Source organism: Hetaerina americana, unplaced genomic scaffold, assembly GCF_022747635.1.
Source record: "Hetaerina americana unplaced genomic scaffold, ioHetAmer1.1.p SCAF_5, whole genome shotgun sequence".
NCBI classification, from domain to species: domain Eukaryota; kingdom Metazoa; phylum Arthropoda; class Insecta; order Odonata; family Calopterygidae; genus Hetaerina; species Hetaerina americana.
In genome coordinates this window covers 44,567,590-44,855,947 of record NW_027287095.1, presented here as the reverse complement: position 1 = coordinate 44,855,947, position 288,358 = coordinate 44,567,590, and the positions used below count along the sequence as shown (strand labels likewise).

At 37.8% G+C, this 288,358-nt stretch overlaps 5 protein-coding genes across 7 annotated transcripts in view; 2 read left to right on the top strand and 3 right to left on the bottom strand.

Annotated features, from left to right (window-relative positions):
• The window catches only part of LOC139694041 (Kv channel-interacting protein 4-like), a 588,264-nt gene extending 521,713 nt beyond the window's left edge, over positions 1–66,551 (bottom strand). Inside the window, exon 1 of the mRNA XM_071592446.1 lies at positions 66,237–66,551. Within this exon, the coding sequence (XP_071448547.1) occupies positions 66,237–66,392 (156 nt within the window). The 5' untranslated portion in view covers positions 66,393–66,551. The remainder of the gene's footprint in view (positions 1–66,236) is intronic.
• An 11,241-nt stretch (positions 66,552–77,792) lies between these two features.
• LOC139693691 (PHAF1 protein CG7083) lies at positions 77,793–106,754 on the bottom strand. The gene is made up of 11 exons (XM_071591934.1): positions 106,575–106,754; positions 106,266–106,348; positions 106,106–106,189; positions 105,950–105,993; positions 105,560–105,719; positions 102,344–102,560; positions 100,705–100,916; positions 100,300–100,382; positions 94,621–94,714; positions 83,011–83,157; positions 77,793–81,755 (listed from the first exon to the last, which is right to left on the bottom strand). Exons 1-11 carry the CDS (start codon positions 106,636–106,638, stop codon positions 81,684–81,686), a joined length of 1,260 nt encoding a protein of 419 aa, XP_071448035.1. The 5' UTR covers positions 106,639–106,754; the 3' UTR covers positions 77,793–81,683.
• An 870-nt stretch (positions 106,755–107,624) lies between these two features.
• On the top strand, positions 107,625–235,045 carry LOC139694371 (phosphoenolpyruvate carboxykinase, cytosolic [GTP]-like). Of its 2 annotated transcripts, none has more exons than XM_071592877.1 (11): positions 107,625–107,713; positions 226,130–226,313; positions 227,190–227,335; positions 227,674–227,858; positions 228,202–228,599; positions 229,395–229,608; positions 230,736–230,937; positions 231,576–231,774; positions 232,570–232,722; positions 233,135–233,335; positions 234,194–235,045. In XM_071592877.1, exons 1-11 carry the CDS (start codon positions 107,685–107,687, stop codon positions 234,296–234,298), a joined length of 2,016 nt encoding a protein of 671 aa, XP_071448978.1. In that variant the 5' UTR covers positions 107,625–107,684; the 3' UTR covers positions 234,299–235,045. The 2 variants fall into 2 exon arrangements, with proteins under 2 accessions (XP_071448978.1, XP_071448977.1); XM_071592876.1 differs by lacking the exon at positions 107,625–107,713 and adding an exon at positions 224,718–224,939.
• A 1,128-nt stretch (positions 235,046–236,173) lies between these two features.
• Positions 236,174–287,966, top strand: LOC139693652 (uncharacterized). The gene is made up of 20 exons (XM_071591891.1): positions 236,174–236,734; positions 236,841–237,099; positions 247,182–247,401; positions 250,781–251,029; positions 251,147–251,284; positions 255,890–256,095; positions 256,174–256,297; positions 257,020–257,126; positions 267,618–267,630; positions 271,837–271,918; positions 276,164–276,221; positions 276,340–276,494; positions 277,431–277,586; positions 281,246–281,495; positions 282,102–282,376; positions 284,649–284,791; positions 285,933–286,067; positions 286,359–286,552; positions 286,921–287,065; positions 287,758–287,966. Exons 1-20 carry the CDS (start codon positions 236,590–236,592, stop codon positions 287,941–287,943), a joined length of 3,240 nt encoding a protein of 1,079 aa, XP_071447992.1. The 5' UTR covers positions 236,174–236,589; the 3' UTR covers positions 287,944–287,966.
• LOC139693790 (uncharacterized) lies at positions 237,155–243,748 on the bottom strand. 2 transcript variants are annotated; one of them, XM_071592067.1, is made up of 7 exons: positions 243,631–243,748; positions 243,196–243,527; positions 242,967–243,120; positions 242,819–242,887; positions 242,530–242,702; positions 241,427–241,660; positions 237,155–237,576 (listed from the first exon to the last, which is right to left on the bottom strand). In XM_071592067.1, exons 2-7 carry the CDS (start codon positions 243,484–243,486, stop codon positions 237,244–237,246), a joined length of 1,254 nt encoding a protein of 417 aa, XP_071448168.1. In that variant the 5' UTR covers positions 243,487–243,527; positions 243,631–243,748; the 3' UTR covers positions 237,155–237,243. The 2 variants fall into 2 exon arrangements, with proteins under 2 accessions (XP_071448168.1, XP_071448170.1); XM_071592069.1 differs by having other exon boundaries at positions 243,196–243,442.
• Positions 287,967–288,358: the final 392 nt, after the last annotated feature.

Sequence of the window (288,358 nt, the reverse complement as noted above, 5' to 3'; positions counted from 1 at the left end):
GGATTGCAGGAATCCCTTCCCATTGGTTTTCCATTCTGAAAAAGTTTCACAAGTCCCATGAGCTTCCTATTCTTCTCTCCTTCCCGCCACCCTCGATTACATTTTGAGCCTTAAGCTGTGGCAGGTTCGGTATTCTACCGGGCCGTTTCCATACATTTATCTCTCTCTCCCTCCTTTGAAACAGCTTCTTCCTTTTTCCCTTCAGGTAACGGGAGAGAATTCTTGTCCTTTCCAGCAATCACAACTCCCCTTCCCAAAAAGCCTATTTCATCCAAAGGATGTCATTTCCACCTCTATCATTCCTCGTCCCCTCAACGCCTCCCTCTCTTTCCTTACCTCACCTAACTCTCAGCTTCCCTCTAAACAAAATCTTTTCACCGCCTAGAGCTAGATCAATTACTTTCTATTTCGATCGCTATTTGGTCAACGCCCTCGTATCTCCTCTCGCATCCTATTCATTTCACTTCCAGATAAGAAAACTAACAAAATAATGTACCTCACTTCCCAACTATCATTTCCACCTCTTACATATTGATATTTTTTTCCTTAAGAAAGTTATATCTTTCAGTAGTTTTAACGGATATTTTCCAATTTGGAGTCATACATGGAGAGTGGCATCCCAATGGATAGAGCAATCGACTACTAATGGGAGATTTCTGGCTTCATATCGAAATGAAAGGAATCCTTAGCCATGTGATCTACATGGAAGAACGCAGGCGATATAGGTAGAGGGACTGGTTCTTATACCATGAATTTTGTATTCCGCACCCACTAGGGTGAAGTTAATTATCTCGTTTAAAAAACAGACAATTTTCGTTACATTTTGCATTGATATCGTAAAAATCCAATGTCCTTAAGTTTTACATAGAGAATATTGTAATGACAGTGATCAACAATCATTATTTCATCGTTAAAAAACGCTTCTAATATACAGTTAGAGACCCTGGAATGCAATTAACCCCAGCAATATAAATATAACAGCAATGCAACCAAAAATAACATTTACTCCCTCTAATTTTGTAACCAATAATGAAAGAGATGATGATATAACTGTCAACCACAAGCACATGAACATGAGCAACCGTTGACGAAAAATATATGCATTAGATCAATTATGAATACAGTTGTTATGTCTGACTTAATTTTTTATCGTTTCTTTGAATAAATATGCTCTGCTAGGGAGAATATTTTAAAAGGGCATTTTCACATACAACAGTGTAAAGTACCTACCACCATTCCCATATTCTCCTTAGTCATGCTTCCCTTTAACATCAATAAGAATTTCTTTCTTATTTTTCGACATCATCGTCATTAGCTGCCCTTATCTCCATTTTTTCAGTCACTCTACATCATTTATTATCTAATGTTATTCTCTTCAGGTCCAGTTGATTCCTCCCTCAATATCCCTCATATTACGCTTCATATATTTCAGCCTATCCAATCGACGTTCTCTTCACACTCAGTTCCTCTTTTCTACCGAAACTGTCTTCCCGACTACCACCTTATTGAATTTAGGACAGGCCAGTTTATCTTGCTTTTTCCATCATATTGCTCCAAATATGCCATCTAACGATATCTCTTTCCGCACATTACTTTTACGCTTATCTTACCAAGGAATTTTCTTCATTCATTATCGCTACGCACTCGACTCTTCCAATTCACTCTTTTTTCGTCTCTCCAATTCTTCCCACACCCGACTAATGTCAATATCACTTCTTCCAGACGTCTCCCTCTCTTTCCTCTACCGTTATCTGAACGCTCTCACTCGTCGTCCGTTCCTCCCTTCCTCTCTCGCTTGCTATATCATCTCCGCTTTTCTCTCATTCGCTCACTCTCATCCCTACCTTTGTCCCTTCCTCAATTTTCTTTCATTAATTTCTCTTCTGCAGTGTTTCAATCTCAATTCGCGTGTATTCCTACGAAGTTAGCTTTATTGCCGGATTCCTTATACAAGGTCACCTGATTCCATTTACTTTAATTTGGACACTCAACAGTTTTGGAATATAAACAACAAGTACACATTTTTTTCATCATAGAAACTGGTCAAATTCAATCAAAGAAGGAAGAACAAAATGAAAATATGCTCCATTGCAAGTGCGAAAATAAAGCACATGAAATGAGTAATGATTAACATGAATTTCAGAAAATGCATGCTTACGGAGAATATAGGGATTGGCGGATATACTCAGAATAGCTAGGAATAAACCAACTCTAGGATTTAAGTCTGCCAATGAAGGAATATTTTATTTCATTATGGGCTCAAATGAATAGTTTTCTTTCCAGTACATCGATAAAACTTCGTTCTGACGAGCAGAAAATTCATCATCATATCAACACCTAGACACAACACTTGCTTGCTAGGCATCAACGAGCCATAAATTTCAATCACAACATGAACTTGGGAAATAAAATTGGGGAAAATCTAAACGTAAACCCGATTAGAATAAAATTTAGAAATGTCGTTAATACAATTTTATTCATTCAATTCGGCACAAATTGGGGGAATAAGTTTTTCACCGCGCAAAATTCAATGGTTTGAGAAACATAAAGTTCTCCTCACCAACCAGAATATGAAAGAACCGCAATATTTTGCATAATCTACATACAACATAAAATATGTATTAGGAATGCATCAAATTAGTCAACTACGAAGAACTTCCAATAAAACTCTTAGCGTCCATTTGGATGGTTAATTGCGTTCCTAGATATGTATGTCCTTCTTGATGGAATAAAGGTTGAGAGACTTCTTAGGGAGTTATAAAGAATAGTTTCTGCGACATTCCTTAATCTGGCACTCCGACTCCTCTCCCGTCAGCCTGCCACCTAATCCCATTCCCGCTCCCCCAAGTTTCCACTAAGTCACCCCGAATCTCCGGCTCTACTCAACCCCCCCCCCCCCCCCACAGTCCATCCTGATTCTCCTCAAAGGAATCCCTCAACCCATTTCCTTTACCCACACCATTCTTCAATCCAAGGCGTCCCAAACCGAAGTCGTTTCCGTAACTTTCAAAACTCGTCTCACGGCAATTCCTTTCTTCTCGTCAAACTCTTTCTTCCTCTCCTGCTATATAGGTACCCATGTACTCCCTCCTATATCGTACTTGCCACCCACTCCCTCAACAGCAGTCTTCCTGGCTTGGTCAATGCGAATTATGAAAGTCTTTTTCGGTGTGTTTTGTCCCAGTAACCATATCGTCTTTATGCATTCAAGAAGTTGAAATATATGAGACTTTCATAAATAATTATGATCACAATCGAGAGATATCATTGCATTTAGTCTCATAATCTCGAAAATCAGATCAGAAACGCATGATTCAAACACAGACTGCAATGTGTAGGATGGAGCGAATGCTAAAGAACTGCTACAATAGGTGTGTCTCATATAGCAATCACTTTTATTTGCATCATGCATCATTTATGGTGCATTCATTAACTCATGGCAGAGGTAACCATGCTTTCTTAACATTGTAATCTATAATTACTATATATGACTGAATCAGAAGGGCCATGAATTCATGAAATTTTTTTGTCAAGGTAACACTTAATGTTTTTTATAAATTTTGTGAACTGAAATTATAAAAATCACATCTCGTTTCAAAATAATTATTGCATTTGGCTACATTTAGGGAAACTACTTATAACAATTCCGCACGGTACACTAGTAATGCCATATATATAATGGCTGTAAAACCATAGGGAAATTTCCGCAGCAAGGAAGATGTTTAAAATGATGTTTAAATACACAAAGAAACGCAATTACTGCTAAGAGAACAGCATTGAGCAAGCATTTATGAAAAAATCGAAATTTGGTATTTTAACACACTCAATATTACTGGCTACATGATTCTCTGAACTTTTTTTATCACGTCAATATATAACAGCAATACATAAAGCTTATATTAGAGTAATTTTCCAAATAAATATGCATATACTGACCGACACATCTGAATCCCTATAACTTGGGAAAACGCCTTGATAGTAAGTTTAGGGAATACTTAATTACCCCACGATTGAAGTGTTCCATCAGAGTAATCAATTTATGAACCTCCGTGGTATGAATATTTTAAAATGAAAAATTTTCTACTGCAATACTTCGACGCATACTAATAAATCAACACCAAATAAAGTAATAAATAAAATTAAATAAAATACCAAAAATACCTATTAGCTAAGATATTAGCGAGATCGCCATCTTCGGGAAAATATGACAACCATTAGCCACACTCAGTCGGCCTCGAAGTAGGAAGGTAGTCACTTTCTCCCTCCTCCATGCTTTAGGCGGAACATCGTCGCGATGCCATATGCCAGGAAAAGACCAGCTGACATTCATATCGAAAGAAATGCCGACATGCTATCAGTGCTACAACCGCCAATTTCTATAGTGAAGGGCGGTTTTTGAAAATCTTCGCGGAATGCATTACGCCAAAAAGTTGGAGCAGTTCTTTTGATAGCGCAACGCATACAAAAAATGACTTAAAATAGTAATTTGTGAATCGATTGTTAAAATTAGATATCTACATATTTATAATTTTCCTTTTAAAATATTAATTTGCAATACTGATTCCACATTTAAAATATATTCAGGGCAACTAACTTTTCATTGAAAGATTTATAGCTTAAAATATTTGTGCTTAAACTTTTTTACAGGTAAAAATATATACCTCCAGTCGTACTAAGCACAATAGCTCCAACAACTTTCCTTTCGGAACATTTTTATTAATTTCATCACTATATTAATAAAACAAATATATTTAGTTTTAAAAAACGCCCTTACACTTTTACATTTCGCGGCTCATTTCATATTTTATGCTTCGTCCTAAATACGTATCCCATCCTGAAAATACCCATTTCTAGGTCATAAAAAAACAGAAATTAACTCGCAGGTTGGTTTGATAGGTGAGGTCGGAGCTCACCTTGTACTTATCCCAACGGTGTGAGAAATGTAAATAGTGTAGGTGAACCGATTCCTTTACTTCTACCGTCTGTGATTTCTCAGGAAATTCCGGTATCCGAAAAATTACAAAACTTTAGTGAAGCCAAGGGTACCCAGAGGCATCACCCGGAATCAAAGCCAATAGCCAAACGCTCTACCCACTAGACTTAAACGTCTCCTTATATTTTATATCTGACGAAAACCGTTATTGAACTTCCAAAATTATAAACTAAAACCACTTTGTTATAAATACAATATTTTGAGCTTACTGTATTTTTATACTTGATTACATTTCAAAGGAGTATTTATTTAAAACTGCCATTACACTAACTACTATAATGCTTATACTAACATTAAAAAACTGCCACTCCTGCCATGTCCTCTTGTTTATCTCCTCAAATAGGAAACGGGGGGTGAGGGGGTCGGTTGTTACGGTGGCTAGCGTACTGGCTTCCCACCCAGCGGGCCCGGGTTTTAATTACCGACGTCTGGATTCTCTCCACCCTCCCTCCCTTCCTCCCTCCTTTCCCATCCATCCGTAATGTCACAAATGACCTCAGCTGTCGGTCGCCCCCCTTAAATCTATTACTACTAGTGTCGCAAGTATGCAACAATTTTGTTCCCGGCTCTGGAAAGATACATTGTATTCTTCATGTAATTAAAATGGCATTCCTTCCCTGGCTCCTCCGAATACCCCTAGCGACCAAAGACACAATGTTGCAAGTATGCAACATAGTATTCCTTCCCTGGCTCCTCCGAATTTCCCACGTGACCAAAGACAGTGTTTCAAGAATACGACAGAGTATTCCTCCGCTGGCTCCTAAGTTGGGTATAAAAGCCCTGGTCGCGGGCTTTATAGTCCCAAGAGCAGACCTGAGGGAACTGGTTGGAGACCTGTTGGAGGTTGGAGGGAGAATTGGGAGACCTGATCACCTGGATTCGGAACGTTGGAGACGGAGGATAGACCATCAGACCTGGATATACCTACAGAAATTTCGACGTACGCCTCCCTTGGAATATTCTACTGGATACTTCTAACCCTGGTTGCTGACATCATTAAATAATCGAGGGACAGCGAAGCAAGGCGCCGGTGGCGCCCAATATGGACATCGTGCCGCTGCCAGCGGACACTATAAGGACTCCTCTCGACCAGCAGCTGGAAAATACTTCTTCAAACCCTGTTCATACTGCCGGCGCTCTAAATATGGACGTTTCCATGCATCAGAACGGGCCGTCTGCCCCTGCCGCGAAATTCAACGACGACTGGCGACACGTCAAGGATCCCAGAGGAGCCGGGAAGCGTAGCGCACCATTCCTTTCCATTGAAGAAGCAACTAATAAGCGCCCGGTAAGTACGAGTAATAAATTCTCACCGCTCGTCACGGATCCGGACACGGACAACTCTTCTGCTCCCGTGGCGATGGAGGCTGAAAATTCATCTGCACCATCTGGATCCCCGGCAAGCCGAAAAAAGGAACCACGCCCCCCGGCACTCATCATATACGATGTAGTAGACCACGCGGCCTTGCTGAAACTTGTCCGATCCAAGGCAACGGACAAGTCCTTTACTGCAATCCATACAACCGACTCGACGAGACTTCAACTAAAGACTGCGGCTGATTATGCGGCCATAAAGCAGCTGTTGGTGCAGTCAAATGCACAATTCTCGACCTGGGGCCCGAAATCCCTACGAGCCAATTTCTACGCGGTTCGTGGACTTCCGTGCACCTACCCAGTTGAGCTACTGAAAGAAGATATGGACGCCATGGGGATTCCGGTGGAACGAGTGCATCTGGTGCGGCAGGGAACCTTCTTCCTTGTCGTTGTCAAGGAAAACCCTGAATGGCAAACAAAAGAAATGCTTGCCATAAGATACATCGGCAATTCCCGTGTCAGGGTGGCAAAATATCAGCACAGGGAGCCACAAATGTGTTACCGGTGCACCCGATTCGGACACGCATCTTCCAACTGCACGGCAGCCCCGCGATGCTACAAGTGTGCTGGTGCACATGAAGGCATCCAATGTCCGGATACGGAAAGGAAGAAGACTTGTTGCTGTAACTGCGGAGGAAACCATCCTGCATTTTTCAGGACCTGCCCTGTCTACGCCAAACAGAAGGAGATGAAGATGGCTAGCCTCCGGAGGAAAGGCGCACCAACCCAGGGGGCGAAGAACACCGCCGCTGAAACAGAGCTGCCTTCTCCTCAACAGAAGACGCTTGGTACCTTCAACGCGTCGAAGCCGGGAGACCCAACCAACGCAACCCAACGTCTGACCATGTGCAAGCATCTTGACTTTCCTCCACTCTCGACGCCGGCTCCGGTCGCCAGGGAGACAGCAGAAGAAATAAAAATTCCTCTTCTCCAGAAGAGGCGGGCTGCAGACTCGCAGATGCCGACTCCAACTTTGGCTACATCCCTCTCTTCCATCCTGGAAGCATTGACGTCCTCTGCTGCGCTATTGCAACAACAGCTGCAAGCTTTAACTGTCGCCCTTACCACTATTTTCCCAAACCAAAATGGACCATAGGCGAGAATTAAATAAATCTATCATCCTAGCCACATGGAATGTCGGCGGCGCATTGAAGCGAAAGACCCCTGAATTGCTTGCCTTTCTACGGAAGGCAAGAATCTCAATCGTCTGTCTGCAAGAGACTCATCTCCGTCCTGGAACTTCATACGTCGTTCCAGGCTATGCAGTTTACCGGGATGACCGGCAAACAAGAGGAGGGGGCACGGCGGTCCTCGTTTCGCTTGACCTGGCTGCGAGAAAAATTGACCTACCAGCTCGACTGCATCTAGAGGCGACAGCCATTGAAGTAGATACTTCGATCGGCTCTCTCACAGTGGGGTCACTCTATCTCCCCCCAAAACGACCTCTAGCCACACAGGATTTCGAAGTCATCTTCTCCGGGTCACGGCCGTCGCTTTTTCTCGGGGATCTAAATGCAAAGAATGCTGCATGGCATTCAATTACACCGAACCCTCGGGGTGAAGCGCTGCTCACATGGGCTCAGAACAACGGAGTACGCGTCGCGGGTCCACATGGGCCAACGCATCAGCATCACGGCAGGAGCGAAGACGTCTTAGATATTGCGCTGCACCGTAGGCTCACGAGTTCGCTTTCTCTCGTGGCGACACCGACGTTGGACAGCGACCACTACCCAGTCTGCGCCTATCTGGGATGCTGCCCAACGTTACTTCCCCCACGGCCGGTGCGATGCCTGGATAAAACAGACTGGACAGGGTACAGGCAGATCCTCTCCGACATTTTACCGGAACAGCCGCCATCACTGACGTCACAAGCTATGCTGGACGAATATGCTTCTGTCATAACAGCTGGCGTGGACCAAGCATTACAGAACACCGTGCCAATAAAACCGATCCGCCCTTCTGGACATCTGACGCTGCCTCATTCCATCCTTCGCCGCATCCGCGAAAGAAATCGGCTTCGACGACGATTTCAAAGAACCAAATGTCCCACGGATGGGGCACGGTTTAGAAGAAAACGAGCCGAAGTGAGGCAGCTCATCCAGGACCACAGGCAGACGACGTGGGAAAGGAAGGTTGCTTCCCTCCGAACCGAAGATGGGAGCATCTGGAGAATGGCAGCTTCTCTTCGCCACAGCATTCGGATCGACCCACCGATCGACTCACCTGGTGGCCCTCTTATCACGGAAGACGAAAAGGCTGAATTTGCAGCAACTACGCTGGAGGCCACTTTCACGTCGACTCCGGATCCACTGGTACCGGATGATCCTAGCGACTTTCCTGAAGAGGATGAAACAACGGAGGAGGGCACCATGACGGTAACGAAGGTTACCGAAAACGACCTGAGAGCAGCCCTTGGACGACTACGCTGCAAGAAAGCACCAGGAGAGGACAACATCCCGAACGAGGCCCTTCGACAGATGCCTGTCTCGCTCGCAACTCACCTGATTACGCTCTTTACGGCCTGCTTCTCCATGGGACATTTTCCGGCCATCTGGAAATCGGCAAAAGTCATCCTATTGCCGAAGCCGCCGAAGTCCGCTAGGAACGTAGAGAACTACCGCCCGATCGCCCTGCTAGCGACCCTGGGAAAGCTGCTTGAGAGGGTACTGCTGCCACATCTCCTGAAGCACATCGCGGCCTACTCAATCTTGCCGGCATCACAGTACGGTTTTCGAGAGGAACACTCCACCACACACCAGCTCGTCCGTCTCGTGGAACAGGTGACGGCCGGATTCAATCGGCGATGCTGCTCAACGGCGGCGTTCTTTGACATCAGGAAAGCCTTCGACCGGATATGGCACGCTGGTCTCAGGCGAAAACTTGCAATACAGCGGTTTCCAAATTGGCAGCGCCGCTTGCTAACATCATATCTGACAGGAAGGACTTTCCGTGTCGCCTGGGGACGCGCGCTGTCACAGCCGAAACAGGTCCACGCAGGCGTGCCGCAAGGATCGGTGCTCGGACCGATACTTTTTAATCTATATACGGCGGACCTCCCGGTAGACCTTGGACGACATACCATGGTTGCCCTGTATGCGGATGACGCAGCAATAGTGACCACTTCGCGGAGAGCACACATGGCGGCAACATACCTACAGCGAGCAGTAGACAAACTGCTGGAGTGGTACGCCCTGTGGCGAATCAGCGTCAACAGCGCAAAGACACAGACGATTCTTTTTTCACCTGGAGGACTGCGAGAACCAGGAGAAATCCTCGTGGGCACCGAGGAGGCGCCATGGAAGGAAGAGGTGACCTATCTAGGCGTGATACTGGATAAAAGACTGACATTCAAAAGTCACGCCCTCGCTGCCACCAGGAAGGCAAGAGGAAGACGACTACAACTCTCGCCGCTGCTGCGTTCACCGTCCCTCTCTATCAAGACAAAGACGTATCTGTACGTGGCGGCAATTCGCCCAATCTTGATGTACGCTTCACCGGCATGGAGTGGCAGAATGACTCAGACGGCCTTCCACCACTTGGAGGTAACGGAAAGAGGGGCACTCAACAGTGTACTTGGGCTTGGCTGGAACTATGCCGCAGAAATTCTCCACGCCTTAACTGAAACTGCGCCCATTGGAGATGTCATCAAGACTCGCGCGACGGCCTTTTACGAGGAGCTTGAAGGCAAAAAAGAAGAGCACTTGCGGTCGATCGGCGGCTTAAAACCTGTCTCCTGGGAAAGGCACAAACGCCCAAGAGCAGCAACGGGACGGGACGACGACCAACCACCATTGAAAAGGAAAAGGAGTTGATTGGACCTTCCTTCATCGACGGGCTAAGAAGCCGCAAACACAGCAGCTGAATGATTAAATCATCGGGCAGCTGCAAGCCAAGCGTCAAGAGGGAACGTTTTGGCAAAAAAGAAGACGAGGATTATAGTCCCAAGGACTGGTAAGACGAATGGGACGCCACCACAAAGAGGTAGTCACATAGGGGCGAGGAAAAGAGCAGTGAGTTGGTTATCTGAAGGTGGTAGGTAGGACACGATGCTTCGGCTGTGTTGCGCTTGTCGTGACAGCGTGTCCTATGGCTGACTCGACTTGGGACGAGGGCTCTGCCTAGGTTACGTGTTTCGTTACCGCGTCCACCCTGCCATACTCCCTTCCTTGCCGACGGACGAGGGCCTCGCCCGTGTTACAGTGACCCCGCTCCCGCACTCCTCGTTGGACCTTACCTTTGGACGAGGCTTCTGCCTGGGTTACGAGTCCCGTGACCGCTTCTAACCTGCCTTCACCCTGTCCCAGGTAATTTTCTGCCATTTTAATGTTGTCCGATATCGCGTTGGTTTATCGAGGGCCTAGCCATCCATAAATTCCTAATACCTATGTAAATGGTGTAATATGACTGCTGTTGCATAATATGCGATTGTTATGGTAAGACTCGGCGTATTTATTCTCACTTTCCCCGATACCCTTTGAGTCGCACTATAAACGCTCCTGGCGACACTAGGAACATGGTGAGCATTGGACGAACGGGTAAAGGCAACGAAAAAAGCCCCCGACTAGAAGGCTCTGCTTGAGTGAGAGGCTAGTCTCGTGCGAGGGCCCATACATGAAAGAGGTTACAAAAATTGACCCGTTGGGAGGCCTTCATCCCTCCCCACCTTCCTATACCCTCTCTCTCTTATCTCTTCTGACACACTGCTTATAAATGCAGATATTTAGTTGAAAGATGCGCTTTACAGAAAAGAAATTTGCGCAACGCCTTGGAAATTGGATAACGAAGTTTCGTTTTTTGTTCCAACTCATGGGGCACGTAAAGGGTCACTCAACAGTAAAAAATCAAGGTAGGGAGAAACAAAATTCAACGAAGTCGAGTGAACTCCGTATCTTACGCACACCAACTTCATGATTTCCGGCTTATTTCTCAACAGCAGCATTAATCATTCATTACGAGTTTCTGTGCCAGGCAAACAAACAGTAAACAAACCTAATAAAAGTGAACATACACTTTGATATTTTCTGAAGTTGTGCTCGCCGCCGAATATAGGTGGGATGAAATAACCAAACAGAAAGGAATGAATGCACGTGAAATATGGCTACCTATCTCATAGGCTTTGAAATGGTCCTGAAAATGTACTCAGTAACGAAAAATTATTTTTAAATGCTCCATATTCGTTCAAATTGTTTTCAAATGCCAACAGAACCATGAAATATTTCACAAAAATCATTTATTAGTTTTAATATTTGCATTGTATTTAAATATTTTAACTACTTCCCAACTTAATAAAGATAGGCTAATTTGTGACAAATATGATCATTTAAATTATTATTTTGCGTAGGTAATGAAGTTTCAAGGTTTGACAGACATCGAAAAGTAAGGTTATTTTCCAATGATAAATAAAACGATTAGCTTTCAACTAGTAACAATTTAAATGGCTTGCAAAAGTAGTTATACCATCAAATTAAATCCGGCCGAAAATACTATTACATAACCGCGAAGGAAAACATTTGTATTAATTAATAGTAGGTACACAACCTTTACCGCTCGATGATTCGCGTACAATGATTGTGACTAACAAATCCAGCACCAAAGACGAGTAATCAGGCTTCAACTCACCTTAAAAGGACCAAGATGGCGACGCGGCTACTGAGCGGCAAGATGGAATCAAATGAGCATTTCACTTTGATTATTTTCAACTGATCTCGAATTGATTGGAATCCATCCAGCACTACCGATTTCCAAGCCAAACCATTTCATTCTATCTTAGAGCAATGCTTACGATTCATCCTGTCAATCTGTAGCCGATTGGTCTGATCTCCAGGAAACAAATACATCCGATCTCTATGCAACCTAGTAATCATTACATTAGTGGCACAAAAAATATATTCAAGTTCTACTAAAAAGAGTTAAAAAAATATAACTGATACAATCAGTCACTCGGGTAATCGTAGCTTAACTAGGTCTGCTTCGATTTCACATCTCTTCGACACGGGAAGGGAAGCGGGACAACTCTCACGAGCAGAGCTAACAACCCATCTCCATGACAACCACGTAATTCCATCGGCAATGGCGCTGCAACTAACGGCTTTATATTTTAGAACAACTGAGTTCACATGCTCCGTAATGCAAATATATACTTCCTTTGAGGGAACATGCAGACTATTTTTAAAACTGTAAAACGTAGGTTTATCACTACTAACCACATGATAACTAGCTAAAAGACTACAGAACGATAAGGATTAATTTACCCTGGATATGCTCGAAGAGAGGAATGAATCAGGAATTAAGAAACTCGAGACGAATTAAAAAATTTAGAAATCAGTAGCATATAGCTTAACGATAAAAGTCTCGTAGATTTTACGAAGAAAATAATACCATAAAGGGACTTTTGAATACTTCTGTGACCATGCCATTTCGGCATACCCAGGGTTAGATTAAAGCGGTCATTAGCCAACTGAACCGAGGGGACATAATTTTCTCATCTTTGTGATAGATGGATCCAAAAATAATCTTGTAATACTATGATTTGAAAGAAAACATTTATAAAACAAGTATTACATAAACGTCAAAATAGTAGGTCATAAACTAGGGAAGCAGTCTGCATATCTTAGAAGTCTTTTGGATCAAAATAGTCAAAGGAGGGACATCATTAGCGTTAAGCAAAGAATATTCCACAAGGAGAGAATCGATAACAGAAACACTGATTAAGGCTTTTAAGAAAAGAATAGAGAAACCCTTTATCAAGAGTGTGGTTTGGTACGGCGAGGAAGTTCATTCATTAGTCATTGAACCAAGATGATAGGCGAAGTTGAGAGCTTTTTTACATTTGGTGTGTAAAAGAATGGAAGAGGTGAAATGAAAAAAGGCGAAGGAAAACAAACAAAGAGCTACTCTGCATTTAGGGGAAGAGAGAGGATTGTTGGGATAAATTCAAAAGAGGCAGGAAAGGTGAATCCTGAGCATTTTGAATGGTGATAGAATGCTGAACACTGAAAGAGGGAATAGCGTTAGGAAACAGAAGAAGGAAAAGGGAAGAAAGTTTGGATGGAATGGAGGAAGGAAGTATGTGAAATTGAAGAAGAGAAAATTGTAATGTTAGGTGCCAGATCGTTTGGTCAGAGAGGCAATGAAATTCATCGACTCAATAATAATTATAACAAATTTTCATTCAAAAATCGTAATTGGGATGAAAAAATAAGCATAAAAATACTCAGAAACTTCTTCAATTGTTTATTTCATTGAACAAGGTAGGAAATACAATATTGTAAATGATTTGAGGAAGTTTTATGAATATGAAACCTGATCGCCTGTATCTCAGCTGGCATTGTTTTGGGCATAATTTCACATGCATATTTTGAAATGATCATGTCATTCTGCATATAAATCTAAACTTTTTCATAGATTTTACTTGAAAATTTCAATAAATATCGACTTCATTAAAGGTCGTATCAACCATTTGAATGATTTATATTGTTCCTAGACTGAGCAGGGATTAAAGTCATACATTTAAATAAAACGTGTGAGGCAATGTAATCAATACACGATTCATGACGCGGGTTCAAATCCCGGCGGTGTTGAATATTTTTCAGAGGTATCTCGATCCCTACTTGAGGTGCTTTGTGGAGGGCACTTTGAGTGAGTACGCCGTCCGTCGGATGGGACGTTAAACTGCGGACCCCTTGGCGCCTTTCGTAAAGAGCAGGCTAATGCCGACGCCGGGTTTCTCTCCACCCTTCATCCTTTCCTGTCCATCCCCTATGGCGCAAATGACCTTAGCTGTTGGTCGCCTCCCCTTAAAACTACTACTACGATTCATGAGCATGGGCTATATACGCGACTATATTTCCTCCAAAATGACATTCGCTGTTAGAGAGAGAGTGAAGCAGAGAGCTTCCATCCACGTGATTCAGCGAGAACTAATAGAGTTGTACTGGAGTGGGGTTTGACTTTCGGGAGCACATCCACACTCTGATCTGCGTTACGTTCACATCGTCCACTCAAGTGCAGCGTTGCCAAGTGCTTCTTAGTGTTTGGCATTCTCTTTACGTGAATTAATCATTTTGTTGGTTTCGTGCACACGTGAACATATAATTTCAATTTTGTGTTTTTCTCCGGGGCCGAATTCACTGCCTGTTGGGTCCTTCGTGAACTTTTGTGGAGATGGTTTTCGTGGCAGACTTTGTGAATTAATAGTTAAATGAGTGTAATGGGTGATGAATCATGGAAAGGATGAGGCAGTACACCGCGCTGCAACTACCCTGATTTATCATTCCTCTTGCTGTAATAAATTTACGGGAGACGATAACAGCTAAGAAAAAGAAACACACTAGTTGACTTAACCTAAATGCAAAGACGCGAGGAAAAATATAAAAGGAGCACTGTTTCATTACGTGTATATTTCTACTATTTTACGCCGGCGAACGACCCGTGCCCCTTAAGCGAATTCCTATAAACCCTTACACACTTGTGCCCAAGGGCAACTTTCTCTTTCCAGTCCATTAGTACCACGAGAGAAGGTAGGAACGCAATGGTAAGAACATTTGGCAACGTCGACTATGAAGTATACCGGAAAAACACTCGCCCCACCCCTTCTTAGGGAGCATACCGAGCAGCGTACACCGCCGAAGAAATTCGAACAGCCACCTTGAATGCCATTTTGAACTCAGTAAAAACATCAGGATTTTCGAGAGATAACTTGTACGTAATATTAAAATACTTGAATATTGTAGAGCTAATTGTCAACTTGAACTTGATTAATTTCATTCCTAAGTTCATTTAAAAATAAGTGCACAAGCGTTGAATATTTTTATCCGAGTTTTGTGGTCAAAGTTTTACATTAAAATACCTATACACACTTCTATTGACCCTATATTTCTTATCAAAATTATAAATACACACACACAGATATATATATATATATATATATATATATATATATATATATATATATATATATATATAAAATATCTTCGAAATGGAACGCTCTTCGGCGACATTGCTGAAGACGACAGCCGTGCTGTCGAAACGTAAAATAAATTGTGAGTGTCCTTTCTTTGTGTCTCTATATTCTAAAAATCTACATCTGTGTTTATATATATATATATATATATATATATATATATATATAAATTCATGTGATTAAAATTCTCTCTTCCAATTAAAATCAATGACGGCAAGTCTAATACTTTCATGTTATTCTTTATCCTCAGTTTTAGTTGCGGAAACAAAAATCAAAGTTTAGTTAGTTAGATTTCAAAAATTATAAATAGGACATAAAATTATTTCACGGAAAAGTAAAAACTTCTCATTAGAGACAAAACCCACCATATTAATACAATTCAAGGATTTAGCAATAATCATGCCCATTTTCGAAATATCGGAGTAAAAGAGTCCCTGACGGAGTGCTAAGAAAGTCAGAATTAGACTTTTTCGTTCACTTTCGAAAGATACTAGCCAATTTAGACATAATGGTTTCTTTCAGGTCTGATAATTTAAAATACCTCCAGTCTCACGTATTAAACATTAGCAGTTATTAATTTTTAAGCTACAAACTTCGAAAATCTAGAGTGCCATTATGGTTAGGCGAATAATTAGGGATAGACGGGATTAGAGAGAGTGGAGAAAGGGAGGAGAAAAGCAACTTCAACAGCCTACTCCTCCTAGCTTAAAGCATCAAAGGTTCCTCCCTCGACGAACGGAGTACGGTTCTTGAGATGGATCTTTCCCATATGGCTCCAACGGATAAGCAGGGATTGAGCTCCATCACGGTCGGCATCTGAGTCCGCACCCACGGGGTGGCAAGTTTATGATGCGACAGATTCTTTATAATTCTGATACCTTACTCCATCCTAAATTAAGACAGCGTAGCGTTCCAATATTGATCAATTTGGTGTAATATTGGTAAAATTATTGTCTTGAAAACCTGCCGCTATTAATTTCAACATATTGTAATATTAATTGATATATACTTTGGGAACAAATATCCTATTCTGGGTAGAATAAAGTTATTATATCCAAAATTCCAATCCTTGGCACGCGCAATCTATCGGTCCATTCAAATCAAATCAACTTGAGAACATTTTCAATTGAAAAATAAATAACTAGACATTTCAGGCGAGAATTTTCACAGACCTTCCAAAAGTGACCTTTTATATAATTATTGATGCTTGGTCGTTTACCTTTTTTGCTTATAGGCTTTGATGTTGGTGATAGATATTAAAGGTAGCAGCTGGAAGAAATGAAGAGACAAGAAGCTATCCGGAAGGGGAAGTTGACATGATACGGTGGCTATGGTGGCGATTTGGTCATACATTAATAAAAGTTCCTTTCACACATCATCTTCAAATGTGATGATTATAATATTTTAATTTGGATTCTTTGTCTTTTGGGAATGAGCGATCAACTTTCACCGGTGCTTTTAAATGCACAAGACATGCATTTTGTAACAGACATGAATTTTGACGCCATCAGCGATGTGCTTTAAGCGATGAATTTGCTTTTCAGTTCTGTCATCGGAAACGTTTAATATCATCATCATCATTATTTCAAACCTAGGATTGGTTTACTGCAGCCCTCTATTCTACACTATTTAATGTCAATTCCCTCAATCCTTGATACCTTCTCTGTGTCACGTCCTACTTAATCTGTCCTATGTACATGTCTCATGGTCTCCCTCGTGAAATCTTTCCTTCTATTTTTCCTTCCATTATATTCCTAATCAATCTATTGTACCTCATTGGGTGTCCAATCCATCTATTTCTTCTTCGCCGTAGAGTTCTCCATATGTTCCTATCCTCTTCTGATCTTCTATAAACTTCCTCGTTCCTTACTTTGTCTGTCCATTTAAACTTCAGCATTCTCCTCCAGCACCATGTTCCTAAGGCTTCTATTCTTCGCTGGTTCACTTTTCCAATGTTCAAAGTATCTGAACCATAGAGCGCCATGCTCCACATGAAAGTCTTGACGAACTGCTTCCTTGTTTCCAGCTTTAGGTCCTTTGAACATAGTAATGTCCTCTTCTTCATGAATGCGTTCTTTGCTTGGGCTATTCTTCGCTTGATTTTGCTCGAACTTCTTCCATCCCATGTTATGTTGCTTCCCAGGTAGATACTGCTGCATTCAGCTACTCTCTTCCACATACAAGGATTTTAGTTTTCTTCTTGTTGATGTTCATATTACATTGCCCCAGTACTTGTTCCATAGCACTTACTTGCAGTTGCTTACAGGTCCTCTTGCGTTTCCGCCACTAGTGCGATGTCATCTGCAAACCGGGGCATGTTAATTTCGTCTTAATTTACTTTGACTCTTTTGATACCCAATTCTTGTGTTTCTTTTATTGCCTCTTCCAGGTATACGTTGAATATTGCTGGCGAGAGGTTGCTTCCTTGTCTTACTCCTTTGTTAATTTTGGCTTCTATTTTTCTTCCATTTTTCGTTTGCATTGTTGAAACTTGGTTATTGTAGAGGTTATGGATGATTCTTCTGTTCTTTTAGTCCAATCGAAGCGCCTCTAGTATCTTGAAAATCTTGTTCCATTCGAAGTTGTTGAAGGCCTTCTCCAAGTCCACGAAAGCCACATATAATGGGTTATTTATGTGTCTCATTTTTCCGGCCAGGATTCTCAAGCTGAGAATTTTTCTCTCTTGCTTCTCAGTTTTTCTTGATTCCGAATTGGTTTTCCGAGAGGCTTTCATCTAACTTTCCTTCTATTCGTCGGCTGATTATCCGAGTAAGTATTTTCGATGCATGAGAAGTCAGGCTGAATGTTCTGTGTTCTTCGCATTTATCTGTTTTCGGTTTCTTTGGTATTGCAATCATTACAATTTTCTTGAGGTCTTCTGGTGTCTTTCCGCTGTCGTAGCTATCTTTGATTATTCTATAGAGGGCATCTTTTGCTTTGACCCCGAGTGCCCTGATTATTTCTCCGTTTATTTTGTCAACTCCTGGTGCCTTGTTGTTACTCACGTCTGCCACAGCTCTGTCGAATTCGTTTCTTGATATCTGCTGACCCCGATCGTCTTTACCTATCATGCTTTCATCTTTAATTAAGCCATCTTTTAGTGGTTTGGGAGCTTGATGTAGTATTTCAATGTATTTATTCCATCTATTCCCAATGTCGACATCATCTATTAGTATTTTTCCATTAGTGGCTCGGATTTTTTCCGATTTTGTATTTATTTCTCCGAATTACCTCATTAATATTGCGTCTTCATTGCCTCTATAATATTAAAATGATTAAAATATATATTGGATAGGATACATAGGCTACCACTATTTCATTACGTTAATCGAAAATATGTAAATGCGCAATCCTCGTTGTAGAATGGACTAGAAATCCAACCGTGCGAAAACTAGAAATAAATTTAAGTTTATCTTTTCTCTCAATGTTGATCATTTGTCAAACATTATGTTAACAACTTACCTCCGACTAATCCTCCCCGTGACGTAAGCCGAAATCTTATGGAATAACAACACGATGAACTTAATGTGCGCATTTGAATTTTCCACCTGTATATAACTGTTTCCACCTGTAAGTCACTCAGCCGATGTAATTTCCAAATGCATCTCTAATTCTTAATACATTATTTGAACGGAGGAAGAAGATAAGAAGCAAAAAGATTATTTGTTAATGACTTCGTCCCCAAAACCATTACCAATTTCCGTCAGTTTTACTAATGTAGCTCGACTTTGATCCAAAAAGATGTTGAAAATGGTATTAATGGAGAAATTGTAGCTATATTCAAAATTATAGCGCCCAATATACTTTTAGAGGACCGGTCTCGGGAGAAAATATTAAAATAGAAAATAGGGATATGTTCATCCATTCATACTAAATCCCGAACTCCCTTCCTCCGCCTCATTTCATTCTTTTAAATCTCCTCCAGCGAGTCCACTCCTTACCCGTCTTCCATTCACAAAACCCCTCACTTCAACCCTTTCGACCTGCCAAAACCTAGAGCCCGCCCCAAGCCCCAACCCCATCCCCATCCATAACCACCACCAACACTTCCTCTCACTCTGCCTCTTCTCTCAGTTAGCCCTCGGCCTTCCTTTCTCTACCTCCGGGTCCCATTCATTCCGACATACCCTGGTCACCTGTCCTCCTCCCCGATCCCTTCACTTTCTCCCTCCTTCAAACACGTCTCAAATCCCTCCTCCTTTTCATCCCATCACTCTATTCCAAGAGAGGTTTCATCCACACACGAGTACACACACATGCACACATGCTCGAATTTCTGGTTGGTTTTTCGGGTGATAAATTGTCAGGGACTCACGTCCTTTGCTCGAAGGTTAAATTTATTCCGTTATGGTGGCGTCGCATGGTGTTATTCCTTCATGTCGCCAAAATTTATATCGTGAAATGAATTCGGAAATGAGATTTTTTTGAATGGAATAAAGGATGAAACTCGTCCTTTATTTTTAATGAAAGTGTCTATACGGTTAAAAGGGCAGCATCGCATCCTAGGGAGTGATTTAAGAGGCTCGGATGGGGGAGCAGATTCAGTATTGGCGGAAGATTCGGAGGCGGGCGAGATATGTGACGGCCACCCTCGACCCATTCCTGCACGGGCATGCCCTAATGTTCTGAGAAGGACAAAACCCACCATTCACGATTGCTTGAAATGCGGAGTTTCTTTGAATTTTCCACCCATACGATTTTGTTAGATTTTAATCATGGACGTGCATGCTTTAATCTAATATCTTATCCCGTATCATGCTACGTCCGAAGTTTATCATGAATACCTTCATGACATTATATGCACGAAATCAAAAAGCTTTTCAACGTTAACCAAATAAATTTTCTCGTGCAGAAAATTGAAATACTAAAAATGAAAAAAGCTGGTCAAAGTTTTTTACAGCCATCTTAAGTGGATTTCAACCATTAATTACAGCCTATTGTAAAACAATCGAAGCGCACATGTAATATCAAATCAGGATGAATCATAACATGGATCAATTGATACAGAAATGTATGAGGGGCTAACGAATTCCATATCATTACAGCAAAGAAATGCGAATGCGTCAAAGAAATATTTCTTTTGGAGAAGTAAGTAAGTATAATACGCTTAATTGAAACGGTGAAAGGCATGATAAAGCCATAACACTCTATCAAATTAATCCCAAAAGCCTCTCAATCAAGTAATAATTTAACGAGTCGACATTGATAATTATTCTATAAGGAATCAAGTCATAGATTGCTTGTTTATCTCGTATAAATGACTTACTCCACATGCCCATTCCATTTACTCCCGACCTTGGTATTAGAAAGCTAATTCTAATTTTGTCGAGAAAGCGCATTTCCACGGGTGGTATTAGTCCAGCAGCATCCATGGTTCATTTTCAAGCGACATATGAATGAGCAACGCCATCATAACTGCCGTGAAATGTTCCTTCCTCTGAGCCAAATCGGATCGGATGGCTTTTCAGTATGATAAACAAACCTCCCTTCCGCCCCATCCACCTTCCCAACCCTTCAACCGCACGCGACGTAATCGCCATCGCATGCACGTACACGGTATTCGGTCGGAAACGGGAACGGGGTGGTAGGAGCGGGGAATGCGGCGTGAGGGGAACCCTTGGGGGGGAGAGGAATGAGGGCAAGGAGTGGAGGAGAGGAGGGAAAAGGACGAAACTGAGGATCCGTCGCGAACGAGGAAAAAATAAATATATATGTATGTACTAAAATAACACATTTATATATCTTGTTCATTATATTTTTCCTCGGTCATTCATTTCGTACCGATCGTGTGGTACACCACCCCCAGTTCGAATAAAGGAAAATAAAAAACGTAAAAACAAAGAAAAACCCGAATGACGCCGAGCAAACGGACCGTTCCATCCTTCGACGTCTCCCACTCCCTCCCTTAAACCCACCCTCCTCCCGGTTTTTTTTCCTTTTTTCTTTAACGGTAGCCATCGGTTTTCCTTTTTTTTTGGTTTGCCTCACATCTAAATCCCTCTCCATCCTCATCCTTCGTCTGCCCATTCTCTTTTGCCGTCCACCATCTCCATTTTCCTTCTCATTCCGCCACCCTTTCTTTTACCCCTAATTCCCAATCATATCCATTTCTTACTCTGAGTTCTATTTCTCTTTATCATTCTTATTTTTATCAGTTTCCTTATGAGCCACGCTGAGGTCTCCCTCCTTTTGAATCGATACAAGAAGTCTTTGGCAGACGAAATGGGCCCCTCACCCCTCTTTACTTTCCCCCTCCTCCCCCACTTTCACATTTCCACCAATTGCTTTCTTCCCATTTTTGTACATGTTCTTGCTGCCACCGAACGTCGTCTGGCGCTGGATGACCTTAAGGTCTCTCCCGCTCTCTTCTCATGCACATAAAGAAACAAAAGTACATATTTTTACTTTTATCGTAATTGTTCTAAATATTTTTATTTGCTAGAAGGAATTTTATGATATCACGTAAGCAGAATTTTTCCACGGTTTTCCACAAATATTTGTATTTCTCCTCGACGATGACGACTTAAAGCGGAGATCAACCATTTTAGCAAAAGATTTAGAGCGTTTCGATCACTAATTCAATATTTAACTATCTTAATATTCCGTAAAAATTTAAAGAACAGTCACTAAGAGCGAACCAAAATGAATTTAATTCGCATCAATCAATTAATTTTCTAATTATTTTATTACATTTTTAGGTTTCCTGATCAATACTTTGATTAGATTAAAATTTTATTAGCCCAGATTCCTAACAGGGTAGGTCATGGTGACCAGCTACAACTTTTAAGTTTGATGAAACGAATTAAGTGCAACACTGAGAACCACTCTCATCATGAACTACTGCCATTATTTTACGCTTTATTTTGTCAACAACCGATGTATTACTTCTAAAAATTTCCAGAGTATTCAGTAAGATGAATTCGATCAATGGGAGGGCACCGAAAGCAACCCTTAATCCTTGTGTTGCAATTTATGGACCATTCTGAATAAACAACGTACCACTTCGAGATAATTCCCCGAACAAATTATGAAATTGCAAAAGTTTCCATTCAAATTATATTTTCTTTCGATAAAAAATTGGCTGATTAAGTAAACATTAAAATCTTCTATGTTTATTTAAATTCCCTGAGTTTGCAAGTGCAAATAACAAAGGACTACCGTATGAGGGTAAAAAGAAACTTAACATTTCCACCATAAAGATTTAATATTCCACGACCATGGTTTCGATGATACGCATTAGATGATGACAATGATGATCAGATGATCATGATGATCATCGCCTGATGATTATGCGCAGCATCGAAACCATGGTCGTGAAATATTCAATCTTTATGGTGGTAATGTTAAGTTTCTTTTTACCCTCATAACAAAGAAATTCCACAAAGTTAAACCTGAAACTGTTATTTTTATTAAGGGACTACACTGTTCTAGTGGTAGAGGGACTGAGTTGTAAAGACTTGAGACCCGCATCAGCAAGTACGGCTCGGCTTCTGCCGTTGCGAACTCGGGTTAAATGTCCCAGGCTGAGATGGATGGAGTATCAGATCACCTCTGCGAGTTCTAGGCAGAACCGCCCGAACTCCCACCACCACCCCTCCCGCACCACCTACCCGCAGGCGGTCAATCCCACACCTGTTCAACATCCCCGCCACCCCCTGCTTAGTCTGTCCCTTACCATCCTCCTACCTCCAAAGCCGAACGAACTCTGCCCACCCTTTTGGACATTACCCTTCCGCCAATCCAATCACTACCCATTCCTTCCCACTCCCTATACATCCTCCAGTGCTATGATGCCTCCTCTCCAGCCATTATCTTCCTCCTACACCCTCTTTCTCCCTCGCTCCCCTAATCACAGCATACAGTGTAAATGCATGTACGTGCATATTAAGTGGTAGCGAGAGGCAGGAAGTTTGTTGCTCAGCACCAAAATGCTCAACCTTCGGAAATTCTCCTCCTATTGCCTCCTCGAGGAAATTATTCAAGCCGTCTGCTACCCCAAACTGTTCAACTTCGGAAATTATCGACAAGAATTTATAGCGGTGATTCCCAGCATGTGTAGCGTCTTCTCTTCTCCCGACCCTCTGAAACCACCAAATTATTCCAAGGAAGCAGCGGGGCTGGACTAGTAAAGAGCACATTTATGGTCATGAGTTCTAAGTTACCGATAGAATCAAATAAAGTTTCATATCACAAAAATAGCTTACTGTTTAAGCCATTTATTAATAAAAATATAAATACTATTTTGACTTTACAATACAATTTTAACTAATACATTTTGATTCCTAGTGGCAAGGAACTTCCATACCATTAATTGTGTTGTAGAAACAAATTTAACGCGCCTCAAACTAAAACTATTTACGTTTTCACATAAATTAGCAGATAATGAATTAAATTAATGTACGGAAGAATATTACGCAAAGTTGGAGTTAAAAGAGAGAAAATAGGCATTTTGAGTGACATCAAGGCGAAGAGAAAGTAAAAAGACCTGGAAAAAGAAATAATGTGAAAAAAAACGAAGGACATGTGAAACGAACGCGGGCTGCATGCTTTAGAAGACCATGCATATTTATAATATATTTCATGTACCGTTTAAAACCTATCGTAGGCAACCTCTGAATGTTGGCCGTTGACTGAATGAATGAAATGGCAGTTGTATTATTGTAATAAAGATATTTGGACACGTTAGCGCAATATAATCGGTAACTCAGAGTATTATTTTCAAATGAAACTCAAATAATTACCGAAGAGCGAAACAATTGTAAAATGTCTGTGGTCCAATCAATATCCCTATTTAGCAGAGACATTATTAATCAGTAGTTTCTTAACCTGTGGGTAATTTCTTAACTCCACGCCGGTTCGAGAAAGAGGACAAACAATTTATATGAGCAAATATTTATGATAACTAAAACTTTGCTTTATTATTTCTTTTGCAGAGTCAGGTAAAATAGAATACACACCTAGTTGCTTTCGATTAGACCGAAAATACGCCTTTGGAATTTGTATGATGCTTTAGTTAGTTAATTATGGAATATTTTTAAGGTCTCTGTGCAATTTTCTGTTTTTTTTATGAGTAAAAATAATTCCAAAGAAACTGCGGGAGATGCCGCAACAGTAACTTTTAACGGAGTCATCCGCTAATGTGCATTTTAATGCAACAATTTCAGAGCGTAAAAATCATTCGCCTTGACTGGGACTCGAACCCAGATCCCTCAATATCCGGTCGAGTGCTTTAGCCACTTAAGCTACCGAGGCGTCCTCTTAAACTCTGAAATTTTGGGGCTTTTAAAGGAACTAGATGTTATGACGAAATACCGTACATACAATGTCACATGCATTCGTAGTCGTGCGCGAGGCGCCACTGTCCACGAGGTTAAAAGCCAACTTTAAACACGTATGGTGTTTTCCCTTTGACAAATTCCAAAGAAACTGCGGGAGATGCCGCAACAGTAACTTTTAACGGAGTCATCCGCTAATGTGCATTTTAATGCAACAATTTCAGAGCGTAAAAATCATTCGCCTTGACTGGGACTCGAACCCAGATCCCTCAATATCCGGTCGAGTGCTTTAGCCACTTAAGCTACCGAGGCGTCCTCTTAAACTCTGAAATTTTGGGGCTTTTAAAGGAACTAGATGTTATGACGAAATACCGTACATACAATGTCACATGCATTCGTAGTCGTGCGCGAGGCGCCACTGTCCACGAGGTTAAAAGCCAACTTTAAACACGTATGGTGTTTTCCCTTTGACAAATTCCAAAGAAACTGCGGGAGATGCCGCAACAGTAACTTTTAACGGAGTCATCCGCTAATGTGCATTTTAATGCAACAATTTCAGAGCGTAAAAATCATTCGCCTTGACTGGGACTCGAACCCAGATCCCTCAATATCCGGTCGAGTGCTTTAGCCACTTAAGCTACCGAGGCGTCCTCTTAAACTCTGAAATTTTGGGGCTTTTAAAGGAACTAGATGTTATGACGAAATACCGTACATACAATGTCACATGCATTCGTAGTCGTGCGCGAGGCGCCTCCCGCAGTTTCTTTGGAATTTGTCAAAGGGAAAACACCATACGTGTTTAAAGTTGGCTTTTAACCTCGTGGACAGTGGCGCCTCGCGCACGACTACGAATGCATGTGACATTGTATGTACGGTATTTCGTCATAACATCTAGTTCCTTTAAAAGCCCCAAAATTTCAGAGTTTAAGAGGACGCCTCGGTAGCTTAAGTGGCTAAAGCACTCGACCGGATATTGAGGGATCTGGGTTCGAGTCCCAGTCAAGGCGAATGATTTTTACGCTCTGAAATTGTTGCATTAAAATGCACATTAGCGGATGACTCCGTTAAAAGTTACTGTTGCGGCATCTCCCGCAGTTTCTTTGGAATTTGTCAAAGGGAAAACACCATACGTGTTTAAAGTTGGCTTTTAACCTCGTGGACAGTGGCGCCTCGCGCACGACTACGAATGCATGTGACATTGTATGTACGGTATTTCGTCATAACATCTAGTTCCTTTAAAAGCCCCAAAATTTCAGAGTTTAAGAGGACGCCTCGGTAGCTTAAGTGGCTAAAGCACTCGACCGGATATTGAGGGATCTGGGTTCGAGTCCCAGTCAAGGCGAATGATTTTTACGCTCTGAAATTGTTGTAGTAAAAATAATTATTACCTCAAAACAATTTCACGCAATGTGGTCGTTAGCATGGTTTTTAATGGGAAAGTCAGCAAAAAAGTTAAGAATTTCCGCTATAACTACTCGCCGCGTATCTCTAATAAATGCAAATTTATGCATTTTCGAGACACTGGAGTAATTTTACTGTCACGAAGAAGCGTTTTATATTATGAATGTCTCGTATGTACCCATATCGCCATATAATCAACCACATTGTCTTTTCGATGAAAGTTTTGAATCTCGGGTACAGTGAAGTAGCTTCAACTCATGATACTTTTTAGTAATAAATTTTCATTACAAACGATCCAAAACATCACCAATGAATGAAAAATCGAATTCTGTTTTATTTAGTTTCTCAGCGTCTATGAAATACAGCAAGGAGAGTCTAATCCAATATTTTTAATGTATTAAATACAAATTTCTTTGCAGTCAAGTTCCAAAGAATCTAAAACCAAAATTTTCCGAAAAAAATCATTGATTACTACTGCTCAATATAATAATTTTCCCATGAATAATACAATATGACATTCAACATAGGATAAATTCACTAATTATAAAATAAAACACGAAATAGTTACGAACGCCATCAATTTTAAAAAAAATTAGTCATGGTGATTTCAAGTTTCCACTTTTCTTCTGTAAACTAAGGTTTTTTCAGAAAAAATTGTTCGCCGATTTATCTATTCCAGCAAGAGTATGCATAGTGAGTAGAATTCCACTTATCTTTGCTAGCAGAATATTTCCTTTACCAGAAGTTGACCACTTCCATTCCAGGCAAATAAGTTTATTTTACTCGACTTCTCAGGTTCCTAAGAAAAGGAACGGTAGTCAATCTCAAAATATATAATGGAACTAACACGGAGGATATAGAGAGACAGATCAAGATATTCTTTGCTCGAAGTATTTCAAAGTAGCTTTGCACTAGGGTCACGAACTCTTTCTGGAATAAATGACCACTTATATGTCCCAGAAACGTTTCCACCAAAATGAACTTGTGACGTTGTGCTTGGCGCAGCGTCACTTGCCCAGTTCGAATACGCGCGTCCCTCTCGCGAGCCGTAGAACGGCGGGGCGCTATTTGTGGGCGCCGACAATGTATGTAAGAAAAAAAGGAAGAGCGGAGCGCGCCGCGCGCGGAGAGTGCCGGCCAACACGTGGTAAGGAGAGTTCGTTGTGAGATGTCCGAGAGAGTAGGTCGTGTGATATCATCGTCGAGTCACCGACAGCCTGCGAACACCGGGGGTGCGCGTGCCAGCAACCGACCTCGCCGTGTGGGCCCCCCGCAGGCCCCGACCGGAACATCGGGAGCCAGCAGTCGACAGCGAGGCGGCCATCTTCGGCTGCAGCCGAGCGGCCACCCAACATCGTGGCCCAGCAGGCGTCGGCACGGCGCGTCATGTTTGCTTGGGAGCGCCCACACCTTTTCTTGTGATAATACATAGTTCTTGTGAAGTTTACTCGTCGTAGTCCATTTTTATGCGCCTCCTAGCGTCCCTCGTGATTTCAGCTGAAGAGCCGCTGCCCACCCCGGGGCACATAAAAGGTGAGCGAGCCCTCCCCTGGGACGAGGAGTGTGATGGGCCAGGTGACAGCCAGCGGCGTGACTCTGCGGCTAGCCATGCGGCTAGCCTGGCGCCCTCAAAACAAGTAGAGTCGCGGCCTCCCTTGTCTCGCGGTATCGGGGAAAATTTATATATAAATTAAATACCGCGTCACAAAATGGCGCCCAACGTGGGGCAGCCTTTCTATTGTTGTTCGAGAAAATTGACAATTATATTTCGAGAGTGCGCATGAGGCGCGAGTGCAAAATGGCGTCGCGTCGGCCTTGACGAGGCAACAATGGTGTGAAGGAGAGCGAGCGGAGTGATACCGGCATGGTGTGCATAGCGTGTGTGTGAGTGGGAACAATGCGTGATTAACATCGCGCGAGCGCCAGTTATTACGTACAGCTCTTTCGCGAGCGGTATACAATTTTTCTATTTGATTTATAAATTAGTCCTTTTTTTTCGGTATACATTTTCATGAAATTAAAAAAATTTAAAATTCTTTGTGAGGGAAGCAGTAAATAAGAGATTATAATTTCTACTCAATCTTTTGTACTTGAATGTGGTTTGTGCGGTTGCTTTGAGTGGTTGCTTGGCGTTGAGGGTGGGATGAAAGCTGTGAACATTCCCGAGGCGACTTGTTTCCAGTTAAGTTGCGGAGGGACGATCGGTTTCGAAGATTAACTACTATTATTGGCGTGAGGGGAGCTCCGTGCGTGGCCACGTATCCCCAGAGTGGCAGAGGATCCTTTGAAAAGAGGAAGTGGAGTTTGTAATTTTTGAATTTTAAGGTTAGGTGGGGCAAATCCTTTAATTATTCCATAGGTTAAGAATTTTCTTCTTCCTAATTTACAATGGAGGGTGACACTGGATTTTTGGCGAGATATCAGAGAGATATGAGGGCACTGCTACGGCATTCAGCGGTAAAGGCAGAATGTGAAATAATTAAGCAAATGAGTGAAGAAGAGGTGGAAAATGAGTTGTCAAGTAAAGGACACTCCTTGGTAGGGCCACTCTTAGTGCGCAAAGAGCGATTATTGCGGGCTAAGCTTCTTTTGGCACAACCACGGTTAGGGACACCATGGTCAAAGAATTGGACGAGGATGTGCAGCCTGACGATGTAACCCTCTCAGGAGCTTTATACGCCTTAAACTGGGACGAAGACCTAGATGCAGGGCGGAAAATGAAACGAGCATGCAGTAAGGGGCATAAAAAGAAGCACATCGAGACGGAGAAAGTTGCCGCAAGCGACGGAGAAATTAATGAGGAACTGAACCCCATTCGGACCATTACAGCAAACGCAGCGGGGGGCCCTCAGCCCAAACTGCCGCTGATGGACTCATATGATTTTCCGCCGCTGGGGGAAAGGAAAGAAGCGTCAGATTTGACCAGAGAAAAGGAAAAACTGCGCATTCTGCCTTCGGAAGCGAAATCAAATCAGAAAGAGATACTAGTACAGAGCGACCGCAACTCTGAGGAAATAAAGGAGTTGCGGAGTCAATTGCAACAGCAGAACGAGATGATCAACAACCTAACGGATGGAATTAGCCGAATTTTACAAAAATTGGGCAGTGAGAAGAACGATAAGGAAGTGAACTTGAGAAAGGGTTCCAAGAAAAAGTATTGGAGGGAAATAACATCCACTTCGTCATCTTCTTCAGAGTCGGAGGTAACGAGCGTGTCGTTATCTACTGACAGCAGTGATGACTCGGACGATGCATCAGGGGACGATGGACATAGACAGAGCATCAGCTATGAGTTAGGAAGGGCCATAACGAGACCTACGTTGTCTAGGCCTTCACAGGCGAGAGACCAGGGACCGGGCTTTGACGGAGCTTGTTATTCCTGCGGAGAGTCGGGACATAGGGCAAATGTGTGCCCGAGAGTCCAGTGTTTCAGCTGTGGCGCAAGAGGGCATATCAGTGTCAATTGCCCCAGTCGACAGGGTAGGACACGAGGAAAGTGCCAACTTTGCGGCAAGGTCGGCTTATTGGCAATTAATTGCCCTAATTGCAAACATCTGTTTACTCGGCAGGAAAACGGACAAGCGGGGAGTCGCCTAGCCCAAGCGGCTTCCCCGCAAACCAACCCGTCGAACACAAACCGGCTGAATTAGATTTAGATAATCATAGGAATAAGTCGATTAGGTTAGGAAATGGTGATTCGATTTTGGAAAAGCCGAGTTGGACAGCCAAATTCTGCGAACCAAATTCGATCAAGGAAGATGTAAATAGGGGAATAAAGGATTGTATAGGGAAAGGAAGGGAGATAAACTCAGATGGGCCAGATGAAACATCTGCTCCTGGGTCGAGTTGGACAGCCAACATCCACCACCCATCTGAGGCGTTGGCAAAGATCAAGGATGAAGAAATCTACAGATCGAGGTGGACAGCCAACCTCTATCTATCTGGCCAATGCAATGGAGCTATCAGAAAAAGCTCTCCAGCTGAGCAGTCGAGACGGACGGCCGACCTCCACTGCAAAGCTGATATTTGCTGTCCAGTCGTTGATTTCGCCGAGCCGAGCGGGTCAGCCCGTCTCCGCCCACCAAATCAACCGCATATGGGGCAGAAGGCGCATTGGTCGACGGAGTCAGCTCCGCTCTGCCAATCCGTTAGGTCGGAAGAAAGCGAAAGGGTCAAGTCCTTGGTAGGATCGAACAGGCCAGCCTGTCTCCAGCCACCAAAGCAAGCAGAGAGTGAGAGAATGAGTGAGAGGCCTCAGAGCATCTCGTCGGTGCCACAAAGCCCGCCGAGACATGCGTGGAATGTAGATTCTGCCCAGTCGCTTCACGCGGGCCGGAAATCAGAACAGGACAGCGATTATGAGAAATTGCCTCAAGTACTGTTCACTCTGGATCGGTTGTGTACCAACAAAGGGACGGGCAGGAATGAGTCGAGTGAGAGTGTGACATACCCTGTAACCATTGAAAACAAACCTGATAGGCTGTGTCCGGTTCAGGGAGGGGGAGTCGGCGTGGAGTCCACGCCTAGAGTGAGTTTAGCGAGTGTGACGGCAGAGAATAGAGACCAAGTCTCAGTCCTGATCGGGGGAAAAGAGTACATTGCGCTCTATGACCCCGGGGCTCAAGTGACCATAGTAGGTCCCGAGGTGGTGAAAAGGTATAAGTCAAGACTGAAGGGGTCAATGACTCAAGTGACGATGCCAATGACGCCCATACCAGCTAAGACTTTGGGATACCTAGATGTGACGATTACCATCGATGAAAAAACGGAGAAGATGCAATGGAAAGCCGCTGATTTCCTGTCTTCTCATCAAGTGATCGTTGGAGCGGATTTGAAAAACCTTTTTTCAATTGATACGATGTCCGCGGAGAAGTGTTGGAGAGCAAAAAAGGGCCCGTGGCACCCATTTTGGAAGAAAGGGACAAGAAATGAACCACACATTTTCGCAGAATGCGCGGGTCTATCAGTCCTAGAGAGTTATCAAAGCGTAAGGCTCAGCGCACTACTGAGCGAATTTAATAGAGAGGAAGTGAAACAGGGTGAGAAAAAAAACATGGAATGTGGAGGCATCACTACGCTCACTGATGACCAGAGAAGAAGACTGAACAAGGTAATAGAGCAAGCGATCACAGAGGGCCCGAAGTTAATGCTGCTGACAGAACACCATATTGACGTTCAAGGAGCAGAACCAATAAAACATCGGCCGAGACGAATGTCTCCTAGAATGATGGAAGTAGCTCAACAGGAACTTCAGAGGATGTTAGACGAGGGAGTAGTGGAAAGGTCGGCCTCAGCTTGGAGCAGTGCGCCAGTCGTTGTCAAGAAAGCAGATGGTAGCGCGAGATTCTGTATCGATTACAGAGACCTTAATAAGGTTACAAAGAAGGATGCGTACCCTCTGCCTAATATGGATTCAATCCTTGACAAGCTGAGGAAGGCCAAGTATATATCGAAAATCGATCTCCGTTGGGCCTACAACCAGATTCCTATGGAGGAATCGTCTAAGAAGTACACAGCCTTTGCTATTCCTGGCTCAGGTCTGTTCCAGTTCCGACGAATGCCATTCGGTTTGACGAACGCACCAGCAACGTTCCAACGACTAATTGATTCGTTGTTCGGGCCAGAATTCGAACCAATAATGTTCGGATATCTGGACGACATAATCATAGTCACCGAATTATTCGATGAACATTTGAAATGGGTCGAAATTGTGTTGAGAAAACTGGACCAGGCAGGGCTAGTAATCAATAAGGAGAAGAGCGAGTTTTGTTGTACCAGGGCTGCATATCTTGGATATCTGTTAGACGCAGAGGGACTTAGACCAGATCCGGAAAAGATAGCTCCAGTCGTGAATTATCCAGCACCATCTAACCTCAAACAACTAAGACGATTTCTTGGTATGATTGGATGGTACGCTCGGTTCATAAAGGACGATTCGGAAATCAAGCTTCCATTGGTCAAGTTATTGCACAAAGGTCAAGAGTGGGAATGGACAGAGGAACAGCAGAAAGCGTTTGAGACATACAAAAGGGCCATTACAGAAGCCCCGGTCTTGGCAAGGCCGGACTTCTCTAAACCCTTCATCGTACAAACTGATGCGAGTAGTGAAGCAATTGGAGGTGTTCTTTCTCAAGTGAATGAGGACGGAGAACATCCAATCGTTTATGTCAGCCGAGTTCTCACATCAGCTGAGAAAAACTATACGACGACAGAGAGAGAGTTATTAGCTATTCTATGGGCCATAAAAAAACTAAGGCCTTATTTAGAGGGCTACAAGTTCCTCGTGATCACAGACCACTCCGCACTCCAATACCTACGAAATCTCAAGGAACCTACGGGTAGGCTCGCGAGGTGGGCGCTGGAGTTGCAGCAGTGGGACTTCGAGGTGGTGCATCGTCGAGGTAAAATCCATGATTTGCCTGATGCACTATCTCGTATGTACGAGCAACTATCTGGCGAAGAGAAGATCGCTGAAATTACGGAAGTAAAGGATGAGGACCACCAACGCAGAGTCGAGGAAGTCACCAAATATCCGGAGAGGTATAAAAATTGGAAGGTCGAAGCGGGCCACTTGTATCGTTACAAGTACGATGAGCTGCTCGATCCAATCGCTGATTGTGAAGAGGGCTGGAAACTCGTGCTTCCAAAAGAATGTCGAGAGCGGGTCATAAGGGATGCCCATTGTGAACCTTCATCGGGCCACCTCGGAGTGGAAAAGACCTTCGATCGAGTCGTACGAGATTACTATTGGAGAGGGGCCTATCACGACATTCACAACTTTGTGAGGCAATGTCAGGACTGTCAACAGTTCAAAACGTCGCAGCAAGCGCCTCAGGGACTATTGGGTAAAAGAACGGTAGAGAGACCATGGAGCGTCGTAGCAGCAGATCTCATGGAGTTTCCGCTTAGCAAAGCCAAGAACAAGTACTTAATAATCTTTCAGGACTTATTTTCAAGATGGGTGGAGCTAAAGGCGGTCAGGGCTGCTACAGGGGCCAACGTGGTTAAAGCACTTGAGGAGCTTGTCCTATTTCGCTGGGGAACGCCGGAGTATCTCTTGACAGATAATGGAAAAGAGTTTGATAACAAATGCGTGAGAGAAGCATTGGCAGAGTATGGAATAACGCATACAACAACGCCTCCATACCATGCTCAGGCAAACCCAGTGGAAAGATCCAATCGAACGCTGAAGACGGCCATCGCGATGTTTGTAGAAAAAGACCATAGAGACTGGGATCAGCATTTACCCGAAATAAGGCATGCAGTCAACACCGCGAAGCAGGCCTCGACGAAGATCTCGCCAGCCTACTTGAACTTCGGAAGGCATCCACTGCCAGTGAAGAGTTTGCGGCGCGAGCTTGAGAAGGGGGAAGGCATAGAGAGCAGATTGGATCCACAAGCGTGGAAAAAGAGGGCCGATAGGTTAGGCTTATTACGAGATCTAGTAGCCGAGAACATAGAGAAAGCTCAGGAAAAACAGGCGCGAGCGTATAATAAGGGTAGAAGAAACATCGAATTTAATGTAGGAGACCTGGTAATGCGTAGGACCCACCATCTGTCCAGTGGGATTGATAGGTTTTCAGCCAAGCTAGCCCCTAAATTTGAAGGACCAATCGCGATACTAAAAAAACTGTCTCCAACAGTCTATATAGTAGAAACGCGTTCCAATAAGCAAAACGCGAAAGTAGATATTGGTGACTTGAAAAGATATATAGCACCAAGATCCACTCGTCAAAGTGGTGAGTCCTCCGAGCGCCAAGCCCACGGAGCACACTCTCAAAAAAATTCCTTATGAATTTTGGTATTATGTAATAGGTCAGCATTGTGTGTTTGCCTCATGTTATCTTGTCTGTGTGTCAAAGTGAGCGATTTATTTTTCAATGATGTGAAAATCTCTGTCGGACATTATTGTTGCTATGGCACATAGCCCTTGAATTGTGGTGAATGAAAGTTTGCAAACGAGGTGTGATGTGTTTGAGCTGAGGACGTACTGCCTTTTATAGAGTGAATTATCTGAGCGAGTGATGCTTTTGTTGAAATTTTGTGAGAAATTCCCTTGGAATGTATGAAAGATTCATGCCAAAAGTTTGTTAATACCAAATGTATTACTTGATGTTCATAGAGAATGTGGTTAAAATTAGAAAAAGTTGTGCTATCCATTTTCTATCCAATAGCTGAAGACAGAATCTCAAAACTGAGTGAACTACTGGTAGAAATCTGTGAAATTGTTGTTATTATACTGTGTTCATAGGTTTAAGTTGCAGGCTCGTTTGTAAGCGGTCCACTCGGACGAGTGTCCGGCTTAGGGAGGGGGTATGTGACGTTGTGCTTGGCGCAGCGTCACTTGCCCAGTTCGAATACGCGCGCCCCTCTCGCGAGCCGTAGAACGGCGGGGCGCTATTTGTGGGCGCCGACAATGTATGTAAGAAAAAAAGGAAGAGCGGAGCGCGCCGCGCGCGGAGAGTGCCGGCCAACACGTGGTAAGGAGAGTTCGTTGTGAGATGTCCGAGAGAGTAGGTCGTGTGATATCATCGTCGAGTCACCGACAGCCTGCGAACACCGGGGGTGCGCGTGCCAGCAACCGACCTCGCCGTGTGGGCCCCCCGCAGGCCCCGACCGGAACATCGGGAGCCAGCAGTCGACAGCGAGGCGGCCATCTTCGGCTGCAGCCGAGCGGCCACCCAACATCGTGGCCCAGCAGGCGTCGGCACGGCGCGTCATGTTTGCTTGGGAGCGCCCACACCTTTTCTTGTGATAATAAATAGTTCTTGTGAAGTTTACTCGTCGTAGTCCATTTTTATGCGCCTCCTAGCGTCCCTCGTGATTTCAGCTGAAGAGCCGCTGCCCACCCCGGGGCACATAAAAGGTGAGCGAGCCCTCCCCTGGGACGAGGAGTGTGATGGGCCAGGTGACAGCCAGCGGCGTGACTCTGCGGCTAGCCATGCGGCTAGCCTGGCGCCCTCAAAACAAGTAGAGTCGCGGCCTCCCTTGTCTCGCGGTATCGGGGAAAATTTATATATAAATTAAATACCGCGTCACAAACTTTACTTATACACTTTTTCCACACAAACTACGTCACACCAATTTTTCTCTCCGTTCCTAGGTTATTCTGTTCACATCCTTTTCTCTTTCATTCTAATTTCTCTATTTGGCCTCTCCGAAAATTTCGTTTGCTTACTAAGATTTTAAGACTATTGTCAAGGAATAACCTCCTGCAATTTCCCAATTAATACGAGTAGTATTTGACCTCGCGACATACGTCGAGCTTATTAAAGACAAACGTGGCCTGTGCAATAATTACGCCCTCTGGCGGCCATGATGTGGCCTATATCCGCCCACTAGCGACGCTAATTGCTTGAAACCCAATGAACCATCTGTGCTTGGCGGATCGTCGAGCTGTGCGCATGGGGCCAGTTATATTAGTTTCTGCTGTCCTTGTTTTTACTGTTTGTCGAAAATGAAAATGGACGAAATTACGGAGCAACGAATCAACATCAAGTTTTTTGATGAAGTTCGGCAAAAGTTACCAAGAAATTACTGAAATGTTGACATCTGTTTACGGTGATAATGCTCTGAAGAAAGCATCCTTTTTCAATTGGATTAAGCGTTTTAAAGATGGCCGACAAGACGCCACGGATGATGCAAGGCCGGGACGCCCTTCAACTACCTGTGTTGACAACAACATTGATCGTGTGATGTCCCTTGTCTTTACCGATCGTCGAAAAACTGCCCGAATGATAGCTGATGAACTGAATTTAGGAAAATCGACATTGCACACTATTTTAAATGAACATGATGGATGGATTCTTCACCATGAAAAATGCCCCTGCACATTTAGCATTGATTGTTTGCCAGTTACTGGCAAAAAATTCAATCACCATCCTTGAGCATCCTACTCATTCACCCATTCGCCCCCTGTGATTTTTTTTTATTCCCAAAATGCAAAAATGTGATGAGGGGACATCACTGGGAAGATGTGGACACAATAGAGCAAGAAACGACGGTAAAACTAAAAAGCCTCACTTCCGAGGACTTCCAAGGGTGCTTTAAATAGTGTAAAAGAAGTTGGAAAAAGTGCATAACAAAGAATAGAAAGTACTTTGCAGGGGACAAAATCGATGTAGAATAAATTTGGCAAAATAAAGCTTTTATGGCCTTAGTACGCGTATTTATTGGGCAGAGTAGTACTCAATAGTTGAACTTATTATCAGGCATACTGAACAGAAGTAAGAGTTTTATGCCTGATCATGATTTTGTGAGTATAAATGTAAATTGTGAAATGGAGTTCTATGAAGTGGAAAAGAGCAAGAATTTATTATTATTTGGATATGTGTATAAAATATAATTATGAAAAATACACCAAAAATGAACGCGCTTCGTAATAAATATAATATCGCGTTCATTTAGCATTGATTTGACTATTTCTTTAGCAAATTAAAAGAAACTGCGGGAGATACCATGAGATCAACTTTTAACGCAGTTATCCACTAATGCAAATTACAATTCAATAAAATCAAAGGGAGAAAATAAGTCACCTTGACCGAATTAATAATCCTAATCCCGGTCAAGGAAAATGATATTTACACTTTTTAACTGCTGCATGATATTTCTATAACCTTATTATTACTCACTTTGCAGCCTACGTTTACCGGTGGCAGACATTAACCAAGATATGCAATTGTCATTTACCTGCCAATACTAACATTACCAACTATAGTTATTTTACGGCATTCACCGACAAAATATTCAATGTTAAGACCTTTCCATAACTCAATTACAATCAAGGTTTCTTAATTTTAATGGCGCATTAAACATGTTTACTCCCTTTTTTACAGAAAATACTTCTACTGAACCCGGTTTTTAAGACAATTATTATAACGCTCATTGTAAAATCAAGAGGGTCTTTAAAATATCTCAAAATGTATGAGGATTTTTTCGTTATAATGGATTTATTCCTTGTTATTTTCTTTTTTCATCAATTTTTCAAATTCCATTTTTCATGTCCCTCTATATTATAATTGTTATTTTTCGAAGAGAAGAGTTACTCCTAATTTCGGGTTTTCGCTTACATTTAATTCCTTCGGATTATCCTAATTTTCACTCAAAAGCAAGAAAGGATCTTACCAGGAAGGAGCTCGTCGTGAAGGTGACGAATGATAGCAATATAAAATCCTATTTTACCACCACGGGCGAAATCGTTTGAGCATACTGTGACACTAACCTTTCTTATATTTGAAAGTAATTGAGAAGACGAACATTTTCAGATTTGCCAATTGAGCAAATATTTGTATCGTTTCAATATACGGTAAATTATGAAGCTGTTACTTAAAAACATGTTCCCTCTGTGCCATTATACTTTATCTGGCATTCACATTGAGCTAAGATGTCCTGACATATTTTATCCTTAGGTTAGCATTTTTTTAAACTCATCAATTACCGTCTGGACTGCGGATTCAAATAAAGCGCACTCAATTTTTGAGAATTCTCCTACAGTAAAATTGGAAAATGCACAAAAGTTTATTTCTTATCTAATGTTCAAATTATCTATTAAACATGATACCAAAGCAAGTAATGGCTATTGAGTTCACTTTAGTAGCTATTCAACTTGCACAAGACGACGACGATTCGTGCTCTCCACCGCTAATGTCTCTCCATAAGCTATAAGGCACATAGAATCGACTTAGAGTCCCCCTTTGATGTATATTCGTTCAAATTGTCCCTAAGGAGATGGCATCTCGTTATGTCCGACTAGATGCCGCAAATGTCATTATCGTTTGTAGAAAGTATACCTCCCACCGCCTTAACACCGGTCCCCTCTCTCCTTCAATTTCCTATTCCCAGGCACACATCCATACCATTTGTCCGTCGCGAATGTACCTTAGGTTCGCACGTCACGTCCCTTCCCTGCAATTTCCAAAAGAATTCCCCCACCCCAAACCGCTGCTCCCGCTTCCCTTGAGACGCTTTGACCTCGCCCTCCCTCCGCCACCTTGCGAAATCCCGACACACCAATGCACTCCTATTAACCACCACTTTGCCCTGCCTCCAATCTCGGCCTCTACCCTTGGCACTCCAGCCATCCACACACATTTCCCATTCTTTCTCGTTTCCCTGCCTCCTCTTACTCTCTCCCGCGCACCTTTAAACGGGTATCGAAACCCAAACTGGGTCGGAAAATCCTCACCTCTGACAGTTTCCCTTCGCCTATATTTTACCCGTTCCATTTCTATTCCACGCCATTCTTCCGGATCCCTATTCTCCCTTTTCCCACCCCTTGCTTCCTCCCATATGCTTTCACGATCCTACGCCAGGTCTCCTTTTATCCCCCCATATGAAATTTTCTCCCTTACGGAAGGGAAAAGGGATGGTATTAATTTTTGCCTATTTCGTCCGACGCAGGGTTGGCGATTTTGAGAGACGAAATGTTTGTTTTCAGTCGATCGCACGCTTTTATAAGCGAAAGGGGGGCCGGAGTCATGAATGAATGGCAAGGTGAGAGCGACTCGCGGGAATGGGTTCTCGAGCCGAGGACGAAATGATTTCTTTTTATGAAAAGTATAATCCCGTTTCTTTTTTCTCCGCATTCTTCCATTTTGCGAAACAATGGGTTAAACTTTCACGGCTTCGAGTGTTTTTCGAAAAGGCGTCAGGGGCGTAGGAAACTAGTTTCTCTTGTAGTCAGCTCCATCCGAGGGAGAAAATTTCTGGCTGGGAAATATGAATATTTTCCCTGCAGAGAAGGAAAGATGGTCTATTGATTTTTTGAAACGTTGCATTCTGCGCTGTGCGTAATTAAGAAAATGCCTTTCCAATCTTACGTACTTGACAAAAACGCCATTTGTATGCCTCTACCCCTGACCTAGAAAGAGCCATACAAAAAGTTCATACTTGTTAAGAACGCTCTTCCAATCTGTAAATGTTAGAGCTTGAAAAATGTATTCGATGCGGATACATACATATGTTTTGCCATTCCAGAACACATCATTCTGGAATTAATCTTCGTTTCAAGGAATTATAGGATTGGTACATTAAAATGTTTACTAAAAAGTCCCATAAAAGCTCCGTGACCTAGTTCCAGGGTTTATATCACATATAATGGTAATGAGCAGTCGCATTTCCTACGATGATATTGGGATTATGATAATGTGGCACGATAAATAGTCTTAAGATAGTACCTACAATTTTACTAAGCTATTAACACACTAATTATACCCTTCTCCAAACACTCCGATACCCACGATTATGGCCACAGAGACGTACGGCATACCACACGTACAAGTAGATTTAATGCACTTGTAGGCGCATTAAATCAGGGGATTTAGTATAACATATTATCCACAACACTTTCCGAGTAAATTCTCTGCATACAGAATGAAACAGATGAAAATTGTATTCTATGAATTTCAAATAGTATGCCTGCAAATGTTTTCCCGAAAGAACACTTGTAAACACTATTTTTATCAGTTAAATACTAACCTAAGGTAGCGTAACGGGCAATAATTGAAGAACCCCGTTATATTCAAACCTATATTCCTACCATATTGAAACTATTTTAATAAAATATAAATAAAAATATTTTAGGACCGATAACTGCAAATTTCCATAATTGTGGATAAGAAACGTTATCCAAACCTAGTTAACGCAAATTTATTGTTTATAATTGCTCATTGCAAAAGACTCTGGAACTCAAATAAATTCATCTCTATATGCTGCAATTCAGTTTCATAATTTGAATTTTCAACTTAATATCCCCTTTGTAAATTCATATGTTCAATCAGTGCCCAGTAAACGTCACTGTCAGTCCCAAGATCAAACTGCCAACTCCTTTTAATGCCATTAGTTATTAATAATTCTCAATAAACGCTCTTAGTAAATATTTTACCATCTTAATACAATACACATACTTTCCATCTATTTCTTGAGGGATAAAATCGGTTGATTTCGAAACCACTCGAGTTGCACCCAAGCCCAAGTAACGATTTCAGCCTTTTGAATCTGAATTTTACGTCTTTCATTTGAATAGCAACCCTGCCCACTCAGAAGTGAGGAGGGGTAACTTGGCGAGTGACGACAGCATCAGCTCGCAATCCCGACGCCATGGGAAGGCGCGCGAAAGACGCAGACCCGCTAAACTCTCTCGAAAGACACGAAATCTCGACAGCGGCAGCAGTTGAGCACAAGGGGTCCTCCGAATCTATTCGGCTGAACGCACCAAAACCCATTCCATTTATAATGTAAGATAAAGACAAATTAATTCGGTCCTACGCCCCACGGTAGCACGTGCCAAGATGCACACACGCACACGAACGCTCGCTACCACCACCCCTACCCCTACTATTTCCCTCGCTGCCCTCTTTCTCTTTCGCTCCTTCACGATTTCGTTCTCCTACAACCCCTCCCCCCATTCTTCCCCTCCATGCCTCCACTCCTGAAGTCATTAGCAGCCGACGTCACATGGGCTGGATTTAGTCCGAGTTCTCTGGCGGCGCGATTTCTTGTTAGGTCATCATGAGAGAGCAGACGGGACAATTTTAACGCTTTCTTAATCTGTAAAGCAATACGCGCCGCTGCCAAATTATTAGGCGAACTGAGTCCGACAACTGACTAATATCTTTCCCGTCACCTTTCCTCTAAGTCTCTTCATAATCCACCGGGGAAAAGTGAGATCAAGTTTCAAGCACTGCACTCCTCTCATTTGTAATCCTTCTTGAAATGGTCGTGTGCTGTTGAAGGGTGACGAAATACACCATAAAAGGTAATTGATTAATGTCTCTGTCTCTTGAGCAGTAAAATGAGCAGCGGCATAAATATGTGCTACCGAGTAAGTTTGCTCATGAACAATTCAAAAAAAATGTGTAATCCTGCTGCAAGTATTATTTGTTTTTCAAATGTAAATGTCCAATTGAGGACTGTTAAACTGTACATTGTTTGGGAAACTCTTTTGAACGCGATGTCTTTCATTGAAATGAAGAGATAATTATCCACTTTTTGATATCAAACGCACTAGCTAAAGGCGTCCATTCTTGCTAAGACATTTAGAAGCAATGGTAGAGACATGTGCAATATTATTAGCGGCGCGATCATAAACGTGTTCATTCAGAGAAGAACTGTTGCACTGGATGACATTCACTATTTGTAGATAATATGTGCGTTAAAATAATTCAAAAAAATACCCGTTTATTTTCACTGATTCGAAAATCAGATCCCATACAATCTCAGTAAATAACTATAAGATACACCTTCTGCTCGCCAAAATTGTTGAAGTGGAAGTGCAATTCGGAAAAAAGAATTAAAGAAATTGAAATAACGAAGGAGAGCCCAAATACATCGATAGATCAATTCATGCGTTAGCATTCATTAGCAAAAATCTATTACTTGGTGCAGACGTTAAGTCAATTCGCATTCACCGCTAATTTAAGCTTCGTAAGAGGATCATAACATTTTAAATGACATAATGCGCCAGAATACATTATTTATTGATTTCAGATTATCATTTCTGGAGTATTCTGAAAATATATTTCATTCACGCAGCTCTTCCATCAGTTCTCCAATCGTCCAGTCTCTCCATGTCTTCATATTTCCTGGCTTTAATACTTGTCATTACTCGGTTATCCAATTTATCAATTTGAAGTTTTTCTCTGAGAGTTTTCATTGCGCATAACGTAAAAAATCCATTTATATTATTATTTTTGCAAATTTTGAATTGAGACCCTTTCATTTAGCATTAAGTTTGTATATTTGGTTTGAAAGATAAAGAATGTCGAGAATGTCTTCAAACAAAGCCGAGAATGTCTTCAACGAAAAAATATACTTCTTTGCCAGGCGAAAGCAAGAAAATAGATTAGGATAAGAAGAGAAATAAGGGGATAAACGAATTCAAACTCGGCTCACTTTCAAAACTGTAGGACGATAAACAAGGTCTAGAATAACTTTCGTTTACTTTGAAATAAACTCACATTAATTGAACACCGCAGTTACTAGCAGCGGTCTATGGGATCCTGATCTATGACAATCTCTTCAGCCTTTCGCATATCCTCGTGTTCCTGGCATTTGCCATCATCTCCTACAGTTAATTTATCCTTGGTCTTCCCCTGAAATTCTTTTCTCAAATGGTTTCACTTCTATTGCTCTTCGGTAGGTTATTGGGACTTCCTCCTCCTTCCTCCCGTTTCAGTCAGCTTCAAGATATCTGTTAACTCAACCCGGGAAGGATTTCATTAGTTACTCGGACAATCATGTGGATAGCTGCTAGCTTAAATCAAAATGAATATCTAGCATAAAATAAAGAACGATTGGACATAATCATAATAAAACTAACTTAAGGAATTCCAGCATCTATGTTGCCATGTCTCTGAACACATTATCAAACCAAAGCTTCGATATTTCCTAGAAACTAAATATAAACGGGAAAAATGAAGGTCTGAAGTAATAAAACTCCACATTTCCTCTTCCTCTATCTATGGATTGAAACATCTCTTCTGTATAATATACAATCATTACTGTGTAGCAGGTGCCGACAGGTTAAATTAGTAACCTTCCACCGGTTTGCTGGTTCAGCAACCACGGAAGTAGAAGCAAAATAATTACGAAAAAGCATTTTGAAAAATGAAGAAATGGGTGATGATGAATACAAAAAATACCTTTAAGAAAAAGTCTGTGAGGAATGATATATAAAAACATACATTTTAAACAATATGCACTGGTGCGACTTGTTTGAGTGTGACAATACGATTTGCCGTTATGAAGTTAATTAGTCTTTTAAAAACATTAATCGAACACATCGAAGGAAGTACTTTTATCAGTGTCATCATTTAAATAATTTATGATTTTGTTGCAATACAGCCCTAAACTTTCATTTTACTTATCATGAAAGTATTACGTACAATATGAAATTAATGGGAAGCAATGTTAAGCAATCGATAATTTTCGACAGCAATAAAAGATGCTTACGTAGCTACGCTGTGGTTCATCGAAGAAATAACCACATCACTTCGTAGAGATCTGTCTAGCTGTCCTTTTCTTACGGGGGCTGTCAATAGCTCCAAGAAAGAGAGCTTAATCACGTTAAAAATCAAGCAACAAAATATGTGGAGAGTTACTTGAAAAAATATGGCATCTTGCTACAGGGAAGGACTCAAAGAGGCTTACAGTATTGTTAGCGAATAATATGCCAATAAGCTTTCACTGAAATTGGAAAAACTGCCGTTTTAATTTTAAACAAATTTTGATAATATCATTTTCTAAAAATTAATTCTAGTTATGATTGTTTTATTGCCAATAATATTAATTAAAATAATCGTTTACTACACCAAGTCTATGTCCTTCAGTTTACTGTAGAATTTCCTCAGCTCAATGACAATCTCTTTTAACAGAGGTGCAACTAGTGAAAACTACATATCGCTGACGACTGCATAGTCTCCAACAGAATTTCGTCCCCATAAAAAATCTAAATTAACAATATCGTAAATTCACAAAGCTAGTTAATTGGTTCATAGCATTAATGTTCATATTTCAGCAATCTTTCACATCTTTAACGAGCCTAGTTAAGTATAACCTTGCAGAAAGAGACTATCAATAAATTTATGGAGACGCTCACGTGAAGAGGAGAGGATAACAAATGATGGATATAAAATGGAATGTGAGTCAGGCGCGCAAGCGAAATGTTCAAGGAAAGTACCAGGGACGAACACCGATGGATTGCTCACCAACTCCCAGGAGGAAAATCCCGCAAAAGGGAAAGCAAGAGAGGAGAGAGGCGGATGAGGAGAATGGTCAGAATGGGCACCAAAAAAAAAGTCAACGAATTAAATTACTCACGCCACCATACTTCAAAACAAAACTGCGACTCTCTCAGTGGACGAGAGCGACGTTATTAAAACGAAAGGAGCCATAAAAAAAGAATGGGAAAAGAGGACACTTGGGAAACAAAACCCGTTGACTTGGACAAAGTGCTTATAGGGAGAGGAATAGGAGAAGAGAAAGGGAGAGGAGTTGAGAAGCAACAAGGAAATACGGTACGAGCGGACGTCGAAAGATGGACATAGAGAGAGGGTAGGAAGGGGAGGAATGGACAACAAGAGGGAAGTTGGATGGGGGCAGGTGGGTGAGGGCGTCTTTCTCTAGGCGAGATGACAAATGATATTGGGAGCAATGGGAAGTTTTCCCCTCTCTTACACTGCCTCCCATCCATCCATCCTCCCGTGACACGCGATAACTTATAAAGACGGCAAGGTGGATGAAAAGGGAATGGGCTTTACTGGGCGAGAAGGAATGGAGCGGGAGCGTGGGGGTGAGTACGAGGGAGAGTGGTTAGGTACGCGTGTGCTCGCGGATGGACCGAGGAGGGAGAAGGGAAGGAGCGGGCAAAGAGGAGAGAGGAGTCCCGGGTGGTAATGGGGGCAGAGGAGAAGGAGACGAGTTCAGGGGGTCAGGTTCGCGATAAGGATGCGGGAACGAGGGAAATGTCTCATCTGTAAGACAGGAGGCGGTAAACAGCCCGTCAAGGCACGAGGACGGTGGGGATGGAGGAAATTCCCACGGACAAGCGAAGGTCACCGCGGCATCGGGAGGGAGGGAGAACGGAGCTGGAAAGCATACTCGGGCGTGGAAGTAAGAAGGTAGGAGAAGTAAAGTGGGAGGGGAAGTTGGGAGATAAGGGTTCAGGGAGCGAGAAGGGAGGGCAGCAGGTAGATATGAAGAAAAATACATGGAATGGTAAATTGGGTCCCAAAGAGTCAATCGACGCTGCGCGGGACTCGGTTCCTGACCTTGGGAGTGAAAAAGCGACTGGGTAGGGGAAAGTGGTTGTTCCATTTGTGCGAGGGGGTTGACTCATTTCTCGGTGCATGGAAGGGTGAGGGAAAGGCTGAGGAAATGAGAAATTTAATTCAACGAACGGAGCACAGTGAACCGAGGACACTCTGGAAGATTTCTGCGCCGTGGTTGGCTGCAACCAGCTAGACACCTTCCCTTCTCTCATGTCCCTCCCGGGCCAACACCTGGAGAATACCTTCTGATCACGTGGCGTAATTGGTTGTTACGCCGCGCAGTGCACACGCGGGCTCCAGCAGTCCATATTAATTGATCTACGGGGTCGTGTTCCCAAATCCCATGTGGATTGAAGTTCCATTAGACCCTTATGGGAGCAAGCCCCGACGAAAGTTAACAGCACGAAATCTGATAACACTAGATTGTGCTAATTCAACACCAAAATTATTAATACCAACTCAAGTAGAATATTGTGCAATAAAAACAAATATCAGCTTCAGTAATCTGAGGTGATAATGAATAAAACAACAAAGTACTCGTATAACATACTAGTGTTGAAATCGGATCAGAAACTATGAAACTTTTGTTGAGAATATTGAGACCGATAACTTCCGGAATATGCGAACTTATGGTACTTCTTGTGAACCCCTTATACAGTGCTTAAAATATGGAGTCGTTTAAATAAAAGATATTAGTTAAAAGCTGCGCAGGATTAACAATGTACTATGTACTTACCATTCATTAAACTTACCAGAATATCCGTGAAAGGCTCAAAAGTTGACGAACAATATTAATTTTGCAACAAATCGATTCATACTAACAACGAGGTAAATTTTAATGACATAATACTACACTATATATGTATTACTCTGTTTTATCATACCAAAGTAACGAATTCCAAACTAATGGAGCACTTAAATATTCAATTATATTTATTTCTCCTTTCTAGATTTCTCTGTTGTCTCAGGTGGAAGAATAATGCAGCTTATTGCACTTTTCATCACGAATAATGTTTGCATAACGATCGGAGTTACGACACACAGGCGTGAATAACAAGATCGCATACATAGTACAAAGAAACATTACGGGGGTAGTCTAAAGGACACGGCCGCGTTGAATCCCTGACCGGTTTGTATCAATACGGAAAACTAACATGATTCTACGGAAAGCCAGACTTTTTACAATGCAGAACTCCACATCAACTCTGAGGAAAATTATTAGAGACTAAAGTCATTTGTTGGGCAGTTTTGAATTAAAATGGCTTGGCGGCACAATGATGAACACATGTCCTTAGTCTGATGAGGAACATCGTACCCAGATTCTGGGAATAGCATCCTCTTACTAAGGAGATGAATTTGGAGCGACTGTAGTTAAACAAATAGCCCTCGGGAAGATTTGAGTTTCACCTCACTCGAGTCCACGCCCTCTTGACGGGAGTGGTGCTTTTGTATCTAAGCAAGTCGCCATTTTAGAGGAGAAATGGAGGAGGTCACTCTCGAGTTCGGCGTATAACAAACTTCCGATCGTTAACAGAAGGCAAGAGAGTTGAGCAAAAAGGGTAGGGAGGAAAAGGTTGGCGGCATAATGAGAGCTCACGAGTGGGCGGTGATGAGGAAAAGCACGCACGCACAGAGAAAGGGTCAGAGGCGTGGAAGAGGGGCACTTAGAACCACGCTCGCTGGCATGTGCGTGCCGACCCCTGCGACGCCCCTCAAAACAGAAAAAAAAGTACGAAAAATTCACTTCCCTTTGGACGAAATATGTTTCCCGAGGGTAAAAGCCGTCCCCCGAAGGGAAACCGTCTCACCAAACGATGTTTAGAGCTCGCACGAATTGGTACACATATCCTTAAGTAGGCAGGCTCCTGTTCACAAATGAGCGACAACATTAGCATAATTTTCTGCGAGAACGCGGTGGACCGAACGATCGAAGTAGTCCAACAACTTACGGGAATATCGCGCTCGTCCGTATTCCACGTCCGTTCGCGAATTCTCATTTGCAGCAATGTAAAAAGGTATCCCCTGGTTTGCTTGAGGCCGACCCGTGTGGAATATTGCGCCCGGGTAAGGAAGCTTTAACTCTTCTTTAAAATCCTGATACTCGATTACCTTCAACAAATCCTTTTTGCTGAACGCTTAGTCCGAGGACTTTTTATCATTCAAAAATATAATATTAATCCTTATTTAAACTGAAGTGAGAATTTTTGCACTATTTGATTCTGAAATTATACACACTATAAGGGGTATTATTCAGTGACCGTTTTTTAGTCTTAGCTGTAGTAGTGGGTAGTAACGCGTATGTTTTGCAATAAATAACATATTTTGCAATAAATAATTCGATAGGAATTTTCTATTTAGAGCATTACTTTAAAAGTCTACTTTTCATATCAGCCGCTGGATAACCGCCTTTGACAGCTAGATTCGGCACTACTAACATTTTACGAGGCTTAATGCCACAGAAATGATCGCAAATCCAGATTTCGAACTTTGATTCCGTCCTCATCGATTTTTTTCCAATTTTATTACTTTTTTACCCACAGTTAGCTCAAAGCTGCTCATTTAGTTTTCACTGGTCAAAGAGTAACCATCGCACATTTTACTACCAGTGATCACGTATAAATCGCTGTCATTGATTCCATTTCATACTTCATAAAGCATAACTGTCCAACACATGTCCATTTACTGACACATACACTTTCTCTCACCGGACAAAATCCTTGAGAAATGAATAATGCCATCGCAAAAGCATGTAATCGTCCAAACGAAGTAAAGTTAGCCGACTGATAAAAAGAATTACGCAAGGATATTGAGTTCAGAAATACAGTATTCAAGAGAAGTACCGAAATAAGGATTACATCTCTGAATAAAGTATATAATTTCCCATGGGTGCGACATTATGCTGATTTAACCTAGCGACTTTAAAATAGCAACGTATTTCCCTTTCCACTCTTCTTAAACCATTCATTGACTGTAATTCCAAACAAGTATTTGGACGTATTGCTGAATCATTTCAACCTTTTTTTTAAATCTCAAAACTGAGGAATTAGTGATACGCAGGGTTGAAGAATTTAGTTAATGCAGTGATCCATAATCCATCTTAAACCACTTTTACCTGTGACGACTTGCAACAGCCCAGCTGCAAGCACTTTTATAAAATATGCTATGCGTCTAAAATGTTCAAGAAGCTGGCTGGGAGAGATAATGCCGCGAAAATGATGAACGTCGATGGATCCATAAAGGAAAAAGAAATCTTGTCTTTGCATTCGCACTAAACGCTGAGTCGGTCGGTCGCCACGCAGAATACTCATCTTTACTTCCTCTCATAAGCGCCGCAATTAATCAACTCACACCTGTTCTGCTTTTATTTTATTATCAAGATTGATAATCTTGGAGACGATATCTTTTCACCCAAGAGTAACCGATCGATGAGAAAATCCATTCTCGTAGCCGTGAAGTAGCTTCCGCCATAAGGACCTCTTAAACACGCCCGGACAATTAAAGAAGGGTCGTTTTTTTGGTGAAGCACAAGCCCTCGGTACTTCAAATTGGCCAATCTCTTTTTTTCCGGTCACTTTACTCCTCCGTCTCAAGGAATAAGTATCGGTTTACGTATAAGGGCTTTGCGGCGCGAAATACAACGAATAACGAAACGATTTGCTTCAAAAAGAGGTTAAAAGTTTTTTTTTTAACTACAAGCACCCATGTTGTACACCCAGACAAATTTCAACACCCGCTTTAATTTTTTAATTCATTCCACCGAATTTAGACACTTCATTTGGATTGCTGCAGTGGATAACTTTGGTAAATTTTCTCGCTTTGATAAAACTTTCCATTTCTTCCCTATGTCTGTAAATATGCTTGCGCTTGTAAATAAGTTTGGAATTTCACTCAATTAGCAATGGGCTTAATCACTGAACTGAGGCAATTCTGGAAGTTTTGATGAGCGGGGGCCATTTTGTCTGTCAACATTCCACACGCGCTTCAGCAAGCATTTTCAGTAGTCAATGAAAATACTCCACAATCAGAAAACCCCGATAATGACCTTGAAACCTAAGATCAAACATGACCCTATAAAATTTTAACGATCAAAATTGACAAAAGAAAGCAGATTTAAAATATTTTCAATATAACATCAGATAAAAGAAACTCTTAGAGAAGGAAAAATCATTAATGAACGAGTTCCTTAGCATCCTTCTCTTTCTTCTAAAATTTTCCATCCAAAATATATTGCAATATCACATCAAACGACCCCTCCAATGCCCTAAGCATTGAATTCCTTTCATGGTCTTAAACGAGCGTCCGCAAATTCTAATAGCGACTTCCTGACTTTAAACTCCACAGTCTCTTTGGCTACTTTTACCTTACTCCTTTGTCTTGTACACTTATACTCTCACGGTACCTCTCTGCACCAATTCTAAAAGCCCCCTTCACTGTCTCTTCCTCTCTGTACCTCACCACAGTCATTAATTTGGAACCTTTTTTTAAAGCTGACAACGGAGATTGCATTTTTAGAATAGTTGCGCCGTGAAACAACGATCTGGCTCCAAGAAAATCTCACATTTTGCCTTTGCAAAGTTTTCTTTATCCATTATTCAGTGTAGCACCCAATCATCGATTGTCCTCACCACTATACTGCCGAGCAAAACCTCCTCTATTAGCATGGCAAAATAATAAAAGCTTAAGGTCTAAACCTGACGTAAACTCATCTTTCTCTGCATATCACTTCCATTGACCCTCTTTTTATCTATACTTGCTTCTTTGCCTTCTATCAAAAAATCAAAAAGGTATCCTCATGTTGAAATGGAATAGTTCCTTAACAGAAAGAGACAAAGCAATCATATTCATTTCTAAATGGGATTTTCATAATTCCCGTAGTGCTTACGTACTTTCAACATATTTATTTTGAGAGATCTTAAATTCCAAAAAATAAATTTCACCAACAAATCCTGAGACCCCCTTTCACTGTCTCCTGGCGGATAAATTGAAGTCATTAAAAATTCAGAAGGCTTTAAAGCTCAGCGTACATTTAGTTCCGATTGGCATCAACCTCGGAATTGGTGGTTAAAAAGGCATCCATTATGAAACGCTAGCTTTTGCGCCCAAAAAGAGCATTCACGAGCTAAGAAAAAAATGCTAAACTAATTGGAGGTTTGTAATGTATTTGGTATAAAAAAAATGGAAAATTGGAAAATCGAATCGAATGAATGTAAAACATTTAGTGAGACGACTCTTTGAAATTCAGTAAACGACAAGCGCAAGAAGAGAGGAGGTAATAACGGAAGGTGAAGAACTTTGTACGAAATACAGTAAAGAAAATGTATTGGTTGAACTACGATTGACTTAAACGGATTCATAGGAAACTAATGAAAGGAAAGATGCGAAATAAGGATATAAAAGGAGGACAAAGCAAAGCAAAGCAGCTTAATCATTACTAGGAAATATAGAGCAATGTGGTGGTTAATTATCAGGTAATCTACTGGTTGAGGTAGGTGGACAAAACTATCAAATAAATATCTACTAACAAAATTCAATACAGCAACCTACTCCACATCCGATCCCTCTTCATCTCAGTGTACTTCCTTCATCCCGTCCAACAACACTGCCTCATTCCTGCCCTTTCCTCGTCTGCCTAACATTCTCTCCTTTATCACAGTCTTCACTGCCGATCAATATCCTTTTCATTCATTTTGCTTCGGTGACCGTATTTCCGCGCCGTATATAACTACGCTCCATATTAAGCCTTTTCTTAACATCCTCACTTTCATCAACTCCCTCCCATTATCAACTCCCTCCTTCCCAATGCCTCTTTCCCTAGCGCAGTTCTTCTCCTTACGTCCCGCCTACTTTGACCGTGTTGGTCCAAAACACCTCCGAGATACATAAACTTTTCCACATTCTCCAGTTTTCGTCCTCCTATTTTAATGATAAGCTTAGCCTTTGTCTTTCTGGAAAATCGCATAACCTTTGTTTTATTAAGACTGTGCCACACCCGATATCTTTAGCAGTGATTTTCCCATTAAATCAGCAATGCTTACAACCCCTTGGCTGACTGACAAACTAAACCTTGGTCATCAGCAAACCTAACTGATTTTACGGATTCCCCTCCGACTTTCATTCCTACCTCCAGTTCTTCCCATGACTTTTTAATCATTTCCTCTGCATACAGGTTGAACAGCAACGGTGATAATGGGCAACCCTACCTTACACCTCTTCCTAACACTGCCCATCCGGACTCCCCGTTTCCCAGTTGCACCTGAGCAGTCTGGGAAATGTACAGGTTGCGAATTGGCCTCCTGTCTCTCCAATCTATCCCCATTTTCTGCAATATACTCATTAGTTTTCCCTAATTCACTCTATCAAACGCTTTTTTGAAATCTATGAAACAGGCAAATATGTCCTGATTGTATTCTATATTCCTCTCGATTAGTGGTCTCATTACTGTTATGGTACGGGTCGTGTGCGCTTCTCCCATTCCTAAACCCAAACTGATCATCCCCTAAGTAATCATTTGCCCTACTCTCTATCCTTTTGTTTATGATCCTGAGAACAACTTTAGCTAAGTGGGATATGAAACTTATTGTTCTGTAGTCCTCACATGATGTACCCTTTACCTTTTTCGGAATAGGAACTAAAACTGATCTCACAAAGTCTTTCGGCCAGATTCCTTCCTCATAGATGCTACGAATCAGTTCATATAGTCTCTTGCTACCACATTTTCCTAAACCTATCAACAGTTCCGCAGGAATGTTGTCTACCCTCACGGCCTTATTTAGTTTCATCTCCCTTAATGCCCTTTCTATCTTATCGACGAGTATGACTGGACCTAAGTTATCTTCATCTGCCTCATATTTTCTTCCTATGCCTAAGCTTGTTAGCTTAATTTCTTTACCATACAGTTCCTCTACATATTCCTTCCATCTCTCTTGGATTTTTTTCTTATTCAACTATTATCTTATCCAATTAATCTCTAACTGTTAGCCCAGATCTTCCCTTTTTACTTTCCGTTAGTGATTTAACCTTGCTATTTAGCGCACCAATTTCACCCTTCCTCTACAAACTTTCCATATCCTCGCATTTCGTCTTCCACCATCCTTCTTTTGCTTTATTTTTTATTCGAAAGTAGAGATATCAGGCGGTTAAGGAATGAGCAATTTAATGAAGAAGAACACAGATCAACGGTTTCTAATCTATGGTGTAAAAGCAATCTGTGATGTTATTTACTTTTCACTGCACATAAGGAAAACTGTAAAAATTGAGATATAATCAAGGCACTCGGGGTCAAAGCGAAGGATACTTCCTTTGGAAAATCAAAGATAGCTACGGCAGGGGAAAACTATCAGCAGGATTCGAGAAATGTGTTGATTGTAGGACCGAAGAGACAAAGAACAAATAAATTTGAAGAACATAGAACACTTAACCTAAAACGCATCAAAATTAATTACTCGGAAAATTAGTCGAAGAACAGAAGAAAATTCTACACTAATTCAGATTCAGGAAAAGTTTCAGCTTGATGATATTTGCCAAAAAAATAAGATTATGAAACAAGCCGTTCTACGAGCTCTACGCCGTTCTCGTATGTTGATTTCGTGAATTTGGAGAAGGCCTTCCACAACGTCGAATGAAGGAAGATGTTCAAGATACCAGAAGATCTTGGAATGGACCACATCCATCACCTCAACAAGAGTCAGTTAACAATCATGCGAATGTAATACGGAAAGAAAATATTAGCCAAAATAAACAAAGGAGTTAAACAAGGATATATCCTATTACCAGCACTGTTCAGCGCATACGCAGGAGAAGAAATAAAAGAAGCACAAGAAATCAGCTTCAAAGGAGTAGAGGTAAATAGCAAAAAAATTAACATGCTCCGGTGCGCAGATGACATCGCAGTAGTTTCAGAAACACTAAAGGAATGACTGCTATAGAACGAGTACTTTGAGAATACGAGTATCAACGAGAAGGAAGCTAAAATCCTTTAGTGTGGTTGAAAGAAGCTGAAGAAAGGTACATATCACAATTCGAACAGTGAAAGTAGAACAAATGGAATCCTTAATCTGCGTGGACAGCAATATAACTTCGGATGGAATGAGATCGACCGATATCAAGGAAAAAGTAATTCAAGCTAAAAAGCCTATTATGAAGGAGAGGTACCTGCTACGAGTGTGTTCAAAGAATCCAAGGTTGTAACTACGGAATCAGTTCATCAAAACGTTAATATGGAGCATAAAAATCTATGGATCATAGACATGAAACATTAGAAAAATGGACCAGCGAAGAATAAAAGCCTTTGAAACTTGGTGCTGGATGAGAATATCACTGATAAAATAGACCGACAAAGTGAGGAATGAGGGGGTATGAAGAAGAACAGAAGCGGAAAGGGCTATATGTAGATCAACTCTAAATCTGTAGATCAACTCAAAAAGATGAATTGGGCACCGCTTGCGGCTAAATATATTAATTATAAATACAAAAGAAGGGAAAATTGGAAGGAAAAATAGAGGGATGCAGTAAAATAATCTTAGAAAAATAAATACTGATTATGATGAAGAAAAATTGTGTTGAAATGAAAACATATATTGGTTGTGAATTTGTGGAATCTCCTCTGTAAAAAGAGCGTATTTTTAAATATGCTATAATTATTTCATTACATTATACTTAAGGATGAATTGACTAAACCACAATGAGTGAATTAAATAACCTGCCCATTGTATCAGTGACATTGTAGAGAGTATTTTAGAACTTCAAATAACATTAATATACATTATGCTATTTAATATTTCAAAATAAACTAAGATTGCGACGGCAAAGAAAACATGAACAGCATTTTCAAAGCTTTTTAGATGTTTACAAAGAGAATCAAAAAACCAAAATCTCATATTAAAATAATGACAAAATAGAGAAAATATCAACATCTTTTATTATTTCTAGGACCGAGCTAATTCTACTCGGATAAAAACCCATAATCGACCATCACCTTACGAACACGTCCCGTGGTCACCGTGCTTGCACCCTGCTGCTCTTGCGCCAACTCAATTCCTGCGTGAACTTGACCCTAGTCTTCGAATAGGGTTTGATCCCTAAGTTCTCCGGAAAGATATTCCAGTAAAACATGGTTCCCCAAAACCTCAATAAGAAAAAAGCGTTATATACCAGCCCTTCAGGATCACTCCAAAGCTAAAAATCATCAATAATAAAAAGTGGTGCCACCGGTGAAATTGATGCAAAAAAGCAAACATCTCTAAAACGACGACCTACATCCTCCGGTCACCTTAACATAACCTCTTTATCGCACGAGCCATTTATTTTCCCATTTTTTCTCTTCGTCGCACTCTTACAACCTTCTGATACCCCCTCCTCCCTTGACCACGTCTATTATCTTCGCCTACCGGCTTTCAGCACCATTTCATTCCCATACCAATTCCCGTCGGACCATTTTTTTGCTTTAACAAGAAACCGTGACCATTTTTTTTTCCTTTCTTTCACTAAAGTCATTCATCCCCCTCTCCCTCTCTCTCTCTCGCTCTCTCACACATACACACTCCCATCTCGCTTAATTATTTTTCTTTTGATGTCGAGCCTCGAATGAGTCGAGATTTTTATTTCTGGAAAAAAGTATTTTTTTTTAATGAGGAAAGAAAGGAACGCCACGAGCGCTTTTCGCACGACAAAAGGACCCACATCCACCACGACACACGGAATCACACGCTCCCCGCTCACATGACTCCGCGCTATGCACGTTTTCCCTCGCATTCCCCTGCACACTCAAAATTAAAAAAAGAACACCACCCCGTCCTTTGGGGGTTAGAATCTGTCGCGGAGAAACGGTATGGTACCCACTCGATAAGAGGGAGCGACATGAGTGTGGGGGAGAGGAGGAAAGGGCGGGGCGGGACGCTCGATCCCTGACGCTCTTGGCTTATCCGTTCTGCCGGGGTCCCACGACCTGCGCTTCCGCAGCCGCGGAGGCGATGACGATGTGACGCCCGGCGGCGGGCCGCTTCCTTTCTCTTGGGCCAAAGGGGGTCGGCACCGCGCCAAATGGGAGAGCATGCACGGTGCCATGGGTGAAGGAGGAGGCGTGATGCATGAAAACCTCCCGGAACGACACAAGGAAGTCACCATGGATGGCTGAAGCCATTGAGAGCACGAGAGCCTTACCGTCTCAAAGCCGTAATGAAATTGACGTACGTGCCCAATGCACACCACTACGATTGAAGAATGCTTTCAGACTAGCCAAAACGTCACTTTGGCTTCTGACACATTAACGGGGTCAGTATTATTGGAAGGAATGGATCTGTTTTCTTTTTGCGCAATTGCGCTTTATGCATTTAAAAGTGACATACTGAGAAGTGAATGTCAACCACAATAGTTCGGCGTTAATCGACTTCATTCGGGCCTCTTTTCTCACATACTTTGCTGAAGGCTCAAGCCTTAAGAGGAGTGATGGAATGGTAATTAAAGTGATGAATCATGATCTCACAAGTGCATCTAATCCGGTCCACCTACCTAAGAGAAGAGTATGAGGAAGAGAGTAGCATCCGTTTTTATCGAATAAAAACACTGGCAGTCAAGGTTCAAGGCCTTTAATCAGGAAATCGGTCTTATGAGAATTCTAAAAAAATATAAAATAGATGAAAAAAATTAGTAATCTAACTAAAAAATATGCATCAATCCTCCACTTTTTGGACGGTAAATAATTTACACGTCCTTAGTAAATACCCACCCTTAAAAATGAGCACACATTTAATACGAATACCGCGAAAAATTCTGGCGAATTACAAAATATTTAACTTCCATTTTACCAAAAGATTCCAAAAAAAGCTTCATGTACATTCCTCAAACCTAACTTGTGTTGCATCTATAAAAACGGTAAAAAAATTCATTTAATTCAACGAATAGTTATAAAAAATGCATGATCAAGGACCATGAGACTAAGAACTCTGGAAACTCTTGTGAATCACTGAGTTCCTTGGTAATGCGATTCACAACATGCACTTTATTCAACTATTTTCCAAATCGTCTCAATGCATTTCCCTCCGATACAAGTAGTAGTATTTAGGATAGCCGACCGACAGCTAAGATCATTGGGGCCATTAGAGATGGATGGGAAAGGAAGGGTGAAGAGAGAAACCCGGCGTCGGCATTAGCCTCCTCTTATCGAAAGGCGCCAAGGGAGAGGAAGTTTAACGTTCCATCCGACGGACGGTATACTCACTTAAAGTACTCTACAAGTACAAGGCACCTCAAGTAGGGATCGAGATACCACTGAAAAGTATCTGTCGTATCCAGGTTTCTAACCCGGGCCCTCTCGATGGAAAGCCTGTACGTTAGCCATCCCCGCAGCAATAATTGCAAGAAAATTATTGACACTTTACCCTTCCTTCGAAACCTTAAGAAACCTTTTTGCGGCATACAATTATTTCATTTCAATATTTGAAAGATCGGGAACCCAATTATTTTTCCTCGGACCCTAAAAAAAATAAGTTGGCATTTAATAATCACCTCAGTACCGCCAAGAGAAAGGGTAAAGTAATCTAGCAGATAAGTAGAAGGGTCGCAAACAGAAATTCTGTGAGATGAAGTACCCCGTATTTCTTCCTCGGTAGTTAGGTGAGCCAAGTTAAAGGCTACACATACTAAAGCACACATTCGATTTCCTCGCCATCGCGGTTTAAGGCCGAAGCAATTCTTCCGCCTAGAGTTCCGAATCGATGAAGAAAAAAATTAGACACACCGAGCCTCTTAAAAGTTCATCCGGGTGATTTTGACTCGGGCCAACGAGATCTTAACATTTTACGGCGAAATTTTAAGAAGCATACATTTTAAGAAGAGGGTCGTTTCTCGTCAAGCAGTAGTTAAGGTTTTCGATGAATCGGAGTAAATAATTCAAGCCGTCTCAATCTCATCGAGGATCAAATCTCGGTGCAGTCCTCAAATGAAAAAAGGACTATGGAGCAATGATAGGCCCCTCATTTGACCACATCAAAGGAATCAAAGGTAGACAGAAAATTTCCACGAGTCTTAAGGGGAAGACGGCCCAAAAATGTACTAAAATAGATTATTCTCAATTTAAAATGGTAACAGTCTCATTCCCGCATTGCAACTTCAAACGCACGCCAGTCAAATATGAATTTCCTGACACAGTATACAGGTATTTGTAATTTCCGATTCTCACATTAACTACCGCCTAGAAGAATTTAACTCAAGAATAGTTATCCAATCAAGAGAACTATTTTATTGGTTTACTCGCTTGGATTACATATTTTAATCAATCAATTACATGTATTACCTACCGATATCATGACTAAACATGCTCAATACGTTTCATGAAAGCATTCACTTTTTACTACACCACCACCAGCTTATACAGCCAAGTTCGTGTTTGCCCACACAATCTAAAAATGAATGCTCATAAGAAACCGACGGTTTTTAAATTACTACGTCCAACACATTAACTACCTTAGAATATCGCCACAGCGATGTATTCGTAATACTGCAAAAATACTAATTACATAACACTAATGGCTAATTTTTATTTCCTCCCAGAGGACTACAAACTCGGCGTGGTGGAGGACTTGCACGTTCTGATAATCCCTAGAGCTGTGCTGGCGGGAGCAATGATAATTGCCCTCACTCGTGCCAAATAGGTCAAAGAGTAGTGGTTTGACGAAAGATAGTCCATGCATTCTGTTCCTCAATGGGGAAGCAAAGATGACTGAACCCAGTGGGGTGATGAGTGATGGTGTCACATTAAAAACACTATTGAGGCGGGTAACGAGAAACCACCTCAATGAAATCTTTGTTGAAACAACACAATAGGCGTGGGTGTAGAAAACAATGACTGAGGAAAGATATCCATTAGACTATAGTATGGTTAAGCAGAGATTTAGAAACAGCGTGATAAATTTGCACTGTTTTCTGGCCGCGGATTCAGGTCATAATTTAGCAGTAACGAAGTGGAACATCAATTTAAGAAAATAAAACAAGGAAGATGATTAAAAATGAAATGAAGAGGCATTAATAAGAACGACAAGATAGGAGTACCAGGAGAAAGGTGAGAAAATTATAAATGAGGGCAGGGTAACAGGTGCAATAGAATGAAAATTGGAAACTGGAATTGGATATGGATATCAAAAGTAGCAAACGAAATTATAGGAACAGTCAATAAGACTAGGACAAGGAAAACTGGGATTATAGCCAACATGATTTGGAAGATAAACGAGAGAAGAAAATAAAGGATGTAACAAAATTAGGTACAATAAATTACCAAGAGTTGAATAATAATCCTAGCCGAAGACTAGGGCGAAAAAAGCATTCTGGGGGACGCAGCGCGAGGATATGGAACGATTTCCAAGAAATGGTGGATCGGTGCAACGACCAGAAAGATGGAAACACTCTCAGGGAGTTCGAAGGAATACTCTACGCATACTACGTATCAAAATAGGTTAGAAAAATTAATTATTGGACCAGGAGGAAGACTCGAAAAAGATGGAAAGAATAGAGAAAGGATTTATGTGGTAAAGTTAACAGAAGTTTCTTCTTTTCACAGAAGTTTAGACATAGAAAGAGATTTAGACCCCTAAGTCCTGGCATACTTGACCGTTTGACGCGAGATATAAAGGGCATTAAGAGGATTGAAATCAAATAATACCGTGAGGATCGGTGACATTCCATCGAAACTACTCAAGGATTTAGGAAAACGTGGGATGAAGACTTTTTATGGGCTAATACGTACCATTTTAGAGGGAAGAATTTGGCTGGGGGATTTCGACAGAACAGTGCCTATTCCTATACCAAAACAGGGAAAAAATGTAGCCTTATGTGAGGAATACCGAATAATAAGTTTGATTTCGCACGCAGCTTAAGTGGTTCTCAGGACCATCATTAAAAGAATGGAGGACAGGGAAAATGATTACTTAAGGGATCCCCAGTTTAAGTTCAGAAAGGGGAGAGGCACACTTGATGCCATTTCAGTAATGAATTGGGTAGAATTATTGAATGTATTGCGGAAAATAGGATTATATTGGACGGATAGGAGACTTATCCGCACCCTGTGCATATCTCAGCATACTAAGCACAAATGGGTATATTGAGAGTCGGAAGTTTCAGGAAGACAGAGATTTCCATCATCACATGTGATTTTCAACGTATATGCCTAAGAAATGGTTAAAGAGGCATGAGAAGAACTGGAGAGGAGATAAGACTAAAAGTTGATGATGAATTCATAAAATCAGATAGATTTGCGGCTGATGAAGCTTTAGTTAGTCAGTCAGCCTAGAGGTTACAAGTATTGCCGAGCGCATTAGAACATAAGTGTGGTAGTTATGAGATGAATATCAACGTAAACAAACTTTATTAAGTGTTTGAGAAAAAAAATGCTCAGTTAAATATTAAAATAGGGGTGCAACAGCTAGATCAGATGGAGTAGTTAACCCATCTTGATGCTGTTCTGAAACCTTTTCAATCCTTCTCCAAATCCACATTCAAAATCCTGATAGAGAAGATGGTAAAGTAGCAGCGGCATAAAAAGAATTCCGTTACACAAAGAAGCTTTCATAATGATGAACATAATGCTGAGTAAGGATGTCAAGAAAAGACACGTTAACACCGCTCATGGAGCGTGGCTTTGTACGGCGCAGAAACATGGATGTTGTAGCAAGATGCTGGGCGTAGGTTGGATGCTTTTAAATTTGGGTGTGGAGAATGATGGAAAAGGTGAAACAGCCAGAAGAGAAAGTGCTAGGCATTGGGGGAGAGGGGGGGGGAGAGGGTATGGTTGGCATGAATCCAAAGGAGGCAGGAAAGGCGGATGCGGAGTGTTTTGTCAAGAAAGGAAAATATTACTATCGTTGTTCTGCCTGTGTCCATCCAAACCCTACGTTAAACATTAGAATACCAGTAATAATAATGGCTTATTTTAAGTGATTACGTTCCACACATTAATACTCCGAGAATAAAGAAAAAACGATGTAATTCTTTGAAATAAATGAATCCGTTATATTTAAATATTATTCCCGTCTTTTTTGTGGCGATTCATAAATGAAACTGAAAAATAAAATGCAATGCACTTAATTTTTTGGCATAGCAAGACAAGCCATACGATATTGTTTCAAAATTGAACTTAGAGGAAGGTTTGACCTCTTTCAGCAATTTAATGGACGTCCCGAAGCTACTGACACTCGGCTCAAAAATCTCAGCCCACCATTTATAGTTGAGTATAGTCGCGGTATTATTCGATTTTTCGTCAGTATAATTTCATTTCATTTCAATCGGAATAATTCATTCCTTTAAGAAATAATTAATTGTTCCTGGCTGGGTTCAAGTGATGTTTCGCCTCCAAGTGGAAAAATCACTCGTAAGTAAATGCAACAATGTATTTACTTACTCGGGAAACCTGAAAATACTCGGGTATTTCAACCATGGCCTAGTTACTCTGAGGAAACGTGGTCCCGTCTGCAATAAAGGTCAAAAGAAGACCGAAACCATACGCCGCACACACATAAAATATTGAGGAATTGGTGGCGGCTATTAATGTTATCACTTAGATGTTTTACATTTGGAATTCTAACTTCAATGGAGCCGTGTATTTTACGTAAAATACCACTGCAACTTCATGGCTCTAAACACCCTTGTCAGCATACAGGGACAGCTAAACTGCCTACTATGACGAAAAATAGGGGTAGGTAGATTAAGGTCTTTATTTGGGCGAAATAAAGACCTCTTCCTATGTATCTATCAACCTATGTATATTGCACAGCGATTCAAGCATAGTACCCCTGTTTGCCGTCGCAGCGCAGGTTGATGGCTGCTAGCTAGAGAGTACAAAAATGGTGTCTAAAATTTGCAACAAAGTCGCCTAAAAATTCTCCAGTTTCGGCTTTTAAAAATTGCAGAAACAGCCTCAAAATAGTCGCAAAATTATTGTAAAAAAGTCAATAAAAGTCTCAAACGTTTCCCATCATTTTCCTGTTATACAAAAAAGTACATAGATTTCCCCACTTCCTTGGTCACTTTTCTAAAAAATTTCTTTACCGATCTTAAGTTTAGTAATTTTACCTTGCAATATAGCGAGTCTTTTCAACGAAAAATGTCCTTATTAATGACGAATATGGAGAAAGATAGTTTTACAGATAATTTTTACTTTAAGATAAGATTCATAATTTTCATAAAGCGATTAATAAACGTTAAAATAAATACACTAATAGCTATTCATGTTCACCAAGAAGTTACATTTGCTTCCCGTCACTCTTTACTGGCACAGCCATTACAGCTATTCGTCTTTTGAAATAGTAGTTGATCACAACATACATCTCGATATTTTGCATCATGAATTTCGTTCGGCAGTCATTAAACACGGTCTTAAACAAAGAAATAAACCGCTTTAGACCGCTAATCGTGGACTGCGCATACTTTAACGTTATCATTTCGTCCAAAGAGAGCTGTCCAACAACTGAGTCCTTTATATGCTCACCATCTGAATAGCTTCTGTTTGGGGTGAGGAAGGATTTTTGCTTAGCACTGCAGAAATTCTATCTTTTACTGCCTGTGTGAGAGGCCCACCTGTGTCATTCGGCTTTCCTTGAACGTCTTCTAGAATGACGAGAGACTAGCGGGGGCTGAGTTTTGGGTTCAAATTGCCCAAAACCCAAAACTCCCGTGCTTGCCTTGTATCCGCAGTTACCGTTGGCCACAAACACCAGGTTTATTGATAAGTTTACACCCCAAAGGAGCTTTTCAGAATTCTTCACTCACTACATGTCCTCATTCCAATCAATTATTTCTTACAATTTACGTATGCGCATTTATAAACGACTTCTTACGTAGGACCCTGAACACTGTCGTAAATACAGAAAGCATTGTTTTATTTGGTCATAGGCCCCAAGGAAAAAAGCATCTAATTTCAAAATGACTATGCATGTCACCCAAATAATTATCATAAAAATTCCAAATATTTCTTAAATTTCTGTCGTCATCACGAATAATTCTCCAAAAAGTCCTGTTTACCCAAAAAAAAGTGACGGTACGCCAAAATAGTCGAAAAAATTATGTTTTAAACTTTGCTTTCTGGGGTTCAATTGAACATGTTTATCAATATTCGCAATATCTTGAAAAATCTCACTAAACATAAAAAATCGATAGGCTTTTTTCCTATCTACCTACCTATATATCACATGGTATCTTGAATATGAATTTACTCCACCAAAAAATTTAATTTTGTTGGATCAACGGTTGTTTTCCTGGTTTATGATTATTTAAGTTCTCATAGTAAATGCGAAGCCAGGAAATGAATTTTGTATAGATAACGAAAATATTTTTATTTTGTTATAATTTGCTCATGCGTGCAGATTAATCCCGAACAAATTTGCACATACAGTAGATTTTTCTCCGACCCATTATTTTTATTGATTAGAGAGGTACCAACAACTTGGGTGGAGGATACAATATCATGTGTGGGGGGGACTTCAGTATTCCACGGCTACAGCCCACATTTTAGATATTAGGTTTCAACGGAGCATGATGGAGAATAACAGCCGATGCAGTGAAATACTAGCAAAGAAACTTCACGAGAGAATTACGAAACCAAACTTTAATAGTTAAGGTCAAGATTATATCACAGCCAAATCCCTCTTAATTACTTTCAGATGCAAATATATTGTGATACCAGTTGCACTTTGAAAAATTTGAGCATCTAAAATCCGTTAACGTTGACTTACATTGACATCTACATACTGGTTCCAACTTGAAAAATATAATTTATGATATATCACGGTGAGATATAAAAACTATTAAATACTTTCTGAACATTGTAAGAAATATCATGCATACTGTTGCCCATTTACGTAATCACGATACATCTATTTTTAGCTAGGAAAATGAGCTACAGTTAATTGACGGTATCCCCAACATTAGGGGTAAGTCTACTAATTGCAATCAAAGATAAACCTACCACAGTATAGTAATTTCAAGCCACTAACGGTTGCTAATGATTCGTTTCTCAAACTTAAACCATTCCAGAGTCATTGAAGACATTAGGGCAATGAAAGCCTACACAGTTTCATAGAATTGTGAGAGAGGGGCACAGCATTGGCGAGCAGGTATTTTGAGCTTAAAAAAAGCTCTCCGATTACAGGAAAGTATGGGAATGAAAAAGAAGAGAAGAATTATAACCCCAACGTATACCTGAAAACTCGATAACAAATTCACATTACTGCTCTATTTCTTAGTTCCCAGTACCTTTAGTGCAAAAAAATGAGGAGAAAGGATAACATATTCAAGGTAACTCAAAAGAGATACACATAATTAGGTGAGTCATGGCGTGTAGTAAGTAGGTGAGTAAGCATTTCGTGATGATAAAGAATGGCCATTAGGAGTAAATAAATGGATTTTCGACACATTAGATTCAAAAACCAATGAATATAAGGTCAATATTTGCTTGTACCCATACCAAAAGCAGGTATCGTAGAAAATAGCAACTCGTGGAAGTAATTTATGGAGATAAATTGGCATAAACATGTTTCTGCTCATATTTCCATGAAAAGAAAACAGCAGATTTGCCACAAATAAATTGCAATAAAATGGTGAAGGCTGGAGAACGTTTATGCCACATAGAACATTAAATTCCAAATTTTAAATGAATACGAAAACATAGAAATACAGAGAAGGTACGCTATTTGGCTTGACATGGAGAAATTATTGAAAAACCAAGCAAAGTTCACTCTGTGCCAGTTTTCTTCGATTTAATCGTTGAATCACTCAATGGTCACTTCGATAATATAGTAAAATAGAGTTTTAGCATTAAAAGTGAGCGTTTTCAGAATTTTCACATACATCACGCCGAACTGACCAAGCCAAGCTAACGTTTAACGCACAAATGAATGAAATTATTGTAACACGTTACGGAATAACACAATAACTATGTCGCATTTGAAAGAGCAAATTTTCGAATCGGAGGAGGTTCCGGGAAGAGTCCCTGAAGAGCTCGCCCCCATGGTATATTCTTATTTAAATACATATTTCGTAAGTTAATTTCAGGTCTCTTTTCCCAGGGTTGGCGGATTGCTAAATCTTTGAAGGGATGGAGAGTATAAAAGTGATCCTAGCAGTCACTGACAAGGGCCACTTTAGCCCGCCTCTCCTGCAAATATCCTATAAAATATCATTGTATGGAATTTTATGACGCTCTCCAGCACTTACATTTAATAACCAATCATATTTCAAAAACATAAAATACCGATGAGATTTTTATACTTTATATTTAAAATAAAAGAGAAGAGAGAAACAAGGTAGCTGCGATTTCTTTTGATCCCAACAAATCTTTCTTTAAGTCCTACATGTCAAAATTGATGTACCACCAGTAGGTGGAGTTAATGCTATCATTATGAATGGAGACACTTTTTACCCCACTGCTGAAAACGTAAGGATAGGCGAACTCCTATTGTGAACCAATAATGCCTGAGTTCCCTCAGGAGGCGTAACACGGCCTTTTCTTCTTGTTATATGCAAAAACGACATCACCTCGCAAACAAACGGCAGAGTAAGACTATCTTAACGCAACTCTTTAATTTACAGAGAAATAACAACACATTCAAATCATGAAATACAGCCAAGTAACTTGTAGGGCACCCACGAGTTGTGCGCCGAATTAGGATTAAGTTTAAGTTTTCGAAATACGCAGAATTACAATTTGAACAAATATGTTTTTACAATCGACGGCGATCGAATGAGCACTTTGGACAACGTGAAATATGTTTAACGCCATCACATCAGATCTGAGACGGGAAATATGCATGCACACAGAGAGTGTATAAGAATTAGCCAATTTAATCCAAACGCGTGAAATACGAGGGTCATCCGGAAAGTAGTACCCGTTCGTGCCGCATGAAGTGCTGACGACGCGAGTAGCCGCTGGACGAGGTCAGATAGCTTCAGTGGCTTGTCTGCCTTCTCTGAGCCAAGTTGCGTGACGCTAGCATTGCCTGTGTTGTTTCTGCGATTGTTTACAATGTTTAAAAAAATTGAGAACGCCGCCAGTTGTGAAGTGAGGGCAGTGATTAAATTCCTCAATGCAAGAAACGTTCGCCCATGTGATATTCATCGCCAATTAAAGGAGGTGTATGGAGACAATGTAATGGACGAGTCGTCTGTTCGGCGGTGGTGTCGCAACTTCAACATGGGGAGGGGGAACACACACGACGATGAGCGTTCGGGGAGACCGTCTGTCATTACAGACCAACTGGTGAGCTCAGTTGACGAATTCGTGAGGAACGATCGGCGCGTCACAATTGATGACATCTGTGAGCATTTTCCCAATGTTTCTCGAACAATTGTTCATGAAATTGTTAAACACCATCTGCATTATGCAAAAATTTGTGCAAGATGGGTCCCTCGCGTATCTCAATGAGCTGGCGGCGAAGGACTATGCAGCAGGAATACAGAAACTTGTCACACGTTATGACAAATGCCTTAATTTGCTTGGAGATTATGTTGAGAAGTAGTTTAAAGTATCCTCTTTCAAATAAAAGTTTTTATGTTTGTTAATATTTACTTTTGTGTCTTTATTTCACGAACGGGTACTACTTTCCGGATGACCCTCGTAGAAACACATATGACGATGATGAGGAAACATGCTGCTATCTTTCGTCAGACCACACATTGAACATAGCGAGTACTTATGATTATCCTCCGAAAACCAATTGAATAACCGAACACAATAATGCAGAGAAATGATAAATCGGGTTGAATAGAATTGCACTGAAAGAGCACAAAGCATTACACAATGACTGCAAAATATCGGCTGTAAATCTCTGAAGGTACGAAGACTCCAAACTAGCCTACACTTCTTGCACATGTAACACGAGTACGGTTTCATTTGGGACGCCAAGCTACACTGTAGCATATCAGCAGAGCAGATAATAGTGTTCAAATAAGATAGGCTGACGAGTAGTTCATCAAAGGATTTTTCCCTCGCCCAGCTCACGACCATAACACAAACAGATGGTAATGGTAGCATATCTCCCCTTCACAGACTTCCCCTGATATTTCATGGCTTGTGTCCCAAAACCACTGCCACAACACCTGGCGGTGGCTTGTGGAGTACTGTGTAAGCGCGCGTGAACACTAACTTGGCGCCAAAAGTACCACAATCATATCAAATGTCAATTCACGTAGACGACACAAAACCCTATCCTATTTGCATGGCTTGCGTACTCTTAGCTGGGAATAACTGAATTTGATAAGCAGCATAAAACCTTTCATACTTGCGTAATTTTTCATAGATTGGCATATTTTGTTCAAAACTTCATACAGAGATTCAAATATCCATCTTCCTCCACCCTTCGTGGATATTTAGCAAGGTGGTTGAGGCCGATGCTCGCCATCAATTGTGGACGTGTCCAAATATGTGACAGGTTAAATCGATGGAGCCAATGTTGGGGGACGCGCACATGTGCTATCACACCACTCACCTGTTTAAAGCCCCTGTACATGACCCTAATCTCTTGCCGGGTGAACTTGGTCTGCCTGCAGAGGTCCTCCAGCGCCACAGGCCGGTGCTTGGGGACCTTGCTGGGCTCGATCTCGAACATAACATCCTCGATAGGGCTGTCCGGTGGGGTCGCCATGGTGGCCGCGTCCCGGAGGTCCTCTGCTCAAACGGAATCGCCCCGAGGGATGAGAAAGAAACAAAACTGTGGTGTCTCCGGAGACACTCCTCACCCCTCGGACCGCGGCCAGGGACCGGCGCGGACGTTACGTGACCCAGGAGCTGCGGCCGCACCGTGTCCTGCCCCCACCGACTTCAGACAAGGCACTGCCGCCCCTGCGCAACCCCCCCGCGAAGGTCAAGATCCCTCCTCCTCCCCGCACACCCCCACTTCCTCACCCTACTCGTTCACCCCTTTCCCTTCCTCCCTCTTCCCAACCTTCCTCTCGCCCGCCAATCCCGAAACGGCGAGCGTTCTCTAAGCCTGCGACTGCAGCGCCGTGGGTGCCGCCCGCACAAAACCCTTCCCTACAACAGTCTCCTCGGCCTTTCGGAGAATTCCACGACCCACGCTTCCCAGGGGAACGTGCCTGGGAATATGCATCGGCGTAAGGATCCGCACCCCCTTCCCCCAAGCCTCGATGCCCTCTTCCTCCCTTCCCCTTCGATTTCCACCCACCTCTCCCCTCCGTAAAGTGTATACCCGGCCACCTCCCCCTAACCCCTTCCTTCTGCTTCCCTCCTCGACCCACCCCTTCCCTTGGTGACTGTTGTGGATCGGCGGGACGGGTAGTCGTCTCCTCAACCACCGTTCAACCGGTAGAGCGCGCCTGTGCGTATATCCGGGGCAACTCCCTCTCCCTTATCAACGGATTGCGGATCAAAGCGGACTCTTTTCTTTTTCCCCTCCAGCGTAACTGGAAGAGCGAGGGAGAAAGGTTGGGAGGGTGCGTGGGTGGATAAGAGGCGTGGCTCTCGCTCCGTGAATGATTCGTGGGCTTTCCAGCGACGGGGAAAGGGGGCAGAGGGAGCTGACGAAGGGTGGAGGGTCGGGTCGAAGGGATTTTTCGAAACGGAAAGATATCAACGGGGTCACTGATGTTTTTTTTAAATAAGGGACCGCTTGCACTTATCACTTTCGATCACGCTAAAACGGCTTAGTATCCAACAAAATACACAAGTATTTATTTTTAAAATGGTTTGATTTTTGTACGCAAAATAACAGCGAAAGGCAAAGCCTCGAAAGATTCGTGTCCTTTCTTCCATTTTCCAGCTGCTTCTAAACGCGAAATCGCCATGAGGATAAACATTTTGCTATACAAAATTGCGACGTAGACTATCCAGAGCAAAATTTATTTCTGGTTGAGCGCGAGCAGCGCCAAAAGTTTTGACAAGCCGTATTTCACAGAAGATAAGCAATGCACACGTTTTAAACTGTCCTGAGATCAAGCCAAAATCAAGTGGTAAGTTGTTGGATGTGAAAAAGAAAACACTTAGCTGAATAGACAAAAGAACGCTTTAACAACACAGAAGTTTGCTTGACATGAAATTACATTTTTTTAGACTTCAGGTGCATTTGATTCGAACGTCACTGTAGAACTCGCACTCAGACCATGACTCAATAGATGATCATCGTCATAAAAGCAAGACTCACTCTGGTTCGAAATGTTCTTAATTCATTCCAAAACCCAATGGCTGGAAACGACCTCCAAGACTGCACTAGAGTTCACCAAAAGCAAGATTGCAAGTAGGACCGCAGCATCAATATTTCCGATGATCCATCACTCAACGAAGTCAACCACATCACTGAGGAGTGTCCTCCTAAATAATGACCGTGTAAGACTTGAAGTATTTTTTTCCGTGGCCACATATCACACAGAGACTGCTTCCGAAAGCCCCGATAAGGTTAAGCCTTCTGGATGAGCGATTGAAAAAAAGTACTTCCGAGATCGGGTCACCCGGGCACGTGACGTTGGGAGGGAGAGTTTGGTCCGGACGGTAGAGAGAGACGTGAGCGAGACGGAGAGGGGGAAGGACAGCGGGGGGAAGGGGATGGAGGGCGAGATCGTCAACGAAGCACCATCCCCATGCCGGCCCACGCGCCCAGCCGCAGCATCCGCTCGGGGAGGAGGTGGCTACCGGAGCGGCGGCGTCTTCCCAAGCTCCCTTGTCTCGCCAAGGGAGTCGCGACGGCAGCCGCAGGGGCGCAGAGCGCGGGGTGGCTCGGCGAGTCGGAGCACGGGAGGCGGAGCGGTTTCACAGGCGGCCGGCGATCCCACCGCATTCTCCTTACCACGATTTCATTCCTCGGTCAACGGTGGCGTGGGCGAAGGGCACATGATGCCGACGAAGGACGGGGCGCGAAGCGATCTCCTTCGCCCCCGGGCAATGCACTGGGATTCGCACTGACGGCGTCCCGGCCTTTGCGGGAACACGAGGGGTTTACACGCGTGGGGGATGGAGAGGGGGGGGGGGTAGCGGCTCCTTTCAAAAACACGACTAGGTCCCTTCTACAACCCGTCACTCTTTTTTCCCGGATCACTCCACGATCTTCTCTCTCACCGTCCCACTCCGCGTTGGCTCCGATGTAAACTGCGGTCCGCGGAACAGTTCCAATCCCCGCCGAAATCTTGGATACGAGGTGATCCAGCTTCGTTTTCCCACGAGAGATCCTCTCCTCGATCCTCCCCACCCCCGTTGTCGTTATTCTCCGCCCCCTTTCTCTTTCTCTGCCCCCCCCTCTTCCTCTCTTTATCTCTATCTCTCTCACACTCTCCCCCGCTGGGGAAACCGTCACTCCTCTTGGCTCATTCGACGTCCTATGGAAGTTTTCGAGGACCGCCAGTAGGAGCCACTAGCGGTCCGCTATCGAAAGAGGGAGGAACGGATATTGCGCCCTCAATGCCGCCATGTAATTCAAATACAAAGTGGCCTGAACTCGAGAGAGTAGATATCGGGTTTGTACACGAGTCGCCAAAGGTGGGGCCAAAAAGAATAACTACCATGCATAAAGGAGCCGACGAGCTACTGAAGCAATGGTGGAATTATCAAATGGGAAACCTTCTTGCGGATTTAATGGAATTATGAATGTTTATTGTCAATAGCTTCGATTTCAAGCTCAGTTATAATATGAGAAAATGTTAGATGGATGTATAAATAATTACTATAAGCCATAAGATATATATGCAGATTCCATGCATGTAAACATGTTCTTTTGATTATTATCACAGCACCAAATTCAAAACAATTAAAAAAACAATAGCAAAACATAATCATTCTCAGTTGCTACTTTCTAATCAAGAAAAAGATATATGGTAAGGCACACTTCACAATAATTTAAATATGTAATTATTAATAAATACTAATCTTTATTTGATCAAGGTTACCTACTGATCCAATATATCATCTAATGAAACTAAATGGTATATTTTATATGGAAACTGATAGTAAGAAAGATTTGTTTCCCTAAAATGAAAAATAGTGTCTCCATGTACAAGTAATGATCCCCCAAAACATAGGGTTGAGCTACGACCTTCCCAGTTCCTAAGAAAGCCAAATTTAATGATGGCTAACTGAAATATTTAACTGGCTTCCAAGAAGGAAAACAGCTCTATACTGTAGGAATATTTTATTATTGTAACTATTCTGACTGCATTATATTTTTATGGCATATTTTGGGTTTAGTTCAATTGCACCATTTGCATCTAGCAGGTGGCACTGGGAAAAATTGGTAGAGACCCCTTACCTAGATGCCATTATGAGTTTATGGTGTTTAAGAGTAATTTAGCACTAAAAAGTTCTTGAATATATTTATCAATTTAGGCTTGTTTACAAGTAAGTCAGTAATTGCCATTCACTAGCAAGTGAGATAACCTAAAAAATGATTACTTGAGGTCTCAAATGCTTATTCTAGAGATAATCCACAGGGCACTGGTTTAACACATCAGGTGATCATAAATAGAAGGCCCACCATTTTCACTTCAATATTATTCCCATTGAAGAACTTAAAAACTTGGGAAATAAGGAACTACACAAAATTGATATAACCTTGACAAACTAATTTATTCGGGTGATCCTACCTTAAATTAGGGAATGGTGGTTCCACCAATAATTCCCTCATAATAATCAGGACTCTTTCTTCCTTCTACTTAAATACATCTACATTTTGAGCAAAAAAGGTATTAAAATCATAAGAATGGTGGATAGAAATGAATATACTTTTGGATTTCACACAAAAGGTAATATTAGTGATGATAACACCAGTAATGAGACCAATTTTATTATTATTGACTCTGAGTATATTATGAGTCCATGGTTTTGAAATAATATTTGAGCATGTACTACACTGCTATTTCAAGTAAAACAGCTTATGAAGGTACACACTCTTTTCCCTAAAAAATCATAATGTATGCTCATTTTTGGGTTCATACTTAAAGAAAAACTTCTGCTAATACTAAAATTATATATTTCTGAAACAAATTCTTAACAAATAAGCATATTTTTTTAAATTTTAATAAGAAAAGCACATTATGAGGTAGTCTACATAAGGCTGTTTTACCAGCCTTTTCAGGCCAAGTTGGTGGCATCACAACCTGGTATTGACATTATCATTGTAAAGAGAAAGTACTCATCTCAACTTAATTACTCAGTAATCATTTCTCTAAGCACTAAATGTTCAGTGAGCTATCCTAATAATTATTACATTATAACTCTTGACTTGCAAAAGCATAAGGACTTGAAAATGAGCAAATTACCGGTGGCAGAGAATGAAAATTACACATTTACAATCTACTGTTTGCCATATTCTTTGGCTAAGAATTTTTTAATCCATCAATAAAGAGCAATTTGCCCACAATAAGACAATAAAAATTTTAAATAATATGTAAGTAAATTATGAAGGGAAAATAAATGGAACTTTTCATGGGTTAAATGGAGAACTGAGTGCCATTACCACACCTGGGGGACATACAGAAATTCAAAACTATGCTTGTAGATTAGGAAAAATTTTAGCACTTCATTTCAGTACATAGATATTTTTCCAAATATTTGCATCAATTTTCACGAAAAATACTTACTTTGACTCTTCAAATAAGAGAGCCTAAAGATGAAAGCTGCTAAAAAGGTAATATGGAAACATATTGATTATGATGTATGGAAATGTACAAAGATACTGCACAAAGTAATTATATCTGACATATGTACTTCAAAACGATGGTAAATTAGTACAAGCGTCTTCACATTACAAAACTTAATGTAACCACACATCTAATCTATCGCCATATTTTGCTCTCCAAAAAATAATTTTCATTAAAAAAAATACTATAAAGCACCCTGGGAACTCCCTGTAGGGGGCTGAATTTACAGAAAAATATTAATTATAATTAATATACCTATATTTTAATTACATATTACACTTCAATTACACATTTTTCTCATTAGTACTCTTGAATACATACTCATTAAAAGAAAATTGAGGAAGCAACAAAATTAATTTCAGAAAAAAGGAATTATGAGAACCAGGTAACTAAAGCAAAAGGAATAGTACAAGAGAAAATGGACTGAAATTAGTTGGATAGCAATAAAATATAGGAAAGTAAAACAGAAGAATATATGTGAAGTATAAAAAAACCTAGTGCATGGATTTAAGATGTTAACAGGAATTGCAATGGAAGAAACATTGCAAGTTAGGACGAGAGTAGTGAAATTCTAAGTGAAGATTCAGATCAAGTGAATGGAGAGAAATCAGTTGAATTAACTTTACAACGCAAGTCTTTAAGTACAAGATAGTTTAAGAGAAAAATGAAATAGAAGAAAATAAGAAATTAACATGACAAGATATTGTGAGGGCAGAGCCCCAATTGGCATTTAAGAATCTGCACACTAACAATGCCCCACAATCAATTACATGTGTAGCTTCAGAACTAATCAAAAACTCTGAACAGACTACTTAAACATAATCATCTGTGAAAAGGACTATTGTTGATAAACAGAAATACTATTTCAGAAGAACCTTATTGCACCTAGTTGACCTGGAAAAAGTAGTAGATGATGTGTAAAAATTTAGGTCATAAGCTTCATGACATATGAACAGCTGATGTTAATGAGAAGCGTTCACAAAATATGAAATAAAAGAAGGGTCTTCTCAATGAGAAAGGTCTTCTCAAAAATATATACTTAGGACTAACAGAAAGTATTATGCAAAGAGATAAATTACTTTGGTTTCAATCCTAAAGGAAAATAAACTATTGGGATCCCATAGATTAATAGACTGTAACAGTAGTCAATATGGTAAACTGGAACATAAGGTTTGCTATTTTGAGAGATATAAACATATAAAAGAAGAGTAATCCATAGAGAGTATAAAAACTAGATCGCTGAAAGTAAACCAGGAGTCAGGAATGAAGAAGTATGAGTAAAGTCAGAATAAATCAGGGGTGTACACATACCACAATATTCAATCCAAAGATTGGCTTGATCGAAGAATACAGCTCACTAACATAGAGCCCAATGGCATATGAAATTCACATATACAAGGTAAATGAGTCAGTTCCTTTCCCAACCTGCTATCTCAACTCGTATGTGCTGTTACAACTGGTACCTAGGTAATTGTAATTTCTCCATATAATATCTTTATTTAATATTGCAAGCTTTTCATAATATGCAAAGTTTCAAATAAATATCACCTTGACACTTCGAAGGTGTACGAAGAAATAAAAATCACTTTTAAAAACTAATTATTTAGATCAAATAATATTGACCGTATTTTTGGGTAATTTACATCTATCTGAGATATTACCTTTTAATATTACGCCTGGAAAATTCTTCTATGTTTTAATTTGATTCGATTCACCTAAACTTCTTCAAGTAATCACCGTAAATAGAGGATAATGTGGGAATCCGGGAAAAGACAGTCTCTCGCTCATTTGAACATACATTACTTTAGCCGGCTAGCGATGTTTCGATTTTTTAACGTGTGGTCTATGAAAGTCACTTATTCACGAAAGCGGGAAAAATGTTTTATCATTAGCGTTGCATTATTTTTTAAGTAAAATCGGTCATCATTTAACTTGAAATATTTGGAAAGTGTAACATGCTGTTGTGAAAAGTTATGTGTAGAGGCTTGTTTTTGATGCAGCTGAAAATTTCTACCATGTTTTGACCTAACTAGATAATGTGATTAATGTTGTCAATATAGTACCGTTGTATTGCCATTTATTATTTTTACGGACATATGGCTTTTTATCAAGAGCAGAATCCTGAAAGACGTGAGAAGCCTAATTTAGGAGAGGGAAGAAAACTTCGCGCGTTATTTTTACATAATTTAAGCAATTACCGATTGCGATGAATTATGTATGTGATGTGTGAGGCCCTATACTTCGAAGGAGGTGGTCCTCTGGAATAATTGCGCAAATGCAAGTACTCACGTTATTATAAATAAGTACCATTTTTGTTGTTTTCTACATTTAAATTACTATATATGCTGACATAGATAATCAATTGTTTATTCACGAATATATGTACTAAAGTTGGGAAGGGAAGTTGTTTCATTCTTTACTTGAATTGATTAGGCACAAGCATTTTAATTGAAGGACATTAGGACGATGAAGTAAAACTTCTGATGATGCGTACACAATTGTAATAATTAAAGGTTGCCTCATATTCATAGGTCCTCGACACATTCCGAATTCATTCTGAAGGGAGCTATCAAGAAACAAAGGAAGCCAAGCTAAAATATTCAGTTAAAATCACCTTGACTCGTATATTCAAATTTCTATTAGATTATTTATTAATATTTCAAGGGGTTTATATTTATTACAATATCCCTCTAAAGTTGGTCTATCTGCTGAGACTAGGTGAACCCCAGTGTATGTACATAAGTTATTGAGCACTGATATAAAATTGCCCAAGTGTTGTTTTGTAGACTGTTGGTCGAATGGATGTTGAGGCTAATGTCCACAATTAATTTGTTTTATCTTTATTCACATTTCAGTTTATTGAACGTTTCTAGTAGTGTTCATTTGTCTAGTTTTAAAAATAATATCATCAGCCTCAGAAAATATGCTATCATTGCTTCAATTTCTTCATATGCTACACAAATAGCAACATTTAAGATTTCTGCTGACAACCCATTTCCTTGCCTTGTCCTCCTCTTCATATCAAACTTGCTGCCACTAGCATCAATCTGCACCATTACCTCGATGTTATTTTGTTTTAAGCTGACCATATATATTAGCTTATTGGGAATGCCAAACCCAGTCAGGGTCAAGTACAATGTGTTGAATGCCTGCTTCAAAGCTATGAAAGACATACACAGGTCTATATTGAATAATGGCACTAGTGCTTGCCTTAATAAGATGTGATCTAATTTCCCCATATATTTAAATACTTATTTTATAATTTTTATTGGTATTCTGCCTATGAAGTTAGGTTAAGGATGGATACAAATCACCGCTACATTACTAAACTTTAACTTATATGTTACTATGTGACACCCAACACTACAATAAACCCGTCTTTCATTGTGCATACTTTTTGCCTCCCTTTATTTCATTCAACCATGCCTATCCTTTTCCTCCCCCATCTTGCCTGCCCAACATTCTCCACTCTTTCATAGCCTTCATTCTTCCATCACAAATCAAAATGTCCTACATCCACTTTTCTTGCTTTCTTTGGATTTATCTGGACACCTCTCTCTTCTCCCCGAGGTACTATTCCTAGTACTTCTTCATTTTTTCACTCATCTTGCAGGAAGTCATAAAGAAGTTTTGCTTTTACAGCAAATTATGCTTCCTCAGCTTTAAAAGTTTTTTTCAAGGGGTTCCAAGCAGTTAATGAATTTTTCACAAATTGTGACAGTTGTCACTCTTTCTATCCCATATTTAAGAACCACCTACCTTTCTCAAGCCATTTTCATTCCCCTATTGTCATTCAGGTATTTATTAAGTATTCATTGTATTTATTAAGTATTGTAACTCTTTACATATTACTTCTATTTATACTTCAACATTCCACTTTGACACTCTCATACTGATTCTTTTTAATTACAGTTCATTGCAAAAAAATAGTATCTGAATCAAGAAAAATCCTTAGGAATGTGTGTGAGTTGATTATACAGTTCCTAAAGTTCAGAAATATCCAACTGGTACTTACCCATCAGAGGTCATAACTTGAAACCTGATCTTATTCAGGTATTTGAGAAGTTGGCTAAAACCAGTGGCTTCACGTAGTCATAATTCATTGATCATGTTCAGGTTGACCCATATTATTTCAAACTCCAAATACGTGATGTCCCTGTTTATTAGTACTGTCAGTCCCTGGATACTGTAGGTAAATGTGAAGGACACCACGTATATTAAAGGGGCTATACAGACTCAGATTTTAAAGTGGGAAATAGGGAAGTGTCCTTCATTGGGTGACTGGAAGGTAAAGCTAAATCTATTGCTAATTTGAAAGCGGCACAGATTAGACTTACTTCGATTTATGTTTTAATATCAGTAAAAATTCTGATTTTTATTTAATATTTGTTTCATTCTTTTGGGCCTATTTTACAAGCTAAAAGTTAAAATATGGCCAATATAATTTACATGATCATATTATATTATAAATATAAAACAGTTTCGGGTGTCACTTGGTGGAAAATCTTCATATTGAAATTGAATATGAACAATTTGGCTTTTCCACTCAGAAAGTTTTTTATTTACTATTATCTTATTGTTAGCAGTTGTAATAAGCCAGTTATATTTTTTCACCATGTGCCTGGTTACAATTAAGAATATCATTTTCAAGGTGTTTTCTGGTTTGAGCAGAAGAAATTAAATAACATTCAAAACAATTTTTACAAAGAATTGTAGAAAAATCCTACACTCAAGTTTGATACAAGATAATTTCCTAAATTTGAGCTTTTGAAGCTTGCCAAAGACTGATACTCTTCATAAACTCAATCAATGAAATATTAGATTTGATTTTCAAGATTAACAATAGTAATACAAGATCAGAAGTAAGCAGATCTACCCCATTTCATGCAGGAACGAAGTATCCAATTCCACATGCACCAAAAGGTGAAAACCCCTTGCTTCTTCCTTGTCTTTGATTAGCATTTGGAAATGCACTATATAATCATCAAGGAAGGTTACAAAGTAAAAAAGTAGATAACTTGAAAATATGAGGAGGAAGTAATGCGAAGGGACAGTAAAATGATTTCCTTTTTCTGAGAAGTTTTCTTCCATTTATAGAAACATTCCTTGCCATATAGATCCTCACGGTCAGGTGTCATTCAAAACCATTAGTTATCCAGTGTATAATAACACAAATACCCCAAATGAAATTCTAATCCACTCAAAGAATTTATCCAGGTAATTCCACAGTTGCATATAGAGGTGGTAAAACTACCCACGACTCAGAAATATTTGATTACTGGCATGTACTCCAAACATTCTCTGCTTTATCCTCGATGTTGTCATGAGCTAACAGCAGATGGCAACATCTTCTGAATTCCATGATACATACAGAATTCTCTTTCACACCTCCACACTCATTATGGTCATAAGTTTGTTGCAAGCAGCACTTAAGCAGTAAACATGCATGATGACTAACTAATCTGACTGAACTCAATTACAGTATATTGAAAGAAAATAGGATTCTGATAGTTAAAAATATGAAAACTTTTAAGTGAAAAATATTTTATTTTTTTCACTAAATTACCTATTATCTATAAATATTCCTCAATGTAAAACTGATATATGAGAAAAAATTCAAATCATCCTAAATATTTTCTTCTGATAAGAGAAAACAATCAATATTCTTATTATTCTAAATATCATTACATTCATAAAATATATATTATAATTTTTAGAATTATATTATGTAATATAATTCTAAAGGTATTTAAATTTAAGGAAAACCATGTTGAAAACTATAGAGGAATTCGGTACCAGCATCTGATAAATTTGCTTTTATAAAAATAAAATCAATGGAGCAATTAAAACTATCCTCAGTAAAATTGCACTGCTCAAAGATTTTGGCTATAATTAAATCAGTTTTCCACTACTTAAGTCAAATTTTCAAATCCAGAATTTTATCTCTCATTGATAGGTTCATAGTTTTTGAGCGATCACACTCAAAAAACCAAAACACACATAGGAAAAAGAGCACATTTCCCTACACTACAAGAATGAAGAAGAAATATTCAATAATCGTAAATTCTAATAAATTGCCGACTATGTATTCCCAGTTGCCCACCTTTATTTCTCTGGCTTTAACATGGTTTGGCTTTATAACCTACAATTTATAAACAATCTATCAGTGTTTATATGCATCTGATAAGCTAAGCAATGACCACAAGATATCATCCTTAATTTTCTTAAGTGTCCACAAAACCATGGTAATATTTATCCTAAAGATCGACATTCCACCATATTTTGGCTATTGATGGTCACCTCATTAGGAAGCTCATTTCGTCCATATTAAGCCATTAAACTACTGATTCACAGGTTGGAATATTTTAAAATATTCAAATGAAACAATCAAATAGGAATATAATTTTAAAAATTCACCTTTATTTTCTTTCTGAGGTTATTCTGAGTAACAATAACTATGACAATTTCAAAATTTTGAGCATTGACAAATAAGAATTGCTGGAAAATTATATCCCATGCCAGGTTTCTTGTTCCTATGATTCCAAACTTATAGGCTTTACTTCATCGTTGGCACTTCATTTTTCACACTTTTGATTTAAATAAATGACTGATAAGAACTACCTTATCTCACACTTCAATTACACTCAATAGGAAGATACACAATTTGGGGCAGCATGTACATTGATGTCTGTGCCAGACAGTGTAATGGTAAGGGAAGTTTTGAATTTACACCTCATAAAATTTTATTTATAAAAGTTTGGAAGTCACTGCTACTCACCAGAGCACTGACAGACAATTATTATTGCAAAAATACCAAATAAATGGATCACTCTCACGATTCTGAGATACTCTGTTATGCTTACACATAGCATAAAGATAGTACAAAGATAGTCACTATAAAAAATGTTTAACTCAATTGCTTCCAAAAAATGGAACAAATAATTCAATAAAATGGCTTCCATTTTTGGAGTGCGAACAATGGTAAAATTATAATATATTATAGCATATTACAAAATAAAATATTAAAAAAATAAATACATAGAAGTTAAGCAGGGATGCTCACAGTTTGGTAAATGGTATAACTCCACCTTATAATGTCAAAGAACACTACAGTACACATTCACTTCCAGAAGAATTGCTGATTGACATTAAACAACAACCACAGATATGGTTACCTCAATGTTCACTTGAGCATTTAATAAAACCTGGAGAGCAGATAGGTAAAAACTTGAAACAAACGAGAAGCAATTTTTTAGGGCTTGTCTAATCTTACATCACAGCATTCGGGATTTCATAACTTTGAACTGCAAAGTTGTAGTAAAAAACACTATGTTGAATTGTCCTAACATCATATACAGAGGGCTGCAGTTAAAAATGGATACCAAACACACAGCACTTAGGATTAAATTAGAACCAAGGAATCTTTTGGTTGAGAAGGATGCTTAGATAGATGAGTGCAACACATCAGCAATATGAGTGAGCCATAAAAAAGCTTCCCATATGTCCATGTCGATACCAATAAACATGGAACACATGCTTGAAAATCACAAGAATACATCGGTTGATTATAAATAAGAAATCAAGATAGACTGATATATATTAATATATGTACACTGAGGAACAAAATTTGAGTTGAAATGAAAATAATAATCATGAGGCAATACATAATTATGAAATATTAGTATGAGTCAATCACAGGCAATGAATCACATTTTTTTTTCTATTTGCAAATCAACTTGAAGAAACAAAACAAGTTTAGAATGTAGTAGAAGTAAAAAACAACCCAATGATCCACCACCAACAATAGTTTTTTTGTTTAGTTTGCTTAAAGGAATGCTACCCTATACAATTTGTTTTGTTTCAGAGTCACATGCAGGAAAATATCACAAGTTATCTAAGTTAGGTAATTATAGAGCAACTAATTACATACTAATAGGCATTAAAATTGTAAAGGATAATTAGTGGCTTTCATTTTGGGTGATTTTTTACATTGTGCACATTATTTAAAGTCAATGGCATAAGTGAAAATGTCACAAATATTTCCTTGATCACCAAAGTACTTCTCTGTTATCATTTGAGAAGGGAAAACATTATGGAAATACTCCTTATTGTGCTACAATTATAATAAATTTTGAAGATAAAATGTTTCTTTGAAATTGTAAGAATTAGATATCCCTTATGACATTAAAATCTATGACATACTGGCACTAAGAACAGAATAATATAAAACACAATGTAACACACAGCACTTGGGCATTTTTTTCTTCATTTCTATTTTGTGGACCTAAATGCCTCAGAGTCTTGCCTCACTCGGCCTCTCAATGATATGCACACACATGGGGTGCAGAACATCACACAAAACAGCATAAGATTCTGGCATACAATGCCACATGCAGCATACCTGACTGGGCCATTTTACAGCCTAGCATAACTATCAAAAAAGTAGATAATACAAAATGCCTTACAATGCATTGCACAAAGAAATTTACAATTTCCTACACAATTTGTTTGACATGCAATGCTTCTGTGAGGGAGGCAAACCTCCCACTGATTGCAGACTGGATGAGCCAATATAATGGCTAACTTGGCCAACATCAATGCATAATAAGACATCACAGTTCAAGACTATTGACTAGCTCTCATCTTATACATCTACTCATGGCTAGTGATAACTTACAATGGAAATGGCATATGCCTACAAAAATGTATATCACACAAAACAATACTCATGCAACTGGATATCATAACATTTCCATTCAATTACTTAACAGGATGCCACTTGAAGGCAAACAATATTGGATCGAGAGTAGTGAATACCTAACCAATTTCCAAAAGGCAAATTAAACAATTTCCATGTATACCTCAGATTTGATTATGGTCCCTTAGTATGCAAACAGTAACAAAAAATATATGTACACTCTGACAATGTTTCAGATATGAGAAAAAATGAATAGTCACATCCACTAATAAATCACAATCTATAAGCTTAATATTTTTTCCTTTATTTTTCTGGGTATCTTATGTACCAAACACACTATGCAGATCTTCAAGGTGTGGTACTATATGCCTACAAAGGCATTATGAAAAACTCTTTTATAAAACTACAGACAGACACCCATGAGATAGATTAATGAAATTTTTTATAACAGGACTTGAACCATGGCTTCTCTAAGATGCCACAAAGAGAAGAACCATGAAAAACATAAGGCACAGTCCAGGACATAAAAAATGTTCAGTAATGCCAGCAGCACCATCAATTTTTTCCAGCGAGATTTCATAGAACAATCAGAATGTGGCAACCCTGTTAATTCTTTCGATCAGTATGGTTCGCTTACAAGATTGGTGGGGCAAAAATACAACTTGATGAAATGAGATTCCTATGAAAATTTTTCAGGGGAGGGAACAGACACCATATAATATGGCATATAATTTTCAAGGAGAGAGAACACATATACACAAATTGATGAGAAAAATGCTTAACATATACCAACACTTTTATGATCCTCATATAAAATCCAACAAAGAGATTCTTTAACACAATGGGGATTAAATCATTCATGTTTCACCATTTCCTTTAACCATTGAATCCTTTCTCAAAAACCATAACATTTCTAACTTCTCTCTCCCACAAGGCAGTGTGTTCTGTGACTTTTATTAATTGCTCTTAATTGTCCCTTTGGCAATTGTGAATTGCCTTGGGGAAGTTGAACACTTTGTGTGTCCAGGACTGTACCCATAAATAACCTATAGATAAGCAGAAAGGTTTCTTTGGAGTAATGGAAATATTTTTGTTTCTTAGAGATCATTGCATTTCACCCTACCTGATTTGAAAACTTGGTAGATAAATCCTTCCACACTTTTTCATCACACTAAATCTAAATTTCATTCCTTAAATGGAGTTAATTACACTCAAGGCTAACTGGTTCACCATAAAACCTCCTATTAGAAATCATATTTTATCGAAAACTGATAAAGACTTCTTGCTTCCTGAGTTTTGACTGACACACACACTTAACAAATTTGTACAACTCACTGCTAGAGGGTGCCACTGCAAAAGCATCCAACTTAGCACATGCTTCTTAGCAAAAAAGCTCTAAGAATATTTTTTTACTGGGCAAGAAGAGGTTAGCAAAAAAAAAGAACCCAATCATCAAGCCCTCTACGATATGGTAAAACTTGGGCTTTGTTAGACAGAACAATGAGAGAACTGGTGAAAAAAGCGATATTGCAACTGTCATGTTTTAAAATTGCCAATACCTCCCTGACAATACGAGGCAGGTGGCAGAAAGCCACTGTCATACCCCAGGGTGCTGAGGGCTCTCACTTGCATAAAGCGTCACTGACGCAATGTAGTTGTTAGGCATAACCTGAAATGAAAAAAATGAGGTTGTATTAATAGTAGTTATTAACCTTAAATAAAGCATGATGAAATGATACCTCGAAAGAACTCAATTATAAGGTAACGTAACTCCATAAGTAAATCATTTTACATAAGCAAAAGTAGGGCTTTGTAAACTATTACTGGCAATATAAGATGCAATGAGGAATACATGTATATAATAGTTCACATAAGCATAAAATAAACTGGTTTGAACAATAATATCCAGGTAGGCCTTGTCTTTTATAGTCTTCCCTAGCCAATTGCTTCACAATTTTGCAATGCATCCTTTGACTAGATCTATTTTGCAATTCCATTTTTCACTTCTGCAATTTAAAAGATCTTACACTATGTGAATTTTCACTTCTGCCCTGCGATTTTAAACTCTAAATCCATGAATGCTGGGGAAATAAAACATTAACATTTCCTCTCTAAAAGACAAGATAACATGCCAAACCATGGGCCTTTACCAGTATTCTTTAAACTTTCTCAAGACTATCATGAAAATCTCTCACATTTATTCGCCAGATTCCTTCCTCATAGATCCTACGAATCAGCCCATATGGCCTATTCCTCCCACATTTTCCTAAACCTTTTAGTAGTTCCGGAGGAATGCTATCCACCCCCACAGCCTTATTTAGTTTCATCTTTATCACTATATACTATTAGAAAGAGGTGCCAAAACAGCATCTAATTGAACCTCTTTTCCATCTCTGCTAAATTTTAGGGGTGCAAGTACTATTTCATAGAACAGTTTTAGTCCAAATATAAGTAACCTTAAGGAGTGGTAATTTAATTCAGCATTCAAAAAATAAGTACACACCCTATAGCACCCATAATACTTATTTCTAGATCGTCTCGTAGTAATATATTCTTGCCATATTTTATCTAAGATATTCTCATAATTGATTGCATTTACAAAATCTTGTCCTATTAAAGAATAATTTCACTAAATAGAATTTTCCCGAGTGAAATCCTTGAAATTGAATCTATCAGAGAAAAATTAGAAGAAGAAATGAATAATTTAATTTTACATTTTATCAAAATCATGATGCTGCATTCTCTTTTTACACTGTTGCAATGGAAATATAACTGTGAAATTCCTAGTGGAAATCTATATTTTATTATTATAAAAGTAAAATTTCTGTAAAGAGGGTTAAAAAGTGTTCCAAATAAAATTATGTAACTGAATTACTGAAATTCGTTTGGGTGCTCATCATTATTAACAATTATGAATTACTCACTTCAAAAATGATATCTTGATAGCCATAACAGAAAGTTGAACCAAATGGATTGGTAGTATTTGTGGATGAAGCCCTGTTCAACACAACTGGTCTTTCACTTGGTTTCAGCTGCTCCGAAATAGTATCCCACTTTGTATAAGCTGTTATCTGTCAAAGGAAATGAGAAATCATGAAATTAAAAAAGTGTAAGCCATTATAAACAATGGAACCCATGTTATGATATTAATCAATTCCAAAGTTATGATTATGCATTTAAATTATCATAAAGTAGACTAAACAAATAATTATTGCTCTCCAATATATAGTACTCTCCAATTATCCCTTGAAACCACTAATCTGGCTCCAATTCAATGATGGCATTTTTCCTTCTCTGGTCACATAGTACATTACCCCCTAAACTCCATCTCCACCCTCAATGACCCTCCACCCTGCTCTCTTAGTAGTAGTAGTATTTAGGGGAGGCGACTGACTGCTGAGGTCATTTGCACCATAGGGGATGGACAGGAAAGGATGAAGGGTGGAGAGAAACCCGGCATCGGCATTAGCCTACTCTTTACGAAAGGCACCAAGGAGTCCGCGGCTTAACGCCCCATCTGACGGATGGCATACTCACTCAAAGTGCCCTCCACAAAGCCCCACAAGTAGGGATCAAGATACCTCTGAAAAATATTCAACACCGCCATGATTTGAACCTGAGCCATCTGGGTGGGAAGCCAGTACGATAGCCACCTCACCAATCCTGATCCCCCCTACTCTCTTTCCTTCACCTCCACCATTTCCTTTTCTAAAATAATTTTTCTTGATGAGGACATTTTCTTCAAAAGCAATAAATTTTACAATTCCGTCCAGATCAAACCTACAAAAACCAACAACAGTACTTTCTTTCATCACCACAACTGCCATCCCTCCTAAAACCAAATGTTTACTTCCCAACTCACTTTCTAATAGTGGCCATCGAATCTGCAATAATCCTTAGTCCCTAAATCAGTTTCTCAATAACCACCAACACTTCCTCCACTGCAGCTGCCTGGAATTCTTCCTCTATAAAAAAAATCTGCAAACACTCCAACACACTCAACCCTCTTCCACCAAAGATCATCATCAAGTTGGGATATATTTTCTTAAATCCATTCCATTTTTCCATTTATTCTTTTTCCCATTTAAAAAAATCATAAGACCAGAGCCAATCAACATTCTCCCTAGATGCTCAAATCCATCACAACTATCTCTACAAGTACATCCCCTAGTACCACAATCCACATTTTGGTACAATCAGACTTGTACCAGTCCAATTCTCAACACTCCTATCTCCTCCATCTGCTTATTAATCCTTTACCATACCTCCCCTCCTCCTGTTGCACTTCTAACAACATAGCCTATTTGTGACAATGTAACATCTGTTCCTCTTTCTAAACAGGACAAGGTAACTCACAACTTAACACCCACATTAATAACCAACGACATCCTTCTCATCTTCTTCCCACTCAACCAGTATCCCAGTGTCAAGAGACACCTGCCTCCATATTGCTTCATTTGAAAAGTGTAGCTAAATTTCTACAATTGCCTCACTCTCACCCAGCAACTCACCAATCAATTTTAACACCCTCCAGCTTTTTGCTTTTTGAAGCATGCTGGCATTAATCACTTAACTGTTCCTGTTACTGTTCAATAGGTTTTTTTTCTTCTCCCCCTCATTCAGCTGCCCACTGAAATCCTTCCCTTTCCCACCCTTCCTTCCTTCACCTCTTCCACCCACATCAGTCTTCTGCTTCACTCCACTGATAAAGTGGTTCAACCACCAAAAATTTTAAACCAACCTTCGAGTGACTTTCCTTTTATCACTTGTCCTGTATTTATTTTCCAGTGTCTTTAACATGTTATTTATCACTTCATGAGCATTTCCATTATTATTAATGGAAACATTATTATTACACATTATTAATGGTATACTTACATGGTATAACATTAATGGTGTACTGGAATACCATTAATGGTTTACCAGTCAAGGTGGGCTTTGGATGGAAAAAGCTTTTACAACAGCACTACAATACACTTACTTGCCTCTTCTAACAAAAACACAACCTGACATTAGACTCTAGAGTAAGTCCCTCTTCAACTCCACATTTTTCTTTACTCCTTTCATTCCATCCAGCATGCATATCCTATTTCTTCCCATTCTTCATTTCCCTTAAGTTCTACCATCTATCACAGTCTTCAAAAACCCATTGCCAATCAAAACACACTGAATCCTTCTTTCCTGCTTATTTTTGATTTCATGCAAAAACCTTCTCTCAATCTCTCTTCTCAATCTTCTCTTCTCAATCTTCCCTCAAAGCTCAATCATCAGCAAACTTAACTGATTACATGCATTCCCCACAGTTTCATTCCTACCTTCAGTTCCTCCCATATTACTTCTACCATTTCCTCCTCATGTATATTGAAAAGCGTGGACCATGATGGATGCCCCTGCTTCACCTCTTCCTAACACTATCCAGCTCAAGTCTCAATCTATTACTCACACTTGAGCAATCTATGGCATGTACATTTAGTAGACAAGTCTCCTATGAGTAGTTATGTTATAACTAATCTACTCCTATTTTTTGCATTAAATTCATTAGTTTAAGTCAATTCACTCTAGTAAATGCTTCCTTGAAATCTATGAAAGACAAATATTTTCTGATTGTATTCTATGTTAATCTCTATTAATGATCTGCCAGGTGACCCTGCTCAGAGCAAACACCACTGCTCCTGCCAACATAGCTCTAGGGGTAATCAGAATGCCCACGCCCTTCCATACATGCAATACAAATTTTATTACAAATAGCATGGAAAATAACTCCAGTGGTAAATGAAACTTATTACTGCATAGCTGATAACTAATAATGACATGAAATGATTATGGATGATCTCTCATCATCCAGCCCCTACTTTTGCCAGCAAATGGCATTTTAATAACTGGTTTATATGATCTCCCTATTCAGGGTTAGGAGTGTATTTGCTCTGAAAAAACTGGCATTTGTAAAATAAGAACTGTGAAGTGTCAACATGGAGACATTCAACATAAAAAAAGGTCAGATCAAACCAGTGCAGATCAAAAGTGAGAGAGAGAGATACAGGGATATAGTAGAAAAGCAGAGTAATAAGGACAAGAATGTAACTGATAAAGGGAAAAATTTGCCATTTTTGCAAATGAATTATCCATCAAATGCAATAGCCATTCCACCAAGGTCACCCACCTCCCATTTTCTAATATCTTTTCCTTCCCTCAGCTACCTAAGAAATTTTCTTGAGCATAGCCATCAGAGAGCCAGCTGTGTCACCTTGTGTCATTTCATTAAAGGTTATCACAATGCACCAAGACCAAATTCACGACATGCAATGATGAAAATATGAGAATGAATACAATGCCTACTTATTCTTTCAGGCATACAGTGCAGGAGAAATGGTAATTCCAGCACTCATCTCCTGAAACATGTGAAATTTTGAAATGTGCATACATTTATAATGTGAGTTCTCAATCAAAAAATAAACCATGTTTCATCAGAGTACTTAGTAAAGCATCTACAGGTATATCCTGTATATCACTATAGGAACACATTTCTATTTGATGAATTTCAGAAAATAAATACTTGGTTATTACACATATATTTTTTATTATTAAACACAACCCGGGTTTCGATTTACAAAGTCATCATAAGTAATCAACTCATCGACTTTGTAAGTTGAAACCCAGGTCTTGTTTAATAACAAAAAAATGTGGAGTAACCAAGTATTTATTTCCTGAAATGAATCGCTTCCACAAAGTGATGCCTGAAACCATTCTATCTATTCAATGAAAACTATTTGTATCCCATTCCACTCCGTGCTTATTCATGTTGTTTGATGTATTGAAAAATGATAACAACTGGATATGAATTGGCATCTATAGAGTAACAATATTCCATGTTTCAGAGTTTATTTGACACAAACAAGTATTAATTATTTTCTCTAGCAAATACTGTATTTCACAGCCCATAAGACCAGCTGAGATATTTCAGGTTAGCATTTACGTAAAATATATGGGTCAAGCAGAAAAGATCAAAATATTTTAATGTTAATAAATAATATGAAGACAATTACATCACAAATTACATCAAAAATTAGCTGCTATATCAATGTTTGTTCAAAGTACAATCTCAAAAAGTCATCATCATTGCTGCTAAATCATTTCCTTGATTTTTTTACCTCCTCACACACAATGTCATCTTCACTTTCATCTATTGCATTGCTAATTCCACAGTTTTAAAAAGACATTATGATAGTCTCACTTTTAACTTTCTGCCAGGACTTTTTCAACCAATCACAGGCACTAGAAATTGATGGCCAATTCATTCTTACCATCAAAGTGACATCATGAATTGGTTCTATAGAATCTTTATTTCATATGCAAGTAAAAGTTTTTGTATCATTTTAGCTCTGGTATGTATGCACAGACAATATCTCTCAATGAATACCTCGCACAACAATGTCCCAGAAAAATTGGAATGGAAATATCTAGCACTAATTTTCTCACTCCAATTAAAATCATCTACTTAGTTGAAATAACAACCCCATTCTTTCTGTGATTTATAATCCAGTTCTTAACATGTGTCTCGAGCTTTGGAAATTTAGGTAGACATGAATATAAATTTTATTACTAATGAGTTTACCAGGTAATATGCAATGTATTAGTGGAAGGGCGACATCCCTGAGGATTTATTTGAGGAATATTTTAAAAGAAGTACCTATAAGGAAATATAAAAACTATATTGCTTACTAACAGCTCAAAACAGTGACTTTATGGAAGCCCAGCCTCCTCAATAGCCAGTTCATGAGATAAAGGAGAATGCAAAGAGGCAGCTGATGACCATCCCGAAATACTACTTCCCTGATTGTTTTGAAAAGTGGCAGAAATGCTGGGATAAGTGTGTGAAGTCCCAAGGCGATTACTTTGAAAGAGACTAAGGCCTCATTGTTCTATGCAGGCTATTTTTCTCAAAATATTGCAGAACTGGATTCTTTCCAAACAGACCTACAATATTAACTCTACAAATATTGCTAATATATACAACAAGATCTTTTGGACAAATGGTTCCACAAGGCACTAAAGAATTTTCAATGCTGATAAACAATAATACATGTATGATCAACACTGGCAAAGATATATTGAACCTAATAAATAAAAGCTCAAAAAATTAAGTTAAGAATGTGAATAATTAAGATATATTAATAAAGATAAGAAATATGAATAATTCTTTCTCTTGACTCAAATTATAGTTGTAATTATATTTATTTAATTGAAAATCAGGGGCATTACTTACTATCAACTTTTTTATATTTGATTCCCTTTCAGCATTGATAAATAAACCCATTATGTATGCCATTCCAATTTAATTTTCCCAACATTTCTTGAATTAGGTTTCAATTTGAATGCATTAATGTTAATAATATGCCTTGTCACTAGGTCCTGTAAATCAATACCACTAGATTACTGAGCCAAGAATGAAATTCAAAGTAGTAGCACTGATTTGGAAAGTGGCAGTCAAAAATCAGGAACCTGCAGATGAAGGATGGAATAAGAAAGAGAAACTCTAACACATATATCATCAGTGGAGATGTTCAGGTAAATTACTTATCTTTTACTTGGCCCAAAAATATAATTTTGTTGATTCCTCTTGCAAGAGTGGAAATGAGAAAATACTATTTTTAATTTAAAAAAATCATTCACAATTTCGACAAAAATTCTGAGATCACATTGCCTTCTAGTTACATTTAATACACCCATGTTAATTTGCCAAATGCTTCTCTGTTAATAATTTCAAAACAATGCACTTCCTGTTGAGTGAGTTCAAAGGCCTACTTTCTTGTAGACAAAACCAACATTGGCTTTTCTCCAAATTTTTCTCTTTTCCATCTTTTGTCTTTCTCATTAACAAGATTTTAGCCAGGTTTAGCTTTCATAGACATTCAATGATTCCTAATAACCAATAAAATACAATGATACTAAAGAAGAGAATTGAATTAGTTTAAAAATGGCAAAAGAAACCATTTTAAAATTTATTATCACCATCAACCGAACTACTTCTGTAAAAATTACAAGGTGGCCTTTAAGAGGTGGTATCATTCTAAAAACATTATTGAGCAAGGTAATGGGAAACTAACTCAATTATTTATCCCAAGAAAATATGATGGACAAAATTATGAGAATGAGTACCGGGAACTATGGGGCTCTACCCTAGGAGCCAAGTGTTGTGCTCAGCAGATAAATGAACTCTTTGATAAATAGGCACATGCTTTATAGATACGTGCATGTCTACTCTACATATATATTTACACAAATCTCATTCACTTACTTCTAATAGTCATGATGGCTATATTGCCAATCATGATTTTACTAAATCAAGGAGTCTACGTAGGTTAATCATATAAAACCAATATAATTTGCTCATAAAGTCACTGATTTTCCAAACTTTGTCCCTCTAATTAATAAATGGAGAAAGCAAAAATATAGGATTTAAATCAAGTCCATATACTAGACAAAGAGTTTTAATTAACAGTGTGGTGAACTAATATAATTGCAAATCTCTGGTACTCATAGAATGTTTTTCCTTGAAGACACTTTTTTAATCCAAGTTGTTAAGGTTTCTGTATCATTAAAATGGAATTCTTTACTGTTCGTTATGGTGGTACCTTGACTAACAAACAAATTTTTCCTGTCATACATTGAAAACCAATTTCTTAATCTTATGGGATATCAATCCATCTCCAGTACTACTACTACTAATATCATACAAACAAAAGTATTAATTGGAGCTAAGTCCACCTATTAGCCTAAAAACTGACTGATCCCACTTCGGCGGAGGCCCACCCTTTTATAATCAAGGCAACGAAGATGGCCAACAAGGTTATAAGAAGAGTACGGCCAGTGAGGGCCAATTGCCTGGGTTAACCTCGGAGGGGACATAGCTCCTAGAGACCTTCAGGCCTCTACTCTTTATTAATTGTAGACTTATGGCTTACTAACAATAGGATATTGGCATAACTTGCCTTTACCCTTTCTCAGGGAATGCATGACAATGAAATTATCAGTAAATGAGGATAACTTTAGTACGATTTGATACAGAAACATTTTAAATTACAAAATTCCAAGCTGCTAATGCAGTGATACATTCCATAAGGTTAATTTCATAAACACTGTATTCATAATAGGTTTTAACAATATTTAATGATGATAATATAAAAGCTAATGAGGAATGTGTGGCATCACTGTAAATTAGAAGTACCTTTTCAGTCTCGCCTAAGTAATATTATCCTCTAAGTCGATAAGTAATTTCATATAGGGATAAGATGATTGTCATCCAAGATAAGTACCCCACGCGACCCTCTGCAGATTCTTAAAATGAGCAATTTTTAAAATATACGAAGTTATTCGAAAAGTATCACAACGTGTTTTTTCAAAAATTATTTATTTATTCATGAATATCTATTTTGTCCCCTTCAAAGCAATCCCCATTTGATATTATACACTTGTGCCAACGTTTTTTCCAATCCTCGAAGCACTTCAAAAAATCATTTTTTGTGATCTTGTTCAGCTCCTCCTTCGATGCAGTTTTTATCTCGTCTATCGTAGCGTAGCATCGTCCTTTCATGGGCCTACTCAGTTTCGGGAACAATAATGAGTCAGGTCTGGGGAATATGGCGGCTACGGCATCACTGGTGTGTTGTTTTTGGCCAAAAACTTCCCCTCCAGCAATAATGTGTGAGCAGGGGCATTGTCATGGTGCAAAAGCCAATATTTGTTCTTCCACAAAACTGGCATTTGAGGTGGATTGCTGCACGCATATTGCGCATAACTTGCAGGTAATATTCCTTATTTACTGTTCTACCCTGTGGCAAGAACTCATGATGCACCACGCCCCTGCAATTGAAGAAAACTGTAAGGAAAACTTTAACATTAGACTGCGCTTTTTTTGGTCTTGGCTAGTGCTGCAGCTTCCATTGGGATGATTGAGCTTTAGTTTCCACCTCATAACCATAATTTCATGATTCGTCACCAGTCATGACCCTCTGGGGCAATTTTGGGTCGTCGCGGACAGAGTCACTAGCAATATTGAAGCATTGCTGTTTTTGGTCGAAATTGAGGAATTTTGGTACTGATTTCTGGGCCACCTGTGTCATGCCCAAATCATTGGTAAAAATGAATGGCACGAGCCAATCGAAATGTTTAGATCTTCAGCAACTTCTCTAATGGTGTTTCGACGATTGGCCAATACTATTTTCTTCACTTCATCAATGTTTTCGTCTGTTGTTGACGTGCTCGGGTGTCCGGCACGCTCTTTGTCCTTCAAATCTCCTTGGCCCTCGGAGAGCATTTTGTACCACTGATAAACGTTGCTTCGGCCCAAGGTAGCTCCTTCATATGCCACAGTCAACATTTGGAATGCGTCTGTGCACTTAATTTCGTTTTTCACACAAAATTTGATACAAATTCTTTGATCCATTTTTTGGAAGAGGCAAAAATCGAAGAGGAGCCAAAATACGTCCCAGCAAAACAGTTCTCCAAAATTAACGGAACATTCAAAATGGCCCAACTTTTTGGCATAAGGGAGAAACATAAGTACCATACATAATGCCACAAAAAAAATCAAATTTACATAACCCATGGAAATTCAAAATTCACGACAATTTTTGGACAGAACTCATAAATTTTTGAATTTTCTGGACCATTTTCGGTCACAATGTCATAGTGTTTTCTGCTGTGTTCATGTAGACTCTTAAGTAGGTTGATGCCATGGCTGGCCACAAATTTACGTTATTAAAATTGTTATTCCAAATTCAAATTACAAAAATTCCATTATTAAATACATTAAATCATCGTCTTGTATTGGATAGATGTAACCAATCATCCATGTAAGGCATCATTTGTACATAGAATTGCTGTTGAATTACTTTAGACACCTCTAGAGCCCATTTTTGCATGACATAAGGAGCCATAGTTTAGCATACTGGTAATCACTGAAAGGTATAATAGTAGTTATTATTATTATTATTATTAGATAATCTACCGGTTAAGGTAGGTTTTTGGATGGATGTAATTACTAATTAAATAATTTATGGCCCCTAGCAAATCACAACATCCCACTCTACATCAGGTCCCTCTTCAGCTCTGAGTACCTTCTTCCTCCCTTCATCCCATCCAACATCCCTATCCTGTTCCTTCCCTTTCCTCGTTTGCCAAACATTCTCCCCTCAATTACAGTCTACAACATTGCGCTGCTGGTCAATACCCCCTTCAGCCACTTTTCCTGCCTCCATAGGATTGCTCCCAACAAACCCCTCTCTTCGCCCACCATACCAAGTACTTCTTCGTTTGTTTTCTTCTCTGTCCATTTCACCTTCTCCATTCTTCTCAAAGTTTGTCAAACATTCTCCCCTCAATTACAGTCTTCAACATCCTGCTGCCGGTCAATACCCCCTTCAGCCACTTTTCCTGCCTCCATAGGATTGCTCCCAACAAACCCCTCTCTTCGCCCACCATACCAAGTACTTCCTCGTTTGTTTTCTTCTCTGTCCATTTCACCTTCTCCATTCTTCTCCACACCCACATTTCAAAAGCCTCCAGTCTACATCCATCCTCCTGCTTTAATGACCACGTTTCCGCGCCGTACATAGCTACACTCCAAATGAAAGTTTTTACGAGTCTTTTCTTAACATCCTTACTCAATGTTCCCGTCATTAACTCCTCCTCCTTGTGAAAGCCTCTTTGCCTAGCGCAATTCTTCTCCTTACGCCCTTACTACTTTGACCGTGTTGGTCCAAAACACTACCGAGATACGTAAACTGTTCTACCTGCTCTACTTTTTGCCCTCCTATTTTAATGTTAACCTTAGCCTTTTTCTTTCTAGAAAATCGCATAACCTTTGTTTTATTAATATTGATTCTCATCCCATACCTGTTGCACTGAATTTCCATAATAGAAGTTATTTACATAAATGTCATGGTATTTGATGAGTCTTGTAATTTAAGTTGAAAGAAGCCGGATTTCAAATCTAGCTTAATGATTTTAGAATTACTAGGCATCTCATGAAGGGATTCTGCCACTCTGAAAAGGAAAATTTTGGCTGCAAGTAAAGATGCATCCACGGGAAAATACCACGGATAAAATGAGCTGTTCCATCCTTTTTTGAAATAAAGAAGGCAAAAAAGGCTGTTGTTATTAGCTTTCCTGCTAACATGACCCCCATATCTAAATATCCTCACGTGATATGTTCATTAATGAGGAAGAATTCATCTTCCGACAAACATTAAGAGTATTTTCTGTAAGGTACATAGCATATTTGGGCTTAGAGCAATTTAATTCCCTGATGTGCAACATTCATAGCCCAATCATTGTAAGTAAATGCATGGTAAGACAGGCAACACAGAAATAGAAGAGATTTCAGTTGGCTCAACTGGAGCTACATTTACAACTCTGTTAAGGGGAAAAGAACAATGTAAAATTTCATTGCGGAATTCAACAGACAAATCGGAATTAGCAGAAGTATTAGGACAATCAGAGATACAATCGTCATACTCATTAGAAACACCTTTATGGTTCTATTTATGCCAACAAATATGATGGCATTTAAGATGCACCCTTACTTTAGAAGGGAACACACAGAACAAAAGTTTTAACAGTCTGCGCGAATGCACAACACCCCACCAGATTAAGTTATAGTTCCTTGTTGATTCTACACTGTTTTGCTATGATCAGTTTTGATTAATTACATCACAGAATTGAGCAAAACAATATTTACATCACATTATAGCAATGAGCTTCACAATTACAATCCCAACAAAAACTTGCACAACGATGTAGAAGGAGATAATAAAGAAAAGATAGAAACAATTTTTATGCTAGAATTCCATCATATTATGCCTGCAACTACTCAATTTGTAGATGGAGATGGCTTGAGAGTAGCCATATTTGACTGTGAGATAGAAAGAGAATTAAGGGAACTGAAATCAAATAGGAGAAATCATGGGGATAGGTAAAATTCCCATTGAACTCTTGAAGGGTTTAGGACAGCATGGCAGGAAGAGTTTATAAGGTCTAATTCATATACGAGGGAGAATTTTGGTCAGAATATTACAGATCAGTGTTAGTTCCCATCAAAAAAGGAGGGAAAAGCAGTCATATGCAAGGACTATAAAACAATAAGTTTGATTTTGTACAAAGCTAAAGAGGTACATAGGACCATCCACATGGAGATGGAGAAGAGAGCAAATGATTACTTGGGGATGATCAGGTTGGGTTCAGAAAGGAGAGAGGTACACCTGATGGCATAATGGCACTTTTATTCATTTATATCTAAATGAATAAAATATGATCTTGGCACTTTGCATATAAAATATAATTATGTAGTAGCTATTCCTCAATGCAAAATATTATCTACAGAAGATCTAAATATCACCAATAACATTTTATTTGAGACAGTGAATATAAGTGCATTTCTGCATAAAAATTCGGAAACCTTTCCACAATGGCCAAGTGCATGTGTGCTAGACCAATTGATTTCCATATTAGATACTTAGATATTCCATTCAACTTACAGCCACAGGAGCAGCGGCAACATCAATCAGCTTGCCACTCTCATTGGTATAACGATCTGGAGGAACAGACAACTGAAATTCACAACGATGATACCTAAAAGAATTAGATTAATAAAATTAGTTACCACTTAAACCTAAAAATTAGTTAATTATGGATGAACGTTTGAAATACAAGTATTTGATTAATAGATTTAGCATGGCCAGACAATGCCTCAAACTGAGAAACCACATTTTTAGATCAAATAACCACCCAATTATTATAACTGTATTTTCCCAAAGATACTACCTATATATGATGTTGCCTACATAAAAACCTCAGTCTAAAAAAAATATGGTACATTATGCACAGAAAATTGACAATATTCCAAGTTACCTATGTAAGGTAATTGAAAGCATGGTACAATGTGAAAATAAATTAGCCTGAAATCATATTTTTGCAAATTCCTTTAATTTTCTGCTTTGTAAAAGACCAGAGTGAAAAACTAATGCGAAATCACCAAATACAATTTGGCAGTCCAGTTCACCATTAAAATGCTATAGTTAATTTGAATATTTGCTTGCTGACCAACACTTTCATCTCATCAAAAATGTGCATAGGAAAAGTTTCTTTTAAGCATTACAGAGAAGAGAGCTTCCTTTATGAAATATTTTTATTTTAAATCTACCCAAGAGTGTGCTCTTACAACTATTATTAGTCACACACCACACAACAGCCAAAAATTCAATCAGCAGTCCTTCACAAATGATCAAAGCTAACATGCACTTTGTCCACATTACCAATATCCACATCGCACACATTTTCTATGACATAAAATTTCGATTTCCAAAAAATGCCTCCGATTTATTGACTCGTTGTTGCCTAAAAAATGAGAATGAGCTAATAAAAAAATTTAATATTTTAAATAACAATATAACAAATTGAACTTTAAATATTTTCTTTTCATAAACCTAAAAAACATGGTGAATAAGCTTTAAAAGTTTTCATTTTATACTCATATGAAATCAATTTTACCCCAAATAAAACACTATAGGTTGAAATCATATTGTTCTTTTAAATTCTATAAAAGGACCCACTGAGGGGAATTCTTCAAGCTATGGCCAGAAGCCATACCTATACCTTATTGCACATTTCTACTGGGGTAAAAATTTAGGAACTGCTTCTAATTTAACCTATTCCCAGACACTGGATTTTTCAGGTTTAAATTACCTGGCTACTTAATGATTCCTTTTTTCCATAAAATTAATGGTTTCCAGCTTAATGCATCTTTGCACAAAATGTTGCCTCCACATACAGGTTGCAGCACTTAAATCCTTTCAAATTTAAATTTCCCACAATATCGTAGTTCCACTGGAGGTCGCGATAGGCATTCTTCAAAACTATAGGCATCTAGTTAACAGTCAAAACCTCAAAATAGTTGAGATGTTACTTACAAGTGCAGAGTATAATCGAAGAGCCATTATTATCGAAAGTGTTCACACTGGGCATTATATTTCGAAATATTTTGATTCTTCTGATATCCCAGATCAACTGTTTACAATATTAGATCAACTGTTTACGATATTGTGGCTAAGTATAATGCTTCGGAGATGTCTGGGAAAGGTTTTGCTAACTCGGCGAGGAAATTTCATTTGAGGAAATTGAAAGTTAAAATATTTCATCTAATATGTGGGCATTATCTATTACACATTCTCACTATAATTAAGAAGTTTAAGGTGTGCAGTATAATTTAAATGGAAATTTACTAGTTAAGGTAGGTTTTGGATGGACACAACTACCAAATAAATATTTTGTGACCCCTAACAAAACAATCCAGCAACCTACATTAAGTCCCTCTTCATCTCTGAGTACTTCCTTCCTCCCTTCATCCCGTCTAACATCCCTATCCTGTTCCTTCCCTTTCCTCTTTTGCCCAACATTCTACCCTCTATCACAGTCTTCAACATCCCACTGCCGGTCAACACCCCCTTCATCCACTTTTCCTGCCTCCATAGGATTGCTCCCAACAAACCCCTCTCTTCGCCCACCATACCAAGTACTTCCTCATTTGTTTTCTTCTCTGTCCATTTCACCTTCTCCATCCTTCTCCACACCCACATTTCAAAAGCCTATCATCTACGTCAAATCATCCTGCTTCAGTGACCACGTTTCCACACCATACATAACTACGCTCCAAATCAAAGGTTTAACCAGTCTTTTGTAAACATCCTTACCTAACGTACCTGTCATCAAATCCCTCCTTGTGAAAGCTTAGGCTAATTCTTCTTCTTACGTTTGAACTACTTCGGTCCAAAAGACTTCCAAAATATGTAAACTGTTCCACCAGCTCTAGTTTTTGCTCTTCTATTTTAAAGTTAATCTTCTCCTTTCCCTTTCTGAAAAATCGCATAACCTTTGTTTTATTTATATTGATCTGCATCCCGTATCTATAGCACTGAATGTCCATTTCACTCAGCAATGCTTGCAGCCCCTTAGCTGACTGAGAAACTAAAGCTTATTTATCAGCAAACCAAACTGATTTTATGAATTCTCCACAGACTTCCTCCCTATCTCCAGTTCTTCCCATGTCTCTTAAATCATTTCCTCCACATATACATCGAACAGCACCGGTGATAATGGACACCCATGTCTTACACCTCTTCCTAATATTGCCTATACAGACTCTCTGTCCCTCCCTCCCACCCGAGTAGTCTGAGAAATGTACAGGTTGTGGATTAGCCTCCTGTCCCTCCAATCAATTCCTATTTTCTGCAATATACTCATTAGTATTTCCCAATTCACTCTATCAAAAGCCTTTTCAAAATCAATAAATCAGGCAAATATGTCCTGATTGCATTCTATATTCATCTCGATTAGTGGTCTCATTACCGTTATGGTATGTGTCGTGTGTGCTTCTCCCATTCCTAAACCTAAACTGATCATCCCCTAAGTAACCATATGCACTGCTCTCTATCCTTTAGCTGATGATCCTGGAACCACTTTTGCTGTGTGGGAAATCAAACTTATAGTCCAGCAATCCTCACATAGTATGGCCTTTACCCTTTACGGAATAGGAACTAACTGATTTCACAAAGTCTTCAGGCCAAATTCCTTCCTCATACATGTAGTTGTTAAGAATCACAACATATTTACTCCTCCTCCCAAATTTTCCTAAACTATTTTGTAGTTCCTCAGGAATGTTTTCTACCCCCACAGCCTTGTTTAATTTCATCTCCCTCAATGCTCTTTCTATCTCATCGTCTAGTATGCCTGGCCCTAAGCTACCTTCATCTATATCAAATTCTCTTTCTTCATCAAATCTTGTGGGCCTAGTTTCTTTATGATACAGTTCTTGAATATATTCCTTCCATCAAGCTTGGATATTCTCTCTTTCATCTATTATCTTACCTGACTGATCTCTAACTGTTAACACAGATCTTCCCTTTATATTTCCCGATAAGGTTTTTACTTTCTTGTATAGAGCACCAATTTCACCATTCCTCTGCAAACATTTAACATCCTTGCACTGCATCTTCCACCATTCTTCTTTTGTTTTATTCATTACCCATCTCAATTTATTATTTAACTCTTTACATTTCCTTCTTCCTAACTTTGTGTTTACATTCTTGTACTTTCTCTCTCATCTATAATTCTAATCATCTCATCTGTGATCCTTGGTTTCTTTGTCCTTTTCCCATTAACGGTTCCTAGTTTCTCCTGGGATCGAGATGGTGTGGGGGCTAACATACTGGCTTCCCACCCAGAGGGCGCGGGTTCAAATCCTGGCGGTGTTGAATATTTTCAGTGGTATCTTGATCCCTACTTGAGGTGCTTTGTGGAGGGCACTTTGAGTGAGTACGCCGTCCGTCGGATGGGACGTTAAACTGCGGACCCCTTGGCACCTTTCGTAAAGAGTAGGCTAATGCCAACACCAGGTTTCCCTCCACCCTTCATCCTTTCCTGTCCATCCCCTATGGCGCAAATGACCTTAGCTGTCGGTCGCCTCCCCTAAAAACTACTACTACTAGTTTCTCCTGTGGCTTTCAATATCCCTTATTTGATATATTTCCATTTTTTCTCAATAGTACTCTGACCTATTCTCTAAATCCTGATTTTCTCTACACCATGATGATAAACCTTCCTTATCATTCCTTTGATAATGCTTCTAGATTATATTTCCTAACCCACCACCCTGACTTATATTTTTGAATTGGACAATACCCTTCATGAGCACTAAAATGTGATAAGTCGATATCCACTCTTGGGAAACTGTGAATTGATCACACTGTTCCTAAATCTGTCCCCAACCATAATATAATATATCTGATAACTTCTGAGTCACCTGGCATTTTACATGTATACCTATGCCATTTGTGGTGTCTAAACTAAGTGTTGGTGATGACTAACCTGTCTCCTGCAGAACTCAATTGCTTTCTCCCCATGGTCCCCTAAACCACTACAGTACCCCCACCTCATCACCATCTCTTCCTTCACCTACCGTCGCATTCCAATCCCCCATCACTATCTAATGTTTTCCAGGAGGAACACACGCGAACATGTCTTCTAATTGAACTTATACCCTATCAACTTTTTCATCCTTATGATTGCTTGGTGGCATGTATACGTGAACAATTACCAAATTTTATGGTTCTGCTTTTATCTCTACTAGCAATATTCTATCCATTGCTTGTTTTATGTTGACTATGCTTCTTACCACCTTTTTATTCAATATTATGGCAACCCCTTGTTGGCTCTCGTCCCCTCTGCTACATATTACTCTATCACTCCAGTAATCCCCACTATCTATCCATTTCACCTTGCCTAGACCAAAAATATCTATATTTCCTCTTTCCATCACTTGCTTTATATTTTCTTATTTTCCTAGCCTCAACATTGTCCTAACATTCCATGCTCCCATTGTAACTAATTTGGTCTTCATCTTCTGTTCTGCTGCTGTTGGTTTTACTTAGTTGGCAAGCCTTTCATGAGATGACGACTGTGGCAGTCTTGCCTCTCCCACTGCCGGGCACAAAACACAGCCGATTCGGGTGAGCCCTGCAGTTGTCAGGACTGATTTTCTCTATTCTGTCCATTGTTAAAGTCTTAGAAATAATAATTGAGGTGATTTCTGGTTGCCTACCTCAATAGTGTTTTCAACGTGATACCATCACTCAATAATCGCCCCACTGGGATCAAGATGCCTTTGCAGCTACCTCACTGAATAACAGATGCAGCATGGATTACCTTTCGTCTGGATCCTAACCTTCGACCTATCTGGCATGGGTGACCCTACAAGGAGTAAATGTCATTGCTCCTGCCAGCACAGCTCTAGGGGTCAAAGGAATGCACAAGCCCCACGCCAAAGTTGTAGTCCATGGGAAGGGTGCAGTATACATAAGATGCATATTACAAATGGGAAAATACCACATTCACTATTTAATAATCACCCCTAAATTTGGGCCTCTAATAATTAGCAAAGGAACTAGAATTTGAAAAAACAGGAATGTAATTAGTTCATTTATTGAACTAATTAATCAATGAAATCACAAATTGTAGAGTTAATCACCTAAAGTTTTAAATTAATATTGAGCATGACCAGTCAAACAACAACTTTTAGAGCGTTAAGAAGAGTAAACATGCACTAAAAATACTTTCAACTTCTACTTCCAAGTGCTTGTATTTTTTCCTAAATGCATACTCACATGTTGAAATTATAATGTCCAGGAAAATTGGTATGCAGGACAAATTTCTTCACCCTCTGTGTCTTTGCATCAAAAAGCACATCCTGAAACAAGAAAAATTTTAACTGGGTGTGTTTTTACAAAATGAGAAATTTAAAAACTGACTAAAATTTATGAAAACCACTGTTTATCGTGAATGCAAATAAACTTGACACAGGTTCAGATGGAACAGGGGCATAAAGTCAATTGGCACCACAACATGGAAATACTTCATGGTTTCCCCTACAAATTAATTAAAATATTCAGACAAATATATCATAGAGCTAAGCATTTTTATTCAAATTTTTATGAGAAAAAATTGCATTTTGACCATTCGGACAAAACATTTCCAGCGTACTTTCAAATAATGTTCAATGGTATACCTACTATGCCCAGAGTAAAATAATTGAAGAAATAATCAGAACGCCGTGAAGTCACCCTTTTATGGGCATTTGGACTATGGATTTTCATTTTATCCTCTGATTTGTAAAACACCCTCGATGGAGCCCCAAGTGCACTGGCCACATCTTGGCATGTGTCTCCAAACCGAACCTCACGGGTCAGCCTTTGACGCTTTGGCTCCATCAATCGTGGAGGACCTATGGACAAAGGAGAAAACTCATGGCTCAATCATGTAAAACTTTAGAACGTGGAATGTTTGGAAATCACAAGACATCAAATTTGATGAAGATTGACATCAGACAGAGAGTAGTAAATTATTTTGACTTAAAAACTTAATTGCATTGCTACATTAAAAAATTAGCAGTTACACATCTATCAATGTTTATTCATCATAGAATCCCATAAATTCATCATCAATGGGCCAAAATGCCTTTCAGCTGCCGTATTTCCATGTTATGAAGGGTAGCTCATGAATTCAAGTTGAAATGACATATTGTGTGACAATCACCTCTATTAAGATCCCAGGAGGTTATCACCACTTTTAGCAATGCTTAGTTTCTGTTATTATTTTGATATTATCAAAATTTGTATTAAATGCAACCATTTTGTATGTCTTCATGAAACTCTCAAACTAATTAACGTTGCATGCCCGTAGATTCCCGAGTTTAGCAGGATATATACAATGTATGTATCTATTAGCAGAGGGGCACCGTCCACTTTCGGCCAATGTATATTAAGTTGTGCAGCAGCACCACATGTGAGATGCGACTAAACATACTAAAGGATATATACATGTATGATTCATTTGGAATTTTTTAAGGAAGTACTCTCAATGAAATATTTAAACGCTGTTGTTTATGTACTAATGATTCAAAATGGTGATATTATGAAAAATGTTTACAATGCAAACCATTTTCTATGCCTGACGTGGGAAAAAATATGTAATCATATTTTTCTTCCTTATTGTATCTGGTGTATTGACTAGCGCTTATAGTGCAAAATTATACCTGTGAACCCCAGGCCCATAATATGCAGGCTGATTTTAGACCATACTTTTAAGTAAAATAAGTTCCTCTTATGGGCCGAGAAATACAGCAATGACAATAGTGAAGATTGGGAATTAATAATTCAGTTGTTTCTCAAAATGTGGATTAACTGCATGCAGACTTCAGTGATGTCCATTTGAAATATTGCTTTCTTTGGAAATAAATAGGTCCCATTAAATTTCTTAGATTAATATTATTTGATTCTGGTTTTCTGTAGTTCATATTTCAACACTGAAAGGGATTCAACAGAACTAAAAATTATACCTGTCTAAATAAAACACCTGAAGAATATGCATTTTTAGTCTTGGGTTTTGAAAAAAATTTAATTTCTCTCACAATACTTCAAATTTAACCATCTAAAATAATAAAATATAAGTCACTCAAGCATATAGAGTGCATGCATAAATTTCATTGAAAACTACAAAACTGTTGGATTAGGATACTTTCCATAGATAATAATAAAAAATAAATTGGAAATACATAATTAAATATATTTTAACACAATAAATGTACTTAATGTAACATTATATAGAACAAAAATGTACACTGACAACCTTAATTGTAACTGCCCTTCCTACCTTCTGTGTAAACTTTGAGACGGAGACCACGAGTCCGCTGACCTTCCCTCATTACTTCAGCTTCCTCCAGGTAAAGGTGGTTGAACAGACATATGGTTGGCAGTGATGGTGCTCTTGTTTCAGCCAGCACACTACCTGTGTAGAGTGCCATGCGCAAGGCAACTGGGGAGGCTCCCGTTGGGAATTGCAGTGATCCAAGGCCATGCGCATACCCTGGCTGTGAACAATTGAATAGTGAAGGTTACAAAACACGATTTTATTCATTAAAGAATAAAAAAAAGAAAATGACGACCTGAACAGTAGCTGACCCCAAATATTTCTAACATATTTTAGAAATAAATAAGATAAGATGTTTTACTTGAGAATTCAGAACGTACAGAAAACCTCAATTATGTAAATCATTCCATTTGTACAACAGTTGAGTAAGAAACACCAGTCATAATATGTGGTATAAGTACTAGGTATTTCTTTAACGTAAACTGTAAGGTAATCATATTCAGTAAGGATATATCTTACACATTTGCTCGTAAAATTGGGATGAGAATCAACTGAATTATAATTTGTAAATTCCAAATAAAATACTTATCAATCTCGGCTCAAATAACAGCTCCTCTTCAAGAAAATGACATTAGAACACACATATATGGGTTTTCCCAGGTACTAGATGCCATAACTTTTTATCTCCACATGGCATGCCATTTATTATTCAAATGAACAATGACTCATTTTAAGTATTGACAATCATAGAAGAGTAACTAGGAAATCTTTGCACTTCAGTCGCAAAGGAGAGAACTTCCAAAAATGAAAATGTTACATCCTAAGTAAAAATTATGGTGACTCATCATAAGATGATGTTAGATGTATGAGTGAAGCAAGTGAAAATATAATTCTTAGTAACCAAGATATATTCAGAAGAACAGGACTGCTGATTTTGGTTCAATCTTGACCAAGACCCATTATTATGTTATTAAATCAGGGGATAACATTTACCTAAAATGCTAGCGCAGCAGTCATACACATATTTGAAATAAAAGATATCCACTGACCATGGATTGATTTGGTAGACAAAATAGGAATTTTTTTTCAAACATTTATTTCACCTAGAGATTTCTCCAGTAAATCCATAAACCAAAGGCAAGTGGCTAAACTGCTCAGTAACTCTCAAATTACATAGCGTTACCCAGCTAAATTGAATTCCTTGAATTCTTAGCCAGATAAAAAATTTCAAAGTATTATTCGAGAAAGTTGTTTATATAGTAGATAATGGACAATGATGAATAAGAGCCTTTTATACAGCACAGTTCACAATGCTGAGGTGTTTGAGAACATTTTTCCAATAACATAGGCATCCCAAACAATATCAAGATGTACCGTATTTGAGGGCCTATTAGATGCGCCTTTTCTCTAAAATTATGGTTCAATAAACCACCCGTGTCTTTTACACAAAGGTTCAAACTATATGGATTAATGTTCAATACTGAATAGTATTTTTAACCCAGATGGCTCTTACTACCTATTTAGACTCCATTATACATACTTAAATATTATATTTATTATTCAATTGAAGAAGGTTGTAGTTGGGGTTGTTATTAAAACATCATCGCCATTGTGTAAGATGAATATTGTGTCACTCGCTTATGTGAAGTTGAAAGAGAAGTGAGCAAGATATCAAACAAACTTGATCGTATTTTATCATAACTGTTTATAACAAAACAGAATGCGCACTTCTTACTGAGTGAAATTATTTGCTTTAAAAATTGCTCCAATATATATGACAAAGGAGACAAAAGATTAAGCTACACAATTCAATTTAAACTTAAGAGTGTTAGACTATGCCTACGAGTATGGAAATAGAACAGCGGCAAGGCATTTTTTTCCACCCGCTACCAAAAAAATGCCATCTATTTGGCTTTTCTGAAATTTAAGAACTAAAGGTTTATTTAAGGTATATATACTATACTAAATAAGGTATATATATATATATATATATATATATATATATATATATATATATATATATACTAAAGGTTAATTAAGTTGGTGGGGTGTCACACCTTTGTACAGACTGATAGAATGTTTTCCTTGCATGCCGTAATGAAAAGAGTCTTATATACCAGAGAGTCTTATATACCACCAAATACAGTATGTTTCTGGTTAAGTTCAATACATATTTAATAATAATGACTCATTTTTAGTTAGGTAATGTTCAACAGCACACAAATTATTCTTCATTAATAATAGTGTTGTCATCAAGGAATTTTGTACTTTTAACTGTCACATGATTTGCCATACAGTTGTTTAAGAAATAACTGTTGGACGAATTTTGAAAAGTAATGAAGTGGCCAACTACAGTATGAGTTATTCTGTAAGGAATTATGTTCATAATTGTCAAATAATTTTTAAATTTAAACCTACTCAACATGTGGTCTACCTTTCTGAGCAAAGGATAAAATGATTCTAAACACCATGCCCAAGTTCACAATTCAGGTTTAAGTAAAACTAAATTAGTACCACTTGGTATTTTTCTAACTGATACTTAAGTACATGGATTTTCATAAAGGTATCAGAAGCATTAGGCATTGAGAGATATAATTACAATATATTTATAAAATTTTTGTAAGATGATTATTTTCACTAATTTGGGCCATACTACAGGAAGTTCATGTAAGACATATGGAATAATTGCGGGTAAGGGCAGTCCATAACCAAATTTGAATGTTTAAATACTCATAAGGATAAGATTTCACCAATACCAAACTAATCGCAAATAAAAAGTTTGAAATGCTGCCTTATGTTCTTCTGCTAACAGAATTAAAAATCTATTCTGTACAAATATAACTACAGAAATTTATATGGGCCTAGAGGGTAAAATTTTGAAAATCTCATTTTAGCCTGAAACACTAACTTTATAAGCCTAATTTGATGGCTCTCTCTTGACAGGCTTCATTTAAAAACTTTAGAGTCACAATGCAAAATGCATGAGTACAGTAGCATCATTTTCACAAAAGATTTCACAAAAATAACACTTCAATGCTAATATCAGAGAATTAGTGCATTTTTTTAAAGGAAGTTCTAAACAATTCGATTTTTCCAATTTCTCTCACAATTTTAACAGAGTAGTTGCCACTCCAAAGCTTATTTTGCCAATCCGTCGATGGATACTTATGTACAATAAATTTTATAAATATTATCCATGTAATTAATCATGTGCGTTACCTGATACTTGGAATCCACAGGAAAACTAAATGAAAGCCCTCGGAAATTCAGAACAAACAACTGCTTTTCTGAATCATAAACCCCAGGATGGGTTGCTCCAAATGAATGCTCGATTTGTTCTATGCTGGGTACCACCTCGGGAGAACTAAATGTCACCCCACTGTGATAAAAAAAGTCAAAAGATACATTATTAAAGTGATAGCTCCGTTACAGATTAATTAAAAGGGACTAAACACAAGGTAAACCTAATGCCACTGGTAAGAACCATTTGTACAATTTGATTTTATGAAGAAAAAGGATTGAAAAAAATAAAATCATATTCTTTACAAAATGCAAAGGTCGAGTAAACTGTGTAAACAAATTATATACATTTTCTGCGAGGCAACTCACCAATATTTTAATTTCAGAAGTTTCATATTATAAACCTCGATAATCTGAAAAAGTTGAAGAGTAAAAAGATTAAGTGATTAGACAACAAATAAAAGAAAAATAATTTAATTTGCAGCCTTTTCGATGTTGAGTGAAGTATATTTTATGCACTCCTACCTTTAGCCGTTGGACAATAGGATCAAATATTAACCGTATTCCATCTTGTGGCAATGTGATAACCAGATCTGCACCCAATGGATCCTATATTGTAGGATTGTTATTATTTAATGCCCCAGCAAATATTCACAATTAATGGAGAAATTATTTTAACACTTACTGTCTCGCTGTATAATACCTGAACACCTTTAATAATTCCAACCTGGGATTGTATAATAGCCACAGCTTGGGAAAAATGCATTCCTATAATAAAGTAATAGGTCCTTCAAATTTCACTTCAAACTTCGGTTTGTGAAATATTCAGACTTCCTATTTATCAACAAAATGGCAAGTGTCTCGATCTATCATTTGACACTTAATGTATTAAGGCTTACACTGATATAACATTTTTCTATGAAACGATAATGTTCTCCCCAAGATCAAAACATAAATAAAAGAAATTGGCACATTATTACAAAATGCCACTTACCAAGAATAAATTCCCATTGCTCGCATCCTAAAGATCGCTCAGGAATAACTTCTAGGTCTAGCATTTCTTTTGCATACACTAGTAAATGGAATATTTCTTAAAACCAAAACATTAACTAAAAATACGATGAAATTAAGCTTTGTTAAACTTAATACGCAGCTCTTTCTCCATAATCGAACGCCATCTTGTTGTTTCCCAGCTGTCAATTTTATGAATGACGCAAAAACAGCTGTTGCTATGAAAAACTTATCGGTCAGCTCTTTGTTTACATCGGAGAAGCAACACGGATGAATTTTAAGTCCGAGTGGTATCTAAACCAAACAGAAAAGCCTAATAAAACTGCAGTAATAAATATTTTGGGAAAAAATCTTTTTCTTTTTGAAGATTTTTTTTAAATTTACAAATACCTCATAAATCATTTGAATAAGAACGTTGAGTATACTGATAAGATAATAGGATATATTATTTGCTCGTACATTGGCACTAAAAATAATAGCTTGTTGAAATTTTCTCCTGCATTTTTACATGCGAAAGTGAAAAGAAATAATAATTTCCATTCTATGCAATGATATTCTTGATCGTATTTGTCTTCATTTATAATAAATTAGGTTAAATTGAAGCAACACACTTCCGCCACATGTCCTATTTTCCAAGAAACGGCGAATGGTTAATTCACATGGAAATATACTATTAATTCTCATTCTCTAATTAGTTTTTACGACGTAAAGTATAGTAATCTTGTATCGTGTTCTCCATATTTCAGGGATGTCAACGGATATGATGGAAACAATCTCATCGGAAATATTTTCGGAGTGCTATTCTCGAAATATCAAACCGTGTTTCACGAAGACCCGTTCTCCCTACCCTCTTTTATCGGGCAGGACAACATATCGCTTCGATACTAGTGACGTCAGGCGCTGGACGACAGAATCAATGGCACCCGACCTAAACCTCCCTTCTCGGGCTCGCTGCGAGCGGGAGAGAAAGAGAGCGCGCGAGAGAGAGAGTGAGAAGGGAAGCGAGGAGCGTTGGGATATCACCAGTGAGTAGCGGAGACCTCCGCCGCACCGGCTTCAGTCGTTCGAATAGATTGGTTGTACCTGCATCGTCATGGCCAGGTTCCTTCTGCTGCTGTCACGGTAAGTCAATTGTTTTGACTCTTGGCCCCTTTCCAAGATGCACACAGCATCACACATCCGGATATGTCAAACCGATTTCGGGTATATCAGAGTGTTTCCTGAATCCGCAAAGCCACGAATCATTTTTTTAAAGACATTTCATGTCTCAAGTCTCTGGGAAAATCGCAAGTTTTTCTGCGGCCGAGGGAGTGTTCGTAGGATTCCGTTGCGTTCTGCGACTCACCAGCGTGCGGTTATCATTTGGACCCGAAAGCAACGTGTTTGTCTTCCTCTCGTCGGTTTTGTGTTACAGGTCGCTGTCATTCTACTAAAGGGCACACGCTCTTTCAGAACTATGACATTTTTTATTTCAAACCCATAAAAATGTCCGAGCATCTTTTTCACACGCGTGCACTCCAAGATGTAATGCCACTGCATGCAAATGCTGGAATGGGCTAAAGAGGAGTTGACTAAAAATTTTTGAGGCCACGTCTCTCTGGTCGAGCTGCCCTTGCCCCGTGCTCTTTCTTGCCCCCTCCCACTCCTTTCCCCGTAGACCTCTTTCCTTTTCCATACGCTTCCCGACCTTTCTCCCTCCTTTTTACTCGCCATTTCAAAACGCTTTTCTCCCCCCTCTAGTCCCTCATTCCACGACTTAGGACGCTGAGCGTACACAACAGCACCGACAACCGCCCCCACCTTACCGCCCGTCGAAATCCACCTCTGCATCCCGGAACAGGCGTCCCTCCGCGACTGTCTGGGTCGGTGTGCCCCTCTCGAATTTTTCGCCGCCCTACCTCTCCTCCGCCCCTATTAAGCCTTAAAACACACCACGTGGTTTTCCCACTTGAGGGCTTTTGCTTCTGGTTTGTGCTACCTTCCCATTTTTTGCCGAGCTCGAAGAAAGGGTTCCCTTCTTGCGAGCTCCTCTACCCGTCCAAATTCCGGCCAAACTTTCCCGTGTGTGCTTCCTGGTGGATGATTCCTCGTGCTTCCTCGGCTAATTTGTCGAGACTTTTGGGACTCTCTTAAAACTGATCGACTTATTCTATTAATATGGGTCTTAGATTTAAGAATTGGTGCAAAAATGTGCTGAAACTTGTCTGTTCCCAGATAAAAAATTTCGTGAAATATCACCGGATTGAAAAAAGTTTGTACTAAGGAAACATATTTTGCGCAAATACTCAATTGCTAAGAAAGTTTAATTAGAGCATTGTTTTTTGGACAATATATTTTATACGATTGGTAATTTATTATCTATTCTACATTGTTCTAAAAATAACAATGATATCAGTATAGATTAGGTAATGTTGTGGCTTTATCAGATTTATTGTTCGAAATTTTACTCGAAAACTTGCAATGGCTTGGGCTCCAATAAACCCCCATCCGTAGTCCCCCTTTGGTATTAAAAAGCAGGTACACCTTTATGCGAAAGTTCATATTCTCACCCATTTGTCAGTTCATTCTGAGCATCGAGTAGCCAAAATTAAACGTATTTGATATTTTCTCGTATGTTTTTCGGCTCTAGAAAGCGTTGCCTTGTTTTGATTGGGAAATTTTCAAGTTGCTTACTGAGGATACCACTGTTGAAATTTTAGTAGAAGTCTTAAATAACAATGCGACAGACAAATGCGAGCAGATAAAATGCACTCGTGAATGTTTTTTAGATTGAGAAATGTATCTGCCGACGCAACCTTCCGAAGTGCAGAAGTATTCCCGAAAAACTCTTATGTTCCACGAGCAATTTGATCCACTCCGTCAAAAAGATCGGAGATGCATTTTTCATGACGCAGCATGGTGATTGATAATTTCCGTTGTTGTAAGAAGAAGTCGTAGCTATCGGTGGTGTTTGCTTTTTTTCTGACTCTTCTACACACATATGACTACTTTTGTGGGTGAAGTGTCAGTTGTAGTTGCGAATTGTTTGTCTCTGAATTTCTGGAGTCGATTGCGCCGACGCAAACTCATTGATATGGACGGAAAACTATTCAAGTCAAGATGTACATCTGTCAAACCGGGAATTTACGGTATGTGTCCCACCGCAATTGTAAACAACAACAAATTTTATTGACTGGCGCTTTGTTTAGGAATCGCGGCTTATACAGGTAGGTTCAACCTCGTAGCATCACGTTGGAGAAAACAACCCCGCAAAACTCTACCGGAGGATTGATTTCGTGCTAAAGACAATATCTAAAGGGGTGGAATTGAATAATTAGTAAACTAATCGCTCTATTCCGTGAAGGTCACCATTCCTGAAATTGTATATCTTTGGTGAAAAAATTGAGGAAAATAGGAGAGGATAATCTAATTTTTCTTAATAAAATCACATATTTCATGAAACATGGAAGTTTTGAGTGCCACACAGACAATTTTTTAAATGACGAAGTCTTCGAATTTCAAAGTGCATCGAACGAAGTCCCCTCAATGCCAATACACAGACACAAAAAAACACAAATATTTTTGTTCAAGTAAGAAGTCCCGTGGTAATGTTTTGTTGGGAGGCCAAAGGAATTTGAAGAGAGAGCCTTCGCCCCACCATCAAGCTCACTCGATTTGGAAAGAACTCTTCCCGCATGCTATCCGAAAGCTTTTTTCCCCTTTATCTCGAGTATCGCACGATATTTCATCATCAGACATTCACCAGAATGACAGTCACTCGAAGGAATTTGAAGATTTCACTCGGAACAAGACCCACGAACTGTGATCTTGGTCACCTCGTGGTGGTCACCCGCTTTGCCAGAGTCGGTCGACGAAAATCACGCTGGCGCGAGCATACTGGTGACGTCCTCTTAATTGTTAAAGCGTTATGGTAAGAGGGTTATATATGAGAGCTATTTTTATAATTCACAGTGGGCGGCTGATTAATTTACGACGGCTTTGACAGTGAAGCGCTCACGAGGATGTGATGAGTGGGAAGTTAGTCCAGGATGAGTACCTATCAAGTGTATGGGCATCGTCTATATCCCTGTAACATATTCAGGAATAGGATAGCCATGTTGGACGGAATGAATGAAGGCAGAAAATATGAAGAATTGAAGAACAGTTCAATGAGGCGTAAGGTGTCGGGTTTTCCTGATAGACGAAGCTGAGAAAAGTAGGGATGTTAAATCCTATGTCCATCCAAAACTTACCTTAACCAGTAGGTTAACTACCAAATAATAACAATCCAGTTTTCATTTCACCACAAGCCAAGTGGTATGATCCGCATTCCGATTAAGCTGATCGCTCAGAATTTATTGATTTATTGAATTTTCCAAAAAAAATTTTTTTTTGTTTCACGACATTTTGTTTAATGCAAAGTGGCATTTTGAATTAGTGGATCAATACTTACATCATTACTTATGATAAAAAAAACTATGATCGAGCCTAATGCTAATGTCTAATGCTTGTAAATGCAGTGTAAAGATTATTTAAACGTGCGCTATAGCTTAATTTTTTGCATTTTAAAGAGCATTGTATGAAAAACTTGGAAATTAATTTCTTAGTCTTCCCGATTATAAGTCCCTGTCGAGAGTTTTACAACTTCGTTTCAATCGTTATTAAAGCATTTCAATCATTTATGAATGAGGTTACATTTCGTGTGCTTTTTCAAAAGAACAAGTGTCCTCATAACTTTACTTGTATTATTATTTTGGCTACTGGATTTTCTTTCCATTATTGCCATCACTTCCGTCTCTTATCTCAGGAGATGCGTTCTACCTAACAATGTCAACATGGAAAGGTTTGAAAATATTGTGTATGATAACAGTAACAACTGCTATTGGCATCGCTGCCACTTCCTTTTTGTCCTTATTCTATCAGAAAAAGGTAATTCTACCGTTCACGCGCCTTATTGATCGCGTGGGTCTGTTGAACGTAATTTGTCTCTGGGTGTGAAAACAAGCTGATCCGGACACCAAAAACATAGTGTTGGCGGTATAATGTTAGAATTGGTCAAATTAATAATACCATGACTATTAAATATTTCCTGGTGAGAGAATAAAGATGAGGGATAATCTGGGTATGTTTTAAATCCAGGCTATTTGTTATTTAAAGCATGAATTTTTATGTCTTAATCCCCCTCCTTAGCGATGAGAGAGTTCTTCGTTATATCCCATTGCTGTTGTGTTGTTCTAGATATTCACCATCCAATTCAAATTTCCTTACTTTCTGTGCCTGGATGTTAGTATTCCTTCCGGCAATAAACATGAGTTAACTCTGAGATTGAAATATTTATCAAATGCACTAGCAATTAAATAATTTTTAATAATCAGTTAAACCTTACAGTGTTTCACTCCATGGAAGTTATGTGTTGCTATGTTTCAATTAATAGAGATGTAATTTTCAACAGAATTTATTAAAATTCTGTGAAAAAGTACTCTTTACTATCATTTGAAATAAAAAAAAACAACAGTTTCTGAAGTGGCTTGGTGGAAAATCTTAATATTGAAATTGAAAATGAACAATTTGGCTTTTCCAAATAGAAATTTGTTTTAAGAAAAAAAATGTCTATGCGGAAAAGTCAAGTTTTTTATTTTCGATTTCATTTGAAATATAGATTCAAAACTGTCATTAGTTTAAGATCCTCAGCGAGGTTTTCCAAAGAGGGATGCCGGAAGGAAATGCGAAGAAACATTGTAACTCAGAATGAGGTGTAACTTTTGAACAATTAATCATGCTCATTTTTGTAAGTTTTAAACAAAAGGTTGGAAGTTTACTCTAGGTAACAACTCAAACAAATCATGATTTCAATGCAATAGATTTTTTCGTAACTCACAGTCTATGTCTCGATAAGTTTTTAATATTTAGCCAATAAAAATTTATCCAAATGAATTTTACAAGTACATATTATCATGTATTCGAAATTCCTTGCTTGGTTATAGGTGATTGACCTCTTCGAATAATTGTCATAATTCATTCAATGTTGAACTCCTGGCTTTAGTTCCTCAACTTTGATCCAACAACTGCGGTGTTTTTCATCGCATGGTTATATATTTATAGTCATATGCAAATTTCTAAGATTTCAATTTACACAATCATTTATCACAGTTTGTTATACCTATTCTGTTATACCTTGGGAAGAAGCATCATCACATTTTTCATGGTTAGAAGAGGAGTCGATGTGTGCGTCGTGTTGAAGAACCCCTGTAATAGTTCTCGCGTGGAATTGTGAACCCTGAACTACGAAGCGAGCTACGAAGGAGTTAAATTGACTGTTTATGCACTTCGTTAATGATTTAGGAGATTCGGCGTGAGTTTTGAGCAACGTTTCATTAACGACACAAAAGAAGGGCGTGGATTGCCCCGTGGACTGGCTCGAGGGAATTGACCCGATCAAGGAAAGCGTTGGTCAAAGAAATCCTCAGCTCGCGCTCTAATGAGCGACCCTTCCTGCGCGGAACCTAGGACGTCTTCCTTCCCTGACTCTAGGGTCGAGGGATTACTTTTAACTCCGAGGGTTATGCTTCTTTCCCGGGCCAGGAACAAAACGTTAAGACTATCGCCTCTTCTCCTCTGCGAAAAAATGTGTGCTAGGGCTTGTCACGGTGGCCTTGCGAAGCGGCCTTCAACGCAACCGGAAGTCTCGGGTAAGGCCAGGTCTGTCGCATTCTGCATGGGTCGTATCTTAACAAGTATTTAGCCTTACGGTATTCATTGCCCTCGTGCTTCCCATATTGTCAGACAGAAAGAAACTTCGAGCGTTGAAGACATTTGAAATATGTATATCACCGCCGAATAGGGATTTCCTATTGATACAAAATGTGGAGCAGACCTTTGATCGTGCCATTTACGTTGCACGCCACATGTCAAGGTATAATAGCATAAATTTGGTGATAAGTAATTTAAAACGCTGCACTAAAGAAAAAGGTCGATTAACCAATCTCTTGTCAAACTTGTTTGAGCAGTTTTGAATTATCAGATGGTGGCACGCTCTCTCGATCTGTCATAAATACTCGTACCTGTGGGGCATTGCTGCATCTATTTCCTTGCATTTGTGTATCTCCTTCCGATTCTTCTTTCCAATTACTCCACTATAATTAGTCGACGAATCACGTGACTAATGCTTTGTGTGCCGATTTCTCATGTACAGCATTTAATATTGTCTGTGGGCTGTGTCTGTGGGCTGGTTAATCTTTGGTGCGGTAGAGAGAGGGAATTGAAAAAAAATAGTGAGGGAAAAAGTTGGGGATTATTATTATCGGTAATCTACCGTTTAATGAATGTTTTGGATGGACACAAGCTACCAAGCGATGCAGCGACGATTTCCCTGTATCTGTTAACAAAACACAGTCCCAAATCCAACCTTACAATAGGCCCCTCTGCAATTCTGCATGATTCTTCCTCCCTTCATTCCGTCCAACATCCCTATCCTACTCCTGCCCCTTCCTCTCTTTCCTCGATTAAGTTAATATGCTGCTAAAAGTAACGACTTCGTTCGCTTGGTCAAAGTAAATAATTACGATAATGCATACCTATGGGTAGGCTCAACTTGAAGGAAAAGATTTGAAGGGAATTTTTCGATGAACATTTTCAGATATATGTAGGAATAATTACTGATTGTACTCCCCCTAAATTCGCCCATGGGTTCAACATGATATGCACATCCTAATCTGGTCAGTGCCTACTGTGCACCAGAAATCGAAAATGCTGCGATAGTTAGGGGAAAATTCACTTTTTGGCATCCCAACTGTTGACACCTAAGAGAAATTCGAGAGAGGTATATTTATGCCCATTTCCTGCGTCTCAAAAATATTTTTGCGATGATTTTCTTATTACCGTATTCCATAAATCGTTTCTCGTAGCTTGCCCTCATCAATAGTTTTTCCGTTTCACGATTCCCTCCTATGCTGAATTCACTTAGGCGTTAATGCTTTTAAACCCGCGCAATATAAAAAAGACTAACCATCACGAATATTCAGTTCCTCATTGTTCAAAGTACTGAAACTTAAATTTTAAGTTTTTTTTTAATTTCAAGCCAAATTTTATATGTACGAGTGCCCGCCCCCCCCCCCCCCCCGCATTGGGACGTATCTAAAGGGGTAATTTGGTCCTAACACTATAATAATTAAGCCGACATAATTTTTCCGAAAGTGCTCGTCGTACCGTTTATTTCACTTATGATGGTACTCTACATTATATATAATAAGGATACAGCGTCTCCGTGGCCCTCATGATCCAGTTGTCTAGGGATTCCTAATTCTGATCTTCAGATTTCAGATGAATCAGAGAGAATGCTCCTATTTCTACGCTATATAGCTAGGCAATATTCTGAATATTGAGTAATGCCGGCATCAGGGGCTTCAGTAATATGAATCATATCGTCTGTCGAATATAAGACATATTCATATACCTACTACAGGGTATTTCCATTAATGGAAATGTGTGATATGATTACTAATCGTGTCACCTTCCATCTGACACTTGGGTAATGGAAGGTTGCCCCATTACTTTTTTCTTCATGTGCATTCAGAATATCACCTAAATTGTTTACACACGTGATATCTTCCATGCCGTCTTATCGACGATAGTTATGGACTCATATCTCTATCTGTCCCTCATTACATAGCGACCGAATCAATACGGAAAAAAGTCCATATACTGTCGTCAAATTACCACATAGCATATGCTTATTCCGCTCTCAGAGTCAGTGATGGGAAGGGATTCAGTCGCGAGATAACCCTGCCTTGCGTCTTAGTGGAGGAGCTATAGAGCGCCGAAGTAATCCCACCGGAGTGGTATTCATACTTAGGTCCCCGCCTGAACGCCAGGGTGACGGGGACTGTGTTCATATCTCCTCCTCGGTATCCTTACTCAGCTCTTATTTCTGCACAGTTTAAATAATTTATTCTCCTTGCCGCAAGAACGTGGCCACTGGATTTCATATGATTACACGATCACATCACAATTATGATCAGAAAACTTCTCAAGGGATGTAGTATATTTTACTTGAAATATCATTAAGCTAGCATTTAAAAAGTACATGTATTTTTGACTCTAATTTTATTGATAAATTTGGTTTCATTCATGAGTTCGCGGCTGCCGGGGAAACACCTAAATTTATTGATTTTCCTCTCAGCTCATCCTTCTAAATTCCTCCTGGGTGGGGTGTTCCTCTCCATGACCAGTCGTCATATGTGTCCTTACCAGGGGTCAGGGTAAGTAATCGACAACGGGTATTAATACCCTGGCCACGTCGTCCTTCACTGGAGGAGACGGGGACCCTGGGTGGTCTCCCTGGCATTTTAATATTTGTTGCAGAGCGCTTGTCTTTTCCGACTCTTCGTCGGTGCGTGGGAGTATATCAAATAATTGAATTTTCTTTTTTTTTATTCCTCTCACCTCTTGTTTGCGAAAGTTCCTTCTTATACTTCAACTAAATGCATTTGAGATAGTTAACTGTCCTAACGTGAGCTTCAAAATTGAAGTTTATCGCTTTCAGAACTTATTGAAAGAATTGCATACAGTGAACAGGGAATCAACAGCAACCTACTAATGCTACCAACAGCCTACACAATGGTACTGAAACAAGAAGCCTTTTCCGCGAATGCTGTTGTGGCTATATCATAATTACACTTGTTACAATTACAGTTAGTTTGTCATGTAGTATCTAAATTATGAATGAAATCAAGCATCATGTAGCAGCCGAATGGTAAATATTGAGTTTTATTTTGAATATAAGCGCAAACACCCTCAAGTCTCCTTTCGATTTGCATAAGCAAGCATATTTAGGTTTGGCATTCTGCTTCTCTTTTCGTGGGTTCACCAACGGAAAATTAGCCTATTTTAATGCCAATCAGCTGTGTGAAATGTACGAATACCCCCGAGTGAGAGCTATGAGGGAGCCATGAATGTATTTTATCGGGTCCCTACGTCGACACGACGAAAGAAAATTGGGCGGTTGACAATCGGGATAGGGTAATGCTTGTTTGCTTAGCCAGCGTCTCGGATCATCAGTTGACATTATTTACGGTAAAATCATTCAAATATAAGTCTATCCCAAAATGACCCTGAATCAGATATTATATCAGTTGTTTTAATAAAACGAGAATTTGAGACCAACCCCTGTATTCATGAGACGGCGGCATACCCTCTCAACGCTAGCGCATGCCATTTTCCATTAATAAATCATCCCAACATATGAAAGCTAAATAAAATTTTAAAATCTCAGTTGTCGGCGATCTTAGTTCTCTCCTCTGAATAGGAATCGCAAGGAAAAGTACAAAATTATACTAATGCAAAAACAGGCACTTGAAATTTAATGAATATCGACTAGAGGCGTTAACTACCACGAGACCTTGCGAAAGATTGTAACGGTTTAAGGAAGAAAATTTTTATTAAGCTGATATATTGGCGTTTTCAAGAACATTAATATTCCTCTTCAAGTTATGATTAAGTTTGAAAATATTTTTGAAATCGGGGACGCTCTAGGAAAATACTACTCGATGAAGTAATGGGCGATTCGATGAAGACTTCACTAATGAGGAAAGCTTGGACTCAGCCTGTCCGTGCGCAACTTGCCCTGGGGATGAGAAATGAGTAGTTTATTGATTTGAAGAGTAAAATCCAAGAGTAATTCGTCTTAATCATAATGTTCTGATTTTTTTACTCATTTCAGCTAACCGTAGCATGTGCACTCTAGTGTGTATTCTATTAGTAAAAAAAATAATATTGTCGTAAGTTCAATAAATTACGTATTTTATCCAAACGACCAACGGCGTAATAGAACACACAGAATCTTACATAGAATATCCCGTGCATAGACAATTGAATATTACTTAGTGGTATTTTACGAGTTAACATTTAACTAACTAAATTTAATGATCATCAAATTCAACAGGACACTAGTATGATAGATATGCCAAGAAAAGGTAGCCGCCAGGCACTGATGTACAATTGGAGAATTTAGTTATACCTTGATAAACACAGCAGTTTCAGGTTTAACTTTATGGAATTCCTTCATAATGAGGGTAAAAAAAAGAAACTTTGCACTTCCACATAAAGATTTAATATTTCACGACCTGATGATGATGCGCAGCATGGAAACGTTAGCAGTAAAATATTAAATCTTTATGTGGAAGTGCAAAGTTTCAATTTATACTCTCATTAGTTATCCCTTATTTTAAAACTGCGTTTTGTGGTAATGAATAGAAAATGGTAATAAAGATTAAGAAATTATTATGATCTCTTGCCAAGATACTGACTGAAATGATTTGTACATGTTGCATGTTACATTTGTACTGTTGCAAAATAATATCTTCGTTAAGTTTCTTTAAACTGGCGGGAGAGCGCGAGTGATGTATGCATTTTAATCGTGCCTACCTTGGCACAATGCATATTCAAACCCTTCTCTCCTTCTCATTACGGAGCGTCACGGGGTGTCAAACCCTCAAACACCATGAAGTGAGATGACGCTTGGGTGCATGTTACCACTTCGTTTGTTGTACGTACAATGTCTGCTAGAATTGTCGATTGAAAAGATGTCGCTTTAAATTTAGACACAAAAATAACTCTATTTCCAGTCCCCAATGGTACGGGCGGGTTCCATTTTTAAATGCAAAATCAATGATGAATTTTGAGCTAAGAATAGGATTTCATTTTTTAAGTTTTTTATTAGAGCGCCGTGGTTGTCCAGTGAATAGTGCGCTGGGCTGATAATCGCAGGGCCTAGGTTCGATTCCCGGAGACGCTCTCTCTCTCTCTCTCTCTGGGGAAGCCTCTTGAGGATCCTCAGTGTCAACCAAGCTGTGTGATTTTTCGTGTACCCTATCATTGGTTTTTTTATTGAAGACATGAACACATTGGTGGGTGGAAAAATTCGGCTCGAAGGCGGAAAGTTAATTTGAATTTGCGATCGATGCTCCCGAGTTTTACTACTACTGATGAATTTATGGGTCATCGATTTTTGGATATTATTTTAAACCTCAGAAGTATGCCGACAGGACTAATGTGGCAATTTATAGCGCCTGATTCCTGGAAAATATTTGCTACCGAATGATTGTAGATTTCAATTCCACGTCGTTTTCGACAGTTGTATCAGCATTGGTGGCCTGGTCCCTGAAGAGAGACTGATTAGAAGTCTAAAACCGATTAATCGGAGTCCAAATGGGCACACACACAATTTATCAGTAGTGCCAGGCAGACATAAAATTAGATTAATTTATTTTTAAACCATAAATGTAGCACATAGATATATCATCTTATCCAAACAAAAATTGATGGGGAATACGACACCTAGTTAGTGTTCACACTAGAAACGATACAATACCAGCGACAGCCGAACCTTCGTACGTAATTTTTATATGAATGTGAATGAAGGTGTGCTGCGAGATATGAATCTTAAAATGCACGTATAGTAGCGAAATACTGAAAGCGAGGTAGGTAAAGGAAATGATTACTGAATTCCCTTGGTTCTATTTCTTTTTGTAAAAGGACGACAAAAGCCAAGTAAGACCCTTTCGTGAGTCTTCTACTTTCTCACGCGCGCATCATAATTGAGCGTGAAGGCATGTATTCTCCTCTCTATTTGGAACATGGACACTATGCATGCTCAACGTACTATGTCTGTACATAGACGTGGCTCGCCCATAATATAATGCCCTTATTAACTGAACCTTTGTTGGAAGGTTTAGCGAGTTACCCAAGATAATTCACTTTTTTTTAAATCTTGTCTTGCATATCTAACTGGAAACCCGTAAATTTCTTGAACTGCACTGATTTGGCTATCGGATAGAGATTCAGGATGGGCAGTGATAAGCCGGGGGCTGAAGACTGGTTTGTCCATCATGGGCATTCATCACAAATTAGTGGGGGACTATTCAAGAAGAGTAAATTTGCGGATACTCAACCTTCAGTTAGATATTCAACCAAAAGATTGTAATAATTGCTTCGCGCAGAACAAAACCAATATGATGAATAGGTGAGAATCTATCATGCAGAAATTAAGAGTAATGAGTATCTGAAGAAATTGGCAAACTAACTTAGTCCTTAAAGTTGGATTGCATGTATTTCAAAAAATAAAACATTTTTCTACCATTCAGGAAACATAACACAGTAATCAAACCGAAGGTCGGTTTGGTAGGTGATGGTAGATTTCACCTGGTACTAAGCCCGACAGCGTGTGAAAATCACACATCAGGGAAGGGGGGCCAGTTCCTTTCCCTGTGCCGGTTATGGTTTCCCAGGAAGATTTGGAACCCGAAAAACCATATAGCTTGGGTGGAGCTGCATGTGTCTAGAGAAGCTTGCCCGAGAATCGAACCCGGGCCCTCCAACAGCCGGATCTGTAGTCCAAAGCTCTACCCCAGGACTACCGTGACCCACCATTCAGAAAGTGTTATAGAAAATTAAATGAGTACTAAGTGCGCTTAATGGTAAATTGCGTTATATTAATAAGTTTTTGAAATTAGGTGGAAGTTGATGAGAATAGTTTTAAGCAAATATTATGAGAAAAAAGTAGTAAATATTTTGATGACTATAATTTTGTATTGACCCGTCACTTTGTCGTTGATGATAGAGGATTATCGTAAATGGCAGCTTTTGAGATTGGGTGTGTGGAAGAAGAATGGGCGGAAAGAAAGCAAATAAATTCCTAGACATGGTGATGGAGGAAATAAGCTCTTCGTAGTAATGAGAAGAAGATAGGAATAGTGGATGCAGGAAATAATGAGAGGATCTGGAATATTGAAGATTATGATTGAGAGGAGAATACATGAATGTTTTGCTCCCTTGGTTGACATAAGCTTGATGAGTTTTCAAATCGGAACATTCTTGGCAAAAATTCATTTATTTCGTCAGACCATTGCTAAAGCAACCTCTGTATGATTTTTCATTTTCATTTTTCAATAAATTTATTAATTTTACCTTTCTTGATCATGTTAATGTATTTTAAAATAAGCAAATGCGCACAAAGTTTTTCGAGTATATCTTGGACGTGAAAAAATAAGAGGAAAAATGCAAGTCAAAAAGTACTTGGTGATTTTTTAATCCTGTGGATTTACTGAGTCGTCTTTGGCATGCGTATTTTGCCACATATGAATTCTCTCTTCGCGACAGCTAATGCGCTTGACTGAGACACAAGGATCGTGTCATATAAAGGTCATATGTCAGTGATAAAAGACTTAGTTATCGCTGGCCTAAATTAGCAGCCGTTTGATATTTCTCTCGAAGCAGTTTGTTGAAGACATATAACGTTAAGTCGACTTTCTTTGGAAATATTATTCGCCTTTCGAAAGAGTGGAATTCGTTGTAGTTTGTCCCCTTCCTCCTCACCCAATATTGTTCAACATTTCGAATAAAGCATCACCCTTTTTGAAACCATAAAATGTAATGGTAACCTTAATTATATATATCTTTCCAACTAATTTACTTCATTGATGAACAGTTGATCTTCCCTTTACATAGTTTTCTCATCTTTCCAGGATAATTTTATTCAATCGGTCCAAAGTGTTTGAGATGCCCATTAATGCTCTTTCAAGTTTCCCTTGGAGGTATATTTAATTTTAAATTCCGTGAATAATCATTCTGCGTCAATCTCCAACGTTTCAGGCGTTGAGGAATATACTCGTAATTTAGCAATGTCGCACTCTCTGTAAGAGATTAACATCCTAGACTTCGCTGTCCCATATCAAGCAACTTAAATTTATACCGACTGTGTTCTCTACGCGGATGCTACAGGCTAGAGGAGTACTTCGTTTCTTGACACTCGATTCTGCTCTCTCGAAGCTTTCTGTCAGCTGTAATGGGGCTTTGATGAAGAGTGAGAATGGTTGTGATAAAGATTTTATCTTACCGCTGGGGCGTTGGGAGCAGACCCGCCACGTCCCCTTCTCGATAACGTATCTTAAGTTTTGAAAGGTTTCCTTTCTTTTGTCCTCGAATCGCTTCGAATGATTTGAAGTCCACAATTCAAGGGGCGAATTCTATTTGAATTTGATCGTTGCCCACGTTTAAAAAAAATTATTATCCGTCGGGAGGCCGAAGTTCGTGAGTAGGTGCGCAACACCCCAATTATCTGTCGCAGTTATAATTCTTCGTGATAAGAACTCGATTCCTGGGATTTATATATAATAGGTATCTGCTAATCGTATATTTAAAAAGCATTGAAATGCCCATTTGGTTTAAAACAAATGAATTTAAGGTCACCTAGTTGTGTTCAAATGCATTCATTCTGTTTAAATAAGAAGAAGTAGGGATAAGAGCTGAAAATCTTAGTAGACAGAAGGATGAAATGAAAAATTTCAGAAATCATTCTGCGCTTGATAAATTGTGCGATGTCTAGCAATAGTACATGAGGAGCTCACGAGATTTGCCTCACTAAATTACTACCTTATTAATCCGTCTTTTTTGTTCATTTTCTCATTGCGTGACCTTTCTTTCTTTACCGTCTCAATGTACGAGTACAACATCCTATTTGGGATTTCTTGTACGCAAAAATAGATTGAATCATTTTAAGGTTTAATAGAGAGCATATCATATTGTCCTTCCTCTTAAATCCTTAGAACACTACTTTTTGGTTACCTTGACATTCTCAGTTGGTTTATGCTTAGTTGGTTTAAGCTAATTTATTAGTTTTCTTATTTGGTTGGTTTTGTTTTAAATATTTGTTAATGTCATTAAGGACGTTCTACTAGGAGAACATCCAAGTTTTTTTTTCGTGTGATGATATTACGGGAAGTACTTCATCGAATATACCAAATTATGGATCCATGAACTAATAAGAAGAATAATTACGCATTCTCGGGAGTTTTTTTAGCTATCGAGTTTTTAACAAAGGTGACAGTTTTCTGACAATAATTCTGCTTTCAGAATTTTCTTCTAACAGGCATGAAAAAGACTTCCTTAAGATAACTCGAGAATGACGAGGTTATTCTCTTTATCCGTTCGTCTTCTAGATAATGACTAGGCTCACAGGTGATTTGGACATTAGTAATAATGAGATATTGAAGAATTAGGAAACTCGGCAAATATATCGGTTTTATATTTAAAAGAGATGCATTAACACATCATGTACTAGGGTGTGATTCGCGAACTAATATGAGTATATGCATTTAAGTATAAAGCAGTGAGATGGGATTGTGTAAAATATAGGTTTGCCTCATTATATCCTAGTGAAACGTATGATTCCCATTGTGCGGATGAGTGTAATCAAACATTCCAGTGAGAATTTCCTTCTGATTTGGCTAGTCAATCAAATTATTTTGCTTTGTAGAATTAAGATTGCATCATTACTCACGATATCAAGAGTACGGAATGGTTTTGAAATAAATGTTTGAGAATTCGTAGGATACAATGACCGTATGGGTTCAAACCTGTTAACACATTTTTACGTGTGGTAGACTACCTGTTGGTCCTTATCGGAGATGGCTCATTCCTGCACCCTAATCGATAAGGCGGCTGCCATTGGATGCTGAACTAGTGCTATCGCTCTTCTACCGAGGGATATAAATTTCCCGTTATCATTCACATCTTCGTGGGAAGCATTGAAGGCTAATTTTCAGGACTAAGGTGTGGTTGAATTTATGATCGTTTCTAGTTATAGATTGCTGTTATATATATATATATATATATATATATATATATATATATATATATATATATATATATATATATATATATATATATATATACATATATATATATGTATGTATATATATGTGTATGTATATATATGTATATGTATATATATGTATATATATATATATGTATATGTATATATATATATATGTATATATATCTATATATATATGTGTATATATATATATATATATATATATATATATATATATATATATATATATATATATATACACGGAGCATGATGTCATCATTTTGAGGAAAAAAGATACAAAGTGGTCCCGTGATGTTTCGCAAATCTACAGGCATTAACATGGCTCACCCGTGCTATGTTTACTGAGGCAGAGAAATATTCAAGTTTTGTAGAACATTGTGTTATTTCCTCTCACAGGTCAGTTCTTTCTTCGTGTAGGCATGAAAATAATGCCGAAGTAGATGATCATTGATGACTTGGATAATTTATTTCGGAAAGTTATAGGAAAAGTGAAACTAAACAGGCACCTGCTTATCCCTTCCTTTTACATTACACATCAAATAAAGAACTAAATGAGCTGTCTCAAAAGAAATAATCTGAAAGTGGATGCCTACAAAATTGCTTTATTATGGATCAAGAGGTATTGTTATGAAATGTTCCTGAGTTAATATAAATGAAAGAGTACAAGTAACGTAAATAAATTAAGGTAGATCAAAATATTAAGAAATAGCATATACAGGTATATTCCCCCAGGAAGTGCGTTGCCAGAATTTTTATTTATAGTACACATTACTAACTTTTTTTGTTCATTACAATTTACTGTAAATATGCTTTATCAATATGGTGGCTACTGATGCATTGTTGTGTGCATACGGTAAAGAGTATTTGAATATTTGTAACACACCAAATAAAGAACTAAAGGAGCTGACCAAATGTCTCCAAAGAAATAAAGTAAAACTGGATGTTAACAAATTCGTAGCAGTGCTGATACATTTTCTAATAGGAATCAGGAGGAGGTTTTATTAAAACATTTATAAGAGGGAGAACTGGAAGGTCAAGTATCAAAATATCAAATGGAAGTAAAATACTTCAGCGTGATGCTTGATTAACTCTCTCGTTTGAAAACTATGTCAATTAGGTATGAAAAAAGTTATTAAAAATATTGCAATTTTATCCTCAACACTTCAATCATTTGGACAAGGCTTTTGGTATGAAAATCAATAATAAACCCTCACCTCTATTCCTCCACAGTCCAAGAAAATACTAAGTCTGTCCCAAAGGTAGTATGACTAATTTTTTCCTGGATAAACGGGCGGACGGGCGGCGGTTTCTCTTGCTGAGTTCGCGGGGTGTGAGTCTCGGGAAATCCTGGAGGCCGGTGGCGGTTGGCTCCAAGCCTTTATGGAGTGCGCATCTATCGTTTGCGAAACCTCTATAAGGTGGCCTTGTTGCGCTTCGTTATGGACCGGTATTGAAGCAGATCAAATTTCGCATGAAACTGGGCAAAATTGGGAAAGAGGCTCATGACATTCTCAAGGCAGATTATGGTGATAACGCCATGGGTAGATCTGTATTTTTTAGTGGAACAAAGTGTTTCGGGAGGGTAGAGAAGATGTTGAAGACGTCGAAAAGTGCAATAGCGGAGGCTTTGTGGGACAGGGGTCGCAGATTAAGCATTCTCATGTTTTTAATGAAATTGGCATCCCTGTAAGTGATATGCATCGACTTTTGACTGAAAACATGGGTAAGCGAATGGTGGGTGCGAAGTTGGTGCCGCGAGTGCTCTCGGACGAACGAAAGGAAACTCGCAAGCGCATCTGCCAGTAGCTTCTCAACCATACCTTAGCCTCGTGTTTCCTTTTTTTCAAAGCCTATATTTTGTGTACACATACTATAGGGTGAAACCACGTAGAATCCCTGAATGTTTCTAATAGATATCCATGACAGATTTTTCCATTGATTTTTTATCGTATCCTAAGTAAAAAAAGTAGTTGGGGAAAATACGCATTCGCTTCGAATTCGAGTCACCTCGAACTGTTTATTATTGATATAGTATAATATGCGAATAAATTTCGACTTCAAGAAATGAAGCGGCAGATAAATTTGAATTTCTGATAATTTTACCACGGATAAGATTAACCCTTCCCATAATTATTAACTTTTTTGGAATAGAAGTTTTTGTTACGAAGGAAAGTTTACTTGGTTGCCTTGAGATAAACCTACTCCCTGAATAACTGTGTAAAATAATGAGGATACTATGCTATGAGGATAATATGCTTACAGTTGAGTGTTGTAAAATTTACGGACAATTTTTCGTTAGCACTTGCCGGTGCATAGTTAATTTAATTTACCTTATCAGAATTTAGTTTACAATAATGTAAAAAGGAAAATTCGTCCTTAACTTTTTGTCAACACCCTAGGATCAAATAACATTCAACACTAAGTAAGGTTTTGTGATCTTCATATCATCTAATACGCTTCGTCTCTACGGATGATGAAAGTAGGACATCTGCCATCATCCTTATTAGATACCACCTTTCCATATTGACTCGTTAAATATTCTTGACCTCTTTGCCGCAGCACCGACTTATTGGATACTCCCAAAATTCATCTAACATACCTGAGCTGTTATTCTCGATTGATTATTCGAAGCACCAAACAGTTAGATTCATATTTAATTTGTGATGTCGATGTAAAAGGGGAATACTCTTAATGGTTGTCGATTTAAGATAGTTAAAGTGCCCTGAAATAGAAGTAAATAGAATGTACTTCATGGCGAATTGCAAATAAAAATGAAATTATGATTGGTGTTTTCTGGCTTGCGGTAGTGGAATCCCTTCATATTAGAATAAAAAACTATAACTTTGTGATTCCGTTGTGTTTTCTATAGATTTGACCGAGATTTTGACGTTCAACGTCATCTTACGGTGATCCCAAGATGACGTTGAAATACGAAACCCAACTCGCAACCAAATATTATACTGAGGAATATTAAAGATATAGTTTTTCATTGCAAATACCATAAATACATTAGTTTACTATGTGACGTATTTTTCTATTTAGCTAACCTTGTATTATCTGTATTATTTATAAAACTACGCTGAGAAAGGTGACCTTAGAAGATTGGGTAACGCGTCCGCTTTAAGGATACACAATAGGTCACAGAGTCACACATCTTAGCCATTTTTCAATGGGTGGAAGCGCGAAAAAACTTGAGATGTGGTGCAGGGAGAAATGGCGATAAATGATGGTAGCGTTTGCATATTGGTAAACTTGAAAATGTTTTTTCGAACGAATGACCGCGTTCGATGCCATTGGCACCCATCATCGCTGTTAATTGAACTGACACGTGCGACGACCTGCTGATCGTGTGAGACGAATTTCCCCGGATATCGTGAGCTCGTCTCACGGGAGCCTCTGAAGGCTCCAATTCATTATTGGTTCTGACAACCACAACAAAGCCACGTCATCGATCTCGAGGGGGCATCGAGGTGAGTCATCCACATGTACCGCCACCAGCCGAATCTGATATCGGGTTTCAGGCCCCGGAGAGAGAAGGGAGGTGAAGGGGGAGGGGTTGAGTGAGACGAAGGACCGCATAAAGAAGGAAAGATATCACAAATAGGGTGAATAAATCGATGGCGTACAAGGTAAATAAATAATGACGACGGTATGTTTAAGGTGCAACGAATGTGGTTCACCACAGGTCAACATATTTGGTGAACATTTTTTTTTATCATCTGTGATTCTAGGAATAGGAAAGGCCTTAAGTTTCTTGTATACCTAGATATACCCGTTTCCAGGTGTGCCAGGGCTGAGTAAGTAAAATGATAACCGATAGGGTACATCCAGTACAGAAGGTACGGGACGCATATGTTGGTGACTACATCAGGTCAAAGGTACTTGAGTGATTTTTTTCTGGGAAGTAATGCTCATTTGATTTATGCATATGCATCATATCCCCAGTAGGACCCTGAGCATACGACTAATGTATGGACACCAAGCTTTAATAATGCAACTGTAAAGAATTTTGATTTTCTAATGGCAAGGCTGAAGATAGTAAAGTTATTTTTATCTAAAATAATGTGCTTTTCATATGAGTTCGTTGTGATCGCGAGTCCCGAATTTGGAGTATTTTTGAACCATTATTAGTGCGTTATGAGAAAAACAAATTTGCGCTTTTCCACCGGTTTATGGGTAATATAATAACACGAGTTTCGGTTCACACAAACATCCTCAGTCTTATACCTGATGATGGTTCTGTGAACCGAAACGCGTTGTACCTTACAGTAAACCTGTGGCAAAGTGCAAATTTGTTTTTTCTCATAACTTCCACTACATCTCGCCTGAACAGTTGAATGTAATCAGTGTGTTTAGTCAATTTCTCTTATTTTAAATGGGTATTTTTACCTACCGAGTTGTGAGACGTCCTTAAAAATGTCTACTTAGCAATAGTAAATGCAAGTGTTCCTTCCTACCAAAAAAAATCTTCTAACTTATTGACTCATGATAGAGTAAGACGTTTTGTTTCTGCCTTTCGTTTACTCTTGCATTATAATTACGCACCAACCGTATGTCGAAGCCAAAGATCTTTTGGCCCAACCTGCGTTATTCTTCCAATGCATGTTCATCATGAAGACTGTGAAGATAGCTCTAAACTATTTGACCTCAACCAATTCAATTGTTTCGACGCTTGCTGACCTCGGTAGAGGCGCGTTAACGTTAATCTGGAGGTCACGGGTCATATTCCCGCGTTAGATGGATTTCCTCCGCCTAGGACTCGGGCTCGGACTCTAATGATTTTTATTGTTTTTATATTGTTTAATAATGCAATTTAAAGGACACTTTGGCTTTTTTTGGGTCAACTGCAAGATACATAAAAATAATCCCAGGGGAGGTTAGAGGAGGGTTGTCCAAAATATGTGGTCATAAATTTTTATTCGCATGACTTTTGGTTCAAACATTTAATTTTAAGCGCAATGTGTATGTGGTGCCCAGTTTCATTGATTCGACACCAACATTGTGTCAGTGGCAGCCATTGCAAGTTGAAACATGTTTAGTTCGTCTACGGCAACGATAGAGGTAGATTGCCACGCTACATTAAAGTGTTTCTTTCGCCTGAATAGATTGTTAGCCTATGTATTGCCTATGAACACACTCTACCGGCCTAAAATAGGCTGGTGGAGAGTGTTCTTCCCTATAGCAATTTTAGAAATGGTTTAAAATGTTCAACGAGAGACGAGATAATTTCAATTGAAATGTGGACCCGGAGCTTCAGTCAATGCTCTTCCAGGAGTAAGCAATAACGATGCAGCCAGTTTGAGAGAAGACCGTTAAATACGCCAAATATAAAAAATATTGAAAATTACTTTGAGTGCCACCCATGCATTGGTAGCAAAAAATTGCCCATGCTCTGACGTGTTTGTGCGCGATGGGTAACGCGAAACCCGCGACGAAATAACGATTCTTACGCAAATATTAATGTGACGTGTGTTCCTCGTCGTCCCTATGCTCGAGAACCAGCCTCATGCGACTTTTTGCTGTTCTCCGTCTGAAGAAACACATTTTTGCAAGTTTTTCACTGTCTGAATCAAGCGTAGGCGAACAGAACACAATATTACTTAAAACGACTTCCTCTGACAAAATACTGGAGTTGAATATATGAAACCTGCACCTCTTGATTAGACATTACACTTAAAGCTAGTAATACAGGTATAGCATGAAATGTGATGGTATTATAAATTATGCGAAGCATAAACATATGGCCAGTCTTTATTGAACTCCCCATGGTTTAACTCTAAAACAACCGTTGAAGTTTCATTTACGTTGATCATTAATATTTGTAAATTAATTTTAGTGATCATCATTAGGCAATTTTTTTATGTATTCTAATTTGCCTTCATTCATTTTATAACCTCGCTGTCTTTTATACCGTATAAGCGAGAGCGACTGAGCTGTAGGCGGCCCAACTTCCGTGGTCGTTGGTACTGGGGACATAATATAGTGAAAATAATAGCGCTCCAACGCTGCTTCATTTCCTAGAATTCATTTAAGCCCATGATATTTTTTTATCCATCCACCCAGCGCTTAGTCGCGAGAGGAGCCGAGTCGGTTCATCGTGCTGAATACACATGAGCTAATGATTTCGCATACGCAACCTATTTATGCCCTTTCTTGCCACGCTATGAATGTATCCCGCTGTGCAAATCTTTTGGAATTACAGCGTTCACCCACTTGTGACAAAGAAGTTCCAAAGACGCCAATAAACCGACTGGCTTAACTTATCATTTCCTTCAATTCGTTCGAAAGGCAGTGAGCGATCGTCAGTCAGGTGGTAGGTGGACCAGTTGCGCTTCTGGTTGTAATACGTGCTCGGAGGCAGGACCACCTCCCGACGGCACAGGGGAAAGGAGGGGCAGTAGGGGAGAAGGCGGAGGGAAAGGAAGGTGTGGAATGAGGAAGTGCTTCTCAAGGGCGGGTTGATGGTGGGCGATCGAGATGGGGCGGTGAGCTGACGGGACCAAACGGCTACAAAAGTTGGATTAAGATCAGAGTGATTTTAGCGGTGATTATTATAGTACCTTCTCGTCTTTTCTTCGTCGTACGCAAGTAAATTAATCCTGCTTTACATTCCCTCAAGTGCGGGAAGTATAGATGGTAAAAACTGCTAGATTTTTCTTAGTCTGAAATGTCAATTTAGGTGGAACAAGTTTCATTTATTCGACTCCAGTGTTGCGTGAGCGCCAGACTTTGCAAGTCGAAGGAATTGTTTTTTGCTCGCCTACGCCTGATTCTGATAGTGAAAAACTCTGGCTACGGTGTTTCTTGCCGCTGAAAAACACCAAAAAGTCACATGAGGCTATTTTTGAAGTTTAGGAACGATGAGGAAAATACTCGACTCCTCCACGGGAATAAGTCGGCTATGGCATTTAAAATATCTTGCTGCCTTGCATGCATACACACCAAAATATATCAAAACTTAGTTGGATGAAGTTCGTGGCACATCTATCTGCTACTGTATTTTCGACTGTTTATAATTGAATAATTGAGTTTAAATGTGGCCAGACATCCACAAATGATGAACTTCGTTTGGGAAGTCCAGTGGAAGTGACTTCCTCCGAAATGAATGACGAATTCCACGATATTGCCTTGGGTGATCGATGAATTCAAGTTCTTGAAATAGTTGAGGCCACAGATACACCACTAGGCACATTTTTTCAATGCTGCCCGAAACATTGGGTGCGCCAGAAATCTCGCCAAGATGGATACCGGTGATATATATTCAATCGTGCATTTTTTGCGTTTGCTATCAGTGCAATAATTTCAATCGTGTGGTCGATGCGGAGGCAGGTTTGGTGCTTTTCCATTGCAATTCTGACGGGTTTTTGTGACGATACTGGCCGTGGATGAAATGTGAATATACCACTACACTCCAGAGACAAAGGAAAAGTCGTAACAGTGGGTTTTCGAAGGCTTCGAAGAAGGCGAAACCGGTGAATTAGCTGACGAGTTGATGGCCACGGTAGTTTGGGATGCACACGGTTTAATATATGTCGATTAATTGCATTAAGGACAAACGATAAATGGAGTTTATTATGCGTTGTTATTGCATCGTTTGAGCGAAGAAATCAAGAAAAAAGTCCTCGTTTGGTAAACAAAAAAGTCTCTTCTATCAAGACAATACTCGGGTGTAAACCACCAGTTTCGATGGCGAAAATTATGAAATTAAATTTCGAATTATTATAACTTACGAATATACACCGTATACGTCCCCAGTGACTTTTTTTAATTTTCGAATTTGAATAAATGATTTAGCGGAAAACGGTCACGTCGAACGAGGAAGTCTTTACTAATACAATTTTGAGGGCCTTCCAAAATCCTACCGTTTGGGCTGCTCAAAAATATTTGGAGAAACGATGGGAAAAGTCTGTCGAACTATAAGAATCTTTCGTTGAAAAAAAAATCCTCTCGATATAATTTTTCTATTTTTTCCTAAGGACTTATTGAACAACCCATGTACCACCATGAAAGGGTGTATGAATGATTTGCTGCCAATATGGTAATAAAATGTGAAGGAGAACTCTCTTCAAAGGATACACCTTCATTTAACTTTCAATTTATCACATGACAACACTTAATGCCAAAGGAGAATAATAACATATGTTATAGAGTATTTCCTTGTGTTATTTCGTTAAAAGTTACCCCTGTTGTAAATTTTCCTTTGTAATATTTCTACGATGGGAAGGAATCGGTATTTAGGAATATGAACGGCAGTATCCCATGTAATTGTCTGTAATAGCAATATGATTCGAGATGCAACCATAGTTCGTGTCCTCCCAAGTCGCTCGCTGGTGAAATAGAGGAATCCACGGCCAGTTCACTGAGATCATTGCTCATCTATGCTTGGATGAAGTTATCATTTCGCGCAGTTCAATGTGACCAAGAGTGTGAGTGCCACTTTTACCGTTATGGAGCCGAGGGAGGGGAGGAGGCAGCGAGTGGGAATGAATGAAGCGCTGGAAGTAAGTAGTACGTCGAGGACGAGCGTGATGACGTCGCCCAGCGCGTCGGACGAAACGACCGGGAGACCGGAAGGTTGAGTTTAGGATTTCATCGCTGATGCAACTCGAAGGGCGTGCGCGCCTGCCTCCAGTCACTAGACGGAGGAAGTGGGCCACTGGAGGTGTCGATGCTTCCTACTAAACCGGCCGATTAAGTGTCCCTAGCAAGACGAGGCCGAGGAACAACTTTCAGACATGATTTGGGACAGGTGATTCACACTTCTGGTAGGTGCTTTCGCTGGCACCAATCGGACACATTTTGGATCACAGTATCGATAAATAGTCATTTCGAAATTTGTTTCAGATCTGCGATTTTTTTCTCTTCATCAAAGCTTGAATATTGGTGTGTAATAAATATGAATTTTGTAATAGTTGTAATGCATAAAGCCTGCCAGTAAAACTCCGGCTAGGAAACATGTCGCAGCTTCAAAATCCGCCTCGGGCTTATGTCCTGTTTTCCCTCAGGTGTATTTAGAAAATGATGCGATATAATCTTAGCCACTGAGACTCTTAAAAAAATCTCTTGCCATTTAAATTTATCTTTTTTCGTAGACCAGAAGTGTGCGCTTGGTGTGTAGCATCAGAATGGAATACACGTACGTATTAAATCGCTTCGTGAAGCAAAATTCACGAGGGTGTAAAAAAATGGTCCTTATGAATCCATCCGAAAGATATTGACCAAGTGGCAGTTTTAAAATAAAAGGCCTGCGAGTCATAATTAAATGAACGCGTCTTTAGTTGCGTTCATGTGGTGAAATCAATGTGCTACCGGTGATGCACCATATGTGAATCGAAATTAGAGTCCCTCGTGCAGTCTCTCTTTCGTTAATCCTAGCTAGCAAACTACCTAAAAGTTGTATTTTGTAAAGCTAAGTCCCTAAAAGGTGGAAACTCGTGTTAAACCGAGTCATTCATCTCCAATATGTCCTGTAAGAGTCAGAGGGAAAGACCAGCGGTAACATTACTCAGGTTCAACGTGTCACTCCGATCCGAAAACTTAAGTCTACGTACGGGCACATAATACACCAGAACAGCCCCAAAATTGATCGTATTGCGGAGCTGCTTTTTGCAGTGCAGTCATTCTATGCAATATGATACCTACAAATATACGTTTATTAATCCCTTGATGTAAGTCTGTCGCTTGTTTAACTGATTTACTGCAACATTTCCGTCAGTGAAGAAAATAGATATTCGTGGATATGCATAGCCAAATAAATATTGGCTTAACTGTACCGCTAATTTTCTCAAAGGAGTGATTTTCTCACCGTCAGTACTGGCCATATATTTTCAGAACCATTTTCTAAGCTGCGGTCACTAAGTCAGCCTTTTAATTCACTTGCATTTATATTTTTACAAGGAAACAATCTATTGGATGCAGCTCTAGGCTGGAATTTAACGGAGAGAAATGAAGTACAAGGTGTAATGTAGGAAGATTGATCGCTACGGTTTGGTAGCAATGACTTAAGGAAACTACAGAAGTTCATACATTTCACTCATTCCCATGGATGTACTACTGCAAGAGAAAGGAAGCTGAGAAGAAAATGCAAGGGAAAGTCGATGGAGATATCTCCGAATAGTTGTCCGACTAAGTGTGATTTGCGGATAATAGTGCTATCTGTGGTACACGAGAATTTGATGCTCTGTTAAGCAGAGTTTCGGATGCAGAGGTGGTCGCTGAAAGAAAACAGAAGCAGTAGAACTGAAATAAAAAAGAATGTAGGGGGAAAGAGTAGAGAGAGTTGTATTCTTGCTAGTGGAGGTTCGTTCCTACCAGGAACTAGACCAGTTTGGTTAGTAGATGACCACTGCCAGGAGACAGGACAGATCGAGGCTCATTTCGGCCGGTAAATAACTATGGGCATGATGGACATGAGAATGATCGAACGAGATTTCCAAAACAGAAGGCGGAAGTGTCGCTGGCGGATGGTCGGTTCCTTTTAAGGACTTATAGGGAGGAAAAAATAAATGTGTATATATTCATTCGTGTGCGTGTGTATGATGACTATATAATCGTGTGGAGGTATGACTAGCCTGAATCAAGGTGACCAAGCGTCCCAATTTTATTCTAGTAATGTAAGTTGCTAATGCAGAAGTGTTTTCCACTTTAATATTTTTGAAGCCTAAACAACTCTACCGATTGTCTTTTATGTTATTCCTTTAATATTTTCAATAACTAATCAAAAGACCGTATCCAAAAAAGTACTGCACATAACCATACGCTCGCTAATATTTAATGGCAACTGGTATGTTTCAATGATATGCTCAAAGTAATGAAAAGTCAATTGAAACGCACAGTAGTCATTTTAAGTATGACCGAATGTGCTATTATTTTCTAATTTGTTCCGTCAAAAAGCTGGTAACTTATGGTCGTAATACTGCATTTGCTTTTGAGAACGAGTGCTTCGTACTTACCTCTTCAAAACTGTTGCTAGTTATGACGATGCAGTGCATGTGGCTAAGCTTCCTTTCTCATGGCCTTTTTGAATGGAAAAATTACATAAGCATCTTCTCTTCTAAAAAAATTCCCTGGAGCGTTCGCCAATGCGGAAGTTATCTTTCTATCGTCATACTGTTGGCCTCCAAGGGTTTTTCATTTCTTTTTCATGAAGCATTAGCTTTCGGTTGATTTAGATTATGAGGAAGTGCTTTCTAATTCTAAGAGAGTCGGATCACCTTGTCAAAGCATAAGGTCATTCGCATGCCAAAGGACAGCTTATAATGAAAGTGCGTGGGATTCATGGAGTGTATTTTTGACGAGGAACGTAAAGAAACATGTTAGTTCAACTCATTCTTCATCAGGGTCATCTGGTTTACCATATAGACAAAATATTATTAACATTTCCAGTTAAATGATTTTAGAATCATACGTATGTACTTAATAAGTTGAGTTAAAGAGCCAGTTGACGGCATCGGGATAGTTGATTGACATTTTTACATTTTAATAATACTCCTTCCGCATTATAAATTTACCGTTCACTTCCATAAATGAGAAGTTGCCCATGAAATGTCTTCCGAGTGAATAGAGTACGCCCAAACAAACTACTACTAAAGCAGCAGTTGGCATTATAGAAATTGGAAATTGAAGAATTTAAACTCTTGAATTCAAGCGTAACTTAGGAAATGTAATATTTTATCAATAAAAATTTCAGTCGCCCATTTAAGTTTATTATTTTAAGATTATCGAGAAGGGTATCAGCAGGTTCTGTTCACGAGTGAACGCTATGTTTATTTTATTAGGAGATAAACTCTGACACTTGAAAAAACATTAAACAAAAGGAATGTTTTCAAGATGGACGTCTGATGAATTGAATGAAATTTCAATTCAGGGTGAGAAAAAGGAATATCCCGATATCAAATTCGAGTGATGCTCGTTGACAGTCCCAGCAGAATTCGAGCAGTGTGGGTTGTACCTTTAGCTGGGAAAGCACGGGTGACACCTGGAAAGGAATTTCTCCTCGGTAAGAATGTCCTTTTTTGAGTGATAAAGAGCTTAGGGGGGCGTAAGTTTTTACTTTACGTGCGAACTCATCATCATGTACTAACATCTTCATTATTAGACCCGTGGTTTATATTTATGGGAAAGAATAAATACACCCCTGACTTACATAAAAATGAGAGAGAGAAAATGTTTTTGAGGCATACTTTGACTGGGAGCAAAAAGATTTATATTTATTAAGCCACCATTTTTATGGAAAGACAGAATTTTTGCTCAAGTGTGCAAAAATTATTTTCCTTCCGCATCGTTTTCTGCTAGTAAAATTTCCCCAAATGTATCCACTGGAGACGGCGAAAATAAAAATCGAAAGTCATCTTTTGGCTGGGCAATGAAATAATTTCGCTTATGCCTGGAACCGGATCACGCGGACCTTAACCTTCAAATACTTTAACGACACCCGCGTATCGACAAGGTCGAATAGGGACACATTTAGATTTTCTCTTAAGCTTGTCTCTCTGACATTCCGGGGTATATATTCATTCGACAACGGTGAATGATTTTTTTCGTAATGATGCTTTAATTGTGAAATTTGTTTAAATTGTTTTGCGAATAATAATGTTGTTTACATTTGTTATCAATGAATTTAAAATGTTTTCATTCACTTTTAAAGATTTTTTCCTTCCTCTTAATTTCTGACGCCATAATGAAGGACTCGTAATTCTGAAATATTATAAATATATTAAAAATGTTACAAATGATTTCATGAAAACAGAAGATGATGCATCTAATACATTTTAAAGTTACTGAATTGCTCTTAAAGTCCTTACATCACCATTAAACATTATTGAAGTGTTCAACCAATATTTCTACGTCCAACGTAATTTACAAAAAAACAAAGTAAAACAGTTACCTTGATGAATTGACAAGTAATTGAGGTAGATGATTGTGAAATCCAATACGCATTAATTATTGTCCAAATTAATAGCTTAACCAGGAAGTAATAAGAAAATATATGAAATTCCTGTTGGTGGCAGGGAGCTTCTTTCAAAATAAGTAACGAAGACAGGCATGTGGCGCTCGAACCACAATTTGGCCATTTTTGTTATATTATGACTATGTTTTTTGTGATATTTTATCTGTGCATGCATTTACGCACAAATATCAGTGTATCCTGTGAAGAATTGCAAATCGCCATAACGATATTAAACGATTCACTTTTAGTGTAGGCGGTGCTTAAGTGTCGGACTAGACAGATTTTTCGAAGGAAAAAATTTACGGTATGTTATAAAGAGTGTCTTTTTAATGATTAAGGTATAATGAAATAAGGTGAAAAATTATCTTTTCTCCGTTTCTCATTTCTGTGAGACTGTAATCAGTCAATTTTTTCTAATATAAAGTAGTAATCTCGGGGAAGTTTAAAAACACTCCCATGGAAAGACACCAATAACAGAAGGCATCTAAAAAGCTGTTAGTTTTTACTAGTTTATTTATTCACGCATGTATTTAATGTTCATTTTTTATGCTTTGCATGCATATAGTATTTTATTTTGATTATTAGGTAATCAACCGGTGAAGGAAGGTTTTTGATGGACACAACCAATAAATCAATATTTTGTTCTTCCTAACAAAACACAACCCTGCATCCTACTCTACAAAAAGCCCCTCTTCATCTCTGTGTACTTCCTTCCTCCCTTCATCCCGTCCATCTTCCATATCCTATTCCTAACCCTTCCTTGTTTGCCTAACATTCTTTCATGCATCACAGTCTTCAGCAACCCACTGCCGATCAATACGCCCTTCATCCATTTTTCCTGCCTCCTTAATATTTCTCCCAATCATCCCCTCTCTTCGCCCACCATACTTCGCCCGCATCTCAAAAGCCTCCAATCTACGTCTATCATCCTGTTTTAGTGACCTTGTTTCCGCGCCGTACCTAGCTACGCTCCATATCAAAGTTTTGACGAGCCTTTTCTCAACATCCTTGCTCCACGTCCCTGTCATCAAATCCCTCCTCCTTATGAAAGCCTCCGGCTGACTGAGCTTGATACGCGAACTAGAGCTCGGTCATCAGCAAACATTTTACGGATTCCCCGCCGACTTTCATTCCGATCTTCAGATCTTCCCATGCCTCTTTAGACATGTACAGGTTGCAGATTAGCCTCCTGTCCCTCCAATCTATTCCTATTTTCTGCAATATACTCATTAGTTTTTCCCAATTCACTCAATCAAAAGCTTTTTCGAAATCTACAAAACAGGCAAATACGTCCTGATTGTATTCTATATCCCTATCGATTAGTGATCTCATTACTGCAATGGCATCACGCGTACCTCTCCCCTTCCTAAACCCAAACTGATCATCCCCTAAGTAATCATTTGCCCTGGTCTCCATTCTTTTGTTGATGATTCTGAGAACCACTTGAACTGCGTCGGAAATCAAACTTATTGTTCTGTAGTCATCACGTGATGTAGTTTTTACCTTTTTCGGAATAGGAATCAATACCGATCTCACTATGTCTCCTGGCCAGATTCTTCCCCGTAGATAATTTTTTTTTTATTTTGTTAAACATATTTGAAAATTTTATATTTACATTTATTAATATACTGACTCTCACCGACGTGAGGAAACTGTTCGTAAATTGTATAAATAACTCTCGCTAAATAAATAGTTTTACTGTGTATAAACTTGCAATTCCGCTAGTTCATGTTAATGGATTCGCTTTAAAGTAACTTCGGAAATTAGAAATCATTTTAGCTTCACATTAATGTCAAATTGAGATGGTACCAAACTGCTTCGCTAGATTTAAGATGATATGACAAAAATGTTCGTTTCAATGAGGGAATGCCGAAGAGCCGTATATTACAGAACAGATTTATATAAGCTATCTTCTTAACAGATGATGAGATAACAATAAAGGCGTGGAAAACATTTTCCCTCGCTAATAAATTTCACGACCTCTTCTGTTACCATTCTTACGAAGGACATTTTATCGATATAAATGTCTTCAAATCTTCATCATTCAGTGACCTTTTGCAGTCACTTAAATTTGCCTATTTAATAAATCATTATATAATTTACATTATCATTATCTTATAATTGAATTTGGCTTAAATACATACTTAAAAATTCTATTTTAATGTGTTGCACTTTCAGGAATAATCACAGAATAGCCTGCAATGTTTTATAACTAGTTAATTTTGGTATTGCGTCATTCTTTGATAATATGCATCTTCAGAAATGGAAGCTGTAAGTCAATAGTAGCTGATATCAATTATTTAATCATTTGGGATACGTAAAACAATGGCAGAGGATAAGATAAACATACTGCTGATAATTTTGGTATGTAAGATAATTTCCTCCAATGCTCTTGATCTTGTGAGAAACATACCTCTGATCCTGATAACGAAATCGTTTTCGAAATAAATGAAACTAATTCCCTTCGATCGATAAATTTTATTAGGCGGAAATTTTTCATGTGATCAACTGTCACGACGTCGCCTTGAAGGAGCGACGGAGGCCATAGTTTACTCCTTATATTTTCGTTAACTCGTGCCAGCAGGCAGGGAATTATGAATTTCATGGATAAAATCAAACTAGTACTTTGAAATGAAATTATTGACTTTGTAATTCCACACACTTTGTTTAGAATACGACCCAGGTATCGACGCGGAAGGTCATAAATCATTTCATTTCAATATGTTATGTAAATTCCATAAATTTACGCCGGAGGTAAAAAAAATTTTGAACTTAAAAGTTCTTATTTGAATATTCTTACCAGTCTTGACATGAAAAGGCTAATTGAAAACCATCTCTTCCCATGTCTCCATGTGGTCGCTCAAAGGGGAGTTTCAATTCTACCTGGATGTGCTCCCGTGCTTTTTTGTTCTGTATTCGGCACTACCAGTATTATGGGCGTGTTTTCCTAAGGTGAGGTCAATAAAATTCTCCTTGAGGTGCTGAGGTTTTAACTGGTCGTAAACCTTGATTGGTCGCGTGGAGTATCCTCCTCCTCCGAATTACGAGATTTGAAAGCACGTCATTGACCGCATGAGAAGGTTTTTCCAGACTACTATCGGGAACTCGTAACTGGAAGAATTCACCCGTCTGTCGACTAATCGCTCTGAGATTCCCTTCTAGAGAAGAATTCCACCCCTTATGCTTCTACCGTTTTGATGACAAGCTCTCTTCTATTTCTGCGGCATATCTTTCTCCTTTATTTTTCTCAAATCTCCATGGAGACTCCAGGTTTTTCGTATTGAGCTCCTTATAACCAACCAATGTATTACAATGCATTCCCGATTGTTTTTTAAGAAATCAAATAAAAAAAGGTTCATCTGCACAAAGATGTTTGGATCGGGGAAAAATGACTGGAAACTTTGGAACCTTGTCCTTAATATTATATCAATCTTTCTACGTGTTCTGCTATGGTTTCTGTCTGTTCCTGGTCAGAGATTTAATTGATGTTATTTCATTGTGTGTGCATCAATAACATGAGTCTTTTTGTTTTGAAGAAGTAAATGTCTCTTTCCTCCTCCGTAAAGTCCCACGTTTTCAGGCGATGATTTCATCGATTTTGTCATTAAAATACCTAATACTAGCATATGAACGCAGGAAATGACTTATTATAGACGTGATTTAGTGAGTATGTCAATCCTAAGTTTTTCTATTTTTACGTTGTATGTTGGCGAATGTGACCTTAAATGGAAAATGTTTTGGTGCTTCGAGGTGGTAACCACGTGAAATTTACCTTAGTTTCCCACTTCAAATCTACGTATTACGATTAATGCCTAAGGTAAAATGAGCATTGAGAAAGGAATCAAATTTTGTAGCCATTATATTCATGACAGACAGTCCAAAACTTAACTTTAATTGATGGATCACTTGGAATAAATGATGGAACGTAATCTCCAGGGTGATAAGTAATGACATACTTTTTATTTATTGTATGAATTTCAGGGCAAAGGGAAAATATGTTAATATCAATGCAATTCAAGGGTTGTAAACAATAAACTAATCAAGTTTTATATCGGAATAACTCCAAGAAAATCCTTTGATTTTTAATCTATTCGACCTATGTGCTTCAGTTGTGTGTTAAACTTTTACAAAGCTAGATAGATCGTTCCATTGCTGCATGAAGTTCGGATCGTTGTACAAAAGTCACTTTACAAGGAAAAATTTAGTCAAGAGATTTAAAAAACAAGAGAATGAAGAGGCATTCTGAACTTCAGTTGAAAAGCAACTCATTGATGTAGTCTTAGAATTGATCACGACTCTTCATTGTAATGTATTAATGCTATCTCATCGTTACTACCTCGTTAAATTTGATTGTATTAATTAAATTTTAAAAATTACTACTAAATTACTACCATGCTGCATAACCTATTATAAATCCCCCTGAAAAATAAGCAATAAGATTTTACGTAGAATATCTGCAGCCCAAGGAAAAACTGTATCCACGGCACTGATTCTATGCCGTTCATCAAATTGAAGAATTCAAGCCTGTTATACTATCAGTTTTACTCAAATTGAAATTTTCGAATGAAATTATCTTTGTTAGCTTTCCATAAGTATCGCAAGTTGACAGCGACGAGTTCAGTGATTTCTTGCAATGATTCGTATTGCAGTTTTTTTCCTCGATCGTTTTAATTCTAATTCCGAGGATAGGGGACGACGGACTGTTAGGTCATGTGCCAACTTTATAACTAGTGTCTCTGCTCGCTTCGGCTTGCCAGGATATTGGCACATAGTGGCGGAAGCCATTGGTGCTGCTGACGGGAATATTTCTGTGATGAGTGAGCGGGAGTAAATGCTTCATCTTCGTAAGGATAAACATTTAACAGGGTTCAAGTTGATAATTTGCTATAAGTCTCATAACAGGCCAATACGGGTCCGTGCTTCTTAGCTTCTACGAAAAGTGGATCAAGGCTATGAAGAGCACGCCTTATGCAGACCTGACCTTTCTCATCCCCTTGGCATTGAGAATTTCAGGGATGGGAGTTGAGTGAGTAACCAGAAAACTCGCGTCGTTGTCTCCTCGGCAATGCCTTGAAATGATGGCTTGAGTGTTTTTTACATTGATTATCCTGAGGCGTTCCATCAGATTAATGTGGAGTTCGCTCTTTCATGTTAATTCGCTCGTATATTGTGTGCATTTAATTCGTAATCACTCAGAAAATACACTCTTTGAACGTTATCCATTAATATTATGCCGGACGTTTCCATGTGATTGCCAATATTTATTATTCAGGATAGCTTTATTCTGGGATACATTTTTGTACTTGGCTATTTAATTATTTTTTGCTGCTGAGATTTTGATAGGTGGTTCCATTTTACATGTCTGACTTCGCAGATGCATGTGACGGAAGGAAAGTCGGGATAAGCTGATGATCAAGCTTTAGCTAGCAGGTCAGCCGAGGGAACAATCATTGATGAATGAACACAATTGATAATCAGTAAGATAGTCATGGGACGATAATCGGTGGAAACAAATCAAAAGTGATGAGTTGTTGGAGAAAAAGGATGGCTAAGTTATAGGTTAAAATTTTAGGGCGTAAACTTAAAAAGTTTACTTAGCTTGAAAATACTTTGAACCTATATGTTAAAATTAGTAGGGGCAAAGGAAGTAGAATTTCGTTAGATGAAGAGACATTTGCTTGGAGGATGAGGTTTTTCCAGCGACATCGAGTGAAGATACGTGTATTGGGAAAAGAGTAGAGAAAACATTGATTAATAAAGTAATTTATGCGGCACGAAAAGTTGTTCGTTAAAGCAAGACGATAGGCGTGGATTGGAGGCTTTTTAGATGTGGGTGTGGAGAAGGAAGGGTAGACTTAGATGGACGGAAAGGAAAAAAAACGAGTAGTCCTAGGCATAATAGAGGAGGAAAAAGGGTTGTTGGGAGAAATCCAAAGGAAGCAGAAAAAGTGGATTCATAGCGTTTTGATTGGTGATGAACTGTTGAAGACAGTAATAGGAGACAAAGTTAGTCGACGTAGGGGAAGATAAAATGGATGAACATGTTGGACCGTGTATAAGAAGGCAGAAAGTATACGAAATTTGAGGGATTTCTGTGGTGTGGGATATCGCGTCGTGTCTTTTTAGGATAGGTTTAGAAATAATTCAGTAATTGGTCGGTATGTCTATGCAAAGGTTACCTTCACCGACAAACTATCATTAATAAAAATAATATACATTGCCCTCCACAAGTATTCTCTCGTCAGAATTGTCGGAATACAATTTTTAGGCAGTAGTTATTTTCTGCCGATGGGTGCGGCAAACGGATGACTTTTGGGAATGATATATTTTGCATTTCTAAATTAAAATTTATCGGGTATCATACAACACCAGAGATACTCCTGTATAAATACTGTCTCCTCTGTAGAAGAATTATAGTTGAAAAAATGTCATCATCATTATCATTAACAAGTTGACTATGTCAGGGAACCGCTATTTTGACCTGAAAAAATTATACGAGGCTCGTACCTTTGTAACAGAAATGAAAATTTCTCGGCAATCTTAATTTTATGGAGTATATTCCGTATCCGAGTAAGCCATGCCTCTTTAACTAGTTTCCCGTTCAGCCTTGTTGTAAACTACTCTAATTATAATTGTTATAATTTTGTAAAGACTCGGTTCCCCAAATAAATCAATTTTCATTTTTTCATGATTGATTAAACCTTTGAGGTAATCAGGAATCTGGATTGTCCGATGACATTTAAGAGAGATACTGCAGAGCAAATGGACGAAATAAGCTACTGAAGGAGACTGATCAACAAAAAGAGCCAAAACATTAGAAAATGAAATGAAATTGCACAAATAACTTATTTTCTCTGTTTAATTGACTCTCATTAATCGTTAATGTTCACACATGACTCCAACTAAATTTTCCTGTGGAAAAGCTCCACTCAGAATTGCATTTAAAAAATTATATGCGACTTCATTGAGCTAAGTACGTTCTTTGCTCATCGTTTTTCCATGATTCTTCTCCTTATCCAGCAGTAATATCTCAAATTCTGCTCTTCACTTCTCCGAAGTTTGACCTTCCCTGGCTACTTTTTCAAAGTTACCTTTTGTCGTCCTTTCCTTATTGAGAAGTTGGGTATCTGGCGATTCATATTTGATTGATTTCTCTTTACAATGCACCTCTGAGGTCAATTAGTTCTTTCCTTCGGTATTTCAAGAATCAAGTGGCTGGGTGATTGGGTGGCTGCTGACTAGAAACTGGTGGATTTTGAATCTTCATATACAGTAATGATTGAATAGCTCTTTGAGGTATTAATATGTCGAAAAAGAAGCATTAGAAACGTGACACAAAAGTGATGGATTTATTTATATTGTCAAAAATTCTATCCTCTCACTTTGTCGGCGAGATTTTGTGCGCATAGTTCTGTTGCTGTCAAATCTTCTACGAATGAACAGAATAGTCCAAAGAACGAGTTTGCCTATTCAGTCATGGAAATGAAATATATAGTATATATTTTTTTTTCTTGCACTGTGACTTCGCCGCATACGAACGTCGCAGACAATAATAGCGACGGCAACCAGAACGCTGTTTATTCCCTTGCTTCAGAGCAAAGGTTCATTCTACCTTGAAGCACCTCTGCTGATGATGTTAACTCTTGATCCCACATTCTCTGCTGACACTGCACGCGCGCTCACGCTCGGATACGTTTCAAGGGAACTCGCGGGTGTTTTATTCTTGGAAGAGGGTTACACTGACGTGTGGCTGCATTAATGAACTTTCGAGAGATGCCTCTGACGTCGTCGCCCCCTCAGTTAACGATTGAGGTGTGCTCGATAGGCTTCGTTTTTTTTACTTCACAAAGAGTATGTTTTCTGCGTTATGGCAGTTTATGTAACATTTTTACGTGTGGTCATATTCTGAGAAATGTTGCCTACTGCATCACCCTGTCAAATATCAAAGATTTATCTAAATTTAAAATGTCATCAACATCGATTTTCTCTATTTAGGACAATCAAAAGGGCCAGTTTATGAGGCAAACTATCGAAAATTTCTCACAATCTCCGAATCTATATTTCATTTTGTCGACTCTGTCGAGTAATCATATTTAATCTAAATTTTAGAAGGAAGTTGGAGGCTTAAAAAAATTAACTAATCTTGTCACAAAGTTTTTACTTAAAATCTTCATTATCCTTACCCAATTGGTCCTTTTTTGTAGGAAGGGGGTCTTTAAAATATAACATACTAATTCTGTTAAGATACGGTAGATTTTTCCGACATGGTAGTTTTTTACGTCGAGAATATTTTCCTAGATATTTTTTCGTGGCTATAACACGGAGAATATTAATAAACCGTCCGTGGTTATTCTTTTCTAATCAGATGCGACGAAGCAAAACCAAACGAGTTGACTCTTATTCCCCCCCCTGCAATTGTCTTCGACAGGTAGATTTTACACGAAGGTCCCATATTTTCTCACGCCTTGGTTCCTGATATATCATAACAACCCGTGCTTCAAGGGCACATGGGAGTTCGACATTTTCGTTTGCGTTGGTGATGGTGTCCGTCGTGATTTCACGCAGGTGGCAGCGTCCCAGTCTGTGTTCCTAAAATAATTCGATTCAGCCGAGCGAGAATGCCCGTCATTGCAGCCAAAGTGTTTTAAACTCGGTGTTCGAAGCTCATTCTGTTGGATTATGGTGACATCCAATTTCGCGGATGATTAAGTGCGTACATATACCCGCGCGCTATCTACGTATATACAGGCACTTCGAGCGAAATGTGGAAGTGATGGAGAGACGCAAGCTTCATAAGCTCCCCATTCAAACAAATATCGTGAATAGCTCATTGAACTGGAAATTCGGTTAAAAGTTAATAATGAATTATCACATCGCGTAAATTTATATCTAACCTGTGATATTTTGAAACTACATTGGAGTTACCATTCCAGGATTCCTTTACTACCAGATCTAGGTGATGTATTTCAATTCATCATTTTCGATTTACGATTGGTTCTATGAATGTTGTCATTTGGTTGTTGTTTGCTATTTTAATGCTCATTACATAATTAATGCAACATTTATTTTTGATGGTTATATTATGTATATTTGATATAGTAAATTATTTTTGCTACCCACGTGTGTTACGCCGTAATCGCATCCTCTTAGCGAAAAGTTTTGCCTTCATTTCTATTTTTGAAAGTTCATAAATTAGTTAAATTTACATTGAAATATTTTAGTAATGTTTAACATTTTCCTGAATAGATACAAAAATGCAGTCCGGCTGTTGAATTGAATTTCATAGAACAACGAATTTGATAACTTTACCTCTTTTATAAAATATTGTGATTGGTGAAGTCTGTATTTTATTCGGACATCGTTTTATAGTCGTTTTATACTCTGACAGAGGAGGTGTTATTTTTCCATGTATCTATTGTGCTTCAAAAACTTTAAAATGTCGCAATGCGCTTGCATGCATCGAAGTTCTTTCGTGAATTGGAGATCACCAATTCCCGGAGTGGTATATTGGATGAAAAATAAAACTGGCGCACACCTCGTGAAGCATTCTCGAGTTACACGACCTAGACAGAAAGGTTAGTTTTGGAGCGCCGAAGAAAAGTTTTCGTTTCTGCGCCTCTTTCTATTTTTAAGTGAGATCGTGCCGCATTAACTTGGTTCTTCGGGGTGACATTCTTTTGACGGCAGATTGGCCGGGTAAAGTCGCGGGGGAGTTTCGAAATTTGCGCAAACTACCAGTCGCGAGCAAACAGATAGCGGCAACGCTTGTTTCGAAAGCATGTACATTGAGAATTTTTTTTCTCAGGCGGATGGATAGCACAATTCTACCAAGAAAATCATTGGAAACGTTATAAAAATATCTTGACCGTTTATTGGAAATGAATTTTAATTTTATCTTAAATTATTTAGCAACAAAGTGAAAATTCAACAATTCTATTTACATATCTTTGAAGGTTCCCTCATAATGACTTGTTAACTGCATACGATCCACTCATCATCAGAACACGCCACCTATGAATTGCGCGTAGTTGACATTTTTTACCTCTTATTCCAGGAACCATATTTATATTAGCTTTTACCATATTTCACTAATTCAGTGGTAACTGTCAACATATATGAGATGGAGTAGATGGCCGTCCACAACAAGACTTTCATATTTCTGATTTGGAAGAGTAAATACAACAGTTGGTTATTTCTTGGAAGTTCGGTGGACTGAGTTGCTTCATGTATGTCGACTTCCAATGTTTTGAATGTAGCTTGAGCTGGCAAACCCTTCCCATCATATGTGTACAAAAACAATCGTCACTTGCGAGCAGATGGAAGAGTTGGCTATGAACTCTTTAAACGCCTGCCAACGCGGCCGCGGACCGCAGCTGCTTCGATTCACGGTCGCGGTGACTGCCGGGAGAGAACCTCCGGCGTCTTGTCAATTTTTTATCCGTTAGTTTTTTGGGTCACCCGAATCGTGGCTGTGAACGTTCGCCGTATCAGTATCGCGCATGAAGTGAAAACAGGGTATACTCATCTATTCATACGAAGCTTTGAAAATCAACTTGGTGAAATCTCTAAAATAAATTGAATTAGTATTAATATTGTCCGCAATTTTTTCGCCTGGCGTCTATAAGTGATACAGCTATCAAAATATTCAATTACTGTTGGTCAATTGGTCAGAATGGTATTTTATATCGTTCATAGAGGGGGTCGTGTTTAAATCTTCCGAAGTTAATCGATTGGAAAATGAGAACTTGCCGTTCAAGTGAAATCTTGTGGAGTGACTAGTGACCAAAAGGATTTTAACAATACGATATCTGCAGAGAAGCATCTCAACGTTGACTATTCTTTAGGGGAACCTTGAATTAGAACGTTTTGTAGTTACACCTCTGTGGCATCCGACGCGCGAGCTCAGCACAATCGGAATACAAATGAGCGATTGGAGCAATTCCGCTTCACGATGGTGGACTTAATGACTCGCAAGCTCAGCCAGCCATCGGGACGAGTTAAATCCTTTTTGTGGAGCATTCCAACAGTTGATAGAAGCGTGCCGTCTCAGTTTTAAAGCAGCTTACGTTTTCGGAAATGGGTCAAAGGACGAGGTCATTCGACGGGGTCCGCAGCTTTCGGTTCACGTGGAGCTTCCTCGTTTGGTTGGTTTTTTGTTTTTGGTTCTTTATTTTTGTTTTGCAGTCTGGGGCACCTCGTAGAGATATTCCCGGTAGTAAATGAGAGATGACATCCGCGGGCTGTTCTTCGCAAAAGGCCAAAAGTGCGTGGATTGTATTTTACTCATTAGGGTCATTTAATTTTTATGGCTACGGCTAGTCTCTAAATCGTTAACATTTTTTATGAGGAGTAGTATCTTAAGATTTTTGAGAGGTTCTCACGTGCCATGTAAAAACCATGACTAAACCACTGCGGATTGATTTCACAAAAGTTGACAGTAAAACAAGACCTAACTTCATTTCGCTGCTAAAATTCATAACATTTGGCGAATTAATTCCACTTAAATAAAGAAATAGTTATTGGTCTCCATGACATTTATATTAAACATACTTCACTATACCCGCGGAATCAAAGGAAATAAATTTTACGGGTGAATGTTTCCCGTAATGCAACAATTTCAGAGTGTAAAAATCATTCACCTTTACCGGGATTTTTACATTCTGAAATTGTTGCATTAAAATGCATATTAGCGGATGACTCCGTTAAAAGTTACTGTGGCGGCATCTCCCGCAATTTCTTGGAGTTAAAGGAAATACGTTGATTTACAGGTGGAGTTTATTTTACAAAATACATCTGTGCTTATCATCAGTATGTGTTGGTTGACCTGCTATTGGCGTGATGGGTTGATGTGCAATATTTATATGCTATCTTAGTCATTATGGTCTTCTTCGTAGCGATGGATTGGTCCTCATATATGTGATTAAATTTTACCGGAGGCGTTGGAAAATGTTTTGAAAACAGTTATTAATCATGGAGTATGAACTATATGGCTAAACACCATAATTGAGTTGCAGTTGCTGAACCTTTACTTATTTACATGCATAATTTAATCGCAGATCAAATGAAATAGGCAAGTACCTACTTGTCGGTTTCTTATTAGAGCTGCTATCTCGCTTCACGAGTGACGACAGTGGACTCTGAATTGAAATGTCTGACACTGCTTGTTGTGCTTGTAGTTGTGATAACAAATTGTAATGACATTCGATTTAGTCACCAAGCCCTGCGAGCGGCATATGGCGAAGGTAGCGGGGGCCGGATCGGAATTAATATCCTCGGTTATCAATTGCTCTTTGGTCTGCCATGGAGAAGATACGAAAATTTCAAACTGCTTTTGACTTAACAAGGGTACTTAAAGATACTTGCTCCCCGGATGGATTCAAATCATGCTTCTTTTTGTCCATGTGATGTACGTATCGATGAATGACATACGCCGCTAACTTGAGATTACTGTTCATATAAACCATGCCCTGCGAGTCCGAGTGGGTTGATATCGCAAGGGATGATAAACCGTAAGGTCAGCCTTTGATTATGAATCACAGCTAATTAAAATATATTTTAGGAAATGTTAGCCAAAGGAAAGGCACATTACAGCAAGGCGTTTCTACCGTTTACCTCGATATTTTTTGCGAACGCGAATGGCGTTCTAGAGATATGAGAACCAATTGGATTTGATCCCTGAGATTGTCCATTTATCTTAAACGATAAATAGGCAAACGTATTGTAGAAAGTTATTCCTGGTTGTCCACTTTGCCATTGTAATGAGAGATTTCAATAATTTTTCTAATTTCCTCAGTGTCAGAAGTAAACTTTTGTTCTATTGTGTTTTTTATTAATACTATAGGCAATTCACTGGTTAAGGTAGGTTTTGTACGGAGACAAGATACAGAACGGTACAGCAACACCTTATGTTGTCAAGATTTCATAAATCCACAAGGTTCTAGGATCGTAGTACGCTCCGGACTTGAGAAATGACTTATGTTCAAGAAGCTCAGCACCATAAATTTAATCAATTTCCCGCCGTAGAATTTTTTGTTTATATTTGCAGGTTATATTATTTTTTAATGGTTGCGCAAGCCTGTATCTACTTGAAGGTATGTCAGAACGCTGACAGTCAGTTATATTACTAACATGTGTATCCAACCCAAGTTTTCCAGTAGTGATTAGTAAACGATGCTTCGATGTCTTGGTTGGCTTCTTACTTAAACGCCTAAGTTCCGTTTCTCAAAAGCTTTAATTGGTCCGAGAACAACGTCAGCCTTAAAAACATTATAAATTGCCTTGTTAGTGTACTCTGAAATGTAACCATTTGTCATTGAAAGCCTCTCTATCAGGAATCGATTAGTGTTTATAAACTGACGTGTAAGTTTTAGAAACAGGACCATATATTTGTAATGTTCCTCTGATTACATAAATAATTACCGCCATTGCGATGCTACTAATAAATAATGAAGTAATACTAAAGTAAAAAATGAAATGAGGAATGGCACATGGTAACTATAGGGATCAAATGAAACTTGCAGTCAAATATTTATAAAACCTTGATAGACTAACTTGTTGCGAAGGTGTATTTCTTTTGTATCTCTGGAGTCAATCATGCAATGGCTGCCAGATCTTCATAAATAGGACAAGAGAGAGTGAGAGGCTCTCCATTTATTCTTCCACGCGACTGTGTCGGTTGTTTCTGGGTCGATTCTGCTTCCCCCAAATGCTTCCAAATTCACTTTCGTGTTCCTCATAATAGCACGGTCAGGTGAACGCACTGGATTCGTGCTTGCACAAAGGATGATGGGGAGGAGAGGTACATGCAGTGGACTTCAGCCATGTGCTCCTAGCAGGGCTTCCTCCCCACACCCCTCGACCTCAAAATAGGCGAACGACAATCCTTCGAAGCGCGTGACAGAGAACACGGTGGAGGCTTGTTCCTGTCTGCGTATTTTCAAAGCACCTTCGAATGTAGCTTACCTCCTCCAACTTAACAAAATGTCTATGTGCTTTCTTTTTGTATTTTGTGAATAAAATTTTCAAACGATATGAAAACTGTGTAATGTCCTCTGTCCAATAGAGTTGCGTTTAGGATCAGATTTTTGTAATAATGAGGTCGCCGTTTGAATCATATTGTAATACAGATTACTTAGCTCTGGTTTTATGACCACGCACAATTTGATGGCAGCTTATTAATGAAGGATGTTGGGATGGTGCGATGACTAATGTATTGGCTTCCCACTTAAGAGGTTCCTGGTGTGAATCCTGGAGACGGTAGATATTTTTCAGTGGTATCCCGATTCCTACTTGAGGTGCTTTGTGGAGAGCACTTCGTGAGTGTGTACTCCGTCCGTCGGATGGGACGTTAACCTGCGGACTTTGGCGCCTTTTGTTAAGAGTAGATTAATGCCGTGCCGGGTTTTACTCCACCATTCCTCGATACCCAACCATCCCTAATGGTGCAAATGACCTTAGCTGTCGGTCGCTTCCCCTTAAACTACTACTATAGCTATCAAGAGCCTACCTTCGCGAGTGGACTGGCATGAATAATAATAATAATAATATTGTCTAGAAATAGAAGCAGTGAGGATACTGAATTTAAAAAAACTTAAGCGGCTGAGAAATTATTTTCATTCTGAATTAATATTTTGGCATTAAGGAAGTATACAGGATGGTGATTTGGAAAGTATATAACTTGTGCGTAATAAGAAAGAACCCGAAAATATCCTCTAAGGACTCATTAATACTTGTAGAAGACTGGGCGCAACAATTTTCGAAATGTCCCTATTTATAAAAGCGGCGGTTATGCAGGGCAATTAAATTCTAATATTACTATCTTCACCTTGCAAATTTTACAATTTATGGTTGAAGTTGTAGATTTTTATTTCCCTAAAATTGCGTTTTTTTAACATTCTTGCAAAATGTCATTTTTATCCGCGAATTTGATAACTTTATTGCGCATACTTGCATTTTCCCAAAGCTTTCTGAGGATTAATTTTATAGGTATTATAGATAGTCACATGAATCACTGCTAAGACGATATGTTTTACAAATTCTTAACAATATACAAAGTTAAATCACTGAAAATATCATTATATATCATATTATAATTAATCTGTGAACGTCCGAAATTATTCTTCTAAGGAAACGATTCGATCATCTTTTTAGTGAATGCTGTGATTTCTTACTCACCTGTGAATAATGATAAAGCAGAAAGAACTAATGCCAGATGTGCAATCACTCTGGCATCGTGGCTAGGTGCTATTAACCCCTTCGAAGGGACGAAAGGGTGACTCTGACCTTCAAGACTCGAGGCCATTTCCGACCTAGTCCGATAACTGGCAGATGCCGCCTGAAAGGCCAAGGATTGATTCGACCTGGAAGTGGAAGAGTAGGGTTCGTCCGGATGACGACAACATTCCTTTGCGAAGACTACGCGTCGAGGGAAGAGAGTCAAAAGACGATAGCCAACTTGTCGCCGCGGAAAACATCTCGCTTTCGAAACAATGCCGTGGCGTGGTCAGTGATTGCGACACTACTTATAGCTCCCGAGTTCCGAGGCGCATGGTGGAGGAGTTCGAGATGCCAATGGACATTCATTCCGGCCACGAGCCACGGACACAACCAAGATAGATCCAGTTGAAATAATTTAATAATGAACTGAAAATGGTTTTGCAATTGTTTGTTTCTGATTCAAATTTTAATCAGAGAAAACAATGTAGACATCAATATTAATAAATTTTGTTGCATCAAGACTGTCTCAATGGGTAGGTGTATGTTAAACAATGATTTAACAGAACGCTCCGTCGTTTATCGCGGGAGACTTCCCACGCACACACAAATTTCTCGGAATGATACGTATGGAATTAATATAATCTACATTAGTATTTGTGTTGCACACTGCAAACCGCCACAGCAATGTGTGCAAGGGGATGTTCGTGCACCATTCCTTATTATGCTAATGTAGGCTAAGTTGGTTTTCAATAGTGATATCAGATTCATATTTGGCTTTCCGATCGGCCCAATTGGGCTTGGAGAGATTTATTTATTTTTGAAAACTTCATAGTTTCTCTCTTCTTCCCAGATATGAAAAAAATGACTCGAGGGCAGAGAATCGCAACGAAATATAAAAGCTTTTGGTTCTCATTCGAATGTCAAATGACATTCGAATGACATGTGAGTATGATGACAGGGATTTCACTTTCAAATTCATTATCAGCTTCCAAATGAACTTATGCAGTACGCAATCGATAGCCACGACAGCTAAGCAATTGTCAAGTTCACAATGACTTGGAAAAAATATATTTGTGTTAGTAACGAAGGTGACTAATCAGATGAATGGATGGATAAATCATTTCTTTCATGTCATGGGTGTCGGAAGCTTAAAGAGGCGAGAGAGATTGACGAAGCTTTTTCATTTATTTTAATTCCCCTTCCCTTTCCACTTACTCCTCTCTCAATGATGTAATTTTTTTCAGTGCATATTCTAGATAGGTTTAAATGGCTGAGATAAAAGTCTCATAGTGAAGCTGAAAAGCATGAGAACACCATAGCCCCTAGATATACAATGATCTCAGAAATTCTCCGGCGAAAATGCTTTCCATTATTTTCGCCTAAATTCTTTTCAATGGTTGATTCTCGAGAAAAAGTGATAATTCATGATGATTTGAAATAAATTTCACGATATTGACTGGAAAAAAGTTATTTCTTCGCTCTTCTTTTGTAAGAATCATTGCGGCGTCGAGAGGCATTTAAGGTGGACGCGAATCCGATGTACTTGAATCGGAAAGTACCGATCGATTAATAAATCTAATTGATCGGAATAAGATAGAAGCAAAGTAGGAGGGCTATGTGCATCAATGAGGTTATTACAAAACCTTTTACGTTAATACAAGTATGAACAACGGACTCTATAATTACCGAACTCTATAATGTCCAGAAAACCCTTGCGAGGGGAAAATTAATTCTTCCTCGCTCTTTCGCTCGGTGTCCTTCCTCTATGTTAAAACTACTAAGGGATTCGACCGCCATCAGTTTGATAAATCTTCCACAATGCCCGAGCTATTGAATATTACCTCATCTGAGTTGTGCAATAAATTTTCTTTTCATTTCTGTGTCGTTTCAAATACACTTACAGTCAAAATATCGATCTGACTGGCGAACAGGAAGTGCATTTTTTCCTACTTTCTTCACTTTCACGCGAACCGGATGTCGCCGGTCGGAACTGTCCTCAGAATGGACACATGCCTCTAGGGACAACGGTCGATTAGTTTGAATGCTCGAAGGTCGTGATCTTGTCCGTTAATTATCACTTCTCTTTGAGTATTCCAGTCCGTCTCAGAATTTAAAAAATTAAGAATGTACAAATTTCAGTAAAAATTAGTAACGGGAACAAAAAATACCTCATTTACTTGTTGGTATTGACCTAATTACGATTCGAACATAGAGCGGAAGTGAGCATCGATGAATAGCGTAAAGCTATCTGGCAAAATCTAAGAATTAATCTCTTAGTAAATGTGCTTTTTCATACTCAATGTTTCTGCATTTTAGTTCCTAAATTAAATTGAAAATTAATTAGTTTAAGTTAATGAGCCCTTAAGTTATTAGGCATTAACAATTAAGACTTGATTTTTTTATTCAACATAAATCTATTCCGATATGTATATCTAATATTTTATTATTTATATTTTCAGGTGAGTCTATACGAATACAGTGTAACAACTCTCCTAAGTTTCCAGAGCTCTCCATTGACCTTCGGTAATTATGGCATGTTGTAATTGTGCAACTTTTTGCATCGATATCAAATTTTCTTTCGTGATTTTATCAAAAATCGTAGGGAATGGAAGTACAGACGCTAAAAATTAATTTTAGCAAGTAATTAAGGTAGTGGAACTAATGGGTAGGATATGGAACCGGAGCTTTCATTACCACTCGTAACACAGTCACTTATGGGACATTAACTTTAAATTTTACTGGACGCTACAAAATTATTTTTTTTCAGTGACGTATTGAAGGAATTATGCATATGTTAGGTTATAAGATGCAGATGTACGTATGCAGAAGAAAACTTCACTTGATTTTTTAAAAATTCAATAACCTGTTCTTCACAAGAGTTCTTTTTTCTATTGTATTAGTGAACACCAAGCTGCTAAATACTAAAAAATTGCATTTAGAATGGTACACACACCGCAAATTTTCACACTTATTGTTCAGACACCTTAAAATTCCTTCGAGTTTTGTTAACGATTCTCTACCTGGAAGAAACGGCACCAAACCATTATTTCACGCATAGAAATTCATTTCCTAAACCCATATTACCTCCAAATAATCACGTCCGCATTATTTGGTCGTTAAAGTGCTGATTTGTGCAGGAAATTTTTACTGTGCGACACAATGTATATTCTCTCGCTGTGTAATAACTTGCTTTGCGCGAAAGTCGGGCGTAAAATGCGTGTTTCGTAACAAACAAGAAAGTTTCCTCGTGGTATAGCGTAATGACGCGCGGCATCGGCCTCAATTCAGTGAAAACTTCTTTTTTTGTGGATAGTCATGTTTAAGGAGGTAATTTGTAGGCGAGAAGTTTTGGCTGCGTGGAGAAAAAGATATTTTTTTCCCCTCGCTGTGAATCTTCGCGTCAGTCGGTGAGTATTATCGATTGCCGATTCATGGGAATACTCTCGAGTGAGAATTGCTGCGCCAATGAAAAATTCAATCTCCACCTCGAGTGGACCCTTCAACATCCGCTTTGAGAAACAGACAACAGTCCACCATAACGTTTTTTCTCTTCCCTTGTTTATGGATAGTCAGATGTGAATGTTTACTGTAGTCTATACGGGTTCAAAGTTTCTCTCTCATCCAAAATAAATTAGTTACCGCTGAGATCCCAGTAACTTCAAGCGTCGTCAAATACAATTATTACCCCACTTGACGGTAGCAAATATACTAGTTGCGCTAATAGCTTATATAATGGCGTCTTATTTGTCTCTCTTACACGTCTAGAATTCAATTGACAAATAAATCCCAATTGACTTTCATCCACTCTCTCACTTCGCCATTTTCCTCATCGATGCATGCATTATTTTCACTCCTACGTAATTTTTAGTTCTTATCTAGCTTTTAGTGGCTCTTATTTTTCATTCTTTCGCTAACTCCTTCTGCAGATCGCAGTGTAGTACCGTGGTATATAAAATCGTATTTGGTTCCCCTTTTCCTTAGAATTGGAATTCAAGGAGAGATTATTCATCGATTACTTTTTGTTAACTCTTGAGAAAACGGACGGAAATCAAAATTAACAAACGGATATAATACGTCCGCAATAAAATCCGATATAAATTTTTGTACATATTTGCGAACATTAAAGAGATTAAATAGAATTCTAGTTACCCGAATCGCTTCTTAAAATAAACGTAAACGCGGCTTGGGAAAATATGAACGTTGAAGCATGAAGGATGAGAATCAATTTCTTCTCTCGTCCATGTTTCTTAAAAGTTTGTCTGTTTCTTTGCTGCCATCTATTATTTCTGTTGTAAACAAGCCTTAGGTTATGATGACAGAATAAACCTTACCAATACTTAATTGGCACTCGCCCTGAAATAAAACCCCTGATCTGTTGCGCACTGTCAAATGTTTAGAAATATATAAAATAAAACGATATTATACAGTCTTCACTTGTCGCGAATTATCAGGCAGATAGCAAAACGTATTCCAGGAAGCGTATTAACGTTTGCTTTACAAGAAAATGCTTTCGAACAAGTTTTCTTATAAATTTTAGCATTATTCTGAAGATTGGAATGCCAATTCAAGAAATTGTCTCGATAAATAACCTTTCTCTATTGGTTATATACCTCTCTAAATTCATTTTCTCATTAAAGTCTACTCTAAATGCACATGAGAAGTGTACAATCGAGTTATAAATTTGATCATATTCTCTAGGAAAAAAATCTTCTTCATAGGAAAAGAAACCTAGGTAATGAGCGCTGGAAGAGACTGGAGCGACGGACTGCGTTCTCCCTACCTATAGTGAGCACAACAGATGCTCTGAACTTTTTTCTGCCTCCCAGCCCGGAGAAGAAAGCTCATCTGAAACACATTGTGGAATCCACGCGTAAACCTTTGTTACCCGTGAGGTATTTGGCAGTCTCGATTACTGTACGGAAAATTTGTGGACTGCGTTTTGCGAGAGGTTCAGGAGAAAGCGGATTTCGATTACCGAGAAACAGACACCTGCCATCAAAATTTTAGCGAAGAAACCGTGTTTATTGTCCCAGACAATTTATGGCATCGCTTAGAGGAATTTCATCACTTGTACGATGATTGTTTGATATGTGAAACCTTTATGACGAAAAGCGGTTCGGGAGAACCTTTTATTGCTCTTGCACTGCGGATGACAATAGGAATTCAAGTTTCCCGACTCGCAGGAAAAGTTCCTATGGAATTCAGTCTTCGAAGAGGGATGGTAGGAGTAATTAGGCATTCTTTTTGAATTCATTAACCTTTTTTGCCAGGGCATAGCCCAACCGTAGGAGGTCGATATATTCATCAGACGCCCAAAAAGTGCCTTTATAAGACAAGGATAGTTCCAGGCCTCAACAAACTTCATTCCTGTCCATTTCAGTTGAGGAAAGTAATTACCTCTCTTAATGTGAGCTAACTTTATATCAAATTTGATTGGGGATGAGTTGTAAAAATGTTTATCTCTAAAAATCTTCAGATCTCGGTGCTTCCTGCAATTAACTAATCTCACTATAAATAGATAATAAAAACTCAGGTGAGCCGATGAGTTTTTAGGAGAGGACTCTACATCTTTACATCGCGGTGATTCATCGAGTCTACTGCTGGACTTCCGACTGGTGGGTCCGAGTCCTCTGGGCACACTCTACTTCACCCAAGCTGTGTGATTTTTGGGGTACCAGGTCTTCTCTGGACACCACAGGCACACAGGGAAAGGATGTCCCCAAATCTCTGTGTGAATTTCAAGCGCCGTATGGTTACTACCGTATCAGTAGGCCTCACTTATCAAACCAACTTTCGGGTTAATTACTGTGCATGTACATTATACCTTGCAAGCCGCTGAAGTGTTTGGGTGAGGGTGATTTCACATGGTATCCAGCATTAGAGTTACTGTTTGCTATCCTGTTAATTAACAATTAAAGTTAGTCTAATGATTTAAACGATGTAAATAATGTTAACCCCACTAATATTGGGCTTATGCGTGAATAATGTCTAATTGTGTTTGACGTACGTAAAATTGTGTGAATAGTGTTTGTCAAAATTTTAATGATTTCCATGCATCTACGCTCCTTTTTCTTGTAATCCCACTATGTCAACATATCCAAACTCCTTGGTCATACCCACGTCTAAGAACATCGGTATGTTTAACTATTTAGTGAAACGGTCAAGGTTTTCTTGGAACTTGGTATCGAAATGGCAAAAAATCTATTATTTAAGAAAGAGTGAAAGTCTGTGAGGTTGCTTTTATTATATCTGCCGAGTTCCGCTCGATCTTTGCCAATACGTATTTTCTCAATTTGGTATGAAAGTAGGTTTTGTGGGAAGAAGGTAATCACTTAAGCTGAAAGGTCACGGAAGCCACCGGGCTTTCTGTAGTGATTCCGAGGAATTCAAGAATGTCAATAAGGCAAAGGTTCCCAAATATTTTTTTTTAATTTAGAGTGTTTTTATCCTTGGGAAATTTTTGCATGCCTCCCTAAACTTCGATTTTAGGAAAGTACTGAGGTCATTGTTCAGAATATGTATGAAATATACTTTTTTTAAAATTTACTGTTTAAATTATCAAAGTTTTGAAAAAAGTTATAATTGAGATGGTTTCATGAAAATAATTAGCCAGTAAAACGTAATAGCCGTCAATCTTGTCAAGTGCCATAGAAATGTTATTATTAATTTTTGCGGAATCCACAAGGTTTCTATTCAATGTTCAAGATAAGATTTCACCAATTTGAGTCTCAACCGTCGATGGAATTTTATGTTAAAAATAGGAAGTTTTCGGTTATTTCGTTTCCATTGGTGTTTTGATTTCTTTGAAGTCCCTAATGCCGTGATCTCTGACCTACCCATTTGGAGTCATGCTGTAGTATGTGCGAACTGCTGCACTATGGTGGTGCATACAATGCCCTTCAAGACGCGCTATGGCATTTGAAAAAGAGTGCTTGGACACAAGCCATGAAAAAGGAGAGGAAAATGCCTGTTAAAGGAGAGGTAGACATGTTTAAACCAGCCGACGTTTACCCTGCAGGTATTCTGCTTGCGAATCGCGGAGCGAGATACTAGTTCAGCAGTAGTTTATATTTTGTTAATTTTGTACAATGTGACCATATAGTGTTGGCATTTAACTCTTTACATCTAAGTAATATCTTGCAATTAATACTTTGACTGTAACAATATCCTAGGACTTGAATATTGATATCTCTAGAAGTTCTTACTCTGCTGCTTGATTTCGTATTCCTCTATGTAATTCTTGAACGTACTTTACAAGTAACACGATGTATAGTGGAAAGGATAAAGTTTATTAAACCGCATTCGTAGATATTTTCAATCGAAGAACCGTAATTAATAGATTATATTCAAATAATAATAAATTATTAATATTTACGTACTTGTTTTATAGAATCGCTGACGATTATTTAAGTATCGGGAACCGATTTATTCTTTAATATTTTTTGCATGCTATGTTTTCTTATCATTAGCGTAATTGCTCATTACATTGATCATAAATGTGCAAGTATCTTCAAGTCTCCATTCTCTTCTCTAATATATCCAACAATGCCAACATTTCCAGACATACAGAGTACGAGTCGTACATTTTACGAAAGAGGTGATCTCGCATTTTTTTAGGAGTGCGAACTTTTGTCCTCAATTATGGAGGAGCGATTCCACTTACATTTATCACCACCCCGCTTCTTTATTTTCAAATTTGTGATACGAACCAAACCAGTACTGAGATAATCACTCTAAATTTTTGCACGGGACGGAACTGTTTCGTGAAATCTGTATCTCTATCCGAAAAGAGGAACCAAAAGAATACCAAGGCTTGGGGCCTCGCCATGATGATAAAGTTTGGATGTTTGGACGAAAAAATGTCGTTCAATGTCGCCTAGCGAGGGTGGGGGGGGGGGGGGTAGTAATAGATGACTGCTAGGAACAAAAATCAAACTCGACTTAGCCCGTACTTACTTGCTGCCGTCACGGCGACCCGTGTGACGCAGATGACGCTGTCATGGTCGCGGCGTTGATAGCATCGAAGGGCGGCGGGAGCCGCGTCGCACACTGCCCTCCCTCGCTTCCTCTTTCCACCCACCACATCCCCCCCATCGCATCAAAAGCCCTTCCTCCCCCGAATGTGTCACCCTCAAGAGATAATGAGCGCAACCGCACTCGGAAGGCGCTTCGTATTCCCTGCTATTGTGCAGCGAGCCCGGGGAACAGAAAGAGTGGGTGGCACTCGGCGAATCATGTTTCGGGCCATATGAAGCGGCATGGATCCCGGCGCAGAGGAAGGAATCAAGGGAGGGTTGTTTATTCTCCCACTTCGCCTCTCTTTTTCTCGCAGTCTCTCACCAATCGAGGGAGATTTGTTGATTCCACTTCTCTCATGTTATGAACACTACCTGCTTTCCATCTATGGGGAAAAAAGTTAAGCGCCATATCACATATCTGGGTCACTCACTATTTGCGCTGCTCAGACGACGATTTTGCATAATGGGTCAAAATAAATAATACTTTTCTGGCTATTTCGTGAAGAAATCGGCAACGACGGCACTTGTTCTCCTCGTAAACATTCCGGTATTGGAATGTGACTTTGTCATGCTTATCCTAGTAAGCATTATATTATTTTGGATTTTTCAAAATGATACTGGGGCAATTATAATGGAAATAATAAACTTAAAATAGCAAAGATTATGAATAGAATGGTTTGAGGCGTCACTCTGTGGAAGCAATTCATATCGGAAAAGAAAAACTTTGTTCTTCCACATATATTTTATAATTCACGACCTAGGTTTCGACTTACTAAGTCATCATCAGGATCCTGATGATGACTTAGTAAATCGAAACCTAGGTCGTGAATTATAAAATATATGTGGAAGAACAAAGTTTTTCTTTTCCGAAGCTAAGATTATAGTTGGATTCAGGATGTACGAAATGCATCAAACCGAGTTGATACTAATTATTTTATTGACATATCTATGCTCAATTTTAAAACCGTTGAAGTAGAGTAAAATTACTTCTTATTACAAGGTGTAGCAAGTGCAGTCTTTGCGGTGATTCAACCGAACAGATCATTATATTTTTCTCATGTTATTACCCGTATAATACTTAGTAACATGTTTTAAGGTACGAGTACATGATTCCCCTTTGCTTATTTGGATTACAATTTCTTTAGTTCCTACGTTACAAGGTAGTAAAATTATTTAATTTTATTTTTTTAATTTAAGATTAGACAGGATCATGTATATCTTTAAGGCAGTTGATCCTGGATGCCAATTAGTACCATTAAGCATTGGATGAGTTTTTTTTGTTCAAGAGAAGAAAAAATTTAATCTAACGATTTTGATTTGGGCTTTTATGATTCTAAAATTTACCCCTAAACCTAAGTGAGGAAGATCAGTCTTTATTAAATTGTAAATTATGAAAAATGTTGCTCTCGAATGCTCTCTGAATAATAATTTGAAATCTTATTTCTCGCTGAAAAAATAGGTAGTTTAACAATCCAGCTATTACAGCGACATTATGCTACTACTAAATAGCATATACCCTTGCGCACATCCTTGAATGCGATGGATGTCTCATGATAGACTTGGTTTAATGGGATTTTATTAAACGTAGTTTGTCGGAGGGGGTATTGGCGTAAACTCATCGCACGCGTGGGGACAATGCATTTCAGGGACGACGTGATGCTAATGTATACTTGGCCTCCGATGCATATTCAATTGCTCGTTCCAAGGTTCAAAATGACAATTACCTGTATTGGATTTCGAATGCATGTGGATACTTGTCTACGGCTACTTCGATTTTAACAGTTTTACGCACATAAAATGTATTATTTTCCAATGGACGATGTAATGTTTATGTCATTGGGAAAACATTTTGATTGGATAAGTAAGAGAGCCTGGACAATTTGTATAGCGCATTAGATTGTTGTACTCTTTTGTATTTCAGGATTAAATTTATCTTCCTTTTATATGCATGGCGTGATTCTGAATAAACGCGTTTTTCATCATTGTTTCATGTGAGCCAATTAATATTTATATCTTGTAAATTATATTTTTTGCGTATGGTTCCCATCAGAACGTTAATTGTTGTGAAGCGTGTTTCAATTTTTTTACATAAATGGGTCACTGATTCACTGAGTACTCCTGGGTGAATTTCTACCTGCATATTGTGCATTTAGGAATATGAAGTTATCTTTGTTCGTATTTTTAAATAATGGAAAAATCTTTAAAAGAAAACCAATCGCGTGAGTAAAACATCGCCGCCTTGGCATTGGTGATGGATATTGCGTGACGCAGCTAACCAACCCTTATGCCCGGATTTTGAAATTCGTTTTTGGCGTGGGAATTTATTTACCATTTACTTTTGCTCAACGAATATGTTTTGGGTAAATTTGTGGCCCGCAGTTAACCTATGCCTGCAAGTATTGCTGTAATTTCAAAAAGCTTTATGATGAGGACCAGCTATCGTTCCCCTTCTGCTTAACCAGTTCGTTCGCGTTTTTTTATAGATACAAATGGTGGAGTTTGCCTGTCTGTCTGGTACAGACCACCCAATAATCCTGGATATCCCAGTGGGTGATATATTTTTCACCCTGGATGGATCCCAGATTACAATACGATCAAAAGAGAAATAAAAAAATAAAAAATATCAACTGATTTAACTGGAAACGAAATAAACGAGTGGGTTTTCCCGAGTAATCTCTGTTTCATAGTGTAAAACGTTCACTTGAAAGATTATATATATATATATATATATATATATATATATATATATATATATATATATATATATATACATATTCTTTTTGCGCCCAGCCTCGAATGGTTCACTCCCCACGAGCATCTTACATCAGGTTACTTTAATACCCAGTGTGTGAATGTATCTCAATTATTCACCTGCTTATCAAAAATATGGCTGAAGCAATTAAGTTCTAATAGGAAAAGGAACGTTTGTGACGGTGAAATACTATTTCAAAGGGATAAAAGTATAAATAAAATTGTCTTATTTATTACTGATGATTTTTTACTAGCTACCTCTGAATAATCCCGGTGGCAAAATAGCGACTCCTTGAAAAATGGTCTCCGAATATACTCTACATTTATGAACAAATTATTGCCGCCCGTTCCAAAAGTATGTAAAATGAAATCATTACGAACGGCGAAAGGCAAGTTTTTGCACTTCCAGTGATGACCCGCGTCTCTATCATTGCCAGCTATTTAGTTAGTCACCTTCCTGGGAAGAAACAAATGAAGGGAAAGTATATGTATTACCGCTGAAGGAGAGGCTCTTTCAAATAAGTATCCGGTTGGGACCAGGGACCTTAGGGTCCGGTACTTCCCAAGACGAATTTCCGAAAGGCCAGCTTCATTCCCGAGTAATGAATGGCTGGGTCCATCATGAGACGCAATCGAGAAAATATATAAATCGTGTTCGACGAGAATATATTGATTTGTGAGCTCGTTTGCTCGGTATTCCAGTGGGCTGGAGGGGGACTTCCATGGGCAACAGAGGATTCAAGTCACCTGGTGTTACTGGTGTTGTGAAGGGGGAGAAGGGGAAAATGGTGAAGGAAAGGAGTTCGTTGATTCACGGCGAGATGGCGTCGGGACCATCAACGATCATGCTTGCCCTCGATGTGTCCGTGATCACTCCGAGCAGCGGGAAATCCTATTGCTCGGGGAGAAGGTCCTCGTATGCGTCGGCCTGCGATCGTGAAGTACAATTTTTTTAAGTTTCTATTCACTGATACCTCTGGAGCGATTTCACACGGCGTGCAACATCTAGCTGCGAATGTCTCCTCTCCGTAATAGGGCCGCGGTGACATAATTTTTCAACTATTATATTTTATATCGCATTGGCAGTAAAATCGTCAAAAATACCTTCTAATTGATTGGCGTTATATTTACTGGTGAATTGTTTCATTGAATGTGTTTAACTTTTATTTCAATCTGCATGTTTTGCTATATCTTTGTTTTTAAAGTTAACTTATGAGTCTATTTAATGGCATGTCAGTAGAGTACTATGGATGAAAAATATTGAATTCTTGAGTTACTTTTACAACGAAAACAAAGCTGAAAGTTAAACTTTATTGTACGGCTATTACACCCTGAAGCATTACCATTGGTTGATAGGATATGTCAGTGGTATCCGAATCCTTACTTGGCCTGCTTTTTCGAGAGCACTTCAAGTAGAGCATGCCGTCTGACGGTTGAGACGTTGAACTTTTCACCCCTTGGCGCCCTATGTTTAAGAGTAGAATAATGCCAATGCCAGTTGACTCTCCACCCTTCTCCAACCCCTGAATATCCTACCCCTTAGGAATTACCTGAATTGACAGCAGGTGTTACTTCAGCTAAAATTCAATCCCCTGTGTAGTAGTCTTTAATTTTTCTTATGTGTTCTTCAAAATACCTCCTCCCCCACGACTCAAGCTATTGAAACGCAGGTATACAGCACTTGTTCTTAATCCACCCCTACCTCTGATCTATAATCAAACAATCCTGATTACGTTAGAGTAGATGTTATTTTTGTTCGCTAACCTACGTATAGATTTTGAACTGAGGAAACATTTGAGCAGAAGCTGGAACCAACGACATCGAGTTAGTTAGAATGAAATGCTTAAAATGTGATGCACTTTCCTCCGATTGTAGTGAAAGTCTTGCCGCTGCTCTCGGAAGTTCGGATTTCTTGAGCAATTTGTCGCACATGGACAGAGGTTCCGTCCACTGACATCCCCCGTCCGGAAAGGTTAAAACTCCTGGAAGTGGGACGTTTCTTTTTTTTCTTTTCGTGATCTAAGGTTTTCATCGCCCAGGAAAACCACAGTAATGAACCCGAGGGTTGTTTCCATAGGTGATGCTAAAGCTCACCCAAGACCGAGCACATCGACGTGTGAAGTTCACCTGTCAGGGTAGGAGTCATTTCCTTTCATTATGCCGCATTTGATATCTCTGGAAGAAGTACTAGTAGCCGAGAAATCGCGCAACTAGAGTGAGGCTGAAGGTAGGTTCCCAGAGACGTCACCCGGAATCGAATCCGGGCCGTCCAGTCAGTAGCCCAGAAACCCTACTACTGGACTGATACGCGCCCATTGCACCCGAAGAACATATATGAAAGCCGTTTGTTCTATTGGTTGAAAAACGAAAGTAATTGTTATCGTGCTAAAGGAAGCGGAGACGTGTCGCATTCTTCCCGTAGTCCATTTTCTTAACTTTATAATTTCCTTTATAAAAATATTGTGAATGATGGCATCCGACAATATTACGACTGCTGAGTGGAAATTTCTCCACTCGATGGCTGGTGAAAACGGTTTCATTTCCCAGGAGGGAATACCCTCTCTTCCTCCGTTCAGAGTCACTAGCAATGCACATACGAGGTTTAATGCCACCCCAAGTTCCGTCCTCCCAATCGCACACGTGATGCACACCTTGGCCGCCAATGCTGGACCACCACAGCGACTCGTGTTTCACCCAAACCACACGAACCCTCGACCCAATTCTCAGGCCCTTTCATCTCGACCTCATCTCATCTCTCTTCGTCCATGATTGATTCGATTATCGATCACTCCTCTTTCGTTTTCGTCTCCCTACCCACCCCCGACTCTTACAATTCGGGAGACACCTTCCAGAGGGGAAATGGGACCGGGGCGATGTGAGAACCTACGGACGAGGCTCAAGTGCTGTCGATGGCTTGAGTGTGGTTGGATTGACGGGTGTGTTTGCGTTGTCGGTTGAGGGCTCCCCTTGCTCCGCACCCCTTCCGACGACCGCGTGGCGCGAGGACAGCGTTGACCACGCGTTTCTTTGACAGGGCGGACTGATTGAGAGAGAGATTAGAGTAAGGGCCCATTTTTTGTGTGTGTTTTGAGCATACTTCCCCGCATCGCCTATTTTAACAACAGTTGTTATTCGTTCATAGCTAAATTATGCCCCGAGAGCCGCAACAAGTGGGTGAGGCAGGGGGTACAGGGTCATCGGGAATTGATTATGCAAATGCATAAAGCTAAGGATATATTTTTCAGGTTTGTTTCGAAAAGTATCCATAAAAGTGAAAAAAAAATTTATATATATATATATATATATACATACATATATATATACACATATATATATACATATATATATATATACTACCTTGATCAAAAATTTCCCGGAATTTATTCAGAAAATTAAAAATACAAGTTTACTCATCTAAATCTATATTGTCCCCTTCAAAGTAATCCCCATCGACTGCAACACACTTATGCCAGCGCTTGATCCAATCCTCGAAACATTTTTTATATTCGGTTTTCGGTATGTCCATCAGTGCTTCCTGCGATTTTTCCATTACTTCCTCTCGGCTGCTAAAACGCGTTCCCCGTAATGGTTTTTTAACTCGATTGAACAGAAAGAAGTCACAGGGAGCCAAATCAGGTGAATTCGGTGGCTGTTGGATGGTATTTGTTGCATTTTTCGTCAAAAAATTACGAATAATGATAGCACTGTGCGACGGTGCGTTATCATGGTGCAAAATCCACGAGTTTTCTGCCCACATTTCTGGTCTCTTTCGGCGAATTGCTTCACGCAAACGTCTCATAACGCCCAAATAATACTCTTTGTTTACTGTCTGGCCTTCTGGCAAAAATTCATGATGCACTACACCGTTGTAATCCATGAAAACCGTCAGCATTGCCTTCTTTTTTGACTGAAAGCGACGTGGTTTTTTTGGTCTCGGCTCATTTGGTGAACGCCATTCACTTGCCTGATGTCTGGATTGCGTGTCGTACTCATAAACCCACGTCTCGTCTCCAGTAATGATCCTTTTGATGAATGTGGGATCGGATTCAGCCTCGCAAATCATGTCTTTTGCGACGTCAACACGGTCTCTTTTTTGCATGAAATTGAGGTCTTTTGGCACCAACTTTGCTGCTACACGACGGAAACCCAAATCATTAACCACAATGTCTTGGGCGGATCCATAGGCAATGTTCAAGTCCTCCGCTATTTCTCTGATGGTTAATTTGCGGTTATTGACCAACATTTCCTTTACTTTATCAATTTTTTCACCGACTTTCGATGTCGATGGTCTGCCACTGCGTTCATCATCTTCGATTGACTCACGACCACTTCTGAACCGCTCGTGCCACTGGTAAACGACCGTTTTTTTAGAGAATCGTTGCCGAAACACTTTTCCAACATTTCCAACGTCCGTGCGCCACTAAATCCGTTTTTTACGCAAAATTTAATACAAGTTCGTTGTTGCAAATTTAAATCCATTTCTGCAATAGTAAAAAATCGCCAACACACACAGAGATAGATGTACTCTTGGCTACGTAACTTTTGCAAATGTCAAGTTATGACACTAAGATTTAAAGGGAATATCAACAACAGATGTACCAATTTAACTAAAAAAACAGAACTCAAATCGGAACGATGGGAGCGCCACACGGTGGTTATTCCGGAAACTTTTTGATCAAGGTAGTATATACACACACACACACACATATATATATATATATATATATATATATATATATATATATATATATATATATATATATATATACATATATATACATATATATATTTGGACGGCACAATAGAACACAAATAAAATAGTAACACTTAAAAGGACACTCACATTGTGAATTGTTTCATCTTTCGGCCTTCTTCAAGTAAGACTGGTCAGGTTCATAAAAATTTGATTTTGGTTTTCCCCTGTATTTTGAGTGGCAAATGTTTGCATGAATTTATTTTTTTTAAATATCTTAAAAACTGCGTATTTGGTTCTGGAATTATGCGTACTCTTATTTTAAACTGGCCTTTCTTTCGACTTTTGGCCCACCATATGGCACGTTGCCTTGACCATCAAGCCGACCTTGGTGAACAGGATCTGAATATTCAGTCGCAGTAAAAAAATGTAGGTACATGTTATTTTTTTAAGGTCAAATAACGAGGACATATGTGCAGAATCCTCGGAATCATTCCCATCTGCTTCTACGACATGTTTAAAAATGGTGATATCCATGATTTACTTAACTAACATCATTAAATTACTCGATATTCAACTTTTTTTAGTACTTGCCCGATTTAGAGGTAATTTTCTCTTAAATAACTGCAGCGCTAGGGCAAAATGTTCGGCTCGAGAGCCAAGAAGGGCTGTTTATCTTTTGGATGGAAATATTTTTAAATTATGCACGGCAAGCAATCATATATCTCCAAAAGTGGTAGTCATTCTAGAGGATTAAACAAAAATCGTTTTATGCTATACTATACAAAATAATTGTTTGTCAGAGGGGATTGATTTAGAATATAGTGAAACCATTGAGTTATTCCTGAGAAGTTACCCAAGGCGGTGAAAGAAATTGACGCCCCGTCATTATGGCGAGGTAAGTCACCTCGCTGCTTTAATATTGATTGCCTGTCTCGTTGAGACGTCGAGGCAAAGTATTCTTACGTACATAGGTACCTAGATGCCTACCCCGTGGGGGGTAGGATTTCGACAAAGAAAGGGGTCCACCCCGAGTCGAGAGCTTGCGGTGATTAGAGGGACGGGCGATTGCGACGGGGGAAGGAAGCAGATGCGGAAGAGCTGAGGCTCATTTTCTTACGAACTTGAGAAAATTGGCCCCGGTGATATGAAGAATGGGAGGGGTATGAAGGGTGGTTCTTTACGTCTAGTCTATGAGAAGACGAAGGGAATGGTGGGAAATATGCAAATGTAAATAAGATAGGCTTATAAGCGTGATTTGTGATCGCCAGCACCATTATTTCCCGCAGACAGAAGGGGAAAAAATGAGTACGTTGAGAGTCTTCCTCCTCAATCTCAGGTTAAGGGACCGCACGTCGTGACACATTTAGGATGCATCACGTAAAGCTCACCGCATCGGGCATTTGAACTCATCCAGGATAGGGTTAATTCCCAAGCTCAGCATTGTTCAAGAAAGATCAGTTAAACAATATTAAAAAAACATGGAAAACTTTCCTCACCAGGTTATTAGAAATCCTATGCGGAGCAGTCTTTGATTGTAGGAAGGCAGGTACCTTCACCTAAAAAGTCTGAAAAAATGGTTATAAAAGGAGTTCAATCGATTCTAGCACCACTTAAAAAAGCTAGGCGAGACCATGGTGAAATGCAACGGTATAAAAACTGCTGAACCCACTCTTAGAATAGATATTTTCTCTTCACACACGATTGGTGATCTGTACAGATTAGGAGATCAGAAACATTTGACGATTAGAATTAACAAATATTAGCCAATAAGAAAATAATTATTTAGAAATAACTGTGCGAAAAATAACATGGCAATACGAGTGTTTCGAAGGTGGATGGAGATTACGTGCAGATGGTCGTAGAACAAAACGTGAACCATAGGTATCTCTCATTTTGACATGTTCGCGCCTCGCAGGAGTAAATTCCTCCCCTTGAGTTTGATATCTTGTGAGACTCAATGTATTGATAGTCACATTAAAACAATGTAGTTTAAGTGGTATTCAAAGAATAATACGTCCATAGATTTCTATTCGGCCTAATGCACTTCCTTGTATTGCTGTTTTTTACAAACGATTTGTGCTCTTTCATTTCTCTCCTTTTTCCTTTTCTCTCCTTTCGTAAGAGTCACCTCCATCATCGCGGTGAGATATTTTCGATTAGCATTAGCTATTGAAATACTAACCAGTTGATATTTAGGCATTGTTTGTTATTTCAAGTACATTCTTCAGATTATTCTTTCTAATTTCAAGTGATTTAAAAATTAGTAAAATATTATCCTTGTGGTAATGAATATGTTTTGAAAATTGACTTTGAAAAGCACGAAATCGCATAAAACGATAGGGTCACGATCACACATAATATGCCATAAGATGTTAAATCGATAGAATGAATCGAAAGTAAAGATTTCATATGTTCAATGAAATGCACAACCTTTTCGGAACATACTAAGAATGTGAGGCATGTCATTTTAGAAAATCTTTCTTTGAAATCCTCTCTTGGAAGAAGTGAAGACGTACAAGACAAGGGTAGAAAAACACGCTGCTACGCTAAAATGTTTAACGCGATAGGAGGAAAATTATCCTATCTCTCAGTCGTCCAGCACAGGCATTATTGTGTTTTTCACTGACTCCGCTTTATCGGAAACTCGCTGGACTTCATATTATATGGGGCGTAGACTATCTATCTGTAATATTCCAATTAGGCGCTCTTTAAAATGAAAGTTATCCTCGCAAAAAATAGGTTGAAACCATTTATCACAAAATTGTCATACCTGTTCATGGATGAAGTATTGTTTGGAAACAGGAAAACCTTGGGGAGTGGAATTCGTTCGTTCCTTAGTGTAAAGCGATGTACAGCGTGCCGAACAGGTAAAACCCTCTTGAGCCACTAATTGAACAAATAAATATTATTGAAGAGGATTACTAATCGCCTTACCCAGATATTGATCAATTTGCGCAAAATATTAGAAATTTTAATGGTTAATTTATTAATACCCATGTACGAGCAAGAACTTTTCTGAATTTATCTAGTATTGCATTAGTGTGTAGTAGATTTTTCATTTTGAAAATATATTAACTAAATGAAAATATATTTTACTAAAGTTTTTTTCAGTGACTTATGCGTCGATTATGTTGATTCATTGAGACAACCCGGTTCAAGTAAATTTTCTTGCTGTGATCCTTTGGGAGTGGGGAAATATTTAACTTAACCCTGTTTGACGGCGGAAGCTTCGTGCCTCGTCCTTCGGACTGTAAAATTGATCATTGGGGCATGAAACTCTGCATTGCCGTGGACTCGGCACGCTATCTTTTAAGAGGCTGCCGTTCCCTGTCATGTGAAAAAAACCTGTTTTTGAAGAAGTAAAGTAGCGCACACAATTTTTATGTGCCTCCCTGTGGCGTATGGCAAGGAAATTGTTGCAGATTTGAGACGAAGACCGTATCACCGGAATATGATTGTCATCTGGTCCACGTAGTTTTTACGGCTAAAATTGAGTTAAGAATTCGAGAATCTATGCATGTTACTGGAACTACTGAGACCACCCACATGAGACTTCATTTTTTATGCTCAAAATATTGACTGGTTATACCTTGATATTTCACAGACCGAAGTAGCAATTGTGCCGGTTGATATAAAATGTGGTCAAAAATAACAAATCACTGACATTTGGCGTGAAGTATAAATCCATTTTAGAGATTTAAAATGTGTACACACTAGCGCGAGAAGCATTTTGTTCCAGCGTGTAATCAATTATTTGTTATTCCAATAAAATGGAACATTAAAGTATAAAACAACGTATTGAAGTCATTTGACAGAGCTATACGTAGGCACTAACCGTCTTGCTACTGCTTGATATTGTAGTGGTATTTATGTGTAAATAACCATTTGTTTTCAGTGATGCGACTGTTAGTCTTACCAACAAAAATTTCTAATAAATGCTTTGTGGTTCGAATTCCTGTTTCAAGGTTTTCTGAATGCTTTTACTAACTCAACACCGCAATAATTTTCACTTTTTTATGCTGTTGAACTTACGTTATGGCGCTATACGTCTAGTTTTTACTTGAATTATTAAAGTAACTCTTATATATTTTCCTTTTGACCTAATTTATTGAAGTCTATATACTTCAACAAATATCGGCCAAATGAACAAGTGCCCACGCATAGATTCTTTGAACATGTTTATTCATCGGTTGATGACACGGCATTTGATATGAACTCAAATACAGAGATGTAGTTTTTTCAGACTCAAGTTGTGACCCGGAGCCTCTAAAAATATGTATTATTTGGTCTTCCGCCCAAAGAACTAACGCCAAGCTAGCAGGAGTCTTTCTCTTGTAGATGAACATTCCTTTGTCAGGTTTCCATGCTGATAATTAGGTCAGTCAGTTGATTACGTTTAAAAATTATTGCGAAAAATCAGTCGACAAATTAAAATCCCACCCAAGTAATCAGCATTGCTTCTCATTACAAAAAATTGATTTAAATAATGTAGGCGCAGAGTAGTATTTCACGTGACAACAAAATTATAGTTAATGATAAACTTTATGCTCACAAAGAATGATGTGCTGCATTGGGATCCATGAAGTGCAGTACGAAACACTACATCCGAGGTAATAATAATCATTAAATTGCCTTCTGCGTTGCAAGTTTATCGGGATGCATGCATCACACCCTGCACCCGGGTCTGTTCGGTTGGGTCGTACTAGGTGCAACGATTTTCCACCTCCGTACTCGCACGAGTATATTCTCTCCTCCCGGTCGCAGCCTCCCCTCCCTCCCCGCCTCCTCCCGCTCGCCCCAGTGACCTGATCCGCCCCGGCCGATTCATACCCACCACGGCTCCGGCGGGGCTCCCACCCCGAGTCGCCCTGCCCTCCCGCACTCACCAACACCCACAGGCCCAGTGCTGTTTTATTGACATAGATGATATTATCGTTTGGAGAGTGTTTAAGAGGTTTGCCTGGACAGGGCTCTAGAAATATCTCCCAAAACATACCCAGGAAAATTATTGAAAGATAAAATCTGTTATCTGGATAAGACATCTTCGATCTACGATTAAACTGACTGTCTTACGTAAAAAAATGAATGACTTTTAAGGAAATAGATAGACCTGGATTTGATACTAAACTAAAACTTTCATTGGTTCTCAAAAGATTTATGAGTTTTCTCTTGGAAATTCTATCTGTGGACAATAATTAAATCACATGTTCACTGGCGTTCCAGTCAGCTTCATCACTTGAAGACATGTATTTCGCCGCTGACCTAAATAATTTAGGCTTTCTCCTAGGGGTGCACGTAGGACGACTACCCACCACCCACCCTATGTCTTCAAGGTGCGCTGCAATGAACTCACGTCTCCTTCCCCATCTCGGTCTTTCCCCTTAATTTGCAGGCAACTAGATGGAGAAGAAGTCGATTTCCACCACGGCCGCACAACAACACCGCATCCTCAGACCGCTCCCCTTCCTCAGTCCTCGCGTCCGCACGGGAGCATGTAGCCATGAAACCGGCACCTACCTCCCTCCTACATGTTTGGCGGGGGGAAAGGGAGGGTTGGGGAATAAGGGAGTTATTCTCCCGCTGAGCATCGATTTCCTCGTGAATCCAAGTGCTAGCTACACAGTCGATTCTATCTCTGAACGTGGCAGGTGGGTCGACGGAAAATGTTAACTACACTGTCGGTATCTTTCGTCAAAGTGGACAAAACTAATTAAGTATTGCGGAGGATGTGAGTGGGCTGGATGGACAGGTGGCTTATTCGAAACCAGGGGGTGCAAATAAGGGTAGTTGCTGGTGAATCGGGATGGGCAGTGAAAGAAATGGACAGGATTGCTCGTTATCGTCGGCGCTCGTTCGATTTTATGCCGAGAAGACGTTAAGGGTGGCAGGGGATGGGCATGAATTGGGAATAAAAGTGGGAGAGAGATGATTAAATCAGGTTTGCATGTGATCAAGTAATTGCTGGGAAGACTGTCGCGCGAATGCGGTTATTTTTAGTGCTTCTCAGTAACAGTGCGAAATAATGGGATGTAGATAAACCACAAGTAGACCAAAGTAATGAAATTCTGAAGTAGGGGACCTCTTAAAAATAAGAGGAAGCAAATTGGATAATTCGGAGACCTTCAAGAATTTCGCTAGGATTTTGGAGAAAAATGTTCGCAGTATTAGATACATTAGAAAAATAGTATTGGCAGTTTGAAGGGACTTGATGACATGTACGCTTAGTAAAGTAAAGACTTTAACCCGAAGTATATCTCGTTCTTTAAGGCAAGCGGATGAATATAGACGGAGACTTTGGGGTATGGAATAAAGTGGTATGTTCTATAACTTAAAAGAATATTCAAGGTCTCTACAGAATTTTATAGAGTTTTTGAGAATTTTCAAGAGCTTTCTAGAATGCTATAGAACGAGAAGTTTCATTGACTTTCTACAATCTACGAGGAGTTTCATGAACGTTCTAGAATTTTGTAGAAATTAGGGAAACTCTTGAAGAAACGCAATAAAATACACATCAATGAAGACGACAGAAAGACTAGAGTAAAGAAATAAATTTCAGTTATATATTTACGTCTCCTCTATTCAACGTTTTCAACAGAATTCTTTTTCCTCGTCCCATTCTCAGGACTTTTCTTCTGACTTTTCCATTGTTCACAGTCTTCTCTTTTTTTTCTTGTTTTGCTCTTCAAGGCCTTACTGCCACAGAGCAGCTTGCCTCTTTCATATTTGAACGACAAGTCTCCTTTCATATTTTAACTCCAAGTTTGTGATGTACTTGTGGATAGAATTTTCTTCTTGTATAATGTTTTATTTCCCTCTATATTTTGCTATCCGTATCTTTCTTGCCTCTCCTATCATTAATGATCCATATTCCTAATTAACGAAATTCTTCACGTTATGATCTTTTTCCTGTGCAAGTTTGGCTGAAATTTTCTCCTTTCACTGATCATTATTTCGTTTTTTCTTGTTTGTATGAAGTTGTATTCCTTCGTTACCTTTTAGATACAGATCATCATCATCATCAAATTTTCTTTATTCTATACCAATTTTGAAATGTCATCAGAAAATGGTGAATACTTCTTTGTGTAAACGAATTTTTGATATAGTTTTCCTTTTATTTGAAATAGTGCTGTTTCATGATAGGCATGTTGATCTCCAATTAAATATTGCCAGTTCAGATGGTGCGCAAGTAGGTTTTTTGCTATCTTTTTTTTATGATAGCATTGAAATCAGTTTGCTGTGGAATTTCTTTGTCTCTGCTTACGGTATAAAATTAAAGCTGAATGATATTTTTTTTACTTTCTCGTCTGTGAGAACTCGGAGGGGGGGGGGAGTTTGCTTGTTTCTTTAATACTGCTTTTTCTCGAAGTCGTATTGGCTTTTGTCTGAAATTCTTCCATCATTCGTTCTACGTATCCTCTCTAAATAATTCTCTCACATTCTTCGACCCGTTCGCATTAAGGCTAATTGTTCCGTTTCCTTTTTCATATGCCTTCCGTTTTCCTTTTGGGCATAAGGGCAATTTGGGAAAAAGGGATTTCAGTGGCATTTTTCCAGACGGGGAAATGTCATACATGAAGATCATTTGTATTGTCTTCTCAGGATATTTCCTCCAGATCCAGAGGCGAAACTTTCTAGGGTCCTGCCCTCGATTAAATCTGCCACCAAAATATTAAATTCTGATCTCAAAATTAACAACCGTTTTTCATATTCATTTATGGCATCTTCCTCTAGAATTTTTCGATGACTTATTTCCCGTTGTAAAGTATTCCTTCTTCCTCCACTTTTTTATTCGTTCTCAAATATAAATTGTCATATTTTTCATTGCTACTGGCGTTACCTTTTAAAGACATTCTTTGAAGAGTACTTTTTACGGTTCTATGGGTAACTTTGACTTTTTATTATGATAATATTTCTTACATTTTTGTGCTCCTCCTCCAAAATTCCTTCATATTTTAACTCACGGGTAACTGTACTTATTTTCGTTTTATATATTTGCTGCCCATTTAAGGTTCTGGAAATAAACAAACCCGTTCTTCATAATTGCACTTAAACGTTTTTTGCAGTCCCTGAGTGACCTGAGTGGAATTTCCTTCAGGTAAGGTCCCAATGGAGGATTATTAGTTTACCTACCGAATATTGTGCACAAAAAGACACCACATTGTCTACCATTGGATCAAAATGAATGGAAAAAATGAAGAGCTTTTCCTGCTTACAATAACGTTATTTTCCATATAAGTTTCAGTATTTCTGTCGTTAAAGTGACTTTTACCTCGCTTAAATTGAAAATAATATGTCTTTTACAACGAGCATGGCATTCAGTTTCAAGTTCCTGACTCCTCCTTGGGATATTAGAGTCATTCATTTCCTAAGTTGTGTCTCGTGCTTAGGATTTTGAAGTCACTTAGCGTATGTGACTCGAGGATAGGCATCTGCTCCCTCCGAGAACCGCGTCTTAATAGTCCGTGACTGCTTGACTGTCGCGTATACTATGTTATTTTCCAACTCATGATATTAAAAGGTTGACTCACCATCCTCAATCAGACACACTCCGAGTGCTATAATAATCAACCGAGAACAATGTATATGCCATGTCATTTTACGTTTTCAACCCAAATGCGTTTGAATTACGTGCGTTAGTCGCATGCATCTTTGAAACTCCCTAAAGGATTGCATATCGCAGTAAAAAATGTAACACAATAGTATGGCGGGTTGGAGGAAATTGTCCGAACGAAAACGACGAAATTGGGAACTGAGGTCAAATCAAAATGCCACTTATGAAAATGATATGCATATCTAGAATAAATGTATTCAAATATCATAGTCTCTTATTACTCATGGGATCACACCACCGACGGGAAGGCTTTTATGGAAAGGAGACTCAGAAGAAGTGAAACGAATGGTGAGGAGGTGTGCCATAAGATGGACTATACCTGTACGTATTTCCCCAGACTCGACTTATCCGTGAAAATTAGGGCTGTCTAGGTTCCAAAATACGTCCTTTTATTATGATATCTTCGAAGTTTCGACGTCCACGAAAATGGTATAGAAATGATAAAGAAACTGCGAAAAAATTTCAGAGTTTAAGAGGACACCTCGATAGCTTAACTCGCTAAAGCACTCGACCGGATAGTGAGGGATCTGGGTTCGAATACCAATCAAGGCGAATGATTTTTACATTCTGAAATTGTTGCATTGAAATGATTAATCAGTTAAATGTCTTCATAATTCTTATTATAGATCTTACACTTACGATTGGAATTCTAAGTAATTATGTAGGATTTTTTATTAAATAGCACCTCTTTTCAATTAGCTAATTTTTTTATACCGATCAAATTTTGATGTGCAGCATAAACCTTGGGACAAACACCATCTTGTCCATTGCAGATGGTGGCAATTGAGGTGGAACGATAATGATAAAATGATTGCCGAATATTTTGTGAAAAAGGAACGACCGGAACCGCTGAACCACGGTCCTAATTTTTAAACTCCCCCTCCCCAAAAATCGCCGAGGATGGTGAAGAGAGCAAAGAAAAGCAAAACTAAATCATACTGGGAGTCACAAATTTCAAGCGCCACACCCAAAAATCAGCCAGGAAGGTCATATCGGTAAGAAAAATAGATTATTTTTTATTTTGATTAATTTTCATTTAATATCCTAATTTTAATTTTAAAAGTGCTCGCATTTTTTGTATTTAATATGCCCAATTTTGCCATGAAGAAGAATGACTTGGAAACTTGTTATAATTTAAAATGAATCGGTACTATTGTAATGCTCTTTTACTCGTTTAATATACCAACTAAATAGATTGTTTTAGATATCTCAATTATAGTCGTACAATTTCATCAAGTAAAAAAGGGAAGATTTCTCATCTATACACGTACGTAAAACAAAAGATGCCCTTATCTAACTTCCCGCCCTGAATCGCCGCTGAATATTACCGCAGCCACGCCACCCGGCGGAGAACAAATGTACTCCATGGACGCCGGCAACTGCGGAGGCGTCCACAACTGATTTCACATTCTTACAATCGCTCATCTGGCGCGAAATTTATGATTGGTAGATTCTTAAAGCACTCAGCCGGACATCGAAGGATTTGGGTTCGAATCCCGGTCAAAGCGAAAGATATTTACACTTTGAAATTATTTCATTCTGATTTTCGGAATGGTAATTGTTTTAATGGACAAATGGCATGATTAACAACAAAGTACGCACCAGATCTTCGAATCATATAGCTTTCCGCCTCTCTGAATCAGGAAATGAGTTCAATAATCATCACAGGATTCAGTTTTGATATACAAACACTTTCAAATTGAGTTTGAAAAATAAATTTTACGGTGTGATTTTTTTCCCATTCTTCCACGTCGGTACTCGGTTGTCCGGCACGACTTTTTAATAAACGTATAGTTAATTATTAATCTAATCAAATTTTAGTTTTTTATTAATCAAAATAATTATTATCAATTAAAATTTTAATAATATATTAATTATTTTCTCGTTAATTAAATCATTACTTTGTGGGGAGTGGTTTTGTTGGCATGGATCATTTCGATAGCATACCCAAATCAAGTCTTAAGCTGCTTATAATCGACTCAAACAATGATTTAACGAAACTTAGCCATTTTAAGTCGTTTGACGAATCATAGAAATATTGTGAAGAACAAAGAATGACTAGGGTTATATTTCCTTAAAAGTAGATATTCTTATTTTTTGCCGCTAAATATTTTGAAAAAAAAACACTAAATGCGTGGCACAATATCAAAAAGACATCTTCATATCATGCAGTAGTAATGTTTTTACCAAGTAATTTGTAAGTTTTTTCTCTATCCTGTGGAATTTACCTCGTGTTACACAATTTTTCATACGATTGCTACCATGTCGCCTTTATAAAATCGTTATGGTGTTGTTTCAAAATAAATGTAGAAGTGTCAACAGGATTTTGTGCACTATTTCACTAGATATATAATCGATGCTCCTGAGAGCACAACTAGATCATCTACCTGCTTAACCTGACGTACAAAGGCGAGGAAGTACAAATCGGTAATTGTACAGTGTAACTTTAACGGTGAAGTGACTAACCAAGCCAAATTATAGTTATTGTTATCTTACAGGCTTCCTCTGGTGATTAACGAAATAAACTCAAACCTTTCATGTAATATTCCACATTGATTTGAATGTCCTAACATTAGTATTGTACCCTTAAAAATGATGCATAGATGTTGAAATCCTGTTGGGGCAATAAAATTCAGTATGGAATGATATAAACTTGGTTACTATTTCATCAGATTATAAAACCGTGCATTAAGCATGAATATTCATTATTTTCAGTTGTGCGTCAAGGATTTTAACTAGAGGAGCAACATGCCGTAATGGGTGAAATTTGGAGGTTGAAGATCGGTTTTGAAGTGTTTTCCGCTTCCTTTAAACTGCATCAATCTATATTATTGGTTTAAGTAAATAATTAACATTTCCTTTAAATCAATTAAAACAATGCTAACAAAAGGAGAAAACCTACCTCAAAAAGTGTGAATTCGCCTATTAGAACTTCATAGAGTTAACACAAGAGTTTATGTTTAGGTTTATCAAAAACACACTTAAGATACTGAATTTGAAGTGTTTAGAGGATTAATGAAAGTAAAATCAACGAGATTTTCTGGCAACAACCCAAGGGTCCTTGGAGTTGTTCTATCTTGCGTACTCCACCCTAAACATCATTCCTGTGCCATGAATGATATGCACAGCTGTGATTGTACCGCAGCTAAAATTACGTTCCCTTTAAACGGAGTGTTTATGGATGAGAGCCAGTTTCAATGAGATCTTTGGAAAGTGAAACCTGAAAGGTCGGCTAAATGGTTTCCGCATGTTTGTCGATGCTTGGAAATGTTAATTATACGTAATCCGTTAGCGTCAATGACAAGCAAACATTGTTTACATTTTTCATAAAAATGAAAATAAATCAAGTTGTATATTTCTATCTTAATCCAAACAAACTTCTTCAATAAGATTAGGATTGACAGGGACTCTCTCTGGAGTATCCTTGCCTTCTTAATTTTTCTAAGCATCTGACAAGTAAAATTGGAGAGAAGTAGAAGAATTTTCCGCTCAGAAACAGGCTTATATCTGAAAACGTAAATATGAGCGCGTACCTATGGTAATATTAAATTAAATGAAGCTTATGAAAAGTTTGATAAAAAATATTCTTCGAGATTTTCAAGAAATTCACAGAAATCATTCGCTAGGTTCGAGATTTCAAGCAAATGCGAGTGATTTTTGCGCAGTAAAATTCTTGCAGTTCGGTACAACTAAGCAGATGACTACGTAAAAGTAACTGTCGTGGCATTTTCGGTAGTTTTTTGAATTAAAAAAATTCTATTCCCATGATTACCTTTCAGTAAATGAAATTGATTTATTTTGTTTAATAAATAAACGAAAATTATGAACAAGAACAATGTACAAGATTTACCACTGTAAATTTTGAAATTAATTCATTTATTTATTGACTCGAGATATGGGGAAGAGATTGAGAATTTATAATCCCTTCTTCTACCTAACTCCTAAAGTTAAAGAAATTTAAGTTTCTGTCTGAATTTACAATTTCGACTGGTTAGAATTTAAGCTTCTTCCTGTTGTTGAAGAAAAAGGTAAACACACATGCGCTTTCATTAGGTCGAATGGTACATGCATTATCTAAGCAAGACGGAGATTTCTACGTAAAACGTGAACAAAAAGAAATTACGGAATGAATAATACCAGCAGGTTTTCTGAAGGCACAAATTGATTATATATATGCTCCCGTGCGAAGTGTTGCCTGTATACAGGATTCGGAAACTACGACGTATTTGATCTGACCTTGGTTGACACTATTCTGTGACGACGTTCCCACCGAAATTGACTTCACAGCGCCTGGGCCAAATGGTTTGTTTTCCCTCTCGAGGGGTTCGAGCTCTTAGGCGTCACTAGCGACCAATAAGGTGCCTGATCACTCCCATGTTAATAAACATATTTAAGCCTTCCTGTGACTTCATGAAAAGTCGTTGTAAGCAATTTGCTCTGTCTTCCTCTTTTAACGAATGGACTAAAAATCAATCCCCATTTAGTTTGTGAACTTCAGTGTCAACAGTCGTACGTCTTTCTGTTAACGATGACGCAGATCGAGAAATACGAGGAGAAGCATAAAAGATCGACGAAAGAGACATTATTGAACCTCAGGAGTCAACATCAAATCAGTATAAACCAATGTATTCTTACTTCGAGGACCCTAAAGAGGCAAAGTAAAAGTTATTTGTGACGTTCAGATAATGAGACACCCCTTGCACTTTAATATATGCAATGGTAACACAGGACTTGCCATATTTGAGGAGCAGAATTTCATTGATTAAATTCAAGTTATAGGTACTTAATTCTCACTGATGGAAATCTCTTGGCCTTATTTCCCCAGTGCCTATGGAATTGCAACTCAATTTTCGAACATTTCATTTACAACATGTAATAATACCTTTTGGAGCCCCTCTTATTCATTTCTTTAATTTTAAAGAAAATCACTTTGCATCATAAAAGGATATTCAGTGGATATATTTAAGATCTTATTTACCATGGGAGATCGCCGATACTTTGATTTTTATTTAATTAATACTAACCACTCTTTAATATCGTGTAAACTGTTACATGTACAGTGTGATTTCAAAGTTAAGATTTGAGATTATCTTGGGAAAGACAATTTCTGAATTCACCCTCTGAATTTTTTGTGTGCTCCCAGTGGCAACTAGAGATGGACCTTTTATTGTCACCCACCGCAACCCCGCTCGTTAGTACATATAGTAAAAACTGCTCAAGCTCACTACTCAATCCTACTTAGTCACCGGATTAACAATCTATTGTTGAAGTTCTTCGAGAATCCATATCGTGAACTGTCAAATATGAGTTTTCATTCTCGTTTTGTTAGAACCCAAAATTGCGGGAAAAAACCTCTTCTAAGAGATTGAAGGGAAGTTGCAATCTTTAGTCTACTGCGGCTCCAATAGAGGCTTAAAAGAGTGCTAAGCTGGATTTCGAGCATGACTCAGATCGTAGCATCAAGCGCGACTTCAATTTAAGTCAAGATCGTCTAGTTCTTCCTTCCTATTTCTCTTCTCTAGCGTTGCAGATACATCTTTGGAGAAGGACTAAAACGCGTATTTATACACGTAACATGCTGCGATTCGCACCAATAATTAATTTGCTCCTCTAAATGCTCGCCGCAACTATAGAGGACCGTCGAGTAATACGACAAAATGCCCCATATGCAACGGCACTCGTAAGACACCGTAGCCCCATCGATGCGCCGCCAATTCTACGATCTTAAGGTTAAAACAACATTTAATGCGTGACAAAATTGTGAATGACGCGTGAAAAATTCTGCTAGACAGTTTGTCCGGTGTATATGGTTTCATAAGTTTCACTATAAAAAGAGAGGGCGTGATAGAACAGATTATTTGAAGCGCTAACACCACGCAGTGGCCGTATGGTTATGGAAACATAGTTACCACGCAGAGTGTTTAGCATGAGAATACTTTCAAAACGATTGTTATGATGTAATGGCATTCAATTAGCGATTAATGGCTAATAGGACGAGGATTTTATTGGTGTCAAGATCCTCTCGAGATAATTTAAAATATAGTCAGTAACCCTTTGGTAGTAAATGTTATACATGTATGAAACATCCTAGGAAAAGAAACATTCCTCAACTGAAAAAGATATTATAACGTGAGAACATTTTGTTTGAAATAGGCGGTGGCTGAACAGTTATTAACTAACCACAAGTTAGTTATTAAACATTGAATGAGACTGATGAAGATAACATCATGAGGTTTTCTGACAGAAAATGGTAAGGTACCTACTACATCTTAAAGAAATGGAATGATTGTTAGAAAAAAACTAATCGGAGATTGTCTTTCGCGTTTATCGTAAAAAATCTGTCAACGGTTTTCACCGATATGGCGATATGACTTCATTGGTTATGGAGATAGTGGGTTTGCGGTAGGATTATCGAAATATCCGAGATTTCTGTCGGCATTTCCAAAGTGAGAGTACGTATATGCGTGTGAAATGCTTTTATCTTAATATGCTTTTATTGTAGAGGTTTTTCCTCAAGTTCAAACGTACGAAATGGATGAGGTCGTTTGGTAGTTTTTGGCTCCAACACGGAAGAGGTATTAACTAGAAAATCTTTACACAAAGGGGCAGTTTCTACTACAAGAGGCTATCAAAAGACGTGAGCAAAGGGGCCGGGAAACAAAATATCGCGTTTTGACATGGAGTTCTCAGACGAAAGCCACCCTCACTTGTTTCCCAGAAATATCAAAGTTTTACAGTATTTAAGCGACTAGTTTGCTTAACTATCCGAAGTGCGAAGAAAATATCGTCCTGACTCTTTCTCAACTCTTCTATCTCCATTTGCGAACAGCGCAAGCAGACGTCATCCATAACCAAAGGTCAAAGCGAAAGATGAAGTTTACGACCTGGGTTAATCTTTTGTTCGACTCTCGTTAACTTTTATATGGTCTTTAATTTTCTCCTGCGATAATTCTTCTTTTCCGCGCATTTCATCCGCGTCATCGTCTTTCGCAAATGATTTACGTTCTCATGGAAGATTTTCACCCTTAATACCGTTTTCTTAACCCTCAATCTCAATTCTCATAATTTTGCAAACTATTTACTCTGATCCATTTGTACCACTAATATCGAGGGAGACTTAATTTCAAACTATTGTTATTTTGCGAAGAAATGTGTAATGTCGCAACGCCGTTGTGCTTCTGGCCCAATTAGAGCCCAATGGATAACATTTTTTTGACTTAGATAAGTACATTCAGCGATTTCTCAGAATTTTTCTGGGATTATATCTAAATCGTATCAGTAGCCACTTCCCCTCAAACTGTACATCATGATTTTCACCCGCAAAATTGTAGTAGACAGCGACACTAATCATGCTTGAAGTTCAAATCTACAAAGTTGCTGATTAGCCCGTTGATATGGTTGCGTTGGAATTTTTTGAGGTTGAAAGCACAATGGCAATAAACGTTAACATACTTTTCTAATCTTGCTCCACGTATCTAATTATTCATAAAAGGAAAATAAATTTAATTAAGTATTTTTTAATGAATAATTTGCAGAATTTTTCAGGGATATGAATTTAAAAGAAAATTATAAACATTTTATAAAAATATATTTTTATATTTTAATGAAACAATGTTTTTACGACATAATTATTTTGAGTTTTGGATTGGTTTTATATTTTCGTTTTTTCTAGATTACCTGTGCATTTTAATAAACCTTTACCTTCATCTAAAAAATTGCCATGAGTAGTTGAAATTACACTACAAAACTCAGTCGAAATGAAAAATGTGATAAATTGCCGGAGTAGCAAAAATATTTTTGTATAATTTTCCTCGAGTTAGGGAACAAAATACAAAAACTTCTTTAAACTGCATGGGTTAGGTGCTGAGATGTGCTAATTCATTACCTGGACATATTTTATGCCGATGATAATTTTATTGCTTTACACGTTTCCTATTATTGTAAATTATAAATGTTTTTACTGTTATTAATTTTGCCATTCCATTGATTTTTCAACTTCATAGCAGTTTTATTGCTTAGTTGCTATCCTTTTTTTTAGTTTTTCTGTAGTCGGTTGGTGTATGTCCTTTTAAATTTGAGTATTCCCATTACCTCCTCCCAATATTTTTACGGTGCCTTGCAGTGTATGTATAATCCGCGCAAGACGTTTTTCACTCATATTTTATATGTATTACGAATGATTATAGTCTTCGTGTTTTTATCAGTACGGAAAGATAAAAATCAGCAGTCCCTGGGGGTTCGAAAGACGAAAATTGGGTTGCGAACTCTCTGATGACATTAGAAACGTTCGTTTTGGCTATCGCTCCGCTTCTTGCGACCATCAAATCATAAAATGAGCCCATTGAGCCCATTTTCTGACCATCGCTGGTATCCCGTCACGATATACGAAAGTCTTATGCAGAGAGTTATTTCAACTAAATTATCCGGGGGTGCTCTTTTCTACTCTAAATAATTTCTGAACAGGATTTAAATGTCCACTTGTACTTGGGCTGTAAACATGCGCAGTAGAATTGAAGGTCTCAAAGGAAATACCGGTCCAGCTGAGGGGTAAAATTTCTTCGTTTAGAAAAAAAAGAGCGAAAACATCGCTGTGCGAACTTGTTTTTTTGTCCATGCGTTAAATTGCGAAAAGGTTTGCTTGATATTTTTTTTCCTAAAGGTTCAGTATTGTCTTGTGCATGAGAGCAGAAACTCGACATCGAAAGAGAACTGGAAATTACCGGTTTTTCTCCCGAGGACTCAGTCGGGCTCTGTGTCTGGAAGGCGTTATTCGAAGAGCAAGGCGCTAAATCAAAAAGATAACTTAAAAGAGTCAAATAGAGGTATGTTTGGTGGTTAATTAAACGGTGTACCCTTTACAAAGAGCCGTACTGAACCTCGGTGATAAAAAATTGAACATTGATTTTATCTGGGATCACCCTGTTATGTTGAAAGCACTGAATGGGGGTTTTGATCATTAGAAAAAAGCCTTTTCTTACACTTATTAAATAATTGACTCTAAGTATTTCAAATCAAAAAGTCAACAGCCCGCTTAAATAAGAGTGAGTTCAGCTCCAAAATTCTGCCATTTTCCTTCTGCGTGAACGTCATTTGTGACTTTGAGTGCATTCCTCCGACTGCAATGATCGAATTCGAACTTATGATTGCATAACAGAGAAAAAATATTTCTCGTGAAGGAAATCCTTATCCTAATCGCTCGAATATGTTCACTACTAAAACGAACTGAGATCCACTTCAATTGTTGGAATTAAATTCATGGATATATTAAGGAAGAACTTAGTTGAAATAGGTGCGCAGCCATAATTCCGCAACGTAACCCGCCAATGAGCACGCAAGGCTACATCTCCATAACGAAAACCTTAAAGCATATGAATTTTCATTTGGAATAAAATTTATGTACTTAATTCCGGCTGCGATTGAGTTTTGCTGATAATTCTTCATCGACTTATCAAATACCATCTCCCATTAAAATATGGAACGGTCAGAGATATGATTGTTTTGATCGTTCTTCTGTATCACACGTTTCATTCCGCTGAGTTTCCCAAAAAAACTGATGATGCTGAATATCTAAAGCCAGTTCATTCTTTCCATATTACTTGCGTAGCCTATCTTATCGCGGAATTTGGAAATCTCGGATTCTCCGAAATGTACATACTTATCTCAACTATTTCGATTCAACATTAGTACGCAAAATAATGCTATACTTTATGCGAATAGAAATGCAGATGGATCAGCATTAACATAGCCAAAACCATTACGGACTTGATCTAATAACCGACTTACTCAAATATCATTTCCCAATGTGCGTGTTGCGCAAAACTCAAAACCTGGGTTGTTGTTTGAGCTGACGTGCGTATTTTTTTTATTTTGACGTTTTGTGTAGAGGGCAACGTTTGAAGTAGAAAATGAGTTTATATATGTATTACGAAACATAATTCTCAATTCGCTATCGATTTCGAGTTTTAACCAGTATAAATTATAAGACGGTCATCTAGAAAGACATTTGATAATGTGTAAACTTTCATCGCTAATCACGAAAACTTTAACAAAAAATTTAGATTTATTAGAAGAGTAATTGGTAAATGTGATAAAAGGGTCGAAGAGATATGTTATCTGTCATTGGTTAGGCCTCATTTAGAATATGCTGCAAGTATATAATATCCTCACGAAGTTGGATTAATTGCCGCATTGGATCGCATGTAGCCTAAAGGAGCAAGATTTTTAAAACGTTTTTATAATAAAATTAGTAGCGTATCCAAAATATTAGAGCAGCTAGGCTGGGAAACACTCACGGAGCGAAGATTACATTTCAGATTGAAGCTCTTGCATAAATTGGAAGAATGTATAGGGGATGTATAGGACGATAGGGGATTATAATAACATTGTTCGACCGCCGTAGGGTCATGTTGGGGTAAAATTATTCTGGTGCGTATTCACCACCCCCTGCCACACACCTTGGCGGTGGCTTTCAGGGTATATGTAAGTAAAAACTGGGCAATACTGCCGTGTGAATCACATTAAATCAATTAATTTCATTTCCTCGGAACATTTAAATAAGTATCAATGGGCAAACATTTCTTGAGTTTTCGTATGAAAAGGGCATATGAAGTGAAGAATGAAGCGAATAGGCTTTTTTAGTACACCGCTGCGGTGTGTGAGAGGGGGATAGTGGGAGGGGCAGGGATGGGGTCTTGGAAAACATTTCAATGTATTGTGTGGTATACTCTCGTATGAAATTTCATTTTAATGTATGAAGAAAACGCGTTTTCTTTGATTCTTTCAGCTGAGAAAAAGCGCGCGCTTTGACTACGGGTTTCAACCAGCAGTCACCCCCGCAGAGGGGATTTTAAATTTCTGCAGCAAGGCGAGGGCGCCTTCGGGGCGTCCTCTTGAAGCGACTGGATGAAAGTGGCAAAGCACGCTGAACACGCCCACAGCTGTCTGCCTAGGTATTTCCAGTGATTGATAACCTGGAGGAAGCCAGACATAGTAACGTCTCCCATAATGCTAAGGGAACCGAATTTTCCCACAAAAAGGAACCTCTTTCACAGGTCTTAAAAGGAGGACTCGAGAATTCGTGGAACCGGCTGGCAACGGACGACTACCAGCATTTTTGCACCTTTCTCCCGGCTCCACCCGACTCCCCAACCGTCACCCCCTCGCCGCCACTCTGACCTTCCAAGAGAAGGCGAGACCGGCCGTCGGCCAATCGGGAGCCTGCAGAGCAGGGGTGTGTCGGTCTTGCCGCCATTACGTCACCGTTGAAGGTCACACACAGCTGAGCGTCCACTTCGCTTCCTTCTGGCCCTTTTCCCCTTCGAGAGGATCACTGCCCTCACCCTTTAGCCCCACCACTCTCTCTCTCTGCTTCCCTTCCTCCTCCGGCCTACCCCGCGCGATCTGCCCCAACCGCTTACCCACCGGCTCCCCCATCTTCGGACATAGCGACAGCAATCTCCTTCCGAGGTTTCGTCACGACCGCATCTGGATACAAGGTCAGGAGACCAAGCCAGTCGACAGGGAGCAGAGGGAGTGAGAGAGATGCTGTGATGTGATTTGATGATCTTGCAAGGGGGTATGGGGATTGCGCCGCGCCGTCGTCATAAGAAGCGCACTCCTGCGCGATCGCCTGGCGTAGAAACGAGGGCGTCGACGGAGCGTGTTGCTAACCAACTAATGACCACCGCTAAAGGTGCCGTGTAGGAAACAATCAAGGAACCTGCCTACGCAGGGGCCACAAGTGAATTACCACGGGTGGTGTTTCCGTGGGATGACTCTGAAATAATGGCGCATATTAGTATCTGGCGACAATAGTCCTCGGAGTCAGGGATACTTCCAGGGGTATTACCACCTCAGTGCCCTACCACCCTGGTTCATGACTGATAATTCAACACCCGTCACAGGAAAGGTATGAAGGGAGTTCGGCTAATATCCCTGGTCTCCCTCCAATAGGTCCAATTGTAGAAATCTTTAGTGATCTAGATAATTACCACTCGAATATCTATTTTTGTCGAGAACTGGTCACCGTGGGCAGGACCGAGCTAATCTTTACCCACCATTCGAGTCACTTGTTCAGAGTTGTGAGTGAGTATATAGGATTACCGGAGGTTCAAATTTCAGGTGAGATAAAATGAGAATACATGACCACAGAGGAAAAACCAGGAAAAGAACGCTGTTGTTCAATGTGAAATAATCGGTGGAAAAGTTTCAGCATTAGTGCTAACATTTACGAGCACACCTAACTACTGCATGAGACCAATTAGCGTATACCTGTAGTATTTATATACTGCATCCGGATCTGTAGGATAACGCACTCACATCACTGCCATTTGATAACTAAGTATAACAAAATCTATTATAGTTATTTTAGAACCCTGCAAACCACCGCTAGGGTGTGTGGTAGGGGGTGAATATACACCAGACTAATTTTCATCCGAATATGGCCCTACCGCGGTCTGATAATGTTATTCTGATCCCTTATCGTTCGTGGAAAAAATGACATCTTAAATCTATTTGTTTTACACTTAATCTCTCTAATTTTACTGACGTAATCTCTCCTACCGTAGTAAGATGGGGGTAATAATACATATTCAACATCACTGCCAAAGAGACGTTCTTTAGGCAAGAGCTTCAATCTGCAATGTAAACTTCGCTCCGCGAGTGTTTCCCAACCTATCTGCTCTAATATTTTGGATATGCCTAATTTTATCATAACAACGTTTTACACATAACGTTGCACGCGATACAATTCGGCAACTATGACAACCGACAGGCGACAGGATAGCACAAGAAGGGGACTGGATATTGGAAAGAGCAGGCTTATCGGTGCGCAGCTTATATCTGAAGGAGGAACTCAAGGAAGGAAGGAGAAAGATGGCTTGCACCACCGAAAATTCGTTAACTAGTGAGTTTCATTTCTTTGTGTTTTTGTCTTTGTCTACTATTGCTAACTTCATATACATTATATATAGTATTATTTTGCAATGAGTTCTTACCTGGTTTTCTACAATATTATCATTCAAGCCTGAAAAAAATGTTATTTCCCTTTTTTTATCGTGAAGGTTTTTAATGAACCCAACTGTACTGAAGATAATCTTTTTACGATGCCTTTTTAAAGTCCCGGGTTGCAATCTCACCTTGGTAATGGACGATGAATTTTTAAATTATCGTATTTTATCATGACTAAGTTAATGTGAGAAATGACCGTGGCCGTCTGTTCTCTACGGTAATTTTTTTTAACTGTCCCTCGGGTACAGCGAACTTTCGCATCTCATCCAATTAGGCGGACGTCATTAAAGAGAATTTATTGATTGTTAATGATACAAATGATAGGCTCAGCTCAGTAAAGCAGCTTGTAGTCTACCAAGTAGCTACTGGTGACATGGCTGCACGCCGCCGCCGATAAATTAGCATGATTTCACCGTAATCCATGATACGAGGGTCATCCGGAAAGTAGTACCCGTTCGTGCCGCATGAAGTGCTGACGACGCGAGTAGCCGCTGGACGAGGTCAGATAGCTTCAGTGGCTTGTCTGCCTTCTCTGAGCCAAGTTGCGTGACGCTAGCATTGCCTGTGTTGTTTCTGTGATTGTTTACAATGTTTAAAAAAATTGAGAACGCCGCCAGTTGTGAAGTGAGGGCAGTGATTAAATTCCTCAATGCAAGAAACGTTCGCCCATGTGATATTCATCGCCAATTAAAGGAGGTGTATGGAGACAATGTAATGGACGAGTCGTCTGTTCGGCGGTGGTGTCGCAACTTCAACATGGGGAGGGGGAACACACACGACGATGAGCGTTCGGGTAGACCGTCTGTCATTACAGACCAACTGGTGAGCTCAGTTGACGAATTCGTGAGGAACGATCGGCGCGTCACAATTGATGACATCTGTGAGCATTTTCCCAATGTTTCTCGAACAATTGTTCATGAAATTGTTAAACACCATCTGCATTATGCAAAAATTTGTGCAAGATGGGTCCCTCGCGTATCTCAATGAGCTGGCGGCGAAGGACTATGCAGCAGGAATACAGAAACTTGTCACACGTTATGACAAATGCCTTAATTTGCTTGGAGATTATGTTGAGAAGTAGTTTAAAGTATCCTCTTTCAAATAAAATTTTTTATGTTTGTTAATATTTACTTTTGTGTCTTTATTTCACGAACGGGTACTACTTTCCGGATGACCCTCGTAGTATATTTTTCTGCATAATTTCTGTACGACGCTAGTGTGCTTCCAAATAGAATAACAGAAACGTAAAATATTATAAATTCTTGTTTTCACATTCTCAAGTACTATTTTCTCAAGTTTAAAGACGTAGTGTGATTCACTAAAAACATGGTAAGCCGTACTGGCATTTAATAGATTTATATTTCTTTTAATTTCACTAATTTGCGCCACGTAAAATTGTCTCCTTTTTCTTTTCTCGCCAGAAGCTAGGGAAACGTTTTTTTTATTGATAAATTTCTTACAAGCATTTCAATTCCTAGCTCTTTTAGATATTTGCTTTTATTTCTACAATTTTTTTATATTCTAAGGTATCACAGTTAACTTTCTTTCCAGTAAAATCAAAATTTTTTAATTCGTAATTTAGGACCTTAGAAGTGCAATGCTCAATTGCTCTTGATTTCATAAGTTGTATACAGGGTGCGGCAACATTACTTCCTTTTTTGAAAGCGTTTTGCGTTTTAAAAAAAAGGAAGTTATGTTGACGCACCCTGTATTTGAAAACCAGCAAACTATAAGTTAAATATTCACTTGAAGCCCCCTCCCGAAAGGGATTAATCATGTTAACACCCGAGAGGTTATGGTGGTGGCATTTAGGTATCGGTAGGCGTGGGTTATTCGTTTGCAGCTAAGTCTTGAACTGGAATTAACGCGCTATTGAAATGGACGCAGTGATTATCACCTTAGGCACTTCATCGCAGAACGCATATGACACGACTAGAATAAGAATAACCACTTACCATCTTATAAATTGATTCCAAGCACTCCCTCCCCATCCAACAAAATTGACAAATTTCAATAAAGCAGTTAAGACACTTCGTCTCTGTCCACTCGTTATTGCTATTTTAAATTTGAAAAATAATAATAATAATAATTAAAGTTTTCCATCTCCCGTAGAACCACACTCCCTCCTTATTAGCATGCCGAAGATTTTCCCTCGCGTGTTGTTAATTTGAGCTTGGAATTGATCTAAACGTTCGAACGTCATTTAGGTACCTAGGACTCATTCCCCACAACACGCTACTGCTCTGATGGTGGCTGGAAACAAGTTTCTACGTGGAGAATGATTAATTAGACCACACTAATCATTGGGAGTTATGACTTTTGAGTAATGGATATTAATGCGAGTTATAAAAAAATGAGTAAATGATCGAAGACAGTGATCTTAATCTAAGTATCTAGCCAGAAGTTTCCATGAGATTGTAACAACCGTTGAAATGGCGATGCTCTCACGAGAAATAACAAAGCGATCCCAACTCTGGGTCACACGGACACAACGTATCAGCCGTAGACATGGGAAGAGCCATCGTTATCACCAGTTAAAATTATATGAGATCCTTTATTGGGATAATAGCTTCACCTTGCAACAAACGGAAGATTATATCAATTCTATATTCGTGTGGCTTCCATTTGGGAACTTAAATTTAAAATTGCAACGGGAAAGATTATTAGTAACTTAGCCACTTAGAACTAACTTCGGTCTAAAACTATGTATAACTTGCCTGATACAGTTCTAAATGCACAGTTATCCCGCGCACATCGTTTGGAACGAGAGGAGATGTTCAATGGTTGACCACGCAAGTAGTTGAAACAGGCAATGGGGATGATTCCCAACTAATATTATTCAGCAAATATCGCCTGTTCAAATTAGTCGCCGAGTTCAAAACAAAAACTTCGAACAGGAGCGCGAAACATCTTGGCTGCCAACGATCCTCGAGTTTACTTCCCCCTTGGGAATGTCATGGCCAGCAAGGAAGAATTCGTGGCCGCTCTTGCCAGCACGCTTTAGCTATCAACGTGTGCCACCCCAACCCGATATTTAATTAAAACGAAGAGAGCGTGCATTCGGAGATGGGAACGTGGAGAAACACTTTTCAAAGACTCACGATGAGGGCGGACAAGACAGAATTTAAATAGGCACAAGACACAGGTTTTCTTAGGACACCGGGGTTATTATCATGGCGCAAAATTACATTGTTATATTCGACCGCCGAGTTAAAATAAGGGCGATAGACAACGTCACCGAAAGATTCAAATACTCGTTCATCCCTCGCACGATACGCGGTCGTTACAAAGTCGAACCCAGGCGTACAGAAAAACATAAAACGATTTGTTCAATAATTGCGTGTTGCATATATAAATATACGTGTGCATAAGTACGAGTTTTATATGCATAAAAAGCTAATATACAAGCTAGTACGTATGTTCAAATACATCCATGACCTTATCTACAAATGCACTCTTCCCCTCAAGTGTGAGGTGGGAGGTGTAAGGGTGCTATGCATGCAAAACCTCTTGCACAATTACATGCTTTATATATATATATATATATATATATATATATATATATATATATATATATATATATATATATATATATATATATATACACACACACATTCAAACGCGAAATCCCGCCATATATGCATGCATATGTAGATGTGTGTGTGTTCGTGTATATATCATGTAATAATTGATTGTTGTTTGTCTGATTTATTCAAGTTCAAAGTTAATTTAATTGTTTCGCGTTCTTGAGTTCAATTTTTTTATGATCGTATATCGTGCGAGGGAAGAACGAGTGCTTGAATCTACGACGGATCTCTTGTTTTTTATCCTAGTGGTTTAATTTACCGATACAATTCGCTGCCATAATAATGCCCTTGGTTTTGCAAGGAAACTCAGCTGTCCGGTACTTTCTAAAAGTTTCTCTTACCTGCTCTATTCGAGAATCAAGAGACACTCAACCTAATTTCTTCAGTACAACCGTGAACCGTGGCGCTAATCTAGATGCAATTTTGACAAACCGAGCGAATCGTCTCTAAACCGTATCTAATTTATTAACAGTTGTGTTTGTATTTGGTTCCCCACCATTCCCTAGCCTGCGGGGTGTTGTGTAGTTGTAAAAACGATGCCCAAAAAAGGCCAATCATCCTCAGTGCCCCTTCAATGTATAAATGGAAAGACAATACGAACGGTCGTGAGCTGCATTTGTGAGGGTCAGTCAGAATCTTGCCCTGATGATCTCCCGCGATTTCTTTTTCAAATACATACTCACGTAAAGCGGAGTCAATTTTCAGTGCGAATGAAATGTCAATCGGAAGAAAAATAAACTCGATAGAATCGAAACTAACTTAGCTCAAGCGACGGATTGCCATCGTTGTAATAACCGTCATTAGGAAACATTTCCAAGAGTGTAATCGAAACTTGGAGGATGAAGAATGAAACAACGCTCCTGAATTATGCTCACTGCAAGCAAAACTTTCTCCAACGTACGTTATATTTTTAATATCACTTCCGCTGTTTTCATCCAAGAAATCGAGATAAATAAGCCGTTCCAAGAGGGTCTCAATCGAATTTATCACCTCCCAAATCTGATTAGTTCCAATCACGATGGCGAAATGGAGTAGCGGCTTTGCTTGCCCTCACGCTACTTTATTAAGAGTCGCTAATCAAGCTCGGAAACCCACACTTGAGCACTCTCGCGCCCTCCTTTAAATGTGTGAAGTTGCCAGGTAATAAATTGAAATTTGTACCCAGATACTGTCTGTGATCTTAAATCGCTCTAATGTACTGAAATTCAACAATTAATATTTTTATTTGAATCTACAGAATATTTTTAGCGAATTCAAGAGTCATGAGAAATGCAATAATCTGTCAACATTTATGATACTGAGAAGGTGCCCTGCTTAAATATAAAATTCAACTATCATTTATGAATTTAAGTTTAATTTGCAATTGGTAAAGGAAAAATAACAGCTGCTTCACGGTTAATAAATGCTTTTTTTATCCTTTTAATTTTCTCTACTCTGTTGTTCAGCACTCTTAATTCTTTTCACACTAAATAGTCCTTCATTGAAATATTTTTTATGGATTTCAGAAAAAGGTTTGATTAAATTTGCATAATTTTCCATATAAATAGATACACGGCGATGGATTGAACGTACATTAAATGTATGATTGGTATTGATAGCATCGAAAAGGATTGAAATGGATTCACGTCGATTAATCGTGTGCCAAATGTATCTGCACTCCTGGTGGACCCATGATCCAATTGAAGACCCTGAGTGAGAGAGTGATCGAAATTTCCCCCTTCTTATCATTTGCCAATGTTAAGGCTGAGGATTTCCGGCTCATAGCAAAAAGACTAGGCACATTGTTCAAGAATTGAAACGAAATCCTAGCCAATTTCTTTATCCGGAAAGTGTAAAATGGAAGTTTGTGTTATAGTACTCTGAAAAGCTTTTGGCTTCGTCCATAGACGGCAATACTACTCAGATGATTTTTCTCTCTCATGTTGGCACAACTGTGATTGGACGCCGTATGAAATTGGTAGCCACTCCATCCAGCAGTGCGCTGTAGAAAGTCGTTTGAATCAGTTCGGTACGTGTGTTGCTAGAAATGGAACAAATAGAGTAACCTAGAGTGATAAAATTTTTCGTAAAAGAAGTTTTAATGCCGACCGAAATACATTTAAATATAAACCCTTCTCCTTCAATTTCCACCGTGAAGAAATGGGCGGCCGAGTTTAAACGTGGCCGTGAATCCTGAAGCCGAAGAAACCGCAGCCCGTGCGTCCGTCTATCGGGGGAAAAAAAGGTCATACCACTTTTGGGCCAGATCAGCAATAGGAAATAATTTCGGCTGCATTTTTGAGAAAACGGCAATGATGAATAAGTGGAACGCAATGATGGAGAACAGATAAAAGTGTTAAGAAGGAGGGCATGGCTTTGAGGCACTGAATGACCGCATTAACAACATTTCCAGAGAATGTTGTATTAGCATTTTATTTGCGTCTACCATCACAGGCGTAGGAATATGATAGCTCATGAAAAATGCCAAAATATGTGTAACACTGATACGTGTAGATATTTGAAGCATTATCAACCCTTTCACTCTCGGATTAAATTGCAAATTCCAATCAAGTTCATGGTTTCGCAATTTTACCATTAATTCAAAGAGATAGGAGAGGAGGCTGAAATAATAATAATGGAATGTGTCAACTTGAATTGCAGAAAAAGGAAATAACTCTGAGAATCACTTGGTATAAGTAACACGTGAAAATATATGTAAAACAAGGGCGAATACTGAGTGAACGCTGGAATCCACGGCCGACGGTAGAGATGGTTAGGAAGATTGAAGAGAAGATGAAATGAAATGGCATGAATACGGATCTGAGAAGATAAATGTATAAAGAAGTAGATAAAGGGGAGAAACAATAATAACTTCGCGAAGGAAACGTTAATGGAAAAGAGACTTACGTGGAGACATTTAAGAGACGGGAACAGTAGTGCTTACGAGTCATACAAGAAAGAGACTGAATTATCTTTTGCTAGAAAGGAAAAGCAGAGCGGGATGGAAGAGATGGCATAGGAAACTATGATAATTCATGAAACCAACAGAGATATAATGAAGGTTGAAAAAATACGCGGAATAATATTATGGCCTTATAGTTTTGGCGTGAAAGGGAGTAGCATAGTTATAGATCCCTACGTTCTATAAATACTAAATAGCAGGATGGAATATGCATTCCGAGAAATAAAGGCCGAAGAGGCAATTGATGTAGAAAATGCAAGCGTAGAAGTATCAAAAACCATGCACAACCTGATATTACAAATTAAAATAAACTCTTCTTCAATCCCTAACACATTCTATCTTCCTTCATTCTGCCCAACATGCCTATCCTTTTCCTACTCCTATCTCGTTTGCCTAACATTCTCCCCTCTGGCACAGTCTTCAACATCCTATCGCAAATCAAAATGCTTTACCTATAACTACATCTTTCCTACCTTCTTTGAATTTATCCCAGCAATCCCCCCTCCCACCATGTCTAGTACTCCATTGTTCGTTTTCCTTTCCTTCCATTTCATCATTTTCTTCTTTCTCCACACCCACATCTGAAAAGCCTCCTATCTATGCATATCATCGTGTTTCAGAGACCATGTTTCCGCGCCACATATGGCCATGCTCCATATCCAAGTTTTCCGTAATCTTTTCTTAAAATTCTTTCCTAAGACCCTGCCATTAACTCCCTTTTTAAGGGAAATATTTCATGGGAAATTTCCAATCGGTATAGGTTAACTATTCTACTTGGTCAACATTTTCCTCTCTATTTCAACGTTTAACTTGGCTTCAATTTTACTCTAAAACCTCATTACCTTAGTTTTGTTGACATATGTGTTTACATATAATTTTGTTTACATATCCCTATCTGTATCACCCTGATATTATTATTCACTCAGCAATGCTTACTGCCGTATGGCGGACTAACCAAAACAAAGCTTGATCATCCACGAACCTAACTAATGCTATTAATTCTCTAACGATTTTTATACCTGCCTCCAGCCCGTCCCATCCTTTCTTTACCACTGATTTCAAATTTACTTTGGAAACCTAAGGTGATAATGAACACCACGGTCTTACTCCTCCTAATACTTTCCATCCTGAAGCTCCATCCACCTCATGCACCTGAGCAGTCTGAGCCATGTGCAGGTGGTGGAGAAGTCGCCTTTCTCTCCTGGCTACTCCAATCTACTCCAATACATTCATTAATTCTAGCCACTTTACTCAATTAAACGCCTCCTCAAAATCTACGAAAATAAACAAGTGCATCCTGATGGTAATCAATGTTCTTCTCTATTAGTGGTCTCATTATGGCTCTGGCATCGCGCATACCTCTAAATTACCTGTAGGAAACTGTTCATATGCCAAGTATTTATTTGACCTCCTCTCCATTCTTTTATTGATGATACCAAGTACCACTTAAGCTACGTGCCAATTCAAACCTATTGTCCTATAGCTCTCACATACGGCTGCCTTTTCTATTTCTGCGATAGGAACTAACCCTGAAATGACGAAATCTTTCGGCCATATTCCTCCCTCATAATTTTTAATAGTTAGCCAATACGTGCATAAAGGCTTACTTCCTCATTTCCCTATACGCTTTATTAGTCATATCTGTCCTCGCTCATATTTTTTTCCACAGTCTCATGGTACTGCTTTTCTTCACGGTTAATGTTTCTTCATTCCATTTCCTCATCCGTCTTCCCTGTTCAATGCTCTGGAATATGACGTCCCATCTTTGATGAAGCTAAATTATGATCTAAATCCGCATCCGCTTCCTGCAAACTGTGAATTAATTACGCTGTTACTAACTCTGTCCACAACCATATGGGTTAACCGATATCTTTCAGGGTTCATGGGCACTTTCTACGTCTTTTGCGGTATTTAAACCAAATATTCGTTATAACAAAACCGTTTCTTCTGCAGAACTTTACTCTTTCTCCTAAACTCTTATTATGTTACTCTTTCTCCTAAACCCTTATGTGTTATCCCTTACCTCACTGCGACCCTCCCTTCCAACTACCCATCACTATCTAATTTTTATCCCAGGAACACCCGAAATTATTCCTGTAATTATTCGCAAACCCTGCCTATTCCATCCATAGTATGAATACTTGAATATATAATCTCATTTTCCTCTCCTCAAATTTGTCCTAACATTCCAAGTCTCTGAATGAGCTTTTTCGGTCCTGCGTGTCTTCTTCTATGATGCTACCGCTATCGATTCCGCCTAACAATGACTTCGTAGGATATCGACCGCGGAAGCTTTGCCTCTCCCTCTGCTGGACAGGACACAGTGGGCAGAGTCTCGTAGTTGTTAGGACTCACTCTCATAATTGTCCATCGTAAAATTATTGAATAAAAAGTTGAATTGTTGCTCGTTGCCTCTAGTATTACCCGTCTGTAAATTTTAATTTCACAGACTGTAAAGGTAGCAGGAAGAGTCGTCAACAAATAAAAGGGGCTAGAGATGTAAACATCAGCGTAGGGAGTGACAGTTTAGGTTTAGGAAGACAAGAAAAGCAATTGAGGACATGGTCGCAATGATAATAGTGATAGAAGAGGAAGTGGAATAAATGCAGGGAAATTTGTATCCTTCGTGGAATTCGAGAGTTATCACAGAATGTAGTGCACCAACATAATAAAATTTGTATCGAAAATGGGAATGGACCTCTGTGAGTTATTTGATACGTGAGTTATTGGTCGGGATGAAATTCATAGAATGGAAAATCAAAGATTACTGTAGTAGTTAAAGTTATTTAACAATGGTCTCCTGGTCAAGGTAGGTTTTTGATGAGCCCAGACACTAAGCACTTTTACCCTGCAAACATGATATTAAAAATGTCAAAAAATTCTACATTGCAGTAAATCATTTTTCTTTCCACCTTCTTTCTAACTCCCATCATTTCGTCTAACATACGTATAATTTCCTCCGGCTATCTTGCTTGCCCTACCTGATACCCAATAGAAGGAGATATTGATTAACACATGAGAAAAAAGGACAAATAAGAGCAGTCTGAACTGAACTCGTGTTTAGGCAGTATTTTGGATTAAAATTTAATAAATTGAATTGAAGGGCTTAAATTATATTTTTTTGGCATAAGACGTATTGATACATAGGAGGAATGGAGATACTACAAAGATACATAAATATAAAGATGTTCAACACATTATTAGAATTTAGCGTTGTAGCCAATCAAATTCCGAGTATATACAGTACCTGTATTAATAATTTTTTTCGTTCTATAGGTTTCCAATAGAATAATGGTCATTATTGTAGCATTTTTCGAACCGAAGCCACGAAGTGCGCAGTTTGACTACAATCGGAGCCTATCAAAAGGAAGCATGGGGATTGAAAAGTTCTGGAAGAGACCCCTTGGCATTTAAGAGAAGGATAAAAGTAAACTTTGGTATGAAAAATGAGGGAGAAATGTGGGAAAGTAAGAACGATATTTGTGTTCGTATATTTGGAAAAATGGAGAAACTAACTAGGACACTTAGAAGCGGGTAGTGAAAACGGATGGAGATGACATACTATTATATAGATACATTTCAATTTGATTTAAGGAAGAATAATAATTCACGATAAATGGGGAAGATGTACGAAAAGGAAAGGCATTTTAGACGGCATTGAGAGCTGCTTAAGATTATATGTTGTGTGCGTCAAAAGGATCATTTTGGATGGAATTGCTTATGAAGTCTATGTTGTTTAATAGTTTTCAGAGACTGTCTGAAGCTTACACAGATTTGGTGGACTCCTCATAATAATTGTTATGAAAGAAACATGTAAATTTCGGAAGCATAAGGCATTTCCCTAACTATAAAATCTGTCGAGATCTTAAGCCAAGCGTAGGAAAAGGGATTGCGTAATGGCTAAGGCTTATCAACATTCTAACAACGCATTACATGTTGAGCAAAAACCACGCTAGATTATTGATGGGCACACAACGTGTACCTGCGCCATTAAGCTGACTCGACTAAAAGCATTCCTAAGCTTCGCACTTAGAATAAGGAGGAAGAGTTTTTTTTCTAGCAATTGACTCCCAATTTTTAAAGAGTTGCGGGACCCTTATGCTAGTTGAATTTGGGCTGAAATATGATCCTAACTCTCATATTCGATTGATTTTAGTTAAAAAAATATTTCACCAGTTTGATTTGAATTAGTATATATCCGTGATGACTTTATGGGAATTCAAAACATAAAGGTTTATTTAAAAAAGCAGACGTATGAATGATTCGAGTATTACCGCCACATCATTAATCATATTCATAAATTGTTCATATCTTTCTAATAGGTAATGTAACGTGTGTATCTAGATATTGCGAGTAAATCTTTTTGCATTTGCATTTATCATTCAATACATGAACTAATATATATCTCAAATATTTTCTGAAAACCGTTGGTGACAGCAGCAGGAAACGTTTAACGTTAGGAAAAAGCAGAAAGCGCTGCTTCGTCACCGTTTCAACACAAGTTTATTGACTGAGATTAGCTAGATCGCACCTCTAATCAACGCACGCGAGTATCAAATAACGCGACAAAATTACGTGGGCAAAGTGGCGTTCTTTCTTGTTGAGAGTTTTATCGTTGAGCTAAAATGTGTAGGTTTATTTACTTTCGTCATACCCTTTATGAGGGGGGAAGTGAGCGTAGGCATACTCGCGTTCTCAGCAATTCACAGCTATTAACAAAACGACTTCTCCACAAAGTGGTACTTGACGTGGAAGAAGCACGGAAAACTTCGAAATGTTGGCTCAGGCAAAGTTTGAGCGCGATGCTACGAGTGTGTAGTGTTGTGTGAGAATCGTGGCAGGGAATATTGCGCCATGAAATTATGGAGCTTCTTGGACTGGATGGACAAAATCTATTTCAAACCTTTAATATTCATTTTTTAATTATGTGACTTCCTTGCCGCAGTCTGTTTGAAATCCTAGGGTAAGTTTTGGAGAACTGCTTTTACTAACGGTCGGGAGCGACAGTGCGTAAACCCTTTTTTTAGCCGGGGGTTGGTTCCTAATTATAGGTAGTTGCAGTAAATTAATCCCAAATAGAACTGAAAAATACTTTCAATTATAATTTGCTAAATATTTCTTGAAAATATGTATACATATTTTTTTTTTACGTCCCATCCCTCGTAGGGGTTTGCGATTTGGTCTTCGAAACTAGGACAGCCTACGTAAATTGAGCCAGACGTCTTATGTTTAAATGAAGAAATCTTTTGCCTGCGCGTAAACCATTCAATTATATTGCAAAACTTAAAATTTTCTCTACAGAACAGCAATCGCGAATTCTGCCAACAGAAATTTGATGCTGAAGTCTGATAAATGATTACAGCTAATATCTGGAAACTGAAATAGAGCATCGTGCCATGATTACTGCAGGATATGCTTGTCATGTTAATGGCAAGCATATCCCACAGTACTGCCCTGCGAAAAATTATATTGTCGAATCAGTCGATCGTTTAAATTTTACCTTAGTATTATCATCATTCTCGAAATTTAGACCCTTTGAAAAAATTCCTAAGTTCAAAATTTTTCGGTTCCATTATAGGTATATATTATACACGTATACGTCAAAATAACCTGGTCGACAAAACTTTGGGATACTGACCGGAGGACCAGGGGTCAAATGCGGATTAAGCTTCTGGCCATGCTCTGCTTCTCAAAATTGTAGAGAATAATAATTGCTAAAAAGAATAAATGAATAATATTTCAAGATAGGATGCGAAACAATTGTTTGGCTTTAAATAGAACCTTTGGAATCATTGTGCAGTAAGTCTACTCGCTTAGAATAACAAAGTTATCCCCGCGAATGTTACGTACATAACAAAGCATGCATGAATGCAATTTGGCGCTCCAAACTGGACTTTTATTTTGGGCTTTCCGTACTCTACATACGGTTGCGTGCATGACTGCATTTGGCTAAATTTAAGGCTTATGATTATTTGTTCGTGAACTTGATTGTTCTATAATTTGTCAGTGGGAGATACATATCTGACGCCAACGGTGGACTATGGGCTCGAATTGATGATATGAATGTTTCTTCAAATCCTATTTTTAATTATTCACTTGACTACTACTAACAAACTAATTCTTCCCCTACCATAGATCCATCAGATAGCCTGTGATGTTTTAACTTGTATTTGGTGTGAAGAATCTTTTTGTATACAATGGCGTCCTCGTCTCCCATTCCAAGGGTCGCGGGTTCGATTCCCGCCTCCACCGAGGGTTTGGATGTTTGTAAATGTGATCATTGTTATCGTTGTTAATTGTCCGATGCGAAGTCCAAAATGTGGTGATTTCGGACGAATGCTAAATAAATAAATTTTCTTATGAGAAATCATTCTAATAATTCACTGACATTAATAACAATTTTTAGCTAATGATTATCAGTATATACAGCATTCAGAACTCTCTTCTTGAAGTTATTTAAGTTATTTTACAATTTAAATTTTTGAAGGTATGTACAATCAGAGAACATTTGTCCCGCCGTGTTTATATTTGAGAGGATAAATTGTCTTCATTTCGATAATGATGTGCTTATTAATTTCCTCTAGCCATGGGCATGTTACCATTTTTTTATTAAGATATATATTTTTACCATAGGCAGGTTCTCCACTATAGGCGAACAAGGAATCCGGAAGAATGTTATCATGTCTCGTTTTAATGAAAAAATGCTGTGAGTAAATATACTGGAGTGCTATAAATGCTCTTTGTATTTCTTATTCATGTTATACTAGTACACTATCCTAGCCATCCATGTCCTTGTGTATCTGCCAGTCGTGCTAATGTGACGATTGATTCCTTGTTTTCAAGGTGATCCCTATCTTGAGGTAGCCAAGAAAATGACGCCTCAGCATGCGAATGGCGAGTGTATTTTCCTATTCAACACTTTCGATCGGGATGACCAATTTCACTCGGACTTCACCATAGACATGTATTACTGTACTCGATTGGTTATGCAGCTGGTTTTCCGCCGAGTCACGCTGTGTCGCAACGTGGTAACGCTGAGTGAGGCGTACGATTTAAAATTTGAGAAAGATCCAAATACACGTAGGTTATTCATTCAAGTATATTCACTCCCAGTTGATTTACTTAATTAGAACTTGAGTTGATTTTTCATCTTTTCAGATAATTAAAGTAATCTTATAAGAGAAGTTTTGATTTATCGTGACTACTCGTACTTGTGAGACGACCTACTTTCATTTGAATTGCATAGGTCCTACCCCCAATGGACACGTATTCCGACAATAAATAATCCAGAATGAATGTACTCAGATGAATTGAGACTCACTTAATTTCGAGAAGCCTGAATCTTGATAGCCGTATTTTTAAATTCGTTATTTGAAATTGATGTGACAATACACAAACTCAAATTATATAATTTGATTATGAAATTGAATACGGCGTAAAACTTCTTGTCTACCAATTCATTATATAGTTTAGGATTCAAGGGATAAGATGGTATTCTTTCTTTATACTTTATTTAAACATTTTTTATTGAATTCTTGGGTAATGAATTTTCTAAGTACTGTATTGGTTGTTGAATTCGTTCAACATAAAATTTTGTTTTTATCTTACGCGGCCTTAACCAAGAAAAATAATTAATTTGCAAAGAAAATTGTGTTATAATAAGTATCAAAACTGTTTATTTAACAGTTATATGTCGTAACACGCTGAAACTACCTGTAGAAATCCTGAAAGACTCCGAATACGTAGATTGGTGCAATTTGAGTGAGATGGCTCTTGGAAGTGTAACTATGCCCTTCACTATCAATAGTTTGTGCAATAATCTGCCTATCAAAACAAAAGCATTTTATCTATGCAACGTATGAGGTGGGGTTTAAATCTGCAACTATTCAGCGGTGACATTCTTTCTGACCCGTCTACCCCGGACGTATGAAACGAGTTTCTTATTGTAGACGTAGAATAGAAATCAGATCTTAAATGGCAGCAGCACTCTTTTCTCATTTCCATATTAAGAATTAAAAGTCTAAATTGTTCCGAATTCAAATTACTCCACCAATTGCACTCAGAACTAATCGAAAATAAATATTTGTGAGAAACATAAATTAAAGCTATATTCACGATCACTATAAGTTTTAGAGTATCTTCACCTCAAAATCCAAAAAGGCCTACAGATTTCTACTTCATCTAGCGAACTTGGCATGAAAAGGAATGAGAACTTTCATCAAACAATAAGTGGAGAATCACGTCTATCATTTCCTCAGGATTCATATCTTCTCGGCATTTTGTGGTAAAACTGTAAGCTAATTTCATCCATATTGCTCATTTTCTATATTCCTTGTGAATTTATTTTCAAGTTTTGAAGAATTTTATTTATCGTCATGTGTACTTGTATTTTTATGGCAGCAGATAAACGAGTCCGTCTAAAAATTCACTAATTCCTTCGTGATAATAGTAGCGTAAACAGCAGTTCCACAGTCATGTGAAATAGCCGAGTCTCCTTTACCCTTACTGTGACGCAATAGATTTAAAATTCATCACGTCAATCAGCAACGTAATCGAAGCTTGGCGTGCATGATACAGAGTTCAGTAATCTATGCGACCAATAAATACGAATCCGTAGGTATATTATTCTTTTGCGTCTCCGTTTTTGATGATTATCTAGAGGTTTTCTCTAGTGCAATCTTCCTCCGGAGGAAAGTTCGACCCGCTGGATCCGTTTCTTCTGAGGGCATTTCCACTCGATCTTTGCTCTGGGCCCCATCCCTTGAGAAACATTTCATGATCGCTGTTTCCAATGTAATGAAATATCAATCCGTCTGAGCGGCCGTGGACCATTACGATAACAGAGATTTGGTCTACTTTTCCCTTTTATTTTCTGTTAATTATTTTATTGGCATATTCCATCTCCGTTACGCACTCATCCGATGTATTCTGGAAATGCAAGTCGGCAAATATCCGAAAATTTAATGTTTATGCAAAATGGAAAGGTGATCTTGTTCTGCGTAAAAATGCAAGCCCATCCGTTGGTGCAAGCTCTTCCTTGATTAAGCTATATTTTGTCGAAAGCTTTTATAATGAAAATGTAAAGGCAGTATAGTAACATAAGCAGTGGATCAGAGAGGGAGAGGAAAACCAAAATAATCTCTTCTCAGCAATAGTGTAAATAATATCAACATTCGCGAGAGATGTCTGTTAGTATTTTTCTTTCCACCTTGCTTTACCGAGAATTCTCACCCAGAGCGATTGACTTCTTAAATGCGTCACTGGTGATGTGTTATCAAGACGTCTGTGAGTAGCTAGCCGAGTTATAACCTACGATCAAGAAATGCATACAAATGTTCACCTTCACCTCCGCAACTCGGGGTACTGACATGTATTACGCACATGACATCAATGTTAAAGCGAGGTCAAGTGGACCGATTCTTTGGTATGGGTAAGTATGATTTTTGGAGTAAAGAATATAAAAATTAAATATAAAAATCATAAAATATTCTAAATGCCTCGGAGAAATTTTCCATTTTTGCAAATAATTTTTCTTGACACAGAAGCTTCCATTTGCCGTAAATACCAATCATAGAGTTTTTACCCAAAAAGATTTTATTCCATAAAAGCGTTTAATCTGATTCTTTTATTGAAAAAACTGTCCATTCCTTCACATTCAAAATGTATGTCTTGGATCCATAATAGCTTTTACATATTGCTTTTTGCGTGTACTTAATCTCCCACAATCTATAGCATTTAACATCTTTGGTTCTTCGTGCTTTCACCATTCTTGAAGGCGTTCTCCCTTGTGATCACAACCTTAGCCATCCTACTATCTTCTATCGTTCCTTCCAATCCCTTGGCAATTTTTCGAAAGAGTGCGTATTATCTCCTTTTCGAGGGGCTGTATGAAGACTGTACTTTAAAACTGACTGTACTGTAAAATAATGATTTGAATATTAAGTTCTTTCCACGAGATAGGTATTGTTTTAAAATAAGTGTAGCGCAGTCAAAGAATACTTCGTTCAAAGAGTATGACATAGGTATCCACAACTTGGTAAATTACATGCGAGAATAGTTGGGCGGGTGAGATACCGCCATATTATAATCGAGAAGTTGAGGATTTGATCCTCTCTAGGTCATGATCATTGATTTAAACAGATTTTTCTGCTGTGTAAAACATGAGAAGGCATTTTATTTGGTCTTATGTGTTCATAAATTATTTTAAATTGTATGATTTGGATTTTGAGGCAGCACGGAATATCAAAAGCGTCTGAACGCAACAAAATAGCTGGAAAATATTCTTGGGATAAACATATAATGAGTCAAATAAAATCAGAATAATTGCCTATTGAAAACCGTAAGTATAATATCCCTTCAGAATAAATGAAACGACTCTAATGAAGCGTTTCTTTTCTATCTGTAGAAGAAATACCTACTCGGACGAAACAATGTGAAGCTCAAACAAAATTCCACCCCATTTGTGACAAATCTTTGTTGCATTTTGATTTAAAGAACTGTTAAAAAAATTCTGAAAACTTCAAATCTATTCACTGACTAGTCGTCCGATATCTCCACTCTAATTTACTGGCTATTAAATTTGTATTGCATGCTACCGATGAAATTAATTTTAAAATATATTTAAATTTGTTAATATCAAACGCAAAATCTTTCTTCGCTAAGATAAAATGAAATTGAATGACGTGACCGTGCAAAATTTCACTGTAAATAATGCTCCAATCAACAAATGACTATTATTTCCAGCTGTTGACAGTTTTCAAGAACTTCTAGATTCCAAGCAAAATTTTGTCCGGATGTTATCAAACCTAGCGTTAGCGTATATATGCGTTAACATAATGTTGTCAATAACCCTCTACTTTTAAAGCATTTTCCCTACAAGTCCTCTTATTTTTTCAATTATTTCGATAGAAAGCCTGTAATGATATTGATGAAATAAACTGGGAAACATTTGAAATTAGGAATAAACTGTAGAATCTCATTTCCTGTTTTTCTTATTTCTTAGGTAATATAACAGTTTCGATCGGCGCATATAAAGAAGCCGATTAATGTTTAAAAACGAGTGAAAATGTATTTTTTCTTCGATTGCTACAAGACAATAAATTCATTAAAGATGAATATACGTACATGTACAAGCTATTTTAATCCATAATCACCAAGTGTTATCCGCAGGACAATATTAAACTGTAGTTGATTAGAAAAGTGCATAATAAAACTAAGTAAACATTTTTGACCAATAATGTACATACAATCACATTTCATTAATTTTCCTTGGTAACTTCCCTTAGATGAGGACATATTAATATCCTCTGCCACTTCCATTATGAAAATTCCATGCACCACATTTTTAACTACGCCGTTGATGCGCATATAAGAAAGCTGGTAAAAGCATTATATCGGGGCAGAATAAAAAAAACATTTAATAGATTCTTGTTGCGACGCATTTCTCGGTCATAAAATGATTAATGGTTTCATAATAAATCGAAGATGAGGAGGTTATTTTTTATAGCAGCTCAATAGTCTAGAGTTACATTTACTTTAATGCATTATCCAATCGACTCGTCCTTCTTCGGTTGCCCCCTGTTTATGTGTTTTGGTAGTTGACCCTATGTTGATGTGGTAGAAATCAGGGATATGATCAAAGTTCCGAAAAGGCGCTTATCTTTCTAACGCTCGAGAAGGAAAAAAGTTCTTAAATTTTCTAGGACGCAGTAGCTATACACCTCGGGAGCGGGAAAACAACAAGCAAAAACATAGCATCTAATATTTCATCTGAACAGGAAGTAGAGACCGGCATTAAAAATAGTAAATGTAAGGACTAATATGACAAAAAATGACGGTATGGTTAGGATATGAGGTGGGTGGTTGAAAAACTAAAATATTTTACCAACCAGCTTAGTTTAAAATTTCAATTTATTTTTTCATTTTTAGTTTGAACTTAAAGGTATCCCAAAGTGAATAAATAAACCAACTTTCAACAAATAGATTCGCCAAAGTTTTTCATTGCCGTATGTTCTAAATTTGAAGTAATTATACAAGAATACGGCTATTTTTCGGCGATAACACTAAATAGTCGTCTTTTTCCAGAGGACACTCACAATATTAAGCGACCATTTACACCCTCAGTTTTTCACCCTGTCGCATTTTAACGAACATATCCATGAGTAAATTGATCATTAAGCATAGGTTTTTTAAGTGGGTTGAATCTCTTGATAGCTTTAATTTTATGTATCCGTTTGTAGTTGAGCACAGAAATATATTCAGGTGTCTTAAAAATTTATTACGATGACTATCGTTCCGAAAAGGTTATTACCAATGGCTTGTGATTTGTAGAATACAGTCATTTCGGTTGAGCTATGGATGTTCTTATTTGATTTAACGGCAGTATTAATATTGTTCAACATTAGGAGAAGCAGTTATATATCTGAACTTCTTCTGATTTGGAATATTTTATTTGGCGTAATATGTTAATTATTACTACAGGTAATCTACTGGTAAGGGTAGGATCTGGATTAACTCAAGTTACCAAATGAAAAATGGAACCAACCGTTGCGTTGACACTCAGCGTTATTTTCTCTTTGCCGGTATCAAAGAACACGTGGATTTTGATGCGATTCAACCCATTAATCAACAGTTAGACATCCGCCGCGAACACATTCCATATAATTAAGTACTAATCTGATATCAATGGCATGATGTTGATGATGACCATGTTAAAATTAGAGGGGGAAAACGTAGTTTAAAATGGCGAGAAGATGGATGTCGGGGAAGAGGAGAAAAAAAGGAAGGGGCGTGAACAGGAAGAAAGGAAGAAAAGATATTGCACGAAGGGGCCCACTTACTTGGAGCTGGAGATGTTGGATGCAGACCGTAGAAAAGTTGTAGTTTATGGATGAAATAGGAGATATTCTTGAAGATGACATCGGAAGAACACGGAAGAGAAGCGTTGTAAGTCATGGTGAAGTTGAGGCGTTAAGGAGAATATTTATTCCTTGAAGTACTATGGGTGGCACAATTTGCGGTTACTTGGATGGAGTTACAGAGGGGGCAAAGAATAAGTTGCAAGAAGGGCAAAGGATAAGAAATGATCGGGAAAAAGAAGGCAGGTGGGAGAGAGAACGGAAATTATAGAAGGGAAAAAGGAATCGAACCTCTTCCACTCCAGACCTGATGGCTTCTTCGTCAGGCAAAGGGTTTTTATGTTATAAAAAATGTCGCTTGTACTAAATCCTATGTCTATGTGCAATCGGCGGAAAATAGTCGAACATAATTCAATGTTTTTTCGTTTGGAATGTTTCACTTTCCGTGACATTTTCCTGGGCCAATAAGGATGAACAGTCTTTTTAATTTTTAAAATAAAATATTGGCATAGAATAAACATGCAAGACTTCTTTATCTAGAACATTTTCAAGGGAAGATAATTTTAAAATACGAGTCGAGAAGTTTTCTGTATGCATATTATCAATCCATGTTCTTCTTGTTCTCAGATATTTCCGCACTTAGGGTGAATCACGATGTTTAAATTTAATGGTGTTCATCATTATCTATGAAATGACCTTAAAATGAACCGGATAACACCTGTTAGTTATTCGTCTTGCATATCGAGTTGTACTTTCTGCAGTCTGGACCTGCGGCTGGCATTTGACTGCGATTTCATCGCTTAAGAATATCTTCTGGCTCGTTTCTTCCAGCGTTATTGAGGTTATTGGCATTGTCATTTTGTAGTAATGCAGCAACATGAAAATAATGCCGTCCGCGTCACTCGTAGTGGATCAACGGAATGAGATCACTGGATTCCACGGTTCGGAACATAGTTCCTGCCAGCGACTGGCGACGATTTCCAAAGGAACAAAGTGCGTAAGGAGTTCCTCTCAACATCGCAGTCGAACATATGGAAGGCAATGCGTCACGGGATGAAGTCTAAAGTAGATAGATTGGGTGAACGCTTACGGCAGCAAATAACGCGTGGGGGCTTGGCCCATGTCGGGAAACGGGATGAGATGAGGTATGCGGAAAATTGTGGGTGTGTTCCCGGAGATGTGGATTGCGTACTCGTGAGATAACGCTCCCGTGATGCATTTGACAAAGGTCAGTGAGGATAGGAAGGGTTGTTTCCGAAGATGTGACAAAGAGTGTTTTGGGACAGAAAGGAATGGGGGAAACAATTGAAAGCCGATGACTATAATCTCGGGTAATAATTATTCCCTTATCATTCCAATCCCGAGTATTACCTGATTTAGTCATTTGGTCTTTGAAACTTTGATCTTTGTATTCGAACTATTTTTAGCAAAACTATATCGTTGTTTGCAGCTCTGCCGGCAATTTTATTCCCATCGGTATCTCTTCATCATTGATCTAATCTAGAGCTAAGTCAATTATTTGAGTCTTGAACCGTACTCCATTGCAGTGGTTTCCGAAGTACGAGGCTATGTTATTGATCATTCAATACCCTTAAAATGGTATGTCCGCAGCCAAAGACCAATCATTACTACACCTTGTATGTTTTCCTATACATATAGTATACCATCGTGTGGAAGTTATCGTCCATGCCTATTTCGAAACTATTCGCTCTGGGGAAGTGGATTTTTAATGCGTCTTTGTCCTCGCACCACTACCCTTGGGAGTATCAATCGGGATCATGTGGGCATAATAACACGCTCGGGGTGAATCTTGAGAACTGTACATTCTTAATAGTTTAATTCACTTCTGTAAGGCAGTGTTGTTGAGGGCTTAAGACGTATCGATGGGATGGCTTTGACGTCTTTGTACGATTTGACAATATTTTGTATGTGCTTGTACAGTGAGTAGAGTGATGACAGATATCTTATATTAAAGATTAATCTTCCGGGATTCCTTCAGCCTGGATCCATTTTCTAAGACGACAGTTTCCCCAGCGTTGCAGCCGGTGCCTCCAGATCACTTCTGAACATAAGAGGTCGGCTGCAACGCCGGCAAAACTGTCGTCTTAGAAAATGGACCCACAGGGAAGATTTGCATATTCAATCGCTACAGTACACGGAAGCCTTCACAGCGAATCTTGGATTAAATCTTCACGGCACGCTCTTTTGGTATGTATCGTGTTTTCAAATAAGTTTCGTAGATGTCACTCTGCCAAAAACGAGTTGTATACGAGATAATAGTCTCAAGAATGGACACATGCGGTCAGGAGTGTTTTGGTGCGATTTTACAGTGGAATATAGAAATTACTTTTTTTGAAAAAAGGAGCATTTTGACTAAAGAAGAACACAATCGCCCACCGAAATTGGAAATGATTTTTGTCCGCACGTTTACGCCATTTCATAGAAACTCTTCCTCCCTCCCATTAAAATCTTTCTCCCTCAAACTTCTGAAATGTAGACTGCTTCTTTCATTCTCAGGTAAATGTGCCTCGACGTAAGCTGTCCTCATATCCGCTGTAGACGTACGGACATAGGCATCTCAACCGAACATATTGGCCGTTTTTATACCGAGGACGGAACAATACAAAGCTTTGTCTAAAAGGCAAGAAGTAACGGTGGCGTTTGTAATGACTGCGCGCATGGGAAAAGAGATAAGGGAGCGAGATAAGGCGTAATAGTGTTAGTATTATCTGCCATATGAACAACCACGACCGATAATCATCAGTGCGTGGCGATTACTGTTGGAAGCGAATTGTTTCTATAATTGCTTTGTTTCCTTCATTCATTTCCCCTTCTCCCGCATATTTCTTCAAGCTACTCAGGTTTTCATCATCCTCCCCTAAGTGTAAGTAATTATTGTCAATCTGGCTTTTCATTGCACGCGGGGGAGGTAGTTATTTAAGTACAGCCAGGGAAATTAGGAGGAGTAATATGGGGATGGAGATGGGCTAGCGCACTGGCTTTCCACCCAGAGGGCCCGGGTTCAAATCCCGGCGGTGTTGAATATTTTTCAGAGGTATCTCGACCCCTACTTGAGGTGCTTTGTGGAGGGCACTTTGAGTGAGTACGCTGTCCGTCGGATGGGACGTTAAACTGCGGACCCCTTGGCGCCTTTCGTAAAGAGTAGGCTAATGCCGACGCCGGGTTTCTCTCCACCCTTCATCCTTTCCTATCCATCCCCTATGGCGCAAATGACCTCAGCTGTCGGTCGCCTCCCCTCAAAACTACTACTACTAGGAGTAATATACCATATATATACAAGTATAGTTCAAACCTTGTTTGCATATGAGTGTGCGTGTATATAGATACATATATAAATATAACAACTATTGATTAGACCAAGGTTTCGAATGAAATCCCATAGATTTCGTCATTATTTGTCCGCGAGAAGAACCAGAGAACAAACCATGCGGATAAAACGAATCTAGAAATATTGCGACGAATGAATTATTACGTCATTATTACGTAAGAGGGCTATCGTAAATTATTTGCGGCATTTTGATCCATAGGAAGAGCCCTTAGGCACCTCCTGCCCACAATAACAACTGCCCATATATTTAGGATAAAGTTAAATCATCTTGACGCCATATTAATAAAGCCACTGTCTTAATGTACAAACTTCGTGTCAGTTAAGTGTATACATATTTATTACTTAGACCGTATTGCCGAGCTTTGTAGATTCAGAAAGAGTACGATGCAACCCAATCTGCGAAACCACTGTTAAAGTACGGCTTTTTCTTAGTAAAGAATACAAAGTTTGCCTACAAATTAATACAGAGAAAAAACAGCATATCCGAGATTAATTCAGTTCCTTTGCTCTGAAACCAAGCAATTGAGCATCATTAATTCGACTTTCAAGGATAAATGAGGGCTATTGAGAGCCACAGACCCGGTATTTTCGTTCAAGGCCTGTATAAAATTCAGATTGTCCATTCTGGGATGATTTCATCCCAGACCACGCCTGTAGCTGGGATTCTACTGTAATGGAGGAAATCAAAGAACAAAAAGTTTCCTCAGTCCCCAAACTATAAGGTATAACTATTATAAAAAATTAAAGACCTACTAGAAAGTTAAACGTTCCCAAAATATTCTTGAAATTTCCGGAAAGAACCGTAACGAAAATTTCGCTTGGATGCTTTACTACCGTAATTCATTTACAGAGTTTTCAAGGATCATTGTCACATAAAAATAAGAACTTTGATTATTTGAAACGGATAAAGGCAATCAAACTAAATTTAAGTCCTTACAAACCACGAGGACACAATTATATCAGTCTCGCCAGTTCGAACTCAAGTGTTAACTATTGAGTGGTATTCTTCTCTTTTACGGTGTTCCATTATACTTCAAATATGCTACTAAGATGCACGGAATTAGCCAGTTCACAAACGGTTGGCTAATTATTTTAATCGACAAACTAGTTAGAATAGTTAACCTAATGCTCTAGCTTATTAGGGCAGAGCGGGAGGTAAAATAAATCCTCGTGAACACTAACTTGGATCCCGCGAAATCCTTGTTTGTACAGGAACAGATCCATCCTTTTGCCATGGCGTAAATATCGAAAAACATACCACGGTAAACTCGGGTGAGTAAGCACATTTGGGTGATTTTAGATTTCGTCCGTGTAGATTGTGGCTCATTTGCATTCAACTGTTTAATACATCAGTCAATTCAAGCATCACGACAATGCAAACGTGCATTCAAAGAGGAAGATCACGGTGTGATAAAAAAGTCTCTCTTTAATCCTTTCAGCGACGGAAGTTTTTATTCTTCTTTCATCCTCAGACTGTGTATACAACAGTATTCCGTTGAAAATAGTTGAACGAACATGGCGGATCCATGTCCCAATCAGTTCAAATTATTTTGTTTCAATGGGAACCCAAAAAAAGTACCCTTTAACTTGTACCAATGCACTTGCGTACAATTATTTTTAACTGTTTAACTCAGTATTATTTATTTTAATAAACGTTTGATTGAGTATGTGAATTAAGTTTGCGCGAATTTGTGGAATATTAATCATTGTCGAAACTTCGAAAATCACTTAGTGGAAAGTTTTACGAGGGAACGCTGCCTAATAACTACCCTCTTCGCTAGTGCGGTGATTCAGAAACGAGTATTTCGTTAAAAATTGTTATGATACGAACACAAGTGTGACAGGTCTCTTAGGGGATTTAGGCTGGGAACCACTTGAACCACTCTTTCCCCGAAAAATCAGAAATTATAATAGTAATAAACCGAAATCCCTTTAGAAATATTGAAAACATTGAATTTACAAATCGGAACAAAATTAAACATTGCAAAGGTATTAGGTACATTTATAGGTGCATGTGTATGTTAATTGGTAGTTTGAGTGTTTGCATGTGTGTTGGGTTTAAGTGTCCTTGCATGAATGTATGCCATCTTTGTTTGATAATGGTATAAATTTGTGGCTTTTGCATGCGGTTTTTTTTCCTTTGTTAAATACGGGTGGTTTCCTAACACCCCCCGCCACACGCCCTTGCGGCAGCCTGCGGGGTATTAAGTAGATGTAGATGTATTTGCGTTATGCGAAGTTTCTGGGAAGAAATAGTGCAGTCATCAGAACAATAACTTCGTTAAGGTGGATTGTCTTTTGATTGTCATAATCAGTAGAATCGAACTAATACTATTAAAGATGTAAGAGCTTACAGATTGGGAAATGTGACTTTTATTATAGATACATACGCGGTAATCTTTCAAACGAACAATTGTAAAATGCTGGCAGATAAGAGGCCTTCATTTTAGAGAAATAAAAAAAATGTTTAAGAGTACTGACGATGTTAAAACCTAAGAAAATTCCATTCTTATCCTTCTAAAGTTCTCTCGCGGAAATGACGGCACGCGGTCACCAGATATCCTTCGACTATTCTCTCGGTGGTATTCGTTCACGCTACGATCCACGTGAATTAAATGGATTGTGCCTATGCCCAAGGACAGCCTTCGTGCGACTTCACATGCCAGTTCTGCGGATTAAGTTTTGATATCTCTACCAGCCGAGTTTTACGGGTCTAAATTGAATAGCGTGATGATCGCTACTCCCACATTCTCAGGTCACGAATCACGCACTTGTATTCCGCCAAATAGTTGCCGTAACGTCTTCATTGTACAAGTTTAGATTGATTCCCGAGGCTTAATTTTCGCTTTTGATCAAATTAAATAAAATGTTTTTAAGAGGCTCAAACTCAAATCGGAAATATAATCCCTAAATTTGGAAAGATAAATCCAGTCTTAATTTGAGATGTGTGGTCTACGTAATCAAAGAAATAACTTCGTGGCTTTTGGGCTATCAATGTCCCACCCTAGCTTAATAGGCTGTACAGTAAACTCATGTCCCGGCTACAGAAATAGGTATTGATTTACCTCGTAATCCCTCGATATAGAAGGCACACATTTATGCCCAGTGTGACTCTGTGACTTGAGGATATATTCTCTGAACCTCTGAAAATGAAACTTTGTTCGGACCTGGAGTCATTCAAACATCAAATAGCAGTAACCCCGTTAAGATGGGTCATAATTTTCTGGATTCCGGTTCCCGCATTTCCCCGATTTTTCTGCGAGTGTCTCTCGAAATCTGTGAGTCGAAATCTGGTGCTCATAACGGTGATCGAGTTGATAAATTCTGAAATATAATATGCTCTGCTGCAAATATGAATACGTGAAGGCAATACCTTAAAAGCAGTTCTTTTTATCGAAAGTCCAATTTTTTTTCGTTAACTTCTATCGTTCTAAAAATGATTAAAACAGTGTATCCCGGAATCTAAGTTACAGAAGGTAGCATCTACTTTAACTTCAATCATCCCGTTTCCATCAGCGCCTTCCTGCAGACATTCCGATTTTTACCGATGCTTGAACACGTGATTTCCTTAGTCAAGTTCCAACCGCTGTCAAAACAAAAAGATCGTCCCACTCACTGGAAATTACCGAATCGTGGATCATATTGGCGATGAAGGGACCACCATATCAATGCAATAACGTCACTGTGTATAGGTCTGCAAGGAGCCTTTTTATGAGCCCGCATCTCAATGATAAACTCGCTTTATTCGTTAGAATTGAAAACGATGAAATTCCACGTAGTCCTTTGAAATATCATTGGAACACCCTTGTCTTGGTATTTTTTTCTTTACTGAGTCCTCTCCAGATAAAGGAAAACAATATACAGACTTTTTGCGGTATCGAGCTAAAGCCTTGGGACAAAAGAAAATACCGTCTTAAATCTTCTTTCTTCCACTTTCTGCATAGGAAGAGTTGGTAATCTGGTGCAAAATGCACGTAAATGGAATGGGAAGAGTGCATATCGACGAAAGCAGAATACAACTTGCTGAGCGTCTTGAAATGAATGTGAGCTAGTCCTTGGGTGGGTATCAAGTATGCTTAGGCTTAAAATTTGAGTTCTTTGAAAGTGTGACAAAAATTCGATAAGGAAATTCTAAATTCTCTTTTTTTACACTTATAGAATCTCGTGCAAAACGAGAGAAGCAAGGTGAACGCTGTGCTTCAATATCTATGGCTCGTTGCATCATCCAGAAACTCCCTTTCAATATGCCTCAATGGCATAAACTAGGGGACGTTGCTCCTTCTCCAAATTCCTTAGCTTGATATTAATTACGCTTCATGAATAATTTGGATTAGTCTTGCATGAAACGAGTACATCAGTTTATTAATGGAGCAAGTAATTGCCACAGTGAGGAACTTGGTATTATTAATCCTTGCAGGTGGTGAATGTACTGTCTAGGTAAAGGTGAATGAAATGCGGTCATGGAGTGCGCGTGTCATATCATTATCAGTGAATAGATTTTTTAGGATAAAATCTAAAAAAGATATGTTGTAACACCTCCTAAACCCGCTAGGCTTCCGTATTTTTTTTGTACACACATAATTTGGTATAATTCACCTATCAGGAAGATTCTATGCTAATAACCGATACATACTCGTACGATGTGACAATAAATTTTCGTTCTGGGGAGAGTAGGAATATAATGGAGCCTAATCTTCGTTTTTTTATATCCTTTCAATAAAAAAATGATACGAGAAAAATAATCGGTCTCTTTGGTGAACCCGGCAAGGAAACCGTATGGATATCCGAAGCAGAAAAACTTGGAGGGGGGATAAAGGTCCGAGGTTTCCATCGAAATATTCCGCTCGCCTCACGAAGATTCATGCGTAATGCGCGTACGTTGAAAGAGTGAGTGTTTCACTGCGTCACTTATCAGCGGTCCATAAAGATGTGATGGGTCCAAAAAGGATATCAAAAACCCACGACAGAACGGTAAGGGGAGAGGTTGTAGGACAACCGAAAGTGGTCCGGGGTGAGGGAAGATAGCCCGCCTCCAGCCAAATGACGTATTTAACGGAAGGGAGATTGGAGGGATTTTTTCGGTGCTACTACGGATGGATGGTGCTACGGGGCTTGGATGACTTTAGGAATGGGGGAAGAAACTAATTGCAATTAGTGTGCAGGTAAATAAATATTGAATGGGATTATTGAGGCAGCAGAGCTTCTTCCGTGGGTTATCGTTGAGTTCAGACTTGAATCATTTGATCTTGATATTTCGCGAAGTTAATGTGTCTTTGATTGCGGAAGTTTTTCCAATAATTCTCAACATTACCTAGATTCCCTAAAACTACACTGGCCATAGAAGCAGACTTGGATTGACAATGCCCTCTGCATTTTCATTGGTCGTAATAACATATGCCAGTAGGAAAAAAACTCAATGCGTAATAATCCCATACTTATTCTGTAAATGAATAGAATTATATGATGTGGACTTCAGCCAAAATTAAAACGAGACTGATAAAGTTGTTCATGTCTGCAGACAAGGTCGTAAGCATTGAGTATATCAAACTTCTAATGATTAATATATTTTATTTGATTTTTACTTCGAACGGAGCTTCTTTCTACTATGAGCACCGAAGTTTTTAGCGTCCTTCTTTGAAATGAAGACACTTTGTAATATTAAGTGTGGAATTGCAAAGCTACTTATTCCATTTCAATATATTGAGAAATTTCGTAACAAAAACGAATAAAACATTTGATACCATAAAGTATCTAAACATTGGCGACAGCGTTTCTAAACTATTGCGAAGCGCGCATTTTTTTAACTTCAAATTAGCACTATATACTCTATGGATGTTTAGAACTAAAAGTTCCCAGGGATTTTGACTTAATGCGCTTCACAGTCAAAGCTAGTCTGATTTAGACCAAGTGATGGATATCCAGGGCTGTGCCGTAATCCTTTTTATTATTCTTTCCATATTTATCATTTCTCAACCATTTAAATAACAAGCAAACCCGCAGGAAAATCATTTTCGGGCAATAGGTAATGGTTATTGGAGTACAGATACATATATTCTGACGACTCTAGCCATCGAACACCGTAAAACATTCATGAGTACATAGTCAAGCGCAGAGAATAAACTCTAAGCGGTGTTCGGTCCCATGGTTTTAGGGTAAGTTCGGTATACTTGTTAGGTTATTCTCTAAACTAATATTGTTCATTATCTTGAATTGGAGAAAGTTCACCACTAGATACATGCCCTTATTATCATCTCTCTCGATATTATACTTGCATCAACTTTTCAAACAATTAAAGTTTAAAATTGCGTCAGTTCGAATGCATTAATGATCAATGCCTACCCTTGCAAGCGATTTTACTCTTTCATAAATCAGGGTATTTACGGTTAGTGTTCAAAAAGTAACGGGAATTTTTCTTACTCTCTTCTTCGATTTCAACGGCATAGTGCTCCACGAGTTCTTGCTACAAGGTCAAACGATCAATAAAGAGGACTACATATAATTTTAACACCGTTTGCGTGAAGAAATACGAAAAAAATACACGTATTTGTGGTGAAACAATTCATGGCTCATTCCCCTCGAAAATGCACCTTCTCACACTTCATTGCTTGTTCGTGAATTTTTGTTCGGCAACAGCACTGTAATGATTTCTCAGCCTCAGTATTGGTTAAACTGGCCCAGTGCGACTTTTTTCTGTTGCCAAAAATCAAGCGAACCTTAAAGGGTTATCGTTTTGCAAGCATAGATGAGATTGAAAACGCATCGCTGAGATAGCTAAAAGCTATACCAAAGATCGAGTTCCTGAAGTGTTTCGAGGATTGGAAAAAGCGCTGGTATAAGTGTATGATATCTGATGGGGACTACTTCGAAGGAGATAACATTGATATAGTGAAATAAATAAAATTATTTCCCAATAACTCAAAATTCCCGTTATTGATTGAACATTGCATCCTTATGGAGGGCATCATCATGGAATAATACCAGCAGTATCTCGTACAAGTGCGCTGCGACTCATCTCCTCTTCCTCGGGTACATTTCGAGTTCAAATGCTTACTTTACGAAATGGCCAAAAGATCATGCAATTTGTTCAACCTCAATTCATGAGATTCATCCTAAGATTTCGTACCCGTTGGACAAATGAAACTAATTGATACATAGTTTCATATATGTGCAGGTACTCATCACTACTCGCGTACACAACTGGCATTTATTTCCCTCTTATTATTAGGTTTCGCGTTGGAAGAAAAACATCAAAATGTCACTGATAATTCAGAGCTCTTTATAATCTGACGTCGATTTTCAAGCAATTTTTATAGGAAACATATTCTTAAGTATACAGCGTAACACATATAAAAACGTGCTGTGCTGTGGGCGAAGTTATTTATGATTTATTGTTATGTTTATTGCTGCGTATGAAACAACAATTTGATAGAACCAGAACAGGAACGGTGAACTGTTAAGAATTTTTTTTGTTAATTTTTGTTGCAATTAAAATTTTCATCAACAGCTAACTACCGCGCATTTGACTGTTTAGGTCAAAAACCTTTCGCCGACTCTGAGTAATATAAAAGGTTCATACATTGCCTTTGAATAAACCTGGTCATCATTCGACGACGACGCCCATGGGAAGTTTGGTACAGCCACCAAATCGCTCTATTTTGTCCCTAAATTTCTTTTTAGATTGAGATAGGAGACCGCGCGCATAAGACAAGCTTCTCCAAACGCGACTATTTTATGCCTCTTGCCGTCGAGAGAGACGCGGGGACGAAGGAAATCTGGTGCTCATGGAATGTATTTGGACTAAATCGGTGATGGAAATCGTAGTCTTTATCCATCCTGTACATTAGACGCCTCATAGTAGGGCACAAGTCAGCAACACTCTATCACTCCACCATGAAGATTCGAGAGGCATTCCCCGACGATGGCATTCTGTGATGAGTGGCTGATGGCCTAATTCCCCATTTCGAAGTCAGGAAATATGAATCCATCTTAACGAATCTTTTCCTTTTACCATATGATGTAGCCAATAGTAAATACTTGAGTTAGCAGTTAGCAATCCACACACAGGACCTCTACCTTAAAAAGCAGCTCTTAAGCTGCTGCTCAGAATTTTGACTCCGCTTTAAAAATAATACCGCTACCGTGACTAAGTAGGTATTTAACTGAAATACCTAGTTTCAGTTTGGCATTCCGAAGTTTGAACTGGGATTTATATCCCCGAGATCCTTGTTAACTCAGGAAAGAATGGTGCAATAAATTTCATGTATTACTTAGACAAATATACTTAGATACTTTAATACTTCCCTAAGATTCTCAAAGTCCGATGGTTATGAGAAGATGCCAGTGAAACAGAGAACTCTTTTGAAACTCATCCGAAATTGATTAGAATGAGAATATACATTTACCATTACGACGAGTTTTTCGTTCTTCGATGCGACTAATATTCTAATTATATCTATTTAGCATTTTAGATGCAAATATTGAAGCTTCACTAAATTACCACATTTTGCTTGTATCTGAAAATTTTGCAGTCTGAGCTTTATCATATACTTAAATTCTTGTTTCATAGCTCAAGGATTTATTAATCTTCCACTTGATAATTAGTATTATCATATACAGTCCGCATTTTTTTCACATTCACGAATTCTAAATTTGTATACCATTTTATCTAGCGTAAGTTGATCAAACGCAACGAAAAACTGTCTTACAGCATACCAATGCGAATACTACATGATCTTCTCGAAAAATGGCTAAGTATTAACTCCTCTTTCGTTGGTTACTATGCTGGCATCGAATAAGAGACAAATAGCTGTATAGACTAGGAATTCTTAATTTTTTAGTTGCAATTTAAACTCTTTTCAATGAAGGTAACTGGAAGTGTGCTCGAGTAGCATCTGAAGAGTATTATTTTAAGTAATCTACCGGTTAAGGTAGGGTTTTGATGGACACAACTACCAAAGAAATATATTTTCTCTCCTAAAAAAACACAACCCAGCATCATATTCTACAGGAGGGCCCCTCTTCATCTTCGCATATTTCGTCCTCCCTTCATTCCGTCCAACATCCCTATCCTATTCCTGCCCCTTCCTCGTTTGCCTAACATTCTCTCCTCTATTACAGTCTTCAACATCCCACTGTCGATCGATATGCTTTGCATCCATTTTTTGTGTCTTCAAATGACTTCTCCCAATAATCACCTCTCCTCATCCACCTTACCTAACACTTCCTCATTTGTTCTCCTTACGGTCGATGTCACCTTCTCCTCCCCACATTTCAAAGGCCTCCAATCTACGTCTATCATCCTGCTTCAGTGACCATTTATCCGCGCCGTTAATAACTACGCTCCACATCAAAGTTTTGATGAGCCATTTTTTGAGGTCTTCCCTCAACGTCCTTGCTATTATGTCTCTTTGTGAATGCCTTGTGCCTAACACAATTTTGACCATTTTGGTTCATGGCACTTCCAAGATTAGTGAATTGTTCTCAATACTCCAGTTTTTGAACTTGTACTATAATAATACACTTAGCTTTCGATTTTCTCGAAAGCCGCATAACTTTTATTTTGTTTACATTTATTCTTATCCCATCTCATCCATACCTATCGCAGTGACTTTCCAATGTCCTCAGTGATGTTTGTAAACCTTTGATTGAGTGCCAGACTAAATCTTGGTTATCAGCAAACCTAACTGTTTTTATGAATTCCCCACCGTAGTTCAGCCATACCTCCAGTTCTTTCGATGCCTCTTTAATCATTTCCTCCACATACACGTTGAACAGCACAGGTGATAATGGACAACCATGCCATACTGCCTTCCTAACACTGTCCATCCGGATTTTCCGTCCCCCACTCGCACTTGAGCAATCTGAGATATGCAAATGTTGTGGATTAGTCTTCTATCCCTCGAATCTATTCCTATTTTTAGCAATATATTCATTAGTTTTTCCCAATTGACTCTATCGAACGCCTTTTCTAAATTTACGAAACAGATCCTATGATTTAAGAGTACTACAAATAACAGATATTTATTCTGTGACACCGGACTATTATTGTTATCACATTTAAAAAGTTCTTCATTACCATTTGTTTGTGGGACACACACTATATGCATACGTAAATGCCAAGGGAGAACCTTCCTATTTTTAAGTGGTGCGTAAGTTTTAACTTTATCACCGGGTTATGGTGACTTGGACATTTCCAGAAGATTTGATATCTTTAATCTCGAATATTCGATAAAAATGTTACAAAATTTGAAGCAAATGCCGAAGATATGAGTAATACTCATGATCAAAAATTTTGATGGCATTTGCTACGAATATCGTATCGTTAGTGCCGGACTTGACTTAAGCGGAACTAAGTGGAATTTTCGAAGAAAACAGATATCAGGTTGGGGTTGAATGACGCCAAAAATTATTTCGTTCATTAATTACGTTATACTATATGCCAAAAATTGTATTGAAATAAATGAATTTTGCGGCTTCAAATTGTTTTAGTTAGCCTGTGAATGTCATACAACTTATTTATTCGTGTAAATCAAAACCTACTTATAAAATTGCCGCGAAATCGAAGTTATTTCATTGTATTTAGAAACGCCTATGTATTTCCTGTTGTGAATAGAATGTACTCATCTTTTTTTTACTTTGAATATCTGCCTCCACTTCAATTTCAGTCATTTTTTGTGATCTAACATTTCAAGCTGAAATTTATTGAATGTGATTAGGGCATTACTTTCTCATTCTTGGGGTATTCCTATTTTAAAAACTAAAATTAAGCCTGTATTATCGTACCGTCAAATTACACTCCCAAATTACGCTCCACTTATTACATGTCTTTTTCTCAATTTCTATGTCAGGATCCATGGCCCCGCCAATTTCGATTCATCTTCGAAAGATTTTTTTTGTTTTGAACTATCTATCTATGAACTATTAAAATATTCTACTGAGATGTTTATCTCAAGCGTAAAAGCTTTGCAAATGTAGTTAGGGATGGGAGTGCAGTTTCGTATGACTACTGAAAATTCGGGCCTAAGAACTAATACCTAATTATTAGTTGAATGACTAATTCTTTGTACGTACTTTAATAAAGCAGACGCAGTGTGTAATGTGTACATAATAATTTTTAGTGTATTTATGACTATTGCATAATAAATAATGCATAAATTAGTAATATCGTCTTCCTCCACTGGCTAATTACTTTATTTACTTTATCTCTTAATTCCTTTCAGAAAGATCTATTTTTATAATAATGTTCGGGAGAGTATTCGTATTTGCATTTCTTCTTATCATTTAGTTCCTTTTACTCAATGTTCTAATCGCTGGACAATCCATTCTCGATTATTACGTAAGAATATATTGTTTTTGTTGTAATCGCCATTCCCTCGTTGACAGGTAAATATTCAGTCGCTTCGTAACGTGAACTCGTTTCGGAAACTACATGCATATACTCAATTTGAGGTTAAGAGAGAAATTTGATAAATCGGAAGGTTAAAAAAATACTTCTTAGACTACTGCGTATTTCGAGGGAAAATGTATTGTGCATAAGTTGTAGAGAATTTTTACAGTGAAATATCAAAATTTAACTTCAATACAGATGATAAAATTGTAACCGTGAAATCGATGAATAATTGTTACTTAATCATGACTTCGATTACTAAATGTTAGCAAAAATAAAATCATGTTGAATGACTATTTTAAATATAAAATTTGGCTAAGTTTAGAAAATAGTTTTTGGTCTGCTGTGCCGTCAATCACTTACATGTAATAATCTATCCAATAGCCAAAATTATGTTCAGAGAACCTCTTAATTTGCATTTTCCGTATGATGTATCCATTTCTGCCATTATTTCTCCTTTGCTACAAATTAAAAATGACATATTTCACAAATACTTGAAAATATTCGAGATTTCGGGTCCCGATGGGCAGACAGATGGCAAACCGTAAGGGGCATTTTTTTCATTAAGTACTATACTAACTAAGAACAAAGATCCACCTAAAATTACCTTCATAATTAGTATTTGGCCAGTAAAATTTAGTCTGAATGTATCTAGTATCAGGTCGAGTTCAGGTACAAGGTGTAGTCTTTAATACGAATTTGGTTACACGTAACACTTTTCAATTCTAATTTTCACGTTATTGGTTCGACTTTTATTACATTCGTAGGTGCATGTTGGTCGATGCTATACGAGTATGTGTGTGAGAATCGTATGTGCTTGCATGCGTGTAAGTTGGAAGCTCTTTCGCATGAGTATATACGCCTTTGGGTGTAGGGTTGCGTGAATTTGTTAGTATTACTTGTGATTTTATCCTCTTTTACGGGTGGGGCCCTAACGGCCCCCGCTACACGCCCCTGTGGCGACTTGCGAGGTATTCTGTAGATATAAGTATTTGCACACTATAGAAAAAGAGCAACTTTAGTTGAACTTGAAAATGCGACTAATGTAACTAGCATGATTTCGCCAAAATGTCTCCTCCATAAAATTCCGTGAGTATATTTCAAGGTAATTTTACAAACTTAACTATACCTCAGAAAAAGAATTATTTTCAATGTTTGTATTTTGTTCCACGTTGATGGATACCGTTTTGGAAGAAATACATAATTTGTGAGTAGCATTGAGCGATCCTGAAGGTCGGGAAAAAATCTCAAACAAATGCATCTTCTTTCCTTCAAATGCGCAAACACTCCACATCTTCCTTCTCCAATCTGAGAACGTGATGTGACCAATTAGTTGAATTAAGGTCCACTTCTCCAGGGTGCCCAACCATCTTTCTCCGAGTTTTCCGAGATGTCAGTGGAGAAAACCAACCAACCGTGGAAACTGACTGCCTTCCTCCAGGTAGAGTTGCTCGAAGTTTTCGCAGTCAAAGAAAGGGAAGTAATTTGCGCCTCAAAGGCTGTAATTTTCCACCAAGACATCCGACGCACATGCCCCGTGGAATCTTCTCCTCCCGTGTTCCCCTACCTTCGAGTTACTGATCGAATCCTCTCGAAGGGTACTCGGCGAAGGTCCCAGTGACTCCTTATAAATGACAGTCCTCAATCTCGGGCCGAAAAATCTTACAGTTTTAGTTGCACCCTGGGCCGTTGGGCTGGCTTATTGTTTAAAGAAATTTCAAACGCGGAAGAAAAGTTAGGAGCTCACTGGCTTAATCCCATTGATGTAGGAAGGATTTTTAGGAGTTGGAAGTCTCCTTTTAAAGTGAGGGTAGGTGGAGTGGTTGTTATGTGTGTGGGGGAAAGGGGAGAGAGTGGGAGGTGGAAGGTTACCGAAGGAGAAGGATGGTTATACAGTTTACGAGCGAGTTGGGGGGCCCAGGAGAGTCGACGGGGGAGGAGGTAAAGTAAGACGGAGGAGTGCGATGGGTCGGGGGAGTGGGTGACGTAGTGGTAGGCTCGGGAAGGGGCCGTTGAGGAGGGGAGGGGAAAGAGTCTTGAGAGGGGAGGAAACTCGGACTTCAGACCAAATCACGGGCGTATAAAGGGTGGGAGCTCCTACGGCAATGGCACATACTCTCCAGGCGTAACGTCGGGAGTGCGTCTGCATTGCACTTCAGGCTTCTGGTCGGGAAGCGACCGGTTGCTCGTCATATTGTTTTTGTCCCTGGTTCAGGCTTAGTTTCTTGCAACGGACTTCTCTTTCGTGGACTCTCGTCTCTGACTAAGTTACTGCAGAAGAAAGAATTGAATCGTCAAGATGCCAGGAGTCACCAAGCAGGATGTCTCACCGTAAGCATTGTCAACTCACTATTGTTTTCTTTTGATTCGAGAACTTTTACTTTTTCTCAAACTTCCTCATGTGATTGATTGTCACTCGTGTTTTTCGACTAGGTTAAAAATGTCCGACTCTCACAAAAATGTTAGCGATATCATTCGTACGACCCGTCAATCTTTGGCCGAAAAACATTGACAGTGAGTCGCTCATTGGTGACTTAAAAATTAATTGTCTCCGAGAAGAAATTTTTACTAATTTTCATGAGATGGTTTTTTCTCCATCGCCAGCTTCGAAACCATAGCAAGCCGTTTCCGGTCCCCAAAAGAAGTCCGTGATTAAGAATAATACATTCTAGGGAAAGGCACTCGAGTGAAAGAAAAATAATGCTTACAAAAACTAATTATAAATAGCATTAATTAAGGTGCCACGACGGCTTTGGTCATTTGAAAAATCGCTCTCATTTATAAGTATTTTATCCAAAATCTAACCCACTCGCAATCGTGATATATTGTGTTTTGTATGGAATGGTGTTAAGTTGTTATTTGAACGCAGTAAAACCACAGGGCTCGACTGGTGCGTCGGTTTGGCAGTTAAGGGTATAAGTAATTTGGAAGTAAGTTCCACGTAAAATCCACACATTCAGGGTAAGGGCGCCGTCCTCTTCAATTCTGCCAGTTTTCCCTCAGAAATCTGAGGCTCCCGGTTTACAGCTTCTGATGGGCTGGGAGTGTTCAGAATCACCAGATTTATACTGGGGGACGTCCTGCAGTCGGTTGTCCGATGCTCCACCCACTACGCTGCAATTTCGATATTACCGATAGTTCGCAAAATAATTTCATACATGGCCTAATGTAGATGCGGGCTTTGGAAAAGTTTTCCAGTTTGGTATTTCAGGCTAAGAAAAATTCTAAAGAACTTTTTTGCCATAATATTCAACTTCTAGGACGTACTTGAATCAGGGGTGTAGGGGGTGCTTGATCCCTAGGTACTTTAAGGGCACCCCAGAAATATCGATTTGTTAAGAAAATAATTGCAGTTAGAGACCAAGAATCAGTTAAAGTTAATGAAAAAACAAATTAAATTAGTCACAATAGTTAATTTCTTTCTCTTTTAAAGTTTCAACCTGCGAAAACTGCACAATGAAGTTAAAATAGTGTGATGTGTACAAGCGCATTTTTTAATGTGCGATTTCTCTCTATTGCAGGGCTTACAGTGAAGTGGGAGCCACTGTTTTGAAGAAGCAAGCATCAGCGACAGCCTTGGTGAGGAGTGCCCTCAGTGATAAACCACTGCTAGCGCCATCCCTAATATCAACAACTACCAGGCCTACTTTGCACGCACGTCCCCTGAGTGTTGCCTATGGTAGCCTTGACAAACTGCCATCTAAGGTAGGCTGTAAGCTTGAACATAAAAGAGATATTATGTTAGCAGACGATTCCGAGAATTGCTTTCTCAGAATGTTATTTTGTGGTATGTAAAAAGTTAAATTCATAGTCGTTTCCCTCGGCAAAATTATGGAAGAAATTAAATGGATATAATCTCAAATTTGCTCCATCCATGCTGACCAATTGTTGACATTTTAATGTAATTTAGGACCTATTATTTTACCAGCATAATAGCTGCCAGTGCTAGTATCACTTGCTTTGGTGATTGATTAACCTATCTTGAAATTATAGTGGTTTAGTTGTTTTACTTGTAAGGGAGTGTGTTTATCAGCACCACATAATGTTTTTAGGTTCAGCAAGTATGCATCTTTTTCACTTTTATCCCAACCAAAACAGATCATATTCATATTTAGTTTTCCTTCTCTTGAATTATCATTATTCATTTTCATAAAACTTTTCTCGTCCTTTTACTGATTCTATATTTTTAAATTTTTTTCTGTAAATATTGTAGTTCTTCCATAAAGAGGAGTTTGTGTCAAATTTAGGCATATACATAGGTGCCTGTATGGTTCACTAAATAACTATTTAGCATTTGTACTAGTGAAACACTTAATGAAAGTACTATTTAAAATAAAAATGTTTTATAGTTAAGTAATTCACTTCTGAAAAAATTCTCTTCATTGTCACCTCAATGTTTTATTCCTTATCATAGATATAAATCAACTGCTTCAGCTATATTTTTTGTGATATTCCATTTTCTCTTAATAAATCACAGTCAATGAATACTTTCTTGCCCTGAAACTTATATGAATAATTTTTTGTCATAAAATTTCCAGAGTTTGGTATGTAACATACTAATTATTTTACTTTTCTTGACAGGTGCGAGAATTTGTTGAGGAAAGTGCTACCTTGTGCCAGCCTTCCAACATTCATGTATGTGATGGGTCAGATTCTGAAAATGATTACTTACTTAAAATCATGCAAGAAAAGGGAATGATTGAAAAGCTACCAAAATATGAAAACTGGTGAGTAAATCAACTTGTTTGACAGAAGATTTAAAGGACAAAAATTGAAAAATTTCAATGTAAACAGCTTTGGAATGTCTTAAGAAATGAATAATTTACAAGCCAAAATTTAAAAAAAATATGATTTACTTTCCTATACTTGAGTGTCTAAATCATGGATTAATGTTGAATCATCATCATTCTTTGTAAATTTAGCAAAAAATACTTTTGCTCCGTTGAACTTATTTTTCATGGGTTTGATGCAGTTATTTTTGTCATCTGGTCTAATTTTGAGCAATAAAACTGGAAGCCCAAAAGAAATGACAGAAAATTTATATATTCGTGTGATTCACTTCCAGTTGGCTGGCAAGAACAGATCCTAAGGATGTGGCCAGAGTGGAATCGCGCACATTCATGTGCACAAAAGACCGCAGAGAAACCATACCAACCACCAAGCCTGGAGTTAAAGGAACACTTGGCAATTGGATGTCACCAGATGACATGGAGGTTGAGAAACAGAGGAGGTTTCCTGGCTGTATGAAAGGTGAGTAACTATGAACTGAAAAAATAATGATTCTCTTTAAAAAAACTGTTCTTTTAAATTTCCATAATGTCATGGGAACTAATTAAGATAAACTATTTGAAGATAACATTAGTATCAGAGCTACTTGAGTGAAATTTAAAAGTGAATTAAGATACAATGGCTTTTAACAATCAAATGAAATAAACAATCATAATTATGTTCATGATTCATACTGGATAGATTTGAAACTAGGAAACCTATTCCTAATGGCTTCATTGTATATATATATATGTTTATAATCATATAAAAACATAATTCTTATTATTCGTACTGTGAAAATACTAATAATTTATTCTCCTTTCAGGGCGTACCATGTATGTCATTCCTTTCAGCATGGGGCCAGTTGGATCACCCCTTGCAAAAATTGGTCTTGAAGTCACAGATTCTCCATATGTTGTTGCATCCATGCGTATCATGACAAGGATGGGTGCCAACGTGCTTGAGACTCTTGCCAAGAGTGACCACCCAGATGCATTTGTCCGAGGCCTTCACTCAGTTGGATGCCCCCTGGAAATTCCAAATGGACCCACATGGCCTTGCAATCCCGAAGCCACCATCATTATGCACCGGCCTGAAACAAATGAGATAGTCTCTTTTGGCAGTGGTTACGGGGGAAACTCTTTACTTGGAAAAAAATGTTTTGCTCTTCGAATTGGATCAACTATTGCCAGGAGGGAAGGATGGCTTGCCGAGCATATGCTGGTAAGTTTCTTGAAATTCTAAACACCATCAAATTAATATCCCATTATGGCCATGCTTGTAGTAATGCTTGTTTTTTTACCCAGCATACAGTAATGGATAAATGCCACTTTGTTTTAGTGCTTCAGTTGTAAATGTTGGATACAAATAATGCAAATTTCTGAAATATTTATTTTGGTATTTATGAGCAATGCTTTGAGCATCACTCTGTGGTTAGCGCACAGAAACTGCATCCATGCAGATAAGTACAATGTAAGCTTCAATGCTATCAGGGGAAATATGTTGGAACTACTATTTGATTTTTTTCAAAACAGGAAATGGAATTCCAAGGTTCCACAGATACTTTATTTTCCTCAACTGGTTTTGATACTAGGTATGATGGTGATACACCTTTTATCAACACTGACAGAGGAAAATAACATATCTGTGGACTCTTGTAATTGCATTTCCGTATTTGAAAAAATTAATATTTAAGCTACTTTCGAAGGCATACACCATGTTTGTCTGGTCATTATTTATTATTAGGCTCTAAGATTCATAAAATCTCCAAATGTGAGAGTATGTGAAACATCTAAGGTGATGAATTCATATAATGAAGCTGTCAAATAAGTTAAATCCCTTAATTTAATCTGTTGGAGCTTGAGTTGTAACTGCCCAAAATTTTGTTACTCAAAAATGTAGAAAACTTTTGCCATTGGATTTAATAGATTGCCACTCCACAATAATGCTCCATTCATCATGTACCAATTACACATATTTCAGCTATGTTTTTTTATTAATTCTGTTTGTTTGGTTTAGATTTTGGGAGTAACGAACCCCAAGGGAAAGAAGAGATATATGGCTGCTGCATTCCCCAGTGCCTGTGGAAAAACAAATTTGGCTATGATGACTCCTACTTTACCCGGATACAAAGTGGAATGTGTAGGTGATGACATCGCCTGGATGAAATTTGATGCAAATGGACAACTTAGAGCAATCAACCCAGAAAATGGATTCTTTGGAGTAGCACCAGGTAACATTACAATCTCAATACCACTCCAATTATTTCACGACTTTCATCCCAAGCCTGGATTTTATGATTTGTCAAATGTTTACCCAGTTTTACCTTTTTGAGGTTGAGGCATATTCAGTAAAGATACCTAATTACACATGCCTAAATTCCTAAAAATACCCAACATTGTTGCCATATTGTAGCCATGTTTTCCGGATTGTTTTCTCAAAACACAAAGTGGTGCATTTAATTGAAGAAGTATCATCTTTATGAGAGAATCATCTCTTTTGACACCCTACTCTTCGTTACATCATACATTGTCCTGTATTATTTTGCCTCTATAATAAAGCTCTGCCTGTGTTTAGAAACTGACGCACTTGCATTATGAAGGCATTTGTAAAACCAATTACTGGATGGAGTTGTAGCGATGCCTTCTTAAGCAGCCAATCATGTACCTACAGTAGCAATTTTTTACCCCATAGAATTTTATATTTTTAAAGATGTAGGCGACATCTAAATTTTTTGTCATAGTTACTTCGAGAGTTTTAAGATCACATATTTGTTTATCTGTAAGTTTAAGAGCATACATACCAAATTTGTCATATTATTCATTCATTTATTGCAGTGTTATCATTTATTTCCTATCTTCAAGTAGAACTACAAAGATAAATGAGTAATAAGTTTAACTGAAATATTTTAAATGTGAAAACCTTTATTAGCCAGTATGTCTTGGAAATGCTGTATGTTAGTGCTTAAAAGAAATCAATGCACATACATACCTTGCACATACAAACCTTGCACATACATATTGAAAGTAAAAGAAATTGTAAATGGAGCTAGGGTATGGGCTATGAGATATTCACATTTAAAAAGAAAATAATGCAGTTGGCATTCAATTTCGCCGGGGTTATGGGCCTGATAAGCTACTGGAAGAATTGAAAATTCAATAAATAGAATCTCTTATTATATTCACACTCAAAACTGACTGCTGAGTAGATAAAGTATGTTCTTATATTCTATTAGGTAATTATAAAAATTATGTGGGTACAATCATGTTCAAAGTCTTTTATGTATAACACTTTTCAACATACCCCAGAGCCCAGTTTATCATTGTACTCTTAATCTTAATTTTTCTCTTCTATTTCCAGGAACCTCAATGTCTACAAATCCAAATGCAATGAAGACAGTATTTAAGAACACAGTTTTTACCAATGTCGCCAAGACTAGTGATGGGGGAGTCTTTTGGGAAGGACTTGAGAAGGAATTGCCACCAACAGTCTCTGTGACAGACTGGAGAGGAAATCCATGGGACCGTAAATCAGGAATACCTGCTGCTCATCCTAATTCCAGGTAAATGATGTATCTTAGTTGATATTCATTTGCAATTAAACAATTTTCCCTTATTTAATGGCAAAACTGTAGCACTTACATATGGTCCTTTCACAATATTCATTTCAGGAGTAGATAATTAGGCATTTTTAAGTTGCAATACATATTATCTTTATCAACACCTTGTATGGTATGCAGAAGCAAAACTGACAGTTTTGTAAACCAGTCTTTTTGAATCCAGCCATGGTGACTTATTTTAACTATTTATAATCAATGCTTTTGCCAACACTGTTGTCAAACTTTTAATAATTCAGAGACACAATGATGATATTTTAATAATATTGTTCAGTAAATTACATCAAAATTAGCTTAATTTTTCTCACATTTGAAAATTTTATTTCATTTTAAAAAAATGCTCAAAAATCATGAGATCTGATAGGACTGGTCATTATAAGGGCAGTGAGTAGAAATGAAAGAGAGACACAAATAGACTTGATGTCTTCAATATGTATGGTTTAATAAAGATAGGAAATGAACTCAATACGGAAAACATAATAAGAGCATAACAAAATGAAGCATTTTGCATTGTCACAATGTGTGTCACATTGTGTGCTTTTGTAAATTCAACCAGATTGAATCAACTTCAAATACCTTTACAGGTTTTGCTCACCAGCAGGCCAGTGCCCTATAATTGATCCTGCATGGGAGGATCCAAATGGGGTGCCAATTGATGCCATCTTGTTTGGAGGAAGGCGCCCACAAGGTGTGCCACTAGTATATGAAGCTCTTTCTTGGAGTCATGGAGTCTTTGTTGGGGCATCACTAAGATCTGAATCAACAGCAGCTGCTGAACATAAGGTATACATTGCATTCATATTCTATGCAGAAATATGATTATTGCCAAGACATTTGTAGATACTACATTTATTTAAAATCAGTATGCCAGCTGTCTGCTGTCTGTAGCTGTTTAACAATCTTCTAAGCTATATAGAGCAAAAAAGTTATGAAATCTCAATATAAAATATTTCTTTAAAATAATCATTCCCTACCAAATAATAATGAGCACTTATTTGCAAAAATAATTGAAGAATCCATAGAACATGTACATTGTAATGAATTTTATTACATGACTAGTTCTTAAAAATTGAGAAAAAAGCACAGTCATTCTCAAATGCTGTATCTCCACATTTATGCTTGATTTGAATACATAGATATTATCCCTGACATGTTGGTGATACCTTGCTCATATTTATGCAGCATTGTAATGACTTTCCTGTCTGCATTTACGCGGTAAAATATGGCAACTACTTCTCATAGTTTTCCAGTAAGAAAAAGGAGATTATTAATACAATAAAAATCCCATTCGATTTGACTCGTTAATACTGATGTCTATGTCACTGCATGTATTTGACAGAACAACTAGAAATATCACTAGAGTTGGAACACTGAAAGTAAAATTTTTCCGATTCCATCATATTTGGTAAACTACCTGCAATGCTATAATTGCAGGCAGCTTACCAAAGCTAATTTCCTTGACCCAAAGCTAATTCTCTCACATATATTTTAATCACCAGCAATCATGATGATTCCACTGTATTTTCATTTGGGATTGGTGTTTAACTCTTTGTAAATCACTTTTGTATTTGATTACAGGGTAAGGTTATCATGCACGACCCATTTGCAATGAGGCCCTTTTTTGGTTACAATTTTGGTCAATATCTGGAGCATTGGCTTACAATGGAGAAGAAGCCTGGTGTAAAACTACCAAAGATCTTCCATGTCAATTGGTTCCGAAAGGATTCACAGGTAACAATATGTTTTCAGAGCACAGAAAAAAAGAAACGATTCAGTGACTCAGTTCAGTTTATTCATGAGGGAATCTATTGCTATGAAATACCACAGTATAAAAGAGCTGTTTTCTTTAATATTGAAAATGCACATATATTTATATACTGAATTCGTCCACTGTATAATTGCATAGTTGAACACAGGCATGCAACATTTTTGAGGCAGAAAATAATGGTGATCATATTGTTTATTATAAATGATATTATATGTAAATTCTACTCTCTAGATGTTCACTATTAATTATGCACTTATATATATGCAATTATACATGCACATGGATTAATATGTATCTTGTTGTAAATTAGCTTTCTCATGGGATCTCCTGTCTGCCAAGTACATAATACCTAATAGAAGATAACTTCTATTCCAGGGTCGATTCTTGTGGCCAGGGTTTGGAGAGAATTCCAGAGTTTTGGACTGGGTGTTTAACCGTGTTGAAGGAAATGGTGAGGCTGTTGAGACTCCGATTGGTTTTGTTCCTTCTCCAGGAGCTCTACGATTAGATGGACTTGAGGAAAATGTTGATATTGAACAGCTTTTCAGCTTGCCTAAGGACTTCTGGTTACAAGAGGTGAATTGCATTATTTGACTTTGTCTCTCTAGATATGAAGAAAAAGTCTTCTATCATCAATATTTCTCATGATTACTATCCACAGCTTAATAATAACACCTAATGAATACTAGTCAACGTAGGAATATGTGGTTTGTACCAACTGGAATGGTTCATCTGGAAAAGTATTTTTAAGAATCTTAAAATTGAGTTCTTGTGATTTAGAAAATAACCACTATAAAATCATTTAAAAGCTCTCCAAATGTTGAACACCTCAGAAATTTTGAAACAGAATACAAGCTGAAATATGAGATACTTGTCCTTTGGTGAAATTTCAATTAGTATCATTAATCATTTCTCTATAATGATTTATTTAGTATAATTTTTTATACATGTATTTCTGAAAACTTAGGGTTGGGGTGGTTGCATGGAATTGTGTGGATCGCGAGAGTTAATTTTTCGAAATTGAAATCAATATCTTTTGAGTTGCACTTCAGATATTTGTAGCTGTTTCTGTTATTTTTGGCAATATGAGATCTTTCGCATAAAATATTAGAATATTGATGTACTGATTGAACTCGGGGGCCATATTTTGACACCTCTCAGAGATACCTTTTGAAAAAAAATTGATGTTGAAATTGACTTGTCCTTATTGACCTTAATTAGTCTTGAGGTCTTTTCCAGTATGCCACTAAGAGAAATGATGAGACATTTAGGGGCTTCCCTTTGACGCTTGTGATATGGCATTTCCTGTAGGAATATCTCCTGATTTCCCTGCAAAATTTCTGTTGCTTGATAAACCTGAATTATGAACCATAATTTAAGAGTTAATGTCAATGGAATGCATTCAAATTGTAATAACAAACTTTTTCCTTTTAGGCTGATGCCATTGGAAAATATTTTGAGGAACAAGTTGGTGAAGACCTTCCACCTGTTATTGCAAAAGAGCTGAGCAATTTGAAGCAGAGACTATCCAAGATGTAAATGGAGATATAGGGGCCTGAAATGAAGCATGCTCTCTTCATTTTTCTCAAGAGTATAACGGGTGAATAGATAGACGGACCAAAAACATGAGAGAGGTGAATCACAGGAAGGGGTCTTGGGGAATCAGCATTTCAACAATTTTGTCTCCTTCTGACCTGTGTGCTGATGTCACTGTCTCCACATTTTGCTCACAAATTTTATCGAGATGTTACTCAGAATAGTTCCATTAAGAATGGAATGAGTTTATGTATGTTTTGTACTTATTTTAAGAACTGCACATCTAAATACCTACTTTTAATGAATCTTTATCATTGACTGTATCCCACTACTAGTCATGCATTTTATTTTGTGAATCAAGTTGTTAACGCATCATATCATTATATGTTTTGTGTATGTTGATAAGTATGTTTTAAACTGATGTAACATATTTATTTATAGTGAAACGTAATGGCATGTCTTCCACAGTGCACGATGTAGAATTCCTTTGTAGTTCTGCGTGGGAATTTCTATTTTTGTCTGCAAACAAGTATTGAAATGCATTATGTATTAAAGAAAAGATGAAGGAATATTTTTATAGATATTTTTTCATGTTCTGTGATTTCATACTGTAAGTTTGCAGATTCTGTGAACATGAAAAGCACACTTGCTGAAATGTTGATCATGTATAAATCCATGCATGAATGGCTGGAAAATTTTTAAAGCTACTCTCTTGAAAAATAAAATGACTTTTTATATTGAAGAAAAGAACTATTATTTTGTTTTGAAAACTGTCATCTCCTTGTGACAAGTATGATAATTACTTACTCACTCATGATCCCCAAAAAAATAATTTCACCCACCTATTCCGCATGCTAACAAATGTCCTCAGAAAATAATTAAGTATCCTCATGAAATCCTAGAAATACCAAGTGAACACACTAAATCCATTGATAGCCTAATTATTTTTGGAAAATCAGAAGAAACCATGAATGGTAAATGGTATATTAAGAATCCTCTAAATTTACCTAAATTAATGTTCATGGCACATGCTTTACATGAAAGAATTGAAATATTATTCATGGAAATTGTTGATCATCTGAATTTCGGCAGGATCTAGGCACCAACCTACCAAAAAACCCACGGCACATTCATTTTTGTGGACCATGTATGTAGGAAACTACGGATTTTACCCTCTTCCTCTCACATCGTGAAGTATTTGAAGTAACTGCCGAATGGGAGATACTACCCTATAGGACCAGTATGTCTCTTCCAGCTATACTTTCCAAATCCAAATATGCCTTAGCTACTCCCGTTCCTGTTTTATGAATCCTTAGTTACAGGACATCCTCCCTGCTACTGGAAATCCAGCTATAAACCACCGGTTTTTAAGGATGGTGATAAGACATTGCAAGCTATCGTCGTCTCCAAAATCTCAGCCACACCCTTCCTTTGATTCCTTATTTAAAAAAAACTAACAACACTTGGCCAAAAATCCTTTTGTCAGCACACAGCAGGTTAACGTTTTCCTTTGAATACATTATAATGTCATTGTATTTACTAAATTATTCTTTGGTCATGTCATATCATAAAGGTATGTCACATGACTGCATAAAATATATGAATAAGTAAACGATTTTCCATTAAAAGGGATGAAGTATTTGTAACTTATTTTACAATAACATTTAGTTGATAATATGTCATCCTTCATTTCAATAGAATCACATTACGCTATCGTGAGTCATATATTGAGAGCCATGTTTAAAACTACAGTTGACAACAAGACTCGATTTTTGCACTCCCATTGGAGGAAAGCGAACAAGTTAGGTTGAGAATTGATGACATCACTCCCTACTTGCGAAAGTCTGTGAATAAACATATTACTCAATTTTCAATCATGCTAAAGCTCAGATGAGTTTTTGAGACTGACTTAATATCAAGTCAATAAAGTTTTAACAAGGTAAGCGAGATCATCGAATATTCATTTCCATAAAAAAATCAGTTTCTGCGAGTATCGTTATTCTCTATGGTTATTCCGTTGTTTCTACAGACGAAAAGTTTTATGGGCTTCACGTGTGTGATGCACTACCGTGTTGAATGAGTATTTCGGCTTTATCTGTGAACTGCAGTGAAAATTGTGGCGATTCCTGACGTTTTACTTTCTTTAAAAAAATTTCACACTTAACGGAGGTATGTCAAAATATTGCTTGAACTGGGAATCTACGTCAACGGACGAAAGTAATATCTATTAATTTGTGAATGAGGTAATAGGTTTTCATCTTAGGTATTTATACTAAAGCGAAATCAAATTAAAGATGAGCAAATATCGAGCTTTAATTGTTGGTGCTGGTGTATCCGGAATCGCTACTGCATCTCGTTTGATTGAGTGTGGCTTCAAAGACTTCATAATATTAGAAGCCGAAAATAGAGTTGGTGGTAGATTATATACATGTGACTTCGGTAAGTATGTGACCATACTCTCCAGCTGTGTGCTTTACGAAATCAAGATATATTTAAAAGTATGATAATCCTGGAAAGACTATCAAAAATATGGTCACATTTGCAGGGGAGCGTGTTGTGGATATGGGTGCTCAGTGGGTACACGGAGAAAAAAATAATGTCGTATACCAATTAGCCAAACCCCATAAACTTCTTGAAGAGTCGAGCAGCTACTACCCTGATACACAATTTGTCACATCATCGGGGGACATTGTTGACAATGATTTCACCGATCAAGTGATGACTCTAATTGCACAAATTAATGAGGCCGCTCCCAATGGTCTTATTGGATTCGATGGGTCTTTAGGCGAATACTTCACTAAAGAGTAAGTATGACGTTGCCAATTTTATATTTAGTCAGCCGGAAATAATGCAATACTCTCAAAAAGATAAATTTATTGTTTGTAAACATATTAGTTAACAAAATTTACACAAGAAGGTGATATATATGCAGCTCTAATGGAAGTAAATTAAGGAAAGTTCTTTTGCTTGCGTTTACTTAATGTGGCTCTGATGAGCATCCTACTAAGTTCTTCAGTTTCACTCAGTTTCTTCCAAACCTTGAAAAGGGGCTCTCTACTAAGCAATGGATGCCTTAAGATTGAATGAAGAAATTCATTTGGTATTATACATCTACACTTTTTGTTTAAGCATCCGTTTTTGATAAAGTTCGTATTCATCAAAGTGTAAATGTATCTCACATATTTTGCATCAACACAATATGCATCTGCATCATCATCATTTTCAACATTGATGATCCTGTTCAAGTACTGTGGTGTAACGATGGGAATTACGTAATCCACCTGTAAAGCAATGGAAATCCTTAATTTTATACTTCCAGTTATCAACAGCAAACATTGAAAATACCAGTATTATTTTGAATTTAGTGGTATTGCTGATTATATATTTAGCTGCCAAAAGTTGAAATATGTCAGCCCGAAATTATGACAAAATATTCTGTGGGTATTCCATATGCATTACTTTCTGAATTTCCCCCCACCCATATTAGTCTGCCTATCAAATGCCAAGGTTCAGGACCACATGGATCTGATATTATTGTGATGGAGGATGAAACTTGGCAGAAGTCATTCAAAAGGAAAATTTCGAAAAACTCTTTTGTTCCTGAAAACCAACTTCATCATAAATTTGAGGTAACATCATAGAGGGTTGAATAGTCAATTGGTCACACTTCTTTAAGATGAGCTAGAAAATTGAAGCTTAGATGAATGAAGGTCACTGGCTACTCTTCAGAATTGGGGTCACAATATTTTCTCCGGTCTTTGCCAGTTTAAAACACCTCCGGAGTATTAATTTCATCTTTCTGAAACCGATGACAATACCACGGAGAGACAGAGGAAGTTTCAAATTCTATACTAAGGCATCAATATGTAAGGAATTTCGATGTTTAACAATAAAATTCACAGTGTTATCTCTCTACAATCAATTTGGATGAACCGATCTGGATCTTTATTACTTTTTCCTATGACTAAGACAATTGTATTCTTGGTCTGAAGGGAGGCACATAAAATACCTTGACCGTTAATGAAATGTATTCTTCAGGATAACTTGTTTCTGACATTTGCATTGGTAATCTATTCCAGCATACATAATTTTAGGGGAATATATTCTCAGTGGTATTATTTGATAATAATCTTAGTATGAATTAGTATACCACTATTGTAATCATTGAACTCGTGCCATTATTTTTTGTATTAATCTGCGGAAACTTAAATATACTATGGCATTCACATGTGTGATTTGGGGGTCACTTTCTAGGTGCACTTTTGTGATTATTTGAGTATAACAAAGTGGTAGTAGTAATAAATTTAGGGGAGGTAACCGACACCTGAGGTCATTTTTGTCATTTGGGATGGATGGGTAAGCAGGAAGGGTGGAGAGAAACCTGACGTCTGCATAAGCCTACTCTTAACGAAAGGCCCCTAGGGTTCCACAGCTCAACGTCGTATCCAATGGATGGCATACTCACTCCTTAAAGCCCATCACATAGAGTTTGGAATATCAATGAAAAAGGTATGCTGTCTCCAGGATTTGAACCCGGGCCCTCTAGGTGGGAAGCCAGTATGCTAGCCACAGTAACATCTGAATCCCTGTGTAACAATATTTAAGTTAATATGTGCTCTCGGTGTTAAAGTATAGTCATAAATAATTCATCCCCTAATATGGACCTTTAAGCTTCAAGTTCATAGACTGTGGGATTCCCATATATATACCTGAGCTTCAAGGAACTTGTGGTTTACTGAAACTGTCGTTGGCAGTGCGCACCATTTATTAGTTTTCTTTTTCATTGACATTGTTTGCTGTCAGATTACCATAAAAGTGGACAATATCTTCCTATCAGTTTTGTAAGGTCTTTGCACAACTTCCAGTTGTTTATTTTGACTCTACATTGTGAATGGTAATGAAAGAGAATTTATATGAATTAGCCACCCACAGCTGTGAGCATGCTAGCTTATTCTTATATTGTGTGCCATAGTCAGGGCAAAAGATTTCTTTACCCTTCTTCTGACCTTTCCTCCCTATAAATGTGGAGAGTAGAGAAATCTGGGCTACAAAGGGATGGTTGTTTTCACTTAGCTTTTCTTGAATGAATATCCAAGGAGATCAAAACATGGGATATCTGTTGGTGCATATTGGCCAGAATGATTCTAAAACGTGTTATCACATAGGCCACAAGGATGTGGCGTGGGCTACCATTCCCTGTTCTGAGCATCTTGGTCTCAATACAGCCCTCATTCATACATTGTCCTATGGAGCTCTTTCTTTCAAGTTACTGCATGATGTGGCTAGCCTGATGACCCTATATTGTCTCTTTAACTTGTTACAATTTATCGCCGGGGGATCGAGATGGTGCGGGGGGTAACGTATTGGCTTCCCACCCTGAGGGCACGGGTTCAAATCCTGGTGGTGTTGAATATTTTTCAGAGGTATCTCGATCTCCACTTTAGGTGCTTTGTGGAGGGCACTTAGAGTGAGTACGCCGTCCGTCGGATGGGATGTTAAACTGCGGACTCCTTGGCGCCTTTCGTAAAGAGTAGGCTAATGCCGATGCCGGGTTTCTCTCCACCCTTCATCCTTTCCTGTCCATCCCCTATGGTGCAAATGACCTTAGCTGTCGGTCGCCTCCCCTAAAAACTACTACTACGATTCATCGCTGTGCTGACTTTGTCTTTTTTCCTTTCATAACAATTTTCCAAACTGATGCGCAAATTGCTGAGATTTGTTAAAATGATTATCAGGATTGGGCTGCATTTTATGCTCTATAGTTTTCTTTAAAGAAATAATATTTACAAAAGATGGTGAAATATGTACTAATAGAAATTCGTGAAAGCAAACAAAAATCTGTAACAAATTAATAACCTCATGCCGACATTTTCTTCATGTTTGAGCAATGTGAAAATGGACAATAAGGTCATACATGATTGAATAAATAATAATAGTGGATTCTACTGCCCATGTGGATGTTGGCCAAATGACAAGGAGATGATTTAATATAGGTACTTTGGCATTAACCTAAGTTTCTTTAGTGGTAAATATTAGAAAGTAGTTAACATTTTCAGGGCTAATGTATGATTGTAACTTAACGCGATCATGCTTAAGTTTAATGCTTGATTGTTGATGACGGTGTACATGGAAGGACTATGGACTTGTTATATATAATAGGGAGATGGCCGTTTTGAATTGCTCCAAAAACTAGATAGTGTATTGGTGTCCTCTGTGAGTTTGGATTACTGGGCAAAAGTAAACCCCTTCAGAAGTCCATTTGAAAGGGGTTCACTATTGAGTCAATCTGCTGCATTAGGAATAAAATTCCCAACTTTTGCATCAGCCAATGCATTGAGGTGGCTAGAATAAGGAGGCGTAGGTGATGTGTCCATTATGTTGCAAACTGGATGGTCTCGACTCTGCCCTGGTTATGGTATTTATAAAGAGTTCATTCAATAGCCAGAGAGCCTCAATTTATAAATATTGCAAATGACAGCAAATCTTAAGTCATGTAATTAAACAACTTATTTTTTTTTACATTTAAAATATTTTTGTGAATTTCTTTTGTTATTTGTGAGTAGTTGCCTTTATTTTCCTGTAACATGCAAACAACCCTTGGGTGAAATCACAAATCTGTTGCATGTGCATATTGTGAAGCTAATAAAAATCCCATTTCCAGCATTTAATTCTATCATATAAAGTAAGTAATGTGATTGCCGTAAAAAACTAAGTGAAATTTATGGAATGTATTTTTTCTAAGGAACTCGTGTGCAATTGGCATTTTTTGTAAATTAGGTGGGTACATGAATTTGTGGAGGAGGGATACTGTGAGTAAGCAAAGGACCTAAGATCCAATCTGCAATCCATGCTCTCTTATCATTCACTAAATTAATAAAAACATCTTTTGAACTGTTTCGATGAGCTCTTTGATTGGAAATTATTTCTGCTGTCATGTAGTCATGAATTTTTACAGCTCTCTTTGAAGCTTCAATAATATCTGTATCACTCACTAATTTAACAAGTCTCAACTCATCTTTTTTAAAGTCCCTGGCATACTAGAATAATCCACATATGTGTAGGAAGTTTATGACAGGAAAGCTTTGATATAAAAGCAGGAATAATATTATTTATTTTAAAAAAATATTTCACCTGATTAAATGAACCTGATATAAATAGTTGGTCATCCTGGGCCAAAGCATTTAGCTGTTCCTGTAATATTAGAACCCCAATCCTTGGGAGTCCATCCCTCTTCTCTCTCATGATTTTAGCTGCAGCTTTGGCCACTTCATATCCATCTGATGCAAATGTCAGCATAACCTTTACTCCATATTTGGGTGTTGATGATGTCTCTCTAGTGTTTGAACGTGGTGCAGCTCTGACCAACTGGAAAGGTGATAATTCTCAGTAATTCAATGGAGCCGACAAAAATAACATGTTGTAATGAGAAAATTCAAATTGGTAAAAATGATTAATAGTCAATTGGAGTCTTCGGCATGAGTTGTAAAATTGCCATTTTAATTGGGGTGTCACTAAAGGTTAGCATATTATATTCACACTTTCATGTGAATTTTACAACCCATGCTTCTGAGTATGCCCCTCTGATGATGCACCATTTGTTAATCTCTTTCAATGAAAGAACGTTCTAATGCATTGTCTTATACTATTTTTACTTGAAAAAATTAAGTTTAATAAACATCTGTCATTGTCAAATTCAGAACTTTTGTAATCCTTTGAAATTTGGGGGTAAGCTCACTAAAGGTGAAGAGATTATGGGAGATGGGATAATGTGCATATCACAATCAGTTTCTTTGGTGATACACCAGTTGTCTGGATGAGACTCAACTGGAAGAGAGGAAAAATGATCCCCATGAGGAGGTATAACATACACAGCTCGATCATTTTAATTTGTTTTTCGCAAAATGTTTTCATTTCCTATCACAGGGTAGCATTCGTTCCTCTGTATTTTTCATACCATTCCCTTGACTTTTTCCCAACATGGCAAATCATTTTCATCTATGTAGGCTTTCCTTCATAGATCGCCACCAGAATGGAGACTAAAAGTCAAATTTGCATTAAATAAGACTTAGGGTATCTGTCTTGCTTCCTGCAAAATTTATGTATCCCTTTGCATTATCCCGAAGCTTGTCATTTCAGAAGTATTTTCTGTTGGTTTTCATATAAAATAAATTTATGACAGAAAATGTATGTAAGTGAGCAGAAATTTACGAGTGTGAGTATGGGTTTCACTCTACCTGTTGTTCTTGTTTTTCATGATGTACTTGGATGTTGATCTGAGCGCATCTTTCCGGCACCTCAGCTGAATGAGATTTGAGAATATTGGGTCCGGTGGCAAAATTATAAGGCGATTTAATAATAGTTGGTTGAACGTCATCTTCAGAACACCCATTGGATGATTCAACAGTGCCTAAAATGTAGAATTCAATTAAAGCAACACAGGGAATAAAGTTATGTAACCAAATGAAATTGAAAGCCAGCTAAGTATTGACATTATATTCAAAGCATGGATAAGTTTTTCATCACCTTCTGAAAGGGATAAATATCCGCTCTCTTCGGATATTCTATATTTTCGGTGAACTTCATCTGCCAAATCTGTTAAAAATTTAGAACAAATGTTAGCGGTAATGAACGAAATCCGATTTGTTTTTGAAATAACATTTGAAAGTCTCACCAATAAATAAGCCGCAGTTCTTGATGATAATGTCATATCTTTTTATCCTTTTTAGGGCTTCAATGACATTAGCAATTGTCGCATTTTCCTTATAAGCAAATGCTCTGAATATATTATAAGTTGGGTCTTCGCGGGTTAATCCAAGACCTAAATACTAATAAAGTAAATTAATTAGTATGCATCCCAAAATTTCCCGATATTGAAAATGATGAGGTGACTGGGTGCTTACATTTATGACCTGTGGATTAATTCCCAAATGGTACCCGAAGTCCTCCCATCCAGAATAAATTGGAGACTGTTTGGTAGAACTCAAAGTAAGGCATAATTCATCATGTAAACGTTTTCCTTCTGGACCAAAGAGAAACGATATATGGATATCCTTGTTTTTTTTAATCAATTCCTCTATGTGAGCATCGTTTAATGGGAGGGGCTTCACCGAATTTCTTATTGCTTCAAGTTCAGGATTCCTCCATTTTCTATTCAAATTAAGAAAACAATGGTAACCGCACTGAATTTTCATTAGTAATCATATCGTGATTTTCTTCATAAATGAAGTACTCCCTACGGAAATGCAGCGACAAAAATGCAGACATATCTTTGTAGTCTTAACACTGGAGACATTTTCTAGAGAAACTAATAATATATTATTTCTATTGGTATTTACCCTGATAAAAGTGTCATCCTGTCGAATAAGATTCCTAACTTCGGGAAAGAGTTTCGTGCATCGCCAATGTTCAATGTCCCATATATTTCGCTGTTTTCCTTGTTTCCTCGTTGGTCTTTCTAAGGTGTGACGTATGTGTACTGATTTCGATGAAAACAGTGTTGCCACAGGTGCCGTGTTTACCGATGCTTGGCAATCGTGTACGGATAAATCGCTTCTCGTTTAAATCGGTAGTATACCAATACATAAGGTGTTATTCTTTTCGCTCAGTGATTCTGGTATACATAGCTAAAATACTTCAAATAAAGTATTTACATCAATCGGAAATAGTGTTTCCTCTTAATTTGATATTCCAATAATGAGGACTGCATTTCTTTACTATTTTGAATTTTATTTGGGCATATAATATTTATTTATGGATTTTTAACTGCGGTAAAAAAATGCCCTTGTTTCCTTGTCTTTACTTCGGTGCAAATGATAACCTCAATAGAAATTTCGTATATAATAATAAACAGGTACCATATTCCTGCATTGTGAAATAAAAAATTTGAACTTGAAAATATATCAATTAGTCTTTTAACAATATTTTTGGTGAAAATAATTTTAAAACAATGCAATGGGAAACTTTATTTTCTTGCCAATAAGATTCCCTGAAGACATTTTGTTTCGATGTATCAATCAATGGGAAAATGTCATTATTTCTTAATTGTTAAGCATGGAAGAAAGTTTTAAAGTTTTCACCCCAAAATATCATGGAAGAGACCCTTAATCATCAAATTATACGTGGCATAATGTTAGCTTATCTGAGTTTGAAGGCTAATGTAATGAATCAATGAATGGTGGTTACTTATCAATGATTTGGTCACCTCCAAGTGCGTTAGTGTAATAAAAACCCATTAGTGCTGGTCATTAATATAATAGATATTGAATATGTTTAACCTCACTTGTGGAAATATATTTCGAAAAGCTCTTAATTTTTTAAATATCGGTGTGCCAGATCTCTGCTGTCAAGCTAGGGTAATCCCAGAAGTTCCTGACCCAACAAAGAAAACAAAAATTTTGGAAAAAATGTATTGATTTTTCAACTTAATTTCCTTTCAGCTCTATACACTTATCCCAGCGAAGTTCAATAAGTTCGATACCCTTTTATAATAAGAACTGTCTTGCTCCTCTAAATAACCATTAACTGCCGCCATCACTTCTCTGCGGTTGGAAAATCTTTCACCACCGAGCCATTTTTTCAAGTTTGCAAGCAAAAAATAATCCAAGGGGGCTAAATCTGGTGAATAGGGTGTATGAGGTAGCAATTCAAACTTTCATGAATACATGAATTTTGGCCATTCCAATAACGGATTTGTAAGCTGGTGCATTGTCTTGATGAAAGAACACTTTCTTCATAGCCAAATGCGACTACTTTGCTTGATTTGTTCGCTCAAATGTTGCAATATGTTTGCATAACACTCGCCGTTGATAGTTTTTCTGTTTTCAAGATAGCCAATGAAAATTATCCCACACTTATCCCAAAAAACCGACGCCATAACCTTGCCTGCAAATGAAACGGTCTTCACCTTCTTTGGAGCTGGTTCTCCCTCTTTAATCCATTGTTTTGATTGTTCTTTTGTATTGGGTAAGTGTGTTTCATCCATGGTTATGAAATGGTGCTAAAATTCTGCTTTGTTCCTGTGAAACTTTGCTAAACAATCAATTGAAACATTGTCATGACACTGGTTTTGCTTGAGTTTGAGCAAACGCGGCACCTATCTTGCACACAGCTTTTTAATGTCCAAATTTTCAGTTAATATGCGATGTACCGCACTTGTTTGAAATGCCTACTATGTATGCTAGCTTTAGATGTGCTTTAGGTCAACGATCATCCAGCATCACTTTATGGATTTTCTTCACCGTTTCTGGAGTCATCACCTCATTTGGCCGACCAAGGCAATGCTCATCTTTAAGGCTCGTACGGCCGTGTTTAAACTCATCTACCCAATATTTTACTGTTGTAAACAAAGGAGCAGACTCACCCAGAGTAGAATCCAGTTCAGCTTTTACATTGGTTGGGCTGAGGCCTTTCAAATAAAAGTAATGTATCACATAACGATGACCAATTTTCTGCATTTTCACAAATTTACTGAAAACGTTGACTATTGATGGCTGCCAAACAATTACTGAACAACGTGGCATCTTCAAACTTGAAACATATGCTATATAGATTGTGTACTTTCTAATACGGTGATATTTTTCAAACAACTACTGCCATCTCTAAGTCAGGCTGGGTGCTTCTGGGCCCTCCCATATATTAAAGATGTGCATGTGCGATTTTAATAAAGGTAACATCCAAGGTTCTGTTTTTTAAGGTACACATGCACCTGTGGTGTTTGTTAAGACTGCATCATGAAGGTGAAAATTTGCATGGGGGAGGAATGCCTTTTTTTGCATTTTTTATTAATTTGAAGTAAAACTTTGCATTATGAGATATGGTAATAGAAATGGGTAATTACAGACCCATATTGTTACGAAACACGCCACTCCTAAACATTATTCATATGGGAGATGAAAGCTACCACTTAGCTGTCCCTTTTAACACTCAACAACTCTTTTTTGTTGCTCATTTTGTGTGGGTATGTTCTGCTTAACATGCAGCATGACAAATCTCTCGTTCATTTATAGATAGATAAAGGTCTTTATTTGAGCAAAATTTAGACCAAATGGTTCCTTCCTCCATTTAACGCATCATTTATCTCATAACCATATGCATCAACATTGGAGTGTAAAATTACCCACGATGTTTGATGCCTGAAGGTACAATTGGAAGCTTGGGGGTCCAAAAATGCTTGAAGTAGAATAGAGTGATTGAATTTCCCTAGTGTAAGCCACACACTAAGGTGCTATTGAGGTAACTATGTGTGGACATGGATTTCCATTACTTCTTAGTGTATACAGTTAAGAATGATGCTTTTTAATTAGATACTTTGGTATGCTGTACTTAACAAAATGCTCAGGATAATGATTGTACACCTTACAATATTAATAAAACATTATATAAATATAAAATTATTTTATCAAGAAATTCAGCAATTGAATAAAAAAATTTGAAGTTTAAGAACCTAAGTAGTTGACTTTAAATGCAGCCACACTTTTTTGGGCCTTAATCACAGCTGGGAGTTTATTATTAAATTGAAGTCCCATAAAATTTGGGCCAGCCCCTGCATTTTTTGTACGTACATATAAAATGTGCGGCTGCTCATTCTGTCTAGTAGTATATTGATGGATATCGCAATTTTTCACATACTCAGATAGATTTCTTTTTGTATTTACTACTGCATGGAAAATATAAATACATGGAACTGGCAATACATCCAATTTTTTAAACGGGGGAGGTAAGGGGCATTGTGTTTTGCAAAACTCATGAGCCGAGTGGCTCTTTTTTGGACCCTGAAAAGCACATGATATTGATTTAATTATGTGTGACGAGTATTCATGCTTGTTTACATGTATTGTTTTGATGCGGGAGCAATGGCCTAATTAATTTTCTTTTTATATTTAATTAGGTTTGAGAACAAACTGAACGATGAAATCAACAAAGAAATGGACAAAAAGTTTGCAAGGTCCTTTCTAGAGTGGTATCATAAGTTTGAGAATGGAATTGATGCATCTGACTCATGGTTTGACACTTCTGGGAAAGGACACCTGGAATACTGGGAATGTGAAGGGAACCCATTGTTGAATTGGAAGAATGGAGGATATTCCACTGTCATTGACTTGCTTATAGTGAGTAAAAACCAAATAATTTTGTAAAAATATTTCTCACTGAAGTAATTAAATGCTAGTTTTGAAGCTCTAAATTATATTTGTGCCAAATTGCCCTCCACAAAGCACCTCAAGTAGGATCGGGACACACTAAAAAATATATGTAGTCGCCGGGATTTGAACCCTCAGGGTGGGAAGACAGTACATTAGCCACCACAACATCTCGATCCCAAAAAATACAAGAAATATTATCTTTCTGTGTAATAGAGTATAGCATTTGTCATACTTTGGCCCCTCCCTGTACAAAGGTGTCACCATGTATTCAATCCCTTATCAACATCTCATCTGACTTTGAGTGCCTTGAGAAAGAATTTGAATGTTGTATTTCTTAGGTCACAATCGAAATAACTCTTTCACTACTGTTCACTCTCCAGAAGCTTACTCCTAAAATGTGGCGAATAAGGAGGTCTCAGTAACCTTTATTATTCCCAAAACAATATTAATCTAAGTAACAAAACTATGGAAATAATAAATATATTGATATAGTGAAAATAATCTAGGTTCACTGTTTATTAAATGGAAAATATTATTAATTTATTTTGACTTCTCATTAAATTTGTTATCTTAGATAAAGATAACAAAAGATGATTTTATTCCGATGACCTGGTGGTTGAGAGCTAGAATCATGTTAACTTCACCGGCAAGTAAGTTATTTAATCTAAATCTTACTACTACCTATAAACAATCCCTTGAAGTGTTTAAACAGCATGCAGTCCACCAGAAAATAGTCAGTGAAAATTCTATGAGTTCCTCCTCCAATTCCATAAAATCTGCTTGGAGGTCATTAGGTGTAATACGAAGTCATTTGAAGATAGTTCTATGCCAAATAAAATTAATTTAAATGACACTTCTGTGTCATCCCCTAGAAATCGCTGCCAATTTCAATCTGCATTTCAGTGATGTTGCTTCTAAGCATTTTCAACAATTACTGATAAAGACATCAGCCCTTATTGTCTAACTCTTTCTTTCTTTTTCCTGCCGACCCACTCAAAGTAAAAAAGTTATGGTCTTCAGGTTTGGATGAGGTACCCATACCTGTTTTAAAGGCAGTTAGTAGTTTTGTATGTGGTCCTGTTGAATGCATAATTAATACATCTTTTAACAAAGTACATGTTCCTGCCTAAATCAAGATGGCTCATGTTATGCCTGTCCATAAAAAGTCTCAACTCAAACAAGTATTGCTCAATTTCAGTTTGAGCTTTTTCAGTCCAGTTTTTCAAAAATATTTGAAAAAATTTTCTACAATTGCCTAATAAATTTCTGGAATCCCACCAGCTATTACATGTGGTGCAGCATGGATTTTGAAGTGGTAAATAAACCACCGCTGCTGCATTTCAGCTACTAAATTATGTCTTTAAAGCCCTGGAGAGGAATTATACTGCACTAAAAAAGTTCTATCATTTAAGTAAAGCATTTGATGCGTGGTCTGTGCAATAAAAATGCAAACCGGTGTAATCTGGCGGCCCTGAAACCAGCTATAGTCCTGCCCATTAGTGGCGCTACTTGCCTGAGACCCAATGAGCCATCTGTGCTTGGCGAATTATCGACCTGTGCGTATGGGGTCAGTTATGTTAGTTTCTGTTTTTGTCTTGTTTTTACTGTTTGTCCAAAATGGAAATTGATGAAATTGCGGAGCAATGAATCAACATCAAGTTTTTTGGTGAAGTGCGGTAAAAATTATCAAGAAATTACTGAAATGTTGACAGCTGTTTACAGTGATAATACTCTGAAGAAAACATATGTTTTCAAGCGGATTATGCATTTGAAAGATGGTGGATAAGAAGCCACGGATGATGCAAGGCTGGGATGACCTTCAACCTCCTATGTTGACAACAGCATTGATCGTGTGCGGTCCTTTGTCCTTATCGATTGTCGAAAAACTGTCCGAACGATAGCTAATGAACTGAATTTAGGTAAATCAACAGTGTAAACTATTTTAACCAAACATGATGGATGGATCCTTCACCATGACAATGCACCTGCACATCCAGCATTAATTGTTCATCAGTTTCTGGCAAAAAATTCAATCATCATTATTGATCATCCTCCTTATTTGCCAGATCTCGCCCCCTGTGACTTTTTCCTATTCCCAAAATGCAAAAATGTGATGAGGGGACATCAGTGGGAAGCTGTGGACACAATAAAGCAAGAAACGACGAGAAAACTAAAAAGCCTTACTGCCAAGGACCTCCAAGGGTGCTTTAAACAGTGGAAAAGAAGATGGAATAAGTGCATAGCAACAAATGGAGAGTACTTTGTAGGGGACAAAATCGATGTTGACTAAATTTTACAAAATAAAGTTTTTATGGCTTCAGTTCACCAATTTATTGGACAGAGTAGCACTATTAACCATGAGCTGCTTTTACGCTAACTGTTCGGACTGAGCATTAGGACTGACAATTCCCCATGCTGGGTCAAATCTGTTTTGACAAGCTGGCAGCAGAAAGTCAAATGCTCCTATGAAACAGCAATAAGTGCCAAATCAATCCTGTCAAAACCGAATGAAGTCCAACTAAGCATCCCCCTGGGTTCATTACTTGAACCGTTACTTTCTGGAAGTATGATAAATATTATATGATATTTATAAATGGCCTTCGAAATTCATTCTTGTATAGCAACTTGTTTCTCTATGCAGATGACATGTAATTCCTCCTAAAAATCTAAAGATACATTAGAACTTATTAACTGCAGAAATTTTATTTCTGACATGACTGAATGGCACCAAGAAAATGCATTATCCATAAGCTGCCACAAGTCTCTATAACTTCAGTTCCATAGCCAAAAAAATACCCCTTCTACAGCTTGTTGTTCTGGGCAAATAGCTCTTTTACTCGATCATATTCCCTCAAGTTTAATGGGCTACATGCTAATGAAGACCTAGACTGGTCCTCTTATATTAAGGTTATTATGGCCAATATAACATCTGGCACTTCCCAGAGAAATCAGGAAGCTTTTATTGATTATTTTCTTAGACACCCTGAAACTCACATGCCATGCAATAATTCACTCTCTCTTGTATGGTATAATAAGTGTGCGCTAGGGATATGATAGATTTACAAAAAAAGACATTCTCCTTCAAAAAAAGGGCCCTCAGGTATGTTAAACCTCCCTTTCTATTCCCCTGAAAGACCCCAGTTTCAAAAAAATGTAGTACTCACACCCACACATCCTTGTTATACATTCTAAATTATGCCTTATTTAACTAACTAAACCCTCAACCTTTTCCCGCCAAATTATCCATAGATTTATGACTTTTGTGGCAATTACCTTGTTTTCCAGGTTTTTTTCTTTTTGCTGCTAACTTTAGCACCTACATGTCATGAGTTCTTCTTTTTTGCAGAAAAAATTTCCTGATCCATTGAATGAATTGCCTGTTTTAAGCAAGATTCAGTGTAATAAGGAAGTAACTTCTATCCAATGGGATGGATTTTCTGATCCTGAAAGAATAAATAGGGTGTCTGTGATTTGTGCTGATGGCTCAGAATACATTGCTGATCATGTTATCATTACTGTATCACTTGGTGTTCTGAAAGACAACTTGAACATGTTTCATCCTGAGCTGCCTGGAAAAAATATCAATGCTATCAAGGTGTGCTTCAGTATATCTATTTGAGTTTGCTGTTATATCCTTAGCTTATTGAAGGTAATGAAGCTGAAGGACTGCTGTATGAAGCTTTAACTCTGTAAATGTTGGTACTTTTTCCAGGGACTAGCATTTGGAACTGTTGACAAAATTTACCTGAGATATACTCACCGTTGGTGGCCACAAGACTGTGCTGGTTTCAGTCTTGTTTGGAAAGAGGATGATCATCGAGCATTTAATGAACAGCTGAGCAAGAATGGGGTTAGTAGTGATTACTTCTGTCCTTAAAACTTTTCATATCATTATACTTCGTTTTGTAAGTGTTTTGAAGGGAAAATTTATTATGGGGCATCTTGCAGATTTGGTTTTGAGAGGATGTGACTGCATGAGTTTAAACTAAATATCGTGATATGCTCAACAGCATGCATAGTGCATGCTTGTGGTGCAGAGAAAGCTAAAGGTCTTTGGTATGGATGGGAAATCAATGAAGGGAGGGCAGGGTAAGGGAAGAGCATCAGCTGGCTCTCCCCTCTTTGTTCAGTTTCTGTGCTTTATTATACATTTCTACGGCATATATGTATCAAAGCATCTGTCTAGGCCTCTTCCCTTCTTTCCAACTCTAACTTGCTAATATGAAGCCCAGGTGAGTCGGTTAATACATCCTTGACTGTGTGAGTCCATAACCATAATACTAACAAAGTTGCCACTAAGAGGGAGTGAAGAGAAAGAAGCTGATGTTATATTTCACTGCTATTTAGGTTTTTATTTATTTTTGGCATCCTGTGATACATATATTGATGTAATAAGTAAGGGCTCAAAAAATATAAAAGTTTGAAACAAAGTAGTTGGTCTTCAGAACTGTATATACATAAAGGTGGCAATACACAAAAATGTATTGCATTCCCTGAACTATAAGACACACAAACACGACGACGTTAGGTGAATAAGATGCACTGTGATTTCAGGATAGAATTTAAGAAATATACTTGGATCGAGCAGAAAAGGATCAAAATATATTAATTTCACCATTCAATATGATGCAAATGAAAGTGTTACATTAAAAAATTAGCAGGTATATATCAATGCTTATTCATTGTAGAATCCCATAAATTTGTTATCACTGCTGTTAAATCATTTCCGCAGTTATTTTTACTTTCCTCATACACAGTGTTACCTTCCACTCAGAATCAATCCAGTGCATTGCTATTTCCGCAGTTTTAAAAAGACATCATGATGGTCTCACTTTAAACTTTATGCCAGGACTTTTTCTGCCCATCAACGACACTATAAATTGATTGCTATTTACTTCTTCCCATCAATGTGACATCATGATTTGGTGCCTTATAACCTTTCTTTCATATTCATGTCAGTTTTGATGCCATTGCAGTGCTGGTATGTATGCTTAGACCATTTTTCTTCATGAATCAATCACACTATGACATCCCAGAAAAATTGATAGTAGAAATACCTATTGCTAATTTTCTTATTTCCCTTAGAATTATTTTTATTGAAACAGTGATCCCATTCTTCCTGTGGCTTATTATCCAGTTCATACATGTTCCCCAAGGTTTGAACATTTAGGAACGCATGGCTGTGAAGTTTTTTGCAAGTTTATTGGGAGAATACAATTTATTAGCAGTGTTGGTCCCCTTTAATTTATTTAGTAATTTTTTAGGAAGTATTTTCAGGGTTAAATTAAAACTGTTGCTTACTGCTGGATTCAAGCAGTGATTTCATTTAAATTTATAATAAAGGCAATCATTTTCTATGCTGCTATGCTGGAAAAATGCTTCGTAGTAATTATGTATCCAGAAAAATGGCATGTGTATTGTAGTTCCCGTATCCCCTTGACCCTTGAGATGCAGGCTCATTTTAGAGCAAATTTTTGCAGAAAAAAAGTGCAGCTTATGGGCCACGGTAATTATCCGGTAACACAAAAATACAGTAATATTTTAAAATGGCCAAGCAACCAATACATTATTGTCTGGGCCACTCGAAAGGGACTGAGTCAAATGCAAGTTGAGCAGTGTCCATTGAATTATATCAGGGTAATGAGATAGTAAAATTGATTATACAATAACCTTGAAAAATGATTTTTTAGACTTGAAAACGTGAAATGTGCAGTTAAAACCATCCAATTACTTTTCACCGCGTATTAGTTATGCTCTCATTCTCCTGGCTTGGTGAGAGAAAGAGATTACCATTGTCTCTTTGAGTGCCTACATGAAAGGTCCAGATGCTTTCCTCACTCAGGCAGATCTTAGGAAATGGAATAACCTTTCATCATTTCTTCTATTCTCCCACTGTTTAAAATTAAACCCAGTCATGAACGATTCATTGTAAAGTTGTCATAGCATTGAGTTTCCACAGGTTTGTCCCTAGTCAATCATGACCAAAAGTGCTGATCTACATAATGTGATTCCATGGTCATACCACATGGGTTGGTTTCAAACTAAATTGAAGGCCATGCACCGTATTTGGCAACAGTGTGAATTCAGTGTCCGCGCAATAAGTATCGTGACTGGTTCACTGTAGCCTCAACGGAGAGGTGAATGGGTGTCCAACTGGTCGGTTCGGTAGAGAGGTCCCCCACCACTGAGGCGCACTTTAGTTCAGTTGCCTCTGGGCATGCGTTAAGACCGTAGGTGGATTTTTGTGACGTGTGATTGTTTGTGGTGTTGTTGCACCAGCATGGAGCGCACCGTCCAGCAACGCTATGCTGTGAAGTTTTGCGTTAAACTCAGGAAATCTGCATGTGAGACCCTTGAACTCATTAAACAGGCTTATGGGGATGATGCCTTAAGCTGCCCAAGAGTTTTTGCATGGCACAAAATGTTTAAGGAAGGTCGGGAGCTCGTCAAAGACAAACACTGCGTCCGATGCCTGCTTGAACTGATGCTCAGTGGCCAAAGTAAAAAAAGGTTTTGGACTCTGACAGGCATTTAACCATTGCCCTTATCAGTGAGGAGACCGGCCTTTCAGTCGGAACCGTCCACACCATTGTAACAGGATTTTGCGATGAGGAAAGAGTGCACGAAGCTGGTGCCGAAAGTCTTGAGCGAGGAACAAAAACTGTCATGGGTGGAAATTTCACAAGAAATTTTGGACTGCATCCAGGAAGATGAAGATTTTCTTGGCAACGTTATTACCTCAAAGTATAGCTCAAAAGGAGCTCAAAGGATATTGGTTCGATTCCATTGTGGCGGTTCAAGCGGCGACAACAAAGGCTCTCAACAGTATTCTGGAAACAGACTTCTAGCGGGCCTTTAACGAGTGGCAGAGGCGCCAGTCCACAGGTGTATAGATGCAGGAGGAATGTATTTTGAAGATTTTTAAGTAATTGTAATGATAACTGCAATAAATTTTGATTTATGGAACCAGTCCCAATACTTATTGTACAGACCCAGTAATTGCAGTTTTCATAAAACAATAGAATAATCAATTGAAAATACAAATGACATTAATTGAGGCTTAAAAAATTTAATTAGCATTCCAGTATGGTCTCCTTTCTTTTGGAGGCATACTTGAAATTGTATCAATATTTTATAACTTCATTAAAAATCCAAAACAATATTTTATGAATGACCGTGCATTATTTATTTTTTTAAAGTTTTAATTGTTAGCATTGAATATAAATGACATTGAAATGGTACCCATGTGTTTCTGATGGCATTTTTTTATTATTATGATCTAATGAGTCCCATTTGGAAAAAAGTGTAGACTACATAAAACTATGTTATAAATATTTTTAATGCACTTTCTTGTGCAAGTTTTAAAGCATTTTCATTATATTAAAAGTTCTGCTTTACATAAATATTATAATTTAAACCATTAATATGCCATGTATAAGTGTGCATGAATGCACTTCATATATTACTAGCAAAAAGTACTCACTTAAATATTTATCCTGTTGTTGGAGATGTATATACTTGTAGTACCATCCCTAGGGTGAATCTTTTTATTAAGAACTAATTTTCATTGTTTGGTCTTTAATTGATAAAAATTCAGTTTACTTGTGATTATATCGTAAATACTATGAAATACCTTTTTAGTAAAATGAGTTTGAGGTCTAATAATATGGATGGATTAAATATATCTTTGTAGTACATTGAGCCAAATAAACTATCTTCCCTCAGACAACAGATGTCGTATCATAATTGAATGGACTCTCACTACAATTTCTACACGTTCTTCTCAGAAATCAGATAAATATATTGCCTCTCATTCATTACCAGTCTCTCTGGAGTAAGGAAGCCTTCTCCATTCATCCCCATTCTCTGTGCTCCTCGTTAGTAAAAAAGTGATGGTAATTAAATGTATGCATTAGTAGTCTTATGAATTAAGTATGTTGTTGGAAGTTATGCAAAAGGGACTGCAGTAAAAAGTTGTAAAATTTGAAGAAAAATTACTCGATCGATTTGCACAGAATGGAGAGTGAAGCTCTTTGAGTGTAATGAGTTCATTTGGATCTCATACTTTGAAGTTCATACTTTTGTCAGTTTTTATTTAGTGTTGACCGTCCTCTGCCGTGGTTCTTTATTGTCTTGCTTTATTTCCTGCCTCCAAAACTCAGAAATGTAATCATTTCAGTCTTTCTGGCAGTTGGCAGACTAATGATTTGAATGGTACACCAAAAGTTGCAAAGAGGCTCAAGTTCATAGAGTTCATGGGTTTTGTGTGGTATTCAAATTTTTGGACTTTTGGCTAATGCCTCTTATGCTTGAGATTGCCTGTCAAATTAATATTCCCCTGCTGCTGATAACCCTATCAATTTTGGAAACTCATATGTTTACATGAAAATTGTACAACAGATTGTTTCAGAGTTGTTTATACGAGGAGAGTTAATATTAAGCTTCTTCTCTACAGGTTGAAGGTAAAACTTGGCTCGCAGATATATTTGGATTTTACAGTGTGGACAATCATCCACATGTACTCTGTGGATGGATTGTAGGCCCTTCTGCAAGAGCAATGGAGCAAGTGTCTGATGAAAGTTTGAAGGAATCCTGCAACTTCCTCTTGAACTATTTCCTAGGTCGTCACTTTGACATTCCTCAATGTGAAGAATTGAAACGGTGAGATTATTTCACTGGATTGGTTGAAAATTATTCTGATGCCATTCTTGGACAATTAATAATTTTCTTTCCTGGCAGATCGACGTGGTTTGCCAATAAACATTTCAAAGGATCCTACAGCTATCGGAGTATGGACACGGAAAAGATGGGAACAAGTGCTGAGCATTTATCCTGTCCATTGACTAATGAAAAAGGAACAATGGTGAGTAACAGAAAATTGGGAAGTCAATGGTATGGAAGCAGTTGTTATAATTTTACTGTGTTTAAATATGTAGCTATGAATAAACACCTTTGTCCATCTTATCTACATGCAACATTTAAAGAAGTGCATATTCTTAAATGGATTTGCTTGCATGCAAATTAATATTTTCAGTATGCCTCTAACATCAATGTTTTTGCTGGTTGAAGGGCTTGCAATGTCCTTTCCTTTTTTTGATGTTTTTTTATTATTATTACTATTAATATTTTACTATTTAAGATAAAATTTGGATGGGCATAGACTATGCAATCATTTATTTACCTCTCCTAACGAAATAATCTGACATCTGACCAGATTGCATAGATTCAACCATGATATGATGGAATTCCAGCATAATAATTACCAAATGATAACATTTCTCTGCTAGATATCTGATGATACAAAAAATCTGTCTTCATTTCTGCAGCCACAACAAAGGATTCTAGGCCATTACATTTATGGCTGGCATCAAGGAATGGATGACACTCAGGAATGTCATCTTCTTGAAAGTGTCAAGGGCTTTCAATTGTGTCTCCTCATGTACACTAGCCTTAAAATATATACGCATACTTTTGATTGAAGCTTGATGTTAAGAAGCATTATCATTTTGTTCATACATAATTGTAAGATGAAAGTATAAAAATGATGGTCATAAAGCTCTTTCTCTTTTGTATCAATGCTATTAGGTGGTACAGTTTGCTGGAGAAGCTACTCATCCGCATTACTTTTCAACTGTCCATGGAGCTATAGAAGCTGGTTGGAGGGAAGCTGACCTTCTGCTAAAGGCAATTAGGTAAAGCAGAATATGTAGATATTATCTTTTTTCAAATATTGTTCTGCAATTTTAATGCCTTCAAAATATAGTAAAGGATTTTGGGTTGTGGGGTTTTTATTCTGGACAAGAGAATGGAAAATTAGTGACCTCTTCAATTTAGAAAGTAGAATCTCATTCTATAAGAAATAGACACCAAAGTAATTGTAAAAAGTTCTCATTTAATGCATATTAATATATGTGTTTAATGATGTTAAGTTTGTATTTAATATTTTCGATTTAGTTGGAGAAACAATCTTAAGTTACACACTTGATACCTACATCAAGGATCCTCATTTGATCCTAATGGATCATCTGTTTATACCTATGTATTATTCATGCGCTATATTAGTAAATATTCATGCACGTATTATTATTTGTATAGTATTGAATATGGGGGAAGTGTGTTAGTCATTTCCCAATCTTTTCTCTTTCATTAACTTCAGGACTAATGTTTATGGCTTTCCTTATAACCTTACTTCTGCGAAGTCGAAATTGGTCATCTTTTAGGAATTATTGTATTCTCGCTTAGATCAGACAGTTAACAATCTTCTGTAATAACTACGTACGGCTTCAAGTCTATGTTAAAAAAAAATATTTCTTTGCATTCTGCTATTCTGGAGTATAACAATTAAGCTGCTATAAGTGTGCATCTGTCTTTTCTCTATGCAGTACAGTGTTACATTAGTATTACTTGATATACCTGATGCTATCATAAATTCAATATTTGCTTCTTTAAAAGGTGTACTCAATTGTTTTTTTGTACATTTTATGGTTCTTTTCTATTTTTTATTTTTATTCTTTGAAAATTTAAGTCTCCCTTTTTTATCAATATTCCAACAATCTTAGGGGTGAACCGATACAACATTTGACTCATTTTTGTCTTGGGCGTAATATGTTTATTAATGTGGAAATTTGTCTCAAAATATTCTTGATAAAGACCTTTATTTTATAATTGAAAGCAGGAACTGTATAAACCTAATTCCACAACCCATACTTATTTTGGTTTCAAGTTCACCTGATGTAGATATCATGAAAAAAGTTCAAACCGTTTATCTTTTTTTACAATATTTCAGTCAAGAGTGATGCTTGTTGTCAAAAGCTTGCAATGGGTGATTCGGAGTTAAAAAACTTGTTATATTTCAAAGTATAGAATAAAGTATTTTACATAAAAGATAATTAATGTATTCAAGCTTTTAGATTTTAACATTTTTTATCAAGAATGGTGTTAAAATGCGTACAAACTATGGAGAATTTCAGTAAATCTATCAATAAGAAAATAACAAAATATAAACTTTTCCAATAAAAAATTTTAGCAGAGGTTTGCAGGTAGACCCTAATGAACTCAGGATTTGGTAGACTGTAATGAATTTTTTTTCTGATGATTTAAAATTGCCATTATATTAACGTATTTCTAATGAATACCTTCTTTAGCAATAATGCATATGGTACAATTTTCTTAGTATTTTCAATGTGATGGATCTGCTTGCAGGGGCCGTGATATTTGTTTACATATTCAATCCTAGTTTTATTTTTATGTCAGCTCCATTTTCATCCCATTATCACCATCCTTCATTGCTATTTAATTTTTTTGAAAATAAACTTGCCACTCCTCTTCTCAGCACACCATAACATATACCTGTCTTTTCTTCATTATTTTACCCTGAAACTGTCATGAGTTGTCAGAGATTAAGCATTCAAAATTCCAATACCAAATGACAGGACACATTCACATAATGTTCTCTCTGTTAGTCTTTATCCTGGTGAGTTACCAGTCTGACTTCAGAGCATTTTACTCTTAGAGGATTTTATCATGCCTAGAATTCAAATAACAAGAAAGAAAGAGGTAGTAAATAATTGATTTTATAGGAGAATGATATAGTGGTTTCCCTATTACCTTCCATTTCACATCACTACATTGAGCTGTTAGTTTTTTACCATGCATACAGTTGAAAGAATGGTGCTAAACTGGCTTCCTAGTTCTCCTCCTATATAAAAATAAGTAGCTGCTCTCTGCTTCACATCACGAGGGATTTTGTGGGTTTCTGCAAATTGCCAAGTTGAGGTATGTTTTAAAGATTTTGTGGCAGGCACCTGATCAGTGGGACCATTTTCTTATGCATAGACTCCTAACACCTACTATTGCAGTCATCAATGTGCAACCTTGTCAATATCATTTTCAGAATAAAGCTGATTTTCAGTTGGTACAAGGGATGCCACCATTTTCTCAACCAGGGCCACAAGTTTGGCACATCAGAAATGGATTCAGGTGCAGCCATTCCTTTTACCTTTCAACCCTTGTGATTTCCTGGGCGTATTGTATGCAGTGTTGTGTTGTGACAATTACCAGAAGTGCCAAGAAATGTTCAGTTTACAAAAAAATTACTTTACCTTTTTTTACGCTGTACAACCCCCAGTGTGGTACATTCACGGGTTGTTCAGTGATTCCTTAGGGTAAAATAGAAAAACAAATTATTTTGGTAACTTTTTTTGTTATTTTTCAACAATCTCCTTCTATCTCATTACTTTTTTCCAAGCAATCTCCGATTCCTTTAAGCCATCCAATAAATAGGATTTCGGAAAGTTCTCAAAATTGGCATCTGTGTTGGTGATGACCTCCTCATTTAATGTGAATCGTTTTCCAAGCCATTTTTTCAAGTTTGGAAATAAAAAAAGTCACCGGGGGCCAAATCTGGTGAATACCAATTCCATAATTTTTTCAATTGAAATTGTGCTGGTGAGCATCTGTGCATTGTCTTGATAGAAGAGAATTTTTTCTTTGCCAAATGAGGGCTTTCCTTGATTTCTTCGCTCAACCAGTGCAATAACAATGGAGTATATTCTTTAATTTTCGTTTTTGCAAGTATTGGATGTAGATGATTCCATGTGCATCCCCTTGTTGACCAAGTTGACAGTCTTTGCCTTCTTTGGAGCCTTTAGAAACTTTTCTGACTGTTTCGCCTGGATGTTTCTGAACTATTGTAGTGTATCTATGTTTTGTTCATGGTTATTTATTGATGCAGAACCTTGACAGGACTGCAGGGGAAAAGTGCCATAACAGGCTCCAAATCGGCCATATGAATTCATTTACACTGAGATGAAATGTGGCACCCATCTTGTGGAGATTTTTTCACTTCTAATTTTTTGTGCAAAATTGAAAGCACTGTACCTTATGATATGCCTGTGCCCACTACAATTTCATGAACTTCAATTTGTCAATCACTCAAAACCACATCTTGGATATTGTCGATCATTTCAGAGGAAGATACTTCCAATGGATAACTCGAAAGATGTTCTTCATCATTTGTGAATGTATGGCTACATTTAAACTAATTTAACTCAATTGTATACAGTCGAAAATACAGGAGCAGATAGATGTGCCTTGAACTTCGTCCAACTCGGCTTTGATTTCTTTTGGCATTTAACCTTTTAACTAAGTGTTTAATTACCGTAGGAAACTCATTTTTGTCTATTTTTCTAAATTTGCAAGATTTTAATTGACTTCAATCGACCATGAAAATGAAACTGAGTGAGTCTTACTGAGATGAGGCCTACTAATGGCAAATGTCTTCCAATACTATGGGTGCTTCAACTATTGGATTTTCTAAGGACTTTTTGGAGGACCCACGTACATGCCCTTTCACCTTCCCCTTCCTTAAGTTGCGACCTCAGCCTGAAATTTTTTTCTTAGAAATTGCATTTCATTGCCCAAGTGCACCCCTGCTTCTGAAAGGTAATGTCATCTAATCATAGTAATCAGATAGTGAGCTTCTCCAAAATGGTTTAGTTGGTGTCAATCTTAAATTTTTGAGCTGCCCATATGATCCTACTGGCTTGGGTGATGGTTCGGTGAATCCCATTATTTCACATTTCTTGGTCGGTCTTTAGTCACTTGGGTATGTTGAGATTGCAGATGAAGTAATTTTTATTTGAGTAATTGGATATCTCTTTATTTTCATTGATTGGTCATCTCTGTAGTTGCCAAGAGTGCATAGTTATTAGTTAGTATCAAACTTTTTTCACAAAACTTTTTCATTTAAATTTTGTGTTATTTGATAACAATTTAGGTGTATTTTAAAATTGTAATTATCCCAGCTAAAATTGTTTAGGCCAAGTGAAAGCAAACTGCTCAAACCCTTTTTACTTTCTGCATTTTTAGAGATGACTTAATAAATATGTCTGATTGGAATTCATGAAGTTTCAAAAAAAATTTTTGAATGATTTATGACTTTGATTAATTTTATCTCAGGGTATTCAGCTATGTTTCCAGGGGTCTGAATTATGCGGACTAATCAACCAGATCAAATATTATTATTTTCAAGCTATGAATTTCCTGTATTAGAGATAGGGAAAGAACATAGTTTAATGTCAAATTGTAAAGTATTTTATACGAGGGTAGACTGAAAACTAATGCACACACGCTTGTAGACCACAAACAAAATGACCTTCAGAAGCACTCCTGGTGGCATGTGGAAGTAACATTCCCCCCTAAACACGCAGTTGCAAGTTTGAGGTTGTTACATTCATCCAGTGTATTTTGAGAAGCGGAAGTAGTAAGAAGTGTTCTAGTGCTATGTCAATGCGAGTTAAACAGCATGCTGTTATTGACAGCTGCCTTCACCTCATCATCGCAGGTGTAATGATTACCCTTGAGTTGAGGAAAAAAATAAAAAGCACAAGGCGCAAGATTGGGGGAATAAGGAGGGTGTGGAATCGGTTCAAATTTCTGGTTTTGCGGAGCCTCTCCAGTTGCGCGCGAGGTGTGTGGACAAGCCTTTTCATGTTGCAAGATTATTGGTGCCAGGCTGCCTTTAACATGACAAACTCAACCGATATGGTTGGCAATACCCTTAAGAGTGATTTGCCGGTCATTTTGAATCAAATCTTCAACGAGTTTGCGACGTTCATCGTCTGCGGCAGTGATTGAATGTCCACTGCGTGTTTCATCAACAATTATGGCTTTTCCCGGCTCGCAACCATGAAATTTTACTACCTATCGATTTACAGTAGACCTATCAACAGCATTGTCACCATAAACAACCTTTAAACGATGATGAATATCTGTAGGAGTCGCTTTTTCAGCAGTTCAAAATTTGATAACAGCATGCTGTTTAACTTGCATTGACATAGCACTAGAACACATCTCCATACTTCTGCTACTCAAAATACACTGGATGAATGAAATGACCTCAAACCTGTGCATGAATGTTGAAGGGGAATGTTACTGACAATGTTGATGACAGGGACATTGAGTAAGGATGTTAAGAAAAGACTTGTTAAAACCCTCATATGGAGCATAGCTATGTACGGCGCGGAAGCGTGGTCATTGAAGCAGGAGGATAGACATAGATTGGAGGCTTTTGAAATGTGGGTGTGGAGAAGAATGGAAAAGGTGAAGTAGATTGATAGGAAACAAGTGAGGAAGTATAGTAAGGGAGGAGTGAGGATATTTAGGGAAATCAAGAGGAGGCATCAAAGATGGAAGCAAAGCTTTTTAATTGGTAATGGTATGTTGAAGACTAGTAGAGAGAAGAATATTAGGCGAGAGAGGATGGGGCAGAAATAGGATAGGGATGTTGGCAGGAATGAAGGGAGGAAGTATGCAGAATTGAAGAAGAGCGTACTGTAATGTTGGATGTCAGGTTGTGTTTTTAGAAGGGAAAAGGGGTTTGTCGCCATACAGCTTGGTAGCTTGTGTCCATCCAAATCCATTAACAGATAGATAGATTACTGATATTAATAAGCATCTTAGTGATGGTAATGCATAAGTAGATATGAGGATTATAAGTAAGGTCCATTTTTTCATAAAAAAATGTATTCATCAGAAAAAGTTCTGACAGTTTTAGTTTCGTACCAAACTACTATCTTTTTCTACATAATCGCCTTTAGCTTTTAAGTACTTTTCATAATATTACACCTGCTTCTTTAATCCCTCAGCATAGAAGTTCAACATCTGGGAATTTAACCAGTTGACAATGGTAGTCTAGAGTTCCTTGTTGTCTTCAAACCGTTGTCCACCAAGACACTCTTTCAGGTACAAGGTCTGGACTGTAGGGTGGGTGATCAAAAAGTTCGAAAGTGGTCTAAAAATGCTCCTCCGCTCGACTTTTTTCGCTCTTTTTGTTGGTCTGTAAGCATTTTTGGTATCCACCATGCGCACAATTTGTGATATCTGAGCTTTTCCATAACACATCTTGTCCATCTTGTAAAAAGTGTTGCATCCAAATAGAAGAAATATATCAGCCAGAGCAATAACCATTAATCATCGATTAGACTCTAGTTATTGGTCCACTTGTTGAACAATTTCTTTGGTCTGGATACTGGGCATGCTAGTTTGCTCTTCATGATGCACATTTTTGATGTCTCAACACCATTGTCTAATCTTTACTTCACTCATAACTGTAGGTTCTTAAACTAGGCAAAGCGCCCAATGAACTTGGACAACTGATAATCCTTTTGCACAGAAAAAGAGTCATAGCATTCACTTCGTAACTAGTGGGAGCAATGCTTTTTGTGGACACTGCTATCTGCACTCACTGACAGGCAATCGACAATTGAATCTAAACAATAACTTCAGTGACAATCAATAGATGGTGCTGCATGCACATAGCTTCATTCTGACTATCCAATATGTAATTATAAGAAAATAGTTCTTATTTTTTAATTATGACCTGCATTATTTCGGGTGGGAAGGTTGTTGATGAACAGAGAGACTAATAATCTCTACTTATCTTCTTAGACCTGCCTAATATGACACAAAACACGATACTTAATGTAAAATACCACACTCTATCCCTTACACTATTTAATTCTGTACTCAACACACTACACTACAATTCAGCATTCTTAAGCTCTACAGATTTACTGCCTCCCTTCATTCTATCTAATATGCCTATCTATTCCACCCTCTACTTCATTTACCCAACATTTTCCCCTCTATTTACAGTCTTCAACATTCCATTGCCTGTCAGTATGCCTTTTGTTTCTTTTCCCCAGCCTCTTTTGAATTGTCAGTAGTGACTGTATCTCTTTCCTATTAATGTGAAAACTCCTTTGCTTCTCTTTCCATCATTGCACTCCTGCCATTCTCCTCCACACTCACACTCAAAATTCTCCTTTTCCCTTGCCTCAATGATCAAGTTTTGGAGCCATAAAAACTATGCTCCATTTCAAAGTTTCCACATTATATATTTTTTAAATTTATATTCTAGGTCCTAATCAGCAAAACCCTCATTTTTGTAAAAGCCACCTGACACAATTCATCTTCTGTCCTGTCTGCATTGGCCAACTTCATCCGAAACACTTCCTAGATAGCTGGTCAACCTGATTAAGTTTATGCCCTCCAACTTTAATGTTTGTCTTCATATATCTTGAGGACATTTTTGTCTTTGCGTTATTTTAATTGATCCAAAAATGGATCCCACTTTTATTACATTGGTTCTGTTATATCCTCAGAAATGAGTTCAATCCCTTGGCTAACTAAAGTTTGATCATCTGCCTTCATATCCATTCAATAAATTCCCCATCTACTTTCATTCTCTCCTACCAATGACTGTCCTCTATTATTCCTCAGCCATTACATGCACTTTTGCAGTCTGAGACATTTGCACATTTCTAATAGGTCACCTATACATGTACTGTACGTGCATTTCCTGCATTACATTCATTACCTGATCCCCATTTATCACCCTGCCAAATGTTTTCTTGTTATCCATACAGTAGAATCCATGAGCAAATAAATATATCCTGATTACATTCCAATTTATTTTTATAATGGATGATAGGAATTGATACTTATTGTGTAAAGTCATCTATCCAATTTTCTCCCTCATTGATGTTTCAAAAGAGTCCATAAAAACTGTTTCTACTAAGTTTTTCTAACCCTTCATTATTTTGGTCAGGGATGTTGTTTATCCCCGTATGTATGTATGATTGCATTTCCTTTGATACGTAGTCTATCTCATGTTTGAGTATGTTAGGTCCCAAGCTATCTTCATGTACATACTTAATATTCCCATGATGTCTAAATTTCCTGACGTAACATCTTTATGGTGCATGTAGATCCTGTGTGTAATTTTTGCATCTTATCTGAATCTCTCCTGCTTTGATCAAAACATTTCATATTGTTTCTTTAATGGTGAGCAGGGATTATTTCATCTTAATTTCCTACAGCTCTATTTCATTCATGTATTGATACACATTTCCCTTTTTCTTTGTGGTCTCACTATCCTCGCACTCATTCCACGACATTTTATTCACCCTATCAATATCATTCTTAGGTTTATTATTTAGTTTTTTGTGCTTCCACCTTCGTATTTTGTATAAGAAGGGATGTTTCAGGTGTGATATGGTGGAATGTCATGATTAATCAAAATTTGGCAATTTTCCCAAAAATAAAATAAAATTGCCAATTTTTAATTAATTTGTATTTTGTGTTTATAGTCGCCATCTTCTTCTCTCATGTCTTTATTATCATCTCTTCTGTCACCTAAGTCTTTCCCATTTTTTTTCTGTTTACTGCTCCCATTATATCATTTGTGGTCTTTATTGTGTGTACCTTTTTTGAGCTGTTCTCGCCTGTTGTGTTGTGTTCTTCGTGCTGTTTTTAAGGTATACTTACCCTTCACTCAGAAATTTTTCAATTCTTTCTGGTACGCCCCCTCTTCATTTCAAATAATGCTTCTGCATTCATTTTCTTATCCATCTTCCCTTTCTAATCATCTTGAATTCGATGCTGCATTGCATTGCCACTCAATTTTGATCTCATTCTGAATCTGCTCCTGAGAAAATGATTTAACAATCCTGTTATTTAATTTATGTTAACAATAATATAATCTAATCAATACCTCCGTAAGTCACCTGCCATTATCTATTTGTACCTACATCTGTCTTGATATGGAAACCAGGTTAATTACATTACATTAGGTTAATTCATTAATCCAATTCTCCTGGAATTCCATTGATTTCTCCCGAAAGTCATTCCTTTTTCATAACTCTTTCTTACTTCACTCTCCTGTCTCTTCACCTACCACCGCATTTGGATTCCTTATCAATATGAAACTGTCATTTTCACTTTGCACCGTTGTCATTATAATTGTCATACATAATCAGTCATGCATTGAAATTAGTTTATTTAATTGTGGATATGAAGTAAAAATAAACTTTTTTCTATGGAATATGTCGAATTACTTATTAATTTTCCTTTGATATGGCTCTTTGGTTATCAAATGATAAAATAATATTTTGTGGTACCATGAAAATTACAATATGCTAAGTCAGCATATTGTGGCTAAAAATATACATGGTAAAATGATGCAAGAACATTGAAAATACCCATAGATTAGTTTTATATGAGGGAATGATCAATTTTAAAGCAACCATTATCACTTCATACATCATAAACATATTCATTTAAGTGTGTAGAACTAAAATTCAACATTGGGAAGTGTTACACCCTGAATGTTTCGCCTAAAGAATTTTCCAGAGGTGAATAATGCTATTTTCTGAGTTAAGATGCAAAAAATTGTAACACTGCTTTTTTTATGTTTAAGTTCACCCATAATTATTCAATCTTTTTTCTGATTCCTTGGCCAACTAGTAGATATTTTTTCTTAACTTACACCGACCTCATTCTATCACCTAGAGGCACATATAAAAGGTTTTTTGAATTCATATAAGATATTGGTGTTATTAAATTGCAGAAACTGTAAATAAAACCATAATTATGTTATATTCTTTTGCAATTTTTTGAAAGTCATAGATATCTTTAATTTTCTTCACATTTTATAAAAATAAGTAGAACAGTATTGATGTGCAATGAAAACTTTGTGTTAACTTGCTTCCACACGCAATGCATCAAGGAAAAAGTCCTGATTTTTGGGCTTTGTATTGACAAATGTATTCATTTATATTTCCATTGGATTTTTAACTTGACCAAATGTTTGTCCTTTAAAAATTTTTCTAAAGACTTTTGTATTATTGTTTGAAATCTCATTTTTTCTTGGGATTATTTAAAGTAATTAAAAATTTTAATATATTATTGTAAAAAAGAAGTGCTAAATTATACAGGATTTTTCATGTTCATATTTTATTTTTCAACTCATATCTAATTTTATTTTATTGCTGACTTTCGACAGATATAGTTAAGGCGGAAATTCGCCTCACATTTTGATCATCAATTCTTTATCATCATAAAAATGTAACTTTATCACTTCTATTTAGCTATTTGTAGTTTCCCATCCATCCTTCCATGGAAATGCAGTCCTAAATTGCGTAAACTTATGAGTTTTGCCTTGGAAAAATTAGCCCAACATTGTACCTGTCTTTTGGTCTAATATTCATGATGCATTAAATGAGAACTCATAGATGCTCAATATTCTTAGTTAGACATTTAAGTTAAAATATTGATTAAATACTTATAATTAAAAAAAATAACTGGAAGAAAATTTCATGATAGTCTTGCTGTTCATTCAGGCCATTGAAGTCAGCACTTTAAAGAGCATGGAAACTGAAGATTGTGGTGGATTTGGGAGAAATATAATGCCATGTTCCTGACTTTACTGCATCCATAGTATGCATTTTGCTGTCTATGATTATGAAACTTTTAAATTGTTAACCCATTCATATTATTGACAATGTTGATGAAAAGGCAAGTTACATTTTACTGATTTTACCAACTAATTACTTATTTGGTTGCAATACTTGTAACATGCCTTTGAAAAAACTTTTATCATCTACTTTGTGTACACATAAATGGTATTGGGACTTATACCAAAGTGATTCTTGTTGCTCGTAGATTTAGGCAAGGGTGGGAATCAGCATGGGCTTCCAGTCTTTTTATGTTAATCAATAATTGCTATCCCCCTTAGGTAAAACAGTTGATGCTGTTCCAACAGTTGCTCTGCAAAACTGAGTTATTCTCACCAAAGATAAAGACTTCAGTGCATCACCCAAGTGATTTTTGGTGCATTTTTTTGAATAGTGATAGCTCTCTCCTCAGTTTTTTGTCTTGTGTAACTGTCAAATTTAAAATTGTTACAATTTTTGGGATGAACAGACTCTTTAAATGTCATTTCTATTGTGTATCCAACCCTTTTAGACAAGCTGTTTCAGAGTTTTACTACTAGATAAGCTAGGTAACTTCCCAGGGAACAAAATTTGAGGTTGATAAACCTCATTCTATATTTGCAGTATGGCTAGGAATGGCTTTCCCCAACCCTCTTTGTGGAATTGACATCCCCAAAAATCATCTGCCTCTTGCTTATCATGTTGTGATAATTATCTTGTAATGGCTTTTTATGCTACTTCCTTATTAGCTAAGCTCTTATTTGGAACCTATAAAATATTATCATTGTATGCTACCCTCATATTTTTGTGTTGAACTGGGGGATGTATTGTTGGATTAAATCCCCAATGTAAATATAGTTGTGCTGAGGCAATTATAAATTCATTTTTGGAATGAACGCAATTATTGTGTATCCCAAAGATGGAAAATAATTTTTGATTTAGCTGATGGCATGAAATCTAGTTTGGGAGGGAAGGATTCCCCTGGTAATACAGGATCTAGAATTGGGATAGCTCTCGCTGAAAAGGTTTTTTGGGAAGTTGGGAGAGGGAATAAAAATGAAGTTATATAAGCACAACTCTGATTACTTCTTGCAACATGAATTGTTTAATTCAATTCTTTTGGCATAGGCATGAATTGATTTACATTTTCGGATATAGATCACTTTCTCCAAATTGAATTAATGGTGTAATATGGGATGTACTGCTAGAGCAACACTGTGAATCATAAATCTCTGAAAACTTATATGTAGAATTAATTTTGCATCAAAATATTTTAACAGGAATCTGAAATGAAACTAAATATATCATTTTTACCCAACAACCATGGTAAATGGATCCCATAGTACAAGAAATACTAATGAAAGCATGTAGTATAATTACGTTACAATTTGTTAAATACATACATGTACACAAATTCAACCATATTTGAATAAACATCATGTCACACTTCCTCCTGCATACTGAGATAATATTCCAGGTAAAAAGGCAAATTCAATTAATGGGAACATTTTTAGCTTCTACTTTAATGCTTCCTGACTTTAACATTCCCTATATTTACCCAAAGTAAATGCATTGTAAATTTGTACCCCAATTTCCCTGGGATCTGACTTATTGAAATTCATTTCAATAATAAGGTAATTAATGTCATGTTAACCTCTAATTTGAAAGTTCTTGTGGTCACTACTGAGGGGATAGTTGTTAATCTTTGATCTGATATGATAATGTGAATGTGATGAAAGTGCAGCAGGGAGGGAGAAAGGACTGTGTTCCTTAAGTGAGTTTCCAAGAGATTCGCATTTGTGCTGTGTAAAATTTCCTTTTTTATCATATAATTCCACAATGTAAATCATTTGATAGGATGATTGTTACTGTATGTATGAGTGGTTTTATTAGATTAGTTATTTCATATCAATAAACTTATCTTTTGTGATTTTTGTTTTATACTATGACAACTGCCAACTACTTATGTACAGTCTTTCTGATAAATATATAATTTTTTTAAATCCTTCTGTAGTGATAATTTTTTATCTCTTGTATTGGTGGTGATGTGGTTAGCCTAAAACAATACTAAGAGTCACATAATATTTTTTATGCTCAAGAGGTTTGTGAGCTGTACTCAAAGTTACTGTTAGTTGAAAAATATTTGGTTATAATTCACATGAATTTTATAGCCTGTATGTACATCAAGTTAGTTGGCATCTTGTTTTGAATATACTTGTTTTTCCTTCATTCCACTCAATAAATTGGTATTCTTGATAATAGTTACTCTTCTTTCTGGTATTTTCAATGAATTTATATGTACAACCAAAACAAACATGTGTAGAAACTAATTGGTATGAAATAGATTTTTGAAAAAAATTCGCTCCTTTTGTTTTCATATATTTACCATTCAAATAAGTTTAAATGACACAAGTCATTCTAAATCCTGAAATTGCTTAGATTGAATATGCCTTTTAGGAAAATATCCTTTCCATTTACTTTATTTTCCTAAATACAGTCTCTTCACACCCTTCATAACCATGCGAAGCATCTATGATGGTGTTACAGTCCCCGTACCAGAACAGAAAATTTCAAACTCAACCACCTCCCTCAAAACAATCCTCGAATCCCTTAGCCAATGGCACTGTCTCTGGACAGAATCATGGCAATGCTACAATCTCACATAGGCTTTTCCTCTGCTTCTGCTGTCGACCTCGTTCATAGAGAAAGTTTGATTGAATAATAATTGACTCTTCATGAAAACAGGTGTTCATTCTTTATTGTAAAGACATGTAATGATGAAGTTTATCTATTCTTTCATTGTATAAATGCTATTATTTCAATTTTAGTCACCTGAATTTTTGGATGTATATAGATCATAAGTGGGTCGTGGTAGTCCAGGGGTATGAGTGTTGGACTACTGACCGGAGGGCCTGGGTTCAATTTCCCGGGAAGCCTCTCAGGGCACCTGCAGCTCCACCCAAGCTATGTGATTTTTCAGTTACCAGATCTGCCTGGGAAACCATAACCAGCACAGAGAAATGAACTGGCCCCCCTACCCTGATGTATGAATTTCACACCCCGTTGGGCTTAGTACTGGGTGAACTTTACCCATCACCTACCAAACCGACCTTCGGGTTGATTACTGTGTTTATGGTTTTTTTTATAAATTATAAACTGTTTCTTCCACTTAGTTTTTGTGAAAAATTATGTACTTAAATGGCTCCCATTATAATTTCTCTTTAAAGGACAAACATTAGTTAGGGTTACACTATCTTTGTACCTATAAATTTTATTTCTATTTTAATGTGATTTTCTTTTTAATGGACCACGTGTTTCATGATATGAATATATTGGAAGTGATTGAATCATTAATATCAATCCTAACTAAGGGTAGTTTGATAGTTAAAGAGTGAGGATTGCCAGCAGTAATAGGTTGATCTGTGATTGTAAGTTTTTAAATGCTCTTGTTAGTTAGTATAGCTTTTGAATATGGGTGGTGACAATAATTCATATGACTCCGGGAATTGTCCAGGAAATTGGCAAGACGAAATGGGAAATGATGTAATTAATTGTTTTTGAAATAAGTCGTCTGAATAATTTTCTGGGTTGTTTTTTTTAATCGAACATTTAGATTATGTATATAGCAATAGATTATTTAATGTTGTTATCCATATAGAAGTCATTAATAGAGACCACAAGAATGGAATAATAGGAAGTTGGTGTTCAAAATGTAATCAGAGGAATATACCTAAGAGTGTTATGAAGCCATTCAGTATGTTGCTTCTAAGAATGAGTTTTTTATTTTTTGCTGAGATTTTAATTTGTTATTTTTGTAAGTTATTGTATTGATGTTAAATAAATCATGAAATAATACCGTTTTTTTTCAAATTATTTTACCTTGTTGATTAGGATCAGTCATAGATTTATTTAAATTCAACATTTTTGTTTTGAGAATGACATTTTTCATGTTTGATTGATTATTTAGCTTCTGTCCTGGGGTGGTTATCATATGATGACAGATATTTATCTGTTAGTTTGTGCCCCTGTACTAAAATTTGCTTTCAGTATAATATAGAGCCTTTATTTTTTCTGATCTGTTTAATGGATGGGTATTGAATGCCTTTTAAATTTTGGAATTCTGCAGAAGAAACTCAAATTTTTACTTACACTGAATGGTCAACAGAAGGGAGATGTTGCAGCTGTTTCATTGGCTGTTTGGACACTTGGTACGTGGTTTAAATATTAATTAGTGAAAAAAAATGATTTGACTGTCATAATAGCCTCCAACTGTGTGCTTCTTATTCTTACAGTAGTATGCAGTCTAGATCATCACTCAAAACCTGTGCAAGCACAAAGCACCTGCATTGAATAGAATAGGTAAACATTAGACAAAACGATCCTGTTATATCAGTTAAACCTTTAATTTTCACCACCTCTTCCTTGTGATTACACAATATGAAATAGTTTTTCACAAATTACTGAGCCATATTTAAAGCCCTGCAATGCATCCAACTCCTAGTACACCTTTAGAGTTAAGTAAAAGATAGAGCCTTTAGAAATGATAGATAAATAGAAGGGAATTTACATAGATTGAAATGCTCTTATGTAGTGTGAATTAAGTTCATTGTGAATATTTGTGGGTCTCTTTCAGCTATTTGTTTAAAAACACAAATTATTGCCATCCCATTAGTGTGGATATCGTTACTCTAAATGAGCTAATCTACTTAAAATAGCCTATGAATTACATATTTGTTTCAATAAGGATTATCTTCCGAAAATTCATCTCTACACCATGATAAACTATACTTTGCCTTTGCAGAACAATGAATTCACATGTGGAACGCAATCAATGCAATCACTTCTTCATTTGTTGGTAAAGTCACTCAGCAAGAAGAAGCTCAAAAATGAAAGTATATATATATATATATATATATATAATGTATACGAATTATAATGGTGATTGTTTTAAAAATTCTTTTTCCAAAATCTTGACAATGGGGTGTTTGACTAAGCTGGACTTTTCAATTTAGAAATGATTATGGCCTCCCAGCAACTAAGAATGAATATCTTAACTATTTACTTCTGGTCTACTGGAGGTAAAATGTTTGAACGTAATAGAAATTCTATTTTTTATTGACGATGGTGGATATGAATCTTGAAGTGTTAATGAATTTCATTTTGGAGGACATACTGCTGTTGACAAACTTGAAAAATCCCTAGTGTATTTAGATGAATAGCTAACTTTAATGTGTCTAAAAAACTGAAATTTATTTTTCACTCAAAATTAAAAACGTTTGTGATCCATTTACTTTTAACTTTGATAAATGCTAATTCTTTCTCTCCCAATATTGTCTAATAGTGGACGTGAAGTGGTAGAACAAAGTTAAAGCAGCAATTATCATTTAATTATGATGAAGCAAAAATACTGCCATTATGTGGTCCATAGCAAATGGATACATCTCAACCACAATCCCATTTTATTTACCATGAAACAATGAGGGACATAGACTTTAGTATGAGTCCCATCCCAGGCCTCAGTTGTGACAAGCAATGGAAGAGGCAAGGCTTCCTCAGTTGTCACCTCAAAAAATTCTTGCAAAGTGAAATTGACAGCAGGACCAAACTAGTTAAAATAAGTACTTGGAATGTTAGGACAAGGATATTAGAAAATATAAAGCAGGAGATGGAGAGAGGTTATATAGCTATTTTTTTGACTGTGCTGGTGAGATGAAAGGATAGCAGGGATTACTTGAAGGTTAGAAATAGAGTAATGTACGGCCAAGGATGATGATAGTATTGAGAAAAAAGGAAGAAGCATAGTAAACAGATGATTGATAGAATATTATTATATTAATGGAAGTAAAAGTTTAAACAATCGAACTTTGTCATTGTTCAGGTCTGCCAAGCCACCAAGCAATCATAAGGAGGGAAAAGTTTACAAGGTTTTTGATGAATTAAAGGAAGTAATTTTGGATGTTCGTGGAATGAAACATTGATAGTGGTGGGCGATTACCAGGTGATGGTAGATGAACAGAGAGCAACCTAATAAGAGAGTATGGGACAACTGTTTAGGAACTAGGAATGAACATGGTGAGAATACAATAGAGTTTAGCTAGAGAGAGGGTTTTCAAATGGCAAACACATTTTAAACACCGCAACAGGCATAGGTATTTATTATAATATGGTTAGACACAAATTTAGGAACATTGTGATTGATTTTCCCAGTTTCCTGGAAGTGGATATGCATTCAGATCATGATTTAGTCTTAATGTAATGTAGGTAAAGGGAAAATACAGTGAAATGGGGTGTAGAAGCATAAATTGGAGGGAAGAAAGGAAGTAGCAGCAGGCTGTAGGGAAAATTGAGTAGAGTGAGGACGGTACAATATAAGTGATTGGGAGCATATCAAAAGTTGCAAACAAAAATATAGATACAGTAAGTAGGAAAATAACTAGGAGATGACTAGGAAGATAGATGAGGGAAAGAAATGGAAGAATGAGAGCACAGATGTAGGAAGAAGGGAGTACAAAGGAATAAAAAATTAACTGAGGCAAGAAACTAATAGGGTGAAAGAAGAATGGTGGATGATGCCATGCGTGGATAAAGTTTACTGAGGATAGGGGAAAAGGATGTGCTGTACAGAAGTCTGTGGGCAGACATTGCCAGGTGGCATACAAATGGTTAGCATCATAATCAACTTGTTTCTCTGAGAAAATAACCAGCCGCATTAAAACTGCAATCTCTATTACAAAAAGATAATTTTTTTTCCGTAAATTAATTAAAATGAGCTGCTTATATATGAAACATATTAGAAGTGAATAAATGTAAACAAAATAACTTAAAACATCTCTATTCCTGAAACAAAATCCCATCTGTTTAGCAACAATATTATGTAGATTGGCATGGCTTGATTAGGCATACTCAATGGTGAGGTAAGAACGTAAAAGGAATCAAAATCCAATATGGATTCTGATGATTATGTAGTCATGGAATGGATAACATCCCTGTAGAAATGGTTAAGGATTTATGGGAAAATTAACAGAAGAGCTTTTATAGGCTAATGAATAGCATTGATGAGGGAGGAATTTATGGAGAAGGTTTCATTATATCAATGTTAGTTCCCATTCCAAAAGGAATGGCAATCATATTTGAGGGCTTTGGCCATTGAATTTGATTTTGTATGCCGCTAAGATGGTTCTTAAGATCATCAATAAGAGGATGGATATGAGGGCAAATGATAACTTTGGGGAGGGCCAGTTTGGGTATAGGAAAGAATAGGTATGGGTAATGTCATTGCAGTAATCAGGTTGCTAAAAGAGATGAATATAGAGTGCAATCAGGATGTATTTGTTAGCTTTGTAGATTTTGAGACAGCTTTTAATAGAGTAAATTGTATTATATTCGAAATGGAAAACAATTCAATGCAGTGTGAGGTGTCAGTTTATCTTGTTCAATGAAGCTACAAAATGTAGCAATTATTAGTCTGTATTACCTAATTGAAAACCTATTTTACAATAGACTACTTATAATAATAATGATTCAGTGTTCAATTCTTATATAGATGCTGATTAATAAAAAGAAATTGTATATCATGTATGTATAACCAGACCACATTTGTTTAAAAAAGATACATAATCAGTTCTCATAACATGATAAATTCAAACAGTGATTCAGGTTAGCTTAAATATGTAGATGTTATTTCAATGGCATACAATCAATATTTCACTAAAAATAGGAGATAAGGCAATTGTGTTCAGTGTCAATGCATGTGTTAACAAATGTTCTGATGGAATTAGCATACTTGCTAGGTGGAATAATGACTTGATATTCAGGATATGCAACTTCAGGAATTCTGAAACATCCATTTTTATGGAAAAACATAAATATGTAAAAAAGGATCAAGCATATGCCAGCATCAATAAGTGAAAACTGTGTACCATCAAATTAATGTATGTACCAAATTTGATATTATTTCAGTTTCTTGTGGAAATGATTAGGACATATAAGAGAAAAACATTTTGTACCTTTTTAATAAGCTTTCTTAGTACAAAGTTAATAAAATGGTGGCAAATTTAATGTGTTAATATTTTCCAGGCGATTTGTGGAGAATCTAAATGGAAATAGGCTTCAAATGACAAAAAAATGGAATGCTGATTTGGTTCATAAATGTTATTGACATAGTGGAATGGAACTTGATAGAATTTTTAAGGGGATAATAAACATTCAACTTGTTTACTTATCCATTCTCATTCAGGATGACATGTTCTTTGTCATCTTATAATGATTTTAAATGTTTAAATATGAGTATTAAATATTTCACCTATTATGACATTTTAAGAAATTCACTGACAGAATATTCAAAGTTTCTCTCTTCTTCTAAATATACCTGGAGGTAGGTGATTACATAACCCAATTCAAAAATTTAAAATTAAGATTGAATTCCTTGGTATATGAATTTGTCTTTCTGCTAGTATGTGGGCCAAGTATTGAAGCATCTTTGTATGAAATTAATAGTGTACCCAAGTATAAGTAAAGAACAACCATTCTTACAAAAATCTGGCTATGCTACTTTTACCAATTGTTGCCTACCTATTTTACCATAAAAATTCAAGTTGTTTATGGTTCTCAGTTGATAATTTCCTTCCAGATATCAAAATAGCAGCCCTGAAAATACTGGAATATTGACTGTATCAAAAGAATGGCGGAAATGTGACGTTATCATAGTTGGAGCAGGTGTGGCGGGCCTAGCAGCTGCTAAAACACTGTTGAATGGAGGCATACGTGATATAATTATCTTGGAAGGTCAAGCTTGTTCTCAATTCGTAATTTTTTATAGTTATATATTTATTATATAGTTAACTGAAGTATATTATGCATTTATTGAAGTATTATTAATTCATTATAATGTTCATTCAAATATGAACTTTTGAGATTGAGGATATTGAGATTATTTGAGATGAAATAATTTTCAGTGTTACAAACATTCTCAAGAGTAATACCGAACCAGTGATATTTTGATCGCAATGTTACAGTCCTAATATAATAATTAGGAATGTTAAATGCATGACAACAGACTTACTTATGTTTGTTCTTCTGTCATGTCAATATGCCTGAAATAACAAATTAAAATTCTGAAATGTAAAAGTTGGAAACAGGCTGGTAAGACATGATCAAAGTAAAAGCATAATCCTCTTTAGCATTGTATCATGTAGTTTCTGTAGCGTATTCAAAAACTGCTGCATTTTATTCTTATTTTGCGCTGATGTAGATTTACATCTAAATGTGTTATTTCTCCTCAAAAGAATGGAAATCCGGGATGCCTGTAAATGGAGGGGATGCCTGTAAATGACCAGCTCATGTTTTTGGGTTTGGATTATGTTAATCTCAATTTTGAGATTAAAAGCAAGTACAGAAATCTCCAGCTATGCTGTCTTTATCCATGGGTCACAGTTTTCCTCCTTGTTTTTTTTTTCAAAATCACCTTTGTTACTCATCTCAGTTTATCTTTTATCGGTATCCTTAATGTCAAATTTTCACATTCATCCACTATTATCTCATGTATTTGCAACAGCGACAAGAAATAATTATAGTGAATAGTTGACAATTGTAACAATTCAGTTTATCATTTTTAATAAGTTGAGTACATTTTATATGGATGATTTTTCTTAAAATCAAAATAAACAATATGATGTGCTTGAGCCAAATATCACCCTGAAATGTGCCTCCATTCAATTTCAGCCCAGGATTATGCTGGTGGCAGAATAAAGTCACTAGGATTTGGTGATAGCTTCATTGAGTTAGGAGCCCAGTGGATCCATGGAGAAGACAATGAAATATGCAAGTTAGCCCAGGAGTATGGCCTTACATCAAATGTGATATCAATGGAAGGAGAAGGTACCCTATTTCTACATCTTGTTGGCCTAGTATTATAAGAAAAAATTTGCAATAATTAATTTCACATATTTATATAGGCTTTTGTGGGTTTCTGATGAAAATGAAATGATAAATAGATGTTTGAAATGTAAAGATGGTGCCACAAGGCTTCTTATCAAGGTAAAATTATTTGGTACTCAAGGAAGAAATGCACTAGCATACATATGTACTAATGTCTTATAGAGAATAATTTTAGGCAGCAAAATAAAGGAAAACTAGTATCTTTAATGTTAGTTCAATGATACTTCTTTGTTGGTGAAGCAGTGGTTTATTTGAATAGTATTAGGTCAAGTTCTTTGATAATTATATCACATGGAAGCTTTCAAATTAATTAAGATAGAGTAAAATAGTCTGGGTTGCAGTAGTCCAGGGGGTAGAGCGTTGGACTACAGACCGGAGGGTCCCGGGTTTGATTCCTGGGCAAGCCTCTCTGGGCACCTGCAGCTCCACCCAAGCTATGTGATTTAGTGGGTGCCGAATCTTCCTTGGAAACCACAACCGGCACAGGGAAAGGAACTGGCCCCCCTACCCTGATGTGTGAATTTCACACGCGGTCGGGCTTAGTACTGGGTGAACTCTACCATCACCTACCAAACCGACCTTTGGGTTGATTACTGTGTTTATGGTTTATAGTAAAATACTTAGCTTATCTATACTGCATCATTGCAAATGAAATTAACCCCTTTTACGCATCACAAAAATATTCAATTAGAGAATGCCAAGGGTGTTACCATATTAAGCTCATAGTTCCACCAAATATAATAATGGTGTTGACTGTTGACTTATAGATGGGATGTGTGTAGAATTGGAGAAGGGTTTTCTTTAATGCAGTGTCAGAGTTTCTTTTGGTTGAGACTTAGAAATTTAGGGGTGTTAAGTTTTTGTCCATTCAAAACCTACCTATATGGTAGAATATCAAACAAAAGCAAGCCAACCATATTAGTATCATAACAATGTAACTTCCAATCAATTTAGAATCAGCAGTATTCAGTCCAAATATTGGTTTACTTCAGCTTCCACTGCCTCTGGTATCCTCTTTCAACTTGGAAATAATTACAGGGACCAAAATAATTTTTTCTTTGCAAGTTTTAAATTTTTTGTTAGTAAACTAGAGCAACAAATAATTAAAATCCAATAAATGTAGTTTCTGGTTGAGTATAGTATTGAGCAAAGTAATCAGTAAATACATTACTCCACAAATAAACTTGTTAGCTCTTTGGCCATAAATAACTCTCATCATAGACAGTAATTTAGACCTTTAATATAATGCGGACTTTGGACATGACTATGATTCTTATTTGATTCAATCTGCATAAAATTACTCTGAGATGATTAATATTCACAAAATATTTGTTCTTCATTAGTTAATTTGCAGATTAGAGATGTGGAATACCATCATTTTTGAGGACTTGAATATAAATTAGAGAATATTGTGGCAGTTATGTTTAGACCTTTTGAAATGTCTATTTGTAAATGGACAAGTTAATTCATTCAATACCATTATAAAAGTAAACTGGGGAACTTTTTTCCGGATCTTCTCTGTTTCTCCCTTGTCTTTAAGAAATTGATCCTAAAAAAATTCTTTTTCAATAACTTCATCTTTCTCAAATGTATCAATTCTTCAAGGATTTTAGAGGATATATAAAAGGGAGATTATCCATTATTTTTTTAGCAAAACACTATTTTTGAAAGAAGGAAATCTTTTTAAATCATTAGAAAAAACATTTTTTGGAATTTAGCTTGTTTGCATGGAAGAGATGAGTAAATATTTATTTATTCATGAAAAGGCGACCAAAAATGGTCTGGAGGCTTTTTTAAATTGGGTGAAACAACAACCAACAAATAAATAATCAATCCTGTCTTGGTTAATTCATCCCTTGTTATCTCTCGTTTACCTTCCTTTTTATTTTATTTGCTTAATTTACAAGTCATATCATTGATCTCCTTAATTCAAATCTAAGCGGACAGGATGTAGTGCAAAGAGTCCAGTACATAATAGTAGTGGTTACGGGGGGGTGATCGACAGCTAGGGTCATTCAGGGATTAGAGATGAAGAGAAAACCAGCATCATAATTAACTAAAGGTGCCGAGGAGTTCAGAGTTCAATGTCCCATTCAATGTGCAGCATATGCCACTTAAAGTGCTCTCCACATAGTACCCCAAGCAGGGATTGGGATACCACTGGAAAATCGGGCAACCCTTGGGATTTGAACATGGGCCCTCATTGTGGGAAGCCAATTCATTAGCTACCCCACCATCCTGACTCTCATCCAGCACATTCCATTTTGTTATCTGCCTGAGTTATTTTAAAATAAAGTGAAATGAGGTTAGTAGTTCAAGTAACATTGAAAGATAAGCTTTTGGTGTTTATGCTTTAAAGCTTTTAATTCTCCCTGATATAATTGGGAAATTTCAATTTAATTTTTTATAGTTCCTCTCCTTTTGGGGGTTCAGGCAGATCTCAGCAACAAGAAAAACTTTTGCATATTATTTTTGAGTTTGCAAATGTAAGCAGTGAAGTGAACCTTATCAAATGGGCGAACTGTCATCGAAAAAATTCAATTGTTTAGTCAGGCAATAAGAGGGCAAGCAAGGCTATGGGAGGTTTAAAGAAGATTTTGTGTAAAATGCCTTTAAATTCTTTATTAATCAAAGTTTTATGTACTGTTTTTGTAAATTGGCATTCATTTGGTACTGAGCACTGAGGTATGACATTTTATTAAGTGGCATCCAAATTATTCAACAAATAAAAACTTCAAAAGTTATGCGTGGTGTCTAATGAAAATTCATTTACTCTGTGACATGCCTCCTGATGCCCATGAAACATTCTATTTTCCCAGTGTTTCTGACAGCCCGAGACCTCAAATTATTGTACCCTCCGTATTTGAATGCAGTTTTCTCTCATAGCTATGTTAGATTCTAATAGCATAACATGGCTGAATTCTATTGCATTTAATATATTATGAATCTATCATGCATGAATCAACTGGGAAATGATGTTCCAGCACTCAGTGCCTGCTTGTTTGACACTTTCAATTCTGTGCAGATTTTCCTGAAGGCCAAAACATAGTAACTAACAAACTATACCACCATCATTCACCTGCCTATTTCATATTTGCTGAAGAAGTGTTAGGATGCTTTTAGTTAATTTAATAAATAAAACTGTTAAGTGAAATATGTTTAAATATGATATTTTCCTCAAATAAAACCTAAGAATTTTCATCAAATTCTGGATTGGTTCTCGAGTATTGCAAAAATAAAAATGTTTTTGGGAATACTGAAAAAAAATGCTTGAATTCCAATGACAGGTTTCAAGTTACTGAGGTCAACATCTAGGGTTAAGGTAAAATAATTAATTGAATACAAGAAATGTTAAAATATTACATTGGTTTTCTTAGTTCATAGTATTCATTTTAAAACATGAAGACCTGGGCACATAGATCATAACTGAGAAACAACTTCATGCCTCCACCACAAAAAACTTTCTGCCCTCATATTTTATATTAAGTGTTCATTGATCAGTTTAGCTGCTTCTTTTGATGTATATAGGAAATGTTTAACTTTTAATATGTACTTCATTTCAAATTATTAATGCCCTGTCCCTTTTAATTCTTTTACAGGTGTCTACCTGAGAGAAGATGGCTCAAGAGTGAATGCTAATTTGATTAAGGAAGTAAAGGGTATTGTGGATGATATTTTAGAGGAATGTGAATCATTTGCAAAAAGCCATATCACTCTTTATGGCATTCCATCTTCTGTGGGGCAGCATCTGAAGAATAAGTTTAATAATTACCTAAATCTTTGTCGCCAATCTGGTGAATCAGAAGAGATAATATCCATAAAGGAGGAGCTTTATGATTGGCATTTAAGGTTTGGTTTTTCATAATTGTTCATAAATGATCCTTGTTAGATGGTTGATGCATCAATCAACTTCCCAACTCTGACAGCATAGAAAGTCATTTGGAAGCCCCAAGGAAAAAGACACTGAATACAACAAAATTAAATAATTAATAATTGAAACAAATTTTATCAAATGATTTTCCTGCATAATATTGGAATACCCATAGACACGTAATTGATTTTTCATTTTGCTACCGGATTTCACCGACTCATTTGGACATAGCAATGGATAATATTAATGTCATTAAATTCCCACCCATAAATTATGTCATTGGTACAAATGGCAGGATAATTGATTTTTATAAACCTGAGTTTATACTTTCCACCCATCATATAGTATTGTAGTGAAAGGCCCTGAATAAGATTAAAATGTCAAGACTCAACTGGTTCTCTTTAAAATTTTACAATTAAATATATCTGCTGAGTGGAGACATTTTTCCAAGATTTGACATTAAACATGTCTTTTCAAAACTTGATTGAAAGGCTACTTTAAAGCATAGTTCTTGAAAACTATGTGTTATTTTGAGGCATTGAATTTTATCATGTTGTGATGGCTTGTTTTTTTTATAATTACAGATTTCAAATTATAGATAACTCTTGCTTAAGACTCGAAAATTTATCTGCAAAGGCTTGGGGAAACTATGCATTCTGTGATGGCTCTGAACATGTAAATTTCCATAGTGGGTATTCAACTTTGATTGAAAAACTTGTCAGTGACTTGCCTCCTGGAGTCCTGCATTTAAATAGTCCTGTTAAAGAAGTGAAATGGCAGCCTGTTAAAGCATTTGAAGCAGAAAATTCATTAAATTGTTCCAGCCAAACAGAAGTCACTTCACTGTCAGAGGTAGAAGGTGAGTACATTGAGATCTACCTAATCGACTTACATGTTATGCATCTATTATTTGAATAACAATTCAAAGAAAATATGACTCAGGGACATAATCAAATCCTCTCGCAAAAACTATTATAGTAGCAATAGGTTATCCATAAAGAGTAATGATTGCCTAATGCGGCCTAATACCTAAAGTAGTAGACTATGTAAAAATGATTATTTTTATCCCTACCTCACCAATTCTACTACTTTCTCATCATTGAAAAACAACTTTCTTTTAGAAATAATGTTTTTTAAATGAATTGATGTAGTTCTTTTCACAGTTCCTGCTGGTTTGTCTGAAAAATCTCCCTTCCTCATCTCTGTAGGTAAAATACATTGTTTTAGCTGGTTAAATTGATTTTTTAATCCTTTCTATTTGATGATGATTTATGTATATTAATATTCTCTAAATTTGTATCCATGTTTAGTTGTAGCATTATATAAGTCCAATGATTTTCACTGATTTCATTAAAAAATACTCTTTATCATCATATTCATATAAATTCATATCATCATTAATTCAGTTCACTGGTCACTTTAGCAATGGTAACTTTGAAACTTTGATTTGATTAAGTTTTCTCTTCTGATCCTATTAGGGTATTCATAAAGGAAGAGAAATTTCATAAGAAATTGATATCTTGGCCCTAAGTTTTCCTTTTTTTCCTAAGAAGCCCTTTTTTATTTAAAATAAATTTGACTTTATTTTTATGAGACCACTACCTAAATATGTATGCTTTTTTTAAGTATGAAAAGTTTTGCAGTAAAAAGTAACAACTTTTTAGTCCCTTTTTGCTTATTTAATGCCTTTTAGTGATATAAGTTTTCAGAGTAGATTTCACATCAGCCTATTAAGATATTCTTCTGGCTTAAGTGTAAGTCTGGCTTCTGGCTTAAGGGTAAAACTGTACAGATATTCAAAAGTTGTTAAAATGGAATTATTACCTGTGCAGAAAATAAATTCATTCAAATTTCATACTTTACATCAAGGCAGTCAATTTCCAAATGAATATCATCATTTGTTAGCTTGTTCTGCACTATGTATTCCTATTGCAAATTGTATCAATTTTCTGTATTTGAAAATGCAACACACGGTTGAGTGGTAGCTTGGTGGGCAGAGCATTCCGCTGCTAAATTGAAGGGTCCCAGGTTTTAATCCTTGGTGATACCTTTGCACTAAACCCAGCTAAAACCCAACTATCTGGTTACTAAAAATTCACGAGAAATGGAATGGTGGCGAGTGGGAAGGAACTCTTCTTCTATTCCCCTTCAATTTTACATGCCTCATGGCTTCATTTATGTCAATCTCTCCTCTCTTTTATGCAAACTAACCTTGATTGCTGTGGATTTTAAATTTGCAGTGACTGGAGGACAAAAGGGCATCCTTTTTTGAGCCACTTTTTTCATAATCTCGTTTTCCTAATTTTATAATGATTCAGAATATGTTTTATCAATCTGAAATGTAAATATTAATTAGCCTAAGATATAATAAATATAATACTTTTACATTTTCAAATGTGTATATACTTGTGTGTTATTTTACAATCTCTCATTAAACTTTCCAACACATTTTTTCTCTGGTTCTGTATTGTGATGGAATCAATTTTTCAAAAAACCTAAGGTAGAAAATAAGGCAGTGAAAAGTGGCAAAAAAAAAGCAGGCACCTTTGGTCTCCTCTTGTTTTCAGATATCTGAAAAATGTTCATTTGAAAGAGAAATATACAGATTGGAGCAAGGAAAGGTAATGTGATTAATTGTCAAATTTGCAGTTGCATTTTGCTGATATAAAGTATCGGACTTGCTTGCATATAATTTCTATACCAAATGGAACTACAAATATCAATAACTTGAAGACTTAGAAATTTTTTTAAATTCAATGGATAATAATGTATTCACTCATAGCAGGTAGATGACTTTGGGTTGGTTATGGCCAATATCGGCGGGCAATTGGTCAATTCTCTAATTGCATTGATTATATTGAAATTTTCTTTGTTAGTTGAATTTACATAAAGAAATCTATTGAAAAGTGATGAAAGTGCTTGAGATATATGATTATACATCTTGGTTACTACAGCAACAGATAGGTAAAGGATTATTGAAATATATCTTAAAAAAGAAAATGTTTCCCAGGAACTTAGCCCAAATTAGGTGTGAATTATTTCATGTTTGAATGTTCCATGTTGAACTTCGTATTCCTATGTACCATGCAAGGCTAAAGTGGTTCTATTTCCTATTATCTGCTACTTGGCAGTGGAACTTTCACCTGTTAGCATTACCTGTGAGGATGGCAGACAATTTGTGGCTCAACATGCTATAGTAACATGTTCATTGGGCTACTTAAAAGAAAACCACCAGAAGATGTTCATCCCTCAGCTCCCAAAGCAGATTCAAGCCGTTAGTACACAACATATTATTTTGGATTAAGCTTTTATAATGTAATGAATTAAAGAATTTTGATATGGAAATTAATGTTTATAAACTAGATATGTTTTTTCTTATTAGTATGAAATGTGGTAATGGGATGTAGTAAACACTCGTCATAGGATGCATGCATGTTTTCTTTATGTATTACTAAAAGCATACCCTAGTCCATTATTTTGTTTAAAATTGAACTATTAGGATCATATTTTACGTGATTTTTGTTTTCTGTATCTGGTATTGACAATCTGATAAAAATTATAATGCACCTGTGCACATGACCTATCTGATTTCTTGATAGGTTACATCATAAATTGTACAGTAATAGGTACTCGATTTAAATTACTATGAAACATGGTGCTTTTGTTTTCATGAAATTACAAAAACTTAATAATCAACATGATGTAATTGACATTGATAAAAATTAATAGCTACATATGTGTGCTGTGTTTGTATTGTTGTGATTTTGATATAATTCAGTTGTTCGTAATAGATATGGACCAAAATATTTACAGGCATAATTATCTAGGTGAGTAAATCCACTATCCAGCAAAATTATGTTTTATTTGACATTGGCAACTTAAAAATTGAAGTAATTTTCCCTGCACCCCTAGCATGGCAGCATAAGCATTTAAAAAGTGATGAAACATTTATTTTGAATTATATGATGCATAGACTTTCATTGCCAGATAAGAAGTTTTTTAGGTATGTCTAACTTACATCTATATGTATATTTTGAGCCATTTAGTTTTTAATGCCATAGTGAAACGATCTAGACTCATGGTTACAAAGCTGGCTGCAGAGGTCGTGTAGGCAATATCAGATTATCATTTCCAGAAAATCAAATTTCTGGTTACACATTTTTATGATATTTTCATACCAAATATGACAAAGTACTTTTGTGTTGCATGTGCCCCGGTGAGATCTAACAAGGCATGCATACCTTTTATTTTAGCATGTTATGAAGTAGTGGTCTTAGAAATAATTTTGAGTTTTCATGTGGTAATATTCAAAATTCGACGATGGGTTTAATGGAAGAAGGAGCCATTAGGTCTCAATTTCTCCCAAATAAAGACCTCTATCTATCTATAATGATGAAGTATTCATTGTTCAACAGGCAATTGAAGATATGGGATATGCAACAATAAACAAAATATTCCTTGATTTTGGTGAACCTTGGTGGGAGCCACACATTAGAGGCTTTCAGATTTTATGGCCAAAGAGGACAGAAGATGTGCATTCTTGCCCAAAAGTATGTTATTCTCTAAATTATGTGTTCTAATTTTTATACCTGATAAGGATGTATACTCTGAACAAACACAAGTTGTAGCCTCTTCTCAACACATTGGATAACAGCTTAAAGGCTTGTAAATTGTCATGTTAACTAGAGATAATTGTAATAATAATTATTCAGCTTTTGGGAATGAGAGTTTTCATAATGCACAAAATAATGTATAGATGCATAATGTCATATATTAATCTGAACTAGGCTGAACAGTTTCTGTTAATTGGGAAAATGACTTCTTCTCCAATTACTTGACAGGAAAATTGGACTCAAGATATCTCTGGTTTTGATGTTTTACACAACCACAGTGGTATTCTTCTTGGCTGGGTAGGTTCACATGGTGCTGAAATTGTAGAAAGAATGCCCAAAGATGAAGTTGGAAGGCAGTGTGTTCTGCTGTTGAGAAAATTTACACTGAAGCAAGATATACCATTTCCCAAGAGGGTGATCAGGTAGGTTATTGGATAAATAAAACAAAATTCGTCATATTATGTGAGGACTCATGCATATATACAATATACACACAAAAACACACACACACACACACACACACATATATATATATATATATATATATATATATATATATATATATATATATATATATATATATATATATATATATATATATATATATTATAATAATTAATAATATATATATATGTATGGATATTCATAATTATGGACTTACCCTCGTATTTTGAACCATGATTATAATTATCAAAATATTTTCTGTTTGTATGTCATGGATTTTTCACCTTATTGTTTTAATTAACTTGTCAAAAATTGTCTACATAAACTTTATCTAAACCATGAATAGATCTAAGTGGTTCTCCAATCCATATGTGAAAGGGGCATACAGCCACACCACAAGCCTTTGTGATGCTTCTGGAAGCTCTCCTTCCATGCTCTCTGGACCAGTGTATAGTGAAATATCTCAGCCGCTCACTAATAATATAATTAAGGTAAGCATCACACATTTGTCTGATTTTTCAAAACTTTATGTTAAAAATGGTTCATAGTTGAAAGAAAAAAATCAGCTGACAATCTGAGTGTTGGTGGAAAGCAAATGCAATTGTATGGCATATTTTTATTGAAAGAAATTGCCTATACCTTATTTTATAAGAGTCATTGTCCCAGAGACAAATCGTAATTAATGTATTTGATTGTGACTAGCTTAGGAATTAATGATTGCATGCAGTTACTGTACTGGGTACTCTAGCAAGCAGTTAGAAGCAGAAGGAAATAAGTCATCTAACAGCATATGAAAGATATTTGCAAAAAATGTGGACTGAATGCCTCCAGGGTTGTGACATAATACCAGTACCATAGTGATGCAATGAAGCCTCCCCGCAAGATAAGGCTGGAATAAGGCCTGAATGCTCATCCTATACTTTTTGCATCTCACTCCAAAATCCCTCCATTCTTAAATTTTTTCATGTATACATTTAGTTAAACTTAGTGTTTATTAACCTCTTGAGTTATTTAGTTAAATTTAAGGTGGGATAAGTTCTCATAATATGCAGCACTTCCCAAAAAACATGCGCCTTCCCAGTTTTTCCAGCTTGCTGTTATTAACAGCAAGAAATAAAGATCACTTTCATTTCATATTTATTAAATGGCTAACATTCTATATCGTATCCTTAATTCATTCCAGTATCATCATCCAACAATTTTATTTGCTGGTGAAGCAACACACAAATGCTACTTCTCAACTACTCATGGAGCATATGAGACTGGCAAAAATCAGGCTATGGCAGTCCTTGAGTCTTCAAGGGAGTCTCCTTTTCAAGGCCAACTTCATGCTTCTATGGTATTAAATAATGCTGAAGAATCATGTTGATTTGTTCAAAATAGGAATATTTATAAATGCATTGCAAACATTTTTTCCTGCATATTACTTATTTTTATGCCATACCAAAATGTATTTATATTGGAGTTTGTCTTCCAGAAAGTGTTTACACATTGCTTTTTAAGAAAGATATTTCCAACCTTTTTAATTGTTTCCTATTCATCATATCATTGACATAAATTTGGGATGTTGATTTAATGAAATGAGGATGGTAGTTTAGTGGGTAGAGCATTGAATTGCTGACTGGAGGGTCTCGGTTTGATTTTGGGTGATGCTTTTGGGCACCTTCAGTTTCATCCAGGCCGAGTGATTTTTCAGGTATCAGTCTTCCTGGGAATCTGCTGGTGGCACAGGGAAATTATCTGGCCCCCATACCCTGATGTGTGAATTGCACACACTGTTGGGC

Excerpts from the sequence above, each read along its gene's own strand:
- LOC139693691 (XM_071591934.1), bottom strand. The coding sequence starts at position 106,638 with ATGCTAGACCTAGAAGTTATTCCTGAGCGATCTTTAGGATGCGAGCAA. Across the intron at positions 100,917-102,343 it reads TCTCAAAGTTTACACAGAAG|GTCCTCCACGATTGATGGAG; the intron begins GTAGGAAGGGCA and ends CTTTGTCCATAG. Across the intron at positions 81,756-83,010 it reads ATCAAGATATCATTTTTGAA|GTTATGCCTAACAACTACAT; the intron begins GTGAGTAATTCA and ends TTTTCATTTCAG.
- LOC139694371 (XM_071592876.1), top strand. The coding sequence starts at position 224,908 with ATGCCAGGAGTCACCAAGCAGGATGTCTCACC. Across the intron at positions 227,859-228,201 it reads GTTTCCTGGCTGTATGAAAG|GGCGTACCATGTATGTCATT; the intron begins GTGAGTAACTAT and ends TTCTCCTTTCAG. Across the intron at positions 230,938-231,575 it reads GCTGCTCATCCTAATTCCAG|GTTTTGCTCACCAGCAGGCC; the intron begins GTAAATGATGTA and ends ATACCTTTACAG.
- LOC139693652 (XM_071591891.1), top strand. The coding sequence starts at position 236,590 with ATGAGCAAATATCGAGCTTTAATTGTTGGTGCTGGTGTATCCGGAATC. Across the intron at positions 236,735-236,840 it reads ATTATATACATGTGACTTCG|GGGAGCGTGTTGTGGATATG; the intron begins GTAAGTATGTGA and ends TCACATTTGCAG. Across the intron at positions 281,496-282,101 it reads CTTTATGATTGGCATTTAAG|ATTTCAAATTATAGATAACT; the intron begins GTTTGGTTTTTC and ends TTATAATTACAG.
- LOC139693790 (XM_071592067.1), bottom strand. The coding sequence starts at position 243,486 with ATGAAAATTCAGTGCGGTTACCATTGTTTTCTTAATTTGAATAGAAAA. Across the intron at positions 242,888-242,966 it reads GAACTGCGGCTTATTTATTG|ATTTGGCAGATGAAGTTCAC; the intron begins GTGAGACTTTCA and ends AATTTTTAACAG. Across the intron at positions 242,703-242,818 it reads ATATTTATCCCTTTCAGAAG|GCACTGTTGAATCATCCAAT; the intron begins GTGATGAAAAAC and ends TCTACATTTTAG.